General features: G+C 37.2%; 15 protein-coding genes, 3 long non-coding RNA genes and 1 other non-coding gene across 26 annotated transcripts; 11 read left to right on the forward strand and 8 right to left on the reverse strand.

Annotated features, from left to right (window-relative positions):
* Window positions 1-13,091: 13,091 nt before the first annotated feature.
* On the forward strand, window positions 13,092-15,405 carry LOC110788024 (cytochrome P450 76AD1). Its single transcript, XM_021992663.2, has 2 exons — window positions 13,092-14,083; window positions 14,577-15,405. Exons 1-2 carry the CDS (start codon window positions 13,190-13,192, stop codon window positions 15,186-15,188), a joined length of 1,506 nt encoding a protein of 501 aa, XP_021848355.2. The 5' UTR covers window positions 13,092-13,189; the 3' UTR covers window positions 15,189-15,405.
* Window positions 15,406-27,478: 12,073 nt separating this feature from the next.
* On the reverse strand, window positions 27,479-30,285 carry LOC110787994 (uncharacterized). The gene has a single exon (XM_056843107.1). It carries the CDS (start codon window positions 29,954-29,956, stop codon window positions 28,589-28,591), a length of 1,368 nt encoding a protein of 455 aa, XP_056699085.1. The 5' UTR covers window positions 29,957-30,285; the 3' UTR covers window positions 27,479-28,588.
* A 19,525-nt stretch (window positions 30,286-49,810) lies between these two features.
* LOC130472380 (uncharacterized) lies at window positions 49,811-51,907 on the reverse strand. Its single transcript, XR_008932523.1, has 5 exons — window positions 51,752-51,907; window positions 51,602-51,667; window positions 51,402-51,511; window positions 50,814-50,877; window positions 49,811-49,844 (listed from the first exon to the last, which is right to left on the reverse strand). It is a non-coding gene; the product is annotated as an uncharacterized lncRNA (long non-coding RNA).
* Window positions 51,908-60,677: 8,770 nt separating this feature from the next.
* LOC110775863 (NADP-dependent malic enzyme) lies at window positions 60,678-69,548 on the forward strand. Its single transcript, XM_021980457.2, has 20 exons — window positions 60,678-61,044; window positions 61,167-61,441; window positions 62,805-62,925; window positions 63,048-63,122; window positions 63,340-63,491; window positions 63,599-63,704; window positions 63,843-63,908; window positions 64,449-64,544; window positions 64,640-64,711; window positions 64,821-64,904; window positions 64,998-65,096; window positions 65,420-65,467; window positions 65,556-65,609; window positions 65,697-65,795; window positions 65,894-65,983; window positions 66,110-66,187; window positions 66,536-66,610; window positions 66,693-66,783; window positions 68,847-68,975; window positions 69,060-69,548. Exons 1-20 carry the CDS (start codon window positions 61,015-61,017, stop codon window positions 69,146-69,148), a joined length of 1,929 nt encoding a protein of 642 aa, XP_021836149.2. The 5' UTR covers window positions 60,678-61,014; the 3' UTR covers window positions 69,149-69,548.
* A 15,445-nt stretch (window positions 69,549-84,993) lies between these two features.
* Window positions 84,994-86,880, forward strand: LOC130472230 (uncharacterized). Its single transcript, XM_056842741.1, has 2 exons — window positions 84,994-85,526; window positions 85,614-86,880. Exons 1-2 carry the CDS (start codon window positions 84,994-84,996, stop codon window positions 86,878-86,880), a joined length of 1,800 nt encoding a protein of 599 aa, XP_056698719.1.
* Window positions 86,881-91,934: 5,054 nt separating this feature from the next.
* Window positions 91,935-93,449, reverse strand: LOC130472231 (uncharacterized). Its single transcript, XM_056842742.1, has 2 exons — window positions 92,411-93,449; window positions 91,935-92,338 (listed from the first exon to the last, which is right to left on the reverse strand). Exons 1-2 carry the CDS (start codon window positions 92,970-92,972, stop codon window positions 91,935-91,937), a joined length of 966 nt encoding a protein of 321 aa, XP_056698720.1. The 5' UTR covers window positions 92,973-93,449.
* Window positions 93,450-109,452: 16,003 nt separating this feature from the next.
* Window positions 109,453-114,584, forward strand: LOC110775860 (uncharacterized). Of its 3 annotated transcripts, none has more exons than XR_002529892.2 (8): window positions 109,460-109,866; window positions 109,995-110,267; window positions 111,636-111,782; window positions 111,934-112,254; window positions 113,183-113,242; window positions 113,342-113,388; window positions 113,474-113,542; window positions 113,644-114,584. It is a non-coding gene; the product is annotated as an uncharacterized lncRNA (long non-coding RNA). The 3 variants fall into 3 exon arrangements; XR_008932524.1 differs by having other exon boundaries at window positions 111,709-111,782; XR_008932525.1 differs by having other exon boundaries at window positions 109,453-109,866; window positions 109,995-111,782.
* A 3,536-nt stretch (window positions 114,585-118,120) lies between these two features.
* LOC110775857 (transcription factor MYBS3) lies at window positions 118,121-123,377 on the forward strand. The gene is made up of 3 exons (XM_021980451.2): window positions 118,121-118,840; window positions 121,128-121,336; window positions 122,646-123,377. Exons 1-3 carry the CDS (start codon window positions 118,471-118,473, stop codon window positions 123,147-123,149), a joined length of 1,083 nt encoding a protein of 360 aa, XP_021836143.1. The 5' UTR covers window positions 118,121-118,470; the 3' UTR covers window positions 123,150-123,377.
* Window positions 123,378-126,540: 3,163 nt separating this feature from the next.
* Window positions 126,541-140,224, forward strand: LOC110775858 (histidine-containing phosphotransfer protein 4). 2 transcript variants are annotated; one of them, XM_056843108.1, is made up of 10 exons: window positions 126,541-126,782; window positions 126,857-126,945; window positions 131,994-132,062; window positions 135,624-135,666; window positions 137,610-138,764; window positions 138,872-139,002; window positions 139,132-139,200; window positions 139,309-139,380; window positions 139,681-139,753; window positions 139,933-140,224. In XM_056843108.1, the coding sequence occupies exons 5-10, from the start codon at window positions 138,705-138,707 to the stop codon at window positions 139,978-139,980; spliced, it is 453 nt and encodes a 150-aa protein (XP_056699086.1). In that variant the 5' UTR covers window positions 126,541-126,782; window positions 126,857-126,945; window positions 131,994-132,062; window positions 135,624-135,666; window positions 137,610-138,704; the 3' UTR covers window positions 139,981-140,224. The 2 variants fall into 2 exon arrangements, with proteins under 2 accessions (XP_056699086.1, XP_021836144.1); XM_021980452.2 differs by lacking the exons at window positions 126,541-126,782; window positions 126,857-126,945; window positions 131,994-132,062 and having other exon boundaries at window positions 133,466-135,666.
* A 5,574-nt stretch (window positions 140,225-145,798) lies between these two features.
* On the forward strand, window positions 145,799-150,684 carry LOC110775862 (protein PAF1 homolog). The gene is made up of 12 exons (XM_021980456.2): window positions 145,799-147,557; window positions 147,818-147,886; window positions 148,217-148,324; window positions 148,417-148,597; window positions 148,685-148,761; window positions 148,851-148,970; window positions 149,145-149,250; window positions 149,484-149,570; window positions 149,673-149,741; window positions 149,822-149,893; window positions 149,996-150,142; window positions 150,247-150,684. Exons 1-12 carry the CDS (start codon window positions 146,629-146,631, stop codon window positions 150,400-150,402), a joined length of 2,121 nt encoding a protein of 706 aa, XP_021836148.1. The 5' UTR covers window positions 145,799-146,628; the 3' UTR covers window positions 150,403-150,684.
* On the reverse strand, window positions 150,514-178,188 carry LOC110775861 (MMS19 nucleotide excision repair protein homolog). Of its 2 annotated transcripts, XM_021980453.2 has the most exons (22): window positions 177,910-178,188; window positions 177,746-177,808; window positions 177,574-177,628; window positions 168,312-168,409; window positions 167,539-167,697; window positions 167,306-167,365; window positions 166,183-166,371; window positions 165,902-165,949; window positions 163,738-163,824; window positions 162,910-163,633; window positions 161,886-162,265; window positions 161,453-161,520; window positions 160,057-160,162; window positions 159,083-159,933; window positions 158,500-158,575; window positions 158,295-158,406; window positions 155,270-155,346; window positions 153,934-154,014; window positions 153,405-153,484; window positions 153,261-153,313; window positions 152,796-152,891; window positions 150,514-151,263 (listed from the first exon to the last, which is right to left on the reverse strand). In XM_021980453.2, exons 1-20 carry the CDS (start codon window positions 177,979-177,981, stop codon window positions 153,298-153,300), a joined length of 3,402 nt encoding a protein of 1,133 aa, XP_021836145.2. In that variant the 5' UTR covers window positions 177,982-178,188; the 3' UTR covers window positions 150,514-151,263; window positions 152,796-152,891; window positions 153,261-153,297. The 2 variants fall into 2 exon arrangements, with proteins under 2 accessions (XP_021836145.2, XP_021836146.1); XM_021980454.2 differs by lacking the exons at window positions 177,746-177,808; window positions 177,910-178,188 and having other exon boundaries at window positions 167,539-167,693; window positions 177,574-177,602.
* Window positions 178,189-178,805: 617 nt separating this feature from the next.
* LOC110791403 (uncharacterized) lies at window positions 178,806-182,340 on the reverse strand. 3 transcript variants are annotated; one of them, XM_021996144.2, is made up of 4 exons: window positions 181,248-182,338; window positions 180,871-181,093; window positions 179,171-179,375; window positions 178,806-179,073 (listed from the first exon to the last, which is right to left on the reverse strand). In XM_021996144.2, exons 2-4 carry the CDS (start codon window positions 180,969-180,971, stop codon window positions 178,993-178,995), a joined length of 387 nt encoding a protein of 128 aa, XP_021851836.2. In that variant the 5' UTR covers window positions 180,972-181,093; window positions 181,248-182,338; the 3' UTR covers window positions 178,806-178,992. The 3 variants fall into 3 exon arrangements, 2 of the variants coding, with proteins under 2 accessions (XP_021851836.2, XP_056699087.1); XR_008932526.1 differs by having other exon boundaries at window positions 179,171-179,301; window positions 180,871-182,336; XM_056843109.1 differs by having other exon boundaries at window positions 178,806-179,078; window positions 180,871-182,340.
* Window positions 182,341-199,073: 16,733 nt separating this feature from the next.
* Window positions 199,074-200,749, forward strand: LOC130472381 (uncharacterized). Its single transcript, XR_008932527.1, has 3 exons — window positions 199,074-199,518; window positions 200,159-200,230; window positions 200,404-200,749. It is a non-coding gene; the product is annotated as an uncharacterized lncRNA (long non-coding RNA).
* Window positions 200,750-203,267: 2,518 nt separating this feature from the next.
* On the reverse strand, window positions 203,268-206,828 carry LOC110796869 (uncharacterized). Of its 2 annotated transcripts, XM_022001951.2 has the most exons (5): window positions 206,503-206,828; window positions 204,802-204,912; window positions 204,388-204,709; window positions 203,860-204,228; window positions 203,268-203,777 (listed from the first exon to the last, which is right to left on the reverse strand). In XM_022001951.2, the coding sequence occupies exons 1-5, from the start codon at window positions 206,722-206,724 to the stop codon at window positions 203,515-203,517; spliced, it is 1,287 nt and encodes a 428-aa protein (XP_021857643.2). In that variant the 5' UTR covers window positions 206,725-206,828; the 3' UTR covers window positions 203,268-203,514. The 2 variants fall into 2 exon arrangements, with proteins under 2 accessions (XP_021857643.2, XP_021857642.2); XM_022001950.2 differs by having other exon boundaries at window positions 203,860-204,709; window positions 206,503-206,827.
* A 4,216-nt stretch (window positions 206,829-211,044) lies between these two features.
* On the forward strand, window positions 211,045-212,391 carry LOC110796882 (RNA polymerase II C-terminal domain phosphatase-like 5). Its single transcript, XM_022001971.2, has one exon. It carries the CDS (start codon window positions 211,177-211,179, stop codon window positions 212,206-212,208), a length of 1,032 nt encoding a protein of 343 aa, XP_021857663.2. The 5' UTR covers window positions 211,045-211,176; the 3' UTR covers window positions 212,209-212,391.
* A 363-nt stretch (window positions 212,392-212,754) lies between these two features.
* Window positions 212,755-216,060, forward strand: LOC110796870 (clavaminate synthase-like protein At3g21360). The gene is made up of 3 exons (XM_022001952.2): window positions 212,755-213,191; window positions 213,674-213,927; window positions 215,505-216,060. Exons 1-3 carry the CDS (start codon window positions 212,826-212,828, stop codon window positions 215,863-215,865), a joined length of 981 nt encoding a protein of 326 aa, XP_021857644.1. The 5' UTR covers window positions 212,755-212,825; the 3' UTR covers window positions 215,866-216,060.
* A 569-nt stretch (window positions 216,061-216,629) lies between these two features.
* Window positions 216,630-223,290, reverse strand: LOC110796871 (lysM domain receptor-like kinase 3). Its single transcript, XM_022001953.2, has 11 exons — window positions 222,484-223,290; window positions 220,767-220,844; window positions 219,342-219,641; window positions 218,983-219,128; window positions 218,799-218,888; window positions 218,570-218,675; window positions 218,270-218,421; window positions 218,083-218,180; window positions 217,863-218,007; window positions 217,670-217,777; window positions 216,630-217,170 (listed from the first exon to the last, which is right to left on the reverse strand). The coding sequence occupies exons 1-11, from the start codon at window positions 223,280-223,282 to the stop codon at window positions 217,006-217,008; spliced, it is 2,187 nt and encodes a 728-aa protein (XP_021857645.2). The 5' UTR covers window positions 223,283-223,290; the 3' UTR covers window positions 216,630-217,005.
* A 996-nt stretch (window positions 223,291-224,286) lies between these two features.
* On the forward strand, window positions 224,287-224,374 carry LOC130460533 (small nucleolar RNA snoR8a). Its single transcript, XR_008920389.1, has one exon. It is a non-coding gene; the product is annotated as a small nucleolar RNA snoR8a (small nucleolar RNA).
* Window positions 224,375-250,115: 25,741 nt separating this feature from the next.
* LOC130472232 (uncharacterized) lies at window positions 250,116-252,053 on the reverse strand. The gene is made up of 4 exons (XM_056842743.1): window positions 251,901-252,053; window positions 250,767-251,552; window positions 250,288-250,608; window positions 250,116-250,142 (listed from the first exon to the last, which is right to left on the reverse strand). Exons 1-4 carry the CDS (start codon window positions 252,051-252,053, stop codon window positions 250,116-250,118), a joined length of 1,287 nt encoding a protein of 428 aa, XP_056698721.1.
* Window positions 252,054-288,358: the final 36,305 nt, after the last annotated feature.

Consider the following 288,358-nt stretch of genomic DNA (forward strand, 5'->3'; position numbering starts at 1 on the left):
AAACAAATTAGAATATTAAGATTTTCCTACCTTTTTTTGAAACATGTATAATAGGTTATATAAGTTAAATATTTTAGTTTCCAATTTAAATCATGACACATAAGTATGTCATGTCATCATATATTGTGACACGGTTTAAGGGTCGCATGTTGCGACCTTTATCATTTTCGATTGTGAAATATCTCATAAGACTACATTCTCCCTTATATTCACCAATAAAAATTAAATGAAAGTATGTAAATAGTGTAAAAATCAAAATGTTGCAAGTAAAAGTGAATAAATAATGCCAACATAGTCGTGTAATTCATCAAACCATCAAAGTTTTTAGAGATATTGGTTTGTTTGTATTTTACATTTTGGTACAAATGAGTCACAAAGCAATATAAATTACAAATGGGGGAGGAGGGATTAATATAACCGACCTATTGTACAATTACTACAATGTTTCAATCCTAATCGATCTTAAGCTTATCTTGGTCAATAGTCAATAGAGATGCGCAAGTCATTGATCATTGACTTGTTACGAATATCCTTCAATTGTAAGCTAAAATCGGTATTTAATTTATTGTATAGCCTAATAGGTCTACATTCACTTAAGAATCACCGTTTAAGTATGAAAGAGACCAATCAAATTTGTTGATTATCTTTGATGCGTGAGTTTTGAGTTGATTTTGTCAAACGAAATATCAATTTTGAAAGTCTACAAAGATAAATTAACAATGATCTTACTAGTTTTCAGATTTCAGGTTTATGATCCATCCAAGAGTATCTAGAACCGATCTATGAAGCATATCAATTTCATACTTTATACTATGTATTTTTATATATAACGTATACTTTTTGCTTTAAAACGAAGAATAGTAATTGTTGTGAACTTGTGATTGTAACAATTATGTATTTTTTTTAATGTGTTTTTTGTGGTTCTACTACGAGGAGTTTCCCACCGCCTTCGGCGAGTGGACTAATCTCTCGCGAGAGTTTGCATGGGTACTTCGGTGGGCAGCATCACCCGAGACCTGGTTAAGGAGCAAGAGACCCTAAACCACTCATGCCAACCTCCCGCGGAATGCCACTCATATACGATTATTTTATTAATGATATTGTTCCTTCCGTAAAAGGAAAAAAAAAAAACATTTAGTGATCTAGGTTGTACGTGGACAACAAGCTACCCAAATTTTATTCGTCATATTAATTTCAACTCAAAGAATTTGGCACTATTTATGAGTATGATTTGACCCCAGACATAAACCAGCTAGGTATTAACATTTAATTCTAGGTGTTTATAAGGCTTACGGTCTAACGGACTTAAGTTGTACATACTGCTTGAGTGCTTGTATAGTTTCCAAAAATTTTTGTGTGTCCCCGATCTACGATATTTTACTGTACATCCAAATATAAAAGTGAACCAGAACAGAGATATAAGTGACCTTATTCGAGGACTAAACTTACCTTACTCTAAGATAGATGTGACCCTAACCATTGAAAAATGCGACCCTAACAATAAAAAATGAAGTGACCATAATCAAAAGTGATAGGCTTGTTACAAGTTTGTTGATTCCTGATTTTGATGATGACAAGCTTACCTTCTACTAATGGTTCGTTTTGGAGAATGTCAGGAACAGGTTAATATCTAAGAAGAAAAATGCAAAACCGAAACAAGCTAGGGAGCTATGAAGTAATCAAGTTCAAAGTACGTGGCAAGATTAAATCAAGAATCAAAACAAGAAAATTCTATAAGTGTCGAAAGGTATAAGACCAGCGTAATTTAGTACAAGCTCAGTATGGGAACAAAGTATTTTGAAGAGTCCTAGTTATATCGTGAAACGAAATAAATCAGTTTTAATTTTATAAAAAGATAAACGTCAAAGTTTTTAAACTGATTTTACAATTCTGTTTTAAGTTATACTCTTGAATTTGAGTTAACATATAACTCTCAAATACGAAAAGATTGATTTTACCTAAACGCGTTTGAAGTAGTATTTGCGAAAATCTATCTATTAAAAAGAGTCCTAAACTGTGTTGGATTTGAATCTAGGGCAAACACTTAGATTCTTATAAATACAACCTATGTTCTTTGCGAAACTTTTTATCAGACTTATTTACATCAACCGGAAGCTTTCAGGTATCACCCTTAAAGTCTTAATCTTTAAAGAAGGCTGTTCCTGTTCCCATATAGAGCAGTATTTGTTACTTGGTCTTATATCGTCTGTTAGTAGTTAATTAATTCTTATACGTTTGATTAAAGTATTGAGTTATTGTATGATAAGCCTGAGTCAGGCTTACTTGAGCAAGAGAGAAGATCTCACGAGAGATCAGTGAGTAGGAACAGTTGAGGGACTGTTTCCATAAGGGAAGGAACAAAGAGGGTTGTTCCTAGTCATCTGCAATCAGAGGCGATTGGCAGATTGTGGCCCGAGTAGATTAGGTTTGTAAAGAAACTGAGTTGTTTTGCCTAATTAGTGAAAGTGTTTAAGTCCCCAAAGGGGCCGTGGTTTTTTCCTCTCTATTGGGCCTAGAGAGTTTTCCACGCTAAATCTTGCTTGCATATTTTACTATTTCTGTTCCTAGTAGTTTAATTTTTATAAATACGTAAAATATCAATTCACCCCCCCCCTCTTGAGGAACTCTGTAAAACTAACAATTGGTATCAGAGCCAGAACCCTTTAAACTGCAGGTAACGCTGACGGGAAAAACGATTCTGAAGCTATGAACACTACGGAGAAACTAGAAGAGGGATACTCAACACAACGACCTCCAATGTTTAGTGGCAAATACTATTCCTACTGGAGAAACAGGATGGAGATTTTCATTAAGGCTGAAAACTATCAAGTATGGAGAGTGATTGAAGTAGGAGACTTCCAAGTCACTAAGCTGAATGCCTCTGGGGAAACTGTTCCCAAACCTGTTGCTGAATTTGACAAAGCCGACTATGAAAAGCTTGAACTCAATGCCATGGCAGTCAAAATCCTTCATTGTGGACTAGGTCCAAATGAACACAACAGAGTAATGGGCTGCAAGAACGCGAAGCAGATTTGGGATCTGCTTCAGGTTACTCATGAAGGAACAAACGAGTTAAGAGATCGAAGATTGATCTCTTAATGCACCAATACGAGCTGTTCACCATGAAGCCATCTGAAACGATTCAAGACATGATCACTCGCTTCACAAACATTATCAATGAACTAAATTCTCTTGGCAAAATCATAACTCCTGAGGAACAAGTCAGGAAGGTCCTAAGAAGTCTACCACAAGATCCCTGGATGGCTAAAGTCACAGCCCTCCAGGAAACTAAAGACTTCACCAAATTTAACCCTGGAACAACTGGCTGGATCTCTCCTAACTCATGAACTGCAATTGAACGCACGACCTTCAGAGAATACCAAAAATAGGGCTCTTGCTCTAAAAACCGAAAATGATGAAAACTCTGAAGAAGATGAAGAGACAGCTCTGTTTGCTAGGAGGTTCAGAAGAATGTTTAGGAACTACAAAGATGTGGAACACAGAAGTAAACCAAATCGAAAGTTCTCTAAAACCGACACTGGATGCCATAAGTGTGGAAACTTGGAACATCGCATTAGGGAATGTCCTCTATGGGATCAAGAACGAGGAAAAGGAAAGGAAACAGCAAAAGACAGATTCAAAGACAACAGAAACTCCTTTTCCAAAACTGAGGTAAGAAAAGCCATGATTGCTGCATGGGGAGATACTTCTTCTGATGAGGAACAGGAACAGCCCAACGAAGAAATTGCTCACCTGTGTCTTGTAGCTGAACATGAAGAAGACGAATCAGACTCAGAATCTGACAAATTCCAGGCAAGTCTTGTTCATATTAAAAGTAGGCTTGAATCCATGTCTAAAGTAGAATTGTTTGACTTACTTTCTTGTCTCACTAGTGACTATGAGGATCTCCTAAAAGAAAAACTAGACTCAGACAGAAAACACCAAGACAATGTCAATAAACTCACAGAGGAGTTAGAATGGACCAGAAACTCAAACTTAGATATTGACAATCGTTTCTTTAAACTCTTCGATCAGAACCTTCATATAAAAGAAATGTGTGAAGCCTTACGCAATGAAAACTCCTGGCTAAAATAAGATTTGATTGACCAAGAAATAGCCAAAACCAAGAACCTCTATAAAGCAGAACTAGAAAAAGCTCAGTTAGAATAGTAAAAATTCACCAAGAAAAGATCCATCTAGAAAGTGAATTGGCTAAAAAGACCAGACACAGAATAGAGGTAACACCAAAATGGATAGAAGAAGCTAGAACCAAACGCACAGAAGGTTTAGGTTTTAACCACAAAAACCATCATCCTAGAAAAACCAGAGTAGATCTATACAGTGACATAGTATGCACCTTCTGTGGTCAAATCGGTCATTATAGAGTATCCTGCCCTAAAAACCAAAGGTACTTGGAAAAGAACATCGAATTCACCAAAACTAAATGGGTAAAGAAAAGTGATTTGATTCCAAGTAAGGAACCCAAGCTATGCTGGGTTCCTAAAAACTCTAACTAAAAACTTCATGCAGGTCGAAGTGAGGGGGAACAACACATGGTACCTAGACAGTGGTTGTTCCAAGCACATGACGGGAGACAGAAATAGATTTCTCTCACTCACGACCTACGAAGGTGGAACTGTGACTTTTGGAGATAATAAGAAAGGTAACATCATTGGCATTGGTAAGGTCGGTAAGTCAAAGTCTCACTCCATCGATAATGTGTTTTTAGTTGAGGGACTAGGTCACAGTTTATTAAGCATTTCTCAATTCTGTGACAAAGGTAATTATGCAAAATTCTTCTCAAATAAATGTCCAATCATCAATAGTAACACAGAGACAATGATCTTAGAGGGACAGAGGAAAGGGAACACATATGTGGTTAACCTCAACTCGGTTCCCCACTCCAATCTAACATGTCTCAGTGTTATTGAAGATGATCCTTTGTTATGGCACAAAAGATTTGGTCATGCTAGCTTTTCTCTAATGAACAAATTAAAATTGAAAAATTTAGTCACAGGTCTTCCAAATACAAAGTTTGCAAAACAATCAGTCTGTGATGCCTGTATCAAAGGAAAGCAAGTAAGAACGTCCTTTAAATCAAAGGGGGTAATCAGTACAACAAGACCACTGGAGCTGATCCACATGGATCTATGTGGACCAATGAGGACTCAGAGCAGAAGTGGAAAGAAGTACGTACTCGTAATTGTAGACGATTTCTCAAGATACACATGGGTGATCTTCCTATCCAACAAGGAAGAGACGTTTGAAGAATTCTTGGCTTTCGCCACGAAGGTTCAACGACAAAGCAGTCATAAACTGGTCCACATCAGATCAGATCATGGTACAGAATTTCAAAATAAAAGATTTGATGATCTATGTAAAGGTTCAGGAATAGATCACAACTTCTCTGCTCCCAAAACACCTCAACAAAACGGTGTTGTAGAAAGAAAGAACCGAACTCTTGAAGACATGACAAGGACTATGTTGATTGCTAGTGAACTTCCTAAAAGTTTCTGAGCCGAAGCTCTAAATACAGCATGCTATGTGCTCAATCGAGTGCTAATTAGAGCAATCAAAAACAAAACTCCATATGAACTGTACAAAGGAAGAAAACCCTCTATAACTCATCTTAGAATCTTTGGTTGCAAGTGTTTCGTTCACAACAATGGAAAGGATCAACTGGGAAAATTTGATGCACGAAGTGACGAAGCAATATTCCTAGGATATGCCTCAAACAGTAAAGCGTATAGAGTATTCAACAAAAGGACCATGTGCATGGAAGAAAGCATACATATTATATTTGACGAAAATGACTCCCAAAACTATGTTGCAGGTACAACTTCTGATGGAAACTTCGAACTAGGACTCACTAGAGAAACAGAAGACGAAGAGATAAGGAAAAATTCCCAATCAGAAGAACAAACTCAAGTCGAAGAAACATCTGAAGATAGCATAGTTGAAGAGGAACCAGTACAGGCCGAAGATCATGCAGAGACAAATGAGCAAGTTGAACAGTCTGTTGTAGAAACAACTACACCTTTCCAACCCAAACCTTGGAAACATCAAAGCTCACATCCCCTTGACCAAATAATCAGTGATCTTGGACGTGGAACTACAACCAGATCCCAACTCAAAAACTTTTGTGCTTTCTATGCTTATTTATCCATGATTGAACCTAAAAATTACAAAGAAGCACTAACTGATTCTGATTGGATCATTGCCATGCAGGAGGAGCTTAATGAATTCGAAAGAAATAAAGTATGGCATCTTGAGCCTATACCATTGAACAATCGAGTAATAGGTCTCAAGTGGGTATTTCGAAATAAACAAGATGAACATGCTACGATTACCAGGAACAAGGCCATATTAGTTGTCAAGGGATACAACCAACAAGAAGGAATAGACTTTGAAGAAACATTTGCTCCAGTTGCCAGAATGGAAGCAATACGCATACTAATAGCATTTGCATCATATATGGGATTCAAACTCTATCAAATGGATGTAAAATGTGCCTTCCTAAACGGTATTCTCAAGGAAGAAGTCTATGTGGAACAACCTCCAGGCTTTGAGGATCCAGAATATCCCGCACATGTCTACAAACTAGATAAAGCACTGTATGGACTGAAACAAGCACCAAGAGCCTGGTATGAACGTCTCTCACACTTTTTACTAGACAATAAGTTCAATCGAGGTAAGGTTGATAGAACTCTGTTCCTTAAGTCAAGAAATACAGACATATTAATTGTTCAAATCTATGTTGATGATATTATATTTGGAGCAACTAACGAAGATCTTTGCAAGGAATTCTCTGACCTAATGCATCAAGAATTTCAAATGAGCATGATGGGAGAACTCAACTTCTTCCTAGGTCTCCAAATCAAGCAAACGGAACAAGGGATCATGATACATCAACAGAAATACATAAAAGACCTCATCAAGAAATATGGAATGGAGTCTGCTAAGAGCAACCACACTCCAATGGGAACAACCACGAGACTGGATGAGGATCAAGAAGGTAAAAGTGTAGACCAAACAAGGTACAGAGGTATGATAGGCTCCCTACTTTATCTTACAGCAAGCAGACCAGACATCGCATTCAGTGTAGGTGTCTGTGCCCGCTTCCAATCTAATCCAAAAGAATCTCACCTCACAGCTGTCAAAAGAATTCTAAGATATCTAAAAGGAACAGACGATCTGTGCCTATGGTACCCTAACTATGATCACTTTGATCTCAAAGGATATACAGATGCTGACTATGCAGGTGACCTAGTAAACAGAAAGAGCACATCAGGAATGGTTCAATTCCTAGGAGCATGTGCAGTCTCCTGGGCTTCAAAGAAACAAAACACAGTGGCATTATCCACAACAGAAGCTGAATATGTAGCTGCTGCTTCATGCTGTTCCCAAATGCTATGGATCAAACAACAACTTAGAGATTTTGGTATGAAATTAAAGTGTGTTCCTATCCTATGCGACAACACAAGTGCAACCTGCATATCAAAAGACCCAGTGTACCACTCAAGGGTCAAACACATTCACATTCGACATCACTTTTTAAAAGACTATGTGGAAAAGGAACTAGTCAAACTTGAATTCTATCCCACAGAAGATCAAGTAGCTGACATCTTGACCAAACCACTTAACAGGGACAGACACGACAAGCTCAGGTTAGAACTTGGTATGATACGAATACAATGATACCTGTTGTCCTTAACAATTTTCTAACCTCATTGGTAAAAAAAAAAAAAAAAAAAAAAAAAATAAAATAAAATAAAATAAAAAAATTAAAATAAAATTAAAAAAATGTTTTTAATTATCTTTTTCGTTTCTGTTCTGCACCATATTTTCTGAATGGACTAACAATCAGGTTCAGATTGCAAAATCCAGCTGTGCATTACCACGGCCACGACTGCACATTATTAGGGTAATCGCACTTTTTCCCAATACTTGCATTCAATTCGAGGTCTAAGTGGGAATACTAAAAATGAATGGAAAGCATTTAATTTGATTCATCGAATCTTACAAAACTCGGTACATGCATTACTATTCCATTTTCTACACTCAAACACGCTTCCCACACTCTGATTCCCGATACAAAACCCTTCAACTTCCAAATCATTCCGTCTATAAAAACTCACGGAACATCCCTTACTTCTCGTCAAATCCCCAAAATTTAAATTTTGAAATCCCATCTTAACTCTCCTAGTAAATCGCAACACTCACCCCTATAAAATCATGACACTCTACAAACTCCAATTCCCAAACCCTACCGATCCCTCTTCTCCTTCCACACCAATTATCACCGTCATACCACTTCAAACAATGCCTCCCAAACAACCAACTCCCAAACCATCCGCTGTGAAATCCACTGCAAAGGTCACAACCAAAAGGAAGCTGGTAATGAAAAAGGAAGTTGCCGCACTAACTCAGGGGGAATCTCACCTTCCGATGGAGAAGAAGGTCAAGCTTGAACCCACAAAATTCTTCTATTTTCCCCCCGATCGTATGCTCCCTGGTCTCAGTATTGATTTTGTGTGGTGTCGAGAAGTCGGGTTCGTCGAGTAGATGGAGACCATAGAATCTCAGGGATGGACTCATCTTTTTGAGGTCTGTTCAAAAGCTAGTATGTATCCAGAAGCAATGGGGGAATTTTGCTCTAATTTCGTAAATAAAAAGGGGGTTTGTCATTCTGAAGTTAATGGGAAACAATTTAGCTTTGATGCTGAAAAGTTGGGTTCCTGGTTCAAGGTCCCAGTCTTGGGTTAGGAGGTCTATCACAAGGGTAAGGGCCAAATTGAGCTTGGGGGTGCGACTATGAAGGAGGTTTATTCCTATTTTGGGGGACAAGGGAAACACCCAAAAGCTCTCAATCAGTCTGTCCTGACTCCGTTTCAAAAGGTCCTTTTCAATGTTGTTCGACGGGGTCTGGTTCCGCGTCATGACAAGCGCGCTTTGGCTAGCAGGTTAGATCTCATCTACATCTTTCTCCTAGAATCCCAACGCCAAATTAACTTTCCTGTTGTTTTTATCTCCCATCTCTCTCACTCCATCTCCCAAAACAACATGATTGGGTATGGTTCTCTTCTTACTTTCATTATGCGAAAGGTAGGAGTGGACCTTACCCGTTACACTGCTGAGCCACATACACCAGCCCACATTCTTAACAAAGCTTGCCTAAATGGGATCAGTCTAAGTGTGGTGGATGGGGTGGTCTGTGTTGGGAAGTCGAGTGTTGAAGAAGCCACCCCACAGGAAGATGAGGGAGAGGAGGATGTAGATGATGAGGAGGAGTTTTCAGAAGACGTAGGTGAGGCGGCCTTTCCCTGTCAGGAAGAGGAGGGCCAGTCAGAGGAGATGTCACACTCTGCATGCCCAAAGGAGAAATGCTCAATGCCAGCCACTTCACCTATCAACAAGTCACATCTCTCTCCTGTGTCTACTCAGCCCATTCGTCGCAGCAGCCGTCTTGCCAGTTCATCTAAGGAAATGCCTCCAGTATACAGGGTTGAAGACTCTGAATCAGACAAGGATGGAGAAACCCACTCTGATTCTGTCAAGCTCCTGATAGCCAAAGTGGACCAATTGCAGCTGGACAATGCAGTTCTGTTGTCTGCTGTTTCATCTTTGCAGGAGTTGATCAACAAGGTGAGCCAAGATCAGGCTGAGTTCTTCAATGATATGACGGAGCGCCTGAATGACATGATCGTCGAGGAGGTGACACATGCTGAGGATGCTGCTCCTGGATCTCCCCAAACCTGACCCTGCTACACAACATTTGCTTACCCTACCCCATATAATCTGTTGTCCATCAAACATTTTATCTTTTTTTTGCTGGCTCTTTGAACAATTTTATTTTTGTTGTTGGTTTTTTGGATGCGCCAAGTTTATGACTAATGCTCATTAGTGCGCTTTTCCTACGTTCTGATAGTTGCCCCACTCTGACTTGTAGAATTTTTGCTTGTGTTGTGCTATATGCTGCGTTTACCTTGTTCTGCTTGCAGGGGTGCGGTCAAACTCGTTGACCGACTTGAGCTGCATGATGACTATCTGCTTGCTAGGGTAACATTATTCCCATATCCTCCTTCTTCTTCTTCTCTTTTGGTTCGACGTTTTTCCCTGCTCCCTTTTTGATAATTCCAAAGGGGGAAGATATTGAGAGGACAACTTGTGTTCAATTATATTTGTTTTTATACTTGGGTTTATCACCTACGCGACACATCTGTTCCTGGTTAAGTTTTTGACTCTGGATTGTCAGGTTACATATCTCATTCCTTAGTTATTTATTCCTATCAAGTTGTAAGGTTGTCATCATCAAAAAGGGGGAAATTGTTGATTCCTGGTTTTGATGATGACAAGCTTACCTTCTACTAATGGTTCGTTTTGGAGAATGTCAGGAACAGGTTAATATCTAAGAAGAACAAATGCAAAACCGAAACAAGCTAGGGAGCTATGAAGTAATCAAGTTCAAAGTACGTGGCAAGATTAAATCAAGAATCAAAACAAGAAAATTCTATAAGTGTCGAAAGGTATAAGACCAGCGTAATTTAGTACAAGCTCAATATGGGAACATAGTATTTTGAAGAGTCCTAGTTATATCGTGAAACGAAATAAATCAGTTTTAATTTTATAAAAAGATAAACGTCAAAGTTTTTAAACTGATTTTACAATTCTGTTTTAAGTTATACTCTTGAATTTGAGTTAACATATAACTCTCAAATACGAAAAGATTGATTTTACCTAAACGCGTTTGAAGTAGTATTTGCGAAAATCTATCTATTAAAAAGAGTCCTAAACTGTGTTGGATTTGAATCTAGGGTAAACACTTAGATTCTTATAAATACAACCTATGTTATTTGCGAAACTTTTTATCAGACTTATTTACATCAACCGGAAGCTTTCAGGTATCACCCTTAAAGTCTTAATCTTTAAAGAAGTCTGTTCCTGTTCCCATATAGAGCAGTATTTGTTACATGGTCTTATATCGTCTGTTAGTAGTTAATTAATTCTTATACGTTTGATTAAAGTATTGAGTTATTGTATGATAAGCCTGAGTCAGGCTTACTTGAGCAAGAGAGAAGATCTCACGAGAGATCAGTGAGTAGGAACAGTTGAGGGACTGTTTCCATAAGGGAAGGAACAAAGAGGGTTGTTCCTAGTCATCTGCAATCAGAGGCGATTGGCAGATTGTGGCCCGAGTAGATTAGGTTTGTAAAGAAACTGAGTTGTTTTGCCTAATTAGTGAAAGTGTTTAAGTCCCCAAAGGAGCCGTGGTTTTTTCCTCTCTATTGGGCCTAGAGAGTTTTCCACGCTAAATCTTGCTTGCATATTTTACTATTTCTGTTCCTAGTAGTTTAATTTTTATAAATACGTAAAATATCAATTCACCCCCCCTCTTGAGGAACTCTGTAAAACTAACAAAGTTATAACTATGACCAATACAACACCACAAATGAAAATATACATCAATACACAAATGTAATATAGGTAGTAGGCTGCTGGAGCTTGACCCTGCACCATGTACAATATTGTACATTGCTCTACCATTTGAGCTAATAGCATTGAAAATAAGGTAACTTATAACTACAATAAAGAAAACTTATAACATCAATAAAGGTAACTAAAAGAACAGAACAGGTGCGGACAACCTTCCTCTTTTAAGCTGCCACACGATATATTATCGTAGATCGGCCTTTCTGAAAAGTTTGTATATAACTTCATATTCAAGTGTTTTTGGGCATCATATATTTGACCGACAAACATTGACGATTTCTGTGATTGACCGACCATTAATGCATCATTAGAATTGTGACCCCGCCCCCTTTCTTAATTAATTACTAGACTTATAATCTTATATGCACATTGCGTGCGAATATAAGAAACAGATTTGTGTTATTACATTTAAATTTGAAATAACATGTAAAAAATGTAATATAATTGCGATGCATGCGAATATAAGAAACAGATTGATTAACATGGTAAGAATTTATTCAAGGGGCTATATTGATTAAAATGCTTCTTTGTGTTTTTCCTATTGGGTAGTTTGTCATTATATTCTCTATTCTATAAGTGTGAAGGGTATTTTAATAATCCAAGTGGGACACCAAAACTGGATTTACTAAAATAACCTCAACTCTTCACTTATGCACAATTGTTAATCTGGTTTATTCCGATTTTTCTGTTATGCAATATATTTGTACGTTTTATGTCTAGGAATAATACTGACTTACGTTAGTTAAAATGTGAACGACAACTTTTGTGTAAGACTGTCTTATCGAAAAGACCGTTTGATTGCCTAATAATTAGGTCAGTGATTAACTAATTGTTTCAATTGATTAACTAATTGATTTCATTGGTTAACTTATATGACACCAATGCAATCTTTTGTGCAAGATCTCCCTATCTAAAGGTTTGTAAAATGTGAATATATATTAATATCGGCATGTGTACATTAGTTGAAATGTGTAACATGTATTACGTACGAAGTAGTATCTAACTATCTATACCACAAATGTACAATGCGTTGAATCTCTTGCAATGTGAGTTTAATGTTATAAGTTCGTTGACAACATGATAACTAATTCCAGACAAAATGAACACGTACACAACGGTTGGTATTAAGGTTAATACGGAGTACGTATAGTACTGGTATATATGAGAGTGAGGGATAGCTTAGTTGGTTAGGGCTTCAATTCCGATTTCAGGTGATCTTGAGATCCATTTTCATCCCCGCTTTTATGGCTCATTCGCAAAAAAAAAAAGAAAAAAAGTACTGGTATGTATTTTTTTTCTTGGGTTGTTTCCTGGTTTCCACATATGAACTTTACAATCATTTGCCAAAACACCTTAATACGGTTAAACATTATTTAATTAACAACTACTAGTAAATAATCAATTAATTAGTAGTGACCATGATCATAAATTGGTCCATGATCATGTTTAAAGTTATGAACGGAGAAGTTTCTTGCTAGAAGCTTAATTACTTTATTTTTCGGACAAATCATACTTAAATATTATTCTTTTACTAATTAATACCACGTGGGATGCAAACTTTTTCACCATTGAAGAGTATAAATAGTGGGTTTAAGCATAGAACAACAACAACAACAAAAGCTTCTCTCAAACATATTTTCTCTCACCTCAAACAACAACTAATCTTGGCTACTTCATTTCTTTCTTCATTTCATCAACCATGGAAAACACAACACTCGCATTGATACTTTCCATTTCATTTGTTTGCTTACATGTAATTCGATCCTTCCTTGGCAAAGCTAGCTCAAAGTCTAGCAAACTCCCACCGGGGCCGAAAAGAATGCCCATTTTTGGAAATATTTTTGACCTTGGCGAAAAGCCTCACCGGTCATTTGCGAATCTTGCTAAGATTCATGGGCCTTTGGTGAGCCTTAAGTTAGGAAGCATTACAACAATTGTTGTATCTTCCGCTGAAGTGGCCAAAGAAATGTTCCTTAAAAATGATCAAGTACTGGCTAATCGAACCATTCCTGATTCAGTTCGGGCAGGAGACCACGACAAATTGTCCATGTCGTGGTTGCCTGTGTCAGCCAAGTGGAGAAATCTTAGGAAGATCTCCGCCGTGCAATTACTCTCCAATCAACGACTAGACGCTAGTCAAGCTCATAGACAAGCCAAGGTGGAACAACTTCTTACGTACGTGCAAGATTGCTCTAAGAAAGGGTTACCTGTTGACATTGGAAGGGCCGCATTTACCACCTCACTAAATTTGCTATCAAACACATTTTTCTCCGTTGAATTAGCGAGCCATGAGTCAAGTGCTTCCCAAGAGTTTAAGCAACTCATGTGGAATATAATGGAGGAAATTGGCAAACCAAATTACGCCGATTATTTTCCTATTCTTGGCTACGTCGATCCCTTTGGTATAAGGCGTCGTTTGGCTGCTTACTTTGATCAACTCATTGCTGTTTTCCAAAACATTATTCAAGAAAGGCAGAAAATTCGATCAACAAATGGTTCAAATGCGAAACAAACAAATGACATTCTAGACACACTTCTCAACCTCCACGACGAGAATGAATTGAGCATGGGAGAAATTAATCATCTTCTTGTGGTGAGTAATTCTTTTATTTCTTTATTTATTATTATATTTTCACTTTGCACTGCTCATAAATCAAACATTAATAATATCAATTGTCTTTAAATTGGTGTACTTGACCAAATTAAGCATACTTATCCAGTCAAACTCTAATGGAAATTACTTTGGACGTATAAAGGTGGAGCTATATACCTTCAAAAAAAAAAAGAAGGTGGAGCTATATTGCGAGGTCAATCGGTCATCACTCTATATTGTTGCCTTGTTGGTCTGGGTTAAAAAATAAACAAAAAGAAAAAGTTTTGGTATGGAATTTTTTATTATATAAAAAAGATAATACCCCGTATGTAATAATAATATTATTATTATTATTATATTGTTTTTACGAGTAGCTCCTTACAATAACAATTTATTGACTAGTGACTCGTTCTACTCTTCTACTAATCTACTATTGAAGAAAATAGTCAACTGTCTATTATTAAAGCTAACAATTTACTAAATGCTTTTGCAGGACATTTTTGATGCCGGAACTGACACTACTGCTAGCACATTAGAGTGGGCAATGGCTGAACTGATTAAAAATCCAGAGATGATGATTAAAGTTCAAAATGAAATCGAACAAGCCGTTGGCAAAGACTGTTCAGCTATCCAAGAATCTGATATCGCAAAACTACCTTACTTGCAATCCATCATCAAAGAAACTTTACGTTTGCACCCTCCTACCGTATTTCTCTTACCTCGGAAGGCAGATGTTGATGTAGAATTGTATGGTTATGTGGTACCCAAAAATGCACAAGTTCTAGTCAATCTTTGGGCCATTGGTCGTGATCCAAAGGTGTGGAAAAATCCAGAGATATTTTCACCCGAGAGATTTTTAGAGTGTGATATTGATTATAAGGGACGAGATTTTGAGCTCTTACCCTTTGGCGCCGGGAGAAGGATATGTCCTGGATTAACCTTGGCTTATAGAATGTTGAACTTAATGATGGGTAATTTTCTTCACTCCTTTGATTGGAAGCTTGAAGATGGTATGAATCCAAAAGATTTGGACATGGATGAGAAATTTGGTATCACTCTGCAGAAGGTTAAGCCTCTCCAAGTTATTCCCGTCTCTAGAAAATAAAATACTATCGTACCACGTATTTCATAATGTCTTGATTTACTATTTAGCCAATAACTTTTTGTAACGAGTTTGATAATGATGTAAGCAACTATATACGTACTCTTTTATTCTATACATCAATTTTAAACATTTGTTTTGTGGCTATAACGTAGTTGTACCAATTTTATCAATATCTTCCAATTTAAGATAAATGTTGCACTCCACACATTTGTTTCAAACTTCAAGGTAGTCATTTGTGCAATATTATTTGTACTTGGTTTAAAGTGCGTTCTATTCAACTTATCTGATCTCTGAATTTATCTGATCTGAATTTATCTGATCTGAATTTGTTGAAGCTTAATAATAATAATAATAATAATAAATAATAACAAAAATAATAAATATAAAATAATAATAATAATAATATTAAAAATAAATAAATAATATAAGAATAATAATAATAAATATATTATTATTATTATTATTATTATTATATTATTATTATTATTATTTAAAATTTTTGGACTTACCCGAAATTATTGAAACTTATTGAACCTTATCTAAACTTATTGGACCTGTAACTTATTTTTTTAAGGTGAACAAAACTCCCCCTTATTATAATGGATACAAGTATATATATATAATATTACCGAAATAACTACTATACCGTACTACGTAAAAAATGTGATTCTTTTTATGTTGTTCACTAGCTTTGAGCCCGTTCAAGAACGTACATCTATGTAGTGGTTGTTAAGACGTCTTTAAAAGTGCTAATTTTATCGAGGGCTTGTAATTTTAGTGGGAATATATGATTTATATAAAAGTGAAATTTGAAAGTATATGTATGTAAAAATTTTAGGGTCTTGTAATTTCAGGGTTCCTTTCCTTCCTTTCCTTTCCTTTACAAAATTTTCAGCACTCTCTCTCTCTCCTCTTTTTCTCTCTCCTTGTGGCACCCTCCCCTCTCCTCTCGTCCGACCCTTTTGCTTGCAGCCCCAAGGCACGAGTGTGTCGTGTGTGTGTGCCCAGCCTCACGCGTCGCTGCTCTCTCTCTTCCTCGTCTCGTCTCGCCCCGCAGCCCGCAGCGCCCTCGCTGCTGCTGTGCTGTGTTGCGTGCCCCAGCGCCCAGCGCCCCTCCCTCTCGTCGTTGCCTCGTTGCGCGCTGCTCCCACTCAAACCAATATTTTATTTTGGATAATTTAATTTTAAATATTTAACTAAACTCACGGCCCGCCCAAGTTAAATAAAATAATTAAATAATTATCCACCGTTAGCCAATTGATGCAAAATAAAATTTAAAGCCCAAAAGAACAAATTGTCAATTTTGTGCAACACGGGCTAGGCTTGCGCCTAACCCAACATCGCCAAGTGCGTTGTGGCCGTACGAGGCCACGAGGAGCAAAGCCCCTCCCTCGCAAGGCCCATCACACAGTACCGCAGCCCATCGCTGCTGCTGGCTCATCGCTGCTCGCAGGCCAAGGCTTCGATGTTGCCTTGCTTGCTCGCTGCTCGCAAGCCAAGGCATCGACTGCCTTGCTCGCTGTTGTGGCCAGCGCGCGCTGGCACGCCCAGCTCGCTGCTGGCTGCCTCGCATTGTTACGCCAAGCTGCGGGGAGGCAGCGCGCATGTGCTACGCCGAGCCACACGCACCGCACACTCCTCGTTCTGCACCTTTGGCTAGTGCCATACGAGCCAATTAATAATAAAAAAAATCATGAAACCATATTTGCATTAGTTATTTTTCTGGAAATTAACAAAATTAATCGTTTTTATTTTCGAAAAATATCAAAGTGGGTGATTTAATTAATTTTCCAACAATCGAATTTTGCAAAATTTATTAAATCTTGGATAACAATATTCAAATTTAACGAACAAACAATGTCAACAAAAATTTGAACATTTTTGATAATCCAATCCAAAATTTCAAATCATTCTAAACATTTAAATTTCAGATTTTTATCAATTTGGTTTAAGTGACGATTAAAATTAACGAATCTAGTCAATATTTTAATCCAATAATTTTTAAAAACTGCCACTTTATATGAAATTATATCCCTTTTCTCAATTAACCAATTTTCCATATCTAAATTATTTTAAAAATCAATTTGCGATCTAAAAATTACAAATTTGGGGAAAATAAAATTATTGTTTATACTTAACAATTATGGCCGAAAATTTTACCATAATTTTAAAATATACCCCACAACAGTAGGGCAAAATTTTAATCAATTCCGAGTAGTTTAGGTCGTGCAATTAATTGAAATACTTTCCGAAATTATTAATTTTAATTCGTTAATTAACAAAAACGGCCAAAAACTCAAACTTCGAAGCATGTTTTTGCGATTCTGTTCTCGTTAATTGATCTTAGAAAATTGTTTTCAATCATATTAGTGTAACACCCCGACTTCTAAACACCATTAATTAGGTTAATTATCTTTAATTAGCAGCGGAAACCCTAATTTAGTCGGAGCGTCACTTGCCGTATCTCCCTCGTGGGAAATACAAGGCGACATAAACTTTTTACATTTACTGACTACTGTTGAGTAACAGTAATTATGCTTCACTTCGATTAATTCTTTAAAATTTACATTGAAATCCAAGTAAACCCTAATAAATATTTCTAACATGTTTAAACATTAATTTGAAAATCTAACTCAAATCGTGAAATCAAACTTAGAGTTTAATTAATACATCCCTTTATTAATAATGACATAGTTATCTTTATTAAACATCGATCGTGAATTTGATGGTTGCATCCTCACTCTAAGGCATCCCATGATCTTCTTCGTACCTAAAACAAAAGCAACATCGTGAGCCGAGGCCCAGTAACATACTACCCTAACAGCGTAAACTCATTTCAATTCATTTTATTTACTTTGCAATCAGGGAGAATAGAACATAGTAAAACATTTTCATAAATGCAATGAAACATTATTTATAACTTGAAACTTTGATAGTTCCCATTATCTTTCATAAAACCTTCTTTTTACTTGGTAACTGAAAAGTTAGCCTTGCGGGACGTCTCCTACCTTGCGATAGTCCTCAAGGAGCACTCTCCCTTGTTGGACATACGCCCGTACCTAAATAGTTTCTCTTTTAGCTTGCGGTAACCCTCAAGGAGCACTCTCCCTTGTTGGGTGTCCCGCGGTACGGCGGTACGTGCACGACCTAGAAATAGTAACCCCACTAACTGCCAGAGCCGGTTACACTTTTATTTATCATGTTTCGTATCTTATTCGTAACTCATAAACATCATTCTTATAAAATCATTCATAAACATATTTGAACATCGTCATTCATAAAACACACTTATAAACACATTTCATATCCCACAATCCAATAAAAAGCATATCATTATAAATACGTTTCACAATCTCATAAAACACATTTCATAAGGGGATTGTGGGTGTTAGCAATAGATGTTACCTCAACCGTAGTTAATATTCCTTGTTCGATGGACCGTGCTTCCTGAGCTCCGAGTTCGATTTCTTTCACAATATTGAATCATTCAATTAGTTATTAACGATTAATATTAATACTTTATAGTAAGTTTATAAATAATTATAAATAACGAATTGTAATAAAAAAAAAAATTATAATTTCATAGTTTTATCGTTAATATTATTATTAATCAAAATTTCAATTAAAAACTAAATTCTTATTTTATAAATCGATTTTATACGAATATTAATTTAAACCAATATTTTTGTCGAAATATATTATAATATCATCATTAAGAATTTATTTAATTGAAATTATTAAGTAAACGTTTTCAAAATATTTAGATTGGTAAATAATATGGGCAAAACAACAAAACTCACTTAGTAATTTGGGCCAAGGGAAATTTGGGCCTGACTTAAGGGAATAAAAAGCAGCAAACCAATTTGGGATTTTGTTTTCTTGGAGCCCCTTTTCTCTCTTTATTTTTTCTTCTTTTGCACGAGGAACAGAGGGGGCAGGGCACGAAGGAGAAGCACGAAGAGGAAGGAGAGGAGAGATGGTGGGCGGAGGTATAGGCGGCGGTATGGGTGTCGCAACGCGGAACCAAGGCTGAGAGGCGACAGTGGTGGTGGTGGTTTCGCGGCAGCGAGAGAAAGGAAGAGGGAGCACGAGCAGGGCGAGACAGGGGAGAAAAACAGGGAAGGAGAGGGGTGATGGGGACCGGAGGTTTGGGCGGAGGTTCTGGGCGGATTGGGAGGCGACGCTACAGGGAAGCGCCGGAGAGACGGTGGTGGTGTGGTTTCGCGGCGGCGAAACAGCAAGGGAGGGGGAAAAAAATGGTCGCGCGAACAGGGGAAGGCAGGGGAAGAGAGTTGCGAAGCAGGGGAGAAGCAGGGGTGGTTCTGGGTGGTCGACGTGGTGGCTGGTGGTTCGTGGGTTGGTGATTGGTGACGGACGGAGTGGTGGTTGAAGGTGGTGGATAGTGGTTCGAACAGGAAGGGAACAAGGGAACAAAATTTCAGATTTTGTTAATTTGATTTTTGCATTGAAATAATTCTGAAATTGGTTCAATTTGTAATTAGGTGGATTTCTAGAAGAATAAAAGTTCTTGGGCTCCAAGGAAATGAATGTAGACTGAAATAAGGGAAGAGATGAAGGAAAGAATGACTTCCTTCTTCCATGTACGTGGAAAGCAAGGGAGGAAGAAGCTAATTGCAAATTTTGTCCTTTAGGGGCATTTTAGTAATTTCAAGTAGTTAGGCCAAATTTCTGAATTTTAATTGCTATTTTAGGAAATTACTAAAAATAGAAAAGTTTAATTAAAACAAAGTCTCGTAAAATATATCTTTAACGAAAAATATATAAATTTTCGTTTACAAATTTATCGTTTAAAATAAATCGTAAAAACGTTTAAAATAACGAAATTTTTAAATAATTTTCTAATAATTAAAACGAAATTACGTTAATAAAATATTATTAATTTTAATAAATCGAGTTTAAAAGTTTCGGGGTATTACATTCTTACCCCCTTAGAAAAAGTTTCGTCCTCGAAACTTGAATTGATTTGTTGAAAGTCGAAAATAAAAGTACGATATTTTATTTTAAAACCAAGATCTCACAATTTCATTCCAATTCCAACATTATCTAGCTTTCATTCCGCCATCTTCTTTAATGACTCCGCTTCAACTCGAGACCTAGAATCAAAGAGTAAAGAATACAAAAGGGGCAAAATTATATGTTGATCTTAATCGTCATTAAGGTCAATTATATTCCGCCATCGTCTTTTGTATCTCTACTTTTCTTCATAAAACAGGATCGAGGAGCAAAGAACATAAAAAAAAAGGCAAACTTGTTAGCGTAGACTAGGCTCCCATTTTTCTTTGTGATATCCCGTTTGAAAATATTTTCTACCAAAAGTAGTAATGTTTTTAATATAATTTTGAAGATAGATATAATGACAATAAATATTTACCTAACAATTATAATAGTCAAATAATTTGTAAAGGTCATTTGTTATAATAATCTCGTACTCTGAGTTCAGGAGAACTTCCATCGAAGACGACTTTCATACGTAACGATTAGTTATTACCAATACAATCATGTCAGCACAAACATAATCCATAAAGCATTTAATTGAAAATTTCATACATAAGCATAACATTCATATAACTAATGATGGTAATACATCTTAGTTAGATACTCGATTAGCGCATATTACTTTCAAAATTTCCATCATTTATTCTAAAATATTCTAGATGTTCGATCACACGATTTCAAAAGGTCATTATGCTTCATTCTTCATTCCATACTAGCGAAGTCGTCATTGTCATTTGCATCATCGTCTTTTCCCTGCATTAAAAACACTCTTCCATTCGAAGTTGGTCCACGTGGGGGATTACGGTTGAAATTTGTAGTGCCACCATTTCCTTTGTTTTCATCGTTTCTCCTATCACCTTGCTCTCGATGTATTTGAGGACAATCTCTGATTTTGTGATCTTTGCTACCACATTTGAAGCAATCTCGCGTACCAATTCGACATTCTTTCTCAGTATGGTTCCATCTTCCACACTTGGCGCATCCACGATTCTTGTTGAAGTTTTGGTTTCCGTTATTCCCTCCTTGATAGCTGACATTGACATTTTGTTTCTTATTGTTCGTTTGATTTTCTTCGAAGATCCCTTTTCGTTTTCCATATGTTTCTTCTCGAAGCTTGATAATTCTTTCGACGTTAATTGCTCGATCGTACAACTTTTGGAAAGTGGAAATTCTAGAACTCGAAAGACGATCACGGATCTCAATGTTTAATCCTCCTTCAAATCGATTCATCCTTTGCCTATCAGTAGTCACCAGGTCAGGGGCAAATCGAGCAAGCTCATTGAATTTCACTGCATATTCCAGAACATTCTTCTTTCCTTTACTCAGTTTGATAAATTCCGATTCCATTTGCATTTGCAGAGAATAGGGATAAATCCCGCATAGCTTCCGTCAGTTTTTCCCAACCAAAACCAGGCTCATTTTGGATTCCTTTAACACTTTTCCACCACAGATTGGCTTGTCCTTTCAAGTAAAAGACGGCGTAGTTGACCTTCCATTTCTCGGGGCATTGAGTTGCATCAAATAACTTCTCCATATCGCTAATCCATTCCTCAAATTCAGTAGGGTCTGGCTTGCCATCATAACTAGGGGGTTTATGAGAAGCGAATTTCTTGAACATGTTGGAGCATTCTTCTTGCTCTGACCTTGGCTTTTGACGATTTCCTTGCAGAAGTTCCGACATTATCAATCTCATTAAGTCCAATCGATTATCACTCGTTTCTCCTGGGGTGTCACCGAAAATGGGATCCTTGCGCAATTCTTCAATTCTTTCTTGCATTCCTTCCAGCGCTAATGCAGATTTGTGATTACCATTGCCATCGTTAACATCGTTGTCGTTTCTAGTGCCGTCAATAGGAATATTTCTGCTTGAAGTCATCGCCGATCTGATCGCAAGGATACAACGCTTCAGATAATCTTTTCTTCTTGAAATTAGACTAAGAAATTCTGCAAATCATAATAAAGAAAACATTCCCGTTGTGTTCCCCGTTCCTATCACTCACACTCATTTCATTTTAACTTAGCATGATTTTAACGTATTCTTTTTAACTTATTTCTTGAAACTCTTCGCTTAAAACCTATTGAATTTTATTACGTGCAAAACCCGTAAGTTTTAGCACTTATGGTCCAGAACCTTGGCTCTGAATACCAAACTGTAACACCCCGACTTCTAAACACCATTAATTAGGTTAATTATCTTTAATTAGCAGCGGAAACCCTAATTTAGTCGGAGCGTCACTTGCCGTATCTCCCTCGTGGGAAATACAAGGCGATATAAACTTTTTACATTTACTGACTACTGTTGAGTAACAGTAATTATGCTTCACTTCGATTAATTCTTTAAAATTTACATTGAAATCCAAGTAAACCTTAATAAATATTTCTAACATGTTTAAACATTAATTTGAAAATCTAACTCAAATCGTGAAATCAAACTTAGAGTTTAATTAATACATCCCTTTATTAATAATGACATAGTTATCTTTATTAAACATCGATCGTGAATTTGATGGTTGCATCCTCACTCTAAGGCATCCCATGATCTTCTTCGTACCTAAAACAAAAGCAACATCGTGAGCCGAGGCCCAGTAACATACTACCCTAACAGCGTAAACTCATTTCAATTCATTTTATTTACTTTGCAATCAGGGAGAATAGAACATAGTAAAACATTTTCATAAATGCAATGAAACATTATTTATAACTTGAAACTTTGATAGTTCCCATTATCTTTCATAAAACCTTCTTTTTACTTGGTAACTGAAAAGTTAGCCTTGCGGGACGTCTCCTACCTTGCGATAGTCCTCAAGGAGCACTCTCCCTTGTTGGACATACGCCCGTACCTAAATAGTTTCTCTTTTAGCTTGCGGTAACCCTCAAGGAGCACTCTCCCTTGTTGGGTGTCCCGCGGTACGGCGGTACGTGCACGACCTAGAAATAGTAACCCCACTAACTGCCAGAGCCGGTTACACTTTTATTTATCATGTTTCGTATCTTATTCGTAACTCATAAACATCATTCTTATAAAATCATTCATAAACATATTTGAACATCGTCATTCATAAAACACACTTATAAACACATTTCATATCCCACAATCCAATAAAAAGCATATCATTATAAATACGTTTCACAATCTCATAAAACACATTTCATAAGGGGATTGTGGGTGTTAGCAATAGATGTTACCTCAACCGTAGTTAATATTCCTTGTTCGATGGACCGTGCTTCCTGAGCTCCGAGTTCGATTTCTTTCACAATATTGAATCATTCAATTAGTTATTAACGATTAATATTAATACTTTATAGTAAGTTTATAAATAATTATAAATAACGAATTGTAATAAAAAAAAAATTATAATTTCATAGTTTTATCGTTAATATTATTATTAATCAAAATTTCAATTAAAAACTAAATTCTTATTTTATAAATCGATTTTATACGAATATTAATTTAAACCAATATTTTTGTCGAAATATATTATAATATCATCATTAAGAATTTATTTAATTGAAATTATTAAGTAAACGTTTTCAAAATATTTAGATTGGTAAATAATATGGGCAAAACAACAAAACTCACTTAGTAATTTGGGCCAAGGGAAATTTGGGCCTGACTTAAGGGAATAAAAAGCAGCAAACCAATTTGGGATTTTGTTTTCTTGGAGCCCCTTTTCTCTCTTTATTTTTTCTTCTTTTGCACGAGGAACAGAGGGGGCAGGGCACGAAGGAGAAGCACGAAGAGGAAGGAGAGGAGAGATGGTGGGCGGAGGTATAGGCGGCGGTATGGGTGTCGCAACGCGGAACCAAGGCTGAGAGGCGACAGTGGTGGTGGTGGTTTCGCGGCAGCGAGAGAAAGGAAGAGGGAGCACGAGCAGGGCGAGACAGGGGAGAAAAACAGGGAAGGAGAGGGGTGATGGGGACCGGAGGTTTGGGCGGAGGTTCTGGGCGGATTGGGAGGCGACGCTACAGGGAAGCGCCGGAGAGACGGTGGTGGTGTGGTTTCGCGGCGGCGAAACAGCAAGGGAGGGGGAAAAAAATGGTCGCGCGAACAGGGGAAGGCAGGGGAAGAGAGTTGCGAAGCAGGGGAGAAGCAGGGGTGGTTCTGGGTGGTCGACGTGGTGGCTGGTGGTTCGTGGGTTGGTGATTGGTGACGGACGGAGTGGTGGTTGAAGGTGGTGGATAGTGGTTCGAACAGGAAGGGAACAAGGGAACAAAATTTCAGATTTTGTTAATTTGATTTTTGCATTGAAATAATTCTGAAATTGGTTCAATTTGTAATTAGGTGGATTTCTAGAAGAATAAAAGTTCTTGGGCTCCAAGGAAATGAATGTAGACTGAAATAAGGGAAGAGATGAAGGAAAGAATGACTTCCTTCTTCCATGTACGTGGAAAGCAAGGGAGGAAGAAGCTAATTGCAAATTTTGTCCTTTAGGGGCATTTTAGTAATTTCAAGTAGTTAGGCCAAATTTCTGAATTTTAATTGCTATTTTAGGAAATTACTAAAAATAGAAAAGTTTAATTAAAACAAAGTCTCGTAAAATATATCTTTAACGAAAAATATATAAATTTTCGTTTACAAATTTATCGTTTAAAATAAATCGTAAAAACGTTTAAAATAACGAAATTTTTAAATAATTTTCTAATAATTAAAACGAAATTACGTTAATAAAATATTATTAATTTTAATAAATCGAGTTTAAAAGTTTCGGGGTATTACAATTAGGGTCAGAAAAATCGAAATTTCGACACTTTTTGAATTCAGAACATATTATACGATTCATCCAATAATCCAAATATTTCGTAAATTCAATAAAAAAATCAGAAAAATTTCGACAGCATACAAAAACATATTAATCATGCTAAAAAGTTCTTTAATACATAAGGCTCTGATACCAATGTTGGGGAATACAGTTAAGTACATATTAACATGTGCGGAACAATCCCCAAAACCAAGAAGCATTTATAAAGTACAGATTAAGCAAACTTACATTCGAAGCGTGTTTTCCCTGGTTCATTGATTCACGAACACGAACAAAGAACTCCAATTGTCGTTCCTCTATTTGGTTCACCGACACGTTCAGATCCGTCTTGAGATTCGTAGCTTAGACAAGGCTCAAGAGTTTTTAGCTTTTGGGAAGAACAGTATGAGCGGAGGCAAAAACTAAACTTACGTAATTTTTGAATAGTCTAGGGTTGGAAAAACATAAGTGTGTGTTGGTGTGTTATAACCCTAAGGTTATAACATGACCGGCCAAGGCACAAGCCCTCAACCGGCCACACACACGCACCACAAGCCCACGAGCAGCACGCGAGCATCGTAGCTGTGGGCCTTGGGCCGCGCTGCTTAGCCTGCTGCCTTGCTGCTCTCCGCGCGCGCACACGGCCACGCCTTGCGGGGATCCTCGCTGCAGACGAGCTGTTGGCTCGTTAGGCCTTGCGCGCATGCGCGCTTGGCTCGATGGGCCTGCAGCTTCGTCTCGGCTCGTATTCGCGACCAACGCTTTACGGCTATTATTTATCATATCGTACTTGACGAATCACCGTCGTACGATACGATTATTTGTTTCGCCTAGCTTACGAATATTCGCGATACGATATACGATTACGATCCAACGTCATATCGTATATTTATGTTTTTCCGAACTAATTCCCGAAAAGCTATTAAATGAATTTCCAATTTCATTTAATCCGGTGATCTTTTGCATGTCATTGGTGTGACCTTATAGGTTAAGTCAAGAGTAAGCTGTGAGCCTAATATAGATTAGAACTTACTGATCGAAAGCATTGCTCAAGCTAGCTGTTCCGATCACTTGATCTCACTGAATTAATTGTTTGTAATTAATCTGAGCCTTGGTATTAGACTATTGCACCTTGGGTGAAGGACACATTTCCTTCACAGTGGGAGTTGTTAGCAGGTTTATGTCAAATCCAGGAAAGGTTCATTGGGAAGCAGTGAAATGGGTTTTGAGGTATCTACGAGGTACCACAGACAAATGTTTGTACTTTGGTAAAGGTGAATTAAAAGTACAAGGATATGTCGATGCAGACTTTGGAGGTGAAGTCGACCATAGAAAGAGCACCACCGGCTATATATTCACAGTTGGAAATACAACGGTTAGTTGGATGTCGCAGTTACAGAAGATTGTTGCTTTATCCACTACAGTGGTTGAATATGTAGCAGTAACTGAAGCCAATAAAGAGATGATATGGGTTCAAGGTTTATTAACTGAGTTGGGATTCAAGCAAGAGAATAATGTATTGTACAGTGATAGTCAGAGTGCGATACACTTGGCAAAGAATTCAGCATTCCATTCTCGAACAAAGCATATTGGGATTCGATATCATTTTATCCGATCTTTACTAGAAGATAAAGTGTTAACATTGGAAAAAATCCAAGGAACCAAGAATCCGGTGGATATGTTAACAAAAACTGTGACTATCGGCAAACTAAAGTTGTGTTCAACTTTAGTTGGGCTGCATGAATAAAAAAAAAAAGAGAAATGTTTCTCTGCATGGAGTAAGGTGTGAAGACAGATTAAAATCAGTCTTCAAGTGGGAGATCGTTGGAGAAATGATAAATAAAGCATTATTTATTTTTAGCTAAAAATAAATTAAGCAATCAGTATCATCCTTTGCAAGATTATAGGATGCGTAAGAGAAATGACAATTTGAGGTGCTAAGCTATTTACTTTAATTCTCCCACTATTTTAGGAAAACCAAAAGCATATATACACATGCTATTGATTATTGTAATATCATCTCAAAAAAAAAAAAAAAAACATAAGGCATAGAGAGAGAAAAGCTTTACGAGAATTTTTAGAGAAAAATTCTTGAGTGTAATTGGGGTGCGTATAGGTTGTGAGGTAAAATAAGTGTTATGAACACTTGTGTATTATTTATCTTTTCAGTAAAAGTTTTGCAGCATATTTAGAGATAATAACACTTGTCGGATAATTAATTTACGAAAATGATAAAGGTCGCAACATGCGACCTTTAAGCCGTGTCACAATGATGACATAACATGCTTATGTGTCATGATTTAAATTGGAAACTAAAATATTTAACTTATATAATCTATTATACATGTTTCAAAAAAAGTAGAGAAATCTTAATATTCTAATTTGTTTCTTTTTTTTTTATCTCGAATACCTTATTTACATATTTTCATAGTAAAATATTGAATTGATAGTAAAAATAATTTGATGACGCATACCCTACGTGGCGCCTATGTGTACCAATTAAATTCCGACACGTAAGATTGCGACAACTAAATATTATTGTTATTCCTACTAATCTGATTCATAAGGAAAGTTGCATAATTTCCTAACACCAATTTTATTTGAAAGTCATGCACCTTTCTCTAATTGCTTGCTTAGCTTTATTTTCATCGCATTCTTCTCGATTGGTAATGATATTTTTTGATGCCATATGTTTCAATGAATTATTTAAATATACTAGTTAAATTTTCAACGACTTTTCTTAGTTTTCCTTAAATTTTTTTATCTCGTCTAATATTTGTTAAACAACCAATTTGATCTTTTAAGGTCTATTTAATATTTGATTTTGGGAATTACGTAGCATTGTTACACATAAAATTAAGTTTATGTCCAAAAAAAAAAACAATTTGCAGAAAATAGAGAAATGAAAATGTGAAAGAAAAACATATTGTTTTGTTCGTACAAGTTTAATGCCATATAAAATCTTTTAACATTAATACAATAATATTTGTTCGAAAAGAGATCAAATTAAAAGGTCGTCATTTGTGAGATTGACTGAAAATAATGCCATTATTATTTTTCCTTTATTAATTTATTATGAGTTTTTTCCACACATCATCTAACTATTTTAATTCTGAACGTTCAGATACAAGAAGACATGTAATTATAATATACTCCCTAAATGGATTTTTAAAAGTGTATTATTGCATAAAGGTACGCAACCGTACGATTCCAATAGATTTTACGTGTACGTACTAACGTCAAAGACTACACACTACGAACTAATGAAGTCGTACTTCATATACTAGCTGTATTGGATTTCTTAATCAGTTAGGTCAGCATGTTTAATTCATTGTAGCAATAACTTAAGTAGCATGCGGACATTTATCAAAAATAAGGCAAATATGATAAATAGTTTTGTTATTGTAAGAAAGAGTGCGATAAATAAATATAACACGTTAACAGAGAACTCAATCTTCGACACATGAACAAGATTTACAAAATATGAATTTGTAATGTTACTTAATTAGTAATTGTGGTCCAATAAAATTGGTAACCATGTGTAGGAATTAGGATATGAGGATTTGTAAGCAATTGATGGACAGCAGATACTATACTTGTAAGTTAATGATGGAAAGTGCAATATGATGTAGTGGAAGATGGAGATTAGTAAGCTGGGGATGGAGTGTACTCCGGTGACTGATCATACACAGGAGATGGGGTGTATTCCGTAGACTTGTAAACCGGAGATGGGTTGTAAGATGGGGATGGGGTATATTCTGGAGACTTGTATGTCGAAGATTCGGTGTAAGATGGAGATGAGGTGTATTCTGGAGACTTGTAGGATGGGCTGTAGATGGGATTATTGTAAACAGGAGATTGTCCATAAACGGGAGACTTGTATACATATGATGGGGATGGGTTGTACAGAGGAGAGTTATAGGTCGAAGATGGAGTATAAATTGGTGAATAAACATATGCAGGTGGGTTTGGAGGTTCATAAACTGAAGATGGAGAGTAGTCTGGGTTTAAGTTTACGGGACATGGAGTATACTCAGGAGACTTATATGTGGGAGTGTTTACTGATGGATTGTAAATTGGAGTGTCGTAGTTTGGAGATTGACTATAAGACGGGGACTTGTAAGATATAGATGGGGTATATTTAGGGGACTTATACACTGGGGAAGGGTTGTAAGATGGGGATTGTGTGTATTTTGTCGGCTTGTACGTGGGGGAGAGATTGTAAGATGGAGTATATGTAGGAGACTTGTAAACTGGTGATGAACCGTATGATACGTATGGGGTATATTCGGGTGACTTGTACACTGGGGATGAGCTGTAAGATGGGGATGGGGTGTATCCAGGCGACTTGTACATTGGGGAGGGACTGTAAGATGGGGATGGGGGGTATTTTGGAGATTTGTACGATAGAGATGGGTTGTAAGCTTCCGGAGACTTGTATACCGGGGACGAGCTGTAAGATGGAGATGAAGTGTATCCTATTCCTGGTGAATTATAGATTGGAGATGCACTATAAGAGGGAGATGGGGTATATTCTGGCGACTTGTACACCGAAGATGGGGTGTACTCTAGTGACTTGTACTTATACTCTGGGGATGGGGTGTATTCTGGTGACTTGTACTCTTGGGATGATCCGTATTCTGGTGACTTATACTCTGGGGATGGGGCGTATTCCGGTGACGTGTATTCTGATGATGGTGTATGTGTATATTCTGGTGTCTTATACTCTGGGGTTGTTGCATATTCTGGTGACTTGTACTCAGGGGATGAAGCGTATTCCCCCGACTTATAAATCGGTGACGAGCTATAATCCGGAGAGGGTGTATATTCTGTCGATTCATCTATTGGAGATGGGTTGTAAGATGGGGTTGGAGTGTATTCATCTGCGGGGGTATAGCTTGGGGAGGCAGGATATTCCGGTGATGGAGTATAAGCACCAAACTCTCTAGCAGATGCAATAACTAGCAAGGATAACATAATAAGGGACATGAAAGTGGAATGGTGGGTTGCCATTTCGTCCCAAAATGACTACAATCCTATGAGAATGTGTTGTAGAAAGATGGGAGATCGATAATGGTGTCGAGAATGTGTTTATATAAGATTTGATGGTATACATAGTTTTGGATGTGGTGATCACTAATTAACTAGTACTCACGTTGCTTCGTAATTGATTGCACGATATCAAGACGTGGATTGATGTAAATTTTATATTGATGAGATTAATCAACCCTATTTTTTGCACATAAGTGATTAGACAATTAAGGATGTTTTCTTGTAAACCATTTTAATTTATGATGGATTAAGCATAGCTAATTCTCTGGTCTAGTATTCAAACTTTACCACAAAAAGATTCTCAAGCCCAAAAGTTATATTTTGTGTGGATATTATTATTATTATTTGATGAGATTGAATAATGATGAATGTTTTTTATGTTAAATACGGAGTATAACATTTGAACATTATGAAATTAAATTTATGAAATATGTAGATTTAATAATTAACCCGAAAAATATATCTAGTGTTTCAGGTTCTGTGCGGTTTAACTTATTTTGTCTAAAATTATCTTATTTACTTATTTTATCTTATGTTGTATGAAATTGTCTTATTTGAGTGTAAAATTGACTGGAAAAAATTATAATTTTATCTGAATATATCTAAATAACTCAAAATAAACTTAACAAAATGAAGTGTTGTCAATTTTGAAGTTTGAAAAATACCCATCTCTTAAATCTAAATATTTCTACATAAACATGCATGTCCAAAATTATTATCCGTATTTACAAAAATGAATTTAATATAAACAATATTCACTACAAGAATTTGTATCTTTAACGACAACCTAATTACGACGGGTCAAAAATCCCGTCGCAAAAGCCTTTTGCGACGGGGCTAACAACCAAACAATGACGGGAATAACCGTCGCAAAAGTCTTTTACGACGGGTTTACGACGGATTTACGACGGGATTTTCTATTAACGACGACCCCCTTTTATGACGGGTTCGCGACAGGAAATCCCGTCGTTAATAGTACAATTTCTTGTAGTGATTAGAGACTTAGAGTTACTTATATTTGGTTAAATAAAATGACTAAATTTTAATTGATCATCAACACTAATAAGAAATGGTCAATTAATGAACTTGTATTGAGCAATTTGATAAAAAAAAATATTGAGATAAAACACCAGTAGTAGTATATAACCGATTTAGTCAATTTAATTAATGAACTTGTACATGAGCAATTTGACGGTCACTTTCTATTAATTTTTTCATTTGAAAATGTCCATGAGATAAACTTGTACTTGTATTATTGTATACTTTTTCATCCCTTAGAAAAGGGAGGAAGTAAATTCGGCATGTTGTGATGTGTTTCAAAACACATCACAGGGGCATTTCTGTAAATACATTAAATTTCAATGATACTTGTTTTAATCGTAATGGTACATGTTTGTATCGTAATGGTACATGTTTTTATCGTAATTGTACTCCGTTAACGAAATGGTACTTTCTTTTTAATGAATGGTACACAAAATGCCCCTGTGATGTGTTTTGGAATACATCACAGCATGTCCAAACCATAACCGTTCTGTCAAGATCATGTCATGATTAGAACTGATCTGTTCATATCATGTCCTAATCATAATCAAGTTGATCAAATCATGTTCAGATGAGAACCTGTATGTCCAGATGAGAATAGACAAATCAAAAACGATGTATCCAGATCAGAACCGATCTATACATATCATAATTAGATCAAAATTGATTTGTCTAGATCATGTCTAGATTAGAACCGTTATATACAAATCATGTCCAGAACAGAATTGGTATGTTCAGATCTTGTCCAGATCTACACTGATCTTTCCAAACCATGTCCAGATAATATCAAGATCAGAGCCGGTTTGTCCAAATCATGTCCTGATCAGTACCGATATGTCCAGATCATATCCATATCAGAACCGATATGTCTAGATCATATCCAAATCAGATTCGATATGTCCGGGTCATGTAGTGATCATAAATAACATGTCCAGTCCAGAATACATTTGTCCAGATCATGTAGAGATCAGAACCGATTAGCTCAAATCATGTCTATATCATAATATTAATACAATATTAATTTGGTGTTATTATTAATATTATAATATAATATTTTATGTTAATATTAATAAAGCAATTAAGTTAATACAGTTTTTAATTAATATTAATGCAATATTGCATGTTAATACATTTCATTTTTTGAAAACAAAAATATTTAGATAAAGAACTCAAGTCCTTATATAAATAAATTGTAGAAAATTCATCAGCATGGTCAAATCAATAATGTGTAATTTATAATAATAATATTATAAAGGAAAATTTGGTAATATTTATCCAACTTTTGGTCGATTTTCTTTTATTAAGCCTACATATGGGTTTTTTTAAATAATCCCAAATTTATGACCTAACTACTTTTATTAGGCTTAACAGGTCATAAACCTGTTGTAGGCAGTGATATGTCCTACGTGGCACTATACTGTTGTAAAATTATTATTTTTGTTCCTCTTTTTCTTTATATTTCCTCCTCTTTTCTTTTGCAACTTTTGTTCTTCTCCTCTGCTCTCCCACCACTTTTCGTCTACTTCTTCTCCACCATTCTTGCTCTCTCACACCTCTTTATTCGAACTTCCAAAAACATAACCCTGTTACCTTCAGTCGTTCCAAACACCCCAGTTAATTATAATTACTGATTAAAAAAATGTCCCGATAATTTAGTCCTTCCCTGAATTTAATGATCCAAGCCTCTTTCTCTCTCGCATCATCTCTAGACTCACCTTATCGATCCTTCATTTCTCCAGTTTCAGGGATCCAGTAGCTACATTCCATCTCTCTCCTCTACTGATCTTACTCAAATTTCTCTCATCTTCCTTCAATTAATTTATTTGTTGCATTTTTGTTTCCCTACAATTGCTTCTTTTCTCTTCTCATTTTTACAATAATTTGTTTTTGCGATTAATTATCATGTACAAAGAAACCTCTTCACCTTATGCAATTTGGGAAAGTTATAACCTAAGTTGTGATTTCTCAACTAGATCGAGTTATTTTTGCTGATTTTGGGAGAAAACTCCTACTTTTGCGATCCTAGAAAAACCCTGACTGTATAGTTCATTATGGGTTGTGGACTTGTGGTTGTTCTGGAGAATAATTTGGGGTTACTTTAATAAAAAAAAATGGGTCAATGGGTTTTTTCCCAGTGCCTACAACTTGAGTAACCATGAAACAAAAAGATCCACAGCTTTCCAACGTTGATTTTGCTTCCCCACATGAAGGAATGGAGGGAAATTAAGAGAAATGCTCTCACCTTCTTTCTCCCATTTAGTCTGTGAAATTAAGAGAATGCTCCCACCAAGTTGTAGTTGTCAACATTAAAATTGTTGACCTTTTTTTTTCCGGTTAACATTACTTAAGTCTAATAAAAGTAGTGGAGTCATAAATTTGGGGTTATTTAAAAATAATCTCATATGTAGGTTTAATAAAAGAAAATTGGCCAAATATTGAAGTAATATTACCATATTTTCCTATTATAAATTTGAATGAAATTTATTTTCGAGTAACATTGGTTATGACTATAATATTTTAATCTAATAATAATTATAATGTTTTATTTAAATCTTAGTTCTTAAACATTTGATCAGATCATATCAGATCGGATCAAAAAAAAAGTTAAACTCGAATACATCAGAAAAAATAAAATCAGATCAGATTATATTAGAAAAATAAAAAATTAAACAAGCCTAATTTGGTTACGACCAGAACCTGCGCGCCCCCCACCAGCCAAGTTAGGGGGCACAAAGTCACAAAGCACACAGTTATAAATTTAGCATTTAACCAATTGCTTCTTTGTTCAATGGTGATTGGGGCTGAACTTGATAGGGAGAACCCGCGTTCAGTCTCCCGCAATAACAATTAGGAGGGGATTGAAATCTATCCACCCAAAACTCGCCCCAAATTCAGATTAGCGCTAAGGATGAATTGGGTGTTAACACCAAAAAATAAAATCTAACATTTAGATTCAGGAATCTAATACTTCATCCGTTCCACAATAGATGCATCATTTCTCATTGCACGTATGCCAACGCGCTTATTTGAACATTAATATCTCTAAATGCGTATAAGTAAAAATTATAAAAAGTAGATATTTGAAATCTTTGCATTAATACGAATTTAACAAGATCTCACTTGACTATATTTTTTCTTACACAATAATAAATAAATGTTGTCAAAGTTAATTGATGAATAGTGAGCAAATAAGAAATGATGTATTTATTGTGAAACGGATGAAGTACTAAGATGGGGTAGGAAAAATGAAAAAGAGAAAAGCAATCACAGAAATTGCGAAGCGTTATCGTTGGGAGTCCATACACATAAAGTGGTTTTATGTTGACTGGACTTAAAATGCAATGGGTGATTGACATGTCAAATTGTAAATTTTGGGTTTAGGTGGGAAATGGTATATTTTAGGAGGGAAAGGTTTTCATTTTTTCCGCCAGTTTGCTCTTCACAGCGGGTATTCTGGCACCCAAAACTCCTCTGAAAAGTTCCCCGCCTAAATTTCCCCAAAAAAAAAAAAAAAAAAAAGTGAAGGTGAACATTAAGTATCCACAGAAGGTTATCACTTACCAGGCTTGTTGTAAGAGGTGAACATTCATGAACTCCATTTCTACTTCTCATGTAATACAAAGCAATTACTAAGTAATCTTTTAACTTTGTTATCTACAAATTTGTTCTCGTTTTATGTTTTTTCTTAGTAAATTTTTTTCCCGAATATAATCTTTATTAATGTATTGTGATTTTATCATTGTCGTATAATCTATGAACCATTAATTAATCAAGCGGAGTAACCAATGTTGTTGATTGAAGTTGACGGAGAAACCTATGTACCGTGTGTGTATAATCATTTATTTTCGTGGATAACTTATGTATGATAACCATTTTAATTTAATTAATTGTATATGTATAATTAAAAACAAAATGATATTTTATTATATCAATTAATTATTTGTTTATTTGAATTAAATTTGATTTGTATAAAAGCATCCAATGTATCGGAGAATCCCGCCTCAATTAATCTTCCCCTATATGTACAGTATGGAGACTGCATCCATTGATGTGGATATTAAGATTCGGGAAATACAGATGATGGCAAGACATGCGCGTGAGATTGAGAAAGGAGAAAGCTCTCCAAGTGAAGGGAGTGAATTGGATGAACAAATTCCAAACGAGATGCACTTGGTAGAGAGAGATACTGTTGAAGGACTTAAGGACTCGATTTAGAGTGATGTATTGGAGAAACAAGCATCCAATGTACTGCCATTCATAGGGGAAGATGTTTCAGAGGAACATGTTGAAGGTGACATGAATCTCACGAATAACGTTTTAAGTGAAGCATTGTATGAATCTCACGAAGCTATGATATACCTATTTATATGTATAAAAGCATTGTATGATTTATTTAAATTTGTATTAATAATTAACTTGTTTAATTTCATTTGTTATTCCAGAGTACAATGGTTAGTATAGACCTTAATGTTGAACCTATCGTCGGAGAAGGAACTATTGTGAATTCAACTACGCCTACCACCCCTTGTCCAGGAATGTGTTTTGAGTCCGGTCTTGAGTTTAGTGAATTTTACCATCGTTATGCTTACATGACGGGTTTTGAGTTGTTTGTAATTGGTAATAGGATAAAGAAGGAGTACAAGGATAAGGGTGTTAGTAAAATTAACTTTTGATGAAAATAAAAGGAAAATATAAATAACATCCTACTTGTGCACCCTCCTTACAAATTAATAATAATTAAATTGTTATTTATGTTACATTCTTTTCAAATATTTCTATCACTAACGACCAAGCTCGTTATTAATGTATTTATTAATTAGATGGTTATTTCGATCTAATTGTTTTAATTTTTTCGAGTATGTTAGGTGTCTCGTGTGTTTTTATGGACAAATAAAGTACGTGTAAGCTAGTACACTGACACCTAAGTAAACTCGATCGTCTAAGCCAACCCTTTCATGTGTCCAAAACAATTCTCATTCCCGGATAACCTAGTACACTGACACCTAAGTAAACTCGATCGTCTAAGCTAACCCTTTCATGTGTCACGAACAATTCTCATTCCCGGATAACCTACTACCATGATACCTAAGTAAACTAATCCTCTAAGCCAACCCTTTCATGTGCCCCGAACAATTCTCATTCCCGGATAACCTACTATCATGACACCTAAGTAAACTCGATCGTCTAAGCCAACTCTTTCATGTGCCCCGAACAATTCTCATTCCCGGATAACCTACTATAATGACACCTAAGTAATCTCATCCTCTAAGCCAACCCTTTCATGTGACCAAAAACAATTCTCATTCTCGGATAACCTAGTACACTGACACCTAAGTAAACTCGATCGTCTAAGCCAACCCTTTCATGTGTCCCGAACAATTCTTATTCCCGTATAACCTAGTACCATGACACTTAAGTGAACTAGTTACGAGGATTAGCCAACCTTTCGTCCGACATGTAGGTGAGTAGGTGTAAGCTTTTCCAATTTTCAAATTAACTTTTGATGAAAATAAAAGGAAAATATAAATAACATCCTACTTGTGCACCCTCCTTACAAATTAATAATAATTAAATTATTATTTATGTTACATTCTTTTCAAATATTTCTATCACTAATGAACAAGCTCGGTATTAATGTATTTATTAATTACATGGTTATTTCGATGTAATTGTTTTAATTTTTTCGAGTATGTTAGTGTCTCGTGTGTTTTTATGGACAACTAAAGTATGTGTAAGCTCCCTCTATCAAAGCCAACATTTCATATGTCCCGATCGATTCTCATTCCCGGATAACCTAGTACCATGACACCTAAATAAACTCATCGTCTAAGCCAACCCTTTCATGTGTCCCGATCGATTCTCACTCCCGGATAACCTAGTACCATGACACCTAAGTGAACTCGATCGTCTAAGCCAACACTTCATATGACCCGAACAATTCTTATTCCCGTATAACCTAGTACCATGACACTTAAGGAAACTAGTTACGAGGATTAGCCAACCCTTTCATGTGTCCAAAACAATTCTCATATTCCCGGATAACCTAGTACACTGACACCTAAGTAAACTCGATCGTCTAAGCCAACCCTTTCATGTGTCCAAAACAATTCTCATTCCCGGATAACCTAGTACACTGACACCTAAGTAAACTCTATCGTCTAAGCCAACCCTTTCATGTGTCCCGATCGATTCTTATTCCCGGGTAACCTAGTACCATGACACCTAAGTAAACTCATCGTCTAAGCCAACCCTTTTATGTGTCCCGAGCGATTCTCATTCCCGGATAACCTAGTACCATGGCACTTAAGTGAACTAGTTACGAGGATTAGCCAACCTTATTAGCAAGACACTTATGTAAACTATGTATAACAATAATATGGACACATACGTATCCCAAAACCAATAATAAGAAAATCACTTAATTAATATGTATACATGATAAACCAAATAACATCGAGGAAATTAAAAACGCATACACACTTCATTAGCAAATTAATGTTAAATCTATGGTGGACCCGGCTACTAATTGCTCATGCTGGTATTGGTTCGTTAGTTGATTGGCTGCAGCAACAGCCCTTAGTATAGGCGGGAAACAATACAGTAGTGTGTAATTTATAAAAAAAATACATGTTCTAATTTATATTACAACTTAATCTTTACACTAACTATAGTTTCTACACAATACAATTTCAGATTTTTTATTGTATAAAAAATATAAATCAGCGATTTCCTTTTTTACAATATAATTTAGATTGTATTTTACAAATAATGAAACCAAACAAATACAATTTCTACGCAAAACCAACAATGGCTTCGGCCTCACGTCACAATGGTCACAACTAAAACATTAACATAGAGCATTGCTTGCACGCTGGTCACGGGTTCGAGTACTGGCTTGAGCATAATAAAACGCGCATTTAGCTTCTTCCCTACCAACCCCCACCCTTTTTTTTCCCTTTTTTTTTTTTCCAATTCCCTGCAATTTTCCATTTCTATAGATTTGTCAACAACAACCCATGTTTTTTATTTCCAAACTTAAACAAAACATTGATAACATTGGGGGATATGGATATCAAACTAGGATTAATTAACCAACAACAAACCAAATCCAACATTGCAAATATCGAAAAAAAAAATACAAAATCCGTGAAAAGAACTCCATTGACATAGATGCTCCGACGACGAAGAAGGAGATTTCACAACAAAATTCTTTTTCTGGAAAATCAAAACATAAATTTCATAACAGCTCAAATGAGTTCAAGGAGATGATGAAACATTGGTTTCATCGAAATAAATCCTAGAAAAAGAAAAAAAGAATTGTTTTATTATTTGAAATTCAAATTCAAATTGTCCTTGAAATTTTTTCAGATGACTAGGCTGTGACAAGGCAATGAGCTGGCAATGTTACCCAATTGGTGAGCATTTTAAGTCCAGTCATCTTAAAATGATTTTATGTGTGGGTTTGGCGGTTATCGTTTCGCAGCGTCTGCTTTATCTGTCTGGTAGTACTGCTCAATTTACACGCTTCAGATCTTCAGTTACGTGTTTACCATCCTTACGTCATTTTCAGATCTTATTCCTATATTTTTCCTTTTTCTTTATAGAGAGAGGACTTTTCGTCTTTTAATTTCTTGATTTTGTGGACTTTATTTGTGTGCTTCTTCAACACTAAAGGGAAAGGGTCTACCAAATCCAAATTTAGGCACCCGAATCACATCAAAATTAACTTCAGCGGGCATGTGTTAATGTGTTTTATTTAGGCCTCGTTTAGTTCATCGTATTTTCCGGATCTGATCTGATTTGATTTGATTTGATTTGATCTGAATTTTTTGATCTAATTTGAACTTAACTTTTCTGATTTGATTTGAACATATTTTTCTGATATGAACTTATATGATCTGAACTGATTTTTATAATTAAGATTTAAATAACAAAAACCACAATTATTAATATTAAATGATTTACATGTAAAATAAATTTTATTCATTTTACAATTTTTTTTTAATTTTACTTGACTTTAGTCATTATTTAACTATTTCATATATTAGATAGACTTGAATATGGTCTGGATAGATCGGTTCTAATTTTGACAAATCTAGACAGAATCGGTTCTGAGTTGGACATGATCAGGAAATACCGGTTCTGATATGGACATAATGGTTCTGACTTGGACATTATTTGGATACACCAGTTCTGATCTGAATGTATGGGTTCAGATCTTGGCCGACGGTTCAGACCTGGACACGATCTGTACACATCGTTTCTGATCTGGATATGATATGTAAAATAAATTATGATCTAGACATGAGCTTTATAAATCAGTTTTGATCTGGACATGATCTACACATACCGTTTTTTATCCAGACATAATGGTTCTGATCTGGACATAAAGGTTCTGATCTAGACATGATGGTTCTGATCTGGACATGATCTTCACATACCGATTACCCCGGTTCGAATCTAGACATATCAGTTTAGATGTAGACATGATCTTTACCAATCGGTTCTGATTTGGACATGATCTGTACAAATCGGTTATGATTTGGACATGATCTGTACAAATCTGTTCTGATCTAGACATGATATGCACAAATCGGTTCTGATCTGGACATGATATGTATAAATCGGTTTGATCTGGACATGATCTGCATAGATAAGTTCTGATTTTGACATGATTTGTATAGGTCAGTTCTGATCTGGACATGATAAGTACAGATCTGTTATGATCTTAACATATCGGTTTTGATTTGGACATGATTTGTACAAATCGATTATGATCTAACATGATCTGTACATCGGTTATGATGTAGACATGATATATACAGATCATTTACGATTTGGACATGATCTGATCATACCGGTTCAGATATGGACACATCAGTTAAGATCTAGGCAACATCATTTTTATTATTAAAGCAATAATGGTAATAAAACAATAGTAATAATAACAATGGCATAATAATAATAATAATAATAATAATAATAATAATAATAATAATAATAAGGAAAATTTGTAATTATTAATCCAACATTTGCCTGATTTTCTTTAATTAAGCCTACCTATGCGTTATTTCTAAATAATCCAACCTTTATGACCCAACTACTATTATTAAGCCTGGATGACCGGTTACCTACTATAAAGTCAACGTTAAAAACGTTGACAACCTAAAGTTGGTTTCCCTCCTAAAATATTGGACACGTCATCATCACTTGCCACCTAAACAAGGATTTCTTTTTTTTTTTCAAAAAACCCTTAACCTTTCTCTTCTTTGTACCGTGTTTCAATTCCTCTCTCCTCCATTACTGCTACTTTAACCACAATTGTACTGGTTCATGACATCATCATCGATTTTCTTGTGGAAATAGGTGACTTCATCCACGCGCAGTCAAATTTCATCTCCAGAATCGTACAATTGAAGGTGAACTTACGAACCCTAGCGTTTTTGTTCCTTTTTTGGTAAATTTTGAATTTTGGGCTTCCTTGAGGGTCAGTTCGTAAAAACCCTAGATGTTGCAATAATATAGTTTTTTTTTATGTTGTGGGATGTTGGTTATTGTGGTCTTGTTGAAAATTTAGAAAAAAAAAAACCTTGAATTTGAAGAAGATCCAGATCCAACAGGCAATTGCTTTACCCCAGCCATAGCAATTGCTGATTAATTTTGATGAAATTCTAATGGAGAGGTATGAGGGATCAACAATGGTGGAGAAGAGGTAGAAGAGAAATAATGGAGAGGAGTGCAGAAAAAAAAATTATAACTGTTATATACCACGTAAGGGTGAATACCGCCTACAGCAGGTTAGTAACTTGTTAGGCTTAATAATAGTAGTTGGGTCATAAAGGTTGGATTATTTAGAAATATCGCATAGGTAGGCTTAATTAAAGAAAATCGGGCAAAGGTTGGATTAAAAATTACAAATTTTCCTAATAATAATAATAAAAATGATTGGCGATTGGCAGTGGTGTCTTGTCACCTTACCGTTTTCTTTTGGCGGACTTGGTGTTTATTCCGCTGGTGATGTTCGTCATTATGTTTTTCTTGCTTCTCGATTGCAGTCTTTTGGTTTGCAGACAAAGCTTCTACGGCATGCTGGTATCGACAATTTTCACCCTCTTTGATCTTATATGTTGTAGTGGTAGTACATTATCTATAACTTTGTGTACCACAAAAAAAATAATTATTTACGTATAAAACCCCGTGCAGTGCACGAGCCTAAAAACTAGTTTAACTAAACAAGGTTTGATCTAATGCTGTTAGGAGTTATTTGCAAGATGGTTATACGAAGTACGGAGTATTATTTTGTCATCAACCTCCTACCAACATGACATATTATCAGGCAGGGTCTAATGATTAAATAAATGTCATACAATCCAATATAAAACTAGCTTCCAAGTATAATACGAAGTATAAATATATACGGAGTAATTACATAGAATAATTGCATTTTCGCAAAATATGTGTGACGTCTATTTTTTAATATTTAAATTAATCCTAGATTTCGTAGAGTTGACTTGTAGTGTTAAGTTGGCATGAAAAGAATTAAATTGTATCAATAGTTAATTAAGTGAGCATCTAATCTAAGCCTCGACTTTAGTTGACCTACTTCGAGAATAGTACGAGTAATTCTCTGATTGGTCTAAGAAAGTAGTTGTGATTGATGCACCAATAGTAATTGCATGGAGCAACTCATCTTTTTAATCCCTTCCCCAGATGTTGCCTTCTTATTTAGGCCCCGAATTTAGGCACCTACTACCAAAATTATATTTACTAGGGCCCCAAAGTCATAATTGTATTTATTCTTTATAAAAACTTATATGTACAATGGTCTTATGTACAAGCAAATTTCTTATCAAATAGTTGTACTTTCTAATCAAATAGTTACACTTGTAATCAAATAAATATGTTCAGTAACTATAATGATCCAAATAGCTACGATTAGAGGTATATTACAGATGAATTTAGTTCCATTTTTGGCAACACATTTGAGAGCTCCCATTGACCTGTTAGGATATAAGCATTCCAATTTCCAATTCATTATTGATAAGGTTGTTGCCAAGGTTAATTCCCTCTCGATATCTCAATCCCAAAAGCTGATTTTAATTAATACAATCCTCATTGCAATTGCGGCCCGCGTTCTTTCCTGTATGGAAGTTCCAATTTCAATTGCGTCCAGAGTGGATTCGAGTTTAGACAAAATTTTACGGGCTAACAAAAATCACTTTAGGCATGCACCGGGTCAATAAAAAAAACTATTTAACTTCCTAAAGTTTTGGAGGTTTGGGCATTAGAAGAATGACGTATTTGAATAAGGCTCTACTTATGAAACAAGTTTAAGGAGGATGTTCAATAATCCTCAATCGATATTAGCAGGGATTTGTGGTAGACAATTTTCAATACCTCTTCAAACAAGATATCCAACTAAGTTTGTTGCGAAAGGTTTCTCACGGGGATTGAGAGGTCTATGTCGTTCGAGTAACCTTCTCCTAAAAGGTTGTGATTGAAAAATTGGAAACAGACATAGAGTTGTTGAATGTAAGGATAGATGGGCGTTAGGGAAAATATCGGTTTATAATTCTGAGGCTAACCTTCAAAATGCCTGAGATTGGAGGGTTAGATACTTTATTATTCTTTCGGGCACAGGCTGGAATCATGATATAATAAAAGCTAGTTTCGAATTAGAAGATACTCACGGAATTGTGGGAATGGATTTGCCTTCTAAGGACCAAGAGGATTTCCTTACTAGCAACATCATACATCAGGTAAGTTTAATGTTAAATCGGCTTATGCAATACTGGTGTAACACCCTAATAATTCCTTGCTTTTTATAAAACATTGTCCAACTTAAAACAAAGGAATTACCAAGATATTACCGCCACCGTGATAACGGCTAAGGCTATTTACCAGAATTACGCAGCTGAATATAACTAACTTTCAAACATAATAAATAGTTAATGGTCGATTAAAAACTTGGAACCATTAAGGCCCAAAAACCAAAACATTAAATAGTTTAGAAATCCATTAACTAGACTTTAAATAAATACTGTAGTCATGACTAGAAAATAAATGTAAAGTTTATAAATACGGAAGAGGAAATAATCTCTCAAACACAATCCCATGATAACTTCTTTCGCAAGTTATCTTTACAAACCTGTTTATTAAAATCTACTCCCCAACAACGCAAATGCAATGATGGATCATCATACGGTCATTAAGGCAAAGGCCTGACCGAAAGACATGAAGCACGAAGTCAGCGAAAGCTGAGTACGAACAAGCTAGAATGAAATCCTAGTCTAACATGCTTCACTCAACAATATAATAATCCACATACAAAAGGAATTTAATAAACAATCATGGAGACAAGACTCGACACTTGACACGACTCTTGACTCACAGATTAATAAGAATTAGCTTCGAACGGGTAAAAGAAAATATCCATGAAAGGAAAGAAAGGGTGTTGGAAGACAAGAACACACCAAAATAAATAAATTTCGGGCCATACCGACGGAATTCCAGCGCTTAAAAGAAAGAATGAAACAACGTCTTGTATCATTCAAGGAGTACAAGTTTTTCGGCAAGACTCTCCCCATTGTTCATACTCAAGGTATATACGTTCCAAGAGTTTTGAAGCTCATTCGGGTTGCACTTTACGTTAATAAATATTTTATGCACAAGGTGAACTCAAGACACAACAACATGACATAAAATACAAGCAACCAAACAATGACACTTCATTTTAATCCTTTAGGACGTGTGATCAAACATAGGACTCAAGTGATATTACTCCCATTGTTCCTTCTCAATATGCTATTGAGATAACTCGACATTGCCAGTTAACAAGTGGGGTGTGCACAATGCACGAATAGTCCTTAGTTCAATTCACATAGACTTCTCAAACATATTCTACTCGGCGATAGAACTACTACTACACAGCGACACTACTACTTGGCTTAAAGTATGCTAGACATCCCGTACAATAGCATAAACATAATCCTTGCATGTGAAACACTCATACATGCATATAAACTTGAACAACATGCTTGACATAATTCAACGATTAAAAATGGTCACACCATGATTATTCACATAGGCTTCATAATTCAACAATAAACCATAACATGCTTGTTCACAACATCAAACATGAATTAAATAATACTTCAAGTCACATGATTCACAAATAATAATCATCACATACTCCTCATGTAATTGGTGTTCACAAAGATGGCTGTGGGCCGGGCCGGGCCGGGCTTCGTGCCGAGCCCACGGGCCGTGGGCCTAAACGTGTCGGGCCCACGTTGTTTCGTGTCGGACCGAAAAGTTAAAAATAAGGCCCAGGCCCGGCCCAAGCCCACATGCTTTCGTGCCGGGCCGGCCCGCGTGCCTAAGGCTAATTTGACTAAATTTAACGTGCTTTGTCGTGTCGGGTCGAGTCGTGCCGTGCCTTGTCGTGCTTTTTCCAAAAAAGTAAGGCCCAGGCCCGGCCCACGGCTCACGACTTCGTGCCCGTGCCGGGCCGTGCTTTTTGCGTGCTCGTGCCGGGTCGGGTCGGGCTTCGGGCCGGCCCACAGCCATCTTTATGTACGTACCTCGAATATCTAAGTACGGGGACCACTTTGCGAATCACAATCAAGGCTAGAAATCACCTCCTATAATTAAAATAATAAAACTTAGTTATTATCTATGCTTACTAAATTTCCAGCAACTTATATAAATCTTAAAACCTTTGAATTAATTAGGAATTAGTTGCTCATAATGAAAATAATAGTCCATTGGCCGATTAAAGTCCTAGTATAAAAACATTGATGTTCGGCCTTTAAAACCATTAAAATTGACACTTTAAAACCTTGGATTAAATCTGAAAATTTACATTTGATTTCCCTAATTTAAATCACCATTAAATTATGTAAATCAATCACTTATAAAATTAGGATTAAAACCCTAGTATTAAATAATCATAAAAATCACTTTAGGACATCAAAAGTCCACACTTTATTAATTTATTAAATCTAAAAATAATAACTCTTTTAATTAAAATCATCCTCATGAATTAAAACACGTAAAACATCACAATACGGTGTTCATAACCGTTCCCAGCAGTTTAATTAATCAAAATCAATAATAATAATATAATTTTAAAATACGGAATTGAAATAGAATAGGCAAGGAAGAAGAGCATTATACCAAACCGGCCTATAGCACGGTACAATCACGAATTTGATGAGATTGGGCGCAAAAGAATTATTCGGAACAAGAACGATACACACGACACACACGAGTGCGTGCGTGTGCGTATGGTGCGGTATGGGCAGCGTCGAGCAAGCAACTGGGTGAGGGATTGGTTATTTGCAGGAGCACAAGGGAAAGAGAGAGGCGAGGGTGTGTGGGCGAGTGCATGCAACACACCCGACAACAACACACAGCGATAGCACGCGGGTTGTGCTGCTGTGCGACGAGAGGGACGAAGGGAGTGTGCGAAAGGCGAGAGGAAAAGAGAGTGAGGGCGAGTGTGCGGGGCTGTGTGCACGAAGGCACGGGGCAGAGCACGAGGAGAGGGGCAGGGGTGCAGTAAGCAGCACACGAGCAAGGCACGAGTGGTGCTCGTGCTTGCTGGCAAGAGAGAGCCGGACGAAGGAGAGAGCAAAGAGAGGAGAGAGAAATGATGAAATTTTGTGAGGGGATCATTAATGAGAGGGGTCTTATTTATAGGTTCCTAATCCCTAGTGGGCTTAGGTTAGGGTTTTGCATTGGGCTTTGCAATTGGGTTTAAATTGGAATTAAATACTTAAAAGCTTTGTTGGGTTTACCAACTGCATTGGATTGGGCTCGGAATTACATTTAAATAGTTTTGAAATACGACCAATAAATTCCCGACTTAAATAATAAAATAATAAATTCATTTAATTTTATTTCAGAATTAAATAAAAATAATAAATATTTTATTTAATTAAAAACCAAACTTAAATGCATATTAAATTCTAAAATTCGTAAAAATACTATATCAATACATTAAAATATATTTATAAATTCAGAAAAATACGAGGTATTATTGCTAGCTTCGCAGGACTCGACATAATAGAGCGCCTTCAAATCATTACACGAACTTGTGGTCTCTTACAATTCCCCACGTATGGAAGTTATTCCTTTGGAAACTTCTCCATAATGAAACTGCTTTAAAAATTAATCTCAAATTTTGGAGGATTCAAGTGGAGGTTAATTATGATTTATGTGCGAATGAAGAGGAGGATATCTAGCACATTTTTCAATTTTTGTACTATTACGCAACAAGTTTGGAGGGATGGTTTTCTTGCAATCCATTTAATAATCGATGGAACCATTTCCTTTGTGAATTGGTTTATGTTTTTTATCCGGCCTTTTGAACACCATGATGGTAAGAATGGTCCTAAAGGTGTCTATTTCATTAGTATTGTATGGGCGCTTTGGTTTTCGAGGAACAACCGAGTTTTGAAGAATGACATCACCACTATTGTTTCGATTTGCACTGATAAAAGATGGCCTTGATCAGCATGGAATATTCATCGGGAAGCTTTGCAGTTTCTTCATCCTCCATAAATTAAACCAGACATTCCACCCGGGTTCTTTAGAGCCACCATTAGTGATTGGCTTTGAAGGTCTGATTGCGATGATACTTGTGGATGGATCTTGGCACACGAACACAGGCAATGCATGTATGGGGTGGGTTTGGAGAACCAACAAAGGATAACTGGAAGAAGTTTGGGGAGCGTCTTCAGCTACATATAGTGCTCTACAGGCTAAGACGATGGTGTGCCTCTTTGGCATGGGGTGGGCAAGCACTTGAAGCAGGCTTAAGGAAAGTTACTACACTAACATATTCTCAACGACTGGTTCAAATGCCTTTTGGTGTAGCACTTGGTGGAGGTACACATGCTTTGGACATTAGAAGAGATCAAGCGCTTAGGCAAGGAATATTTATGGTGCATTGATCATAAGGTGGAGCGGCAACGAGTCGATCAAGCCTTTGTTCTAGCAAAAGGAGCGGCAAGAGGTTTATTGTCTTTTTCTAATTTTGCATAATTGTTGTTTTAGTTAGATTATGCCAAAAAAAACAAACATTTAATAGTTATAGGCCCGTTCGGTATCGTTATTTGTTTCCAGTTTTCTATTTTTCACAAAATAAAAAACCAAAATATGAAAACCACAAAGAGTAGTTTCAAGTTTTTTGTTGTCATTTTCAAAATCAACATGATATTATTATTATGGGTATATATGACTATTTATTAGTTCACGATTCAATTTAAATATATGACTTTAAAAAAAAATATTCAAAAATTGAAAACTAATATCGATTCCTAATGAGCCCTGTATTTTGTAATTGAATTTTTTTAATGATGACATCAAATTCACCTTTAAAAAACTTTAATGGCTAAGTTAGTCCCTGTTTTTCTGGGCTATTTTTGGTTGAATTGAGCTAAATTAAACTGAACTGAATGGAACTGAAATGAACTGAGCAGAATTGAACTGAACTGAACTGAATTGACCTGAATTGAATGGAGATGAAATGAACTAAACTGAATGGAACTGAACTGAACTGAAGTGAACTGAATTAAATGGAGATGAAATGAACGGAACTGAATGGAACTGAATGAATAGTAAATAATAAATAATGAATAACAATAATGATAATATAAAGTTAATAGTAACAACAACAACAACAACAACAACAACACCAACAATAATAATAATAATAATAATAATAATAATAATAATAATAATAATAATAAATGGTAATGGTAATAGTAATAACAATAACAATAATATAATAATATTATAAATAAAATAAAAATGAACAATACTATATAATTAATTGTTATTTAACATTATAATAATAAATAAAATAATAAAATAAGATCATTAAAGACAAAGATGAACACAATGACGTTCTTTTGAACTGAATTGAATGGAACTAAATGGAGCTGAACTGAACTGAACTGAATGGAACTGAATGGAGCTGAACTGAATTGAACTGAAATGAACTGGATTGAATGGAGATGAACTGAACTGAATGGAACTTAAATGAACTGGCCTGACCTGAATGGAGTTGAAGAGATGAACTGAACTAAATGAAACTAAAATTACGTCTAAAAACAGGGCCTTAATAGGCACCAATATTGAAGAGACACACAAAACATAAAAGTGTTGCAGTCAAATCACTGCAAAATCCAACAATCAAACAACACACACAAAATCATACTACCTCCGTTTCAAAACGATTTTTACGGTTACCATTTGCAAAAATATTAAGACAAAGTTGGAAAAGTGTGTAAAAAGGTAGATGAATATGATAAAATATGGATAAAGTACGGTAGATGGGTAAAAACGTGGGTGGGTGTAACAAAAAAAATGAATAAAGTAAGAGAAAGTGAGTGGAAAGTTGTAAGTGTTGTGGGGTAAAAAGGGTAAGTTAGTAAATATTTATGTCAAAAATAGAATAAAGACAAAGTGTAAATAACATTATGAAACGGTCTAAAGCGGCAAGTGTAAAGATCATTTTGAAATGGAGGTAGTACAAATTATTCGTCGGTGAAATTGAAGAAATAATAATACATATTGAAAGAAAGAGGAAAATAATGGTTGATCATTAGTATGATCTTTTATAACGAAAATGATCAAACAAAAACTAACTGTTACGTAACAAATTAATAAAAATAATTATAAAATAATGTAGCTTCGGCCGTATCTCAGTTTTTCAGTGGAATTTTGGGACTCCGACGTCATTATTGACATGTGATGCACCCATATCTTTAGGTTATGTTGTTGCGTGCACCCAGTGCTATTGAGACCAATTTCTATTTTAGGTTACAATCAACTATGTACACTTTTTTTGAATGACGAGGCGAAAAAGAAAATTGGTCCTGATTATACAAACCCAAATCACAATCAACCATTTTCTGGTGTTATAAGAGCCAAGTATAAAAGGGTAAAATGATATAGCCATATTCGAGTTATGCCTTGCATGATTTTAACCAAATGATTTAGTTGACATTTAACATCTACAAAATCTTGGTCAAGGTCAATTACGAATAATTTATTTATTTTGGTGTTATTACGTACAAATCACGAACGAGGGAAATATGTGACTTTTATGTGTGTGTGGGGTGCAAATGAGCCACTAGGGCAACCCAATTTATAAAATACACAAACGCGGTTAATTGTTAACCACTACTCTACTGGGCCAAGATCTGATCGATAACCCTGATCACTGTGATCGTGAACTTAACTCATTTTTTCTTACCCATTCAACAATCCACGTGTCCTAACTAACCCAAAAAACCTAAAAATATCATTTCAGATCACATACATTGATTGACTCTTCAATGTTGACCAAGAGATAATTTTTATTGGAGAACTATTTGGATAACTCTAAGAGTGCCAATGTATGAAGGCGGAAAGACCAATATCTAATATGTATTTCAAAATACATATCATGTAACACCCCGACAATTCTCTCTTTTATAAAATAACCTTTTAATATAAAACGTAGAGAATTATCAAGGCATTATCGCCCGTGTGAAAACGTAACGGCTTATTCAGAATTTTGCAGCGGAAAACATAAAACTAACTTTAGGTTTATAAATAATCGATTACAGGTTTAGTCCCAAAAATCAACCAACGAAAATAAGGAAATATAACTAGTACCACAAGTTTAAAGTCCAATTAAACAAACCCAAGTCAACTTAGCAAATCAAAACTAAATACAAGCTCTCTATTCCCGATCCCAATGATGCAACATCTTCAAACCTGCAGATGGACAATGCTTATTGATCCTTAGAGACTGCTCACCAAAGATTGGGTCATCACAGGATCAATAAGGCATAGCCATGATCAACATGCACAAGCAAAAGCACGTAATCAGCAAAGCTGAGTACTACATACTAAATCAATAATAATCCTAACATGATTCTATTAAACGAACAACCCTAACATGATACTAATGAAAACAAACAAAGGCAGACAAAACATGATAGTTTGACGACCATACTTGACCAGACTAGACTAGGCTAGACTTTTAGCAATAATATTATTTTAGTTGAAATAGACAATGGACCGAGTTGACCGTCCGACAGCCTTCACTAAGGAAGACGAGGTACGGGCGCGACTCCGTAACCTCAGAGACCTGCGATATCGAGGAACATTTGAATAAAAATAGGACACGGTGATCAATCCGGTCTGAGATAAAGGCCATGGGCTACCACCATGAACCCCAACTCCTGTTTGTCCGTCACTTTAGACGTGCACAGTCTAAAGCTATTGCTACTCAGTTTCACTTTACATGATTTACAAATTGAGACTCTGTTATGACTCAACAATCACATAAGGCATATAATCCACATTCGTTCACAACTGTTTTTATCTTGGAATTAAGTACGTGATCATAAAGGCATCAATCAAGACTCATTCCAATTTACCCAACATTTCCTTTAACCATGATCAACCCTGTATATGGGTATAAAGTTTCAACTTACTAAACAAGGTCCACCGCCCTCATAAAGTAGTGAAAAGCTAGAAAGGGAACAATAATCAATCGATCCAAACCAACATATAGAATAATCTAGTGTTCCCAACCAACATGTTTGTATCAATCATCCATACTAACATGTTACAATTCTCATAATGCAATATAAGTTCAATATGTCAGTCCAACAGTATTAAACATGCAATTTCAACATAACCAAGTTCAACAACAAATTCAACATGGTTTCAACAATTAGCACACATTCCAAGCACACAGGTATGTACGTACCTTGCATAAACAACTAATAGGCCACTTTAACACTTTCAAAAGTCGCCTAAAGAGAATTCTCCACCTAAAACAACCAACAAGGATTCCCAATCAATTTCTAATCATTCACAACTATAATAAAGCATTCTAAATACATCCTAAACATATTTAGAACCTTCCCCAATATCCAAACTTGAATATTTGATTTCCTAACATCATAATTATTAAATTAGTGATTGAAATTCGTTGAAAACTCTTCGCAAACATCATACTTTAAATTTTCAGCAATATGAAATCGTTTAAAGCTTTCCCAAAACATAATTATCATGCTTAGAACATAAAACTAATAATTTTAATAATTCAAACCATTCTATCATGATTTTAAAACTATTAAAACCTTAAAAATTCATGTTTTAATAATTAAAATCCTTATTTTAATTCAATTATATAAATCTGAAAATTAAATTATTAATTATGCAAAGTATATAATCTGAAATTCCTAACTTAATAATAAAACTATAATTTAATTCAAGAAACATGAATAAACTAATAAAACATATTTAATAAAACATAACTAAAACATAATTTAGTTTAGGGTTCAGAATTAACCAAAAACAAGAAGGGAGTGGCTGGCCGGCGGAGCACAGGCGGCGCGGCAGCGACGGTCGGTTGGACTGACGAAGGTGGTGTTGTGCGGGTGGCGAGGAGACTCGCGGAGGCTGGGAGAAACAGAAAACCGAGTGAGGGGAGCAAGCACGACACATAAGAGAAGAAGGGACGAAAGAGAGAAGGGGGAGGAAGAAGCATACCGGCGGCGAAGGCGGTGGCTCAGCGGTCCGGCTAGGTGCAAAGTGTAGGTGGTGTGAGCGGTGGTGCTGTGAAACCAATAGCACCGTTAAGGAGGGGAAAACGACGAGGGAAGAAAAGAAACTAAAGAGAAAGAAGGAGGGAAGAATTACCGGCGGCGACGGAGAGGGGCGACGAGGGAGGAAGCAGCCGATGGTGGTGGCTCGACGGCGGCAGCACAAGCAATCAAGGGGAAGCAATTAAGCAGTTACGTGAAAAGACTTCAAAGAGGGTTTTGGGTTTTTTTTTTTTTTTTTTTTAGTTTTCACGTGAAGTGAGGAGAAGGGAGGAGTAGGTTTGTTTCACGTGAATTGAAACATGTGTAGGAAATTTTGGGCTTTTACAATTTGGGCTAGAACTAGGATTGAACTTTTACGTTTGAATCCAAAATCGATTCGGCTTGTTTTCCAAATTTCAATGTGTTTTGGTAATTCAAATTCTTTTCAACATAAAATTCTAAAATTATTTTTAATTTCATAAATCGTTAAAATATTTAAAATGTAATTAACTAAAATAAATATGCGTTAATTATATATTTATTATTAAAACTCGTAAATTCTATTAAAATATGAATAACTATACGTTAAAATATATTAATAAAATTATAAATTTAAGGGGGATTACAATCTACCCCTCTTAAAAGAAGTTTCGTCCCGAAACTTGACACGGAAATTCACCCATTTCTCAAAAGTTTTCAACTTATTCCTATTGGAGAAGTACTTGTGCCACTCATGTGCACTCTTTTGCCAACTTAAAGTTACTTGTAATATTCACGAACACATTTTCTTATGCGGAGAATCTATGTACTTTGCATCAGCATGAATAAGTTGCTAAAATAAGCATAAAAATGCATAAAAATACCATAAAAATAGGTAAAAAGCGCGAATTTCTATCGCATTCTACCCCTCTTAAAGAAAACGAGTTACGCCCTCGTAACTCATCTTAGGGAATTACTTGGATATTTCTCCTTCAACGAATTATGTCCCTAATACGATATTTTCACGAAAATTATTCCAGCAAATAGACTTTTACACTTTTTCCACACAATGCCTCAACATGTGACATCGTAATGCTCGCATGGTAACTATTGTTGCACGAAAATTCAATCAAATCTAGATGATCTCTCAGCTTTTCTTTAAAGCCAATAGTACATGCTCTCAACATATCTCTCATTGTTTACTTAGTCCTCTCAGGCTGACTATCAGTTGCAGAGTGGAAAGCAGTATCATTTTCAATGTTATCCCCAAGATTCAACTGGACCCTTTTGCTAAAATTTCAAACTTTTATGGTCGATAAGGATCTAACATGTTTTCATATAAAGGTAATGTCTTCAAATCTTCAAAGCGAACATAATACCAGCTAGCTCTATGTCATGGGTAGGGAAATTAGCCTCATAAGGTTTCACTTGACACGGCAACAGGTGCGGAGGTCAAACGCTCCTTTAAAATCTGGAAAGCTTCTTCACATTTCTCACTCCACTTGAATTTTGATTCCTTTTTCAACAAGTTGGTCACTGGTTTTGCTTTCTTCGAAAAGTCTTTCACAACCTTCTATAATGGTCATCTAGGCCTAGAAAACTTTAGATATCAGGCACGTTCTTGGAATAGGTCACTCACTCACAGCTTGAATCTTAGCAGGATCTACAGAGACTCCTTCTGCTCAACTTTTCTTTTTACCGAACCTCATCACGCCTTTCGTGGGTACATAACTTTTGGGCTTAACTCTTAGCTCTTTCACCAATTCCTATAATTCCTCCCATTGTTTCAAGACAGCAAATGATTTCTAACGATCCTGGACCACTCGAATCTTCTCTTAAATTTATTCCTTTACGTAACATAGTTCTCAATCAATTTAGTCATTCACTTTTCCGTCGGTGTCACTTATACACCTATGACTTCAAGATTTGTATACTTTATTCACATAAAATAAATTCTTTCTAAGCGTCTCCAATATAATTCCCAAGTGTTTGTCATGCTCTTTCTCATTCCTTGAATAAATCAGGATATCATCAATAACATAATAAGAACTTAATTCGGAATTCGTGGAAAATCTTATTCATCAAATCCATAATTATGGCAGGTGCATCGGTTAACTCAAGAGACATTACTCTAAACCCATAATGACAATAACGAATCCTAATGAGGTCTTAGGCCCTAATCAGCCATCCTCAATTGGTGATACTTCAAACACAAATCAGTCTTCGAGAACACACTTGCCCAATTCAATTGATCTAATATGTCATCTATCCTAGGCAAAGGATACTTGTTCTTGATGGTGTTTAGTTCCCTAAAATCGATGCATAATTCCATACTCTTATCTTTCTCCTTAACGAACAACACGGGAGCTCCCCACGGTGATGCACTAGGCCTAATATATTCCTTGACCAAAAAACTCTTGCAACTTTGTCTTAATTAGCTCATTTCAGGAGGTGTTATTCTATATGGTGCTCTAGATATATGCGTCATTCTAGGAACTAAGTCTATAGGGGACTCAACGGCTCTTAGCAAGTGGCATACCTGCAATCTCACTAGGAAACACATCCATGAATTCATTCACAATTGGAACATCCTCGATCTTCATTCCGACTTCTTAACTCACATCTAGCTCACACAACCGAAAACTAGTTCACAAGGCAAGTTCTTAAACAATTTGGTACACCTTATGGTTACAACAGTAGGAATACTAACGGGTAAATCAATCACCTGGAATCTTAATAAGAGATGACGAAACAAAAGAATAAGCTTTCCCTGAATCAAATAACTTTCTAACTAGCACAGAGTTAATAGAAAAGTAACAGAAACTAAGTTAACAGGTCGTTCAGCTTCATTTCGACTTATCACATACAGTTTACCCGGGGCCTTGTTATGGTAGTTATTCTAATTAGCAAACTTATGGAGGTTTCCTTGGCTGGCTTGCGACCTTATAGGCTTCGAACTCTAATTTCTTGACTGGTTAAATCCCGACTTCACCTGGTTACCACTCTCATTACCATTTTGTTCCTTTTTCTGCTTAGTAAAGCACTCATACTTCCTATGCCCCTTTTTCTGACAATAGTTACAGTTCATTAATTTTCCCTTACAATTCCTACCAGGATGGTTGTTATTGCACAACTTACAGTGATACACTCTCTCATATTGGTTCCTATTGTTGTGACCCTGTTTGTTCCTTCCTTGAAAGTTTCCATTCCCATTCCCATTTTCATTCATATTTCTCTGAAATTTCCTTGGTTTTCCCCAGCATTAAACTCTTTTCTTTTCTCCCCGACAACAATATTTTTCTTGTCCCTTCTAGGCTGCAAACCATAAATATGAGCAGCTTCCCCATACACAATATCCAGAGATGTAAAGGTTTCCCCACCTAATCCTAAGGTGGCCATGCTATAAATCTTCTATAGTATTCATCGATGGTCATGCTCCCCATACTAAGGTTTATGAATTCCTAAACTTTTTGTTTTCTCATAAAAGGTATGGTAAAACTTCCCCTTAAGGCAGTAACAATTGAATCCTAATTGAATCTTTCAGCAGTGCTAAGCCTAACTCTATTCTCTCTCCACCATAAATCAGCTTCATCTTTCAAATACATGACAACTTGACCCACTCTCATATTCTCAGGACAGTTCACTGCCCCAAACAATTTCTCAAACTCTCTAACCTAGTTCTCTAGAAAGTAAGATCGTTTTGCCCCTTAAAGTATGGTGACTTAACTTTGGCTAGTCTCTCAAACATATCCCTAACAGAATCGGGACGCTCAGTTCTCTCTTGGGCCAGTCTTTTCGTCAAAAGGCGAATAGCAGCAACTAACTCATTATTGCTTGTCATTCTAGTGTGCGACCTAAAATTAATGATTCTACGATACATAACTCATATGTCACCTCTACGAAAGAAATTTCGATTTGATCATAGAGATCGCATCAACAAACACTTATTATATTCAAGAATGTACACCAATATTAGAGCAATCATCGTCACTCATTCATGAAAAATATCCCCATCAAGGACATACAATTTGGAGACCAATGAATGGAAGTTCAATCACAACAAATAAGTAGTAATATTCTCGTTCGCGTGCCCAAAATAAACTCTTGATCATTTGGATTATCAATAATCTAACTTTTATTCCTCGAAAGAAAATGTTGATAACAATTCCTAAATCGTAACATTGTGTTTGTCCTAAAATAAAATAAAGGTTCTATGACATAAATTTAAACTACTGTTGGCGAATTTTGGAATCCCAAATTGGAAAAGAATACTTTAACTTCTATTGCTAACTCTATAAAGGTTTATTATATCCTTGAAAAGAATAAAGAATAACTGAAACTCCCATTGCTTTAACTTTAAATTGTGGTAGCTTTGCTACTTATTCTTTAAAACATAAAAGAGCTAATTAACTATTATGACTTCAAAGTATTTGTGGCCTCTTGCCTATCCATTGCTCCTGAGACTTGCGGAGTGAAATTTAGATCTCAAGATCATCAAACTCTTCCTCAGGGTCTTCATCTTCTTCCATGTCTTCATCTTGATTAGGCTCACTTGCAATCTCCTGTTCACTTTCGAGCTCTGCATCTGAATCACTAGAAATCTCAATGGTTGGCTTATGGGCCGCTGGGTTAGGATTCTCTGCCTCAACACCTACATTCTCATTCTCCACAGCTACATCATTTTCCTTTAATTAGGTCATTATTTACACTTACTCCCATAGGTTCTTCTGTAACTTCATCTCCAACATGACTCCCTACGATTTTACCGTCTCTAAACCCACTTTTTGCCGCCTCAATAATGGTGGTCAGAATTTCTGAATCATATTTCCATCTACCATCCCAAGTCCCATACTTAGCCAAGTTTGGAGTTCCATTATCAGAATGCATGTCTTTAAACTTTTCCTTGAGTTCTAGGTATGGAAATTTGTTAGGTAAGCAATTAATGATAGTGGCTTCTATGGTATCCTTTCTCATTAAGATAGGTTGCCCTTGAACTTTAGCATGATATTCACATCCAAACACAATTTTCTTCACGTAAATGTCAGGGTTTCTATATCAAGTTTCTCGAAGGATCCTATGTTGGTATACTTGGAAAGAAACATTTTATTCCTGAAATAAACAATTCCATGTATCACTAACGATTTTTCAACCAAATCATAAACAAAGTTCAATAATGCAATAAGTTTGGTGGAATCAAACAATTCTTTATGCACATTTAAATGTAACATTAAACAATTAGCACACGCACGTACATAACAATCAATTTCTTATGCTACCATTGACTAGCTACTAATGCACATATAATTCTATCTTATATGCCCTTCTTATACTACCCATCTCTCATAAACGAAAGCATTGAAATAATTTAAATGACAAAGTAAAAGAACGATAATATAAGAAAATTATAACATAAAATAATAACATAAATATAAATATAAAATAAATAGAGTAAAATAAATTAAGGAAATGCGTAGCGAATAAATTCGAAAATAAAGTTATTAATTCGAAAAAGATTTATATTTCCTAAATAACGAATTCTAACTCTTGAAACAACTTAAAAAAAATTGAACTTCTAAAAAAAAATTGTACTCATTTCTTGAATAATAAATAATAAGAAAAAGAATAAAAATTTCGAAAGTGGCCCCCCAAAAAAAAAGTACCAATTTTTGAACACTATAATACGTAGAAGCTCGATTTTTAAGAAATTTATTTTAAATAACTAGATAGTTAGGCGCCTAAAAATTTACTAAAGTAAAACCATAAACTTCTAGATACCACTTTGTAACACCCCGACAATTCTCTCTTTTCTAAAATAACCTTTTAATATAAAACGTAGAGAATTATCAAGGCATTATCGCCCGTGTGAAAACGTAACGGCTTATTCAGAATTTTGCAGCGGAAAACATAAAACTAACTTTAGGTTTATAAATAATCGATTACAGGTTTAGTCCCGAAAATCAACCAACGAAAATAAGGAAATATAACTAGTACGACAAGTTTAAAGTCCAATTAAACAAACCCAAGTCAACTTAGCAAATCAAAACTAAATACAAGCTCTCAATTCCCGATCCCAATGATGCAACATCTTCAAACCTGCAGATGGACAATGCTTATTGATCCTTAGAGACTGCTCACCAAAGATTGGGTCATCACAGGATCAATAAGGCATAACCATGATCAACATGCACAAGCAAAAGCACGTAATCAGCAAAGCTGAGTACTACATACTAAATCAATAATAATCCTAACATGATTCTATTAAACGAACAACCCTAACATGATACTAATGAAAAAGGCAGACAAAACATGATAGTTTGACGACCATACTTGACCAGACTAGACTAGGCTAGACTTTTAGCAATACTATTATTTTAGTTGAAATAGACAATGGACCGAGTTGACCGTCCGACAGCCTTCACTAAGGAAGACGAGGTACGGGCGCGACTCCGTAACCTCAAAGACCTGCGATATCGAGGAACATTTGAATAAAAGTAGGACACGGTGATCAATCGGGTCCGAGATAAAGGCCATGGGCTACCACCATGAACCCCAACTCCTGTTTGTCCGTCACTTTAGACGTGCACAGTCTAAAGCTATTGCTACTCACTTTCACTTTACATGATTTACAAATTGAGACTCTATTATGACTCAACAATCACATAAGGCATATAATCCACATTCGTTCACAACTGTTTTTATCTTGGAATTAAGTACGTGATCATAAAGGCATCAATCAAGACTCATTCCAATTTACCCAACATTTCCTTTAACCATGATCAACCCTGTATATGGGTATAAAGTTTCAACTTACTAAACAAGGTCCACCACCCTCATAAAGTAGTGAAAAGCTAGAAAGGGAACAATAATCAATCGATCCAAACCAACATATAGAATAATCTAGTGTTCCCAACCAACATGTTTGTATCAATCATCCATACTAACATGTTACAATTCTCATAATGCAATATAAGTTCAATATGTCCGTCCAACAGTATTAAACATGCAATTTCAACATAACCAAGTTCAACAACAAATTCAACATGGTTTCAACAATTAGCACACAGGTATGTACGTACCTTGCATAAACAACTAATAGGCCACTTTAACACTTTCAAAAGTCGCCTAAAGAGAATTCTCCGCCTAAAACAACCAACAAGGATTCCCAATCAATTTCTAATCATTCACAACTATAATAAAGCATTCTAAATACATCCTAAACATATTTAGAACCTTCCCCAATATCCAAACTTGAATATTTGATTTCCTAACATCATAATTATTAAATTAGTTATTGAAATTCGTTGAAAACTCTTCGCAAACATCATACTTTAAATTTTCAGCAATATGAAATCGTTTAAAGCTTTCCCAAAACCAAATTATCATGCTTAGAACATAAAACTAATAATTTTAATAATTCAAACCATTCTATCATGATTTTAAAACTATTAAAACCTTAAAAATTCATGTTTTAATAATTAAAATCCTTATTTTAATTCAATTATATAAATCTGAAAATTAAATTATTAATTATGCAAAGTATATAATCTGAAATTCCTAACTTAATAATAAAACTATAATTTAATTCAAGAAACATGAATAAACTAATAAAACATATTTAATAAAACATAACTAAAACATAATTTAGTTTAGGGTTGAGAATTAACCAAAAACAAGAAGGGAGTGGCTGGCCGCGCGGAGCACAGGCGGCGCGGCAGCGACGGTCGGTTGGACTGACGAAGGTGGTGTTGTGCGGGTGGCGAGGAGACTCGCGGAGGCTGGGCGAAACAGAAAACCGAGTGAGGGGATCAAGCACGACACATAAGAGAGGAAGGGACGAAAGAGAGAAGGGGGAGGAAGAAGCATACCGGCGGCGAAGGCGGTGGCTCAGCGGTGCGGCTAGGCGCAAAGTGTAGGTGGTGTGAGCGGTGGTGTTGTGAAACCAATAGCACCGTTAAGGAGGGGAAAACGACGAGGGAAGAAAAGTAACTAAAGAGAAAGAAGGAGGGAAGAATTACCGGCGGCGACGGAGAGGGACGACGAGGGAGGAAGCAGCCGATGGTGGTGGCTCGACGGCGGCAGCACAAGCAATCAAGGGGAAGCAATTAAGCAGTTACGTGAAAAGACTTCAAAGAGGGTTTTGGGTTTTTTTTTTTTGTTTTTTTTTGTTTAGTTTTCACGTGAAGTGAGGAGAAGGGAGGAGTAGGTTTGTTTCACGTGAATTGAAACATGGGTAGGAAATTTTGGGCTTTTACAATTTGGGCTAGAACTAGGATTGGACTTTTACGTTTGAATCCAAAATCGATTAGGCTTGTTTTCCAAATTTTAATGTGTTTTGGTAATTCAAATTCTTTTCAACATAAAATTCTAAAATTATTTTTAATTTCATAAATCGTTAAAATATTTAAAATGTAATTAACTAAAATAAATATGCGTTAATTATATATTTATTATTAAAACTCGTAAATTCTATTAAAATATCAATAACTATACGTTAAAATATATTAATAAAATTCTAAATTTACGGGGGATTACATATCATCCCATTAACGACAAAATAGAAATAAGACAAAAATGAAAGCGGGTGCATTTCAAAGAACAAATGATATTTTGGAAAAATGGATGCCATTTTTCAAAAATCAATGCCATTTAAAAAAAAATGATTTTGTCCTTTAACGTTTGTCTTTTTCCTATTTTATCATTTAATTGGTGATATGCATTTGTGAAATACATATTAGATACTTCCTCCGTCTTTTAATACTTGGAACGTTTGTTAGTTTCACGCATGCCAATGCACAACTTTGATCATTTATATCTTAAATTCTCTTTATGCAAAAATTATAAAAAGTTGATATTTTGAAAATACACATTGAGACGAATTTAACAAGATCCCACATGACTATATTTTATCTTATATAAAAAACACTACGAATAGTCAAAATAGATTATATAAATAGTGGTAAAAGTTCAAACGTTGCGAGTATTAAAAGACAGAGGAAGTATGAATTTATACTTCCGACCGAGATATAGGCTCTAGAGTTGTTCAATCGTTCATCCTCCACGCACATATCAACAAAGCCACAAACTCACTACTTTTTTCTGACAAACTACTAATAAACCCCATTATCTTTGGACCCACTTTATTAAGATCTCTGATATCAAATGGCATTTTTGTAATTCTACACTGCATCAGCTGCATATATTTAGCACCAGGTCGCAACACGCAATTTTTCTCTTTCCTCCTCTCTCGCAAATTCTCTGCATTTTCCGAAGATCTGTGAGCAGAGAAGAAGGAAGGAAGAGGAGAAAAGCAGGAGAAAAAGACCAAGCTCCCTCTCTCTTCTTCTCCACCATTTTTAAACCCCCAAAAAACTTAAATTTACCAAAAAAACGCCATTGAAGATGATCTCTCTTTCCAGAGCCAATTTCTTGGTAATCTAGCACTATCCCATTTCACAAATCTCAATTTGGATGATACCCATTTCTTCAATTTCGGATCCGGGTCTTAAAATTCCCTTTTTTTGCAGTTAATTTGCCTTTTCTTTTGTTGGCAGGGTACCAAACCAGGTGTCTCGGGGATATCAAACGGGTCGACCCGGTTGCAGAGAAGAGGCCCGGAGGTGATTCGGGTAGCGGTGGGTCCATCCAAAGGCCGATCAGCTGAAGGAAATGGCACCATTTTGACGGAGGAAGGTGGAATATCAGCTTCTTCTGTGATTGACTTGAATGATAAATCGACGGTTAGTGGTGGTGGTGTGGAAGATGTGTACGGTGAGGATTCTGCCACGGAGGACCAGCTTGTTACTCCTTGGGCTCTCTCCGTCGCTAGGTGAGATAGTGCCATTTTTTTATATTTTAAATATCGATAATTTCTATGATTGTTTGATATATTTCATTTTCATTTTCATTTTTTTATATTCATAAATACTAAGTCATGCAATTTATTGCTTGTTTATTTTTGGTCAAAAATATTGTTTGATCATTTTGTGACGTTTGATAAATTGTCTATATGCTTTGATATACTAATCATAGTAATATACGAAGTATTATTTTTATAATAGTATAATCGTGTATTGCAAAAATGTTATTATACTCCGTATGATACTATAATTATACAGGTTTTTTTGGTGGTTGTTAAATTTGGTGGATATAATAGTGTCTCCTAAGAGCAAGAACAATGAGATTCTCCACTTGTTAGGGGAGTCATTTCTAAGTTTGAGAAGTTGTGGGTTTGATTCTTATGCGATAGCGCCCATCGTTAATCGTGGTGAATAAAATGTTTCTTTAAGTAACTCTTGTTTATGCTAGCATTGGTAGATAGATAACTGCTATAATCATCATTCATCACAAGGGAGGGAAAGGGGATAATAATTCAGATCAAATTACTTTATAAGGCGTTAGAATCTTGCTGGTGCTTCCCTTGCACTCATAACCCGTTGTCAAGTGATCTTTGATTGGAGTATTGGACAAATAGTGTTTTTGATTCATATAATAAGAATCAGATTCTTTGGGACTTAAATTTTCATCTAGTCCTTGGATTTTTTTTTTTTTTACTTTTTTGGTCTCATGTGAAAGAAGTGGAATCTTCTTCTGGAAAGGCGCCGCCTCAGGCATTCAAGGGGTTATGTGTGATTGAATAGCTTTGAGGTTGGTAGGTTGAGGTGGCTCAACTCACCTACTGTTCTTCCAAGGACTGTGTGCTATACTGCTATTGCACCACCGGGACAACAATGCTGACACTTGAATAAGAAATTTCACCGTGTTTGAGAAGTTCTTTGATGTGGACATTTTGGGATAAGTAAAATTAGAGAAATTTGTCTAAAAAGTAAAATTCAATGGCAATAGCTTCTTCATTAACCTTTGCTGCTCAGATTTGACTAGGAGGATCAGAAAATGATGGTAATCTGAGGGTTGATAATGACTATTATCTGAATAGCAGGGTAGTATAAGGGTTGAAATGGTGATTAATGAGTCCTAAACTAGTTTTTAAAATTTTAAATTTCTGTTCATTTATGTATTTATTTAATGAACCAGTGCGGGTAAAGAAACTTAATTTTCAAGGATCTGCTAGTGATATGACGTTGTATAGTTCACACGTTTGATTACTAACATTTGTACATGCACATTTGTCACGAGGATCTGGCTCTGGAGTGAATATATAATGAATCTTTTCCTTGGTTCTTTGGCTGTAGTGGTTATTCGTTGTTGAGGGATCCTCGCCACAACAAGGGGCTTGCTTTCACAGAGAAGGAAAGAGATGCACACTACTTACAGGGTCTTCTTCCCCCTGCTGTTGTTCCTCAACATCTTCAGGTTAATGTTTTCAATTCCATTCCACTGGATAATTCCTGTAGTTTGAAAAGATAGTTCCATGCTTTTTTATGTTTTTGTTTTTCTATTAATCTTTGTTTAGCTTTTTTGTTTACAATTTACAGGTGAAGAAAATGATTCATAATATCCGTCAATATCAAGTTCCCTTACAGAAGTACATGGCAATGATGGATCTTCAGGTATATCTAATTGACGACTTAAAAAAGCTTTCTATCATCAATCATTTTCTCTCTTTCTCGTTAAATTGTATTACTAGTTACTGTGATATATAGAGTAACATTCAGTTTTGTTATAAAAATAATATTTCATCTAGTGCGGATTGGTAGTCTTCAAATTAGTACAATTATGAAATTGTTGATGTAATTTAATGATGTCTGCATTCTCTGCTTTTTGCAGGAAAGAAACGAAAGGCTTTTCTACAGGCTCCTTATTGACAATGTTGAAGAGTTACTACCTGTGGTCTACACCCCAACTGTTGGTGAGGCCTGCCAGAAGTATGGAAGTATCTTCAAGCAACCTCAGGGTCTCTTTATTAGTTTGAAGGAAAAGTACGTCTTTAGTTTAGTCATGAGTTTGATGGAAAGATTTTGTTCATTCAGTTAAGTTCTATTGTAGTATGTAGTTGACGCTTGACAGTTAAGTGGGCTTTATTCAGGGGAAAAGTCTTAGAAGTGCTGAAGAACTGGCCAGAGAGGCACATCCAAGTGATTGTTGTTACAGATGGTGAGCGGATTTTAGGTCTTGGAGATCTTGGTTGCCAAGTGAGTTAGCTGTTTCTAATATATGTTGTCTCAATTATATGGACTGTTATTAAAGATATTTGTCTGTTCGTTTCACGTTCAATTAGCTTTTCTGTAACTAGTGAAGATGACTGATTATAATGGGTATTATCTTTTCAGGGAATGGGGATACCAGTTGGAAAGCTTGCTCTATATACCGCTCTTGGTGGAATTCGTCCATCAGCAGTATGTGCTTGCATATTGACATGCGTTTTTTTCCCTTCCTTTCTTTCTTTTTATTTCTCAGTAAATTGCAGAAATTTCTCAACTGTACAAATTCCACTCCCTAATTGAAGTCCAACTTTATATTGCTTTCTGCTGTCACCTTAGTGCTGCCAGAAACAGTTGATCAAAATACTAAATTTGTTTAAATTATCAAATGGTATTGAGTGGTTCCATGGAGGTCAATTTACCTTTGTTATTGTTGTAGCTTTGTGCCTTTTTTATTCGATTTACGAGCTAGCTAAACGCTCCAGTCATACACACAACTGCACAAGTTGCTACTGTATCTTGGGGTGCTTTTAATTTTTTTTTTCCTGCTTCATGCTCATCTAAGTTAATGCGCTAGGATTTCTTAGCATATTGCTTTCCTTAAAAATGTGAGTTTAAATGATGCATATCCTCAAAATAGAATTCAATCAGGTTAAACTTTTATGCTATGTCCTTTTCGGGTAAGGTTGAATATGCAAAGAGAACAGAAACTTGATACAAAATTTCATATTTCAGTGTCTGCCTGTCACTATTGACGTGGGAACGAACAACGAGGCATTGTTGAAAGATGAGTTCTACATCGGGCTTCGTCAAAAGAGAGCGACGGGGCAGGTAGTTGTTTGTTAATCTGATATTCTTAATATGTTCATGATGACATTTATTTAGAAGTCCAGAAGATACCCAGTCCTTTTGAAATGTTGATACAGGAATACGCTGAACTCATGCATGAATTCATGACGGCTGTGAAGCAAATATATGGGGAGAAGATTCTCGTTCAGGTGATATTATAAGATCTTAATTTACTACTGGTTAAAAACGGTTCTTCTGTGTTTGTATCCGCACACACACTAGTTCCTCCACTAACCACCTCTGCATAAACTTCCGTAGTTTGAAGACTTTGCCAACCACAATGCATTTGATCTACTTTCAAAATATGGTAGCACCCATCTTGTCTTTAATGATGATATCCAGGTAAGTCTGGGATCAGTTGTTCTGTCCTCACTAGCTTCAGCTTAAGTCGTATACTGATACTCATATCTAACTCCTTTCTCTTATCTGTTATAGGGGACAGCCTCTGTTGTCCTTTCTGGACTTCTTTCAGCACAAAAATTGGTGGGAAAACCATTAGCCGACCAGACTTACTTATTCCTAGGAGCTGGAGAGGTATGTGACCACTGAAAAGTGCACGTTGTTTTAATGGATGGTATATCTAATGAGCTGATAAGTGTGTTTCTGGGGAAGGATGTAAAATGTAAAGAACCATCTAAGATGTTTGCAGCTCAAGAAACTTTCCAAATTTGGTTCTCCCATAATTTTTAATTATCATTTTATGGCCATTGGTATTTTCACTTTTCAGCTCCCTTTACCCAAAAACAACATATATATCAATATAGAATCAAGCATTATGATTTAGAAAAAGTGCTGCTATCTTACTTCCTTCAAACCTTTCTGGTTGCTCATAATGTTTCTTGTTTTTTTAATTCCAGGCTGGCACTGGTATAGCGGAGCTCATAGCTCTTGAAATTTCAAAACAGGTAAGAACACATTTGATGTGTTGATAATTATATTTCTTATGGAGTCCATGTGAATAATATTGGATCACCGCACTTCTTATTATTGCAGACCAATACACCTCTGGAGGAGGCCCGTAAGAAGATATGGCTTGTGGACTCCAAGGTTCAAAGAAATTAGAAGAAACTGTACTCAATCAATCCTGTACATCTATTATCTTGCTCTGTTTTTTAATGCAAAATATATCAACAGGGACTTATAGTCAACAGTCGCAAGGAGTCGCTACAACATTTTAAGAAGCCCTGGGCTCATGAGCATGAACCTGTGACAGGACTCCTCAATGCTGTTAAGGTGAGTTTCTTATATACTTTTCATTTCAGAATGCCTTTGTGGAGGTTCAATAATATTTCTTAACATCATTTTCTTTTCTCCTTCCTTCTGGTATGTAGGCTTTGAAACCCAATGTGTTGATCGGGTCATCAGGAGTTGGAAAGACATTTACCAAGGATGTGGTTGAGGCAATGGCTACATTCAATGAGGTACTGTTTTATGTCATTGCTTTATTCTTCACTCCCCCTCTATTCCTTGTCTAGATCTTTCTCTCGAGTTAGAAAAGTGTTCTCTTAGGAGAAGTCCATTAATTTTGGTGTGAGACTTTCGTGCAGAGACCTATCATTCTTTCATTGTCTAATCCAACTTCACAATCGGAGTGCACAGCTGAGGAGGCTTATACATGGAGTAAGGTATAGTATTAGCAAATGGGATTTTTTTTCCTACTTTTAAAGTTAATTCCCCCTTCAACTCATATCAGGAGTTGCATTTGACTTTGATTAATCTTCTAAATGCACTTTTTCTTTCTGTCAAGTACTTGAGTTTGAATTATCATTTTTTCAATTTTAAAAAAATTGTAAGTTCTACTAGTTTTGAAATCTCAGAATTTGCAATATTTATTTTAGTGATCAAATGTTTGTGAGTTTGAGCAAATTAGTTCAAGTGGTATGGACTGTTAACGTAGGGACCGAGCAAATTCTGTATTGTTTGTGCCTTTGGAAATATGGAAATAACACATACTACTCTTCTGCTATTTGCAGGGCCGTGCAATTTTTGCTAGTGGAAGTCCATTCGATCCAGTCGAATATGAAGGGAGAACTTTTACATCTGGACAGGTCCTTGCCAGTGACTAAATTATGTTATAGACCTTATTTTAAAATATGGAAAATTGTTGATTTGTTTAGCTTCTATCTTCAGGCAAATAATGCATACATCTTCCCTGGCTTCGGTCTTGGCTTGATTATCTCCGGTGCTATCCGCGTTCATGACGACATGCTCCTGGCAGCCTGTAAGTGTATATCATTTTGTTCTGCAATTTCACAGTTATATGAAAAAGTGTTCTCCTCTCTTTGGCTTTGGGAAGAATGCCTATATTAATGTGACAACTAGCGAGGAAGGAAAAAGGATCCGCCTTTTATGTTCTGAGGTGTACTTAACTGGGTCCTGTAATGGGATATGAAAATAAGGCTCTTCTTTCTATTGCTTAAAAGTCGCAAGTATTTCTAACTTCTCCATTGTCAGACTGTCCGTCTCGTGGGGGAAACCAAGCACTGAAATGCTAGGCTCTATAGACTTTCAAATGACAGAAAGGTTAGATAGAGGCAGTTGTACATTAGTATTGATTGTAAGGTAACTTACCAGAGAGAGTGTCGCTACAGAAAATTGAATGTTGGTTCTTGATGTTCCTCTATGTGATGAAAGTAGTTAGTTGTTAGAGAGTGGAAGAAAGGAGTGTTAAATCTTTGGTAGATATTGAGTTTGAAGGGGACACAAATTCGACCTAGTTAAGAATAAGATGTGGCATTTGAAGGGAGGCTAAAGAGGTTGGTTGAATTAAACAACACATAGAGATACAACATGGTGATATATAGACGTAAAGGAGCTTATGAATAAGTAATGAGAATGCAACTTTGCATTTGGCGAAAATGCGTGATTGTGGAGAATATAAGGAGATTTAGATAAAGATGCAAAAGAGAAGGCAAAGAAAGCAGAATTGCAAAATCAAAGGTGTAACTTGACCCAAGTATGGTGAATTGTATTAAGAAAAAAAAATATGTGTCCTTACTGAAAACGTAGGTAGAGTGCAGGCGGAAACAATTCTTTGTCAAGTTGTATATTCAAGATTGGTTTTGATTGGCTTACAATCCTATTTGACAAGGTTTGGAAACTAATAAGAAGTCAAATGAATGGAGGAAAAGCACCTGGGTACAAATTTACAAGAAAGGGGAAATGCTTAACATTGGTCGAACTTTAATTTGATTGAACATTTGGTGAGAGAAGTAGAGAACATGTTCAAATTTAAAAAACCACTATCACTTTCTATTGGGACATTCTATAACAGAGTTTCTTCATCTATTGAGACAACTCATGGAGTATTATTGGGGCTGAGTCCCCGAGGAAAAATTTACGTACAGTATGATTTTCATAAATTTGAAGAAGGCTTGTGATTAGGTACCTTGGTAAGTTACTTTGGTGGGCTATGACATAGAAGAGTATATTGATATTATCAAGAATATATAATTAAAAAAGTGGAAGACAAATGCTAGAACGTCTGAAATCTTGCTTTTGCAATTGCCATAAATGAGTTATTGAAGGCATTTAAGGGTCAACTAGGTGTAGTACAATGTTGTTTGTTGATGAGAGTAAACAAAGGACTGAAAATAGGTGTTATTGATACAAGAGTTAGAATCTCAAATGTTTAAGGCCTAAAGAGCTGGGTATTTAGAGACAGAAATTAAGTAGCAACTTGTTAGGAGGTTGTGGTGAAATTGAGGGAGGGCGTTGACTATCGACTTGCTTCAGTATCTAAGGTGTAGTATGTGAAATAGTAGGGGTATTTGTCCGATATGGTTCATATTATAGTACTGGTTGCTGTCTGCTTGAATGGAGAGGAGCAATATGAGGTTGATGTGATTATTATTTTCATCCAACAGGATTACCTTACACATCAGTATGTTGGTCAGTATCTAGCCATTTGGGATGATTATGTTAAGATAATGGATAAGCGATTATGAAGTTCTATAATGAGATTCATATGAAAGTTAATAGTTGTGGACCTGGTGATTAGGAATTAGATAGATGAGAGAGAATCCAACTACGTTGGGTTTGGGCATGTACATTGTCGAGGAATGGACCCGACCTAGTAGGGAGGAGAGTGGAGAATTTTAGAATATAGGAGATCCAAAATAAACTTGTGGAAGATCAAAAGATCACATGGATTGAGGGCAGATTCCTTAAGGTTCATCTTAAAATAGTTACGTGAGTACTCCGTAGTTATTAATTTTGTAATAGTCAAGTTGACGTTATTGTAAGCAGATGTTGTTGCTTATGACACTTTTGTTTGTGTTGCAGCGGAAGCACTAGCGGCACAGGTAGCTGAGGAGCATTTTGCTAAAGGTCTGTTGTACCCTCCGTTTAGCAATATTAGAAAAATATCAGCTGAAATTGCAGCCAAGGTAGCAGCTAAAGCATATGAATTGGGTGAGTTTCTCTTCCAACTGCTGTTGGGTAATTAATAGTTGAGGGTATAGTGGATTTCTAACACATAACATAACCCTCTTGTAGGTCTCGCAACTCGACTACCACAACCAGAAAATTTGGTAAAGTATGCTGAGAGTTGCATGTATAGCCCAGCTTACAGAAGCTACCGTTAATAACTTTTCCAATACTGTCTCTTTTGGCTTGTGGTCTTTGTTGTTTATCCAAGTTCATTTTATAGTTTCGCTGTATGGTTTCACCAGTCACACATGTAATGCTTGTCATGTTTGTATTAGACACCGGAGTTGCAAAAAAGGTATAAAAGAAAAAGAAAAAGAAAAAGAAAAAGGAAAGGTACGAAGGATCAAGTAGTTTAGAATACTATTATAGTTCAGACAAGTGCTGATGATGACGAAAAGGGCTAAAATTGATGATGTTGAACTCTTTACTAGAGTACAGAGTACTAGTCTGCAAGACAAAACTAGGGAGACAGTAGCAAATTCTTTCATGTAATCAGTAAAACTAGCGTCATTGCGTGAATTCATATGATAAATGTACAACTTTGTTGTAGAACCATTTCTTGTTTCCGATTCATAGGCTCCGTTTGGTAGGGCGTAAAACGTTTTCATGGAAAACGATTTTCCGCTTTTCAATCATTTTACGTTGTTTGGTTGGGTAAGGGATGTAAAACAATTTTACATGACTCCCTCAAATGTGGAAAATCCTTTTCCACTTGAAAGGGAGGGAAACACTTTTCCTTCTTTCCTCCTTATCCCCCCTCTCCTTTCTTCCCCTCAATCTTCACAATTTTCTTTCATTTTCCTTTAAGTTACCAAACAAAGGAAAACTAGTTTGAAATTGTGTTTTTCCTTGAAAATTGATCTTTACATTGAAAACGTTTTACGCCCTACCAAACGGAGCCATAATGTCGCTTCAGAATTGGTAAATTACACAACCAATTAAGGACATATTCCATCTCAATTCCAGTAATTGAAATATACTAACTTGATAAATCACCCTAATAAGTAATTCACACTAATCAATTTCATACATTTACTCCGTATTCTAAACTTCCTTCGTCCCTAAAAGATTGTCCCATGTTCTTTTTTAGGACGTGTGTATTTGTTTGCTTCATACCTTATTTAGAAATGTTTTTCACTTGCTCTCTCTATTCCTCTCCTTATGGGCTATGGCCCACTCCATTAATTCATCGGCACATTTTACACCCAATATTAATAAAATGAATTATGTTCTATAGGGTAAATCTTTTAGCCTTTTAAGCATAGAGGGAGTATATCTCAAAATTACATTGACGTGTTTTTCTAGTTGTATGATAAGTCAAATCAATAAAGAACCATTAATGATATACAAAATCGCTCCAGCCATTAGGTCTTGAATTATAAAATTTTACTTTCAGTTCAAACTGTGTAAAACTTAAAACCCAAATAAAAAAACAGACTACTAAAACTGTGAAGGTAGTACAACTTCTCTAGTCAACCCTTGAATATAGAGATAGCCTTGGATGCGGCTACTGGCAACCATATTTTTAGAGGAGATGGGGTTGAAGCAGCTAGGACAACATACACTTAGAGGCTCCTTCGTTAACCAACGGATCTTGAATAACAAGGAAAGAGGCGGAAGACTAATAATAATAACACGAGCTGGTTGGAAGAAACTTGTGATTTTCTCATAATCCACGTGAGTCATCAAAGATGACTCGATAAGCATGCTATGAACCCCAAAATCAGTACACATTATTTAAGTGAACTAGATAATGCCCTTGATTCAATATTTTATCTTGAGCTTTATATTAGGAATATGTTGCGTTTTCCCTTTATAAAAAAACGGAATACGAAGTATATTTCCTTTAATATCAATAATGTGCTCTTTAGACCATGTGCATCTTTGACCCTTGGTCAAGTGTAAAATAATTTCTCTCTCATCCTTCTCCTTCTTCCACCTCACTTTCCACTAACTTAACCTATGCTTTACTTTAACCCTTCTATTTTCATCCACAATCTTGACTCAAGGTCACCACTTTCTCTCACCTATTTTTTATATATTCCCACCTCAAATTATATTTTCTACTACAAAATTAATATTTTTAACAATTAATTAATTTTTAATTACTCCATATATTACATTTGATAGACTTTAAAAGTACGGAGTATATTATTTTCAATATTAATTGGTTTTTGTTGGTAACTTTAAAAAAAACTGATATTATTTCTATTAATTATAATAAAAAAATATATATTTATTATAAATAATAATTATTAAAGAAAAAATAAAGCAATTTGCAAAAGTTGCAACAAAGTTAATAGGAAAACCCATGAAACCCATCCAAGAAGGTTACCAATTTTTTGCTTGACAAGGGGTCAAGAATCGACCCAAGTCAAAAATTAGAACAACTTGACCTTGCTATTTATCAATATTGTACAAACAAAGAAGGGGCAACAACAACTTGACAGCATGCTCTTGTCAAGGTTGTTGATGCTCTTAGTTGATGTTAAAGGTATGGACGTAAGCAACATGACTTCATCTGATTAACTAGTTTTTGGGCTTGATCGATGTCCCGGGTTACTACATTAATAACATTCATATTTAATTATTATTTTTAATGATAACTTAAAACATGTTACGTAGTATATCTTAGTGGTAAAAGTTTTATTGTACAAACTCAAGGTCGGGGGTTCAAACGTTATACAAACCATGTTTAACATTTTTTTTATGTACATGAAGATAGATGGAATGAAAGACTCGTAAATAGAGCATCACAGGTCACACAAACTTTCTTAGAAATTCTTTTTGATATATACTACGGGGTACTATAGATTGTAAAAATCAATACTCTATGGAACTTAATTGTGTCGCTCTTACCTGTAGACTGTCTTTGGTCTTCATAAATCACAACTAAGATAACTTGATTTTATACATATTGTTCCGGTGTTGAAGTGGATGGAACAATGAGCCTCAAATGAAGGCCCTTTTGTGTGTGTTGAAGGTCTTGCTAGCTTGAATGTATCGTGTCCGAATTCACCTGCACAATAGACAAGTTACTAGCCTCGGGGGTGTTTCCGAGGAAAGCCCCTCCGATGCCTAAGTAAGAACGATGCTCGGATTCTAGAGAGAAGTTCTCTAGAAGAGTAGTCTTAAGGCGATAAATTGGACGTACCCTGGTATGTGAGCCCTGGCGGCTTATTTATAGTGTTTGTACAATAAATGCCCTTAGGTCACTTATTGCAAGTGGGCCTTGGGTGTTGGTTGGCGGCTGACTAGCCTTTTTGGAATGTAGTGGGTTTGATGTTGTTGTTGTGAGCCCTTTGGGCTTTGGACTTAATGGCCCAATTGGTATTCAATTGGGAGCCCAAACAACATGCCCCCCAGACCCAGCCCATTTTGGATTAAATGGGTGGGTTTCCAACTGTTAGAAGTCCAAAGGTTCCTTCTCTTTTTTTCAAAAAGAGGTTATTTTTGCATTGATGACAAGTGTTGGGACTTGTTGTGAGTAGTGGGGATCGTGGGTTTGAGGGAGTTGATGCGCCTTTTCTTTTTCTATAAATACTGGACGCGACTTCCCTTCAAACCTTTACTTTCCCTTTCTTTTCAAAAGCTCTCCTTTTTCTGGTGAATTCCCGCTTTTGAATCTCTTCAGATCTACGGTTTTCGGTTGGCTTTGGTCTTCGGGAACTTGCTTCGTTCACTTTGTCGGCAAATTCCGCTTCGGAGGAAGGTAACTTGCTTGCGAATCTTGCTCTTTTTCTTGCTTTTCTGAATCCCGCTCTTTTTCTTGCTTTTCCTTCTACTCCTCCCTCTAAACCCTGGACTTAGGTTTCTCAGCCATGGCCAAGGACAAGGGTAAGGGTAAGCTTGTTGGGAATTCTTCTGGTGAGAGGGGGGATGTTCCCTCGGAAAAGGTGCGTCTTATTTTGAGGGGTTGGCCCTCAGAAAAGCCGGTGAAGAAAACATCGGCTGGCTGGGATGCTTCCAAAGATGTAGCTGTTGGTGGATCTAGTGGGTCCGAACGCGCTGCTTCTGGTAAGAAAGCTGGTTCTTCGGGTCACCGCCAGTCTTATCCTGAGTTTCCCGTTCATTGGACTGAGGCTGATCCGATGGGCAAGTTTGCTCCGATTTTGCATGAGACCACCAAAATTGATGGTCCGCTGGAGAAATCAGTGAATGGTAGTTGGCTGGTGGAGGCGAAGCTGGGAGCCTATCATCGGAAAGCCGAAGAGCTATATGGAATCCAACACGCTTTGGGGTATTGGTGTGAACTTCCCGAGCAAGAGCGTCCTCGGGTGACTCATCCGCCGAGGGGTTTCATTTCTGTGTACACTCATCAGTTGGAAAATGGTCTCCGTTTTCCTTTGGATCCATTCATTTCCGAGCTCTTGGTGTCGTACAACATCAGTTTGGCTCAACTCACGCCCAAGTCTATGAGGCATATCATCGGATTTCGGTGGGTGTGCGATTTTGTGAATTTTCCCTGCTCCGTGGCCGTCTTCAGAGATCTCCATGATCTGTCCTTCAACCATGCCTCTAAGGGGGATGGGTATGGTTGGTGGACCATTGTTAACAAGAGGTCTCGGAGGAGAGGCGAGCCTAATTACATCACTGCTTATCCGTACCTCAGCTCTGACCACAATTGGAAGGCAGAGTGGTTGCTCGTTCGTGTTCCCACGGATCCGAAGCACCCCAATTTCTATCGTCCCCCGAAGTGGTTTGTAACGCCCGATCCTGACATGTCGGGGGTGGCTGCTCCGGATCGGAGGCACCAGCATTATGAGGACCTCCTTCAGTGGTTTCTGGCTCGGGAGGATAATTATAAACTGCCCGCCAACTGGCTTCCGAACCTTCATTATATTCTTCGGGAGGACATTCTTGCTTGCGCCGGTCTCAGCAGGGTTTTTGACAGGGGTAGGTTTCCTTCGGCTGGGACCGTGTTTTAGTGAGTTCGTCCTCCCTTTCCTTTTTCGGTTTACCTGACTTCTTTTTCAACTTGTTTTGCAGAGTACGGTTTCGAGCGTATCGACCCCAAGGTTTTGGGCATCTCTTTGGACTTGCGCACCATCTACGATTCGGCCCCTGAATACAAGTTCGGGAAAGAGAATCCTCGCAATCCTCGCCTGAAGGATTACGTGTTGTCTCCCTCCGCCCTTGCTCGGATTTCTGAAGTTCGAGCTGATCCGTTTGATTCTGCTTCCTATCCCGAGGCTGTTCCGGTGAAGACCGTGTTGCGTCCTCTCCAGACAACTTCGGATCCGGTATGTATTTCTAACTTTCCGGTTTTTTGTTTGTTTCCATTCGTGCTTTGGTTGGCCGTCGGCTAACGTCCTGGTCCTGACCCGTCTTTTTAGGGTCCTGGAACTGACGCTGCGCCGCGTGTCGTTCCTTCGGTTTTGTCCCCGGCTCGGATAGATAACACTCTTCTGAGGAGCCGGGTACTTCGCTTTCTGCCTTTATTCTTTCTTTCTCGATTTCTTTTGGTCTATTGATGTTTGGTCTCCTTTTTAGGATCAAAAGAAGAGGAAAGGTAGCACTCTTCTGAGGTCTTCGATCTGCGCATCCGAAGAAGGCAAAGGCGTCTCATACTTCGGAGGAGGTGTGACTTTTTCCCTTAGTGCATTTTTCCCATGCTTATGCTTTTTTCCTTTCGAAGCTGACCTTTGGTAGGTTGCTTTTGTAGGGAACGGTTTCGGAAGATATGCCTCCTCCCAAGAACCTTCTTCATTTCATGCCCTTGCCAGGGCAGAAATTGAAGAATGCGGTGGTTTCGGAGCCGCCGCCTGTTGATCAGCCACTAGCTGAGGAGGCTGTTATTCCTTCTCCGTTGAAGCCATCTACTCCTTCGGGGATTGTGGTCCAGGACATCACCAAGGTGGTGGAGGCGCTTGAGACTGACTCCGTTCCTGGCTCGGATGTCCCCCTCACGGCCGAAGCGGAAGAAAAATCCGCTGATGTCCCCCTTGAGGAAGAGAAGGGTCCAGAGAAGGTGATGGTGGATCTCATGGGTCCTAATGTTGAGGTTCCCGTAGCTTTGGATGCCGAGAAAGTTGTCCTTTCTGTGGATTTCGCGAAGGAGCAACTCGAGCAGGGCCGGGGAACGAAGAGATGTCGTGAGACTTTAGGCTCTACCTCTACTTCGGCCCTGGATAGGCTGATCCATGCCGATCCTTGCTCGGACGTTCCGTTGAAGCGAATTCCCGAGGAAGTGAGGGAAACGATGGCTCGGTATGCTCGTCCATCGACTATGGGAGAGGACCCTTCGGTCCATGCTGGCTCCATAGTCAGTCCCGAAGCTGCTAGGGAGAATCTTCTTCGGGCTAATCCCCAGTGGAGAGTTCCTGGGGCCGAGGAGAGGAATCCGACCATGATGGCCCAGTTTTTCCTGGGTGAGGTGAGTAACTGGGCTTATACATTTGCTTGTTGTGTCTTTCCTTCGTTTCTGTTGGGTTTTTGTTTTAACTTGTCCTTTTCTTCAGGCCGTTTATTGGTCCTCGTTTGCTGCGGAGTGCAGCACGGTGGAGGAGAGGAAGCTGAAGAAGTACCAGGAGGCTTATGCTCGCGATATTCCTGTCTTGGATCGGAAGGCTGATCAGATCTTGAAGAAGCTTACCGAAGTTAAGGAATTATACCTTAAGTATAGTCGCGAAGCTTGGGACTTATCCGAGGGCATTGGCAAGGAAGTCGGTAAGCTCGCCTTTCAGGTCGAGGAGGATGCTGAAAAGATTTCCGGCTTTGAGAAGGAGAAGGTAGATATGTCTGACAGGTTCGCTGCCGAACTTGAGGCAAAAGACAAGCTTCTCAAAGATGTGGAGTCCAAGCTTAAGGACAAGGAATTCGAGCTCTCCAAGGAAAAGGTCGAGCGCGAAGAGGCGGTGACCAGGCTCCAAACTTTTGTCAAGAATCGGGAGCTGGTCCAAAATGAGGCCAACAAGGTACCTGTTCTTCAGCAGGCGATCCGGGAGAAGGATGAGTACATTCGGCAGCTGGAGCAGAGCAAGGCTGAACTCTATACTGCTGATCAGTGTAGGGAGCAGTACTGGAATGGCATCTTGGGTGCTCGGCGGATGTTCGCGAAGCACATGCCTCACTTCCCTTGGAATGAGAAGATTCCAACTTGGATGAGGGCCAAAGACCATCTGGAAGAGTGCCAGGCTGACCGTGACGAAGCCGAAGCTGAGCGTCTAAGGGCTCTTTAGGAGGCTCGTATCCGCAAGGCGGACTCCGAAGGCGATACCACTGTTGGGGGCTCCTCCAAAAACGCTCCTCAGGGGGTGGTTCTGAAGTTCCCAAGAGCTAGGGATTCGGGCAGTCATCTTCTTCAGAGTCGGTTGGTTCCAGTTGAGGACCTCCGAATATGTGCTCGCCTTTCCCCCTTTTGCCTCGGTGCTGCGTTGTACTTTTAATAATTTTTGCTTTCTGTGTACTTCGGTAGGCCGATTTTAGTCTGTTGATGGCTGCCGATTTAACTGTTCATTTTTATTTTCAATTTTTGAGGGTCCTCGGGTATGTACCGAGTTGACTGATGTGCTTGTATCTTCCCCCCAAACATTGAATAAAAAATGATTGTTTGTTAATTGGTTACTTCTTCTCTATCTTTTCTGCTACTTCCGAAGTATCTAGTTCTTTGTCCTTGAATCCGTAGATTTGCTAAGGCGTTTCTTTGCTTGTGAGTCTTCCAAATCCATAGATTTGTTAAGGGACTCGGTTTGCTTCTGAATCTACTTCGAGCTCTTTTGTAGCGCTGAAGATGTTTAGAGTCTGCTTTTGAGCTCTTCAGATCCGTGGATCTTTTGAGAGTCTGCTTTTGAGCTCTTTTCCAGTGTTGGACACGTTTGGAGTCTGCTTTTGAGCTCTTCAGATCCGTGGATCTGTTAAGAGTCTGCTTTTGAGCTCTTTTAACGTTTGTAGACATGTCTAGAGTCTTCTTCTTAGCTCTTCAGATCCGTGGATCTGTCGAGTCTGCTTTTGAGCTCTTTTAATGTCTACTTCCGCTCTTCCGACTTTTTGTGGTTCGGAAACCTGGGCAAGAAATCGCAAGTCTGACTCTTAGTTATGAGTTTCGGGGATCAGTGGATTTGAGCCGAACTCTTTATAACTTTGTTCGAGAGACTTTGTTGCGAACGGAATATCCCTGGGTACCGCGAATCCGAGGATTCTAGACGGTACCTTGCGGGTTGTTTTGAGTTAGCTATTTCTTGGGCTTTTTGACCCCAAGAAATGGCTACTTCGGGTTGATTTTAGCTTCGGATTGATCAGATCCGAAGTTGCATGCATGCGTATAAAAACATAGTGATAGAAAATAAAAAAAGACATAGGGATATGTTTAATGAAACACATGGTGCCAGTGGCTTTCCTCTTCTCATTAAACGACTTACTTGGAGTACAAAAGGAGGGGGGGTGAGATCATACAAAATATTTCTTGAGAACATCGGCATTCCAATGGTTCTTCAAGATTGTTCCATCTAACTGTTTAAGCATAAAGGTGCCAGTCCTCTTTTCAGAGTGGATGATGTATGGTCCTTCCCATGTTGCCGAGAGTTTCCCGTGGATCTTTCCCTTCTGAACTGCAGCAGCGTTTCTGAGCACCAGGTCATCGACCTTTAGAGGTCTGGCATTGACTCTTCGGTTGTAGTGCTTGCTGACTCTTTGCTGATAGGCTGCGTTGAGAGTTCTGGCTTCGTCCCGAGCCTCATCTAGTAGATCCAAGGATTCGGACAGAAGTTGATTGTTGCTTTGCCCATGGATTCCATCATACTTGTTGTATGCTTGGACCCTTAGGCTTTCTGTTCCGATTTCTACAGGGATGACAGCTTCGGAACTGTAAACCAAGTGGAAGGGTGTCTGTCCTGTAGCTTCCTTCTCGGTGGTCCGAAGGGACCAGAGTGTCCCAGGGAGCTCCTCTAGCCATTTGCTCTTTTCGTCCTCAACTCTCTTCTTGAGTGCATTGAGGATGAGTTTGTTTGCGGCTTCGGCTTGGCCGTTGCTCTGAGGATGGCACACTGCTGAGTAGGCGAGGCGGATACCGAACTATTTGCACCATCTTTGCAGTGGTGTGTTGTCGAATTACTTCCCATGGTCAAAGACCATTAGCCTCGGTATTCCGAACCTTGTGATGATATTTTTCCAAATGAACTTGCGGACCTGCTGCTCCGTGATGGATGAGACTGCCTCGGCCTCAATCCACTTACTGAAGTAGTCGACCCCTACAATCAGCCACTTTTTCTGATTCATGGCCGAAGGGAATGGACCGATGATATCCAAGCCCCATTGCGCAAATGGTAAGGGGTAGAGTGTTGCTTGCAGGGTTTGGGCTGGCTGGTGGATTGCAGGTGCGAACTTTTGGCATTTTTCACATTTCCTTGTTAGCGCCTTTGCTTCGGAGACCATGGTGGGCCACCAGAATCCGGCCCTTAGTGCCTTGTGTGCTAGTGCCCTGCCTCCGATGTGATTTCCACATATGCCGAGGTGGATTCCCTTAGGATATAATCGGCATCGGTTGGGCCTACACACTTCAGCAGTGGGGCTGAGAATGATTTTCTCATGAGCTCTCCGTTGGCGTCAATGATGAACCTCTGGTTGAACCTTTTCAGCTTCCTTGCTTGCAGCTTGTCTTCGAGAAGTTCTCCCCTCTCCTTGTACGCAATGACTGCGTCCATCCAACTTGGTTCGGGACGCAAATTGCAAACTGTAGGGGGTGGCATGTCAATGCTCCTTTCCGTTCTCCCCTCTCCTTGTACGCAATGACTGCGTCCATCCAACTTGGTTCGGGACGCAAATTGCAAACTGTAGGGGGTGGCATGTCAATGCTCCTTTCCTGTTGTACTTCCACATGGACTGATCTGTTTAGGTCGGTGAGCGTTGAGCTTGCAAGTTTGGACAGTGCATCTGCTTGTGCGTTCTGACCTCGGGGAATGAGTATGACTTCGAAGGATCTTAACTTTGACGTTAAGGATTTGATTTTTGCTAGGTAAGTTGTCATGCTTGGCCATTTGGCCTCATACTCCCCTCGGATCTGGTTGGCTACGAGCTGAGAATCAGTCTTGAGACAAACATGTTCGGCTTCCAGAGATAAGCACAACTCTATTCCTGCGATTGCGGCCTCATATTCGGCCTCATTGTTGGTTGCTTTGAAACCGAACTTTAGGGCGTACTCTATGCTTTTTCCCACTGGGGGTATCAGTACTACTCCGGCTCCCGAGCCGTTCACAGTGGAAGATCCGTCAGTGTAGACCTCCCATGTCCTTTTGGTGTTATCTAGCATTTCCTGATACGAGCATTCGGCCAAGAAGTCTGCGAGCGCTTGCGCTTTGATGGCTGTCCTTGGATGATACTTGATCCTGAACTCAGATAGCTCGAAAGCCCATGCAACCAATCTCCCCGATCTCTCTATTTTGTCTAGCACTTTTTCCAGTGGTTGCTTAGTTAGCACCACTATTTGATGGGAATCGAAATAGGGTCTTAATTTCCGAGCTGCTACCACCACTGCGTATGCTACTTTCTCAATGAGTGGATACCGAGTTTCGGCATCTGTCAGGGTTCGGCTAGTAAAATAGATTGGCTGTTGTCTCTTTTCCTCCTCCTGGAGGAGCACTGCGCTTACGGTTCCGGGGCTGACTGCGACATACAAGTACAGAGTTTCCCCTTCTTTTGGCCTGGCTAGCGTCGGCAGTTGAGCTAGGTGATCCCTGAGCTGCTGGAATGCATCTTTTTTCTCTTGTTCCCATGTCAGCTCGGGGTCCACTTTCCTCGGGACGCCTTTCTTTTTTATGGGTTCTTCTTCTCCTCCTGGGAGGGTCTTAGGTTTGAGAGCTTGGAAGAAGGGTGCCCCTTTGTCCGAAGCTTTCGATATGAATCTCGACAATGCGGCTAACCTGCCTGTTAGCCTTTGCACGTCTCTCTTTGTCTTCGGCTCGGGCAAATCTAGCGCGGCCTGTACCTTGTCCGAGTTTGCGTTCCCCTTTCGCTCACCATGAATCCGAGGAACTTCCCTGACTTTACCCCGAAGACACATTTCTTCGGGTTCAATTTCATGTTGTATTTCCTCAGGTTGGCGAAGGTCTCAGTCAAGTCCTTGATGTGATCTTCTTCTTTCACGCTTTTTACTATGGAATCGTCCACATAAACCTCGACGTTCCTTCCCTTTTGATCGGTGAAGACGTGATCAACTAGTCTTTGGTAGGTGGCTCCGGCATTTTTCAATCCGAAGGGCATCATTCTGTAGTTGAACACTCCCGCGCTCGTGATGAAGGTGGTCTTCGCTCTATCGTCGGGGTGCATGAACACTTGATGGTACCCTGAAAAGACGTCCATGAAACTCAGCAATGCATGGCCACTGGTAGAGTCCACTAGCTGATCTATCCTCGGGAGGGGATAGCAATCTTTTGGGCAGGCTCGGTTCAGATCTGTGAAATCGACGCACATGCGCCATGAGCCATTCGCTTTCTTGACCATGACAACATTGGCCAACCACTTGGGGTACATGCATGGTTCGATGAAGCCTGCCTCTTGCAGTTTCTTCACCTCTTCGGCGATAGCTTTGTTTTTCTCCGAGGAGTAGTTTCTTTTCTTCTGTTTGATTGGCCGAGCCTCGGGACTGACATCCAGCTTGTGACAGATCATCTTCGGATCTATCCCTGGCATGTCAGCTGCCGACCATGCGAAGATGTCTTTATGATCCCTCAGCAACTGGATCAACTCTATTCGAAGTCCCAAGCCTAGGCCTCTGCCTATTCGGACACTTCTGTCCGAATCATCCTCTAGGGGAATGTCTTTCATCTCTTGATCTGGTTCGGGGGAAAGGGTCTCCGGTCGAGCATCAACCTCTGCGGGCTTTACCAGAATGCTCGGCTCTGCCTTTCTCCTCTTAGCCTCTTTTTCTCAACTTGGGGGAGGTCCTTTCTCACCTTCGTCCTCAGGACTGTCTCCTAGCTTCGGCTTTCGGATGGCCGTGTGACAGGTTGATCTTGCCACCTCTTGGTCGCCTTTTATCCGCTCGGCGAAGCCTGCATCCGAGACGTACATCATTATCTGATGGTATGTGGATGGGACTGCCTGTATTTTGTGGATCATGGTTCGTCCCATGATGACGTTATACACTGAGTCGCAGTCCATCACCAGGAATTCTTCTCGGATGTTTCTCGCTGCCAGGCCTTGGCCGATCGTGACGGGTAGGGTGATCTTTCCTCGGGGAATAGCTGCGGATCCGTTGAATCCGATCTGTGGATAGTTGACCTTGGTCAGTGACTCTTCTCCCTCTTCGAGGATGAGTTGTTCAAAACAGTTCCTGAAGATGATATTGACGGCGCTCCCTCCATCGACTAGTACTCTGTGGACGTTGTGGTTGTTGAGATCCATTTCGATCACCAACGGGTCGTCATGTTTGTACTGGGTCCCGAGGCAGTCATCAGCAGTGAAAGTCATGTTCGGGGGGGTAGGCCGGTTTTCCCCAACATTGCTGAAGTTGACTCGGTGGGAGAGAGCTCTTAAGTGTTTCTTGCTGGCGTTGCCGGATCTTTGTCCTCCAAACACCACGAGAATTGGTTTCTTCTTTTGCCCCTCGGTCTCATGGACCCTTCTCTGGGCTTGCTCTTGTAACTTTCCAGGCGTTGCTTTTTCCTTTTCTTCCCTCTCCGCCCTTCGGTCAAGCAAGTAAGTCTTTAGGTATCCTCGGCGAATGAGGTCCTCGATGTTATCCTTCAGCGAGTTGCACTCTTCGGTGGTATGGCCGAAGTCATCGTGGAACTCACACCACTTGTTCTTGTTTCGGCGGAGGGGGTTTGATCTGAGCTTGTCTGGTAGCTTCCACTTTTCATCGTCCTTGTGGAGATTGAAAATTTCTCTTCGGGGTATGGTGAGTGGAGTTTAGTTAGTGTATTTGGGTTGAAATTCACCATTTTTCCCATCTTTCTTTGGGCTCGCTTCTCTCGCACCCACCTTCTCTTTCCCCTTTCTCGAGTTGCCCTCGGGCTTACTCTGATTTGTTTTGTTATCTTTCGGATCCGAGGATCCTCTTAGCCTTGCTGCGGCCTTGTTGAACTCTTCTGTTCTGATGAACGCATCTGCCATTTGGAGCACGTCCGCTATCCTGGAGGGGTTTTTCATTGTCAGTTTGTCTCAGAATTTTCCCTCCCGTAGCGCGTGCTTCAAGGCGAAGATTGCCACGTCTGGCTGCAGGTTCGGAATGTTGGTGGATTCTTTCATGAATCTGGCCATGAAGTCTCGCAGGCTCTCGTCCCTTTCTTGCTGTATAGAAGTTAGCTCGGTAGTAGTTCGTTCTGGGCGATTGTTGCTCACGAACTGCACACAAAACCTCTTTTTCAGCTTCTTCCAACTTTTGATCGATCCCTTCGGCAGCGATCTGAACCATTCTCCTGCAACTCCTGTCAGCGTGGTTGGGAAGTATTTGCACCAACAGGCCTCGGAGTAGGGACTTAGAAACATCTGTTGTTCATAGGAGATGACGTGGTCCCTCGGATCCGTGGTCCCGCTGTATGTCAAGTGTGCTGGCAGCCTTACTTTGGGGATTGTTTCCATGACAATGTCATCTGAGAATGGGGAAGATGCTGGAGTCATGATCCTCTTTCCTAGCCTCGCCCTGATACCTTCGCTCCTCGAGTTTCCTCTAAGGGATTGCTCGGGGGCGTGTAGGGGGGCTAGGATTTCGGTCACTTCTCCTTCTCCTTCTCGACTGGCCACTGCCTTCTGGTTGTCTACTGGACCCACAGGGGCTACCCATCCTATCATGAACCGAAGGTCGCAGTCTTCTATGGACCGAGCTTCGGATCCGAGTGCGATCACTTGCCCCGCTTTGCAGAGCTTGCGGTGTTGGAGACGGTGTTTCAAACCATTCTGGCTGCTGTGCAGCTCTCTGTTGCGTGTCCCACGTGCTCTCTCTCCACCTTGTCATCAGGTGCGTTCCCGACATTGTGGGGAGATCCTGCTCGGGCCTCGCATTGTCTTCGTCAGTCGGGGGCATGTTCACAAGATTTGCCGCCTGGCTCTCCTTGCCTCTCGTCGCGCTGCCGCCTGGGCTTGTTCTTTCTCGTTGAAGAGGAAGTTCTGCATGATGGTCATGGCCGCAGCGAGATCTTCTCGAGAAGGGAGTGGTCTACTAGTTGTGGCGGTGGCCCTTGTTGGTTGCGACCTCGCCCCTGACTCTCTCGGCGCCTCCGCGTCAGATTCTGAATCTGTATGCACAAGGACGTCGTCATGATTGTCGTCGAGATTTTCCATTTTTTGGAATCAAAAAATGGAGAGTTTTTTCAAAGCTTTCAAGTGTTTTTCCCCACAAACGGCGCCAAATTGTTCCGGTGTTGAAGTGGAACAATGGGCCTCAAATGAAGGCCCTTTCGTGTATGTTGAAGGTCTTGCTAGCTTGAATGTATCGTGTCCGAATTCACCTGCACAATAGACAAGTTACTAGCCTCGGGGGTGTTTTCGAGGAAAGCCCCTCCGATGCCTAAGTAAGAACGATGCTCGGATTCTAGAGAGAAGTTTTCTAGAAGAGTAGTCTTAAGGCAGAGCCCTGGCGGCTTATTTATAGTGTTTGTACAATAAATGCCCTTAGGTCACTTATTGCAAGTGGGCCTTGGGGCCTTGGTTGGCGGCTGACTAGCCTTGTTGGAATGTAGTGGGTTTGATGTTGTTGTTGTGAGCCCTTTGGGCTTTGGACTTAATGGCCCAATTGGTATTCAATTGGGAGCCCAAAAACATATAAAAATAAAAATTATTAATTATGCGATTATTAATTTTTAATTTTATGGAAGGGAATAATAATGACTAATGATGAGTAATTGACCAAAATTAGAAACTGAAAATGTAGTGAAAGTAGGACAGGATAGTGCACTTAATTTTCTATGACATTGGTATGCAACTTCCCATGTTATGCAGTGAGTTGCTCAAGTAATGTGGATGGGATTTAACCAACATAAGTTGGTGGAGTTGGTGGGGAACTCACCTTGTGGCTTGAAGGTCACAAGTTCGAGCCCCATCAACTGCGAAATGCTTGGGAGTGGCTCAAGCGATGACCTGCGGAGCTGGGCTGGTTAACCTGTGCTAGGTGCTGGTTCAGTTAGGGTCTCTTCTTCTTATTAAAAAAAATGTGAATGGTGTTATCCCACTTTATTGGACTAACGACATAACTGCTTTGACGTCTGATATTGCCGTGTCATCCAGGTATCATCATGTCGCAGGTGGCGTCGTGTCAAGTGAGCCTGTCAAGTGAGGCGACAGACGACAAAGCCTGGGCGACGTAAGACCAGCGACAGGGCTCTGGCGACAAGAGAAGATAGGTCAAGTTCCAAGCCCAGAAGCCCAACATGGGCCACGCCGTCATAAGATGGGAAAAGGTCCAAGCTTTGACCGAAGACTAGGGAGTTTGTTGAAGACGTGAGCAACGGCCAAGGAGAAATCCCTATCTTCCAGGGATCTTCCCAACCAATAGAACCGTTAGCATTTGGCATATAAAAGCATAAAGAACGGCATGATGAAGGGACACGTGAACTCAAGCACTCAAACTCTTATGCTATCAACTGTTTTAAACATTCATTATTGTACTTTAGATTTTCAATATCAATTCTCAGAAAGAAGAGCATAAACAGTCATATAGAATACTTAGTGGATTGATAGCCTCATAGCTATCCGCGGTTTTTTACCTTATTCCTGGGTTTTCCTCGTCAACACTTCTCTGTGTCGTGTCTTTTTATTTGTGTTATTAATTCTTTGCTTAGTTAGTGTCGATCCTAGCCGAAAGTCGCCTCCATACGAATTTTGGCACAAACAGTTTGGCGCCGTCTGTGGGGACATTAACTAGGTTTTACACAAAAGCACCCCTTCCACCATGACTACTGGAGAGATGACGATCGCAGAGATGAAAGCGGCTTACGAGAAAGCCCAAGCCGAGCTAGCCCAAGAGAGGGCATCCAATGAAACCCTCCAGAAATAGCTCGAATCCGTGAAGAGCAACAAGCACCAGTCCCGCTACAAAGGTGGGAAGCCAAAAAAGCTAACGTTCGAGATGCCCGATGACTTTGAAGATGTGACCGACGATGAGGAGGAAACCCGTGAGGAAGAAGATAAAGAAGCTCCCGATCCGGTGACCCAACGCCTCAACAAGATGGATGCACGCATGACGAAGCACTATTCCCGCCTGATGAAGTTGATGACCAGGTTCCCCGGGGCACCTACACCAGTAGAGACCGAGCCGACCGACGGGTATGCAGCGTCGCCGTTCTGCGAAGCGATCTCTAGAGTGACAGTTCCGCACACACTCCGGCTCCCAACCTGGACCACCATGTACGACGGGACATCCGACCCCTATAGGCACGTCAATTTCTACAAGCAGCGCATGTGGCAGATCGGGATTCCGCACGACCTAGTGGAACCTGTTATGTGCAAATCTTTCGGCGGCACCCTTGATGGAGCAGCTTTGGAATGGCTCACGAACGTCCCTCCCAGATCCATCTCCTGTTTGTCCGATCTCATCAACGCCTTCTACCAACAATTCGCCAGAAGTCGCCAGTTAGAAAAACAAACCAGTGATCTCTATCGGTTGGTTCAAGGGCCAACCGAGTCGGTACGCGATTATTTTAACCGTTTTAATTGTGAAAAAATTGGTATAAAAAATTGTGATGTCAGGACTGCTATTGAGGCGTTCAAGAGAGGCCTCATCCCCAATTCGGAGCTATACCGGGAAATAACCAAATACCCCTGTGCAACTTTCGAAGAGGTGCGATCAAGGGCCACCGCCCAGATGCGAATCGAAGACGACGAGGTTATCCGAACAGCATCTCAACGATCGATAGGGGGCAGCAGCGACAGAAGATCGTACACCCCGAGGAACAACAATTGGCGACACCAACCATATGTTCGGCAAAACCAGGTACAAAGTGTCAATCAGTATTATGATACTAACAATGTTTACAGGAACGAGCGGGTCGAACACCCTAACATCTCCGACTACGGCTTCAACGTCGACATTGGAGGTGTGGTGAACGCCCTTCAAAATGTAGGTGGAACAGTCAGATGGCCCCGGAAGAACGACAGACCGGACTCCATGAAGGACATGAGCAAATGGTGCGACTTCCACCGCGACAACGGACACACAACCGAGGAGTGCATCTCCCTCAAAAAGGAGGTCGCATACCTCCTGAAACGGGGGCATCTAAAAGAACTGTTGAGCGACAAGGGAAAAGAAACATTCTCCAAAGAGCAAACCACCCTGCCCGGCCCAACGACAAGCAGCGAGCGACCAGACCCACCACCATTCAATAAAGTGGTAAATGTTATTTCCGGTGGTTCAGATATTTGTGGACTAACCTCTTCTGCAGCTAAAAAAATTAACAGGGGAGAGTCTGAGACCGTAGAAGAGGGACAAACCGAAGACGAGGTCGCACTACACAGGTCCCTGACCGCAATGGCTATCACTTTCGACGACTCAGATTCTGTAGATACACAGCGGGAACACCACGACGGGTTGGTAATATCGCTCCCAATAGGGAACGCATTGATCAAAAGGATACTGGTCGACAACGGAAGCTCAGCCAACGTACTGTTCTTGGAAGCACTACAAGAAATGGGATTAGAAGAGAAAAATATTGTAAGGAGATCAACAGTTCTGGTAGGGTTCAGTGGAGAAGCACTACGGACGGTAGGAGAGATATTGCTGCCTACATACGCAGAAGGCGTCAACATGATGACCAAGTTCAACGTCGTCGATTGTCCATCAGCATACAACGTCATCCTAGGACGACCATGGATCCACAAAATGAAGGCAGTGCCATCAACATACCACCAATCAATCAAGTTTCCAACCAAGTGGGGGGTCATGGAAATCAAAGGGCAGCAAAGAGATGCGAAGAAATGTTATGAGACAGCACTGAAACCATCCAAGTCACCCATCTAGCAATTACAGCCAGGGTCGACATCGGACGACCCCGACGACCAACAAATCGACGAGATAGTACTAGACCAGACAAAGCCAGACCAAGTCGTAAGGATCGGAGCCTCACTGCCTGACAACATCAAAAGTCAGATAGTGTCGTTTCTAAGAGAAAACTCGGACTGTTTCGCTTGGTCGCAGGAGGACATGACAGGAATCAGCCCAGACGTGATCACCCACAAGCTCAACGTCGACCCCAGCTTCAGACCGGTAAAACAGAAACGACGTAAGTTCGCTCCCGAAAGGAATAAAATCATAGACGAAGAAGTCCAAAACCTGATAGATTCAGGGAAGATCAGAGAGGTCAAATATCCAGACTGGTTAGCAAACGTCGTCGTCGTCAGTAAAAAGAACGGAAAATGGAGAGTCTGCATCGACTTCACAGATATCAACAAAGCTTGCCCCAAGGACCCATTCCCTCTGCCGCACATCGACGCCCTGGTCGACGCCACAGCCGGACACGAGCTACTCACATTCATGGACGCCTACTCAGGATACAACCAAATCCTTATGCACCCAGACGACCATGAAAAAACATCTTTTGTAACGGATAGAGGAACTTATTGTTATAAAGTCATGCCTTTTGGTCTTAAAAATGCAGGTGCGACGTACCAAAGATTAGTCAACAAGATGTTTAAAGACCAACTCGGAGACACAATGGAGGTATACATTGACGACATGCTGGTGAAATCGAGGAAGGCTGACGATCACGTGGAACACTTACGACAATCCTTCGACATACTAAAAAAGTACGGTATGAAACTTAACCCGACTAAATGTTCTTTCGGAGTGTCCGCAGGAAAATTCTTAGGTTACATCGTCACCCAACGAAGAATCGAGGCCAGCCCCGACCAAGTGCGCGCGATCATCAACATTCAATCCCCCAGGAACATAAAAGAGGTACAGCGCTTGACAGGAAGAGTGGCGGCACTAAACCGTTTTATATCGCGGTCGTCGGACAAGTGTCGATTATTTTACGACGTCTTGCGCAAAAACAAGGGGTTTAACTGGTCCGACGACCACGAAGCAGCCCTGCAAAACTTCAAAAAATACATGATGTCGCCACCCCTCCTATCCAAGCCAAAAGAAGGAGAAGTCTTACAACTCTATTTAGCCGTTAGCTCGACGGCAGTCAGCGCGGTCCTAGCTCGAGAAGACGAAGCACAACAACTACCCATTTATTACATCAGTAAGTCACTACTGGAAGCAGAGACCAAGTATTCATCCCTCGAAAAACTCGTTTTAGCACTCGTTACCGCAGCCAAAAAACTAAGGCATTATTTTGAAACTCACCAAATAGTGGTGATGACTAACTATCCAATCAAGTCTGTGATGCGTAGGCCAGAACTGACAGGTCGAATGGAGAAGTGGACAATGGCACTAGGAAGGTTCGACATCAAGTATCAACCAAGAACGGCTGTAAAATCGCAGGCCCTAGCAGATTTTGTGGCAGACTTCAGCCCCGACTTAGAGAGAATAGCAGACGACGAAGTCAAACTCATCAACAACATAGAAGGAATATGGACACTCTTCGTCGACGGCTCATCTAACTTTCGTGGTGCAGGTTTAGGCGTCGTACTGAAGTCACCACAAGGGGACATGATAGCACAGGCAATCTGCTGCGATTTCAAGGCAACTAACAACGAAGCAGAGTACGAGGCGCTAATCGCCGGAATGACATTAGCTATGGAATTAGGGGCAAGCGGACTCAACATCTTCAGCGACTCACAACTAATCGTCAACCAGATTAACGGCGACTACGAAGCTAAAGACCTAAAAATGACCTTGTATCTCGAGAAAGCGAAAGAATTAACTTCCAAATTCAAACCCTTCTCCATCAAACAAGTCCCAAGAGACCTAAACACGCAAGCCGACGCCCTTGCCAACCTAGGATCCGCACTCAGAAAATCACCATTCTCGACCATACCTCTAGTACACCTACTGTCACCCGCCGTCGAAAAAGACATACCACAAGACGCCAGCCTCGTCCTATCAACCGTAAACACAGACAGTTGGACCAAACCCATCTTCGATTACCTAAAGCACGAAACTCTACCCGACGACAAGCTAAAAGCCAGAAAGGTACTTTTCAAAGCTTCACGATATGTTATTTTGCAGGACGTACTATTTAAGCGATCAGCAAACGGAATGTTGATGCGATGTGCCGAAGAAATCGAATGGGAAATACTACTGAAACAATACCACGAAGGAGAATGCGGAGGACACGAAGGAGGACGAAGCTTATCAACCAGAATCAAAAGAAATGGATACTATTGGCCAGCAATGCTTAAGCACGCCATGAGGTACGTATCCAAGTGCGACAAGTGCCAACGACACGCAGGTATGACGCATAAACCATCTGAATTCTTGCATCCAACCCTAACTCCGTGGCCTTTCATGAAATGGGGGATGGACATCGTTGGCAAACTGCCCGTCGCCCCAGGACAAAAGGTCTTCATGTTAGCCCTAATAGATTATTTTTCCAAGTGGATAGAAGCAGGTGCATTCCAACAAGTAAGGGACAAAGAGGTATGCTCGTTCATATGGACTAACATAATATGCAGGTTCGGAATACCGTCAAAAATCATCTGCGACAACGGATCACAATTCATCAGCGACAAGACAAGAGCTTTCTGCAAAACATGGAACATCGAGCTAAAGACGTCGACGCCCAGATATCCCCAAGCAAACGGACAGGCGGAATCCAGCAACAAAACGATCATCGCGTCGCTGAAAAAGCGGTTGGACGACAAGAAGGGGCGATGGGCAGAAGAACTGCCATCCATCCTATGGGCCAACAGGACGACGCCTAGGACGGCGGCGGGACAGACTCCCTTCTCACTCGTTTACGGGTGCGAAGCAGTACTTCCCCCTGAAGTGACGTTGCCCAGTGCACGATATGGACTCATGACGCCGGAGCAAAACGACGTAGAACTCAGCGAAAACCTCGACAACACAGAAGATCTCAGGGAAGCAGCGTTGATAAGAATGGCGTCACAACAACAGATCGTGGCAAAATGCTTCAACAAAAATGTCAAAGTGAAAATGTTCAAAGAAGGAGATTGGGTACTGCGCAAAGTATTTGAAAACACGAAAGAATTAAACGCAGGTAAATTAGCACCAGCTTGGGAAGGACCGTACTTGATCGACAAAATCGTCGGAAAGGGGGCATACAGACTCATTACCAAAGATGGCAAGTCGGTCCCCCGAAGCTGGAACGCAACACATCTTAAACTCTACCATTTTTGAAACCTCGTCGTAACCAATTTTATCAGTTATCGCATCGTCGTCTTTATCTTCCTTTATCGTTTTACTTTCGTTTAAAAACCATTACTGACTTAAGCATCGGAGGGCCGTTGGCATCCCCAACGGCCAATCCTCCTAGCGACCCATGTATTCTTTTGCAGAGTGCAAGACGCACGACGAATGATAGCCAGAAGCAACAACGTACGACGCAGGACGAGATCGCGAGAAACAGCGAACAAACAGCGCAGGTATGATTTTACACATCAGTCGATCCAATACTTATTACTTGACAGTTCCACTTGGTTGCAAAGCATCTACTACACGACGGGGTAACCATAAGGAACAAACGACTAAGGAAAAGAAAAACAAACTTATCATACACAACACACAACGCGCGACCCCAAAGGCCACGACTTTCACATCACCAAGCGAAAGCACAAACACACAAAATATCCAAACACCTCGCCGCCGCCATCGACGACGAGTAAAAACATCCAAAATACAACAACAAAAAATAAAATATCCATACCACTAACTATTACATAAACATCAACCAGCCATTACATATGTTCGTCTGGAAGGGGGGTCGAGGCAACTTGATCCAGTATCGGGGGCATGTCAACGTTGACCGTCGCGTCTGCCAAAGCCACCTCTGGAGGGGCGACGACGGAAACATCTCCCTCGCCTTGCTCCATGGGCACTTCCCCCCTCTCGATCAACGGAAGAAACGTCCTCGACCAGAGGAGCGACGTCGGCATCAGCTCCGTTGGTACCAGCAGTGTCGGCTTCCATCGCCAACTCATCCGCGTCCACCACCGGCACCGACAACTCCTCAAGGGTACCACCATTAGCAAGATAGTCATCCACCTCTTTTTGGCATGGCCAGAGGCTGACCTCCCCCTTCAAACACGAGAACATCATCTGCGCCCTCGTCCTCCACACAGCCAAAGCCTCGCAATCCTTAAACTCCTCCTGCAAAGCGTCGTATAAAATCCTTAACCCTTGCATTTCTTCCACGGTCGACGCCAACTCCCCCTTTACCCTTTCCAACTCCTTCGACGCGTCAGCAATCTGGTCGTCCTTGCCCTTTAATTGTTCATCTTTTGACTTAACCACCGCAGCAAGATCGACCAACTTCTTCTCAGAAGCCACCCACTTACCTTCCCAAGAAGCCGCCGCCTTCTTCGCCATAGCCACTTGGTTCTTCGAGGAAATAAGCTCGTCGCACAACAAGGAGCACTGCCTACGCACGGCCAAAGCAGCCTGTGACGCCTGTAAAGAAAAACATGTCACAAAAGCGACACACGACGCGCTTACAAATACCATGAACTGAATAAAATAACAGAAATACACTCACCCGCAGGCTTAGTTCAGCAGCGTCCGACGCGACAGAAAGAGGCACGACCTCGTGATAACGCTGATACGTCGAAGGCAATATCAATCGGTCTGCATGCGGCTAAACAACGGCATCTTCACCGTCGCCCAAGAAGTTCGGGGGCAGAGTGACGACAGTATCCTCGACGAAACTTTTGTCAGCAGGACGCTTCTTGGCCGACGCAGCAGGGGGCCTAGTCGCAGCAACAGCAGTCGACGACACCTGAAACGGCCTCGGTGGCGACGACGACGATAGAGGATGAAAACCTTCACCCCTATAACAACGGGCGTCTTAGGCGACGCACCTATCTTAGAATAACGAGGCACAAGAGGCATCGCCTGACCACCCTGCCCACCAGCGTTACTGTTCGACCTCAACCGCTTCCTCGCTCGTTCCATCATCTCGCTCTGTGACATCCTCGACACTGGCTTAGACGACAGCGTATTCTCTTCAACAAACAAAGCGAGAAACCATCAAAAACACACCCCGCAGATAAACCAGGCAAATAAGAAACCAAACCAAAAATACCTGATGTGTCAGCCATCTCAAACTCTTCCTCTGATGCAGACGACGAATTCGCAACGACCTCCTCGCGTAAGTCCAACTTCCGTCGATGACGAACTAAGCAAATCGTCTCGTCTTCAGTCTCCTCCTCGTCAACGTCACCAGCTTGACTCCCCTCTTGACTTCCCAAACGACCTCCGTCACGGCTGAACGATCTCTCCACGACAGAACAACCCAGAAACCTCAAACACTTATCGTGAGAGTCAGAGTTCAAACCAGCTAACGACGTATCAACAACTGCAAGACAAAGCCAAGTAAGACAACGTTCAGTAAAACATCATAAATCAAAAGTACAGAAACATAAAGTACCTTCCGTCGTCCACCCTTCCACTAAGAAGTTTCCTACTTCTCCCAGAGACGCCTTATTCACATAAACAAAACGACTTTGCCAACCCCTATCATTTACAGCTAACCCGACACACAAATTCTTCTTCTTTTTCTTCGTCACCAAAGTATACCGACAACACTCCTTCAAGGATAAATCATAAACATGCATCAGATCAGCCAAGTCAAACGGTGTTCGCCAACCCGAAGTAACCCTATGCACTACAGTAAAAATACGCCAGATCTGAGGCATCAATTGGCCAGGGCTTAAATGGAACACCTCGACAAAAGATCTAGCCAAGGGTGTAAAAGGAAACAAAAACCCCAGAATAAAAGGGTACTCATACATAACCACATAACCCTCCGGGCAATCCTTGGCCTCATCCTCTTGACCAGGAATCCTCACTTCAGCCGACGGTGGCAGACCGGCGAGAGTTATAAAAGCCGCTGGATCCTCAACAGTAGAGTAGATCGGGTTGAGTGACTTGGCCCGACTAACCCCAACATCTTCCTTATCCTTAACCACGGTCGGCCTAGTTTTTGCCATCGCTCTACTAAAATCTACAAGAAAATCGAAGGAAATGATCGAAATTTTACATGGGTGTGGCTAAATCGAAGCAACGAAAGCAATTCCTCCCTTCCTTTTCTCTCTCTTGTTTTCAGATCTGGAAACTTTCTTCGAAAAATTCTAAGACGCTTTATTGCATGTCGCAAAAAATTGGCATTTATTACTTCGAGAATCGGAACGGTTCCGTCCCACGAACTGGACGGTTGTAGACGGTTTACTTTTTGAATTTTGAATTGTTTCTTTTGCTTTGTATACACTCCGCAAACTCACAATTGGGGGCAAACTGTTATCCCACTTTATTGGACTAACGACATAACTGCTTTGACGTCTGATATTGCCGTGTCATCCAGGTATCATCATGTCGCAGGTGGCGTCGTGTCAAGTGAGCCTGTCAAGTGAGGCGACAGACGACAAAGCCTGGGCGACGTAAGACCAGCGACAGGGCTCTGGCGACAAGAGAAGATAGGTCAAGTTCCAAGCCCAGAAGCCCAACATGGGCCACGCCGTCATAAGATGGGAAAAGGTCCAAGCTTTGACCGAAGACTAGGGAGTTTGTTGAAGACGTGAGCAACGGCCAAGGAGAAATCCCTATCTTCCAGGGATCTTCCCAACCAATAGAACCGTTAGCATTTGGCATATAAAAGCATAAAGAACGGCATGATGAAGGGACACGTGAACTCAAGCACTCAAACTCTTATGCTATCAACTGTTTTAAACATTCATTATTGTACTTTAGATTTTCAATATCAATTCTCAGAAAGAAGAGCATAAACAGTCATATAGAATACTTAGTGGATTGATAGCCTCATAGCTATCCGCGGTTTTTTACCTTATTCCTGGGTTTTCCGCGTCAACACTTCTCTGTGTCGTGTCTTTTTATTTGTGTTATTAATTCTTTGCTTAGTTAGTGTCGATCCTAGCCGAAAGTCGCCTCCATACGAATTTTGGCACAAACAAATGGGATGCGTAGAGGTAAAGCATGCAGTCTGCTTCAAATGACCAAAATGTAACTCACATTAGCTGACAACAAAATGTTAATGTAACCGCACCGTTTTGCTAATTCTTAAGCACGAAGGTTTTTTTTTTAATGGTCAAAATGAGTTACTGCATTATATTATCTATTAAATTCACCTATTATTTGGCTATATTTGAAAGGGAGAGGAAGTACACATAACACATGTACAATCAAATTGTGCTCATAAATAATTTAAGCTTAAGTGGGACAATCTACTTTTCTATCACACCACGATCTTACCTACAATAGTACAAATGTCACAACCTACGTGTGAGGTGTGACAAATAAAATAAAAGGCGTTACCCCAACAGTCCAACACTGTACTACTGTAGTAAGAATTTGCACAATTCGGAAACTTCATTAACACACTACCAAGAGGCAAGAGCAAACCCCCAATTTTGAAGGTGGCTTTAATAATTAGGCTCAAATCAGTGAAATGCACCAAAATATCTGGTCCCCTTTTCAGCCAAATTGCCAAAAGAAAAGCTAAAAAGCCTCTTAATCACGTCTTATGGATGTGGTCAGCCTTGCCGCAATTAACCACATTGACATACTCCCAAGTGTAGCTTAGTGTAGCTTTACTTTGTCGTATGTAGTTGTGTAATAGCTTTTTATTTTATGCAAAATTCAGCCTATGTCAAAAAAAAAAAAAAAAAAAAAAAAGACATACTCCCAAGTGTACGTATTGAACTCCAAGTGTCCAACCACCTCAAAACAATTTTGGTTTTGCTTCTCGTCAGATTTGGAGTGCTATCAGACCAGCGATTTCCCGATTCTTTAAATTAAATATAAATATACTCCTTCTACATTATACTGTATTGAAAACTAATTTCCATATTACTGTCCATGTAAAATTGATATACGAATTTTTTATTTATTTTTTATTTTTCTAATATAGAACTGCTAATGGTAATAGCGGTTCTACTTTAATTTTTTATTCTTTATTTTAAAAAGAAAGAAACTACCCTCCAAACCCAGATCCCAGTTTTCGAACCACCTCCCCTGATTTCCTCTTTGAACCCAATCCCAGTCGCAACTCCAAAACCCTTAAACCTGCTCTGTTTTTGGCCTACATTCACAACATCAAATTCGCTTGTTTATTTTGTCTGATTTCAAAACAATAAAAAAAAAAATTCTATCTCATTCAATCCCTTCCAATGTTATGCTTCAATAGTCAATGATAAAGAAGAATCTATTTCCCTTCCTCTACATTGTTTGACAAATATTAAAGCCTGCAATTATTTAGAAACGAAAACAATACTCCGTACAAATTTCTTATCAACAAAAATGATTGCTTAGCATTTCTTGTGATGATAGACTGATAGTGCTTATGCCCAGTAAATAGCAATTATAGCTTATTGTCTTTTGCGATTATGGCAATTTAGGCTGTCTTAAGGGATTGTGACCTGAAGGGGGAATATGACATTTTTTTATTTTTTGTGAAATTAGCACCGGTTCTCTCTTAGCACTAATTCGGATTCGATGCGAGTTTTGGTGGTTAGGTTACAGTCTCCTCCCAATTGTTGTTGTTGTTGGGGAATTCGATGCGAGTTTTGGTGATTAGGTTACAGTCTCCTCCCAATTGTTGTTGTTGTTGGGAAATATGACTTTATGACTACATGAGGACCCCTCTTGGCGGAAATTATTAAGTGCACAAGGTACACTCTACATTCAAGGGTGTTATAATGTTTATTGCTCCTTTTATATTTTCTCCTCATATGTCAGGTAAAAAATAATTTAAGGTGTAAAATTTGTTAAATACAATTTAATAAAGTCTTTTTTTTAATTACAAACTCAAATTTTCTAATTTGTAAATTACAACCTTAAACTTACCTCTCCATTTTAAATTACAACCCCTAGTTATTTTTCAGCGAACTCAATCGTAATATGATGTAATTAATCTCATTAAAACACAATTACATAATTTCCTAAAAAATAATAAAAACTAACTAATAATATCTGATTAGTTTGTTTTGGTTTTTTAAGGAATTATTTAATTTCTGTTTGAAAAAAAATTGGAATTTTTTTGGATTACTATATAAATGACATCATATTTCGATGGTTTTTGACGGAGAATGACTCGTGGTTGTAACTTAAAGTGAGGTATAAAGTTTAAGTTTAATTTACAAATCTGAAAATTTGAGGTTGTAATTGGCAAAGAGACAACTTTATTGGGTTGTATTAACAATACAAAGATTGAAGGAAAACTCATGTTTTAAGTAATGAAGTAATACTACGTGAGAATATCTTTGTCCCACATTTGTAGAAAAATGAACTTTTTACTTATTTAAATATGGGCATGTGACAAATGTATTTTGAAGTACTACCCCTAGTAGTTTGGACGCAAGTCGCCGCCGTTCGACCAATAATATTCTTCTGGTTCTTAAACACGTCACAACTTCACATGCATACAAATCAAACGGAGTATCTAGTCCACATTTACTTAACCAATTTTTGGATTTTGCAGTAATATTTCCTACAAGAGGGTGCACTTTGCACCTTATATGTTTTACCCTCTTGCAATAGGTAAACATCAAACTAATAGAAGTATCCAAAATGAGAGAGAGAAAGAAACTTAGAGAGAGAAAGAGAAAAAAGAAAAAAAAGCCATATGAGATTCCAAAGAACAAAACAAACCCTAGCCCCCTACTCCTCGGTTCATCCGCCTCCTTCCCCTCTCTTTCGCATCCATTGTTGAACCTTGATTTTGTTCGATTTGCTCTCCAAATCCAAAACCAGAAAAGCTCCTCTAGTTTACAGGGTAATTATTACCCTACTTCCTACATTAATGCCTTTTTAATTGAGATTAATGAAGAGATTTTTTCAGTCTCTTTTTCTCCACCTTTGGATCTTAATCTGAGGGTTGAGATTTTCTTCTTGGGCGGCGGCCTTGGTTTCTCCGTCTGTAATTATGAGGGAAATCCACTTTTAATGGATTTAATCTTAATTGAGAATCCTTGCTACTCCATCTTGCCCAATCCATTGTTTGGTTTTTCTTGGTTGACGAGTTCGGCGGCCTTTGCTTGCTTGAGTTGCTCTAATCCTTCGAAATTCTCAGGGAAGTACCTATTTTTAGCTAATTATTATCTTGGAAATTGTCATATTCGTTTTATCGTTTCTGATCTGGTGTTTTCTTGCCCTGTTCGTATTCATGATGCCTTTGGTTTTGGTTTTTGGTTTAATGTGTGTTATTTATCTCACCTTGATGCCCACGTTTCTCTTAATCTCCTGTATAATCGCCCCTTAATTGCCTGTTCTACCCTCAGATCTAATATTAATTATGGATTATTGTTAATTGGTATTAATATTATCTACTTTCTCATTAACTATGTGTTTTTTTGCCATGGGATTTTGATTTTTGTGGTTAATAAGATGTCTCTTAATATGTCTTTCTGTATGGTCTCAGTAATTACCTTGGTTGTTTTTCCCCGCCCTTTTTTAAATCACCACCACTATAAATATGAACCTCAATTGCACTGTTGTGATCACACCATCACTCTCTCACATCTCCTTCTCCTACACTCTCACTATAATCACAACTACCTGTTAATTTCATTCATGTCTGATAATCTTTCAACCTCCAACTATGCCTCACTTTTCAAGACAAACAATCCTACAGTTTCCTCTCAACCTCAATCTGCCTGTCTTCTTGGTAGTTCAGTTAACACCATCCCCAACACCTTCTCCCACTCGGACTCAGAGTCTGTGGGAAGTCACAATTATATTGATGCTCCCAATTCCCCACCTTCGCACACTTCACACACTGTCCCTGCAGAGATTCACAGTGAATCTCTCGCTGTAATCTCCCTAATGCTCCTCGTCTTGCTGATGATGAGGTCTCTCTTATGGAAAAGTCTTGTTTATTTGGGAAAGCTTGGGGGGAGTTCATTCCTCAAGCTGCTATTCTAGCTAGACTTAACAAAGACTGGAATAACACTAAGGGTGAGATTAAATTCAGGTATTTGGGCAATGGGTGGTTCTTAATTCAATTTGATAACCCTCTCACTAAACTTGATGTTTGGAATGGGGCGACCTTGGTTTGTCCAAGGTCTGAACTTTGTGTTGATGCCTTGGTATCCAGGGTTTAGAGCTCAGTTTTGTCGCATTACTAGTGTGGATCAATGGATTAAGATTCCATTTTTACCTACTGAATATTGGGCTTGGAGGTATCTTAACCAAATTGTGTCTTGTATTGGTCACCCCATCAGACTTGACCGCTTTACCCAACAAAATGTTGAAAAAGGGCAATTTGCTCGTGTTTGTGTTAATCTCAATATCACCAAACCTGTTCCACGATCAATCACTCTTAACTTTGGCTCTCATTGTCAAGAGTATTTCTTATCTTACGAGGGAGTGTGGGAAGTGTGTCCGCTTTGTGGAGATCCTAAACACACTATGAACTCATGCCCAAACAAGCCCCCTCCTTGCCTTGAATTAGTTGTTGCTAAGCTGGATTCTGCTTCTCTCTCTGCTCCAACCCACACTGATAAGGCAACCTCATCTGATTGGTGTACTGTCCTTCCTAAGAGGAGAGCCAAACCTCGTATTTTTGTTAAGGGAAACCGCTCTAGGTTTCACCCTTATGTCCCCCCAGTTACTGTCAAACCTACTGATACGAATTTGGTTGTTGCTGGTGAGCCCATTCCTGTTGCCAATCCCTTCACAAAGTTGGCTGATTTTCAAGTCTCCACAGGGGAGACTGTGACTCTCAAACCACCTACTATGTCTACTGAATTCTGTGGTGTCATCAATGACATTGATGCTACCAATGTTGCTTCTGCTTCTTTGCCTAATCCGGGCAATGATGACATCCTTCCTGATCTCACCTCTGATGATATTATGCTTGCCCCCGAAAGGCATGATGTTCCTCTTAATATGGTTGATGATGATGAGATGGATAATTGGGAGGATCATGATGATTTTCTCAATCCTGGAACGCCCCCAAGGCTGCCTGATCTTCAAAAGAGGAGAAAGAGAGACTCATCTAGCCTCTCTCCACCCTCTTCTCCTATCAATTAAGTTATGATAGGCCTGCATTGGCTTTTTTGGTCTACTTTTGCTTCCTGGTTCTGCCCAGACTTTTGCAGCTGCTCGTTCCTCAATCCTATTGTTACTATGCAGCCTTTGAATTTCAAATGGTGTAGTTTGTGGGTTACTCCTTTTAATTGGCTATGTATCGTGTTTTCTCTAAATTCTAGACTTCGTTTCCCTTATTGTCTGTATTTTCTAGATTTAGGTTTCTTTATGGCACGTCCCTCAATCATGTACTGGTTCTCTGGGCTCCAATGCAGGCTTCTTAATGGAATTTTAGTTTGGGTTGTTTTTGTTTGAATTGCCCCTCTGTTTCTTCAATCTTCTGCAGTTTTGCTCCTGGTTGATTGTTTTTCTGCTCACTTGACTTGTGTTGCTACCTTTATTCAGGTTGCCACTGGGTTTTTTATGTTTGTGGTTGCCTTTCCCTTCGTCCCCTTGGTTACCTGTATGAGGTGGACTCGTCTTGTAGGTTCAGTTCTCCAGACTTGGCTCCCTTCCATGTTGAGGTACCCATGCTTTGGGATGCTGCTTGGAAGGTTGATGCCTAATTCTGAGAGGCAAACCTCTTTTGAGTCCAAGTTCGATGATGCAACTAAGAATGCTCTTCATTCTTGGCCTGAGAACTATTTTAGTCACCCCCTAACCAGTTTTATTGCAAGCTCTTCCTTGTTATGCCTGGTCATTTGGGTTCTCTATACCTTGTATTACTCTAATTTGTGTAACGGTGTTCTGTTAGCTGCAGAGGGTTCAACTTTTCTCTGGTTCTTGCTGATATTACAGGGTGGTTGCTTCTGGATTGCTCTTTTTCAGGAGCTCTTCCAAGACTGGACCTTTGCGATTTTCTTTTTTTGTTCGCGCTCAAAGTTTGATTATTCATTCCGCTTGTATAAGGACTCTTTTTGCTTTGAACTTTTTTGGGTTTTTATTTTGTCAACTCAGACTTTAAACTCTGCTACGGACTTGCCTAAGGACTTCACTCCTTATCGGAACCGGATTTTAAAATCCGCCTTGTTTTTGTTTAATATTGTGAACCAGAGCCAAAGCTCTGCTATTGAATTGCCTAAGGATTCTACTCCTTATCGGAACCGGATTTCTAAATCCGGCTTGTATCTTTTCTTTCTTTATTCCTTTGTGCTTCAGGAACAACACTTCACACCTATTAGTACACATTATGTCAAAAACTGTATGTCAACGAATAATTTTTTCATTTCCAAATTATTATGAAAATTTGTGCATGGAATATTCGAGGTGGTAAACGTGATCACGCCATAGCAGAACTAATGAACCTAAAATATCAAGAAAAACCGGACTTATGTTTTGTGATTGAAACACTAACAAATAATATCAACAGCCAGACTATAACTAAAGCGACTCGATTCCAGAAACATCTCATTATTGATCCTGTCAATCATTGTGGGGGTATTTGGGCGCTTTGGAATGAAGATAACATCAAGGTTTTGAATACAACTTTAACACACAGATGTGCACACTTAACAATTCTATATAAACCAACTCACACCACTCTCCTTGTATCAGGTATCTATTGCCCAGCAAAAGAGGAGGAAAAATCGCTCTTCTGGGATGATCTTTCCTCCTTCTATGCAAACACCACTCTCCCATGGCTCCTAATTGGGGACTTTAATGAACTCCTCTCCCCAATTGATAAACTGGGAGGGAATCCCATTCACTCACATCAATGTAAACGCCTCCCGGCTTTTCTGTCTAACCACCAAGCTGTCGATGTTCCTTGTGTACAAACGGCGTACTCCTGGAAATCTAATCAAGACTCCTCCCTCCTTGAACGTATTGATCGCGCCATTGTTGATTCACATTTTTACAACCTTTTTCCTAAGAGCATCGTTAAGTATGGTATCTTTTCGGTATCTGATCATGCTCCTGTCATATTTGACTCAAACTCTGAATACATCAATTCTAATCGCCTTTTCCGCTTTAACAACATGTGGACGCTTGATCAAGACTCTCATGACATTGTTAAAAAAGAATGGAGACTCCGACAGGAAGGCTCTCGTTTTTACAGGATCCGATCTAAACTTTATAATATTAAGCTTCGCCTTCGGAAATGGGAAAAAACAAAATATGGGAATCATATTACTAAGTTACAAAAAAATAGCTACAAAATCACGGATTTGCAAACAAAATTAATAATACAACCTTTCAATAATATCCTTCAGGATCACCTCCTTCGAATGATTAAACAACGAGAAAAATTACTTGCTTTCGGTCAATCCACCTGGAAAAGTTTTAGTAAAAAACAATGGCTTACCCAAGGTGATCGAAACACCCGTTTCTTTCACCAAAAAATCAAATCCCAGTCGGCCAGGAACACGATCTATCGTCTACAAAACGATTTAGGACAATGGGAATCCGATCCCACCACGGTCCAAGATTTTCTACTTAAATCTTTCAAACATCGGTTCGTATCCACTTCAGATCCTAATAGACAACTTGATCTCTCCTTTCTACCACATTGGATTTCTCAGGAACAACAAAACGATCTCATCCAACCCTACTCTGATGATGAAATTAAAGAAGCCTTCTTCTCAATGGATCCGCTCAAATCTCCGGGATCGGATGGGTTTGGTCCGCAGTTTTTTAAAGCTTACTGGCCAATAATTGCTCCAGAAGTTACTACTGCAATCAAGGGCTTTTTCTACCATGCCAAACTCCCCAAAGCCCTGAATCACACCATAATTGCTCTTATTCCCAAAAACGATAACCCAGAAAATCCCAATCATTTTCGACCCATCAGCCTATGTAATACCATCTATAAAGCAATATCGAAATTATTAGTCAACCGACTAAGACCTATTCTCCAACATCACATAAGCCCCTATCAGAATGCCTTTACGGCCGAACGTTCTATCCACGATAATTTACTGATAGCACAAGAAATTTTAAATACCTTCCAAAAATCCACTTCAAAGGTTGGATGGTGTGCGCTTAAACTCGATATGGAAAAAGCTTATGATAGAATCGAATGGGACTTCCTTTGGGCCACCCTTTACTCCCTTGGATTCCCGGACAAGTGGATTACCTGGATTAAAGCTTGTGTTACAACAGTCTCTTACTCTCTTAAAATCAACGGCTCTACAACGTATCACTTCTTACCTTCGAGAGGTATCCGCCAAGGAGACCCTCTCTCCCCGTATCTCTTTCTTATCTGTATGGAAGTTTTCATTTTTATGCTTTCCCAAAGTAGCACACTTCCGAACTCAGGAATTGGAATCCGTATTGCCCCTCTCACTCCGAAAATTCCCTGCCTCCTGTTTGCTGACGACAGTCTTCTGTTTGTTAAAGCTACTTCAACAGCTACAAATCAATTAAAATCTGTGATAACTTCCTTCTGCAACTTATCAGGTCAACTAGTCAATTTTCATAAATCGGCGATCATCTTCTCAAAAAAAATAGAACATTCCCGTAGAGATTTACTTGCTGGGAATTTCTCTATGACTAAATCTGCCTCACTCGGAAGATATCTAGGTGCCCACTTCTCTTCATTTAAACCTTCCAAATCAGACTATAATGCGATAATCCAGAAAAATATCTCTCGGATCAACCATTGGCATGCTAATTTCCTTTCTAAAGCAGGTAGGTCTATCCTCATTCAAAGTAATCTCGAAGCACTACCGGCTTACGTCTGCTCCTCCTTCTTATTACCTCAAAAAACATGCTCGAATCTAGACTCTATCCATCGTAACTTCTTCTGGAAACAATCCGCTTCCTCTAACCATACCCCGCTTATCTCATGGAACAAAATTTGTCAACCTAAAAGTCTAGGGGGTCTAGGTCTCAGGAAAACAAGACCTCTTAACCAAGCCTTCCTTGCGAAGCTTGGCTGGAAAATCTTAATGAACGAAGAAAACCTCTGGGTCTCATTAATTAGGAAAAAATATCTCTCCAACTCAACCTTTTTTGAATATATTCCTAAACCAAAAGACTCCTCTATCTGGCGTCATATCCTTTGTCAAAGAGAGATTCTGCGCAAAGGTATTCGTTGGAAACTCGGGAACGGCAAATCTATTAATTTCTGGCTTGACAACTGGGTTATCCAGGATAATCTCCTTAGTCACTTAAAATTGAATATCAATACAGTTAATTCGAATCTACGTGTTGCTGATTTCATCCTCCCTAACCACGAATGGGATAGTGATAAATTAAAATCTATAGTTCCTTCCGCCTTAGCTATGAAAATTAAAGGATTACCTATTCCAACTAGAGACCTTGAGGATTCTCCAATTTGGGGAGCTACTTCGACGGGAGAGTTTTCCGTCAAATCCGCAACTTGGATAGCTCATGGGTTACCTTTTTCTCCCCATACTTGGAACTATAACTGGATCTGGAGCTTAGACATCCCACCTAAAATTGCTATTTTTCTATGGCAAATTTGCCATAATAGCATTCCTGTACGAAGTACACTCCAGAAACGTAATATCCTGCCTTTTGATGTTTGTCCACTTTGTGACACTTATGTTGAAACTATGAATCATCTTTTCATTCAATGCCCTTCCTCTAAACTCTTGTGGGATCTCCAATTAACTAAACACTGGCTGGATTATTTTATCACCTCCCACGACCTTCTTGAAAATCTAACCCTTCTCAGGAAGTACCCCTCTGCTTTATGTAAGTTCACCTTCCTAATTTGGTCCCTTTGGAAGGAAAGAAACGATTGTACCTTCAACAATGCGTCCTTCAACCCATTCCGGGTTTTCTACAAGGCAAACTCTGCTTACCATGAATGGCAATCTCGTCTCCAACTTGACTATTACCAGCTTACGGGCACCCCTATCACTACCCTCAATTCCACCCCTCCACCTCTCCCTTCCCCTCCAATCATGGTTCGCTGGTACCCCCCTCCACTCGGCACCTTCAAACTCAACTTCGACGGCTCCAGTAAATCTTCTTCAGCAGCAGCAGGAATCATCATCCGTAATAATGAAGGAATTTCAATTTCAGCATGTACTTTTAATCTTGGTCAAACTCAAGCTTTCATGGCTGAAGCCATCGCTCTCCACAAAGGTCTACAAGAAGCTAGGCGTCTTCAGATCGATAATCTCCTTATCGAAGGTGATAATCTTCTTATCATTAATGCAGTTAAAGGGGTGTGGTCTACTCCTTGGAAGATCAGTAACATTATTTCTGATATCAAACATCTCCTCACACTCTTTACCACGTGGGATATCAAGCACATTTTCAGAGAAGCAAATTCGGCTGCAGATTGGATAGCGAATGTCGGTCACCTAATTGTTGGAAATATGTATATAGATCCTACTAATAACCAGAGATTAGCTACTATCTTGTGTAATGATTACTCAGGAGTGACTCTCGTGCGGAGAGGCTCCTAAGTATATTCTCCTTACCTTTCAAAAAAAAAAAAAAAAAAAAAGGTAAACATCAAACCCCCATCATAGGGGAAGGAGGTCCTCCAACCACTAGGAAAACCTATAAATATAGTGATGCGGATGATATTATGGCCCTGTTTGGTAGGAGATGTTAGTTGCTAGATGGTTTTACTAACTCTTAATTGTTAGATATTTGTATGAGGAAGTCCAAATACATGCCTGACATGTATTTGCAAAAACATGTCAACCCCAAATAAAAAGATAAATGTAAATGTTAAATATTTTTGGGGGGAAATGTATAACGGAATTGTAAATTTGTAAAACGGGGTGGTGATTTGGCATTGCTGAGTTGGTATTGGTATTACAAAAATGGTATTGGTATTACAAAAATGGTACTAAACTTTTTTTAAATGGTACTCGTTTTGTACTAAAATTTATAAAGTGGTATTAATATCACAAAAATGGTGCTAAATATTTTAAAATGGTATTCATAGGATCCAAGTTGGCAAACGGGGTTGACTATTCAACAATTTCAAAATGGCTGGGAAATTACAAACAAGCCCATGGCATGTATTTCATAATACATGCATGGCTGCGATTTGACGCCCTCCCATTTGAATTGGCTAGTTTGACTATATGGTTGAATTAACTTTTTGAGTAAAAGAAGGGGCGGATTTAGGGGCAGGTCTGGGGGGAATTATACTAAAACAGACTCCAATAAAGACACATGTCACTTTCTGGTGTAAAATTTTCCCGCTAAAAACCCTTTTCCTAAAATAACATATTTATTTTATTTTATTTTCTCTATATTTGTATAAACAATTTATGTATGGACAAAAATTATAGGGTTATAGAATATATCGGTATTAGACGATTTTGGTAATATTGTAGTCAAATATTCATATCAATAATAGACATATATTCAATCAACATTTTGGTCAATTAACATATTAAGCATATCTCCTTCAAAAAAAAACATATTAAGCATATCGAATATATTGGTCAAATTATCATATTAAACATATAAAATACATTGGATGATTAAATGAATATGTTCAAGATTTATTAATTACGCATTAGCTTTAAGGAATAATGTTTTATAAAAAAAGATGGTCAAATAATAATTTTCGAATATCCATGCATGCACAAGTAGACCTGTCAAACGGGTCGGTCGGGTCGGGTTGTAAAAAATTATTTTCAGGTTCGGGTTGAATCGGGTCGGTCACTTTCGGGTTCGGGTTTATAAATGCTTGTTCAAGACTCAGAACTTTCGGGTTCGGGTCGACCCAACGGGTTGAGAGATTTTAAAACGCGCATTATATTTTCATTAATTTAGTTGATAAATATACAAAATATGGGCATAAATTAACAAATTTTCCTACACAAGTTTATATTAATTCAAATTCAACCATAAAATGGCGTATAATTCAAATTAAAATCATATTACCCACAACAATAGTAAAAACAACGTGTTTATATGCTTAAATTTTCTCATAACCTCATTTATTACTATAAATACAATGATTTTCAATCGGTCGGGTCCAAAACGGGTTCGGTGGGTTTTGACCCATTATTTTTCGGGTTGCTAGGGTTCGGATAAAATCGGGTTACGGGTCACAAAATCTTGTTCAGGGCCCATTATTTTCGGGTCGGTTCGGATCGGTTTTCGAGTCGGGTCGATTTTTGACAGGTCTATGCACAAGACTTAATCTACAATTCCACTTGTATGGACCCGGTCCACCATAAAATAGCATGGACCAGGGTATTTTAGTAATTTCAAACTGTTGAATTCACGTGATCCCAGAAAACATAAAACATAAACGCGCGACCCAAATTTCAAAATCCTAAAATATCTCTCCTCCAGCAGCTTCTCTCTCCTCAAGTAGCTCAAGCTTCAACAATGGAGGACGATTTAATCGATTTGAATATCGACTTAAATCGCGCAATAGAAGAAGAACTGTATAACTACAAAGGTAATATTTTAATCCTAGTAACTATGAAGAATCATAGTAAGAATTATATTGATTGCGTAATTTTATTTTTTGGAAAATTTAGAGAATCATCGAAATTTATACGACGTTGAAGATAAAAGTAAATCTCAGCAAGCTATGGTTGCAAATCATTCTATTGAAGAAGGTATGATATAGTATCTCTTACTAAGTATATAGTAACTCTTACGTTGATATAGTTATCCTATTAAGTAACATAGTTACCGTAATAGTGTACAAAAATTTTAATATTATAATTACTAATATATGTGACATAATTACTGTGAAAATCATATAGTAACTCTTTCTTTGATATAGTTATTCTTATATTGCTATTATTACTCTAATAATCGTATTGTAACTTTAAATTTATAATCATGAATATGTGGTTAAGTTTCTGCTTAGATCATATAGTAACTCTATTAAATCATATAGTAACTCTGTTGTTAACATAGTTATTCTTACATGTAATTTAGTTACTATAATAATCATAAGCCACACATTGTCTTACATATGAAATATAGTTAAAAACAGTAACTATATTAACTTAACATATAAACAGTAACTATGCATAACTATTTATATAGTTACTGTAATCCTATATAGTATTCTTAAAATAGTGAAAACATATGTCTCTATACAGGTTCAATAATACATACAATTGATACAAACCACAAAATCTTATAGTAACTCTTTGACTTATATAGTTACTCTATTTACTCATAATAACTCTTTGTATTATAATAGTTATTCTTCTTTACATATAGTATCCCTTTATATTCTATAGTTACTCTTCCTTACATAAAGTAACTCTTTATAATTTATAGTTACTCTTTCTTATATATATAATTACATATAGTAACTATAAGAGTAACTATATAAACAAGAGAGTAACTATATCATATAAACAATAACTATACATAACTATTTATATAGTTATTGTAATCCTTTATAGTATACTTAAAATAGTGAAAACATAGGTCTCTGTACAGGTTCAATAATACAAACAATCGATAGAAACCGCAAAATCTTAGAGAATTCAAATTATGAAGAGCAATAAAAGATTGACAAAGAATTAGCTGGTTGTTTAATTGGAGAAGCAAGGAAAATAACTGATGAAATTTATTATCTATATTGCCAACATGCTGCTATTATCGGGTTTAATGTTCGAAAAGGGAAAAATAAATATAAATCATCCAATCTCAATATTCACTGATCAAGATGCACCTATTGCTGCTGGAATAGAACAGGTAACATATATTAACTCTTCATATCCTCTAGTTACTCTCCTTTATTTATAGTCACTCTTTGTATTCTAATAGTTACCCTTATTTACATATCATAACTCCTTATATTTTATAATACTCTTCTTTACATATAATAACTCTTTATATTCTATAGTTACTCTTTTTATCATATACTTTAATATATCTTGAGAGTAACTATATTGTTGAAAAGGTAATTATATATGTAAGAGAGTAACTTTTTATATCCTACAGTTACTCTTTGAAAATCATATAGTTATGTTATTAGAACGAGTAACTGTATCAAAAACACTCACTATATTCTATGTACAGTAACTATATTTTCAGATTAGTAATTATAGTGGTACTCATGTTTATATAGTGGTCCCAATTAAAAATAGTAACTATAGGTTATATAAAGTAACTATATCTTGGCATGGTTACTATGAACATATCTTGAGAGTAACTATATCTTTACATAAAATAACTCTTTATATTCTAGTTACTCTTATTTACATATAGTAACCATTTATATGCTATAGTTACTATTTGTATCATAAATGTTAATATATCTTAGAGTAACTATATCGTTGATAGGGTAATTTTATCCGTAAGAGAGTAACTATTTGTATTCGTTCTTGTTTTTCAAGCTTTTTCTTCTTCAAGACACAAATTATGCTTGTGGCACTTGAGTAAAAATGCAAATAGTAGATTTGGTTTATTGAATTCTGATAAAAACTTCAAAAACGCATTCTACAAGTGTTTTAGTGGGTGTATAACACCAAATGATTTTGAGCAAACTTCGAAATCTATAATCAACAGTTTTAAGCTAGAATAGGATGACTGTTTCAACAGATTGTATTTACACCAATTAAACTTGGGAATCATTTCCACTACTTCCAAAGTTTTACAAAATCGTAAATCAATGCTCCTATTTGATGTATGAAACAAAAATGTAGAAAAAGCAACAAAAACAAACAACTTTTTGAACAGATCACCATCCTCTCATTTTCTCCTCGAACAACTTCATAGGGATTTGAGCATTTTCATCCTCAAGCCCAAACTCTTTTCGCCACTTGCACTTCAACTCAATGTCAGGATTTTTAGAGTTTGGACATCGCTTGACCCCTACAACCTCCAGCATAGAGAGAGGAAGCATAAACATATCATAAACATCATAATCAACTACTTCAAACTCCTTAGAATCACTGATTGTAAAGAGCGATCAGACTCCGTCAAAACACTTCAAGCACCAATAAATCATCTGCGTGTTTTTTCTCAACAATTGCAGATGTAAAAACCCCCAAAACCAATTTCTTACATAACTGCCTTCTGCAGTGGTGTGAAATCTTTAATTAACTTTCACAATAAACTTCCAGAACATTGTGTATCAAAACTATACCTGAAAATAATCAATATTATATAACCTAAGTTAGAAATTTAACATTTATATATGAAACAATAACATAGTAACTATGTGAAACATATAGTTACTATTAAAGATGATACAGTACATCAAACACATGATATAGTAGCTCTTAATATTTAAAACATATGGTAACAAATCATGATAAAATAAACATAGTATCTATTTCAAACATATAGTAACTATATAAAACATACAGTAACTATTGAAGAGAATAAATATATGGTAACAAATCCTAACACTTTAAAACATACAAACTTCAAGTTACTATTGCAGCAATAATGTGCTGCCAATTTTACCCCCACCTATATCTCTTTACTACTCATTTACCTTTCTTTACAAGTCATGCCACGTACGCCATTCATCCACCGTTTTTTACTGCACCCCTTCTCCCTCTTCAGTCTTCACTGCTTCCCTCAATTTTTTTTAGGGTTTTTCCATTTCCTCCTCACCCTTTCGGTGCCTCCTCTTCTGATATTCCCTTCCCACAATTTCTTTTTCTTCGTTCTTCGTTCTTCGTTTCTTTCGTTGCTTCTCCTTCCTCCTTTGTCTTCCACTTCTGATCTTCACATCCAACTCCATGTTTTGGAGATCTGAACTGAAAGAGAAGCAAAAGGGGGAACAGATGTGGAGTGTTTTTCATGGATATATGATTTTTTTAATTATTCTGATCTGATCTACGAGTACTCTTCACGGGCTAGATGTTGCTACCAGAGTTGACGGCTAGGGTTTTTGATAAATCTGATACTACAGGTTTTTTGATGAATCTTCTACTGCGGGTAGGCTTCTTGATGAAAATCTCAAAGGTGAGTATCTCTGTTTTATTTTCTTTGTGAATTCTTACTCTGTGAATTCTCAAAATGGTAGATCTAATTGGGGAAATAATTTTCTCATTTTGTTGCCTTTTAGTTTAATTGGGTGTTTGAATTTGCAGGGTTTAATTGAGGGTCTGGAATCGAAGGATTTGATTAAGGTTTGTGAAAATTCATGAATCGATGACCGATCTCTGCATTCGCGAATTTCTTCGATTCTTTTTTTATAATTCACAGTGATGTTGGCGAAATAAAAATGGGATCGTTGAAAAGAGAGGAAGAAATTGGAGTGATCGAAACAAAAGAACCAAATGAAGCTATAATTTACATCAATGGTGTTTGGAAAGTAATTCCTGATGGTTTAGCTCACTTGATTCTCCTTGAGTATCTTCAAGGTACTTTGATTATTATTATTACTCCTTAATTTCCATTTTTAATTTGTAATTTTACTTGTTTTTTATTTTACTGGGTTGAAAATATTGTTCATAATTTGTATGGATTTCTGTAGTTTGTGAAATTCGTGATCTTTAAGGAATTATATATTTAGTTGCTATTATCATTATTATTATCCCTAATTTCCATTTTAATTTGTTATTTAAATTGTTATTGAATTCGCTGGGTCGAAAAAGTTATTCGTAATTCGTATTGATTTATGTAGTTTGTGAAGTTCATGATCTTAAGGAACTATGTATTTGTTACTGTGATTCATTAATGAGGATTGATGTTTGGCTTTGCTGGGGAAATCATTGACTTGTATGCTTGTTAGGGTTTGACACTTTAGTTTTAGTGGGGGACTCTTGATCAATTATAGTCCCCGAGTCCATCAAATTCGAAATAACTGTAGGTTTATTGATGGAATTTGCGGAAATAAGTGTTGATTCCTCTTTTAATGGTTTATCTTGAGTTGGAGTAGAGTGGGTATGGGAGGATGATTAATAAAAAATAAATAAATTTCCTTTGTTGTCATTCATGCAAATTTGGACATTTAAGGAAATTATGTACAAGTAGCATTTTTGGCACGGAGGCAACAAGAATTTGTTGCAATTGTCTCGTTTCAATTCTTTTCGATTAGTAACTTGAATTTACTCGGATTCACATTGGGTAGTAGGAATTTCTCCTACATAATCCAACCACTACCTGAATTCATGAATGTTCCAACGCCAAAATCCGAAATACTAATGCCCGGTAAAAGAAGATATTGACATGGCTTAGCACATAACATGCTTTGCAAATCAATGAAGTATTTTGTAGGAATATGACAACATATACATTTACACCGCTGAGTTTGTTTTCCATCCATACATTCTTTTGTTTCACGCTTGTCTCAGTGAAGAAAACACTGCAAAGTATGGGTAATTGCAAGTGTTCCCAATATTTTGTCATGTATAGTTTGATGCATTGGGAAAATGCCTCTAACATCAAGCGATCAAGATAAGACAGAGTGACTGAGCGAGTAACCGGTTTTTCTTATCTCCTATGGAAATGGAAGGGGGAAGACAAGCAGGGAAAGAGGTCGTGGAAGGGGGAGGGGAACTGGAAAAGTAGGGGAAGGGAGGAGAAAAGAGCAGGGAACCTTGGGGAATAGGGAAAAACAAAATAAAGGGGAATTTGGCCGAATGATCCTCTTTATTCTTTTCATACCTTGAAATGCCCTACCAATTTGGTGAATTCAGCATTTATGTTATAACAATTTGGAAATTTGGCTGTCTTTGAATATGGATTTAACAATATTTTATGTTGCTATTTTATTTGTTTCTGTAAAGCCACGTCATGGTCCTTGCTGCTCCTTATTCATGCTTTTGGATGAAGATATTGATCTAACTGTAACAAAATTAGGCTTGTGGTGAAGGAGGTTGTGGTGCTTGCACAATTATGGTCTCCGGCTTTGATCATCAACACAAGAAATGTGTGTGAGTCTCTAATTTTTTGATGGCAGCCAGCAACAAGATATATGTGATTCAAAAGCTGGCTCTAGGCTTCTTGACTTGGTTCTTCTCATATTTCTCCTCGTCTCCATAACTATATTGTTGTCATAAGTATACTTTGTTTGTATTGATGTAGATTCGGAGGTTATATTGTCTGCAATTGAACTTAGAGGTTATATCATGATGGTGTAGAGATCTTGGTGATGTTGTAAGCATGCAGTCAACTGAAAACACTCCTTTACAATGTCTTGAACACTTTCGTCCTGGTTAAGGGAATGGGGATGGGGCTTTCGAGTGGTGAGGCGATGCTGGTGTCGATTAGTGGGAGGTCGAAATCAGTGGTGTTTATGTAGGAGGATGAGCCTAAAAAGTGGGTTGCTTAGGTGGATCCTGGTGTTCTTATTACTTTTGTTTCCATGCCCCAAGGAGGTAATGATCTCAAGCGCATTCGTTTCAGGTATAGTTTATGTTTTTGATGATTTTTGTTTGTGGTGGTTGTTTTATTTTTTTTAATCTGATTTTATTTTTATTTTTAGTGGGTTGATACTGGAAAAGAACTTCATTGATTAATAACCAGGTTTGTTAAAGTAAAGAGAATCAGGTTCAAGTGACCCTTTAACCATAATTTAACAAACATATTTATGAATTTAGGGAAGTATATAATTTAACAAACATATTTAACAAACAAATAATTCAGAGAAATTGGCTTGTGGGTTTTGTTATTTTCTTTGAAAAACTTGGATAACATGATAAATTTTCAATGAAGATGTGGGTGCTCACATATTCTGATATTCTCTTTACCTAGAAGTCAATAAAGGGGAAAGAAATAAAAAGTAGAAGCTTTAGTGTGTGAAATCAAACGAGCTTGCTTTTTTTCTTTAAACAACTAAGTGATTTCCTTTTCCTTATGGATATTTGTTGTGGGGCCTGAGTGGCAAGTTGTTCCCTTCATGAGGTTTTACTATACTACTATAATTTCGAGTTTATGCTGAAAGAAATTGATTTTCTACTGAGCTTGTGATCAAATGTTCATGAGCTGATTCGGAACATGTTGCAATCTCAATCATCTGCTCATATAACAAATCTTATTTGTTAACGATATGTCAACTTTCATATTTCATAGTACTAAGTAGATACTTTAGCTTGCCGCAGCACAATGGTATACACTTTGCTTTTCATGCACATATACACTTTTCTCTCTGGTGATGTTTAGAAATATCCATTTTTCTTGTGCAACCTGTTGATGAAAATGTGAAGGCAAATCTCTCACAATTTTGCCATGTTCTGGTACTTTCAATAGCGAAACTCTTCTATTGTCTTTTTGTTTGTACTCTTATGTCATTTTATATATGAATCAGAACCTTACCAAAATGTTCCTTTTTCAGGATGAGAATATTCTAACTGTTTGATGTTCCCAACATTGGCACATTCTTCTACTTCTTAGAGTAAGTGGTTTTGCTCTGTTGTTGAATTGGGAAATATGGTTTAACCTCTTTCAAATCATTGCGAATGTTAAACTCGTGAATATCCTTTTATTTCCTTAGGATCAAAAGGCTCATGAATCTGTATTAAAAGTTCTCAAACTCTATAGGTTAGTCCTCTACCCCATCTCCTATTTTCTCATTTCATGGTTGATTTTCCCGAATCCCACCTTACTTCTGCTTGGCTGCATGCAGCTTTGCGAAGAAGTCTGTACTAGATGAATGGATCGGAGAGCTCAACTCTGGGGCTTGTTGTACGAGCCTGTAAGTTCAGATTGACAATTGGTTTTTTCTTAGCTATATGTTATTCTTGTATTAGCTAAACCATCATTATCCACTATTTTTTTTTGTTCTCAATCCATTAGGTGAGGAAAGCGATGGTGGAAAGTAGACCAGACATTCAGATTCTTATCTCTATGTGAGGTGCTCAAGGTAACTGAGAAATATATTACTTTATTGCATCTACCTTTTGGGTTGGATTTTGGGTTATATTTACTCTATTTACATGCATGTTGGCGATAAATTTTGAATTAGTGGAAATTCTGCGTACTTTAGAATTATTGTGTTTTGGAGTTGTGATGGAGTGTCCAGAATGTAAGCTACTTTAGATTAGATCTAATTAGAAATTCCTTACTCTAAAGTTTGTCAAAAACCATCCAAGGAAGAACCAGTGGTGAAAACTGAAAAGAAGGGAAGCATGGACTTTGGTTTTGTTTTGAGCTGGTTTAACCCCCCTTAGTAGGTATTGAAACATTGCTCTTTGCAAACAACTTCATTTTATTATGTTAATTTCAGTTCTGCTAATTTTCAAAACAATCATGGTCGTGAAGATATTTCGTACTAAGCATTTCTGGGCAGAGGTAAGACGGAGAACAACCCTCTCCAAAAGCAATGTGCTCTAGTGGTATCTTAAACAAGTGGCATTAGAAGCGGTGGAGTTAGAGGGTAATGTCGAGGAGACTTTGGAGGTTGTGGCCGAAGAGTAAACACTTTCAGAAATGCCTCCCTTTTATATGCGTGCAAGCTCTGTTAAAATCAATATTATGTATTTGTGAAAGCTAAGTAGTACCGAAACCATCTACGCCCTTTACAAGCAACCATTGTTTATGTTGCATGGCTTTAGTATTTAACTACTTTATGTGCTTGGTTTTTCTTAGAAGAACATGGAACACGATTTTATGTTCCTAGGATATAGCGTGCCATTGCACCTTTTGGATCACTTATGATCGACTTGTGTATTAAGGATTTCTATATATGTAATCTATATCAAGTAATAAGCCATGGAGTACTGTATTTATGCTTTCAACTATTTCAATAGAGTAATTAGGATTGTGATTTGCATAACGTTTCTGGAAATAGTTTTTTATATCTTGGGGGAACGTGCGCGCTAGCCCACGTTTCAACAACTAGTCATGATAAAATAAACATAGTACCTATATCAAACATATAGTAACTATATAAATCATATAGTAACTATTGAAGAAAATAAACATATGGTAGCAAATCATGATAAAATAAACATAGTACCTATTTCAAAAATATACGAAGTAGTAATTATATAAATCATATAGTAACTATTGAAGAAACTAAACATATGGTAACCAATCATGATAAAATAAACATAGTACCTATTCAAACATATAGTAACTATTGAAGAAAATAAACATTTACACTAGCGGTAAGCCATCAGCGCCAACCTCATTCATTGCCTGATACTCAGGCTTCTCAACATCAGGCATCTCAGCTTCAACAACAGAAGAATCAACTTGAATAATTTGTTGCTAAGATTTTGGTTGAGGTTTTGGAGGATCCGCTTCCTTTTTCTTCTTGACAATTCTGACAGATTGTTTCGCAACTGGAAAAAAAACAAAATATAAGACAAAGTAACTAATATAATAATATAGTAACTATCGTACACATATAGTAACCATTATAATCACATTATAAATAGCTTAACGTATAGTGACTATTATTATAATATAGTAACTATTTTACACATATAGTAACCATTATAATCATATAGTCACTATCTAAGAAGCGGACAAAAACATACTCTAAATGACATAGTACATAATGTAATCGTATAGTAACTACTCCCTCCGTCCAAGATTAGTTGTTACACTTTTCTTTTTCGTCCGTTTCAGATTAGTTGTTACACTTCTAAATTAGGACAATTATTATATTGTCCACTATTTTTTTTTTGTCATCACACCCTCTCTCATTCAATTAAAAAAATACCCCACTAACTTCTATCACATCCATTTTTTCAATAAAATAACAATTGATAACCAAACAACCATTTATCACCTAAAAAATCTGTGAAAGGTAAGTGTAACGACTAAAGGGAGTATTATTGATAAAAAAAGTCACTATAAGTTGTTCATAACATAGTAAATATTTTAAACACATAGTTACTGTTTTAAACTTATAATAACTTTCTAAAAAATATAGTAACTATTTTAAACACATAGTTACTGTTTTAAACTTATAATAATAACTTTAAAAAAAAATATAGTTACTCTAAAAAGTACTACTAACATAAACACAACGAACAATTCAGTGACTATTAAGAACACTAATTCGCAATATAAATTAAAGGTAAGTATATCATTTATATACTAACTATGTGAAACATTAACCTTAATTCAACAAAACAACAACCATTTCAAATCACTCAACAAATAAACAATAAAATAAGTTTTAAAACATACTAGAAGAAGGCACAACAACTAAATTACGTCGTTAACCTCGAGTTTGCACAACTTCAGTCGCCGGATCTATCGTCGCACCGGCACGTCGCACCGGCAACACTGTCATTTTTAGGACCGATAATTACCATTTTTTCACCATTATAATACAAATTCGAACTACATAGTGAATTTTGAGTAATTTGTTGACTTGATTTCGACACAAAACCTAAAAATTATTGCTGAAACTGAAACGAAGAGTGAAATTGAGAGAGCAGTTGAGAGAGGAGAGAGAAGTTGAGAGAAAAAATGCAGAAGATGAAACGCGCAAAAACTGAAAAATAATAATTTAAAATGGTTTATATATACTTGATTAAAGGCACGTGACACTCCTACCCAGTTATTACTCCACTGCCCTAATCCATGTTAAGTTAACGTAAACCAAGTTTATATTAGTGTAAATCCTTAATCTTTTTTTTTGAAGGTAAAAATTAGTTCATTGATAAAATAGTCATACGACATCTACAATAGAAATCAAAACTAACAAATACAAAACAATTTGGATCAAACAAAATTCTAATCCGGCAAAACCACGATCGTTGTAGATTAGATCTGACAATGATGAATACCCTATTTCACATCGCTGTTTGGTACAACCATCAACGAGGGGGTCTTTCGATCTGTTGTAGCTTTGGTATTGAATTAAATCTGATTCATTTGATTGTAGACTTAAGAACGACATCCGTTGTAACCCCGCACAAATCTTCATCAATAAATCAACTTTTCCTGCAAAATTAAAAACATGGCTCCATACTCTCACAAGGAGAGAGATAAAACCCAATACATGGGTACAGATAACCCAATAAATGGGTAAAAAAGCTCTCCAATAGGGAGAAAATGAAGTTTTTATTCCGAACATGAAATCAAAAGCTATGAAAAACAACAAAAAAGGGGGCTTACCATCAACCTAATGGTTGGTGATAGCCCCTAGAAAATTAGGGTTTTGAAGGAGGAAGAGAGAAAAGGGAAAGAAAAAAAGAGGAGGAGCGGCGTCCACATAAATCAACACTTTAATCCCAACTAAATGGGTTCAAGTTTATGTGTAAATCCTTAATCTAGTGCATTATAAAAGTGACATTATTGGGATCGAGTTAGCGTAGTCGATCATTGACTGTACCCAAAATCTTGCCTTCAATACCTGATTTCTTTCTAACTAATATCCAATTTCCTACCTTATACACAAGATAACAAATTATATGCTGTGTCTGTTTTTCCTATAAATAAATTCAAAATCTTACATTTTATCATTTCCTTTTGAAAAACCATATACTCCGTACAACTCAAGTTGGTTATTTCTAAACTTACATATTCATATGAATATATAATTTTAAGACATTAATAATAATAATAATAATAATAATAATAATAATAATAGTAATAATAATAATAATAATAGTAATAATAATAATTATAATAATATGTTACGGAGTACTACTAATTAGACCGGGCAAACAGGTCGTTTGAATCGATTTCTGATCGGATTGGGTCATTTCGGTTTTTTTTTCCTTTCGGATTGGTTTTGGGTATGGTTTGGGTCCATCCGGGTTTCGGATAACTTCGATTTTTTATAATTGAGTCGGGTCTGGTTCGGGACAGGATTTCAGGTCAATATCGGATCGGGTCATATTACAATTAATAAAAAGAAAATAATAACAATAATAATAATAATACGAAAAGCTAAAAAAACTTGTATTTAAAACTAATTGGTAAATCCGAGTTGCTCTTCGGTTCGGATCGATTCGGGTTGATTTAAATTTTACGGTTATTTTCGGTTCGAGTTAGTTCGATTTCGGGTGAAGATCGGTTCGGGTCGTTCGGGTCGTTCGGTTCGGGTAGTTCGGGTACCGGGTCATTTCAGGTCAAATTACTTCTGGGTCAGTTTTGGTTTCGGGTCAGTTCTATTTGGTTTTCGGGTTAATTTTAACTCGTCGTTTCGGATCAATTTCGGGTTTCAAATCGAATCATTCGGATCCGTTTTTCGAATCTGGGTCAATTCTGCCAGGCCTACTGCTAAGTAACAATAAAATACACAGTGTTGCATACTTGCAGTTTATGTAACGCGCCACGAAAGAAAGAAGCAGGGAGGACGTTGGCTTCACTCCACACAAGACACACCGCGTTCTTTTTGATATCTTCTCCTCTCATTTATAATCCCATAAAAAACTCCTCTTTATCAAACTAAATAATCCCCCCATTTCTTTCTTTCTTTCTTCCTCATCTCCTTCCAAAAACAAAAAATAAACACACTATTTCACATTTTTTATTTTTATAAATAATCCAAAAATTCAGAAATTTTAAACAAAAAATCCCATAAACCCCAAAATCCAAATCCAATCTAATCCAGTTTTGCAATTATTTATTCATAATCCAATCTCATAATTCATCATCCCACCACCACATGCAAATCCACCACCCTCTCTAAAACCTCTCCCTTTTGCAGCCACCATGACACGGCGGTGCTCTCATTGCTCCAACAACGGCCACAACTCTCGCACCTGCCCCACTCGCGGTGGCTCCAACATTAACTCTACAACCGCAACTGGCGGGGGTGGTGGAGGCTCTTCAACTTGCGGTGGTAGTGGTGGTGGTGTGCGGTTGTTTGGAGTGAGATTAACAGATGGGAACTTCATAAAAAAGAGTGCAAGCATGGGAAATCTTTCTCATTATCACTCAAACTCATCAGCCGCCACATCACCAAATAATAATAATAATAACTCACCATCTTCCGACCCTCTTCATCTTGTTGATGGTTATCTATCTGATGATCCTAATCATGCTTCTTGCTCCTCTAATCGCCGCTTAGAAAGGAAAAAAGGTCCGTCATTTGTTTTCAGATGTTTTTGTTACTATGATTATTTGGATCATAATTTTTTTTTCTCGTTTTCTGGAATTTTTTGGTTGTATTTTTTGATTTGTTTGGTTTTAGTAATAACATTTGTGTTTTTTTTTATGGGTTTTGGTAATTTTAATCTATTTGATAATGGTATTGGGAATACAGCCAATTTATGTGATGTGGGTTTTGAGCAAGTGGACATAGTTTGACAAATTATTGATTTTTGTTTTTGTTTCTTGATGAAGTTGGTATGTTAGTGATGATGATGATGATGATGATGATGATGGATGGATATGGTTGTTTTGGTTTTGGTGTTTGTTTTTTTTTTGTAATATGTATATTAATTGTTTGTTCATTAAGTTGACAATTCCAATAATACTAATTTAGCAAACACTTTGAATGGATATTGCTGGAGTGGCAAACAGCCTATTTGGCATTGCATTTGGGTGGGGTGCAAGTTGTGAGGAAAGGGAGCACGTAATTCGGGACCATTGTACGTAGTCCGGGACCATAAGATGGTTTTTCGGGGGACCTGGGGGGATAGTAGTAAGATGTTACACCTGTGTATTGAAATCAAAGTTTGGAGTTGTGGTGTTGGAAAGATATTAAGGAGGTTATATTGCTGGAATGGCTAACAGCTTTGGCATTTTGGGGGGTGCACAGATGTTCCACGTAATGTTCAGTTATTGCCTTATTGGAATTGTTTGATAGGAAGATGGTGGTTGTTGTGCTATTGAACAGCATGCATTCAATCTGAAGGGGATTAGACATACACGTTTTTTTATGATCCAAAACATTTTTGTGGTCCTGGTACCAGAATTTAAGGATACCCTTTTATCCTAATTGAAAGAGATTAGTTTAGTAGCATGTGTGTATGTATAAGGTGAACTGTTGCATATGACGGTGCAAGTTGGGTTCATATTAGTGTTGAAGTCATGTTTCTGTGCGGTCCCACGAATGACTCTGGTTTTGATCCATTGATTACTCAGATTCTTAGGAGGAGTTTTGTAGATTCTTGGACTAATCAGAGCTTTCCATTCATGATTAATTGTGTGAATGACTGAATGTTTCTTTTCAGTAGTTATTGTTAATGGTACAGATGACAAGGACTTGCTAATGTACTGTATAGTAGTAGGAAAATGTGTTTTTTAGTCATTTAAAAGTTTCGAATTAGTTGGATAGAGTTGTTACATGGTGCGTGTATAACATGTGCTGATGACGGGGCTCTGCAGAAATTATCAATGTGATGGTGGCTTTGTTAAATTTATGTTTCTAAAAGATGCTGCTGTTGAGTAGTTGCAAGGGACATGGACAGACATGGCATTACAGACTGAAGTTGTAACTTATGTTTCTTGTTTTGATCCTGCTTGCCTTTTACAACTATTATACCTGAATGGCCTCAGGTGAAGTTTCTGGTGGATTTGAAGGATTGTTGTGACCATTAAACTTAGTGTAATTAGTGAACAGACAAGGAAAACTAACTACGAGCAAGTTTTGGAGAAATTTCTTTTTGTTTTGTTGTGTGTGAGTGTGTATGTGTATGTGTGTGTGTGTGTGTGTGTGTGTGTGTGTGTGGTGTGTGCGTGTGCGTGTGCGTGTGCGTGTGTGTGTGTGGGGGGGGGGGGGGGGGGTTTAGAGTATCTGCTCTTCCTGCACATTCAAGAAGTAAGCTCCTGTCCAATTATTTTCACTGGAGGTGGGGATATGGGGGAAGGGTTTAAGGGAATACTATCTACAACTTTATTCCATTTATTAAGGAAGTCTCTGTACCCTTTCATGAACAAGTTGAGCACTGTGTTCATGTCGGCCCCATATGGAGTCAGTTTAAACTTTAAAGTAAGGAACATGTAAATATGCTCTCTTTTCAGACTGTGGTCATGCAAGTTGGTGGTGCATGTACTTCTATCCTTCTAGGTGAATTCAACTGTCCGTGTTTGTGCAATTGAGCTTGTATACCACACGTTTGATTTTGTTGTTAGCTGATCAAGCTATATCTCTTTATTTTATGTTTTCCTGAGGCTATGTTTTATGTGGAGATTAAGCATTTGGTTCTGTAAGCTTGTATGGAAAATATGATTGTGATCCTGCTTTTGATAATTACAGTGAACCTAATTGTTAAATCTTGTTGTTGTAATGGTTGCTCCCTGCCTCCCTTTTGATTCCCTTTATATAGGATTATAAGCTGGGCCTAACTGGCTAGTTTTTTCTTTCCTTGGCTGGGAATAATTCAGAATGGCTGATGTGAATGAACTTTAATATTTTGTTATAGGTAGACCCTGGACTGAGGAGGAGCATCGACTGTTCTTAGTCGGTCTTCAGAAGCTGGGTAAGGGAGATTGGAGAGGAATTGCACGCAGCTATGTGGTGTCGAGGACTCCTACGCAGGTGGCAAGTCATGCTCAGAAGTACTACATTCGACAAACTAATGCCACTCGTAGAAAGAGGAGATCAAGCCTTTTTGACATGGTTCCGGATATGGTTAGTTTCTTTTAATTTTGACATACAAAAATTAGACACTATCATTCATTGCCTTTTCCCCATGCAGTAAACAGAAATTTGAACTTCATAAATCATAACTTTTTGTCCCTTTACATGGATATACTGTAATGTAAGGACTCTGATAAAAGTTAAGCCCTTTGGACATGAATTTGGGCTGAGCTTCTGAATCGGGCATTCCAAGAGCAAGTAATGGCTTGTTTTGCAGCACCAATGATATAGAATCTTAACAATGTGACGAAAAAGAAGAGAATCTAAAGATGTCACTGATAAATACAAGAAAGTTATAGAGTCTTGGCATTTGCTTGTCTAGTTGTCTTATAAGGTTATCCTAAGACATGAGTTGTGGAGAGATATTGAGAATAGTCAACATTTTCTTTGACTAAAAACTGTCCACAATAGTGTCAAGGCCTAACCTAGGTTTCGAGCCTGCTCACGAGAACTACTAGCCTCTTAAAGGTAGTTGTAGCTGGAATTTTTTGCGTGAAAATGGTCACAAGAAAAGATCATTTTGAGATGTGTCGGTCTATAAGTGTTGTACACTGAACATGCCACCTTCTAGAAGTATCTATGCTACCTAGAATTACTCACATGCAGGTATTGATTTTTCTCTTTGTTCTTGAAACAATAGTGACACATAAATGGAGAGGTTTTGTTTCACTTCTAGCAAGCTGACAAATTGCTTGCTGAGATTCACTGAAGTACGTCCAACTATTAAGGTTGTATTTATGAATTATGGGCGTCTCAAACAATTTGGAGGCCATGTAGAAATTTTAAAGTTGTCCCCTAAGAGATAATGAAAAAAGAAAAAAGAAAAAGAAAAAGAAAACTAAAACATAAACATAAACATCAATTGGAACATTATTTTTTTAACGCAAAGGAGAAGATTATATATTACAAATTATAACAAACTGTTCTTACAAAAGTGGGCGAAACCCAAAAACTTGTAGCCCAACATAGTCCTAGATTATGCAAACCTAATATATTACAAAGCCAAAACGCCAAAAGTGTGCTCCCCCAATGAACTGTTTGCCTGTAGTCTTTCACGCTCATGTTGTCATCCAAACTTTGGGGAATCTGCTCCATTGGGAATTTAGAATAACATTTGATTATACAAATTCCTTTATGGATTATTCAAACAAACTAGTTATTGACAAGTTAGTTTTGGGTGTAGTAATGGCAGTGGCAATGGCAAAGGCATGTCGAGGGATTCTGGCATTTGGGTTCAAAGAATTTGATTTAAGACAAATTTGTTTGGTCTGTCTCATGAATAATTGTTGTTAATTTCCAGGTAACGGAGGAGCCTGAGACAGTGGGTGAAGAACAAATACTCCCTCCTCCCCCAGAATGTAGAGAAACCGAGAACAAAGCTTCACTGCCATCATTAGATCTCTCTCTTAGTACAGAGGCTGAGCCCATGGAAGAAGAAGAAGAAGAAGTAAAAGAAGTAAAAGAAGAAGAAGATCCTCAGAACAAGTTGACACCATCAGTTCCTGGTTTCTTTGTACCCATTCCATATCCACACTTGTGGCCAGAAAATAATAATAATATTAAACAGCAACATCAGGTCTTAAAGCCCACCCCAGTGCTTCGGAAAGAAGCTGTAAATGTCGATCAACTTGTGGGAATGTCTCAACTCAATCTCAGTGAGACTGAAAAAAATACCCATCCTCAACTCTCTCTAAATCTTCTTGGTGCTCCATCGAGACAATCAGCATTTCATGTCAATGTTCCTGTCACCAGCTCTGACTTAAATCAAGGAAAGAATAGCGCCATTCAAGCTATCTCAGGATAATCTTGTATTTCAATTAATCTCTTTGGAAATCTTCTGTTTAATAGGGTGCTGTTAGCTGTCCTTAGGATTTGAAGTTTTTATGTCTTTGGCTTATGAATCTCGTAGATTAAATTTCTATTAGTTGATCCATCCACATTCTTTCTCCCTGTAAGGAAACTGAAATATTTCAATAAATTGAAAAAACAGACAAAGGGAAGCAAAATGCTCATCTTGTACATCATCTTTCAAGTTTGTATAATTTCAAATTTGAGTGTTCTATATTAAGGGTTCCTACGAATTTGAGGATTTTCGTCAATTGGGATATTGATTACAAAAATTAGGGTGTCTTATGAGCAATTAACTTCAAATTGAACGAATTATGTTTAATTGATTCAATTATATTATGAGATATGGTGGTATATCTTATGGATCGGAGTACTACTAGTCTACTACTTACTATCTTGCCAACTTTTATGATGTTGGTTCGAGGTCTAAGAGAGTAATGACTCTATGGAATTGGAAACATTTTGTGAAGATCAAATGTTTGGTGTTAGAAGAGATAATAGTTGCATCGTTTTGACTTTCACGTTTGCCAACGCATAACTTTGACCATCAATACTTATAATTATGTATTATAAAAATTATAAAAAGTTGATTTTTTTAAAATATATATTAAGACGAACCTAATAATACTTTGTATAATAATTTTTAATTTTATTTATTAGTAGAAAATTGAGGTCAAAGCAAGACAAGTGAATAGTGTCAAAACTCAAAATGGTGCAACTATTTAGGAACGGAGGAAGTATAATACTAGTCTTATATGCACACAACATGGAAATATATATAAAAAAAAAAAAATTATGTTATGCAGAATTTTTTTTACGTGAAGTATCTCTACAGAAAAAGTTATACATCAAAATAATTATGGGAATGTATTTTTATTACTAAGTATATTTTTTTTTTTTTGAGGGATATTACTAAGTATATTTGTTTGATTGGATTTTGTTTAATTTTTTTTTTTAATATGATTCTTTGTGATAATATAAAAATGTGGCATAATAAAATACTTGAAAAATTTATAAGAAGAGTATTTGGCTTTCATTAAGGGTTTGATTGTGACTTTTCTGTTGTGATTAAATCAGATTGAGTAACTAATTTTCTTTTCTGCCTTTTATTTATTTAACAATTAATGTTAATGTAATTGGTAAGTAATAAGTAGTATTAAACTTGATTGACTAATTTCCTTTTATTTCTTTTTAGAGATATGATTTAATCCATGATTTTCATTAGACTTTCTTAATTGGTGATTTGCATTAAATATTCAGTTTTTAAACTAATTAAATTCAATGTCATAAAACAATCAACTTTTTTAATTAACACAATTTGATAATAAAGTTTTGGAGGGTATTTTAAACTATTCTAGAGGGACACAAAAATGTTATTTATGAAAATGATATCAGGAGTTCTCCTATAGAATAGAGATTACATGTAAACCAAATGCTTAGATGTTACTAAAAGTGCTCTTAAGGCTTTATTAGGAGAAAATTGAATAAAATACTCCCTCCATATTTTTTTAGGAGTCACACTTGTCATTTCCGGCTGTATTTTTATTAGGAGTCACACTTCCTTTTTTAGTAACTTTTTACCCCACATTCTAATTGTTTAATATATCTAACTTACTAGGAAACACCACTACAATAAACTCCCTCTCTATTTTGATTAAAAATCTTTCTCATCATCTTTTTTCTATTTGTTTATTACTCCATATCCCACTTGCTTTATTATTTTTATTAGATTCAACTATCATTCCTTAATATGTGTGATGGTCAACATGTGACTCCTAATAAATTACGGAGGGAGTAGAAATTAATAACCAAATTAAATTTGTGCACCAATGAAATTACTCCGTCCGTTCTTGAATATTAGTCCCTTTTGGAATCTTGACACTATTCACAATTGGAGAGAATCTTCTAATTTCCTTCCAATACGTATTTCAAAATATATTCATGTGTGATCTTGTTTTGTTCGTCTCGGTGTGTAGTTTAACAATATCAAAATTTTATATTTTTTTAACATACGCATTTGGAGATATTTACGTTTAAATATTGAGTTGAAACAGATGAAAAAGTCAAAAGGGGACTAATATTTAAGAACGGAGGGAGTACTTGATTTTTCAAAGTGAATTTAAAATTCAAATTGAATTTTTAATATTAGTAAAAAGATAGACCTACTCAACCAACCAATAAGATCATGTTCTATGGAGTATGTTGAAAGTTAGAACCATATCCCGAAATCTATATTATTAAAGCGGAGTGGTGGTAGATGTGAGAGCTCCAAAACTTCAGTCCTCAAATCTCATGCACTGTTATTTAGGAGATTAGAAAAAGAAATAAAATCCAAATTGACAACATCTCACGCGCAATTAAATGAGAGACTTATTTGAAAATAAGAATAATCAAGAATATTCAATAGGAAAGAATTAGAAAACATCACATATTTTACACATTGAAATCGAATTACACAAAATTAACACCGTAGTTAAGAGAATTTTTATACTTTGTATAGGTACCTGTACAATAGCATGGGCACATACGAGATAAGGAAATCACTCCAATGAGTATCTGATCCTAGAGGTGGGAAGCGATATCACTGCTCTACCCCCTCAATTTCTACGCATTTTTCATTTATGCGGTAACATAAATGTTTATTATACTAGGTTAGCACCCGTGCAATGCACGGGTTGTTGAAACTTTTTTTTCCGGTTTATGTACTTGTAGTGTACTCTGTTACTTAACAAATAATAGATTAATGCAACAAAAATTATGAATAACAAAGTTACAATATTTAACAGAGAATAGATAAATGCAATTTATACATTTGATAAAAGAGCAAAAAGAATGGAAGGTAGAAGATCAGATAATAATAATGCTAATTCTAATTTTCAATAATAAGGGAGAGAGAGAGATGGAGAGTGGTGGTGCAATATTAAATTTAGAATTTGGAATGCGTGTAAATTAAATTCTAACTCATATAATTAATTAATTTAATGCAAAAACATAGATTAATGACATCATCTTTAGATTTTGGAGGGAAAATTTTTCTTGTGAGGCTGCCATGTGTACAGTAATGACCTCAGCGGGTATTACTTTAGTAATAGTAAAAAAGTAGTTATTATAGAATATAATAGATAGATAGAAGATAGATTGTGTCAAAAATCGTATCAAAATCAAATTCATTAAAACAATAAAATCTCTCACATTTTTTTTGAGTATTAAATATCTCTTACTTTTTCGTTGACCGATTTTGAATAAAAGTGTAAAGATTGAGGGAGTATTTTCTTTCACTCCATTATATTTTGATCATAAATAAAAAAAACCATCTTCACAAGCCATAATTTTCCACTTTTCCTTCACTTTTCTTCACTAAAAAAAAAAAAATGCACTTTTACTCTTATGGAGTTATGGTGTTTGCACTTCAAATAATCAAATGTTGCCGACGTCATAGCCAAGTTTTCGCGCCATTTTCGAAGTGATCGCTTCGTCGAACTCGAACCTCCTGTTCGCTTCCATTCCTTTTGTTGATAGTCTGCAGTTCTTTCCTGGTAATGGTGCCTCGATTTTGCATTACCGATCTCTAAAATCTCCGGCGCAAAAGGTAAGCAATCGATTTGAGTTCTGCCGTTTTTGTTTTCATATTTTCAATCATTTTGTTTGATACTCGACAATTAGGGTTTTGCAATTGGAATGGAATTATGGATTTCCCCGCGCCTTTCAGATGAACGCATTTACATTGCTTAACTCAGGTGTTGAAAAGGATTGTAAGCGAATTCTTCCTTTATCTAGTTGCATTTGCTGTATATTATATTATTGTATGTTATGTGGTGATTAATGGATTATTGCTTATAGTTTCGTTTGAATTTCCGATAGCGTGGGATTATTTGCTAGCCCGATTTAGCATGTTTGTGTGTACTTTTAGCCTCTTAGGCGGTTCTTTTTGGGTGTAGAGAGAGCCTCAAAGGGCAAGCCGACAAATGACATAGACGGAATTTGATACCAGGTCTTGGTACTACGCGTCGAGACTTTACCATCTGAGCTATTTGACATCCGTAGTGTTTTTTATTTATAATTAATTATAAGGGTATGCTTGGATTGAGGGTAATGTATTAAAGGGGTAATAAAAGTCAAACTAAGGTAATTGAAGGTGATGATGAGGGGATGAAGTGGTGGCAAAGGGAACAAGCTAGTGTTGGCAAGAAGAAAATAAAAGGGAAGGGGGAACAAATACCCTCATCATAGGGGGAATAGTTACCCACCATCCCACTAGGGTGATTATTACCCTCATTTGGGGGGTAATTACTTCCACCCTTCCTCCCTTCTCCTCACAACACCACCACTACCACAACTTCTTATCACAATACCACCACACCACCCTCCTTACAACCACCTCAATTCACCTTCATTGTCCTTTTATTATGGTGGTTTGACTTTTATTACCCCCATAATTCATTACACCCAATCCAAGCGTGCCCTAAGTATGGAATAGACTATGATTAGATTTCCGAATATACATCAAATCAAATGGAGTTGTGGAGAGAGATGGATAAGAGCTACTATAAGGGGGTATTTTGATGAAATTTAATTCTGATGGTTTTGTAATGGGCTGGTGGAGAGACCGAGAGAGGATGGAACAAAGAACTATTGTACGGGGTATTTTAGTGAAATTACTGTGAAACTTTAATGATGTAAGGTTTGAATAATGAGACAACTATTTCCGGATGGAAGGAATATATGACATACGGGCAATTCCCTTGTACATCCGGTTAACATATAAACATTTTTGGCTTGTTTTCTCATTTGAGGGGAGCTCCAAATGAGAAAAAAGAAAGAAGAGTGTGGATGTATCGTGAGTGTGGTACATCCGGATGACATGTAGAATGAACATTTTGATGACGTGAGTGCTTGAGGTAAAACAAACAGTTCTTATACAATGGAAAAAATATGTGTGTATCTCTTACGTGAGTGGTAATATCCTTAGTGCCTCTCCATACACACTACATGGTCCATTAAGCCTCACTTGAAGGCACAATAAACTAAGCCAGTTGTTGTCCTGTTTCTCCATTTCGAAGCAAAGAATAGTATAAATTTCTGGTACATTACAATGCATGAGAATCTTATCCCTTTTCAGAAATGTCAATCAAACATGCTGACACCCTGTAGTTGTAGTTATCGGCTTCTGAAGTCTGTTTGCTTTTGCATGATTTATGTGGCTGGTTTGCTCATATAACCAGTTGAAATCAATCAGTGCGATTTAGCTGTTGGATTGGGGATACCACATTACCACACACCCTTCACAGCCTTTACCCATCATAAACTTATGAACTATATTTGTCCAGTGTGAGGACTTATATTTAAAATTGTATATATTCTTCGGTGTTGTCTTGGGGATCATTCAGTCATTCCTGACTGTCATGAAACTGCAGCTTGCCTTATGCTTATAGTTAACCATTAGTTTCCACTCAACAACTCTTCTTTTAATGCCTCTATGGCATGATAATATCTATTATTTAATGAAGTCCATTTTGCCAGTGTTCTCTTTCTTAGGTGGTTGTGTAAGCATATCTGTCACTTCATGTCATGTGTTTGCAGAATATGAAGAGTTTCCTCCATTTAACATGGGTTTCAAATTTTGATACAATCAGGGTTGTACTATTTTCTATACCAATCAACTAATTACTGAATCTCCAAGAGGGCTGTACGGAACCTATATGTTCATAGTTACAGAATAGCGTTTAGCATCTATCTAGTGAAATTCAGCAATGTAGTTTGTTGGCTTTTGGGTATCTAGCACACCCTCCCTAAGTTGGGAAAGACTGGAACATCGTGTTTCATGTAAAAGTTAAGCAGATCCTATTCTGATCTATGAATTTGAAAACAAATAACGTTTTTCCTGTACTCACTTGTGTGGGGTCAGTTTCCTTATATGAATTCTTGCAAAGTAAGTCGCTGATCATCTGATATAAAAAGTTAGCAGTATAGTTCTTATAGAGGTATAGAATAAGCAGGCATATGAATTTCACAGAAAAGCTCATCCTTCCTGAATGTTGGCTATCCTTCTGGATTGCTAAAATCTGGGTTTTCATTTGTTTTTGGAGTGCCTAGTTTTCAAGCAGTTGGACGGGGTTTTTAGTAGGGTTGATTGTTGTAAAAACAAACTAGCCATACTCGTTATTACATCAAAGGAAAAGGCATGGCGTGGTTGTTAGGACATGATATTGAGTTGGGGATTAGGGGATAGAATAATGAGAGAAGAAATTTCTGTATTGTCAGTTACATGTACTACTCTATTCAGAAGAATCTAGAACTTTGAAGCAGAGTCTTATCCCCAGTTCGAATTTGGAACTTATCTCCTACCTTTCTGTCATCATATATCCCGTTGTCTGTTGCTCATCAAATTTCTTTACCGTTTCCTATCTTCCTTTACTTTACTAGTTGCAGGTGTCATCCTTTTGTCCAATTTGCAATGAGGACAACCAAAGACTATTCTTTAGCTTTTGAGTTTTGATTATAATAGATTAATCAAAATAAGTTAATAACTCGTTTAATTGTTCGCACTTCTAATTTGCTGTGAAGTGGCGGAAAGTTATTGCACTTAGGATTTAGGGTCTAGTAGAAAGAGAATCTATGTGACATAGGGGCAAGGCTACATTCCGATCCTCCCTTATCTTGTCCTAGGCAGGAACCTCTTCAGAGGTATCAAGGTATTCTTGATGTTGAGATGTTATGTTATTTCTCAAACAATATCTGAAAATTCTTGAGGTTTTAACTGATCTTTGTTATTGACTTATTACATTAACTGTGTGCTTGGATAGCGTGATTCGGAGGGAAATGGAGGGAAAAGGATGTGACTATGTGAGGTATGTGTAAGAGAACTTTGTCTAAAGAGCATGGTTATTTCTATTTTTCTTTTGTGACTCTCAATTGGAAGTGCTTCAAAATTCAATACGTCTCTCAACTTATCTTTCCTAGGCCCTGCCTCAAAGCAAGTTCGGATTACATTTGTTTCTTCTTCTGTAACTGGAATGTCTAATGTGTAGTATCGCAAATACACCTGAATAGAATTGCTTACAAGTCTATAGCTTTCTAATTTTCTATTGTTGCTGACCTTAGTTTTAAAAATCGCGCCTTGGGTGCGCTTAGGCACGCCTAGGCTCAAGGCACAAGTCTTGGTGCCTAGCCATGACAGGCTCAGGCACCCTCCCATGCTCAAGGAGCAGCGCCTTACGCGCCTTATGGTATAAGGCTCCGATTATTGACAAGTAATAATTTTTTAATAAAATTGGCCAAAACCACGTGATTTTAGTGGTTCCCTAACAGTTAGAATTTACTATATTGAAAAGAGGAGAGAGAAAACTCTAAATTTTTCCATTTTTCCTTGTCTTTCAATGACATGTCATGCAAAATCCTCATTTTTCTATTTTAAACTGTTTATGTAAGGTGTAGCGCACTTCTTTTGAGAATCTGAATGAATAGCGAGTCACTAAAAAGTTACTTGAACCTTCTTTAGTCCCTTTTTGTTTGGTTTTTTATTTCCTAACAAAGGCTTTTGATTTTATTGTAATTACTATCTTACCTCTTGTGACAACAAGTATTACTATTTTGATTTTTTTTTTGAAAATAAATACCACAAAATATTAAAAATTTGTGCGCCTTGAGTACGAAAAGCGCGCGCCTTCGCCTTGCGCCTTGGGTCCAGGGACTTTTGCGCCTTGGTGCACCTCGCGCCTTTTAAAACTAAGTTGCTGACCTCGCTGTCATCTGTAACAGAATGTCTATTTCTGCTTGCGTTTTGGTAGATTCATAATTGTCAAATTTTATGGAATGTGACAGTTTACTGGCTGATTTACCTGTTTGGAACATCTTTTCTTCCTAGAATAGTAAGCCACTATTACAGCCATCCTAAGCACCATCTTTTCCTCAGATACCAATCCTTTATATCTCTTCTGCCACCGCCCCTGCCACTGCCATCACCTTCTCGTCATTCTACTCAGTTTTGTAGGCGAGACCCTTGAGAGTGACCTTATTTTTCCTTAGCTGATCCCTTGATTAGCTTCTTGATCATCTTTATCTCTAACACTACCCTTGCCTTAGTTGTGGACACTTTAGAGTTTAGAAGCATCCAGTACTGTTAATTATAGTACCGTAATTTGTTTTATATCAAGTACTCTTTCCATCAATTGCTAATTGTTATAAAGACACAGTGAAGATTCTTTATAAAGTTTTCCAGTCCCTTTATCTAGAAAGACCAAGAGGTGGGCTGCTATAGCATACCTTTACACTCCACTTCCCCTAAAATCCTTAGTACAAGACTCAACCATTTTTAAATTAACCTCTTTTCTTTCCTAACTACGGAGTACTTTGGAGGTCTTCTTGAAATGGTCTTTCTGAAAAGCTTTTACTTTCTCTAATTATGTTTCTGTTCATTCTTTTGAACATCAAGGCTCAAGTTTTGTTAACATCTTTACAAATACGTATAGAATTTCGATCCTTTAACTGAATAAATATAATGTAGAGCTGTGCATGTAGCCGACTCCATCATTGGGATTTAGGCTTCATATTGATGTTGTTGTAGAGTTGTGCATTTGTTACATACCCCATATCTAAATTGTATTTGAATTTTGTATCTAAATACTTAACATTAGCAAATAATTGCAAAACTATAGAAAACTGTCTTGATTTATTTACTTTAATAATTAGGAAAACTTGATTTTTTAATATTTTTTATACTAATTCTTTTTGCTGTTTTCTCCTAATGTTGAAAATGCATTCTTTTGTGTGATTACTAATAACCTAAACTTGATGTTGTTAGGTTGGTATCGTTATGCTGGAAAATATGATGTTCAAAAGACTCTTGATCAGTTGATAATCTTTGGTCAAGGTGTGTTGATTTCAAAACTTTAACTCTTTCAAGTCTACATTAGTGTATTATTATTGTCTCTCGTCATTGTGATCAATCTTTATACAATCCTCAAAAATATGTAGCGTAGAAGTATGAGAGGTCGACCTACTATCATTCATGTTCATGTGAGAGAATAGGATAATTAGTAGTCCGTATATATATTCATGCATGTTTGCTACTTTGATCAGTTGTCATGTTCATATACACATTTTCATGAAACATGTACTTCTCTTTTACTCGTACTTATGTTAAAGTGAGATGTCTTTATAAACGTTCTGATTAGCTATATTTTGAACTCTGAACATGGATAGTTGTTTCATCCCTTAGATCCGAATAAGTGATATTTAACAAGTTGTTTTTAGATTTTTCATACAGATTCTTATATTCTATACAAATTATTCTGGAAGAACACTTGCTTTGAATTAGAGGGAATAATATGAGAACATTTTAAGAAAACAATGTATGGAGTATAGCATATATATCTTTTGTGGTCTTTTCAAGTTATCTCTCTTCATTTTATCAGTTAATAATATACTACGTATGAGGGTTATGTTTAAGAAGGATATTTTCAACAAAAACTTTCTTTTTTTAGATTTATATTTTCTACACAAGGATACAACATAGTAATAATTTTCATTCATTTTACATGTTGGAATCCATAAGCATGCTGCATGTCAACATATTGATAAGAAGTGTTATTTCTAGAAACAATACACCCTTGTTAATTGTGTTACTCAAATGGAATTGGGAAACTATAATGATAGTGATTCCTGTAAATTTAAAAGTTCGGTTACAATCTGACCGGGGATGATGAGGGGAATGAACTAGTAGATGATTGATTTGAAAAGTTTTAAGTTTGACATGTAAATGAGCAGATTGAGTTTTAAGTTATTCACCTATCTATACATGTTGTTGCCTACTTGGAGGTAACTTGTTACATTACTGTTGAAATTTACAGGCGAAGGAAGCTATGCTGGACTGTTTATTTCACTTAAAGTACCCATGTCGGATCTTTGACATTCTAACATGGTTATGGACTTTTTTTTTCTCTTAATGACATGGGTATGGCTAGGCACTTTGTTTTGGATTAGGAACACAGCAAACTTTCATAATAGTGGATCATGACACTTAGACATGTACCGGTGTCTGACACGAATATCTAAGTCCTCGTATCATACTTCCTCCTTTTCATAATAAATGTATCATTTTGACTTTTTTCACACTATTCATTTACTAACTTTGACCAAATTTATTACTAATACGTAAAGATAATTTTTGTGTTTTTAATTGTTATTAGGTTAATTTCAATATATATTTTCAAAATATCAAATTTTTATATTTTTTTATTAAAATATAATTAAACATATTGATGGTCAAAGTTAGTATATAAATAGTATAGAAAGTCAAAATGATGCATGTATTGTGAAACGGAGGAAGTATGAACTATAAAGGAAGTCACTAATTGGTTGTAAAAGCTTTACGTAGATTGTGCAGACAAATGCTAGTAGGGATAGCAAAAGCTTTTCACGGCAGATGCTATGCTAGCTTAATGATGTCTACTCAACATTAGGATACGTCTGATGATGAGCAGAATTGATGCTGCAAGCAGAATATCTGCAAAAAGTCTGTATGAAAGTTACCATGAAGCTAACATCTATTATATGATTGCTTTCGCTCGCACAAGTTTCTCAGATTATTCTTGCGAGCAAATTCATGATGGTTTAAAGGGGATACTATTCTTAAAGAAACCATGAAAGGCAGCTAATTCCTTGACATGGTAGCTCTTATGTGTCTCAAGAGTCCTTTGTACATGAGGCTTCATGTTCACTTAATAAACCATCCAATCTGTTGAGCATTGTTTTGTGGTAGTAAAATTATTTCTTAGGGTACCAATACCCTTATTATTTCTAGAAGATTCATCTTGCCATGATTGGAACAGTTTTTCTTTTCTAATATATGGTTATCTTCGGTTGATTAAGTTTAAATTATAATACAAATTATATTATAGGAATCCTTCTTCACTTCTCTTCACCTTATAACGCATGAACTTATTTGTACTTATTGGACATGATTTCAAGAGACTAAACTTGAGAGAGTATACTTATCGGACCTAATTAGAACTTATAGGACCTGGTTGCAACTTATCTGAACTTCTTGGACCTGAAACTTTTTTTTTAAAGGTGAAGAGAACGCACCCTAAGTGTATGGTTTTCCATTCACATATTAGTAGATTTTTGTAGTAAATTTGTTTCTTAACATTACACTGCTTGTGATTTAGTAGAACCCTATATGATGACTAATCTCCAAGTTTCTTAACATTATACTGCTTATGAATTTGTGGAACCCTATGTGTTGAGTTATCTCAAAGTTTGATGTAAATTAAAGAACCTCCTTTTGGAAAATGATTTTTTCATTATTTTATAAGTACAAGAATTGAAACCTTCACCTGTTAAGTTGCAATGTTCAAGAACCAAAAGTTATAGACTTATAGCCTAGAAAGGGATATATGCACTACTGAAATGTCTAAACTATTGTAGAAATATTCATAAACTTGTATTCCCCATTACCAATTAGGAAAAGAAAAAAAGGAGTTGTAAACATCATGAAGTCCTTGGCATACTTTAGAGGCAATATGTTGCATAATCCTTTTGTTGAAGGCCAAATTTGATGTAAAATACATATATGTTCAGACTTGTTTAATTCATAATTGCTGGAATTATTCTTCGGCCAAAAGATTAAGGTATTAACTTATATGGATATTCCATCTTTATTCGTAATTAAGTTTTACCGGTACTTTTTCTTCAAAGTTGAGCCCCACACCTACCTAGTCACTTTTTTCAGTTATCACTCTCCTTAACCTCCGCGTAGAAGTCAATGTACACAATTTTTGTATGAGATAGGAGGAGTATTTATATTCGATGCATCGTAATTTACCAGCCAAAACTCCCTTTCTCTCTCCCTTTTGTGTTTTGCCTTAATGCTCATTACTGTTGTTTATGTATGTTTACTTTCCTTTTGTTTTTTTCTCCACTAAGAATGTATGTACAAATTGCTATGTTTTGCTTTTGTGGCTAAGATTAGGGAATTTCTTACTTTGTTCCATCCTTGCGTTGGTATGATGTTTCAAACATGAAGTGATGTATAAAAAACAAATGTTGGCTTCGTGCTCGAATTCCATCCATGTTTCTAACATTAATGTTGTCCAGAGTTGGGATTCTTATCAACATACGGGTAGGAGACAACGATAGGGGCAAAGAGAACCACTACATATGCCTGAAGGAAACATGAGATCATATTCTGATCCCCCTCCACCCACATTCACCTTACTATCTTTTACTCTTAATCCTTTAACAAAGGAGTAGATGTGACCACACTTTTGTATTAAAGGAAACGTTGGAGAGGCTGCATGTGTAGGAAAGAGGACTCTGATTTTCACTTTCTCCAACTCTCATTTCTCTTGGCTGTGGAATCAGAATAAAGGGTGCTAGAATCTCTCTGCACTTTCTTTCCCAATTAACAATTGTGCAAATATTTTTGCAGTAAGCTGAACAAAGAGGACATGACAATGACTAATGATTGAAAGGTAAATATTTTACATCAATCATTATTCAGCGTTTTTTTTCCCGTTTCTCACTACATGATTCTCTTATCGTTGATGTCTGCTGTTTTTGGTAGTCTCGGCCCAAAGAATCCAACTATTTTGTTCTTGAGTATTGTGAAATATCCTGAGATTGGTTATTTTAACCGGAACTTAACTCCATTTCATTTAGCACCACTGCACAAACCATTAGATGAAAATTAAATTGTCGTTTTTGGATCTTCAGAGTTCAGAATTGTTGTTGTCACTTGTCAGCTCTTTTTATCTATGTTGTTTTAAAAAATTCTTGTCTAATTGGGTTTTTTGAACTGTTCTCCTTAGTAATAATGCAAGTACCTTACGGTATCTTATGCAGAAATTAACTTGATTTCTCAATAAAGTGAACATGTTTAAGAGTTTAAAAACTTCAAATTGAGAGGTTTGGCTGCTGGTCAGTGGCTCAGATAGTCAGTCATTTTCTGAAGTATACTACTAGTCTACTACAATGAGCATAAATTTGTTTTTAAAGGTTTAGTCTTTAGACAAGCATCACAACTGTATTGAAGCCAAGTTTACATGACTAAATCTCGTTCACTTGCACCATGTTTGGATAGCTATTATGGAAGTAGGAGGGGGGGGGGGGGGGGGGGGGGGGGGAAATTTGAGAAAGAAGGGAGGTGAGGGGAAAGAAGACTTGAGCTTGCATTTTCCTTCCAAATCCTTCGAACATAGTAAGGATTTGGTTTATTAGAAGGGAAGAAAAATGGATTCCTCCAATTCTCTTCTTTTCCCTTTTCCCAAGTAATACTCCGTGATATCTAAAGTTCTAAACAAGGGAAGATGAATCCCTCACTTTCCTTCTGTATTACTCTATCCAAACACACCATTAATGCAAGAAGAAAACATAGTCAAAATCCTATGATACTGCTGCTTGGATGAATATGGCTGGTAGGTTAAGTGGTACTGGTGCCTATATGTGTCCCAATCTAAGGAGTTAGACCCCCTATTTGTGATCCTTGATCTTCTCAAAGATACTGTTCCCTGTTTGGCATTCATAGCAGTAGGTTTAGCCTTTTAGAAGATATGTTTTGCAAATAAAATAAAATTAATTATTCTAAAGGAGGTTAGCCGCGATAGTGAAGGTTCTCTTTTGAGGATGATCACAGGGTTGGCACCAAGAATTTGAAAATTCAGTTTTCTAAGCCAAAATCGAGCACGATTCGTTGTATGTTAACTAGTTTTTATGAATTGTTTTTGTTGAGTGCCTGTCATTTCTTTCATAAATTTTATTCCTTTTGCGATAGATGCATTTGTAATCTCATAAAATAATGACGGAATCCTCATAACATATTGTTAAAACAATCACCTGTTTCTTCCAAAATAAGGAAAAAGGAAAACAATTGTTAGCTTTGGCTCATTTAGGATAGATTCGTCTGTCTTATGCTACAAATATTATATTAGCAGTACCTAGAATATGATATCTAATCCTAAAAATGATATTTATGGTTAGTAACAACTAAATGTGGTATATGCCAAGCAATTATTTTTTCTTAGTGAATCTTGTGTTTTATGATGGTTTAAAGTGCCTTTTACCATGAACTGCCAACAATTGTAGGCTTGTAGCATAACTCCATACAGTAGAGCTGATCATGGGCCGGGTCATAACCTTAAATGTGTTAGTCTGGCATAATGCTATCGAATTACATGGTGCTGCAAGCTACACACTTGGTTAACCATTTGAATAGTCAGTATTTTATTCAAAAAAAGAACTATGCAAGTTTTAAATTTAAGCCCTTTGATGGAGTATATTATAAACAGGGATGAAGCTCAAGATTTTACGTCTTATACAAGTTTGTTACTTTACTGTCAAATTCTATCACATGAGTAAAATTTCTATTTTGTTCTAACTTGGTTTATCTTATATGTTTTTTTTTAAAACTTTTAAACAGAGAATATTCTCAATCAAGAAATCGTAGCCGTCAGGTATGGTGAAGTTTTCCCATACTTGTTGCCCATCCAAAGCTCCAATTGTTGTGAAAAGAACTGACAGAAAAAGTGCTTTATGATTGCTTGCTGGTCGTTACTATACACAAGGGCAGAGTTTCTGTTTGTAGTTTAGCTACTTTGGCATCTCATACGTACTATTCTCTAACCCCTTGGTTAATTTAGTTTCTATTACAGGGTTACATTTATTGTTTATGCTCCACTCATGAGTGGTAAGCATGCTAGCAAGATTTTAGACTGATAATGCACCGAATGGCCAAATTATGCCATGCACCCAAGTGTACAGAGCTAATTACAACCACCAACTCGAGCACCACACATGTTGGGGCATGAGGTGTGCGTGAATGGCATACACTAAACGCGTACCTCACATACCAGTGCACACCATGGCGCTGATAGGTACACAGATATCCACATCAGGGTGCATCTTATATGCAGTGTTATGAAGATATTTACACACAGTATTATATATGCGGTGTTCTGAAGATATTTACACACAGTATTATATTTATAGATGACAGAAGTTTTATTTAAACCTTGTACTTAACAGAATCAACTAAGAATAGAATGTATTAAGTGTAACTGCAATTCACTAGGGGGTACAGGAAAATTTTTGGAATCTGCAGGAGCTAATTTTCACAGCCAATAAAATGACAAACCGGGTTTGTCAGTCTGGTATGTTCCTTTTTCTAATATTTGTTTAAAACTCCTTCCTGGCATAGTTTAAAGGTAAAATGCTATGCCAACTTCACAGTGCATCCATTATCTGTTGGTTTTATGCTCCATAGTCCATACCATATCGTTCTCAATCATTTAATTGTGGCCCCAAACCATCCCTACTTGAGAACATTCTCACTTCCCTCTTCCCCTCTCTTTTAGTTTTCACTCTTTTATTCCCTTTTTCTCTCTCCTATCCTGGAATCCTACTATATAAACCCCATTTGGTGTGTCCATATGATATGAACTAACACTCAAGCTTCAGTTAACAGAACTTGAAACAAAAACCATCTCGTTACACTTGTACCACTACTACCACAGTAATGGAGCGTAACCAATTGCATCGTCAAGTTGCTCAGATGAGACAATCTTTCTTTGATCAGGTTTCCTTTGTTCCCATTCTATCCTACTTAGTTCTTGGAGTTAGGTCTTATAGATTGTGTCTTCAGCTAGTTACTGTCTTCTAACATAATAATGGGTTATTTTGCAGGGATTTTTGGATGAACAATTTATTCAGCTAGAAGAATTGCAGGATGACACGAACCCGAATTTTGTAGAGGAAGTTGCAACTCTCTTCTATAGAGACTCAGGAAGGTTGCTAGCTAATCTAGAACAAGCAATGTAAGACATTTTTCTGTCTTTCTATTTTAAAAACTTCTGAAGTTATTTTGTAACCAGTGAAAACAAGCCAATGGTTTTTCAGAAGTTTATGATTATGTCAATAGTAACAGAGTTGTCCTCTATTTACAGGGAAAGAAGCTCACTAGATTTTGTAAGGCTGGACAATATCATGCAACAGTTTAAAGGAAGTTGCTCAAGGTACCACATGAAAAAATGGCAAAATATTTGATCTACTTATTAATTTGTTAGTTAGAAGTAACAATCTTTGGCCTCGAAAGCTAAACACATAATTTTCTTTTGGCACAGCATCGGAGCCAAAAGGGTAAGAAATGAATGCAATCAGTTCAAAGAATACTGCAGGGCAGGAAACAGTGATGGGTAATTCTCTTAATTTTATCCAGGAATCTTTGTTTTTATTAGTCTAATTTATATGATCTTATTTAGACACTCTAGTTTCTTTTTTTTGAGATTCTGTAAGGACTGCTTGTTAGTAAACACTTGAGATATCTGTTAAAGATACTGATGGACTCAACAACGTTATCATTACATACCTTAGTAGTCATCTACAGAATCAACTGATAGGCTTGTTAGTTTAGGGAAATTAGGAATCATGTCTGTTGTCTCATTCAATTCGCTTCCTAACTTTTGTTGCCTATTGCTTTTGCATGGTGTGAGCAGCTGCATGAGGACTTTCCAGCAATTGAAGAGAGAATATGCGACTCTGAAAAGGAAACTTGAATCCTATTTTCAGGTTTATATTCACATTCATTATACCGGTTATTAGTATTATTCCTTTTACGAATTACGAGTTGGAAGAAGAAAAATCACAAGTGCTTTTAAATTATATTCCTGTCTCCATTGTTGCTAGCTACTAGGTATTCTTTTCTTTGGTGTTGCTAGCTAACTACTATTTGGGTTTTTGATATTCAGTTAGTTAGACAAGTTGGACCAAGGGAGATGGCTACTCGCCCACGTTAGATGGAAGAAATTACGACTCAGAAATGTGATTGGTGAATTACGTACGTTGTACCAGTTTATGATCTAGAAATCTCAGCTGCAGACCAGATCCCTTAATTAGGCCCTGCTTCTTGATCTTTAACTGATCCATGAAAAAGGGAGAGTTTTGCATGTCTCCCTTTTGCTTCAACTCCCTTATGTAACAGATAAATTTTATGTTGTATGAGTCTTTGGTTGAATGAAAGGTGGGTTAATTTAATGATAATTCCATGGCGCAGTTTAGATTATTTTGCTGTTGATTGGTCTATTGCCTTTTAAAACTCAAGCTTCAAATTTTCATTCATCAAGAATTGATTATATTAAAGTTCAAAAATATAAGTACTTAAATGCAACGTTAACGAATGCAATGTGGTTGGACAATTTTCAGCAAGGTTTTGTTTGGAAATATGAATGATGAATTTGGTATAACTCTTTAACAATTTCAATGTACATGGGTGGACTGGTTGTGAGCCTAGTTGTCTTGATGGCGACGAAGTTGTTAGTCTTAGTGGTGAATGGAGATAATAGTGTGATTGTCTTCAGAGACTGTGATGGTGATCCAAATCTATATAAGAGAGAATTGTCATGGACAAGAAGTATCCAATTCTAAGTATAATGACCATGATAGAATTGATCTTGATAGAAAGTGAGTGTTGGATGCATTGGACCTAATTTCCAATACAACTATTGAGGATATTTGTAGGAACTTGTACGTACAACTATATTACAAAATCCTAATTCAACATCCAACACTAAATTTCCAACATATAAGATACCTACAAGCTATAGGCCTATAGTTATCTAAATTGAATATACCTTAATTTTTTACCCACATCATAAGTACTCAGTTACTCAGACTTCATATAAATTTTATGATAGTGTATTTTTACACAATCCGCGCATCGCACGTGATCTTATATTAGTTATATTTAATAAATTCTCGCACTCTGTGTCTCTTCTTCTAAAACAAAAAGTTTTTACATGAGTGACCCTTTCTTGAATTCTCCTTGATTTGTATTGCTACAGTTAATGAGTAGAACTCCGAAAAACAGTGGTAGTAGAAAAAAAAAACATTGTCTTTTTAAAGCGGTTCAACTTGAGTTACAAATTAATTAGTCCTCCATTTTCTTGCTTTCTCCCTATATGTTAACCAACATAACTCATTAAGGGTTTAAAAAACAATTGTACCTTAATTTTCATGACCTGGCGTGAATTGAACTTTTTTTTTTGGGGCTGGTCTGATCTAACTCAAATTGGCGTGAATTGAACTTTTTTTTTGGTCTGGCCTGATCTAACTCAAATCTTATTTATTGTTTGACTGTAAAGATTTCAAAAAACAAAATTAACATCATTATTAATAACTTAAATGATTAATGTTATAATTATTACTCCCTTCTTCACTTTTTGTTATTTACGTTCGGTATCATATACGCGATTTAACGACTAATTAACGTGGATTGAAATTCCTTCTATTTTTTATTTAAACAACGGTTTTTTCATGAAATGTCTCTGGGGTTTCACGAAATTCACCAAATACCCCCGCGTGTTTCAAAATACATAATATACCCCTATTTAAACTTATTTTGCACCGAATACCCTTGAACTTAACGGCCGTTAGTGTTCCGTTAGTGTTATTTTACCTTTATACCCTTACTCATCCAATATTCTACTGTTCACTTAAAAAAGAAAAAAAAAAAATCTTCTTCTCTCCTCTCCTATTCCTAGACCCATTCATCTTCATCCCAAATTTCCAATTTCCTACTTCATCATCTTCTTCACTCCATTTTCTCACTCCTGCCATTTTTGCTCTGCTTCAAAAACAAAAATATGTCTAGCCCATTGATTACACTAACCCCAACAAGAAATTAAGGTGGATCCGAACGTGTAAACCCCGACCCCAGACGGAGTCGAGTAAATCACCAATGCACATCAAGGGTGAATCAACTGTCCTCAAGAACCAACACAAGTTCTTCCGGCGCATTTTGTCCTCACTCACGCGCACCTTGAGAAAACTTCTCAGGAGGCCACCCATCCTAAGATTTCTCCCAACCAAGCACGCTTAAATGTGGAGTTTCTTAGGAAATGAGATCCTTAAAAGAAAGATGCATCTTGTTGTTATGAGTAGTATATTAAATTCCATTAAGCAATCATTAGGGGTATTATATAACGTGATGTGGACTTTCTACGGAGGGACGACATTATTCGTCATAACTTATTCTTGTTCGGTTCAGGAGCATCTAAGGGAAGGCACGCATCACAGATTGTATGTATTCCTAAATTGTGCTAATTGAATATGTGATTTATATGGATTTTGGCAACTATGGTTTTTCCGCATGTCAATTAGATTGTTCATAACCTAACACCTTTTACATTATACTTCATCCGTTTCAAAAAAATGCAACACTTTGACTAGCACGTTTGCTAATATTCAACTTTGACCATAATTATATCTAATTATCTTTTTCTAAAAAATCTTAAAATATATATTATGAAAATATATAATGAAATCAATCCAATGACATTTTATTTGATAACATTTGCTTTTAATATTTATTAAAAATTATATGGTCAAAGTTGGTGTATGAATAGTGACAAAACTTAAAGTGTTGCAATTTTTTTAAAAATATTTTGGACGGAAATTTTTTTATAGGTCCTTAACGATGGAGAAAAATGGTTCGGGTCGTTAACGGTGAAAAATTGAAAATGTGAGACCCTAAATTAGTTTAACTCCTATTTCTCGCTTTAAAAGAAATTGGTTTAAGGATCTAAAGTAGTTTCTCGCAATTACGGGGTAGGGTGAGGAAAAATATCTCTCGCCTCTTTCTCTCCCTCTTTCATTTTCTAGGGTTTATTTTCTTGGTCATCGTAGGTCGGAAATAGTCTAATTTCTTCAGAAATTAGACTATTTTCGACCCTTTGTCTTCATTTAACTCAGCTATTGTCTTTTAAATTCAATAAATTTTTATCATATGGGTGGCGTTCGTCCTTGTTCTTTAGTCTCCCTATTTTATTTTATTTTTGGTGAAAAGGAGCAAATAAATTAAACTTGGGAGGCAGCAAAGGTACTGTCCTCCCTCAAAACTTCAGTTGTAGCATAGTTTGAGGACATAGCCTCATTAGTTTGGTCAGCACCTGGATGGACGAAGTTAGCGTCAACAAAATAATCGTTAATACAGACCGGGGGAGGGGTTTTAAAATTACATCTCTCATTGATCATATTACAATTTTCCGCGCATTTTTAGCCAAGGAGTCAGCCAATAATTTGTTGGTGGATCTAGCTTCAAATACCAAGATTATGCCTTGATTAGCTTCAACTTTTTCACTGCAGACATCAAATAAGCAGTTTATGTCTCGAATTACATAACCGGGGCCATTGGTCTCATTTACAACAGGTAGGCAATATGAAGAAATAATGCATTGGGAGTTAAAACTCTTTGTAGCCCACGAAAGAGTTTCCTTGATACCCAAGATCTCACCCTCAAAAGCATCATGGGAAAACACAGTCACGAATCTTCCCTCAATCCAGCAAGAAGAACCGTCTCTTGCTACTACCGCAATACCCGAAGGAAGGAGAGGAGAAACAAAAGAGGAGTCTGAGTTGATTTTACTGAACCCCGGTTGGGGGGGGGGGGGGGGGACACCATGGAAGGGGGCTGGGATTTCCTTCTCTAGAGTGATTATTCTTAGTGAACAACCATTCTAAAGCAACCCATGAAGATTGGTTGGTTGAAGAAGCAATTGGGGATATTTGTTTGAGCGAAAACCCACACATTTTTGTGTTTTCATAACCCCTAATTTCTAAAAGCAAAAAGGACAATGTTAGGCACAATGTTAAGCCCAAGATAGGCAGCTTGCAGATTAGATTTGAACCATGTATTGAAAGGTTGAGCAACATCCACAACGAAAACTAACTTGTCCCATAACTCAGTTGCCCTCACAGAACCCCTAAAAAGGTGCACATTATCTTCAATAACCCCTGGGTAGAAAGAACATAAAGGGCTAAAGTGGAGTCTGAAGTTCAGGTTCTTTTTGGTGGCGAGTCTATCCTACCAAAGATGCCAGTAGAAAAACTGCATCTTAGGATTCCCCACGGTTTCCCAAATCCACTACCAATCATCTTCATTACATAAAAGGAAAGCTTTTGATCATTTATGAAATCTCTTGCTAGACTAGAACATAATTTCCCTTTTTTTTTTTGCCAATCAGAAAAAATTCTATCTGATTTTCGGAAAAAAACATTTGAGCCAATTCTGACCCTAAATCATTTGTAGTAGGGAAGGAAAGAAAGGAAGAAATTTGAGAAGAAGTAAAATCCTTGATGTCACTCACAGTTTTGATTCCTCACCCCGCCGAAGCGGACTCACTAGTAACAACCTTAACGACTCCTTGCCAACCCACTTATCAGACCATAGGTTAATGGAAGACCCCTCACCCACTTCCCAAGCAAGGCTATTGTGGTACAAACTCCACCCTTTTCCAATCGCTTTCCAGATGTTAGACCCCATAGAAAAGGAAGTAGGAGCAGATTTTATACAGATTTGTCAAAGATAAGAGTAGAAGAAATAGAGTTTTTATTTTCCGTCTTCCGACACAATTTTGCAAGAGCCACCGAATTGATCTCCGCATTACTGCAAAAACCCAGCCCTTCGTTTACGTTAGACATACCCATATTTTTCCATGACACCCAACGCATTTTTCTCTTGTTCATCCCCCAATCCCCCCCCCTCCCCCTCCCCCTCCCCCTCCCCCTCCCCCCCGGGAATTTTTTGGAACAAATCGAATCAAGTTTGACAGTAGTACCTTTTGGGCAGTCAAGAACTTGGATGTAGTACCTCAGGATAGCTACGAGGGAAGATTTAATGGGGAGAGATCTTCCTGCTTTTGAGAGAGTATTCGATTTCCAAGAATTCAGTTTAGCAGAAAATTTGTCAATGAGAAAAACAAGCTCGACTCTAGTTGGTTTCCTAAATTGGAGGAAATCCAAGGTAGGTTCCTAATCTGGACGAGGTACATTCAGATGAGTCAAGTGGAAATCATACTCGCGGCTACAACAAAATCGTTGGACCTCTATCTTAAAAGGTTGCATGTTCCAGCGTTATATATGAGAGACGTTCAATCGTGCAAGATCTATTCAACAACCGTAATTTTGATGAAGGAAACCTCTATTTGATTCAATTTGTCATGTATTTGTTAGATCTATATTTCTCTTATAAATGTCATATGAACTTTTTACGGAGTATTAATTAATGAATTTATTTTCCTTAAAAATCAAAAATAAAAAAAATGGTTTCTCGCAGATTTTCTAGGAAAATTTGGCAAATACAACCTAATAAAGTTTCATATTTGTCTATTACAACCTCAAACTTCTAATTTTGTCAATTACAACCTTAAACTTATACATCCATTTTAAATTACAACCCAAAGTTATTTTCCGGCAAAAAATACCGAAAAATGACGTCATTATGTTATTAAAAAAAACAATTACATAATCTATAAAGAAAATTAAATCGAAAAATAAGAACTAAAACAAAAAAATCGAAAAATGACATCATCTTCCGGTGATTTTTTTCGGAAAATGACTTCGGGTAGTAATTTAAAATGGATGTATAAGTTTGAGGTTGTAATTAGCAAAATTAAAAATTTGGGGTTGTAATTGGCAAATAGGGAACTTTACTAGGTTGTATTTGCCAAATTTGCCGATTTTCTAATATAAATTTAATCAAAGTTTTGACCGAGTCGAGCTTGAATCTCTCACGAACCGAAAAGTCTCGAGTCGAACCCCTCAGGCTCTCGAGTCGTCGACTGTCAGGCGCTTCATCCTCGAATCTTTCTCTCCCTCTTCTTTCCGTTATTATTCATCACCGTTCACCAGTAGTAACAAAGAGAGGCTGCTCCCAGTTTCCTTTTCTTTTCTGGGCAACCCCGCTTTGGATATCAACTTATATACAACTACACTGTCGATTGGAGTGAATTACATATATTACAAACAAATAAATCCCTCTTTAACAACAATCAAAACCTTCAAATTTTCAACTTACTCAACAATATTAATATTGAAGCTGCAAAATCCGCAATCTATTGGAAAAAACTGTTGATTGCTGAAGAACGAAGAATAGGAACAAAAGGGAAGTAATCAATGGCCTTCTAAATCTCATTGCAATTTCTGGGTATTTTCTTAATCGCAGATTCAGGGTAGAAACTTGAGGAATTAGACGAACCCTGGGAATCAAAAAGCCCGATTTCTCTTAATCCCCTCTGCAAATTTTTGCGCTTTCTTCTGTAAATATAGCTGAAAATTTTCTCGCTTAAGGTTAGTGAATTAGGGCTTTGTTTAAACTTTTATTTGGTTTAATCTTATAGTTGGGCAAATTTTTATTTTCGTCACTTAGGGTTTTCTGGATTTGAATCAAAATTTCCACCCTTTAGTTTTTATTAATTTTTGTTCACTTAACAGTGAAATTATCGGTTACACTGTGATTCTGCCGGATTTTTTGTCCAATTTGGGTTTGATTTAAGGTTCTTGGTTCAAAAATTACAGTGACCCAGTGCAAAATTTGTGGCTGGTTTGTTTTTTGGGGAAGTATTTTGGTTTGTTTTGAGAAATTGTGAATTCAATAGAGAATTTGGGCTATGGCTTCATACCGGCCATACCCTCCTCCGCCACAACAACCATCATTTGCACCTCCACAGCCTGCTCAAAACCCGCTTCCACCACCGCCCCCTCGACCCCAATCTCATGGGAGTCAGTATACACAGAATTGGGGTTCTGCACCTCCTTACCCTCAAAACTATACACAAGTGCCCCCCAATCAGAATTTCCAACAATCAGGATATAATTCAGCTACTCACCAATACCAACCACCCCCACCACCATCCCAACAGCAATCACAACAATACCCTTTTCAGCCACCGCCGCCTCCACCTGATTCATCGTATGCTCCTCCCCCACCGCCGCCTCCTTCCGGTGGTCAAAACTCGGGGAATGTACAACAGTATTACCCTTCTCAATACTCTCAATTCAGTCAACAACAGCCTCCTTTACAGCCATTGCAACCACCCCCTCCTCCCCCACCCCCACCACCCTCTTCCCCGCCTCCCAGTTCATCTGTTCCTCCACCACCACCCCCTTTGTCATCACCCCCTCCACCACCTTCTCAGAATAAAGATAGTGGGGGAGAGAGAGGCAGGCGTGAGAGAGACAGAAGGGTTTCGAAAGAGGGAAATCACCACATATCTTCAAGGCAGCAGAAGCCTCCAGTTCCTCCTGGTCCTTTGAAAAAAGCCAATGGGGCTTCGAGGAGGGTTGAGACGGAAGAAGAAAGGAGGTCAAGGAAAAAGAGGGAAATGGAGAAGCAAAAGCAAGAAGAGAGACATAAACAGCACTTGAAAGAGGCCCAGAATCGGCAGAAGCCGCCTCAGGTTTTGCCTTCTGCAGTGAAAGGCGGTAATGTTTCGATTTCAGGGTCTAGGATTGGTGAGAAAAGGACTGCTCCAGTTTTAGGGGGCGACAGGGATGAAAACCCGATGAAGAGACAAACGGCATTTATGTGCAGGATGAAGTAAGTGTTTATCCCTTCATTTGACATTAATTTTGGCTATTTGATTCATTACTTTGAAAGTTCCCTTTTGATGGACATATATTCTCGGGTGACCCATTCCGCCTGTTTATAACTTTGTTAGTTACTCGTTCTTTTCTGTATGTATACTGTGCCCTTGAATTCAACTGATCATGCTCTCTGCAGCTTTCATGGAGCTGTATGAATATTTCCTTATTGTTCTTTCTGCTGCAATGCATACTCTAACATATTGTCCATGACAGGTTCCGAAATGAATTGCCTGATCCATCTGCCCAGCCAAAGCTTATGTCTTTGAGAAGAGAGAAGGATAGGTATGTAGTCTTACCTGGTATTGTGGTTCTGTTTTGGCTCTGCTAAGTGCTCTATACTCCTTTGGTGGTTGGCTTTATATCTAGCAGTTGTAAATTGGAAGCTTATGATTCCTATTCCCAATATTCACTAATGTTGATGTTTAGCGTCATGGACGAATTCTAGTTTTTTGTACCACTTTTGTTCCGATATTGTTCAAGTGATGGTAGTCATTTTGATTGAAGTTCTCTTCATTTAATGCCCGAGATTTCTCATTTGACTTTGGTTAGAGGTGACAGATGATTCCACCTGCCTTCTTGGAGTGTTTTAACGCTTTTCCTTTGCTTTTGCAGATTTACTCGGTATACTATCACCTCATTGGAGAAAATGCATAAACCAAAGTTATATGTAGAGCCTGATCTTGGCATTCCACTTGACCTCCTTGATCTCAGTGTTTACAAGTATATCATCTTGTGTTGTTCTTTGGACTGTTTCCGTGTATTTGCTTCTCTACAGCAACTTATTTATTTTGTTCTCTTCTTTTCACTCACAGCCCTCCCAAAGAGAGGTATCCTCTTGCTCCAGAAGACGAGGAGTTGCTACGTGATGATGAGCAAGTGACCCCATTGAAGAAAGATGGAATTAAGAGAAAAGAGCGCCCCAGTGATCAAGGTCTATCTTGGCTTGTTAAGACGCAGTATATTTCTCCTCTTAGCAATGATGGGACCAAACAGGTTATTCCATATGATTTATTTGTGATCTTCCATCGCCTCTGCAACAGAATTTTCCATTAACTGACTGAAATATGTGTGTATTTGCAGTCCTTGACTGAAAAACAAGCAAAAGAACAGCGTGAAATGAGAGAAGGGCGTAGCTTTCTGCAAAATGTTAACAATAGGTTTGAGTCATTTAACCTTTGTTTTAAAATTTGTGACACACAATCATCTCTTGTAACTTTTTGCTCAACCCTCTGTTTCCTCTTTTCAGGGAAAGACAAATTCAGGAAATTCAAGCATCATTTGAGGCTTGCAAATTACGCCCTGTACATTCTACCAATAAAAACTTGAAGCCTTTAGAGGTTCTACCATTGCTGCCGTACTTTGATCGGTATGATTATTGCATATGTTTGGTTCACCAGTTTTGTTTTTTTTTCATGGTTTTTTAATGTTAATTAGCTTCGATGACAGACTATTTGTTTCTTTACTACATTGGCTAATGGCTATTTGCCTTTCATACAAATTAGAGGTATCTTGCTGATTCATGCATGAAATGATTCTACAGTTTAGAAGATCAGTTTGTTGTCGCCAGTTTTGATGGAGAACCTACTGCTGACTCGGAGTTGTTCAGCAAAATGCATGAATCTATTCGCAAGGATGTTGAATCAAAGGTAATATTATAGTTTGACTACTTAGCAGCTCAATTGATAACCCTGTATTGACTTCACATATTTAACTTAACTTACACTATAATAGCTTACTTTATTAAATTTTAGTTATTTTCTCAAGCTGATACATTATCATTTTGGGACTAAGGCTTTGTTGTTGTTGTTGTTGTTGTTTTCTCAAGCTGATACATTCTGTGTTGTTATATTAACTAATTTGCTTTTATGCTTTGATGCAGGCTGTAATGAAAAGTTTTACTGCAGCAGGATTTGATCCGGAGAATCCTGAACGATTTTTGGGATACATGGTCCCGTCTACAGATGAGGTAGATAATATTTGATATTATATTTTGAATGACAGTAGTGTTTTACACTTGCACTGGACTACAGTTAGCAACTTTTCTGACCACCTGTGTTGATATTGACAGCTATCAAAAGACATCTATGATGAAGATGAGGATGTCTCATACTCCTGGGTCCGAGAATATAATTGGGATGTATGTATTTATTATTTGTTTGTCTTTCACCATTTTACTTCTATTTGGAATTGATGCTAATTTTTTTTTGGTCAATACAGGTAAAAGGCGAAGACCCAGATGAACTGTCAACATACTTGGTGTCATTTGACGAAGATGCTGCTCGCTACTTGGTATTGTCAACTTCCTTCCCTCTAAAAATAAGAGACATAAGCACATAGCCATGAGCTTTGTGTTTGTTTGGGACATTGACAATAATGTCATTGTGATTGCAGCCTCTTCCAACAAAACTTGTACTAAGAAAAAGGAGAGCGCAAGAAGGAAGGTCGTCCAGGGAAGATGGAGAGCAATTTGTTCAGCCAGGCAAGCTTACTGTCAGAAGAAGGGAAACCACCTCTGTCATCGAGAGGAAAGAAACAGTGGTATGGTATTTAACTCAAATCTTATGGGTACTGATTGATATCAAGGAATTTAAATTACTAACTCATGGTCATGGACTAATTGCATGTGTGATGGATGTATTCAGAATGATTCCTACTATAGATCAGAATCAGGTCCATCGAGATCAAGCAGGCCGGAATCTGATATTGAAGAAGAGGATCAACAACATATGGATGACCAGGATGCTGAGGATGATCAAATAGGTCGTTATAGTGGAGGAGAAGACTATATGTCTGATTGACGAATGACATTAACGTAAATGTTGAACCAAAGTATCCAAGAACAAACTTTTCTAATAGCTAATTTCTAAGATTTTTGGTAGTCCATTTTTTTCTTTGATTTTTGTAGTGCATTCTTTTTTCTTTTCCTTTTTTCTTTTCACTTTCTCGGAAGATTAGATCACAGTAGCTTCAACAATAGTGGGAGTCCAAGGGTTGGAGTACCGCTGAAAGCAGGGTAGATAGTAGAGAACATTTATGTATTTAACATTTCAAAAATATAGTTAATCAGAACGATTCAAATATTTCAGTTTTGTACTGTTAGGATGTGTGTACAATGTGTAAGGATTACAAGATTAATAATATCTCTTGAGGAACACTTTGTATGTTCAGTAAATCAGCAACACTTTAAGAATAAATAAAAGTCCGTTGTTGATATGAAGTAGCTGATGGACCCTGAAGCTAATCCCAGGATTTATGTATGCAGCATGATTCATGATGACTAATTACCAGAATATTTGTTCACTGTAATAATAACATAATAAAATTAAAACTGTTACATGTTACACTTCTACGCCCAACCATATTTCAAATACTCTTGGTATCAAGTAAACATTTACTACACAAGAGACAGAAGCAATGTCAGAAGAAAGTTTCAGTACTAACTCTAAAATTAGTGATAAGTAAAAAATATAATCAATAATGAGATTGATAACATCATATTAATAGTCAGCGCCAAAGCGTAATGGACTTGTTTCACACACATACACTAACTGAGTAAATGGTAATTACAAGACGGTGGAAGAAGCAATGAAACAACTACACAGTTCCAAGTTTACACGGCGAATTGGTTGAAATGAGCAGAGCTGATATTTCCAAAAGACCTGCAAAGATGGTTTTTTCCTCAAAAACAATACTGGAAACAGTAAAAGGAAATCTAAAAGCAGCAACGAAAAACTAGCAAAACCCATCATACTGTGTCAGTGAATTGCGCCTCAAGTGAATAGTACATTAGGGCTCCGTTTGTTATGACGGAAAATACTTTCCGGAAAATGACTTTCCCATCTTTTTTTCTTTGTTTTGTTAAGGGGTAGAAAACAATTTCCTTCTTTTAACCAAAAACTATATATATATATATATATATATATATATATATATATATATATATATATATATATATATATATATATATATATATATATATTTCCTTTTGGAAAGAAGAAATGCCGAATGCCATAATTTCCTCTCTACATTTCTTTTTCTTTCCTCTCATCCATCCTCTCCTTTCCACTTCCATTTTTTCTCCAACTTTTAGGAAACAAACAAAGGAAAACTACTTTATCATTGTGTATTTGAAAAAAAAAATCCGTGGAAACAAACAGAGTCTAATGTGAGTAACTAAGAAACTGCCCATGTTCAAATTTTGATATGAGTCAAATGCCTATGCTATGGTCGATGAGTCATGTCGTATGCGGTTCCAACTTATGCTACTAGGACTTGTTAATCTTTGATTCACCTCAAGTATCCATGTCAACCCCGCACGGGTATGAACACTTGAGATTGCACCAAAAACATAGAAAATTTCAGAGTCTAGCCCTTAGATACATACATATCCCAGTAACACAAACAAAATATAAAACCTACGGCAAGGCACCCTGAGAACTGGATTTTCCAACATTCTATCCAAAATACAAACGTACATTATTCCATTCAGCTTTCTAATATAGAAATTATTTAGCAATATCCTTACATGTCCCAATTCACCTCAAATATTAGGTACTAGATTCCACCTCTGGCTTAGCTTCTCTGAATCTGCACAAAATTAACCACCTGGTACTCTTCACTGTTTTTAGTCTTCCTCCAATCACAAGTACAGGAAACCAAACTCTCATCTTTATTTCCTAGTAGAATTGATAATTCTTATTCACAGCTCGCGTTCAAGGCTAGTTGATCAAATCACTTATCAGTCACAGGTGTCAGCTCACTAAAAATACAAATCCCTCGTCAAGTGGCCGCATCGGACAACAGGGTGAAGCTCTCTCAAATTTCCACAAGGTAGACCATCCAGTCTTAATTTTCCTTTTAACTAACTAGTCCAAGATACAAGGCTCCGGATACTCTGGCCTTATTTTAGTGTTTGCGGTAGGAATGGGGTTGCATAGTTACAAAATTATACCAAGTATTAGTTAAGTTCAGCAAACTACTAATGAAAATTATCATTGTCCTAATTTCTTTTTTTCCCCTAGCCTATTTCAGAGCCACAATAAAGGCAACAAGGACCTAGTACATATGCTGCCATTTCTCGGTATGGGGAGCTCCATAGGGATGGGAACTTATACATAACAAATCAAGACTGTGCCATGGAGAAATAAATAACAGCATGAGAGATAGTATTTGACAATTGAAACAATTATACCTCTAAAAGCCTTCTACATTTTTTTGCTGGTTTCTGATGATACAACCTTCACAATGGTAGATTACCATCCCATACTAAGTGGAAGTAACAAAATACCTACACAAAATAACATAACAATTTAGTATGTATCAGTCATGAGAAAAAAAAAAAAAAAACAAGGTATGAAAAGGAAGAGCTGCTACTTCTTCTCTCCACCCTATCCCTTCGTGTGTTTACTCTAGCCCTTAGTTGTCGACTTTACTGCAGCTTTTACGAGTCATTAATAAGACACCCCTCTTTTCCTTTCATGCTTTTAGAAATTATTGTGTAAGTTTTATTTCTCAACAATTATCCTTTAAGTCCTACTCTCCAAAAATGATTATCTCCAATCTTTCGTGAGAAGTCAGGATAACGCTGCACAACTCCAACCACTCCATCCTTAGTTAGATCTATAAAAAGTTCTGGTAGAAGTATTTATAAGCTCACCATGCAACTCCTTTGGTCTGAATTATAAAAAAATTCTTCATGCAATTGAAGACCTGGGAAAAAAGATCAATAAAGACAAAATAAGCACAAAAGTAGTATCCATGAAGAATTAAATAAAGGAGGAATGAAAAAAGAAATACAAACCACGCTTGCCGGCATCTGACAGCTTCCTGGCGAACGTTCCTCTTTGGATCATCAAGAACCTTGGATAAAGCACTTAGCACCTATTATCAAACATGAAGATCCAACATTAGCCATTTCCATCTCTTTGGAATTACATTGACCCGGGGGGAGGGATATTTGAGAGAGTTATCTATTCACAACTTATTCAGTTCACCAGTCATCATAATTTTCCTTAATTGCTCAGTGATAAAACATGCGGACAGGAACTCAGGGTTATACATAATGGAGCCTGAGGGCATGATGGTTTTTGCTCAGGACCTCCTTTAGCACACATTTTGACACCTCGTATATACCTTTGTTTTGCCAAAAAAAAATGCAGCAATGTGCCGTAAACTACCATAAGAAGGTTCTGCCCCACCAAGAAACTGTGTTGATCCTTAGGGAAGATGGTATAGAAATCAAGAATTCATAGGCACAGATGAAGATTCTGCAAGAAACTGAAAAAGAAGAGCAGCTACATTTTTGTGTGTATATAGGAAGGTGTATTAACCTGTAAGCGCATGGGATAGATTCTTGTATGGGGCAACCCTGACACAGCAACAAGACATTGTATTGCTGTTTCTCGTACAAGCTGCATAAATTCATAAGGAAGAAATCAATCACTTTACTCAATCTAGAAAAATATACTTTTGTGAACACTAGCAACATCAGTCTTCACAACTACAGGTCTAGTAGAGAGAAGCACAAAGCAAGCTGCAGTTAGATCTGTAAATATCTGTAAATAAAAACATATTTCAGTACTTACTGATAAAAAATTATTAAAAAAAAAAACTAGAAAAAGGGCTATATTGCATGCAAAATTAGGCATGCTAAACTACTAAACTAGGGAGCAAAAAACACTGGGTACCGATCCCGGACCTGCAGGTTCCAAGATCATGCAACTAGTCATAACTGGTTTCAGTTCTTGGTTTTTAAGACCTGTTGCTCGGTGGGTACCCGTCGGGACCAGTTCCAGAACTAGGTACCCTTTGGAACTGGTTCGGGAACCGGATACCCGATCACTCGGCCTTTATTTTGGGTTTATTCTGTACAATATATTCCATTAGCTTGTAACTAAAAGGCGTAAACCCAGCAGCCCATTATTAGTCTTTCAAAAAAGTTTTCCACAAAATGCTCAGTTCAAATTATCTCAAACTCTAAACTCTGCCTCCTCTCTTCCTTTCCAAGTTCTCAGATCTGGACTTTCAATCTCTCGTTTTCATTAGTTTTTTTGAGCTTCGTCGTATTCAAATTTCAAAGTCACCAAATTTTAAACATCTTTCATCCTCAAAAAATCCTGAATAACTGATGTCATTGTCTAAGTTTTCTGAATTAGGCTCGCCAAAAACGTGGTCTCCCCTATTGTTTTGAAATGTGGGATTGGATTTGATTATCTTTGGAGCTTGTTGATTTGTATGTACTGACTTATCGGAAGAATGTAATTGTACATAAGTTGTTTGATGAAAGTTCATATCGTGATTTTTTACTTTTAATACACTGTTAGAATTGTATCTCTCTTTCTCATCAACCTTTTTATATTCATTTTTTCGTTTTTTCATCTCTTCATTCATTTTGTGGGCAGTTAAAAGAGGAGGCTTATCCAATTATTGAAAAAAGCAGGAAAAGGTAAGTAAAAAAGTAGGAAAATATAAATCTGAAAATGAGCGGACCGGTTCTAGCAATTTAGAACGCGGTTAGACTGGTTCCAGAAATTTAAGATCCGGTCTGACCGGTTCCAAGAGATTCAACTGGGTACTCGATTATGCTCACCAGTCACCTGTTCCCTCTATGCCAAACTATGTACAAAAGCTAGAGTCGAAAAAAGGCTACTAAGCGAGATACATTACCATTTTATGGGGGTAAGAGACAAGTCCAGTCAAGCAGTTTACTATAATACGGGCATTCTCCACAGCTATGTCTTGTCCTGCATAAGACAGAAAAGTGAAAACTGATATTTATTTGGTATCTAAAGGAAGCAGCAATAATTTTCAGAAATATAATAGACATCCGAAATACATATGACATATCGCAAGCTCAGTATAATGTCTTCCAGTTGTTTGATTATCTTCTAGACAGACAATAAGTGAGTGCTCTCGATGAATGTATTTACGCATTGAGTTTGATGACTACTTCTAACCTCTAAAATGGCATCTAAATCAACGTGCAACTTGAGATGGTTTGATGGTCCAAGCATCACAAAGCTGGGTTCAAGTAAAAATTTAAATCCAAGTGGTGGTGTGCTCACCAATCAACTGCAAAATGGTCCTCTATCTACAGTTCTACATTCTACAAATGGTGAGACTAAATGCATCCAAGTACACTCAAATACTCAATGTACGATTGTCTCTTCCAGGGAATTTTTTTTCTTCAAGTCTTCTCTATGTTGCTCAAATTGATCCTGTAACAGCTTTTCTTACTACAAGCTTCATCTGGAAGACAAAGGTTCCTCTAAAGGTAATAAACCTTTATGTGAATGCTGGCATTGGGGAAGAACCGGAGAATTAGTACTAACGATAGGCTCCAAGCCCGATTAGGCAATTTTGCCTGATATTTTATATGGTATCCTGAGATAACAGTAAATCTTGTTGCCATATTTTTCACTGTTAAATGGCTTGTTAAGTTTGCAGGAGTCTTGGGTTTGTCAACAACAACAACAACAACAACAACAACAACAACAACAAAGCCTTAGTCCCAAAATGATTTGGGGTCGGCTAACATGAACCGTCGTAGGAGATTGTCATTGTCACCAATCAAACCAGAAAGGAGCAGGAAGTAAAAAGAAAAAAGCAAGGAAGAGAAGGTGGAATTAATGAAAGTAAGATAAGAGAAAAATAAATATTATATATATATATATATATATATATATATATATATATATATATATATATATATATATATATATATATATATATATATATATTATAGAAGAAATATTGTAAGAGATAATAAAAATAAGTAAAGTTTAAAATAAATGAATAAGTAAAATAAGTACATTTCAAAATAGCATGTAAAAATAAAAAATTCAAAAGAATTTTAAAAATAAAATAAAAAATAATAATACGAATAAAAAATAAATTAAAAAAATAGAAAGAAACAGAAACATGAAAGTTGTATAAGTCAAATGAAGTCATCAATATATATTCTCTCCCTCCATGTTGTCCTATCCAACGCCATATTTTCCTCAATCCCAATAAAGCTCATATCGTGCTCAATCACCTTCCTCCAAGTTTTCTTAGGTCTTCCCCTACCCCTTGCAATTCTATCATTTTGCCACCCTTCTATCCTCCTAACCGGGGCATCACTTGATCTTCTGCTTACATGGCCAAACCATCTTAAACGATTTTCCATCATCTTAAACCCAATCGGTGCAACCGTGCAACCCCTACTTTCTTCCTAATAATCTCATTCCTCAAACGATCCTTTCTTATATGCCCACACATCCAACGTAACATGCGCATCTCCGCCACATTCATCTTGTGCACGTGACAATCTTTCACTGCCCAACATTCCGTGCCGTATAACAAAGCCGGTCGAATTGCCGTGCGGTAAAATTTTCCCTTCAATCTTTGGGGCATGCCTGAATCACATAGGAACCCTGTGGCACCTTTCCACTTCAACCAACCTGCTTTGATTCTATGGGCCACATCGACATCCAATTCTCCATCCTTTTGGATAATAGATTCTAAATAACGGAACATTTCAGAGCCTTGGACAATTTTCCCATCTAAGGTAATCCCCCTGTCTCTCTATCTTGGACTCCACTAAACTTACACTCCATATATTCCGTTTTGTTTCTACTCAGCCTAAAACCCCGAGATTCCAAAGTTTGTCTCCATAACTCCAACTTACTTTCCACTCCTTTTGTTTCATCAATCAACACAATATCATCTGCAAACATCATGCACCAGGGTATACCATCTTGGATTGACCTCGTCAATTCGTCCATGACTATAGCAAAAAGAAACGGGCTAAGTGCGGAACCTTGATGCACTCCAATCATAATGGGGAATTCTTCGGTCTTACCAACACTAGTTCTCACACTCGTGCTAACTCCCTCATACATGTCCTTGATGATATCAATATACTTCCTTGGAATTCCCTTCCTACTTAATGCCCACCAAATAATTTCCCTTGGTACCTTATCATACGCCTTCTCCAAATCAATGAAAACCATATGTAAATCCTTCTTCTTATCCCGATAATTCTCCATTAGTTGCCTTATAAGATGAATGGCCTCCATAGTCGATCTCCCAGACATAAATCCAAACTGGTTCTCCGAAATTTTCACAGTTCTCCTCAGTCTTTGCTCAATAATCCGCTCCAAAAGTTTCATAGTATGAGTCTTGGGTTTGTCCTTTCAATATTTTTGATTGGTTACAGATTTTCTTTGTGGGGTATGGATGGGCGAAAGAGAAAAAAGTTGATGCGGTGAAAAGAAGTTATGATGATTATGTGGTGTATGGTTGGAGCGGAACTCCCAAAGTACCAATACTTTTCAGGAGTCTCAGATTCATGTCATCTGCTGTATGATAAAGTAAAATTTCCAGCGATGTCATGGCCTAACTGCTAAAGCAGCTAAGCCTTTCAAGAGTTATATGATCAAAGAGATTCAAAGGAATTGGGTGAATTTGTAATATTGTTTCCTACTTGAGGAGAGGATGTCCTCATTTCTTGGACTCTTCTTCTGGGAGTTAACATACACAAAGGACAAACTCTTTTATCAAAATAATATTAACATTATACATAGAGTAATCTTTTAATATTTTTGGTCATCAATTCATCATCCAAACTCTGTCAAGGCTACAAACAGTGTCTACTTATTTACACAGAAAAGCATGATAATGTCATCTTCTGTGAAGCAGAATAACGTACCGCCTTTATACATGAGAAGGCCAGAAAGGACCAGCAAGAGATTGTAGATCATGTCTTTACTGAGAATATCCTCACTAAGTACAGAGATAACATCTAAAAGTACAGGAAGCAGCTGCAAAAAATGAAAAAAAAAAAGCTCAATTACAGCTTGAGTATCCAGTAGTACGGAAAAGAAAACTCAGCTTGTGAAATTAGAGACCAAGACCTTCTTTATTTCTGACAAGACAGCTGCAAGAGGTGTATTACAGATAACATGTCCAATTGCCCTGTAAAGCATGGATCTGAAATTGCAAAGATAACACATTTACGTCAAACTCAACACTAGAAAAGCATTTAAATCGTGCAATAATAAGAATTAGTCGTAGCTACAACGACAACATCACAGGTTTCTGCAAGATTTCTGCTAGCCTAAAATAGTGGCTGACAGATCCACTATAGGATTAAGAAACACAATCAGTAGTTTTCTAAATCGCAGTTATGAAATAGAATCTAATGAAAATAAGATGGCTGTTCTGGGAACCACAAAACTTGAATTTGCATGTAAAACACAATGAATTTTCATGCTCGTTTTGAAGTGATAGAGAGGCGTTATTTAATCAGAGGTTAGAAATACATATTGAGCCACAATTGAGGGATGAACTCATAGGTAATGTTATCCTAAAAGCAGAATCAGAAGCACTTATGAGAGCCAAGACTCCACACTCTGTGGCGACTTAAATAACCTAATTAACAGTAACAAGGAGGGGAGAAAAAAAAATTAAGAGGTCAAGATGCTTCAATCTGGATACCTTACTGTAGGGGAATGGGTCTTTTTCACATCAGACAGCAAAATTGGCATTACGGTAGAGAAAAACCGCTGCTTGTAAAGTGGCCTTGCAGTTGCATGAAATGTTTTATTCAAACAATCCTCAGAATCACCCATAAGAACATGAAATGCATCTGCTGCAGACTTTGCCAAAGATGGGCACATCTCCTCTCTGTCTGACCAACCTCTATTTTCAGCTAAGGCTTCTATTTCAACTAAACATCTCAAGAAAACCATAGTTATATCTTTTAACTTTTCGTGCCCCCTCATTAGGAGCCCTTTCCCAATCCATGCAAGCCCAGAGATACAATGGACTTGAGGCGGCGCACAAACAGCTACACTTGGACAAAGCTCATCAGATCCATACATCTCAGAACTACTTGAAAGAAAATGGTCACTGCAACTTCCCAAGCTCCTTTCTAAAACCAATGTCAGAGCATCATCCAAGTAAAAGTAGCTAGAGTCATGCATGTTCTCGTTTTTCAGAGGCATTTTATTGAAGATTGAACCCAATGCTTGAGCCGATGTCATATGACCCTTTAAGAAAGCCATCAGCAATGACTCAAAAACAGCTTTGATGTTATAAATCTGTGTCTTAGGGCGAAGGGCAATAATTACAGATGCAAACAGTGATATAAGCCACTCATCTTTACTTGTGAAACCATCTGTATCTTCTGATGTTTGCAACTTTTCTAACTTGGAAGGCACAAAATTGGGTGAGAAAGATAAATTGGATGAGATCACTTCAAAAGCTTTCGCAACGATTCGCAACTGATTTTCCTCAGACAACACTGCAACAGCTAGCTTTAGGGCCATCTTTGTTGCATCGAGAAGCTGCTAAGCCATTGGAAAACTTTAGTTTTCATATCATAGAGAAAGTATTGTTTACTGTAACTGGAACTAATCTGCACGGTAAAGAACATAATACAAGGCATGAAAATGAACTTATGTACTCACCTCTCCTTCAACACAAAAGTTGCTTCCCATGGCCGCTTCACTTTGATCCCAAATATCAATGGCTAGGCGCAATGGCACACTTTCAGTGCCCTGAAGCAAGTCGGACCTAAACCCACAAGGAAAGACACTCAGGTCAACAATTTCTGCTCATTCAGCCATTGCTGATTGCCTTCAGCGATAAGAACCAATGGGGGTTGAGTAAAAGAGTGGAAAGAAAAAAACAGCAGTGTCTAGAAGGCCGTACAGATGGAGATAGGAACTTTTGTTAACCAGATAACATTTACAATGAACCCACAACACTGAACATACCTGGTGTTGGAAAAGGTTTTTAAAAAGTTTGATCATCCGAAGATATCTTAATTTTCTTTGAATGTATTAAATAAATGCAGGTGGTTTTGTCTTGAATTCAATACTATTCTTGGTTTTATACTCTAGTGGGGTTATGCAGTGGAGAAGATACAACGATAAACTGAAGGCACAGAACAAAAGACCCTATACAAAAAAAGGAACGTAGACAAAGGATTATTTGATTGTGTAGGGTTAACTAGAAAGGTTAGAGCAAGGGTTTTGATCACTTGGTCTATAAGGACATACAAAATGAGTAAATGGTAAAGGCGGCTCCTTTAGAAGCCAATGGTAAATGGTTTTTAACCAAACAACAAGCCAAATAGAGCTTTTACAAGGAAACAAGTCACACAAAATAGACCAGTTTCCCTAGGGGTGTTCTATGTACATATTGCTCATCTCCTGTTTCTATTCCCAAGTTTGCATAGGAAAATGGAAATTCAGTTACATACTTGCATCACATTGGAGAATTAGATTATGATTTCTGCATGATCAAACATTTATATGTAAGGCAAGAAAATGGTAATAGGGAGGGAATAGGCCATTTCAATATGCACATTAGACCATAAAAACATCAAACATGGACAAATTTACAAAACTTCATGAGATCAGTTTCCTTAAGAGGGTAGTAGACTCATGATTTAGCAAAACTAAGCTCTAGTTATAGGGAAGATAAAAGCTGGATCAAAGAAGTTCAAGAGATGGAACAAGGGAACCTTTAATTATCTGATAGTAAAAATTACAAGAAGTTTATACTTTGAAAATATATATATATTAATATAAACCCAACAAAATTTTACATACACTCATTGGTTTTCACATATATTAGCAAAAAACAGACAGTGAAAGTGGTATGGTGTGTGAATAGTGAAAAAGTCAAATAGATCAAATAAATAGGGACGGAGTCACGGAGGGAGTACTGTGTTACCAAAGTGGATACAATAAGGGTGATTTAATGAGAATGCATTATATTAAAGAAAGAGGGATAAACTAATAAATACTACGACCCCTTCGTTGGGTTGGATGGAGTATTTTTCTAGTTGGTAAATACCATAGGTTCTTAGAGTAGCAATCCAAAAGCTGCACCAGTTCCTCTCTTATTTTCACATCTCCGTCAACCTATTCCATAAAAAGCCAAAGTAATATTATCAGCTTCTGTAAATTCATGATAGGGAGTTAGGGACACAAAGACTTGTGAAAAAAACAGAATGCATGGACAAGATACAGATGTATTCCCTCCAACCCAATTCAGTTGCCACAAATGCTATTTAGGTGTAGTTATAACATAAGTTACTTTTTAGTAAGTCCTTAATCTCTCTACTTTTTTCTCCAAAGGTGGGTCCCACACCTACCAACTCACTTTTTTTACCTCCATTAAAATTTGCGCCAAGAAGTGCTTGTAGCAATTAGATTGGGACGGAGGGAATAAGTCCATTAATATCATATGATGCAACAGGTCAAACAGTTAAGGTATAACAGCATACATAAAGTTTAGTGAACTTGGCAGACATGACTTCTTGCAACTCTTGAGCAATTCTTGATAAATACGTATACCCGCTAGCACTAATTTTAGACAGTGCTTCTAGAAGTAGAGAATAAGGCATTGTGGAATCATCCAGCGAGATCAACACAATCATCCTCTCAACAGCGGTAGACATGTAGCTCAGCGACTTCTCAGAATAAGAGGAATCATTCAGAAACGTACCAATTTCTGCTAGTGCATTTACTGATGCTTTCCATAATGCAGTCACATTAAAATTATTAGTGACAATTGATATCAACGTAGTAACAATGTTCTCAAATAATGATTTTGACACTGGAGCAGTATCACCAGGGAATGTAGCCAGAATCTGAAGACCCTTTACTGCAACACATAGTAACAAAAAGATAGATAAGAATAAATTGGTCACAAATTTCCACTTCCATACATCTGATTATCAATTTTAGCCTTTTTTAGGACACAATTTGAAACAAAAAACAAGATATATTTATATATTTTATGATGTAATCTCAATAGGTGGTGCACAGAATTCCAGATAGCGTTTGGCATAGTTCAAGCAATCATCAAATTTTCTGCCTACAGAGAAAAGACCCTGTAGGTAGAAAGATTAGAGATGATTCAATACCGGAATTTTGAATGGAGATTTCAATTTATATCATTCACATGAAGAATCTCTTTTACAAAGGATATACAAGTAATCAAACAAAATTTTAAATTAGTGGAACCTAAATCCAAAACTTTCCACATTATCCTGCACACAATTCTTTTCAAATATTTCTTCTTTTTAAGTCCCTTTATCACAATATTGATCCCTCCTGACGAGGGGAAAGGAAAAAGATATCTGAAAAAGGGGCAGCAGGGAAGTTATAGTGTCCACAGTTGAGTAAATAGGTACAGACAATGTCGCATTGAACATACAGTCATTTTTATGTTGTATATGTACCCTCAAAAACTCAATTAGTCAAATCCATGCTACCAAAGAAATATTGCAGATCTAAAGCATTTACCTTTTAAAGAGGAAATATCTATTTCACGATACATTTCATTCGAAATTGGTACCAGATCAGAAATCAATGCCTTCATCAATGAACTAGAACATCCAACAAGAGTCTGGCACCACGCATCATCGATAAAATTAAAACTTGAAGGAAGTTCAGTTGAAGCAACAGCTAACTCTCTGCATGCACCAAGGATTTCAATGCAAAGATAAAGAACACCAGAATTCAATTTCTGGCAAGGGGAATTAGATTCTATAACTAGAACATCTTTCGAAGAAGTACTTGCTGCAACCCCAAGATTTTCCAACAAACGGAGGAAGAGGGAATCAAACACCATATTGCACGAAGAAGTAGATGCTTTTGCCAAAACAGAGAAAAGACGACCAACAAAACAAAGTTCCTGCTTGCTCTTTGGCGAAACAGAAACGGAACTTCCAGCAGCAGTAAACGACTTGACAAGGCTGATTATATCCTTATCTTCAAGAACTAAGTTCAGGAAGCTTGTGTTCTGTTGTGAGGCAACCTTTTGGAGAAGACCTAGAGCTTCTTCTGTAATTTCGTTCTCTTCAAAGTCCATACCATTTGATAAATCTGAAGCAGAGGAAGAAATATCATCTCTAGGAAAATTACAAAGAGTAGCTTTTAGAGAACTCCATATAGCTTCAGCATGTTTTGCTGTTCTTTCAGGCCCGTACTTCACAGTGCAACAGCTTAGATATTTAAGTGAATCTATCTGCCAACATAAAACCAAGTTCAGACAGAGAAATAAGGGTATTAAACCCTAATATTAGCTGCACTGAGGCACATATGAAACTGCATGTTGCATCCATAACTAACCTTTGCTAGAGGCAGATTTGAGGAAAGTTTCTCCAGAAGCAAGGGAATAGCAAATGGCTCAAAAAAGGGTGAAGCAGAAAACGCCATCTGTACATGAAGAGAACTATGAAAAAAGATAAAAGGACGACAATTTGCATACAAAATTTATACAAATCACAAGATTCAAAAGCAACAGAAGATTTTTTTGTAGTATTTCAGATTCCGAAGCCCATAGAGTTTGTGTTGTTTCCTAAATACATAACTGAAGTATAGTCAATACCCTAAATCGCCAAAGCCCTGGTGACCTAGTCAGTTGGACCCTTAATTATAAGGAGGTTCAATTAGGTTAGCAAAAATGGTACCTTAGCTCAATAACAAATCATTTTCCGCACAAGAAATAGCCTTTCGCTTATTACTGCCTTTGTGAATGAATGTTCTCTGGAATATACTTAACAATAAGATTCATAAACAGCAACTGTTCTGTAGTTCATAAAGATCCTAAGTTACTCCTAACATACATAATCATGCTATAAAGGAAAATGCAATGAATCAATGTTAGTGATAGCAACTATCCACATCTACTTGTCAAGCTCGGATTCGATGGAGCTCCATATAATTGGAATTTTCGACGATCCTGGACATAGAGGAACACAAAATGTCTCGTTAACTATCCATGAATCCTTGGCAACAATATTACAAGCATCAATCACACCCTTGCAGAACACCATGCCTTAAATTCTTTGAGAAAAGTTATACTGCAGTGTAAAGCTTAGGCTCTGTTTGGTTTGGTGTAAAACGTTTTCAGTGCAAAATGATTTTCATTGAAAACATTTTTCAAGGGAAAACACAATTTATAAACTAGTTTTCCTTTGTTTGGTTCTTTAAAAGAAAATGGGAGAAGATGATGAAGATTGAAGGGAAGAAGGGAGAGGGAGATGGAGAGGGAGGTAAGGAGGAAAGGTGGAAAAGTGGTTTCCCTCCCTTTCAAATGGAAAATATCTTTCCACCTTTGAGAGAGTTATGGAAAATTGTTTTGCATCCCTTACCAAACAAACAACGTAAAATGGTTGAAAAGGGGAAAATCATTTTCCATGAAAACGTTTTACACCCTACCAATTAATACACAAAACTCTCTTGTTGCATACTCCTTTTAATTGTGAATCCAACTAAATATTACAGCAAATTAAGTAACAAATACACACATAATCAGGTTGCACCAGGGAAGAAATCAAGAAAAATCCTGGAGAGAAGGTGTTTCCGGGCACCATTAGTAATCAGAACATACAGAACAAAGAGTACATGCTAATTAAACCAGGTCCCTTCCCAAGTTAGGGAAGACAAGACATCTGGTTCAGCAGTGGTAACTACCATGTTGGAGATTGGAACTTCTTTGTAATTTAGATCTGCTCTGGTTATTGGCTACAACTTCCACAGCAGGATGTTCAAGGATCTGAATATGCAAGAATTTTTAAAAAGTAGATTCCGAGATACAAAGGCATAAAACAAATTCCGAATCAAGAGAGGACAACTTAGGTTGGAAATATATGCTGGAAAATTGGAAATCAGTAACACAAGACATTCTTTTTTTACATATTGTTGTACTCGTAATAGTTGTATCTCCATCTTTTTCACATTAATGTAAGAAACAATCCAACCTCCCAAGATACAAAATTGCAAACTAATAATGCTTCAGCCAGCAATAAGTGACAAATTATGGGCCTTTAAAAGTACTCCCTCCGTATTTTAAATAGGAGATACACTTACCATTTCCGGCCGTATTTAAATAGGAGATACACTTGCCATTTTTAGTAGTTTTTCAACCCCACCATCTAATTAAATAATACTCCCCACCCACTACCACATTAAACAATTAATTTCATAAACCCCCACCCCATTCCCCTCCAAAATTTAATGGTCCCCACTTATTTTACTTGATTAAAATATTTACCCCAACCCCACTTGCTTTATTATTTTATTTCATTCAACTATTCTTCCTTAATACCGTGCCCGGCCAAGTGTATCTCCTATTTAAATACGGAGGGAGTAATACAACAGTCCAAGTCCATGACTCCAAGCATTCATAAAATTTAATTGCAACCAAAAATCAATAAATAACTGTGGTTGGTAAAGATAATAATGCTCATAAAAAAAATTGGACAAAGAAAGCACGCAATAAACTGCATACCATCAAAGCCCTTGAGAGGTCATCTCTGCTGATATCAACATCTTCACTCTTTGGCCGGATGAGGATGTACCCAAAACAATATAAAATAGAAAAATCAATCTGAGAACTTTAAAGAATAAACAGGATATAAAATATTTCTGTCTCAGACAAAATGATAGACAAGTGTATTAGCCTCACAACAGTGCCGGAAAAGTCAATAAAAAAGAGGCTGATCTAGAGGGAGACATTGATAAGCAGAATATTCAAGAACAATGGAAGGTTCATCAAGCTGTCAAACTTACATGCGTGTAGTGGATAGGAAAATAACGGCCTATAATATCAAAAAAGTCCTCAGCAAAATTTGCCACAGGTCCAGAAGGATCCGGAAAAATTTGTGCCAGACCCTCCACAACATGGAAAACATGCATCAAACACTGAGGATCTTTTTCTCCTTCGATGGCTTCACAAACACCATAAACAACGTGATCACCCTAAAGCATAAGTGAAGCTCCTTTAGGAATAGGTTCAAGAGAATGAAAAATATTGCAGAAAAAATCAGCGTGTGTATTTTAATTTGAAGAACTTCGATATATACATCAATGAGAGCCATAAGTATAAGTTCAAAGATACTAATGGAAACTCTAAAATATCAGTGTACAATATTAAATCCACGAAAATGAGTCAGCTTGTAGACAATAGAACTGCATGAAGGGAGGAAAAAAAGTATAGTAGAAAAAGAATGGAGGATTCCATCAACACAGTGTGCATTTCAGCCACATTGCACATTTGCACATACAAATTTTCCAATAAGCGAAAAATGTGCCACTTATCAACATATCCACAGTTTTGATTTTTGAATATTGAGACATCAGAGCAAGGCATGAGTACACATTTTAGGGAGTTTCCAGTCCAATAAGCAAAAATGTGCCCATTTATCAGCATATCCACAGTTTTTTTTTTTTTTTAAACTTCCTGCTCCTTTCTGGTTTGATTGGTAACAATGACGATCTCCTACGACGATTCATGTTAGCCGACCCCAAAACATTTTGGGACTAAGGCTTTGTTGTTGTTGTTGTTGTATCTGAGTTGAGATGATCTCAGAGGAACGACTAGAAAACAAACCACGGGCAACAGATCCTAAGAACTTGCAAAAACTGCAGAGCAAAAATATCCTTTAAGTCATCAATCAAGCAAGATATATTGTTTTAGACAAATTACCACACAAAGTTTCCGAAGAAGGATACTCCATAAGACAGATCACAACTTTTAACCAGGAAGCTCTTTACATCAGATGGACATAACTTAAGCTATAGGTATAAGCACCAAGATAATTAGAGACAAATTGCCGGTTAATCAACAATCACAGATATAATGTACTTGAGCAAGACGTGAGATAGGATCTGTACAGGGGTTTAAACAACATACCAGTGCGGAAATCGTTTCTGGGTAACGGTCTAGAAGGCCATCTAGAAGTTCAAAGCTCAGCTGCAGCAATTACATCAAAGGTAAGCTAGAGCACATATACAATGTTAGACAAGGACAGATAAATTGAATGTGAGTCACTGCCACAAGCAAGAAAAAACTTATCCAACATTGTTAATGAGTACTCCGTACTTACAAATACCAATATTCAAATAAGGTAACCAGTCACTTCATACCTTCCTGTCATGTAGTCCCAGAGATTGCACCTGTAAGTTCTCCAAAAAAGACTGGGCTAACATCTTAGCATCACTTCTAATGATCACTCCTGCATTGATTTTTCTTCTTACAAGGGCCAAACAGCCAACAAGTGCACCGCGTAATGCTCTCCAGTCTGCCTAATGAAATTTTAGTGTCATACATCTCATCACAGAAACAAAATAAATAAACTTAATCCCAAAACTATAGAACATCTTTAATATTGACGGTTAAACTCATTAACCTAGACCATAAATGTACCAAAAAAGTATGTTCAGTTATGATGCAAAATTTATTTTTTCGTATGACAACATCTTCAGATGATTATCGCTTCATACTTATTACTTTAGCAAGGTTTGACCACAAAAATCAGGAGTAGCTATTCAATTAAGAACTCAGGGAGTATTCTGATTTACAAGCATTAACAAACCACTGTTTATCATATACCGAGCAATAGTACAAAGCAACAAAACTACGGAAACCATTTTAAAAGTGATAATGTCAAAAGAATTGGTGTACGGAATTCAAAAAGCCAAGCTTTAATCTAAAGCATTTAAAAGAACTTAATAGCAAAAAGAAAATTTTAAAGTCCTGAAACTAAAAAGAAAGAGCTAGCTAGCAAGTTTAAGATAACAAAATAATAAAAAAATTACTTTGTTCTCAAAATGTACAGATGTACTAAAAAAAAAAGGAATGTATAGAATCTTTATCACTAAAAGACAAGAGCAAACAAAATAAAGAGTTGCAGCCTCACCAGTCTCTCACTGAAGAATCCTACTAAGGTGTGAATAGTAGCTCTATCTAACGGCTTCTGTTGAAGATGCCCAAGCACTTCTGCAAGGAGAAGTATACCTACAAAGAAACAAGTAACCTTGAAACATATAGTATGGAATAGAAGCAGACACGAATCAAACAGCTCAATGGGTTGTAGTTTGTAGCAGAAACGAAACATATAAAGAATAATTGCCTTTGGATAACCATCTACTACTCAGGTGATTAATTTACCATGCGACATAATTACATAAACCACTTAACCCCCACCACAGAAAAACAAAAAGGCTTTGTTGTAATATTTGGTGGCGTCAGCTGGAATACGCATATTTCAAAGAACTAAATACAGCTGTAAGCCTGTAGTATTTGGTGGCTTCAGCTACAAGAGCATTGAATGCTAGATGTAGTATGAGAATGTCACATGCTGCTTCTTCAACTTCACCAAGAGGCATTTTTTATTCTTTGGTACGTTGCTCGGATTGTATAGTAAAAATACCAAACGATACACTTACTATAAGAGTTGCACATTGTATACACTATAAAGCCATTTTGTATGGTAGATCACGAATTAACATAAATTGGCTTTCTCAAAGCTCATTTAAGTTCAACAACATTACGGGCAAAGAGAATAGTGTAAGCTCGTGCACAACATGAATTAATTCCAATAAATTTGGCTAAACAGCTTTCTTATACTTGTGATTTTCTTGCTAAATACAAGTCAAGCTAATCTCTACTTTTTATTAACTACCTAACATTACTTTTTCAGTTTTTCCTTTCTGTGAACCTTCAGTCTTGACAGCTTCTGGCTACCTCTTATCACAAACACAATTCAGCATATCAGACAAATTGTAATTATACACTGTATTATTTTGGGCATTAGTAGCACAGGTACCCCTTAAAATCTGGAACTCGTCAACCAACCTCCCCTAAACCAAACATGATTAATAAATACTCAAGAAAATTTACAAAAGCCTAACCCCCTAATTACACACATACCCCCAACTAATAAAACCTTCTGTCATTCTTTAGTATCTCCCCCCCCCCCCCCCAAAAAAAAAAAACAACTCATTTGTATTTCTATTATCTATATGTTTCTCTTCAACTACCTCGTTTACATGGTTTCCCTAGACATTTATGGTACCAAGAATCACTATCATTCACGGACGGAAATATCAACTGAATGACTTTTGAATTTGATAAGAAAATTGGATAGCGTTGGCAAAAGGCCATTCTCCTTTTCTCCCTAACAATGAAGCAACTTAAAGCTTGCTATAAGGTGGGAAAAATCGTAAACTAATTGCTTCTTTAAGATGCATGTATAGCGGATTACGAGAATTACTAAAATTTGTATTCTTTGGGGTATTTGAGATGGGCCAATCTGACAAAATGCAATGCATAATTAAATTGAGCATACTTTTCTCACGTTATTCATAAAATAACTTAGCTAATTTTGAAAGATACAATGAACCAACTGCAACACCCTCAGATAGCCTCACAACAAACAGCACAACACAAATGCAGAAGAAGGATGTGTTTGATAGATTAAAGCTTAAAGCTTGTTTAATACAATAGAGACGTCCGAGAGGTCTCCTGCTCTCCCAACTTTCTACTCAATAATTCTCAAGATGTTCTACAATTCCCTTCCATTCTCCTTTTAATTACAACTGCTGATAATAAGACAAAAAGCAATTAATAAGAGTAAGCCAACAAAAAACAGCTCCAGGTGAGACAACTGTTTAGTCTGCTGCAAGGTTGCTCCCACAAGGTGGAGTGGTTCCTCCCTCTGAGTTGGTGGCTGCTTCTGTGTGTCCCTTTTGTCCTGTACTGCCGTCTTCCCTTTCTTCCTTCTTGTATAGGTTTGAAGCAGTTGTGGGTGATGTTGGGGTATTGCAATACTCCCTCTCAAAAAACTCACCTTGTCCTCGAGGTGGAAATCTGGAAAACAGAGTGTGATCATGCTTGCTTCTTCCCATGTTAACCTCAAACTCAGATAACCCTTTCCACTTCAAGAGTACTTGTGTCACTGCCTCACCATTCTTGTGCACTGTGCGCACCTTCCTTAACTCCTCCGGCTCCACACTTAACTCCGGATCAGAGTTTAATTGGGTTGGTATGGGCACGGGTGTAAGGGCGGAGCCATATGCCTGCTTTAGGTGTGAAACATGAAACACCGGGTGTAGTCTACAATCGAGGGGCAGTTGTAGCTTGTAGGCTACCTTACCCACTCTTTGGATCACCGGAAAGGGACCATAAAACCTTGCTGCTAATTTCTCGAATGGCCTTCTCGCCAAGGACTTCTACCTACGGCTGCAATTTCAAGTACACCAGCTCTCCTACTTCAAACTCCACATCCCTGCGTTTACGATTTTCTACCTCCTTCATATGAAGTTGAGATTTGACCAGATTGTACCGTAGCTCATCCAACATCAAATCCCTTTCCCTTAAGGGTTCCTCAGACTTGTTGGCCTTGATCAATGGGACCGGGTCTCTCCCGTACACCACTTTGAATGGGCTTACCTTAGTCGAGCTGTGGGGAGTTGAGTTGTAGGAAAACTAGGCCCAAGCCAGCCACTTAGCCCAAGCCTTGGGTTGCTCGGATGTGAAACACCGTAGGTAGGACTCTAATCTTTTGTTTACAACTTCGGTTTGGCCGTCGGTTTGTGGGTGGTACGCGGTACTCCGTTTAAGTGATGTGCCTTGCAAGCGGAACAATTCTCTCCAGAAAATGCTGAGAAAAACTCGATCACGATCCGAGATAATGGATGAGGGAAAACCGTGAAGCCTCACAATTTCCTTGATGAAAGCTTCGACCACTGTCACAGCCGTAAAAGGATGACGCAGCCCTATAAAATGTGCATATTTAGATAGTCTGTCCACAACAACCAATATCGAGTCCACACCTTTGGGCAGTGGTAGCCCTTCTATGAAGTCCATAGATATGTCATCCCAAACTCGAGAAGGAATTGGTAATGGTTGAATTAACCTTGCTGGCTGCTGCTGGGAGCTCTTGTTTCGCTGACACACCTCGCACCTCTTTACATGTTCTGACACAATTTTTCGCATTCCGGGTCAGTCGTAGATAGGTTTTGGTGTCTCCACCGTGACCACTGGTGGTGACTGTGTTGTGGTATTCGTGTAGCATAATGGGAATATAAGTCGATGACTTGGGAATCACCATACGTCCCTTGTAAAGAACCCTTCCTTCAACCACTTCAAACCCAACCCACCGTGTTTATCCCCTACCAGCAGACCCTTCTTAATTCCTTGAATCACCGTATCCTCTTCTACCTCCTTATCCAATTTATCCCAGTTAATTCCTCTTAATGAGATCAACATACCCAATTCCACCTCACCGTAGGTCTTTCTTGAGAGAGCATCAGCTACCCTATTCGAAGTACCCGGTTTGTACTGAATTTCAAAATCGAACCCCATTAGTTTACTCACCCACTTTTGGTAGTCAGCTCCCACCACTGCTTGTTGAGTTATAAAACGTAGGCTCCATTGATCTGACCTTATCACGAAGTGTCTTCCCAAGAGGTAATGCTTCCATTTGAGGACGGATAAACAAACAGCCATAAGCTCCTTCTCGTATACTGATTTGGCTCGAGCCCTAGGGCCCAATATCCTGCTGAAAAACGCAATGGGCCTTCCTTCCTGCATTAGGATTTAGGACAACCCCTAACCCGAAGCGTCTATCTCCACGACAAACAGCTTACCAAAATGTGTCATTGCAAGTATAGGCGCCGCACACATTGCGTGTTTGAGCCTTTCGAATGCTTACGTAGCCTTATCAGACCACCTGAAGGAGTCCTTTAATTGCTCGGTCAAGGGGTGTTCTATTTGGGCATATTGGCGCACAAATTTCCGGTAGTATCCGGTCAAGCCCAAAAATCCCCGAAGCTCCCTTATATTTTTCGGTGTGGCCCCATCAAGCATTGCTTAGACCTTGTCCATATCAACCGAAACACCCTCCCCGAAGACCACATGGCCAAGGTAGGCCACACTCTTCTAGCCAAATTCGCACTTTTTAAAGTTGGCGTACAACTCATTCTCTGCCAACTTGCTAAGGACCAGCTTCAAATGATCCAGGTGCTCTTCTTCACTGGCACTATACACCAAAATATCGTCAAAAAACACTTAAAAAAAATTACGAAGATATGGTTGGAATACCTCATTCATCAATGCTTGAAAAGTGGCTCGAGCATTCGTCAACCCGAAGGACATGACCAGAAATTCATAATGGCCCTCGTGTGTGCGGAACGCTGTTTTTGGTGTGTCTTCCTCATGGTGTAAAAATGCGGTCTCGGTTGCGGTGCGGTGCGGTAAGGTCGCGGTGATGCGGAAACGGAACGATCGCGGTTATCACGTATCGGGTCGCGAACGTATTTGATATTTAAATGTGGGACTAGTGTGGTTTAAATTGAAGTTTGAAAAGTCAAAAAAAAAAAATCAAAATGAGTACTAAGTATTTCCCACGTGAGAGGAAAAAGAAAAGGAAGTGGGATTGTGTACGACAACTGTCTCATTAAATATTATCTATAAAAAGCTTATCAGATGGCCACATTTCTCTCTCATTAAATAAAATATTTCTCTCTCATTAAATAAAATCTCTACCATGTGGCCCACAAGTAAACTCATACTGTACTACTTTAGTGAAGGAAAAAACAAAAAGTACCGTTTCTCTCTCCAAGACTCAATTTGCAGAGAGTTTTCCCCATCCTAACAATGGCGATTCTAAAAAAACAAGGGTTTTTTTTCTGCATTTTCCCCTTCAGTTCAGCCTGGCATCAATTCTTCTTCTTCTTCTTCATTTTATTTTCCTTTTTTTCAACCCAGCTTTTAAAAATGCGGTCAATTCGCGAGTATCTCGCTTTGTCTCGGGCAATTTTAGACCGTATAGGTCGGATCGGGCGAAATATCGCCGTTTTAGAATAGGGCGTGACAAACCGGCTAATATCGGTGCGCCAACTTCAAAATCCGAGTTAACTCGGGCGAACCGAGTTAACTCGGCCGAGTTTTTGTTCCATGGTCTTCCTTCCCCGAATTTGGTGGTAACCCGACTTCAAGTCGAGTTTCGGAAAGATCACCGCCCCGTGGAGCTCTCGTCCGGCAGCACATCGATGATAGGAATCAGGTATTTATCGGGTAAAGTCTCCCGATTTAATGCCCGGTAGTCCACACAAAACCGCCACGACCCATCTTTCTTTTTAACAAGTAAAACACGCTGGAAAAAGGACTCGTGGAAGGCTTAATTATACCTGCCATCAACATTTCCTTGATCAGCTTCTCGGTCTCATCCTTTTGAAATTGCGGGTAGCGGTAGGGTCTGACCCCGACCAGATTACTCCCCTCCTTGAGAACTATAGTATGCTCCCTGTTTCTGATAGGTGGTAATCCCGGAGGCATGTTAAATACTGAGTCGAACTCCGTGAGTATGAGACTTATGTTGGCCGGTGTATGTCCCTTCTCCCCTTTTGCCCCACCCCTTGCCTCCATCTCATTCAATTCTAACAACACTCCTCCACCCTCTTTGCGGATAGTTTTCATCATAGCTTTCAAGGGAATTCGGGTTCGCGCCAAAGTTGGGTCTCCACACAGTTGGACCTTGCGTCCATCCACCTTGTAGCTCATTGTCATTTCCAATTACTTTCTACAGTACCTAGTTTCTCCAACCACTCAACCCCCAATATGATGTCAGAATTTCCCAATTCAATGGGAAGGAAATTCTCCTTCACCACCGCCTCACCCAGCAAAATCACCACATTCTCGCAAAGCCCTGTTCCCCTTATGGAATCGCCATTACCCAACGATACTCCAAACCCACCCCCATCCGGTTACCGCAATCTTCAATTCCTCTATTGTCCTCAAGGATATGAAATTATGGGTCGCCCCGGGATCTATCATCACCACCACTTCCCGACCCTCAATTACCCCCAATAGTTTCATAGTTTTCGGGCTAGAAAAACCTACCACCGAATTCAGGGCAACCTCCGTGGCGAAACCCGTCTCCGTCGTGTCGGGACTTTCTTCCTCCTAAAATTCCACTCGACCGCTTCATCTTCATCCATTAGTATTACACTTAATTCCTTACGACGACATACATGGCCTAGCTCCCATTTCCCATCGCACTTGAAACACAATCCCTTTGATTTCTTGTCTTAGAGCTCTCCTCCGTCAACCTTCTAAATCCCCCACTTAGTTTCGGGTAGGTAGAGATGGAACGATTGTTGTTTACATAAAGTTGAGAGCCCATAGAAGTAGTTGGGCCAAACTTGTTCTGGCCATGGTATTGGGTTGGTTGGTATCTACAGATGGACCCCCTCCTCCTCCTAACCTTTGTGAAGTGGGGTCCGTACCCGACCCGCTACTGTAGGATCCGGTTGTTGTCGACCCGCACCGGTATATCGAGAAAGATCCGGGTCGAATCTGACCGCGGCCACTACTCCTCCCCTTTTTATGCCATTCACCCTATTCCTTTCTTTAACTCTAGCTGCGACCTCCATTGTTTGGTCCATGGTCAAGGGATTCAACACTCGTACCTCCGCCTTGATCTCCTCCTTGAGTCACTTAATGAACTGGGCCATCAACAAACTATCCAGGATTCCTTCAACGGTGCCGCTATCTCAATGAACTTCCTCCGGTACTCAAGGATCGTGGTGATTTGAGTGGTGGACAACCACTGTTCGTGGGGGATCCCACGTTCATGGGTCGGAATTGTTGTAGGATCCTTGCTTTCAGATCTACCCACGAGTTTACCGGCGTTCTCCTATTCTCCCACTGGTACCACTTCAGGCATCACCTTCCATCGCCACCACCGCCGCGTCGACCTTCTCCTCCTCCGTGAGTCGGCAAACCATGAAATATTTCTCACTTCTGAGTATCCAGCAATCTGGGTCGTTCCCTTCGAACAGCGGCATCTCCATCTTTTTGTACTTCCAGTTTCCATCGCCGCCGCCTCCACCTTTGCCCTTCTCGAAAACGCGGCCACTCTCAACCTCTTGTTCCCCTTTCTTCGACCCTGTCTCTTCTTCTTCATCAACACACACGAAGTCTTGTTGGAAGTTGGGTGTTTTCTTGAAACCAGTCATCATCTCCTTCAATTCTCTTTGGAACTTTTCTTGGTCCGTTTTCATCATGGCTCCTCTCGTAATCGATCAATCCTTCCTTCCGGTCGAACCGTTGCTGCATCCACCGCCTCCTGGTTCCTCCTGGTATCCTCTCCAATTTTCTCCACAAACTTCTCAACCAAGGTCTGCTGGACGGCTGCCATACCCTCAGCTAGGACTTGTTGGATTGTCCCTTCAAGTCTATCCATTCTTCCCTCCAACCCTTTAATCCTCTGTGTATGCGAAGACACCATACTGATTTCCCTTTCTTTCCCTGGTTCGTATCTGCTCTAATACCAAGTGCAACACCCTCAAATAGCCTCGCACCTGCAGACAACACACAGCACAACACAAAATGCAGAAGAAGGATGTGTTTGGTAGATTAAAGCTTAAAGCTTGTTTAATACAATAGAGACGTTCGAGAGGTCTCCTGCTCTCCCAACTTTCTACTCAATAATTCTCAAGATGTCCTACAATTCCCTTCCATTCTCCTTTTAATTACAACTGCTGAAAATAAGACAAAAAGCAATTAATAAAAGTAAGTCAACAAAATAACAGCTCCAGGTGAGAAAACTGTTTAGTCTGCTGCAAGGTTGCTCCCACAAGGTGGAGTAGTTTCTCCCTCTGAGTTGGTGGTAGCTTCTGTGTCCCTTTTGTCCTGTATTGCAGAATTCCCTTTCTTCCTTCTTGTATACGTCTAAAGCAGTTGTGGGTGGTGTTGGGATATTGCACCAACTTAAACTTCGTTTGACTCATGGCAGGGCTAAGAGTACACCCTCACCAGTGTTAGATGAAAGTAAAAGAACTTTTGGGTACTTTAAGCTTATACTTCCTCCGGGTTATTTTTATAGTGCACCATTTGAAACTTTACACTATTCTTTGACCATCTTTCGTGATATATAAGCAACGAAAAATATATTCATGTGGGATCTAGTTAGATTCATCTCGATACATACTTCTAAAAAAAATACTTTCTTATAATTGTTATTAATATATAATTGAAGATATTATTAGTTAAATTTGTGCATTGGCAACTTGGGGGATCTAGTTAGATTCATCTAGATTCATACTTCTAAAAAAAATACTTTCTTATAATTGTTATTAATATATAATTGAATATATTATTAGTTAAATTTGTGCATTGGCAAACGTGAAACTCCAAATGATGCAATTACTAAAAAAACGAAGGAAGTATTTGATGGCCTTTTCACAATCTACAGGCCAAATTTAGGGCCTCTTTTACTAATTTGTGCAAACAGTGATGTGACTACATTGTAATAAAAATTCAAGGATGGAAATTGAAAAATATGTTGAATACTTGAGTGTTCATTTTTACCACAAAATTTCAGACATATAGCTCGACAACTATAAAATTGCATTTCCCGCACGATCCCCCTCTTCTTTTGACCACCACCACCCACACCGCCGGTGATCACACGTAGGGTGTCGACAAATTATGATTATCAAACAAGTTCATTTTTTCCATCTATTTGAAATCACCACCACCAAAGTCTAGTTTGCAAATGAACCACAAGTCCTCATAATCTAGATTACAGCACCTAGACAAAGGATTCAAAATTCAATAAGCCATTGCTACAACTAAGTGTCAAAAGTAGCAACTGCATGGCACTTCCCATAACAGTTGCCAGTCACAGGTCAAAAAAAAAGGGTATTCTGCTGCACTTATGTTGCAGAATTGTAATTTAGGCATCTAGCCCTTTCTTAGTGATATAATATTTTCTCACAAGACTCCTTGCTAATGGTTTTTCCTGTATACTAGATCAATGGCCACGCAAATGCTTAGCGACTTTTTCTACTCAGAAAATGATTCACGACAAAGATTACCCTGATATTAGCATCATTGCAAAATTTGTAAGTTTTCCCTTTAGCCCTTCTAATGCATCAATCTATATTGTGGTCGAATCACTCAATGGACCATGCATACAGAACATCTATTTAAGATCCCTTCAAAAGGAAGAAAATTGTTTTCTTGGGATTTCAAGCTAGACCTTCACTCCAACAATCCTTATTCATCAACTATCTTTGTGAAATACATTGACCAAAAAATGAAAGAACTATTTCAAACTAAATGGGTCTAAAAACAAACCACACAAACAAATTCTAAAAGAAAATTAGTACCTCTTGCACGAAGAATAGGGTCAGTGGTGGTCAAATACAGCTCCATTTCCTTTACCTAATGTTACCCAAGTTAGAAATACTGGTAATTCCATGAATTTAACAGAAAACCCAGAATTGTTTTTGAAGAATCATGAAAAAAATTATGTAACTGCAACTGAACAATGATTTTTACCAAAAATTCCATTGTAATTGAGTCATTCTTCAAGAGAGAAGCAATTGAATTAACACTAGCAATCTGTGAAGAAATTACAAGGGTATCATAAATTTGAGCAATTTTGGTTCAAATTACGATTAACTTGTAAATGAAATTGAAAGGTAAATTTGAAGAAATTGAACCTGTTGAGCAGGAGTGGTTGATGAATCAACAAAGGATTCGATTTGCTGCACCAATGATTTATTTGGCTCCATATATTTCTTGGGAATTATACAGAGAACAAAAAAGGGTGGTAATTGACAAGTGGGGGAGAAGAGATGAAGCTTGAAAATGAGAAGACACCACTTTCGATTTTCTGGGTTTAACTCCTTCCAGGGTTTAAGGTTTTGCTGTCAAATACTCCGTAAAGGGCCAAGGACTTGGGGCATTTAGTTCAGTTCTCACTTCTCACTTCTCACTTCTCACTTCTCACTTCTTCACATTTTCCCCCAAGATATTGAAATTAATTGGTAAAATTAAATTAGCAAATAATCAAAATGATTAGGGAAAAATAACCAAGGAAGGAACTTAGCCAAAAAACTATACTAATTAAACAAGAATTACATGATTCATCAATAACTACGGGAAATGTTTATGGTTGAATCCATCTACATAAATAACTATTTAAGCGCAACATTAAACCATCTTTTTTGTTGCATCCGTAACACCCTCATATAACCATTTACAATCAGCTGCTATCTCATGAGCTGACTACAATGTAACAATCCTATTACTTTGGGGGACCATATCCTTGGAGCTCTTATCCTACATCATGACAACTCCTGTCATAGTGCTATAAGTAGTGTACTATTTCAAGTTGTTCCTCAAATGCGACGGTCTACAGTTGATTCCTGTGGTTCGCGGGTGGTCTGAGTCCATTTCCAAATTGAACTTCATAAGTTATAACATTCAAATGCAGATAAAATAAGGCTCTTTCGGATTTCATAGCGTACCTTCTGAAGCCACACTTTGCGCCCAAGTGATAACAACCTTAGTAGATGTTGCCAAGAGTTCCTCAAACAAAATATACCAACAACAAATTAGAATATCCTCAGAATTAGACAGATTTTTAAAGCACAGGATACAAAGGAAGCATATTTGCAAAGAAGTAAACATTTCTGTAAGTGAATATAAGTCACAAGTTTATTACGTAGTTATCCTAGATGATAGAATATCATAAATATACGTTATTAACTTATAACGGTGTTCAAAAGTCAAAACTAACGCTAAACAGGGGTAAAAAGAACACTCTCTACTTCCTGCTGCTCAGAATTCCGTTGTGCCACTACCTTCGATATTGAAAACATCTGCCCTTCACACAAGAGTTTTGAGCATTAATTAAGTACAAAATATTTAAAACATCATATCACTAAATGCGGTTAATAGAAATAAAAAAAAACATACCTTTTGAATGGTTTTTGTGAAGCATAACTTATGTTCATCCATGGAAGCATCGATAAACTCATCAATATGGCCCTTTAAATCCTCTAGGAAAGTCGCATCATCTTTCTTCTTCCTCCGACATGAAGCAATTGCTGGAGTTGGTGCAGTAGCAGATGATTTAGTTTCAGCTGGATTCTTCTGGGAATCCATGTTAGATGTTACCAACCTGCTACTAAAAAAATTGTGCTCAAAGTGCAACATAATAAACACATTTTATTCTAGATCAAGGGAACCAGATAATTCATTCAGTCAAAATAAAAAAATGAGTGTTCTCTCTAAACATGTTCAATAACCGCGAATAGATCTTAAAGCATCCAACTCACTATATCTGATAACCGAGAATAGAAGTATGGAATCCTGTAAATGAATGATTGAATGACCCAGAATTCAACAGCAACATCGTCACTATTTTAGCATCCAGTTTACAAAGAACTTCATGGCATGGGCACCCAGGCACAACCCGACACATTTAGTAAAAGAGGATTCAGAGATCACCCGTAGAGCTACCAGATTAGATGACATAACAAACAAATCAATGATATGAACCATTGAAGCAGGGAATTCCCAGATCAACATGGACAGCATATAAATCTTCAAGTAACTTGAAACAACCACGGTGAGCAACACATCTTTGAACCCAGAAAAACCCTCTATAAAAGTATAAAATCTCCTTGAAAACACAAAAAAGAACACCAAATTCCCTATAAGGGAACATCCCAAAGATTTCAATCCCAATGTCAAAACCGACAACACTTTTGAGGTCTCATTCAAAATCCATAACTTGTAAGCATCAACAAAGAGGAAAAAGAAGGATGCTTTGAATTGCCAAAAAAAAATAAGGATGCTTTGAACAATTAGGTGTCAAAATCTGAATTATTGCGGTGGAGCACGTTGAAGAGCAAGTGCCTGTAAGCTTGAGGCTTGTGAAGGACCAAATCAATGACGAGAATCAAGAGCTCGCATTCTATGTACTCATCAGCAAATATCACATCTTAATTACATATGCAAGCTTCTCTTATATATAGTCTAGTCATTTACGTTCCAAACTAAAGACGAGCTTATTTAGATATCTAGATCTAGGGAAGCTTCAAGTTTAGATCATTGTAAAGTCAATAGACAACTAAACACACATAACTTTCAGAAAAATACATCACTGAAATCATAACTCGGCAGGAAAAGGAAGCCTGGAGTGTACTGCTCTTTCGTGAGACTGTGAAAGAAGATTTCCGGGACACCAGAAACATTCTCTATGAAGTGACATGATCTAAAATGTTCTTTAATACTTTAACCTAGGTAGGAAAACAAAAAAACTGTCTGAACAAGGATTGATAAGCCACAAAGAGAACCATGAAATTTGAAAATGTTAGTTTCCTTCTTGAATTTTTTTAACCCCTAGTTCATCAGCATAAAAAGAGACAAAAAGCTTGTATAATAGCTCCTATCATGATTATATATGTCTCATTCCGATATGATGGACTAATTCTTCAAGTCCTTCAAACATTAAGGGAATAAAAAATATCAATTAAAAGCATACAATCATGTATGCATACTACACCAAGTTCCCCAAATCAATACTCGATCCACAACATATTCAATTATGATATCGAAAAATTAATCAATAATAGCCGAATATTCATCCACAGGCAAGTGAGAAAATTGACCTTGCTCTTAAAGTGACCCAGGTGTGTTCATCGCCAGAAACATTTGATTTCCATTGGGCAGATAAGGCCACATTAGCACTCATTCTTAATTGTAGCAGCATTCTCCTTCAATCTTCCTAAACTCAATCATAGCATTCTCCGTACAATGATTTCTAATTGTTTAAATTTCATAAAATCCAAAACAAAATCAAACACAGTAGACTTCAAGAATCGAGAATTGGATCTGAAAATTGACGGGAAAAAGAACGAATTCAAAAATAAAATTATCATCCATGTAAACCAAAAAAACCTAAACTTCATAAATCTTTATAACCCTAGTAGTTAAAAAAATGAGAACCGATATAATAGGAGATCGAGAAAAGTAGGTAAGCCCTTACCTTGGAGATCTGGTTCTAGGCGAGATGTGTCTGTAAAACATCCTTGTCTTCCGTCTCTTCCATTTTTTATCAGATTAAGCAGGAAGGGGAGAAAAGAGAGGTTAAAATGGGGAGCAAGCATGAAGGGGCAAGAACATAAACCAGGTCAATATGAGAGAACAGAAATTGAAAACGGGGAGATAAAGAAGAAGAGAAGCAACCAGGTCAATATGAGGAATAAATCGACGGAAGAAAGAGAAAAGGAGACAAAAAGAGAGAAAGTGAAAAAAAATGTTGCCAGTACAAGGCATCAGATCAAAGTTGCCTCGTCGAGTAACAAGGCATCAGATCAAAGTTGCCTGCTTGCACCTAACCACAGTCTGTATGCATCAGTGCAAAACATTACAGCAATAAGGCCCTTTTTTTTGTTGCAGTTTAGTAACATTCAGTCCAGGGAAAACAAAACAGGGCCTAAGAGTCTACACAGTACCCTTGAGGGGTGAGGCACCTAGCACAGTGTTTTGACGAACCAATCACGCACTGAGGGACATGTATCAACTTAGATTGTCACATGTGTGCACGAAATTACCAATCCACAAACCAAGTGTTCGGCTTATCCTCCCTCCCCACGACCATCAGCGGTTTTGAAACAAAGGTACACCAATAATTAGTACCGAGTCGACTTATCCATACTCGTGCCATAACAAGAAAAAGGTGTCATTTTTGGAATCACAAAAACCACACAAAAAAAACAAGGCCACCAGAAACAAGGTAATTGAATTCCTGAACCTGGCAGCTAATATATTGACTGAATCAACAAACACAATATCAAGTTGAAACTACAGCAACCAAGCATTCCTTATCAACAATTTATCATCACTCTCACCTTACAGGAAATTGTAATATCCTACCAACACCTCTGTCTTCTCCATCAATATAGAATCTGTCTATATAAAAACCCACAATGACAGTTCTAAAGTAAAGTACCACACCAAAATAACCCACAACTTTCTTTCAACCCTTTTACCAGAACAAGTGAAACAGAGTTACAGAGTTTACCTCAAACTTTGTACCAAACTAACCACCATTATCTTTACACCTTATAACAGACTAAGTTTGGTAGTCAAGACAAAGGCACAGGTCGAAAGCGAACATCCCCACGATCAGTTCAGCATAACTCAAAGCATGCACGTCTTTCACACTGGAAAAAAAAATAAGGATAAGCAAACAAGTTACAGTATACAAACATTACATAATTTTTCTACAGAAGCTAATTTGATTGTTCAGATCACAAAGAAATGAAATCAAATTCCATAACAAGATTATACGGAGTAACAGATTATAAGTTCAGTAGCCGAGAATCATGGGCGAGATAGTGCAAGCAATAGATATAGATCGAAATAGAACTCCAATGGACTCATAGCATCAGTCCACCATAACTCAAAGAATGCACAACGCCTGATATTGACAACTTTTCCTGCACAGCTTGATGACAAATTTTAATTTAAAGGGAGCGTAGGCTTCAGTAACTCATAAACTCTAGCAACACAGAGACATTAAAACCTACCATATCCAGCTGAAAATTCACCACCAGATTCATGAGAATCCCTCGCATGAGTTGCATAAATGTTCAGAATGAGAGGGATAACACTATATATCCTTCTAAGGATCAATAATTTTACATTCCTACTTCCTAGTACAAGTATTCATCATGCAATAACTAAGTAATGATCAAACAGTAAAGCCCATAGTTTGTCCCCTTTGAATGATGCGACTTAGGTAGAGAGAGAGAGAGAGAAAATGAAAAAATAGAATAATCAACAAGCCATTCTCTTACAAGATATAACTGCCTCCCTAATTTATAATTCCTAAGTCCAACCAACTTGCTCTCATATTCAATGGATTTCACCAACTTCTTGCCCAAGGCAGTCTCTAACTGATATTCTGCCCACACATGTAGGATGCATTTCCCAAATTTTCTTAATTTCCTTGCACGTATGACAAACTTTATCCTAACATGGGGATAGGTGGGGAAGCTAAGCACTATAATCACCCCAACTATGTTAAGCACATACTCCCCCCTCAAATGAACAAAATGCATATATTTTCAGTCGCAAACGATACAAACTAAAATTCTGAAAAGTTAGTTACGTGATCAATTAATCTGAAATGGAGGTAGTACCATACCCTCAGGATTCATCTTAGGCATAGACTTAAGCGCAGGTGGAATTCTAAGGAAACTCTCCTTGGCAGCATCTAATTCACGCCGAATTTTCTTGACCTCATCCTCGATCACCTCGTCCTCGATCTTCAGCACTTTCTGGTCACTGAAATGCCGCAAACTCCCTCCAATTCCTGAAAATTGAACTCATTTCATCAAAAAATCAAAATACTCACATCATAACCAAATTCGATACAAGAAAAGTTGAATTTCAGGAGAAACTGAAAAAAAAAACCTTCAAAGGTAAAAGTACTGTAAGTCCGAGAGAAAACACGGAGGCGGAAGGGAATGAGCCTGCATAAGGCAGCCATGGCAGAGGAGGAGAGAGAATTTGCTGAAAATTCAGGATCGCATTGATGTTGATGGAGATGAACTCGGAGGAATTAGGGTTTTTTGATGAACAAGTCTTGCTGTGTGTGAAGGAGTTGGAGAGAGAAGGAAGAGTTGCGTCCTGGTGTTCCGACCGGAAAAAAAATCCGCTGTCGAAGAAAAGATTCAGCTCGAACACAGCACCGCCACCACCTGGTTGAGTCTGTAACGAACGGCACATGAATGGTGGTGGGAAGATCGGAATTTGGTGGCTCGTTGTGGAGTTTGATTTGAGGAGAGGGGGCGGAGGTGAGAGGAGAGTGGAGCTTAGGTTAGAAATTGAAAATGATCCAGGAGGTGGATCAGAAGAAAGAAAGGAAAGGAGAAAAGGGATAGCAAAAAAATTTGGAAATATGCAAGAACCAAGAATCGAACCTTGGTTGATTGAGCAAGGCTAATAGAGCCTTCAAAGGGAAGGAAAATAAAAACTTTCCTTATGAATAGTGAATTTCACCCAAATGTGACTCAATACACTATTGTTAAGCATAGTGTTTTGAGTTCATGCATTTTAAAGGTTTGGGAATCTTGTGTGTGGCCCGGGCAATGCCCCGGTCGCTACCTTGAATAGTTTAAATTTTAGATTTTTTTGAGATCAATATTTGACGAAATGCATGTATACCATAAAGTTAAAAACATCAATTAAGTTTGTAATTTTTCAATTAGATAATTTTACTATTTGTATGATTTGTTTTCTAGTGGAACTAAGTGCTTCAAATTAATAACACCAAATTAGATATAATCAGCCATACAAGGTATTTCTGTAGTTGATGCTTATAAGATTCATGACATCATGTTTCTTCATAGTTGTCATAATTCTTTATTATTTTTTTCAAAATATTCCATAGAAAATAAAAAATCAAATAAAAATTTAGTTGGTTTAGACTTCATGTTAACATTTATTTATAAATTAATGTGAAGAAATAAACCACATTTGGTGGTTGGTTAAGATGGTAATGAGAAATATCATTCAAACATGAGGTCTAGAGTTCGAACCTCATTGTATTGATTTTTGGTTATCCATACATGACATACCACTTGGTGAGTGAATGATGTGGCGCAAAGGGAAGAGTACTAGGTGGCATGCATAGACATTTTCCACAACGCCTTTTAATATATTAGTATAGATAGATGAAACTTAAAAAAGAAAAAGATAAGGTGAATCAAATGACGGTTACAGAGTATGGAGTATTGATTTAATTAGAATTATCGTCAACTTAATTTTGGGAGAAATATCTCGATTAAAGAAAATAACTTAGGTGAATCGAACTTGAACACGATCTTTTAATCGGTCGTTAAGCATATATTGGGTTTGCAAACAGATAGTGAACGACTCGTTTATTAATCGAGTTGAATTAATAAAAGAGTTTTATATATATATATATATACAAATGAGGTTGTTCTTAAACGAACTATTCATATAAACAAGTTTTGCGCTTTTAACATTTGAAAACTTTAAAAGTTGTATATTTGATTTTTTTTTTTTTCTACACTAGGTTTTTTGGGAGGTTAAAAGTCAAATACGTGAGTTCGTTAGTTTTTTCAAAATGTAATTTCTTTGTCTTAAACAAAAACAAACAAGTTGGTTCATGAACATAATTAACCGAGTTGTTTACGAACATAGATATATGAGTTAATCATGAACTTAATTGAAAAGTATATATATGTTGGTGACCTTGGTGTTCAAGCACATTTATTAAACGAACTTCAAAATATGTACAAGCTTGGCTCACTTATTAAATACTATTTTTATATGTACAAGCTTGGCTCACTTATTCTCATTCTCATTTATATGCGTGCGAAACAAAATTATGTTATGTAGAAAAAATTAGGAAATCTATACCTAGTCTATACCTAGTATTTAAAAAGAATACCACATTTTATTATATGACATGTGTCAACACATTTGATTAGATGACACGTGTCATCCATTCTTTCTTCCATCAATTTGGCTTTTATTTTATTTTTTCTTTGTTGTTTGATATATTATACAACTCCAATCGCCTCTTTCACTCCATCTTCCTCATACAACATCAATTCACTAAGCTATTCATTCAACATTTTTCACTCCATATTCCCGATTAACACTCAATAGTAATACACTATTTAATTTATGTATTATTTCAACTTTTAAAATTTACCTTTATTTAAATCATATATTCTCTCTAAAATCACAAGCTCAATAAAATTTGAACTTAAAAAGATAAACTAAATACATAATAACCACTACACAACCGCCCGTTCTTGAACGGGCTCAAAAGCTAGTTTTGTTAAAAGTAATCCACCCTGTGAGCGTTCTTCGAAAAATAATCCCAGTTTTGAGTATTTTATAAATAACCCAACGTTTAGGGGGTTTCTTCCCAAAACAGTTCATTTTACCTACAACCCTGGTAGCGCGCAGGTCAATTTTTTTTAAAAAAGATTAAGAATGTCACATGTTGTTTTCTTATTGGTTTGGATATTTATTTTCATATTAAAAAAAATCTCCTTCCCTTCTTCGGTTCTTCCTTCTCCTTCTCAATCTTTCTATTTCCTCACTAGAATCCACCATAGCAGGCCCACCACTGCACCGCCACCTGCAACCATCAACAATCGCCCCAACAATCGCTCCACTGCCACAAACGCCGAACACCAAACCCATCGCAAGCAACCACCCAGCCACTCCCCCCTTCTTGCTAATTCTCATTCTCTCTCCTTCCATATTGAACCAACCGCAACCACCTCCCCTGCCATGCACAACCTTAAACCACCCTACAGACAATTCCCTCTTCGATATGTCGCCCCACCTAGACCCAAATTTCTCACTCCCGCTGCATCGCCACCTGCAACCACCAAAAATCAACTAATTTTCCCCTAAATCCCCTGCTTCTCATTCTCTTTTCTGACACATTGAACCCACCGCGCACAACCACCTCCTCTACAACAACCTAAAACCACCCTCCAACCAACTCCCTCCCTGATTTGTCGCCCCACCTAGCCCAAATTTCACTCCCATTGTGTCGTGACCTGCAACCACCACAAATCAACCAAATTTCTCACAAATCCCCATTCCCTCCAATTTTCAACAGAAATTACAATTTTTTGAGATTATTAGAGGCGGCCCATATTTTGGAGATTTGAATGTGAGAGAGGGAGGGAGGAGAAGAGAAAATTGAGGCAGTTCTAGGGAATGGGTGAGTTGAAGATGGTGGCGATGGAAGGAGGAGAGAGAAGGTTAGTGGTGGTTTTTAAACCCACCATGTCGCATAGAAGATATACCGAGATGAGGAAGGGGTTGTCATGTGGGAGAGGAGATGAAGGAGGAGATGTAGGACTATCGAGAGGAGGGTGAAGAAGGAGGAGAGAGAAAGAAGTCACAAAGGAGAGGGGAAGAGAGGATGATGTTTTTTAAATTTAAAATCTTAAAAATTAAAAATTAAAAGAATATAGACCAATTAGATAAAGACACGTGTCATTGTGACTTGTTAATCCGATTACCAACAGGTCATGGAATATTTTGGGAAGAAACCCCATAAACGTTGGATTATTTATAAAATACTCAAAACTGGGATTGTTTTTGGAAGAAGGCCAAAAGGTTGGCTTATTTTTTACAAATTTTCCAAAAAATTATTCGCCCTCTATTTCAATTATAACAAGAATTATGAGTATATGTAAACCCCAGAACCAGAATAAAAATTGTTGATCAGTTTCTTAATTACCAGACCTCATTGGACCATTACAAGGTAGCCTTGAGGTTCCCTTGAAATGAGACATAAAAGGGAGCCACTAGCTACGAAGAAGTTTCGGGAGTTAAGAAGGAAGGTTCGAGCTCATATTGGGGAGTATCCTAAAAAAAGGAACATTTTCTCTCCCTATCCATTTCGGTTTATGAAGATGTGAAAGCGCATTTCTCTCTATAAGAATAAGAACGGTAGACGAATTCCTTGCTTCATCCAAATATGTAAAAGATTCTAGCCGCACAGTTTCTCTAAAAAAGAAATTAGACATCAAAATAATTGGGGGATATATTTTTATTATGAAATTATTTGTTTTATTGAATTTTGTTTAAACAATCTATACTAATATATTAAAAGACGTTTTTAAGAACGTGTACGTGTCACGTAGACCTCTCCTTATTACGCCACTTCACCATTAATTAGCATCATGACATGTCATTATAACCAAAAAATATGTAATAAGGATCGAACACTGGACCTCTTTATTAAAAGTTACACTTCCTACCATCTTAACCAACAACAACTTATGTAATATCTCTCCATATAAGTATATATACCATCTTTACAATAAAAAAATACATTTGAATAAAAATGAATGAAAAAAAAGGAAACGATTACTTGATTTATAAATGTACATTTATTACTTTGAAGAAAAGGATCCGCCTTTATTTTGATTTCCGAATGTTGGGTTTCAGATTTGGGAGGTTTTTGATATCGTCCACTAATCTTATGTCACCACCGTAATTATATGACGACACCATCTATAGGTGCACGTATTTTTAAAAAATAAAGCCGAATAAAAGCCAAAACTCGGGGCAACGCCCGGGCTACACACTAGTTTAAATTAAAACATGATTTATTTGTGACAATATAAAGACGTGGCATAATAAAATACTTGAAGGGAAAAAATAAATTATGTGATTAGTAATATATGATTATACTTGGCGTGGCTGTGATTAAGTGTTTGATTGTGACTTTCTTTTTTATTTTTGACTTTTTGTCTGTTGTGATTAAATCTGATTTATTAACTAATTTTCTTTTACTCCCTTCGTTCTTAAATATTAGTCCTGTTTAATTTGACTTTTCAACTCGTTTCAACTCAATATTTAAACGTAAATATCTCCAAATATGTATGTTAGAAAAATATAAAAATTTGATATTGTTAAACTATACATTAAGACGAACAAAATAAGATCTCACAAGAATATGTTTTAAAGTACGTATTGGAAAGAAATTAGAAGATTCTCTTCAATTGTGAATAGTGTCAAGATTCCAAAAGGGACTATATTCGAGAACATAGGGAGTATGGTTTTTTATTTTATTTTATGATTAATGTTAATATAATTGGTAACTAGTACTTCATTAAATTCGATTTCCTTATATATTTTCTTTAGAAATTGCATGAATCAATCTATGATTTGCATTATGATTTCTTAATAGGTGATATGTATTAAATAATCAGTTTCTAAATTAATTAAATTCAATGTCATTGAACAATCAGCTTTTTAAGTAATTCATTTGATCATGAAGTTATGGAGTTCCTGGCGAACCTGCAACGAGTGTTCATCCTAATTCACTGACCAAGTCTTCCATCCTAATGGTATTTTTTTTCTTTTGTTGCGTTTATAACCTACGTAGTACAATTTTCTCATACCTTGTGTTATGGGTCGTTTTGTATGACGTGAGATCGACGCATGAACGGGTCAACGTGAATCAGATCGTACCAGTTAGCTCCTACTTTTAGGGAGTCGTTGTGGCTGAGTCAAGGTCAAATCAGTTAGAGAAGGTCAAGGAAGCGGTTTAGAAGATCGTGGAATCAGTTGAGCAATTCAAGGAGCATTACTAGCACAACTATCTCAACAATACTAGACTTGGAGTTCTGTATAAATACCACCATCATCCAAGACCTAAAGGCATCGGATCCTCTCCGATCCCAAGATATTACTTCCCATTATCTACCCTCCTGTGAGAAACCGTTCGAAAACCACCCAAACCACCTACGGTTAACTAATCATCTCCTACTTCTATTATCTTCCCCGTATCCAAGTGATCAGAAGAGAATAGCAAGCTTTCCTTCCCCTAACAACAAACGTACTGCCGTAATACGAAGCTCATCCACAACAAGCCCTCCCCAAGCATATCATCCACTCATGTATTCCCTTCGTACACCCTGTTATCTTTTACCTATGTTTTACTATTAGCATCGTTTACATACCCGCGAATAAACAATGTACTTGTATTCAACGAGGCTTTTTATGCCAGTAACATAGTGGATTGGTGGACTCATTGCCACCCGCGGTTTTTATCCCTTTCGGGTTTTCCGCGTCACCATCTCTTGTCTCGTCTCTCTTTATTTTCCGTCATTTATTTCCTGTCATTTGCATAATTATTTTATCTAGTCGTCTATGTCCCAACCAAAGGTCGTCCATACGAAATTTGGCATAAACAGTTTGGCGCCGTCTGTGGGGAGATGGCTAGATTTATCTTCAAACACATATCCACAAATATTCTCTCAAACACAATATCCGACCCACTTGGGTTCACCAATAAATTTGTCGTCAGGCTATGGGTTGTTGTCATACTTTGTCGCCACCATGAGATGGAGCTACGTCAGGGCACATGTCATCAACATGACAGGTGTCGTCGACGGGTCAGGCGTCGTCGACGGTCAGGTGTCGTCGACTGTCAGGTGTCGTCGACGGATCAGGTGTTGTCGACCGGTCAGGAGTCACCGACGGGTCAGGTGTCGTCGAAGGTCAGGTGTCGTCGACGGTCAGGTCTCGTCGACGGGTCAGGTGTCGTCGAAGGTCAGGCGTCGTCGACGGGTCAGGTGTCGTCGACGGGTCAGGTGTCGTCGCCAGGCTCGTTAGTCGATGGAATATGGAATGACATCAGGGTACATGTCGTCGCCAGATCAGGTGTCGACATCAGCAGGTGTCATCGCTAGAAGCGACGCGTTTGAGTGGTCGAATTCAACCTAGATGATGCATATCGTGACAACAACGACACCAACGCTTGATGACATCGAAAATAGGTACTAATATTTATAATATTCAACTCTAATCGTTTGGCCTCGTTTTCGAATATGTGACAGGTTTCGGTCTAGACGTCACGGACCATCATGCAGATGTCATCACAAACAAGATACAATATGAGTTGTCTCGTACCTTGATAAGATCTCGAAGACGATTTGATCACTTGACGTCGCGAGAAGTATGGTATAAAACTCAACCCCAGTGATTTTAATTTAAACTAATATTGTTTCTAGTCCTTGTTGTCACTAAAACAGATGCGAACACGTGACGTCATCCACCAATGACATGACGTCAACATAGTTTCGTCCGACGTCACCTCCACATCAGTCGACGACGTCTCCAAAAACGAAGGCGACAAATGGAGATTCAGCAACAAATTGTCGGCAATACTAGATTTTGTGGCTAACTTCAGTCCAAGTATCAAATAGGAGAATTTGTAGTTGTCCTGAAGTCGCCACAGGGGAGCATATAGTATACTCTATCTCATTTAATTTTCATATAGTATACTTGATTTTCTTTTTATATAGTATACTTTGCTCGTTTTAATTTCCAAAAGCACTTTGAAATATATGTTATACGTTGTTATCCTACTTTTTGTACTAACATCGTCACCACTTGTCGTTTGATCATGTCGTGTCGCCAAGTATTGTCTTGTCTACAGGTACTGACGTGTCGCTTGGCAAGGTCGTGAGTAAAGCAGGCGACCAACGCTAGAAGTGTTACACGAGGTCACGACACAACATGAGGTCACGACGATACAACATGACGCCACGACAGCAAGTCACGACAGCAGGACGCGACCATTCTGGTTACCCCTATGACGACAAGAAGTTTCTTGGCGTTAAACATGGTACGTAGAAGTAATTATCGAACATCTTTATTTTAACAATATATTTCTTCGTAAGTTCGCCAACAGATCGTTGATTGATACATGAATATCAATGGGGGATAAAGGTACGAACATACTTTCGAAGTGAGTTACCTTTTATTTATAATATACACGTATTGTCGCTGCCACGTACATCGCAGATCGTGAGGGTCATCAACACAATCGAATGGTATGAGTGACTCAATTCATTTATTAGTGACGTCAAAATTTTATAAACTAACACCTCATATCCTATTGAAATTTTCTCATATATCATCCGTGATAACTATTTTTCATTTACTAACGACATGCCGCGACTATACGCGTTAGTATGTATATTAATGACAACAGCTTACCTTGATCATGACGGTATGCCCCGACGCCACGAGATGGCAATGACCGATGACACGACGCCACCAGACTACCGAGAAAGCTAAGGAAATCGGAATGTCGAATAATCATCATCAATGACCATGATGACACATGAGTAACTTCTAAACTATTTTTCACACACTTTCTCATTTCAATTCATTCATTGTTGTTCTCTTGTATTAATATGTCTCGTATTCAACGTTCATCAAGTTAACTAATAAATTTTTGCATCGCACCATGAATGTCTCAATTTCTCTAATGACTAAACCATTTTATCAAATCGTTTTGAGGTAATTTGACTTGACAGGACGTTTAGAGGTTGCATCATGCTGGCACGCATGTACGACGTCAAATATAAATGAACGTCATCATATCTGTGGCCGACTTCAGTCATGATATCTTCCTAAAGCCGCCACAGGGGGGCAAGATAGTACATACTCCCGTTCAGTTTAATATACTTGTTACAACTTTGAAATTTAACTGACGATGTGATACAATTTATTTTCATGATGATCTTGTCGTAAGATTTTGGTAACAGGTACGACGCTAAGACAAATGTACAAACATTGGGGGCTCAACTACTATCACATGTCGAAATAGGCGGATAAAGAAAAGTCATTGGGTTTCCCAAAGACGACAAGTGATAGGACGTCAATCGATTAACAAGAAAGGTAATTTATAAAGAGTTCACATGTATTTTAATTTACGACATATTGTAATGTAAGTTTGTCAAATGGTTTTACCAAAGACGTTAAGAAAAAGTCCACTTCTTAAGACAGTATAAGGAATTCACATTAACCATATGTTCTTTCTGGTGCCACATTGCGAGGATCAACCAATAATCCGACCAACATTGGAATGGACAGTGTCAAGACCAGCGATGCGTCATCATTCAACGTGACGGGACGTCGCCAAATGTGATGACGGTGGTACAAGCGATGACAATGATCTCAGGAACGAAAACAAGATCGGCGACGAGAGGTGTCACAACATCAGGACAATGCTGTTGATTGTAGAATCGTCATCAAGGGACAGTCAGCGACACGACGTAATTTCGTTACACGAGCCCATATTAAGTAATATCTAACACTTACTTCGTGCGTTGATTAATTTATTACATTTTTCACTACACTGCGATTAAAGTTCAATTTCAGTTTTTTTTATCTGTCGCATTGAATATATCCTTCCAAACGCAATTATATTATATTTATGTTTCATCTTATTTATTTGAAAATCAACGCTAACATCGCATCAAGCGAACGTCCACCTCTACCTTTTCTATTCTACAGATCACTTGTTGACGATATCACCAACGACAACAACAACGTACGACATCATCAGAAGACGACATCAACGAACGACGCTATCAACTACAAGCGACAACGTCTCCATGGTCATGACCCTTAAACTTATTGGATCCCAACGACGACATGTCGCTTCTAAGTGCGACCACTACAGACGACGCAGGTACTATTTATGTGCACATAACTTCGCTCTTTGAGTACCTCACAGGTGCCATCTATTCCACAACGAACAACAGAGACAGCGTAAACAACATTTTAAGCTAACGACGTGTATGCACCCTTGACGCTTGTCCAAACGCCTAACCAATCGCCAAATACAAAATAGAAAAACACACGTCTTTCCCCTTCAACACCGACGACAAACGAAGCCAGCCCAGAATACTCAAAACCTACTTAGACTACTGTTCCGAAAATCCCATAGGCTAAACTCTCCTTCCATAGACTGCACCATCGAAGCCTCTTATCCCTCGTCCTCATGTTATAGGAAACCTCACAACTCTTCGACTCTTCTTGACATTCGTCATAAGTTTGCTTCGAACAATCCACTTCATTTACCTGTAAATTCAACTTAGTCGCCTGCTACCTACCCTCACATGGCATTACATCTGATTAAAATGATTCGGCCTTGTGCCCACTCGACGCAACTTCCATCTCTAAATTCTTCGCATGACTACGAACAAACGAAGAGGCTTATATCGCCTGCATACGATGAATGTCACACAACGGCGACAATAGAGGAACGCTTGTAAACATCAAACGACCGAATAAGATACAAAAATTGGCCATGACGCCTGTAAACGTCAAACGACGTACTAAGTTACGACAGTTGGCCATGACATTTGTAAACATCAGACGACAGACTAAGATACAACAGTTGGTCATGACGCCTGTAAACATCAGACGACAGACTAAGATACAACAGTTAGTCATGACGCCTGTAAACATCAGACGACAGACTGAGATACAACAGTTGGCCATGACGCAGTAAACATCAAACGACAGACTAAGGTACAACAGTCGGCCGCGACGCCCGCAAATATCAAAAGACAGACGAAGATACAAAAGTTGGCCATGACGCCGGATACCTAACTAAATGCTATGTCTTAACATGTTTTCGCAAAGTTTTGTAAGAATTACACTATGTCGTCTTACGCTTGTTGAGAGAAACGATTCTTTCACAAGATGTCAGGTTTACATCTCATTAAGTTGAGGACACCAACATCGACATAAAGACACCAATATACGCGTGATGACATCGAGTGCTATCAGAAATCGTGGATGACACCAGGTGGTGACGTCATTGAACAAGGTTAAGTACGAAAGACGACGGACAAGCCGAAGACAGTGACAGATTAGCGTCGATAACAAACGAACATGGTGACAAGCTTTGAAGATTATTTTCCTAACTTCCGGCTTGCTACAATTAGGAAAATGGGGGCTATTGTTATGGGTCGTTTTGTATGACGTGAGATCGACGCATGAACGGGTCAACGTGAATCAGATCGTACCAGTTAGCTCCTACTTTTAGGGAGTCGTTGTGGCTGAGTCAAGGTCAAATCAGTTAGAGAAGGTCAAGGAAGCGGTTTAGAAGATCGTGGAATCAGTTGAGCAATTCAAGGAGCATTACTAGCACAACTATCTCAACAATACTAGACTTGGAGTTCTGTATAAATACCACCATCATCCAAGACCTAAAGGCATCGGATCCTCTCCGATCCCAAGATATTACTTCCCATTATCTACCCTCCTGTGAGAAACCGTTCGAAAACCACCCAAACCACCTACGGTTAACTAATCATCTCCTACTTCTATTATCTTCCCCGTATCCAAGTGATCAGAAGAGAATAGCAAGCTTTCCTTCCCCTAACAACAAACGTACTGCCGTAATACGAAGCTCATCCACAACAAGCCCTCCCCAAGCATATCATCCACTCATGTATTCCCTTCGTACACCCTGTTATCTTTTACCTATGTTTTACTATTAGCATCGTTTACATACCCGCGAATAAACAATGTACTTGTATTCAACGAGGCTTTTTATGCCAGTAACATAGTGGATTGGTGGACTCATTGCCACCCGCGGTTTTTATCCCTTTCGGGTTTTCCGCGTCACCATCTCTTGTCTCGTCTCTCTTTATTTTCCGTCATTTATTTCCTGTCATTTGCATAATTATTTTATCTAGTCGTCTATGTCCCAACCAAAGGTCGTCCATACGAAATTTGGCATAAACACCTTGACAACTATACAAATACTTAAAACTTGAAAGATACGTAGTACTTAACAATTTGGTGATTCAGATGGGGTGGTTGTCAATGCATGAATTTGGTGATTCATGTGGGGTGGTCGTCAATGCATGATCCAATTGTGCCGTTCTTCAAGATAATCCAATAAAGAACATGGGAGACTACGTTACGTTGGTGCTCAAACACATCAAGCATGAAGCTAAGGCCTCCGTTCTTCGTTTATTAAGTTTTCCGTTTTCTTTTGCTCTCTTTTGGTGTAATTGGGGATTTGGGGTACTATTATTCTTGTATAGTTGTATGTATGCAATACATCTTTGTAATATATTCCCGAACTACTTAAAATATACTACAAATAAAGTATGAACTTATATATATATATATATATATATATATATATATATAACTTCCACACTCATCAACATACGTCGTCCAATTGTACGAAACCCGCGGATGCCTCTGCTGTGAGAGTCGGGGATTTGGGCAATGCTAATAAGGTCGACGATATTTGTTCAATTTGCCGTGTGATCAACATGGTTTCCATGATGATTGTTAAGTGGCTCATCAATATATGTCAACCATTGATGTCCACTCTATCGTTTCGAGTTGCAGCCTACTCAAAACTCATGTATCTATCTAAGGCCAAACTAGTAGATTTTCTTGATGATATCATCTTATTCCTTGTAACAACTCTAGTTTATTTCTTGTTATTGTTTCCGATATATTCATTAATTAAGTGTTCCCTTCGTGAAAACTCATAAGATATTCTAAGAAGATCCTGATAATTTTTCAATCATCACTGTTGACTTCACTTGTCAGTTAAAAGTTCTTACTAGAAGAACAATGTGGAATCACCGTGTCTCAATTATAATCGTTTGTTCGAGTTTTAGAAAAATGACACTACTAATTATATATTTTGTCTATTCAATTGATACTTGTATGATTCCTTGAAAAAACTAATTGAAGAACGAAATTAGGGTTAGAATATAATAAAATCTGAGAACAAGTTGCACAATCTTAAAAATTATCATGAAAGCAGTTGAATCGCAAAAATCAAAGTACGTATTCATTGAAGATCATTAGATCAAATACAATAATCAACACCAAGTAAATCGAAACCCTAAATTGGAAGTAAATCGATGAAATTAATTAAGTAGAAGTGGAATGAAGCAAAGGGGAGCGACAAAGAGGACATGAAGTAGCAGCTCCAGTTGTTTTACAATTGAGAATCCATTCAACAAGGCAATCTAGATGGTACACATGAGGGCACTTCAATATCGCCACCGCCTTAACCTTATTATCACCACCGTCGTCATCAACAATCGGCAGCGCCGGCGCCACCTCATCTAGACATACAACGCATTTACATGGTAAGAACGCCGTCGCATCAGCAATCTTACTCATGTCCTTTATGATGACACCACTCTCAACTAACAAGCCCTTAATAACATCCCGGTTTTGTTTTTCAAGACACAAAACAATACGAATACGAGGAGGATAACTAAACATATCCTGACACTTAATGTACACCGAAGCAAGTTTGTCGATAATTTCGATTCGGAAAGACATATTGTCGACATCAAGTTCGTCAAGCTCTTCCATCACGGAATCCCACAACATTTCATAGAAGGTGTCGTCGTCGTCAACCAGGATTGTAAAAAAGGCGGTTTGGTTGTTGTTTATTTTGATCACAATCTCCAATGATTCAACATCATTAACTTTGCTTTCAACCGCGCAAGATTTTATCGTATAATTCGTTGACGTTGACGCCATTACAAATTAATGAAAAGGAGGGAGTTTGAACTTTGAAGACCGCAAGTCTGTGATTACGTACGTGATTTTGGGTAGGTTTTGTTTTGGCTTTAATGGTTATGTTTATTTAAGGTGGACCGACTACACCTACCTAAAATAGGTTTGTGATCTTGCGTTTACATATAAAGGAAATCTAGGGTTTTGTGTTTTTTTTAATCATAAACGCACCATATCTAGTGAGTTATCAGTTTTTAATAAGGAACTAGCTTTTGGGCCCGGGCGATGCCCCGGGTTCTTACATTAATAACATTTACATTTATTTATTTTTACTTTCGCAATGATAACATGAAACATATTATGACTTTGTGGTAAAGACTTTATCCTTTAAACTCAAGGTTATAGATTTTTTTATTTATATATATATATATAGTAAAAAGACAATTTTACTTTTTTAATTTTTTGAGGGGAAAAAAGGAAATACTCCGTATATTTTACTTCAGTTCATGTTATAGATCAAGCATAAACCACCAACCACTATTTCATTCGGTCGTGACTTAGTAAATTACTAAGTTACTACTGTAACTACTCCCTCCGTGACTCCGTCCCTTAATATTCGTCTCAATTTGATTGGCACATAATTTTGAGCATTTTAGTTGACTTATTAATTTATTAGGTGATAGTTGATAATGAGATTTTTTTTTAATATAATTAGTGGGAAAAGTGTCAAAATAAAGGGGTTGGGATGGGTTTGTTTTTTCGCATATCTAATATGTGTGGAAACACACATATCAACTAAAAGACAAATAGCTAAAAGACAAAAAAGGAAGTACCATTCATTTAAAAAAAGTACCATTCTGTAAAAAAAAATACCATTCTGTAAAAAAAAGTACCATTTGTGTTTAGAAAAGTACCATTTAATTATTTTTTTGTCTTTTTTCTTATTTTGTCTTTTGTTCTGATATGTATTTCCCCATACATATCTGATATGTATTCGTACTTCCTCGGTTGGGATAGGGTAGGGTGGAAATGAAGTATTTTTGGATATTTGATATGTGTTTGCAAATGCATATCAGATTAAAAGACAAAATAGGAAAAAAGACAAAAAAGAAATTGAATGGTACTTTTTAAAACAAAAATAGTACTTTTTTTTACAGAATGGTACTTTTTTAACAGGAATGGTACTTCCTTTTTTGTCTTTTAGCTGATATGTGTGTTTCCACACATATTTGATATCCGAAAAAACGACCCCGTAGGATGTGTGGGGATTGAATTTTTTAATATTTTTTTAGGGAGTAATGAATATATGTGGGTCCATGGTCAAGTGAAAAAATGATATAATATTAGTAAAAGTATGTCATTTGTAAAAATGGAGCGAGTATTAAGGGACGACTTTATAAAGAAAGCGGGACGAGTATTAAGGGACGGAGGGAGTAACTCCTAGAAAAACTCTAACAAACACACAATATTTATCTAATTAATTATTAATCACACATTCTCCCTTGATTCAGAATCACTTCTGTTTCTGCGAAGAAATTGCTAAGTGTGAAAATAAGGGAAGTCTCGTCAACCAGGGCTGTTGTTTACCTCCAATCGGCTGCCGTTTTTCTTACAAAAGGGCAAACGTAAACTGGCTCGGGGGGTTCCCGAGAAAATCCTCTCCGACGCTCAAGTCAGGTCTAGTTAGAGAGAGAAAGTAGTGAGAGAGTCAGTGTGGAAATAATTGCATACCTCAATAACGATTAGATGAGTTGTATTTATAGTAATACCGAAGGGAATTATTAGTAAATATGAGCAATTGTAGGGTATGAAATCATGGGCCTGTAGAATGCTAGATATGGGTACATGCAGGCAGGCCCGGCCATTGGGCGGTCCGGTCGGATACACAGCACCGGGCCCAAAATTAAGGGGGGGCCCAAAAAAAATTTGACAGTTGCATTAAAATTTAAAAAAAGAAAGAAAAAAATTTAAAGCATCTTCTTCCTTTCCCTTCCCCGTGAATTCAGTCAAACCTGCAAACCCCAACTTCCCAAAACAACTCTTCAAATTCTTATTCTCTCTCCTTCTCATGATTTGATTTCCAAAAATCAGTCATTAATTCTCTTTAATAATTTCCTTAATTATCTCTCTTAAAAAATACTCTAATTGACTGAATTCTTCTCCTACACTTCTCTGCAATTATGAAAAAGTATTGTTCATCCTTGTTTTCCTCTCTATCAATTCATTTTCTGAAAATATCCACCTAAATTCATGGTGTTCAACGGATAAATTTCATATATTTATATATGTATCAAGATTTAAGATATCTTAAATATCAATATCTACTTCGAATTATTTTCAATTCAAAGAGCCCTTAATTCCTTCAATAACGTTAACGATGCAGTTGGAACTGAGGCTCTGAATTATAAGTCTATAATCAGGTATATTTTCTCTCGCTTTCATGGATTTTGTGTTTATTTCATCAGTTTTTAATTTTTTTTCCGGCCGGTTTGATTTTGTTTCTTAACATCAGTTTTTCCAGATTTTATTTGTTCATCTTATTTGGGGTAAAATTGTTAGATATTTTTGTCTCCGAAATTTTATTTTTCACATTTTTGTTCACCGTTTGAAAGAGATTTGTTTGATTTGAACTTAGATTAATGCGAGATTTTATCTGTTTCATGTCACTTTATATTAAAGAGGGGAAATCGGGAGTTGCAGTTGTTGCATTGTATCTATGTTGTTGCTATGTTGTTGCAGTGTGCATTTGTTGATGGTGTGTTGTTGTTGTGCTCTACTACTGCAGTGCTGCTTGCTCTGTTGCGTGCTTGTGCTTTTATCTTAGTTAATTTGTTGATGGTGTAGTGGTGTACATGTTGCCTGACTGCAATGATTTTTTTTTTTGACATTGGAACTGACTGCAGTGATTGTTGCAGTGACTGCATTGTATCTTATGTGTTAATTTGAATGTTGTTTAAATGTTGTTTAATTTCAACTTTTGGTAAAAAATTTATCTTATTTACCAAATAAATAAATAAATAATATGTTTATAGTTAATAATTGGGCTCAAAATTTGTTTAGGGGCCTCATATGAGCTTCATTGATAAGCTTAGCACAGGGCCACCAAATTCTCAAAGCCGGCCCTGCATGCAGGTAGTGTAGTTCAAATTTATTATTGCTTTCTTATATTGGTATTTACATAATTTTATCTTATTATTGTACAAAGAATTAACATTTAACTCATATATAACTATAAACTTTACAATTTTAATTTGAAATGTTATTTTTTTTCTTATTCTTTATATGAACTATATTTTTTCTCACAGAAATTGCAATCGCAAGGAAATTATTTGATGAATGGTCGATGAATTAATGCATGTCTAATGGAAGCTACCGATCTCTCAACCGTTGATGATATTTTCGACTCTCGACGACAGATTCGACATTGTGCTTGCAGTTTTTGGCATCATATTTTGTAATGTTGTAATTTGGTTTGATAGTTTGTGAGGGTTTGTGATGTGACTGTGAAGTATGATTGTATTAGGTGATTTGAATATATTTAATTTCTCACTCTTAGTCCAATATAAGTCAGTAATGAACTGAGACCTTCCAATGTTCATATATTGTCGCACGCATCGCGTGTATATAGTAATACATAAAATACCCCTAAAACAAATTATACCCCAAATACCTTACTTTTAACGTGATGTTAGTGCTCCGTTAGCCTAAATTTCACATTTTGATCGTTAATATCTTAAATTCCCTTCAAGCAAAATTATAAAAAGTTGATATTTTAAAAATACACGTTGAGACAATCTAATAAGATCTCACGTGACTATGTTTTATGTGACATATAAATCACTAACAATAGTCAAAGTAGAATAGGTGAATAGTGTTAAAAAAATTCAAACGTTGCGAGTATTTCCAAAGGGAGGAAGTATGTTATTCCAGCAATATGTGGAAGAGATATTTAACATTACAAAATCTACTCAACGGTCTTTAGTTTTGATGAGGAAAACATTCATTTAATTAATTTGTGTTGATACGTATTTGTTAGATTCAAATTCTTTTAAAGATTCGTATTAGGGAATTCATTTGACTAGATAAAAAAGGGGAAAAAATGGTTTGATTTTTTTCCTAAAAATACAAAGCTTGGTGGACACGTTACTAGTAATTCAAGAGTATTGTGGTGACTGGGCTGATAATTGATTAATTGCACGTTACTCGTTGGGCCTATTGGGCTGCACGCCCAAGGTCGCGTCAGACAGCATAGAGTCAATTAGGAAAAGGAAGGTATATTTGATTTACCTTATTGTTTCTCCGATCCTAATCACAAAAGATAGAATATTTAGTTAAAAATTGACTCTATATATATAAATCATAACAGACTTTGTACATTCAGTTACCCCTACGTTTAGTTCAAAACTTTGCGTCTTCAACCCTTTGATTGGTAAAAACACAAAGCAAGAGATGCCATTACCGCAACCAAATCATGGCATTAAGACTCAAATAAAGAAGAAAGAAGGTAATGAGATTGGGAAGGTACGAAAGCAAGCAACACAGAAGATAAATGGCAATATTGTGAATAATTGTGCTACACCATGCTCCTCCAATTCTGCCAAGCCTTCTTCTGATCTGCCAATATCTTCAGGTAACAAGAGGATCAAGACTGAGTTTTCGCAGCGAATTAAAAAAGAAGAGACAAAATATGTGAGACCATCCTCTTCTGCAGGCTTACTGATTAATGATGTACACGAATATGATCCCAGATTTTCTCCAAAAGTCGAAGATTTCTTGATCTTAGAGGACTTCTACCCTTCTGTAGAAAAAGTTTCGTCAATGCAAGATTACTTTTGCCAACTGATGGACGACTTTTCTTCAGATTGATGGACAAGTTCGTTTGCTTACTACAGATTACTGCAACCATTGATGCAACATGCTGGTTTATTTTACAACACAAGATTTTTAATTAAAACGCTAATTTTTATTAGGGTTGTTAATTATTTAGCAGGTCATATCATGAGTTAATAATCACGGAGAAACAGGCCAAGTGCATTGGAGTTTCAATATTATTATTATTATTATTATTATTATTATTATTATTTTACAAACTTTTGTATAAGGCGGTCTTACACAAAAGACCACCTTGGTGTCATACTTCTATAAGCTAAGCAATGATATTAATTAGTTAAGCACTGAAACCAATTACTTAAACAATGAAACTAATTAGTAAAACACTAGAACTAATTAGTTAAACAATATAACCATTTAGTTAAGCAATCAAAGTGGTCTTTTGGTTAAGGTGGTTTTACACAAAAGTTACCGTTATTTTTTTATTTTTTTTTTAAGTTTTACTTTCTGAATATTATTTTTAAAGTTGTTTACAGTAGCTACTTCAGTAGTAGTGGGAAATCTGGTCGTCTTCAGTTTACTTAGGATCGTTCTCTTTAGACTCTGTTTCATCAATATATAACAAATCTTGTTAGAGTATAAAATTAATCTAGCTTGGACTTAATTCAACCACCAGCTTAAGCTTTTGGTTGAGTTGGTCATTTGACATGGGTGTTAGAGTCAGGTCACGGGTTCAAATCTAATAACACCCCTCATTTCAAAGCGGAATATTTAGGGCTGGATACGAGGAGGCTTATGATACATCCACACTTTAAATTCTTTAGGATTTTCATGTGAGAGGGCTTCAATTTGACGAGAAATTCACCACCACCAAGCTCTGTGACGTTCCTAACGTGAAGAGAAAATAAAAATGTAAGATGTAGAGAAGAATGTAGCATTTTCTATTCAAAATGAAAATATGTTCCACCTCATGGAAGTTGCTTTTCACCCATTAATAAAACATGCAAACCAAGGAAAATCATTTACATACACAGAGTTTTACGTCAAAACAAAAGGATTCATACTATGTTTTCTTCACCTTGTCTGGTCTGATCTAAATTATTATGATCTGAATGTTTTCTATGATTGCGTTTAGCTTTTACTAATATGATCCGGTCTAGTCTAATTTTGAAAAGAGTAAATAATAAGCAATAAGAATAATGTAAAAGGAACATAAATTTCATCTCATTATTATCGTTCATCAAAAAGGATGATTCCCGCTTTGTTTTCTTTCCTTATTTGTTATTTCCCGAGTAGTTGGCACTTGGCAGTAGGCTTGTTTATTCCAGAAGATGTACAGTTCAGTGCAACTATGCTGAGTAACTTCTTTGATAGACAAAGTGAAAAGTGACTTCCAGTGTTCCATGAAAATCTATTGATCTAGACCTCAATAAACTTAGAAACAGAAGAAATAGTTAAAGAGATAAGAATAAGATATGAAAAATAGAGTTTAGGTGGCTTAAGAACTTGGATTACAATAGCAAAAACCACCATTTACAAATCCAAAAGTCCTTTGATTTAGTCGATATGCTTATTTGTTGGTGCACCTAATGGATGAGCAATTCAGCATCCTCATTAGACTCGTCACAGGATGCCTCCTCCAACCTCTCCAGAAATCTCTTATTAGAAATATCATTAGATACTGGGAAATTTCGATGACACTCATTTATTGATGCAGCTTCAAACTTGGTCCACAACTCCCTCTTCAAAGTGTTTTCACCTGGCCTCTTTCCTCTATGAATTGTGCTTGCTGACCCTCCCTTCCACAAAGGAGTGCTTTCTACCTTTACAAACATGTTCTTTTCGTTCCCTACAGGAAATTCTTATTAATTAATTTTCGGATGGACATAAAAAAGACAAGTAAAACAATCAAAGCATATAAAGTAATTTACCTTGCATACAAAATATCTTGTTTTCTTCATCTAGGTTATAATTATCAGTCCTGCTTCCCTTTGGAGCAAGGAACAGTTTCTGATCCAAGGAACTAGCATAATCTTTTGGGTGCTTTTCATCAAGTGGTTCCAGCAATGTACAACATTTAGGTGGTGACGTTTTCCATGCTGGTGAAGCTTCTACTGCTCTGCTCACATAATTTGACATGCACGAGGGTTTTATTCCAATCAGTTCAGAAAACTTCAAGTTCAACTTCTCTTCAACGTCACCACTAGAGCTCTCAGAATCTGCTGAATCACACAAATTTGTGTTTCCAGTTGGATATGGTGTCCATTTATGCGATTTACCAATCCTTCTGTAGGAAAGCTCTGTCACAGGCTCATGAAAAACATATGGGGTACTCAAATTTGAGGAAATATCACCAACCACAGACACAAATTGCATATCTGAAATGCTCTCTATATTTTCAGAAACATAGACCTTGTCATCATTAATTTTTTCATTATTACAAGGTGAGGAAAACAAACCATTTCTGCTCGAGGGGACCTCTTCTTCACAAACGGTTAGCTTGGTTGAAGCATGAGCTTTGGAAGTTGTTGTTTTGTGCCTCGGCAGAGGAGTAAGATAAAACAGTTGTTTACCTCTTTCTTCCACACAGCCAGCAGCACGCCAAGATACTAGTGGAGAAGGAGAGACCAGTGACTCATACTTAGAGGCCTCGGGAGTATCAATTGTGTGTATATCACGTTGAGCAGGAACAACAGGATCTCCAACACAAGTGTCACTGAATTGAATCTCTGAGTCACAACGAGAGCCATCAATTGCCTTTTGAAGCCTGGGAACCCATGGCTAAACATTGCCAACAGGAATATACTAATCAATCGCATATGATTGGCGAATCAAGCAACCAAGCTAACTTAAAAGAGAATTTCAGAGCTGACCTTCAGAGAGGAATGAATTTCAGACAACACCGCGGTGAAGGATTTGATTTCTGTAATCCTCTCTTTGTCAGTTGTATCCACTTTCACTGCTTGGAAAACAAGTTCATCAATCTGCATTTTATAATAAAATATAAGCTCAAAACTTGAAACTGCAAAACATCACAAAGGTCCAGATATCCCAGCTACTTATACAAGAAAGGATAGATGGTTATGATCAATATATGACACGGCATCAGTGTAACCACCCATAAAACACCCATAATAAAATGTCATCAGTTGCAAACTTGCAGAGTTGCAGATGGATGGTGTGATGTGCATCAGACAAAAAAATTGATACACTAAAATCTAAAACTGTAGCAAGCAAACGTTGGAAGCCGATCAAAGAGCACAGACATAGCTCGGTTGTGCAGTATTTATTCCATCTAACACCTTGCACGATGACTACTCTTCATGTCATCTACTTCTTTAATATCTCAATAATTTTGACCAGCATAAGGTCATCTGTTTTATATGATGAAGCCAACAGAGCTGCAGAATCGATGCTTTCCCTCTCAAAGCTGCAGTCTAAGTGGTGAATGTTGATTAGTAATTGGCTTCCTAACATATAAATTTCAGCGCAGGCTACAAGTATTCAGTAAAATATAGTAATTCCCTGTTACAGAAAAACACTTCAACAATAACCGGGTGTAAGCTCAACTGAAAACTCACCAACTGAGCTGCAAAGCTTACAGTACTCAATACGAGTACTATAATTCTGTTGGGAGTGACAGCCCAGATTGACTCCAAAGCTCATCACTTGTAACCCCATTAGGAAAAGAAACAAATCTAAAAAACATAAACTTTAATGTGTATCAGAAACTTGAGGAAAGTTCCAATCAGCACTAAGATACTCCTCAATTGCATGCACTGAAGTTGATGAAAAAAATACTAAAACATGTCTCAACTGTTGGAGTAGATCTTTCATCCAGGCACCACAAGAGCAGGAAAAGTTTACATGCCTACATCTATTTCTCCAATATTTCCAATTGAACAAAATGAGGAGTGCCTACAGAACTATGGAAACTTTAAATTCCCCTCAGCTGCACCGAAGGTGATCGATAAACACCAAAACATATCTCAATTCTACCCTTCTGAAGTATATCTTTGGTCCAAGTCCCACAAGAACAGGGTAACTTAACATCCCACCATCTATTTCTCGACTATGCCGAGTAGAACAGCGTGACAAGTGCCTAAAGAACTGCAGAAATGCTCAGCATCTCATCGTAAGCTAATGATTGTACAATCCTCAACAACACAAGTGCAAAAATGCTCTAAATTGCAGTTAATGCTTCATTCAATGTTAACTTTAGGTGTTTCTCAACAATTTGCTTTCTGAAATTAGTGAAAAATGTTAATCAACTCCCAGGTGTAAGCTCCAATTCAAACCCTAAAAAAGAAAAGCAAGATCTTTTACAATTTCCAGCGTTTGATTGTTTTTACAATAGAAAATCAGTACACTGGACAAAAAATAGACACGGAAAAGCAAAATTTCGAATAAAACCTAACATTATCATCATCCATACAGACAATTAAGGATTAGGATACAATAATCCAAAGTTCAAAGAATAAACAAGAAAACTATTTTGTTCAATTAAACATTCTAGGGTTTTCAATACCAATTTAAAATCGAACAATCTGGGAAAATTGAAACAATTAGATTACCTGACGAAGGAGAGAAGATATATCAGAATGAACTAAAAGCAACCGATCAAGTGGGTCAGCATTGTTTGTTTGTTGAATTTGCGGATGAGAAAGTTCCTCCGACATCTTCAACCTCGTCTTTTTCTTAGACGATTTTAATGATTTGACCCCGCCGTTTGAAACATCTCGTAATGGTTTTCTCCTTGCCGACTTGAATTTGTTGTCGCTGTCGTTTTTCGCCATGGTAGTCTCTCCCCGGTGTGGAATGTTCGAGAACTTCCAACGGTGCTAAAGTATTTGTCTGAGTTTTTCAATGCTAGTGGCAGAAAGGCGGGATTGTTCTGTTTTTTTGAAATCGGCAACTTTTGTGTAAGACCGCCTTACCGGAAAGACCACTTTGGTTGCTTAACTAATTGGTTCAATTTCTTAACTAATTGGTTACATTACTTAATTAATTGATTCAATTGCTTAACTAATTAATTCTTTTGTTTAACTAATTAATTCCTTTGCTTAACTAATTGATTTCGGTGCTTAACTAATTAGTTCAAGTGCTTAACTAATTGGTTCCATTACTTAACTTATATGATATCAAGGTGGTCTTTTGTGAGAGACCGCCTTATAGAAAAGTTTGTATTTTGAAATTGTTTTGACTTACTATTTTTTTTTTCTTTCTTTTGGGCAAGAGAGGGGTTAGAAAAAAGATTCAAGATTTCAAGGTGTGACATTCGTCGTTTTCTCATTTTATTTTATATCTCATTATCTACAATACTTTGAGGTGTCAATTGGGATAAACGGGTCGGGTTCGGGTCTGGTTTATCGGTTCGGATTGAAATGCGTTTATTTGGTTATCGGGTCAGATCGGTTCGGGTTGAAAAATTAACGGTTCGGTTCGGATTGGCTGACACAGGTTCATATCGATTCGGGTTAATATCGGGTCGGGTTCATGTAGGTTCAGGTTAATATCGGGTCAGGTTCTAAACGGGTTTAGTCGAGTTGTATCGGGTCGGATAATAGTTGGGTGGGGACAGGTCGGTTCGGGTTGAAACACGTCGGGTTGTAAACGGGTTTAGCCAGGTTGTAACAGGTTAATATCATATCGGGTCGGATTCATGTCGGGTCAGGTCGATTCGGATACAAGTTATAAACAATATTGAGTTATTAGTAAAATCACAAATTTCAATACATTTATATTATAAATTTGTAATATGGATGTCTTAATTAGGAGACAAGGGCGATAACTACATTTTAAAAGTGTTAAAAATTTAAGACCAGTAGAATTAGTGAATGTATAGTACGTAGTACTCCCTCCGTCCCGGAATACTCGACCCGGTTTGACCGGCACAGAGTTTAAGGGACTTGAATTGACTTATTTAATTTAATAGGTAGTAGTTGATAGTGGGGTATTATTTTAATGTAGTTAGTGGGAGGTGGGTTAAGAGTAGACCTGGCAAAATTGACCCGATCCGAATGATCCGATCCGAATGACCCGATCCATTACCCGATTTTGACCCGAAATGACGACCCAAAATCAACCCGAAACCCAAATTTATCCGAACCGAAACTGAAACCGATCCGAAATTGATTTTAACCCGAAATGATCTGATAACTGAATCGGCCCGAACCGAATTAACCCGACCGAGTTTCATCCGAAACCGAAGTAACCCGAACCGAAAATAACTGGAAATTTTGAATCAAACCGAAACCGATCCGACCCGAAGATCCGAAACCGATCCGAACCGAAGAAAAACTCAAATTTATCAATAGTTCAAACTAAATAACACAAGTTTTCTAACTTTTATTATTATTATTATTATTATTATTAGTATTATTATTGTTATTATTATTTTTATTGTTATTGTTGTTATTATTATTATTATTATTATTATTATTAACCACATATTATCTATGAAATAATTCGAGAGTTTGGTCTCAAATACTAGTTACTTTACTAAATCATGATAATGTTTTTTTAATTACCAATATATATTGTTATATTCGTCAATATTTCATGTTTCGTCGTCTAGACCATACATTAGTAGAAGTAAGACTAGAGTCGCCTAAATTATCACTTGTAACAATGTGAAAAGGTAAATGTAACCCTTACTGTTTACTAAAATTCCCATACAGTAAACCAGTAATCTCGAACTGTATACGCTTATCCCTTAATTACTTCGTAAGAGATATTGTTATAAATAATATTAAAAATAATTGAATATTTATGAATAATGACCAAATCTAAAGCGAAATTGCCAAACTTGAAATTAAACAAGAAAAGTCCGATCTAACCCGAAAATATCCGAACTAAACCGGAAAAAAACCGATCTGATATGATCCGATCTGAAATGAATCGAACCGATAATGACCCGATCCGATATTGACCCGAAATTTTGACCCAAATCCGAACCGATCCGACCATCAAAAAACCGAATTAAACCCGAAACCCGAATGGACCCGAACCATACCCGAACCCGATCCGAAGTCAAAGTGACCCAAATTACCCGATCCGAACAAACCCGATCCGAACCCGATCCAGACGACCCATTTGCCAGGTCTAGTTAAGAGGTGGGGTTGTTTGAGAGTAGGGGTTGAATTTTTAATTATTTTTTGTATGGAGTAGGGGGTAGGTGGGTTAATAGAGGTGGAGTGAGAAATAATATAATATTGTTAGAATATTTCCATTTTCAGAAACAGGTCAAGTATTAAGGGACGGCCCGATAAGGAAAACAGGTCAAGTATTCCGGGACGGAGGGAGTATATGACTTGGCTTTTATGTCTTAATATCCATTTTTATAATGCCTAGGCATATTGTTTTTTTTATGTAAACTATTAGCCTAATTATTATCTTTCTTATCTCAGTGTTAATTTATAAAAACGTTCTGGTACATTGTACGACGACTTTTAATTTGGATCAAATAAAACGTGCTACGCTTGTAAATAGTTCGGGGTAGACGGGTTATAAACGTTTTGGATTAAACGGGTTGTCAACGGATTACGGGCTGTAAGCGGTTCGAGTTGAAATAGTTCGGATTGTAAACGGTCCGGGTTGTAAACGGTCCGGATTAAACGGGTTTTCCCCGGGTTGAAACAATTTGGATTGTAAGCGGTCCGGGTCATTAGCCTTTTTCGAATCCATTCGGTTTGGGTAGAAACGGTTCGTGTTGCTGCATGACGGTTTGCTATCGGGTTTCAAGTCTTAATCGGGTTAATATTCTCGAATCGGTTAGGGGTTAAATAAAATCGGATCGAACCGGGTTTTGGCTTCCAGCTAATGGGTTATTAACGGTTCGATCGGGTTCTTAACGATCAGATTAACCCAACGGATACAATGGTTTGGTTTGAGAATTGACAACTCTAACAATAGTGTTACCTAGTTAACGTGTCTAGATCGGTCGTACGTGTCTAGATCGATCGTACGTACACCAAAAGATAAAGGTTTAGATCGATACTCTATAACACGAAAATTCGAATATGAGACCTATTATATACACAATACAAATCCTTAGTTTTAACCACTAGGTTAAGACATCATTGACTGTTAATAGTGTGGTTAATTTGCTTATATATGTATTGATCTTTTAATGATGAAGTCCTTATGGTCCAAATGAGCTAGCCACAAAGAAAATTATGTCTTCAAGCTCTGTAAGAATGTCTTATTACCTAATAGAAAAAACTATTTTAGTAAAATTGGTTTGATGAAAAGTTAAGGGTGAGATCATATCGTTACATTCCTAATACTTATTATATTTCGTTTGACGAGAAATCTATACCTAGTATTTAAAAAGGAAAATCATATATTATTAGAAGTCATGTGGCATCCCTCCTTTCATCCATCATTTTGAATTTGTTTTTTTTTTTTTTTTTTTTTTTAATTTTCTTATTGTTTCTATGTTTTACAACTTTTATTGTTTCTTCCACTCCATTTTCCTTATTCAACATCAAATTATTAATAGTGTATTATACTCATTAGTCTCTTCCACTCCCCCTTTTAACATCCAATATTATATTTATTCAACATTATAGTTTTTATATTTTTCCAACCTTCAAATGACACCTCTATTTAATTCATCCGTTACCAAAAATCACAAGTACTCACTAATTAAAACTTCAAAAGACATCTGAACAACCACTATAAAACCGTCCGTTCTTTAAACGGGCTCAAAAGCTAGTTTCTTCTATAACCCGTCAAATAGAGTATAGTATTAGTATCTAGAGGAAAATATTCACGCATTATCAATTGATTGATAAAAATAATAAAGAATATAATTTTGAAATTAAAAGATTTTAAAAAACAGATTAATGTTCTTTTTCTTTTTTGAGTGAGTTGATTAAAGGAAAGTTTATACTCCGTAGTCCGTACTCCGTAGGAGGTATTGTAGTTTTATAAATATAATCTTAATATTTGCACAGAAAAAAGGAAAGTTTTGGAGGAGATCCAACAAGGCAACAACTGTACAATAACTAGAATTACTACCCGTTGCAATCACTCGTCTTCCTAAACCTGTCCAAATTAATTAATTACTTGAGCAGCAAGTTCACAAGTCCTACTAGAAATAGGCAATTAGGGCAACAAATAAAACCCTTTTGTCCACAATAAAATCACAATTTGTTGGAAGAAATCAAATCCCAAACCATCTTAATTAGGGCAAGAGATCGAATTTACAGAGCGAGCAAGAAAAAAATAAAAGAGGAAACTTGATGATGATGGAAGACGGATTAGAGGTGTACGATTACAGAAGGCAGCAATGCGTTCATCCATCATTCATGAATGACAATTGCACATGTTGCGGCCAACACATCGTCGACTGCGGTGTTCCGGCCACTACACCGTTTGGTTACATCCACCACGACTTAACCCTTACTCCCGACGAGATCAAACGCATTCGAGATGATAATTTACAGTACTTGCTAGACAACAAGAAGCTCCACTTGGTTCTTGACTTGGATCATACATTAATCCACGCAAAAAGGATCGAGAATCTGACGTCTGAGGAGAAGGAAAGTATCGAAAGAGTCGACGATATTTACACGATATTCGGCGGTACGAATTATAGCATTGCGGTGAAGTTAAGGCCTGGTGTTAAAGAGTTTATTGAGAAAGTTAGTTGTATATTTGATTTATCGATTTACACTATGGGTAGTCGTGATTACGCACGAGAGGTGCATAAGTTGCTTGTGTCTAAGGCAGGGTTTCCAGTTTGTCCGTGGGTTATTGCAAGGGAAGATTGTGTCAAGGAGAAGAAAAAGGGTTTGGGTGTTGTGTTGTCACATGAGAAGGTTGTTGTAATAGTTGACGACACTCGAGATGTTTGGGGGTCTTGTAAGGAAAACCTTGTAAGAATTGGTCGATACGAGTATTTTCCGGTAAAGGATGCGGATGTGGATGCGGATGCGGATGCGGATGATGACGCGGAACTTGCTAGGGTTTACGATACTTTACAGAAGGTACATAGTGAATTTTATTTTGATGATAATATTCAACTTTTGGAAGGTGAAGAGTGTAGTCCGAAAGATGTGAGGGATGTGATCAAAGCGGTTAAATACGATGAGCTTGAATTTGCGTCAAGGCAATTACAGACATCGTCTTTGATGTTTGGTGTAGAAGATGAAGAAAGTATTGCATTATGCGGTAGAAAGAGGCCAAGAGATGACACTAGTATTATCAGTAGTGCCTTCCCCTTGCAAAAAGAAGCAATGTCATTCATTCTCAATCTCTCCATGTTTAATTAGTGTCAACATCAGATGTACGTGTTGGATTGTAAATGCTTCTATTTGTTTTCGTATTTCAATTGTGATGGAGTACGTATACAATCAAGCCGTACGTACTAGGGTAACTTGAGAGAATTGAAGTAAATGTAAAACTTTGTTACAAATTGTTTTTCTTAGCTATACTATCATCTTTAATTTTTTCTACTTTTCACTCATACAATTTCTTTATGTGTTCGCGAACATGGCAATTTGTTCTACCACATGCAAATCGTGTTGTTTTTAATGTCATATATACTCCAAATATATCTATTTACAACCAACTTTTTCACAACCTTACTCGTTATGATTTTCGGAAACAAAATAAGTCATTATTGCAATCTAGCTATTTGAATTGTTGGTCAAGATGATAGATTCGAATATGCTTAAGAACATGCTCTATTGATTATTGTTCTTATACTCCATACTCAATTTAGTCACATAACACCAAATAGTGAAATAGTCAAATAGGACATCACTCCAAAAATGTCAAACTTTTACCAATTGAACAAAGACGCAAAAGTAGCCCAAGTTAACAACCTCTACCCTCCTTTTAAACCCCCCAAAAAAACCGAACCGAACCTAACCGAACCGAACCAACAATGGCGGAATCATTCACAGGAATCCAAACCCCTGAACAAAAACACTACAACAGCAACAATTCATTCCCTTTCCCTTTAATTCTAACTCCAAATTCCAGTCCCTTATCCAATTACAACTTTATTGAATCAATTAAAACCCACAAAAATTGGCTTAATTCCCGCCTTCACTCCGCCGGCGCAATCCTATTCCGTGAGTTCCCGGTATCAACCGCCGCCGAGTTCAACGATGTTGTTGAGGCTTTTGGCTATGAGGAATTCCCTTATATCGGCGGCGCCGCACCCCGGAGTAACGTCGTTGGCCGTGTTTTTACCGCCAATGAATCTCCCCCTGATCAGAAAATCCCTTTTCATCACGAAATGGCTCAGGTAATTAATTTTATAAAAAAATTACTGCAAGTATCAAGTTAATTGCTGCTGCATATTGTAATTTTCCTTTTGGTAAGCGGTGGTCGATTTCCATTGTACATGCGGGTGTATAATGATTAGTGAACATTGTTGTACTATTTTGATTATGTACTTAGCAGCTATTTTTCTTTCTTTTTATAGATGTACAAGTACATTTTGTGAATGTTTTTTATTCATTTTGTTGATGTTTATGATAATTGCTACACTGTCAATGTTACTACTGTAAATTTCTCTAATGCATTGACTTTGCACGTCAAATTTAGTCAAACTAATTTGCTTATTTCTAATTTTGTATTTGCAACATGGAATATGTATAATAATCAGTAATTTGATATAACTGAAATGCTCTACAATTGATTTTACATGTATTTGAATGGTTAATTTGTTGTTAAATTAGAGTGGCTTGCAAAGTTGCAGTATGTAATGGTGGGATATGTTGACAGGTTCCCGAGTTCCCTTCAAAATTGTTTTTCTATTGTGAAGTAGAGCCAAAGAATGGAGGAGAAACTCCAATTGTTCTTAGCCATATCATTTATGAGAGGATGAAAGAAAAACACCCAGAATTTGTTCGAGAACTCGAAAAGCATGGATTGATGTATACTCGGGTATTGGGAGAAGGGGATAATCCCGAATCCCCTATTGGTCGTGGATGGAAATCAACTTTCTTGACAGATGATAAGAGCATTGCTGAGCTAAGGTTTGTGGGTTATTTGATCTTTTCAGTGATAATTTTTCGGTCATTTAACAAAACATTCAACAGTATGTGCATTTTTCGGTCATTTAACAAAAATGTATCATGTCTATCTGTTGGGACTTGGGAGTGAGTTACAGTGTTAATTTATTGCAGTAACTATGTAGCTTGGACTTGTCTTTTCACCGCAAGTTCCTGTGTGGAACCTTGTGCTCCAATCTCTTGACCCTTAATTTTGGGCCAGTATCATATCTGATACTTGAACCAATTTTCCTAGTCTGATACTTGAACTCGAAGTGTCTGACTCAAGTACTACTCAAGTAATGCAGGAACAGCTTAGCATTGATATGAAGAAGTTTTCAGAAAAATTTGGTGTAGTCTATACAACATTACAACCCATGGGTATATGGTATGATGGGACTATGATAGTCCCTCCATTTGAATGCAAAATTGCAAATATCATTTTGTCTGAGACTCTAAGGTCACCTCAGGAAAAAGTTGTCAGCATCTTGATCCAGTAACCACTTGTTCTTAAGTAACATGTTCTGTCAGGCATAACTACAGCACAGTATTTTCTGTAATAAAGTTTTGATAATGCTTCGGAAACATTGAAGAATGTAGTGTCCAAAATGATACGAGTATCGAATGCAGATTGTAGACTAAATTTCTCATTGTTTACCAGAATGTTTTTGTTTGTGAAACTAATCTTTTTGGCAGTAGTATTAGCAGTTTCTTCCTTTCGAATAAACAAAGAGAAGAGAGACAATAGGCTTTATGGACTGTATTAGTGTATGCCTTCCAACAAGCACAAACAAAAATCTAAGGAGGTAGCTAATTAGCTGAGGATCTAATATCCCTAATAAGATGAAAAATATCAATGCTTGCTATTATTGGGTTATGGATGACTTGAATTGCTTCCAAGCAATCAGGTTTTATGGTCACGCTAGATTCATGTCTTTTACCAAATTTGATGCTCTGCAAGATAGCCTTACACTCTGCCTGCTGTGGAGAAGAAGTGGAGATGCATTCAGCTCCCTGAATGTGATTCCATTGATTACCTTTCCCTGCCCAGGCAATTTCTGCTGACCATTTACTACCATTGTTCACAGCAGCCTTTTTTCCAAGCTGCATTCACGCATATACCAATGTTTTGTGGGGAGGAAATACTCCCAATAGTAGTTTCTTCTTTTATCCAGCCTTTTGGCAAAGATATTGAATTACAATTCTGTTAACCTGATGCCACAATATTAACTGCTTTTGAGTGTTGCTGCATGTAACAGAGTACATAGCACTTGTATTCAATCGTGTGCTTGTATGCCAAAGTTGCATGCCACAACGTATATAACCTCTTTGTAAAATTAGTGTTTAATTGCCACACGCAAATGAGGGTTTAATGGTTCTTGTACATGATCGAAGGGATGATGGAGGTTGTCCTGATTTATAAAGCTTTGCAGTGTTTAAATTTGGCAACCTTAAGTAGTCTAGGACAACTGGATACCTGATAGATGGTTCTTATATTGCTGAATCAGCTGATTATGAAAACCAGTTCTGTTTGAAACTAACATATTAAAGTTGTTCCTCAGGGCCGCTAAGTTAGGTATGAAGCTGGAATGGTTAGAGGTGGGAGTAAAGACAGTAATGGGTCCAATCCCAGCTATCAAATTTGATGAAAGTAGGCAACACAACGTCTGGTTCAACAGCATGGTAGCTGCTTACACAGGTTGGGAAGATGATCTGAATGATCCCGTCAAGGCAGTTACCTTTGGTGATGGAAAACCGTTGCCAGCAGATATTGTATACGACTGCCTGAAAATACTTGAAGAAGAATGTGTTGCAATTCCATGGAAGAAGGGAGATGTCCTTTTAATTGATAATTGGGCTGTACTTCATTCTCGTAGATCTTTTGATCCACCACGCCGTGTGTTAGCTTCACTTTGCAAGTAGCCAATTTGTTCATTATTCCTGGGCTGTGCATCTGAAGAACATAGACTAGACTTGGAGGTACAATATTCTTTCTCCAATTTCAGCTATTATGCTGTATGCCAAATAGTGTATGTATAAACTGCTTTTAGTTGGATGGAAGAACAAAAACAAGATAATGTATATATTTGACGATAATAATACTGCAGAGTTTCATTAGTTTGTAGCACTGAAGTACTTGGTATTTCTTTTTTTAACGCAAGCAGAAAACTACCATCTGATTCTATTTCAGAAGCTTCTTATTTTAGATCCTAGATAATTGATAAGTAGAGTTTGCAGAACCTGAGATTATTACCAGGAACGTCTTGAAGAATGTTGCCTAATTTAGTTCAACCAATCTCATACCAAGTACTCCTTATATGATTGAAATACCAAATGATTAATACTGTCGTTCAATTCAGACTCAGATTTTTATAAAAGGTTCAAATAATTTATGTTTAGTTCTTCTAGTAGAAAGAACAAACTTAGAGCATCAATTGTAGCTTACTCTTAGCCCCCTCTTAAGGAGAGAGAATGTCTAAGAGCTAGCTCTTAAAAAAATTAAGGTAACTCTTAGCTACCTCTTATTTAGAGGTTGATTGAGACATCCTATGATCATGGAAACTGGTATATATGTCAGACTATATTTTTTTTTATCTTATTTTGCACGCCGTTGTACTTAAAAACACACAAATACATTTATATATGTTGGCGAAAAGGGAAAAGAAAACATCAAGAAACAAATCAAATAGCAAGATAGTGCACCATAATCTTATTACTGTTTTCTGTAGTATACTGTACAACATAAATCTCTTGATCTATAAAACACAGGCCTAACTGGTAGTTGCCTCTGAACTCGGTCTATGGCTGAACCAAACAATTGTGAAGCTCCGCCTATGAAATTTCTATTACAGCTATCGATGTTGAATGAATTGAAGACATCTTACAGATCTCTCTGTGACTCTGAGAGCACGCAAAAAATGAAGCGAAAAAAGAGATTAGGATAAAGGGAATAACCACCATAATCCTCTGCCACTGTACAAATAGATACAAGCCAAAAATGAGAAGAAAGTAGTTTGAACATTTAAGAGGTGAGATTTCAAAACATAATATTTGAATATGTTTTCATCGTCCTTGAACAAGGCCACTGAATACTTGGCTGTTCCCAGCAAGTGTGGCTTCCCATTCCACAGAAGATAAAAGGATTTGTGAAAGAGATATCACAATTTGCTTCATATCTGGTCGCAAGATGGGATCTTCATCTACACATTGCTTCGCCAACATGGCCACCTGACCAGATACGACAGATGAAACAAAAATGAATATGCAACTTGATACAAGTTATGTGTTTGAAATTCTATCTGCCATATAAACATCAGTTACGTAACAGCTTTTCCATCGATTTTAAAGATCTTAATCATGTACTATGTTGTACTCCTTCCATCTCAGTTTAAAAGTTAACACAACAAATCCGACAACTCTTGTTGGTGAAATATTTAACTTCGAGCTGGGACAATCATTGGGAGTATCAGTGTATCACTGAATCATTATTTCAGGACAATCCAATTCAAGGCTGGCCTAAACATAGAAAATTATTGGGTTTCTACGATTCAGGTTGTGAAATTTCTGTTTGGTACGGTTTTGTTGGGCTGGGATAATTTTTTTAACAGTTTTTGTAAGACATCATGAAATTGGAGGGTCCGTCAAAGTCAAAATGGGGGTCCATTCTTTACTAGTCTTGCTATGTACTTGCAGTTAAAAATCATGAGCATGAGCACGAGCATCTCACCTTATGTACGCAGTCATGTGGATACAAATCCATCAGATTAGCATCTATATAGTCCCTCAAGTTTGACATACTCATTGAATCAGGCATGTGCCTCAGCACTGCCAACATCTGCATTTTGGACCAGTTACCGATAATCAATTCACATTCTCCTCTTTAATTTCCTGATGTATAGAAGAAATTAGAGACTACTTACAATGGAAACAAGTGATCGCCTTTCTGGACCTTTTTGCGTGCTTTCAGTTCTTATTACAGCTTCCTTCCCAGATATCAACTCAAAGAGAACCACACCAAAAGCAAAAACATCACTTTTGGTTGTGGCGAGGCCATTGCTTAAATACCTACACAGAATAGAGATCAATAAATAAGCAAACAAACAACCATTTGACCTGTTAGAGACTGATAGCTGTACTCACTCAGGAGCTAAGTAACCATAAGTTCCAACTACTCTTGTTGCCGAAGCTTCTAAATCACCTGCTGTACCAACAAGTTTTGACAGCCCAAAGTCTGATATCTGAATTAAAAGAAACCAAGTCAATAAGATATTCCAGCTTGAAGCAAGTCATTACTTAGAAGAGAAGTAAGAAGAAGAGATACAAGCACCTTTGCCCTAAAGGCTCCATCAAGTAAGATATTGCTTGATTTAATATCTCGATGAACGTAATGAGTTTTCGTGTGTTCGTGAATGTATTCCAAACCTCTAGCAGCATCAAGAGCTATCTGGACCCTCATGATCCATGAAAGAGACGTATGTCCTGCACAGCCAACCATTACAAGATGCTTTAGCCAGTCCTAGACTCATGATTATCCAGGTAGATCAGACAGTAAAGCCCTCTATGAATCTAATAATGCTCAACTTTTGAAAATGTTTGTGGAAAGAATCTTTGAAGAAGGTAAAGGCACCTTTATTATGAGAATCGTGTAAATGATTCTTCAGAGAACCTTTTTGTGCATATTCGTAAACAACAAAGAGCTCGTCATCAGTGGCTGCGTAACCAAGCAACTCAACCTGATACAGGGGAGGGGGAGGGAAATCAGTGGGTCATCCAAAGAATCTCAAACCGACCCTAAATACGATTTTCTTTTGTGACAAAAAGGAGCTATTCAGCATTTAATCACTTACAAAACTTACCAAATTTGAATGATGAACCTTACATAAGACTTTCATCTCTGCCATGAATTCTTTTGTTTTTGTCGCAGTCATTCTTTTGATTGCTACCTCCTATAAGAATCATCCAAAATGTGTCGTCAAAGCTCATCATGGGAAACAATAGCTCATTACATTACATTACTTGGAGTTGATCTCAGCTTTTTACCTGGTCATGGAGCAGAGCGTAATACACTGAACCATAAGCTCCGTGCCCAAGAAGATTTGCTTCTGAGAATCCCTCTGTTGACGCAAGGATATCTTCGTAGGTGAATGTAACAGGCTTTTCCACTTCAAAAGCATCGTTTCCTATGGCTGGACAAATTGGAGGATACTTGAATGAGAAATACAAGTAATATCTACTGATAAGCCTAATTTTCACAGAAAAAACGGATAGAGGTGGGTCTAGCGTATTAATAACATTAATTAGTTCAAGAATTTCACTGAAGCTCAGATACAAAGCAATACAAATGTCTAATAACAATTGACAAGCTAGTTTACTTTTATGCATATATTCGATATTGATACCTTTAGGAATGTTTAGCTGATGATGGCTATTCGTTTCAGCAACACTTTGCTTCCATTCATCTGAGTTACTCCAAAACCTTCCTGAAGCACAACAGAAACTAGTATTCCGTAGAATCTGAAATTTATGCGCACTCCTCCTGTTAGGATCTTTTGAGTCACCTTCTTCCTCACTCTGGGAACAGATTGACGATCTGAACACAATGAATAAGAGTACAAGTATGACAATCACAGCTAAACCAACCCCCAGGCCTCCTACTATCCATCCAAAAGGCACATGCTCCTTGTGATTTGTTCTGTTTTCTGCCAAAGGAGTTGAGTTTCTATCATAAGACATAAAGCAGATACAAGACCTACTGTCATACTGGTATCAGAAAGAAAAACTGTCTTAAAAAACTCTAACTCAGGACTCACAAGTGATAAGAAGAAACACTGGAAAATCTTAAACAAAGAGCACATAAGATTATTTACAGGGGACTGTTTATTCAAAACTAACTTTGCAGGGGACTGTTTATTTACATTATTAGTTAATACGTAACACGGAGAAATAAACAAAACAATATAAGATTTCTGAGCAGAATTATCGATCTTTTTTTTATTTAAGATTTTGCATATCCACATTTCCTAGTTGTAAGAAAATTGCACTATTACACTCCCAACATTTCTTTGCATCATATCTCTGAATAGCATTTTCATTTCCCTCATAGTGAAAGCTCAAATATATTGTCTCATACTCTCATTCTACTTCCTTGAACAACAATTTACATTTTACAGATGGGATGGCCAAATATATACCCAACAATAAAAAAAAGTAGATAAGAAATATGTGGTATATCCATGTATCACGCTAGCTAAGAGTAGAGCTGAGATAAGGGTTGAAAAACACTTTTCTCTCGAATATTGAGAAGAACTCTAGCAACCTTCATATACAAAAAAAAAAAAAAAAAAATTGGTATTTGCATATTTTATTTTATTTTATTTTATTTTCTGCAAAACCAAAAAACATGAAGTCGTGGTCAGAATTTTCCAACTTATTGTAAAAAAAGAACAAGGAAATCAATTAAAACCTTGACTTCAGTAAAGACTGATCATGGATGTTACCAATTTGAGTTTATAACCTCAGTTACCTAGACTCTTCATTTTACCTCAAATACCTCCTCGACTCTCGGACATGGGTGTGGACACTCGGACACTTCATTTTGGACCAAAATGATGCAATTTTTGACAAAATAGCCATGTCGGACACTTGGACACATACCCGTATCCGATATGGGTATCCGAGTCCCGGGAACATAGTTTATAACCATGTATCAACAGTCAGGAAGAAGTACGGGTTTTGATTTTCATTAGTCTCACAGTGACTAATTTGTTACCACTGCCAATTAAATCATTACTATGCTTCTCCCATTGTCAAGATTTGATTCATACCTGTCGCATTGCTAATTGATGACGCAGGCTCTGCAGCTGGAGGCATACTTGTCTCTATCGGATATGGGTCGCCAGGAACTGGAAGAAAATACGAGATGATATATTAAATCAGGGCAAGAAGTGATGCATATAAAGTTCACTGCAGAATTAATATACAATGGCGACCAGTGCATGGAATGCAACAAAGTAAATTCACTCACTCGGCAGCATTCTTCACAAAAATTCAGATTTTCGAGAGTTATAGTCTATATATACGGTTTACAGTTCAGTATTTACAAAAACAAACTTCTTTTTATTTACCACAAATTGTCCATGTGGTTACATCTTGTTCTGTACAACAGCAGATTGCTGCATCTCTTCTTTGTTTTCAAACTACAACTGCTACAGTCTTAATTCTCATCTTGCTGTTCTATCAACTAAAGAGCAGTAGGTATCACTATAATTAATGGAGAAGTCACTACAGAAAACCCATTACGGAGAATTGCTAAAGCTTTTCAGATCCACTAACTAACTGTTATAGATTGTTGAAAAATTCTAGTCCAAAATTCATGACCTAACCAAAGTCGCGCCTTTTATTACTTAGAACAGGATGCTTCCACATCACAACCAAGAACTAAAAGGCCAAATGATACCCACTGCTTTTTTATCACCACAGTTCACACATCCAGCTGCTCATCGGCTACTAAAAAAGACTTGGTGCATTGAAGAAGTCAAATGTTATGTGTTCGATCAACCATTTACATTATCTCGATCTCATAACGAACAAAAACTCAAATCAAACCATCAATAAACCTTCTTGCAGATAGGAATAACAAACTTCTAATGGGTTATATCTCTGATACACACAAGGCCACGATATTAGTGTGAGTGACCTATTATCTTCATAATTATGATTACTTTATCAAATGTTGAAGATACCAAAACTATAAGGAGAGCTACCTGCTCTGCCAAGTACCAAATCTGATCTTAATTTTTCAGCAAAACCCCAAATTTGGCTTTTCTTTCCAGCAATTCCCCGCAATTAGATAAAGGGTGACACAAAAGAATCTTAAAGATAGCAAATTTCCTTCCCAACTTCTGTTCGACAAAAGTTAGCAGTCTCACTATACTTTCTCTTTAGCATCCGAAGGAATTTATTTACATTCAGAGATAAACAATGGCTTTTACTTGGGTGATGCCAGCTACTTCTACATTCTAAATCTTTCTTTCTTTTATCAAAATCATTCATAATCTCCTTTTATACCCAACTCATACTTTCACTTTTTTGGGTGTTGAGGGCACTGATGTAGATTGAACTTATTATTTCACGGTGATAAGCTCAAAACATAAACTAACCAATCTATGAACATATTTCACTTTCATTTGGGTGTATGGAGAGACACGAAAAACAGTGATATGGACTGGATTAGATCGAACTCATGATTTCACAATGATGAACTCAAAACTTAAAAAAAATTTAAAAAAAGAAAAATCTATGAACATGTTACCACTTTTTTGGGGTGCGTAAGGATACGCAAAGGGCAATGATGTAGACAAGTTTCGATCGAACTCATCAGTATGTTAAACTCTACTTACAATAACTAAACCCATGAACACCCCCCCCCCCCCCAACAACAACCACAATTTGCAATAATCAACAACAATCATAACTATTTGCAATAATCAAATCAAATTAATTCACCGAAAAAATGACAAAATATACAAGAAATGGACAAACCTGAATTCAAAGGAATATAATAAAGTGCTCCAACAGTAATATTATCAGGATTATCAATCCCATTAACTTGCTCAATACTATCCATACTAACCCCAAATCGACTAGCCAAAGAAGAAAGAGTATCCCCATCTCTCATTACATAACTCATCAAATAATTCCACAAACCACTTGAACACCCACATAACAATCTCACTGAAACCACTTCCCCAACCCTTGAAATCCTACTATTACTCTTATTATTCTGCAAAAAAGCTAATCCCTGATATGAATTTATCACCAAATCATTCACTAACCCACTCCCATTTCTCACTGTAAATGTTGTTGTTGTCAAGTAATCTCTCAATCTGGGGTCACAAGAACAGTTCTTTCTAACAAAGATGAAATCTTTATTGCTGTTTTCAACTGTTACATCTTTTGGCAACACATCAAACATGCTTTGGATTAAGGGGAGTGTCAGATTTGGGGTGGGTTTTAGAGCTAAGAAAGAAGCGCACACACGGCCCGAGTCAGAGCAGTTCATGGGTTGTGTTGATGGTGTTACTGTGGGGAAGGAGGAGAGAGAAAGTAGTGATAAAATGAGGGTGAAGATTGAATTGAAGTGTAAAGATTTCATCTTTTTGGGTGAATTTGAGCTTTGGAGATGATGATTTGAGATGGGTTGATTGAAATTGAGATATTTTGAGGGATTTTTAGGGGGGTTTGAAGAGGAGCATACTAGGACTACTGGTATTGTTGTTGGTTGTGTGTGTAAGGTGGTTTTCGTGTAAGAATGAGCTGTTTTTCTGAAGACAGGGGTCATTGGAAAAGGGGGTTTGTTTATTTTTGTGGTCAAACATTAAAAACAAAACTAAATTACACCATCAGTGAACTCTAGAGTTCTGCACAGTTAATCTACCTTGTCGGCGAACAAAGCATATCAATGGGTATTTTCGTTAATAAATAGTCAAATATGCAATTTAAATATCAAATATACGATCTCTTTTATATTAAAAAAAATTCTTTTATTTTTATTTTTTTCTAAAGTATCAAATAGACTGTACATTGCATATTTAGATTGTATATTTGTTCATTATAATTACGAGAATGCCACTTGATATGCCAATCAAATGGATTATTTTAAAATTTCTCGTCTAAGATAGCTGAAAAAACTGTAAAATGTTTTAACAGTTTAAAAAATGTCATATAGAGTTTTGAAATGAAAAAATTGTGTATCTCTTATTGGAATGCATTTTCTTTACCGGGAATGCATCTCTTATCAGGATTACATTAAATAATCTAATTATTTGACGGTTTTCCGCTAATAATCCAACTTTTAGATTATTATCTAACAATCCAAAGTTGGCTTATTATTTAATAATCTTAAACTAATCTTTGCACCCCATTAATTTTTATTCACCGTATCTGTCACTAACATGATACAACATTTAATCTATACGTGTGGCATGCAATCATTCGTTATTTTTTTTTAAATATTAATTTAATTATTTTCTTCTTCTTTACCTTTTTCTTTTTTTACTCCCCTCTTCCTCTTTTTTTTTTTTTTTTTACTTCCCCTTCCTCTTTCTTCTTGACTCCAGTGGCGACAGAACCCCAAACACCCTCCACATTCTCCCTTTTCCGATCAGCTTCTCTATATTAATCCACTCGTCGCTTCATCTGCATCACAACCTGGATCACCATCACCTCTCCGTCAATCTTTATATCCGTAATTCTCCTTTCTCCCCTCACTCCCAAATCTCTATTTCCTTCTACTTGATCATGCTGTTTATTTTTTGGAATTTATTATTATAGATTTTGGGGTAAAATAGCAATGATTCTAAAATTCCTCGTTCCAAATTGCTATAGCCATGACATGATAGACTCATCTATACACCCATGGAATATGGGTGTATTCCCCAATTTCTTTCTCATTGTAATAATTTGCAAGTTTGGATATGCTTTAGCATGTGAGCTAATTATGTGTTAATTAAAGCATTTTGATTGATGAAAATGGGTTTGATTGCAATGACTAGATAACATAACTACGTTTCTTTTTTGCTTCCTCCTCCTTTTGTCTTTCCTCCTTCCTCCTTCCTCCTTCCTCCTCCTGATGTGGGTATTTGTTGGATTTTGAGTATTTGAATGCGATCATGTTCAATTTTTGGAGATTCTCCCTATATAATTATAACAACGACGTCGTCACATAAGCAAGGGTCGATGTCATTCTTGATTTTGATGAGTATGTTATGTCTATGTTAAATTCGTCGACCCTCTTTGTTGATAATTTTAATGGTGAAGGAGAGACATTAAAGGGGAATGGTGTTGGTGGTGGTGATTAATATCGATAGGTGAGGGAGAGGGGTGAAGGGGGGAGAGAGAGAGAGAGAGAGAGAGAGAGAGAGAGAGAGAGAGATGGTTAATTACTGGTGGGAAGTGGTGGTGGTGGTGGTGGTGAGGTGAGTGGTAGAAAGACAATACATGGGAGAAGAGTAGTAATGAAAAGAAAAATAGTTCCATCAACAACTAGTAAATACGGAGTAATTGGAAGCATAAAAAAGTAGGAAGGAGTGTGGTTTGGGAAGAAAGGAGGAGGAAGAATGTTGAAAAAATTGACGCTATCGGTCCAAATACGACCAATTATCTTTAAAAGGTCTAAGCTATTCATTAATATTGAACGGTCCTAACTACAGGGGGTCTCAACTTTAAACGAACCTTAATCTAGATTAACTTGTTAATCCGGTCATAGTGCTACGTGGCACACTTGTATTGGTTTTTAATTTTAATTTTTTTTTAAAAAAACAACGTTTCAAATTTCTGTCTCTCTCCGCCAACCCCCCTTTACCTCTGTCTCCAGCCACCATCCAAGAGGGCTTCCCTCTCTTCTCTTCGGATTCTCCTTTCATTGTCGTACTCCGGCTGTCCCCCTTTCTCTTCCACCCATCTGCGATGTCGACTCCTCCCTCCTCTATTATCACCGTCATCGTCTTCTTTCTTCTCTCCTTCCATCGCTATCGCCATCTCTCCCTCCTCACTTCGTCTCCCACCTTATCTCTTCGTTGTCGACGCTTAAGAAGATGTTGTAGAATAGCGATTAGGGTTTAGTGGAGAAGAAGTTGAACAAGGACTCGAGGAGTTTGGGATTGACCCATTGAGATTCAAGTTGTGGGTCGGAAATTAGGTTAGTTTTATATTAGGCAAGCTTCTTTGGCACGAGTCACGGCAGAGAGAGGAAGAGTTGCAGTGGTGTAGTGGAAGTTTAGGGTTGGTGGCTTCGTGGAGAGGGGGACGAGGTGCAACAGACTAGGAGTGGGGAAGGGTTGGTTGGGATATTATGGAGGGGAGGTGGGTAGTGGCAGCGACTGGGTGGAAGCGGTTGTTGCAGATGGTGAGGGGAGGAGGGAGGAGTTGCAGGGGGAGGAAGGCTAGTGGTGGTGGCCGACAATTGATGGGTAATGAGGGGCAATTGGGAGGAGAGAGGAAGAAGTTATTTTTATCATTTTCATTTAATTTTAAAAGTGTGGAAACCAATGAAATTGTGCCACGTGGAGAGAAAGAAAAACAAAAAGGAAAAAAAAAACTTGTTTGCCAGGTTATGAGCAAAATACCCAATTAAAGTTGAGCCCCCCTAAAATTGTGACCGAACTAGTATTAATCAAAGGTTGAGATCTTTTAAAGATGGTCGGCCATACTTAGGACTGATAACTTGAATTTTTTCATTCACTTGTTGTGCGTGTTGTAGGTTACTTGGGTGCAATAAAAGTTAATGGGGTGTAAAGGTTGGATTATTAAACAATAATCCAAAGATTGGGTTATTAACGAAAATGGCCCAAATGTTGGGTTTCATATTATTTCCAAAAGAACACAATAAATTGATAAATCAATCTTTCTAATGATTTGCGCATCGCCCGAGCTACATATTAGTATAACTTTATAACCTGAAAAATGATTTCATCTAAACTCGGACAACCCAATAAAATGATACGTCAATATCGATTTCAACTAGGCAAACCGAAAAAGCATTGTAATTATAATGATAAAACGAATTTAAGAGGCTCATTTAGGCCTCAATATTCCAAGCCACCTTATTGTGTGTTCACCCTAGAAAGTTTTTCAAACAAGGCGTTGAAGTAGATGAAGTGGTTAAATTTTGCGGTGCGGGAGTGGTTGGGGGACTCACTAAATGAATAAATAATCGCAAAGGAGCTTTGAGGACTTCTCTACCAATAATTTTTGTATTTTTACTATTGATTTTAGTTGGACTTACACACAATTTGAAGGTTATGAGAATAAATAACCTTGTTATGGCAATTTAGTATAAGTAACCTTGTGACGAGAATTTGTTATTTTGTACGCGTATTTTGCACAATTCATTGTAATATAATTATATATATCACACCGCTTATTGGAAAATTAATACTCCGACGTTTGAAAATTATTTAAGCATTGCATCAATTCGAAATCGGAGTAATTGAATCAACAACAAGCATTCTCCGGCCCAGCCTGATAATGTATTTTAAAAAGTGATATATTTTATGAATTGTGATCCAACACAAGTGCACACCAACCAATCAATGAACAATAATCCAATAAAAACCTTGAAAACTAAAAATAAAGTCTCTCACAAAGTGAATAGAATATATAAGTCATTTAATAGAACAAAGTTTGTACTCGTGAAAAAAAAAAATTATTACAAAGATACTCAAACAAAAACGAACAACTAAAAAGGAAAAAGTAAAAATAAACTAAAATGTATCAATGGTAGATTATATTTGTTTTAATGTTAGATCGATGTATGGTAAATATACAATACAAAAATAATTAATAAGGTATTACCAGGGGCGGATCTTTGTTATGGCTGGGGTGGGCCTGGCCCCCCGGCCGAAAACTTTTGTAGTGTATTTTTAGTTACGGCCCCCCCTAAACTTTGTGTATAATTGTATAATTACATAGTATATTGCTTAACTTTTTCTACCGGCCCCCCTCACAAAACCGTTCAAGATCCGCCACTGAGTATTACCCTTATGGTAAATAGAGGGTTTGATGTATAATAAATTTCGAATATCTCCCATCCCAATTTATAATTTATAACTCGGTTCATTTAGTGACCAAAAAGAATAACCATTGAGTCCAAGATATTTCCTCAAATACTCCATAAAATTCCTTGACTTGAGACTTGAGACTTGAGACTTGAGACTTGAGAAGTAGGAAAGAATGGAAGGTGTGGCGCCAAAAAACACCGAGCACATGAAGTTGCGAATTATGGGTCCACCTCACATGTCTTTACTTCCTTTACCATCTCTTGGGCCGTTGACCAACTCTTGTCAAATGTCGCTTAATTCACCTATTCTGCTATTCATTACTCCGTACTATCATTTAATACTTGATTTTTTATTTTTATTTTTTTAAATTTTTTTGAGGGAATATTACTTTTTATATACTCCATCTTAATTTGATTTTCTCATTTTGACACAATATGGACTATACAAACAGTTCTTTTATAAAAGCTTTTGAATTCTGGTTTGTAAGACAATCGTATACGGTCAACACTGTTATCTAAGTTCACGATGTTCCAATATCAACAAAAAAAAAATACAATTTATATGGTATGGTAACAGTTGTTATGAATAAAATTATACGCAATAGGACTTAAAATGCTTACTTTTCACTGAATGAGATCTAAATTTATTTGAACTAAACTTTAATCGTCGAATGAGACGTTCAAAATCATAAATTTTACAAGACGGCACGTGATTTAATATTTTAATTCCAAGTGTAGCCTTATCACTTATGGAGTTATGGATGTCTCCTCTTTGATGAATTATGCTTGTTCAGCCCTATGTCAATGAGTTTATGAAATTGCTCTGATTTGTTATCAATTTATTTTTGTTTCATTCATATCTTAATTGTATTTAATTTGGTATGGAATGAAATCTAATTATCACTCGTTTGTTAATTACTTCGCAACAAGCTAGGTCTTCATCATAAAAAATCGGTCACCTTGCTCTATCACTACAACATATAAGATCAAAGAGGGCGAAAAATATCGCCCTATTTGATGTAATTCTCGCCCTTTTAGGCTACCAGGGCGACTTTTAAATCGCCCTCCCATCGCCCTGTTAGGCTCGTTGTATTAGCTTAGCAGGGCAAGCAATAATTGTCGCCCTCTTTGATTGCAATCAAAAAGGGCAATATTTTTCGCCCTCCTTGATTGAAATCAGATAGGGCGACTTCTTTCGCCCTCTTTGATTATTTCAGAGAAGGCACTTTCTTTTCCCGCCCTTCTTGATTGGAATCAAGAAAGGCAGCCTATTTCGCCCTCTTTGATTAAATCAAGGAAGACTATATTTTTTTGGTGCCCCAGTTGATAAATCGCCCACCATTTTCTATTTTGCTATTTTATTTTTATTTTGTTAAAAAATATTAGCCAATTTACATCAAATAAATTAACCTACATGGGATTCGAACCCACATCTTTGCGCATTTGCACAATGCTCTCCCATTTGAGCTAATAGGTTAGTGCTACTTATCCCATTGAAGCAATGTTTATAGTACACAAAACTAGGATTAATAATTAGTCAACAACAACCAGATGGAGTTCTCTTACTCGTGTGCAGCTACTCGTTCTCCATGGAAATGTTTCATAGAGTTTGGACAATTTTTCAAAACGGCCTCCACTAAAGCAGGGTGATAGTAAGTAAAGCAAGCATTATTCTTCATTGTAAGAAGTAATTTTGAGTCTTAATTTCATCACACACATACAACACTTAGAAATTTAAGAGCATTCTTAACATTAAACTTGTGATTTGTGACAATCTATGTACCTTAGGGCGCTTAACATCATGGACTCTTCAAACTGCTTCAGAAGCTCAGGTGGAGATACTTGATCGAACTCAGCCTCGAGAACAGCAATTGAACCCTCAAAGCCACTACTAATCATTTGTCTGTCAAGTGTCAATGATACCACTAAGATAAATCAAAACTATCATTGAAATATTTACAATGTTAAGATTTTAAGGATAACGACTTACAGCTTTTGGAGTTTTGAATAATTCTCAAAATGATCAGGCAAGCTCCCATTGAAGTTGTTGCTACTTAATCGACTAACAAGTACACAAAAAAACAAATGATTGAGAGAGAAAGAGATGAACAAAAAGCTCTATACTTAAATCTCAATTCTTCAATCAAATAAACTACTTACAGTACCCTTAGATTGGCCAGATTTTTCAACTCCAAAGGCACCTTTCATGTAAGTTTGTTGTCATTTAAAGTTCTTGATCAAGTGCAAGGAAAGACACAAACAAGGTTTAACATTAATGTTTATGTAACAAAAAAAATGATAGGATAAATATATATTGAGCCTATTACAAGAAAGGGGGGAAAAGGGTGTACCGTTCGCTTAAGTTGACCAAGTTCCCAAGCTCAGGAGAAATAGTTCCATTGAACTGATTGCTCTCAAAGCTTCTGATGTTCCATAAATAATTTGAGTATAGAGTAAGAAATATATGCTATATGCTTGTGCATTTATCTTATAGAAATTGTGAAAAAGGAGAGAAAGGAAGATACAGGTTTATGAGAGTGGTGATATTCCCCAAATATTTTGGAATTGGTCATGACAGTCGATTGGCAAACAGAGACCTGTAAAAAATATACCTTGCTAGGATAAGAAATTAAGCTCAAAGAAACACATTGACAAAGAAAGAACGGAGTATATGTTTTCTTACGAACTCCAATTTCGCATCAGCCCATCCCCGTGGTATTGTCCCAGTAAGGACATTCCTTGAGAGATCACTGATAAAATGGTACATGTTAAATGTTGTCCTTAACTATATGCACAACAGAGATAATTGATTCTATTTGAAGAAAATTGCAAGTTTGTAAGAGGTATTTACATTGAGTGACATCAATTGAATGATTCCTACATACAACAACACATTTAAATCCAATAATTTTTTAAAAATAACCTAAACACGTATGAGTACTGAAATTACTGAAATGGATTCATTTAATACAAAATGAATGCCAAAACCAAAAGTGCTCAACGGAGCTATGCATTTAAGCTCTTGCCTGACCTGAAAATCTAGCCAGATAGCCCAGTACAAAAAAAATGGAAAAGTAAAGTTTACCTTCTTAAAGTCTGGTTGCACTCAACAAAAAGGGCCTAAACATCAGAAAAACAACTCATATATGAACTTTCTAGACACCATACTAACAAACAAATAAGAATTAGAGGATGGCATAATATGTTTCTCTACAATGGGATCTATGCAGCTATGCTTATACGCAACAAAATTTCCTAGTTCAGATCAACCACTGGGAAATCCTGCTAAATCATGATCAATCATCACAACCTAATCATATATTTCCATTTCTAGCTTCAAAAGTTTTTCACCAGAAACATTTCTAACTTTAATTAATGGAGGAATAACTATACTTCACAGAAAAGCAACCAAATACAAGAAAACTACTCAAACATGAAACTCAAAAATGATTTACAAAAACTTCAATCGAATTGATTCAAACACAAGCATAATTGCAAAATTGGGAGTAGAGAGAGGGAAAAAATACCGATTCTAACAAACTGGAGGCCAAGATGAAGAGCTCGTCCAATCGTATTCAATCCTATTGCCGAAATTTTGAAAAATTCGATCAAATCTCCAACCAATTTAAACTAATCGTCAAGCAATACTATCAAATCTGCAAGAAATTTGAACTAATTTTCAAGCGATTCGATCAAATATGCAAGCAATTCAAACTAAATCGAATTTCGAGAATAATTAACCTAATACCACAAATTGATTCATATATTTGTACATATTTCTGAATATACAAAATTAAGGCCAAATTAAGCAACAAAACGACGACAAAATTAAGATTCAGAGTAAAATACATGAAATTTTAGCGAGAAAATCGCTAAACACAACCGATTGATAATACTTGCTTCATAATTAATTTTTAGGGCGAAAGAAAGAGATTCGTACCGTCGGAGAGGAATTTAAAACACATTGATTTCGGGTTCCAAGAAATTTACAGAGAAAAAATGAAATCGATTGAATCTGATCGATGTTCTTTCTTGGCAATTAATCGGAGAACTCAAATAAATTTGGATAAAAATCAGGAGAAGAATAAGGAGAAGTGAGAAATACCTGCTGATTTCTTTCTTATTTTCTTCTCTGCAAATGCGACTGGCTCATTTTCTTCTCTATAAATGTGAGGACGATTAAAAGGCGCCCTCTTTGTTATACTCAAATAAGGCAGTTTCCAAATGTCGCCCTGGTTGTTATTCCGTACTTTGAATAAGAGGGCGTTTTCAATTTTTTCGCCCTCGTTGTTACTGTCAAAGAAGGCGCCCTATATTGTCGCCCTCGTTGTCAATACTAAGGAAGGCGATTCATTGTTGTTGTGTTTGATCTGTTCTATTAGGGCAAATTTATTGTCGCCTTCCTTTTTTAGGACCAATCGCCCTATTTACTTCTATTTCTTGTAGTGTATGTCACCATTTTAACTGTACCTCTAAGATAATATTTTTACGTACCCAACAAAATAAAGTGGCATTTCTTATTTGCATTTCACGTCAATGTCACAAATCTACATTGTAAAAAATATCACCAGTAAATTTGTAAAAAATAATCTATGTAAAATTATTTGTTAATATAAATCTATACCTAGTATTTCAAAAAGAAAATCATAGACCATTAGATAACACGTGTCACCCATCTTTCATAGATCATTAGATGACACGCGTCATCCCATCTTTCGTCCCTAGTTTTCTTTTTAAAAAATTTTATCTTGTTATACGAATTATTTTACAGCTTCAACACCTTATCCCCTTCATCTTTCTCATTTAATATCAATTCACAATTTAGTTCATATATTCATTCAACCTCTTCCACACCATCTCCTTCTAACACTCAATATTAATTCACCATCTAACTTATATATTTTTCAATTTAAATTTAACTCTTATATAAATCATATATTCCTACTAATCAAAATCACAAACCCTCAATAAAATTAACACTTTAAAATACGCTTAATAACGACTAATATAGTTATATTTAAACAACATAAGAATAACTTGTCCTAAGCACGAGAAGCTCATAACAAGCCTACAATCAATCCGTGGACTATGGACCGTGGTGCACATAGAGCATGGTGCACCAAAAGAACATATGTGCATAAGCAAAGGAACATGATATTACGGCAAAAGAACATGCGATATAATATTTCACTTTTTTGTTATAAAAATAATATATTATTTTACTATTTATTAAAAACCTAAATAAAAAAAATACTCATGTTCTTTTCTCGTAACCAGATGTTCTTTCAATTATATACTAGTGTTCTTAAGGTGCACCATGCTCTATGTGCACAATGGTCCACCTTCTAAATTGCGGCCTACAATGGGTCGACATACGCAGTAATTAAGTAGACAAGTGGTGGAGTCTTAGAGCAGAAAGTGTCTAGACTTTACTAATCAGATATTATTACACTAATTAATCAAGGTTTAAGGACGCACGTGCACATGCAGGGTAAAGTAATTACGGAGTATGGTCCTAATTAAAGCTAAAACCTAGATAGTAGAGAGAATAGGTCAAAAGCTTCATTTTTTGGATTTTTTAAGTTTTTACCAAAATCCAAAATTCCAAATTAAAACTATTTTACTTACTTTTTTTGTCACTTGTTGTTGTTGAGTTGTTATTCCGTATTCTTTATATTCATGTTTTGTTTTTGACGTGTTTCTGCTGAATTTATTTGTCACTTTATCCCAATTTCTGGATATTGCTTTACATTTCCAGCTGTCATTGTCCTTACTTAATTTACTTCGATCTGTAAAATACTCCGTATGGGACTTGTATGATTATGGTTTACAATACTAATGCTATTGGAGTAATACTCTTTTGTTTTACTTTTTTTTCCCCCCTTCTAATCTTTTGTTTACTTCCTTTTTTTTTAATATTTTGTTTTACTTTGTCACGGGTAGGAGGTAGAGCTGTCAAAAACTGACCCGACCCGAAAACCCGACCTGAACCGATCGAACCCGTGACCGATCATGACCCGAATTATACTAAAACAGGTAACCCGAAATCCGACCTGTACCCGATCTAAAAAAACCGATAACCGATTTTAACCTGATGTTGTAACACCTGAACCCGAACCCGACACCCGACCCGAAGATGACCGATAACCGAACTGACCCGACCGAACAATGACCTGAACCCGATTCGATACCCGACCCGATGTCAACCCGAAACCGATTGTAACTCGATGAAACCTGCTATTGACCCGACCTGTGACAACCCGCTACCCGATTTACCCTACTTGTCAGTTACACGGCCAAATATTAACTTCAACGATAAAATCTATTTTAATTATTTATTACTAGATACTGAAAAATTAAAACGTGAAAAAATTAAAACGTGTTGAACAGCTTAACGTTTTTATATAAATAAACAAAAGTAAAGTAAAATTTGTTTTATTTTTACAATAATTTGGAGTTACTTTTTGCAATTTGGATGAGATGAAAGGTAAAAATTGAATCTAACATCCTAACTGACAGTCTTTCTCTTTGTCTGCGCGACCAATGTTAATGTGCTCAACAACGAGAAAAACAGTTACACTATCACACAGGAGACTCGCATTGGCTCGAGACCCACTCACTTACCCCTCATTCCATAAATGAAATTCGAGTTGCGGGAGTGAATGCTTTTCACTTTCACATTTTGAGATGACCAAATCGATCATTGGTCCGTAATCCATATTCACTTTATATATGTATTGACTTGACAAAAACACGCGATTATTTGGTCTATATAAAATTTAACTCTAACGTAACATAAGTTAAAAAATATTTTTTTACAATATAAAATAATTAAAATGTATAGGTTATCAACCCGAGTTTGACCCGTCCCAGAGAATGACCCGACTTGAATTCTATTTGATCTGATTATTATCCGATCCAAATCAAGACCTGAACCCGAAAATAACTGTGTTGCAAACCGATTTCAACCCGACTCGGTATGACCTGAACCCGAAATTTCCTGTTACAAACCGACTTAAACCCGACTCGATAAGACCCGAACCCGAAATCAAACCTGACCGAAATGTAACCCGACCCGAACCCGACCTGAACCTGGGATAGGAAAAAACCAGACATGACCCGACCTCAAATTGACCCGACCGAACCCGAACTCAACCCGAGTGGAATATTGACCCAACACAACCTGACCTGATCATGACCCAAGACCCAAAATGACCCGATCCAAACCCGATCCGATGACCTGTTTTAACAACTCTAGTAGGAAATATGTAATGTGTTATGTATGTGAGGCCGGCCGCGGTATAACCGGGGATTATGCTATCCATTTTGTTTAATTAAGCTCCTTAAGGTCTCTTGACATCCCCTTTGATGTTAAATGTTTTTTTTACACCTTGTAACAACTCTTTTACTAGTTAATGGTTATAACTTATAACTCATGATCAATATTATAAGGCACGACATCCGCATAACCGGCCACTGTAGTGCCTTTAAGGCTGAAATAATGGCCCTATCGTGGACTCGAGTTGGCAAAGAATCTGGAAATTACAAAGCTATTAGTCCAATTGGACAACAAAGCATGTGTGTAGGCTATCAATGGGTCAGAAACAACACAAGGTGAATGCATACACCTTATTGAGCGTTGCAAGAAGCTAGTAATGGAGCAACATTGGGAAGTTAAGGTCATTCATGTGTACAGAGAAGGAAACCGTGCGGCGGATTGGTTAGCCAATGAAGGCGCCGCTCATTCGAGTCATTTAACGGTGCTAGGCACTGCACCAAGGGAACTGGCAAAAATATTAGAGGAAGATATGGTGGGAGTGGCATGGCCACGACTTGTTCCTCCATAGTGTTGCGCTGTGTGTAGTACCTTAGTTTAGTTAGTTGTTTCTTTCTGTTTTCCTTTCGTTCTGTACTTTTCTTATTTTTATTTGGAATTTTTCCTCAATAGAATCAAAAAAAAAAAAAAAAAATTGATTCTCTTTTTGTTACAACCTATTTATAATCACCCACCGTGATTTTTTTGTTGTATCCGGGTACAACCAAGCTGGGCGTAGTACAACTTTACTAGTACATCTTTACTAGTCCCTTGACTCCTTGAGTACGTAATGGCTAAAGTGTATTTTTAGTGTCCATATTTTTATCTCTTGCGTCTGCAGTACACATTAACTATAGGCCCATTAAGAGCATTTCTGGTATTTCTATTTCCCTTGGGCTAACTATTAGAACAAAATGAAGTTTTCTTGGGCTAACAATTTGAAAATGACTTTTTTTTTTTGAGGGAAATTTGACCATGACTTAATTGGGGAAAAACTCGCATCTAGAGGGCCCAACCCACCCAAACACAACTAGAGCCACCTAACCCGACCATTATTTCATAACCCTAACAACGTCAACTTATCTTAATCTATTTTAGAACCAAGTCACCAACCCACTCCGACATGGGCAGAATTAGGGAGGTTGCCGAGGGCCATGGCTAGGGATGGCAATGGGTTCAAGATCCGACCCAGATCTGGTTGGACCCGATCCATTTTTAAGGGTTTGAGTCCAAAAAAATAAAATCCTGTGGATTTGGGACGGATCTGGGTCTTTGTTCAATGGGGAGGGTCTGGGTCCGGGTCTAAGAATTAAATATCCAGACCCGGTCCAGATCCGACCCACAGACCCATATATATAATTTTAAAAAAAAATATTAAAATTTAAATATAATTCAATCTTTACGTGCTAAACTTTATTCAGTTTTTATGATACCAAACTATTTAAAAATTATTTGACGTGACATACTCTATCTGTCCCTTAATACTCGCACCGGTTTGACCAGGACGGAGTTTAAGACACTTGAATTGACTTTTAATGGGTGGTAGTTAATAGTCGGGTATTGTTTAATATAGTTAGTGGAAAATGTGTAAGGGGTACTGTGGTGTGAATTTTTAAATGATTCTTTTGTAGGGAGTGGGTTAATAGGAAGTGTGAGAAATAATATAATATTGGTAAAAAAATTCCATTTATAGAAGCAGTGCAAGTATTAAGGGACGGCCCGAAATGAAAAGCGGTGCGAGTATTTAGGGACAGAGGGAGTATAAATAATAATATTAGAAACTTTAAATACTTATTATATTACAAAGCTAATATTTTTTTTTTTCCCAAACAAAATTAACGAATATTACATATTCAGTGGTTTTATTAAAGCAACATTACGTTTACATACAAAAATGGGTAAAAAATTACGTAATATAAGAAAAATGAGGGACAATGTTTTTTGGAAAACAAATACGCTTAGACCCATTTAGCACCCAGATCCGACCCTAGACCCATTAGACCTAGTGGATCTGGGTCTGGATCTGGTTGTTTTGGATCCAACAGATCTGGATCCACCTCTTAAAAAGAGGGTCTGGGTCTGGATCCTGTCAAACCCGGTCCAGATCCGACCCATTGCCATCCCTAGCCATGGCCCCAATGATATGTTAAAAATTAAATCACAAGGTTCGAATCATAGCTCCCTCACTTTTATATTTCTTTTTTTATATTTTATTTTGTTTTCCATTGTTATAAAAATTCTAAGTTAAGTTATGGCCCTCCCTATACATGATTTCTAGTATCGCCCCTGCACCTCGAACCTTACTAGTGTCGATCCTAGGTCACCTAACCCCAACTCGCAACCCAACTAAAGTAGCACAGAAACATCCGACTTGCCACAATGGCCATTTCTCGCTGAAGGAGGAAAAGTTATTAGAGATAAATATGACTATCTTCTTTTCCCTTCTCTAGACCTGATCAAAAGGTGGGCCATGTCGGGTTCGGGCCGGGCCGAGGCACTAAAAATATGTCCATATTTCGGGTCGGGCAAAGATTACCGCGATTTTGTATGCCAAAAACTCGCTCTTTCGGATAAAAATGGCGGGCTTTTCTGGCTATTTCGGCCTAGTCAAATTTATAACTAAAAGTGTAATTTTATGTTGCCTAAAGCCCGTCAAATTTTTTAAAAAATCTGGTTGGGCCGGGACCGGAAAGCGAGCCTAAATATTATGCCCAAACCCCGCTAATTCTCGGATTGGGTCCATGTTGACCAGCTCTACCCTCCTCTCTCTCAAACCTTGTCATTCTTTGGTGAATATTGTATGGATTTTCATCTGGGTCTTTTCGTGGTTGAGTTCTTTAATTTTTTGTTTTTAGTGAAAGACATAGGCGAATCTTCTACAGGGGCCATTATATGCCCTTGGTAGAAGCCCACGAAATTTCTGGTATTATATGCACAGACGCAGAAAATATATGTGGAGAAAAGGTTGTCACTTTACCCCACATGTACATGTTAAAGTAAGGGTACTCAACTTCTCTCACATTAAACACTCAAGAGCCTCAATATTGGTTAAGAGATAACTCTTATTGGAGAGTTTTACTTGAAGAGCTACTCCAAATATTTCAATATAGATATTCTAATGAGAACATGTGCTGACAATAATATATGTAAGTTTTTCAAATACACTCAGATGAACCGAATGAAGATCATTCTGACGGCTATAAATATTTTCGGCGAACCTACGTTCATCCGTGACTAGCTGGTTTCAATGAATATTAACAAATGACCTATCATTATGTTGGCTAACTTTTTAGAAAAATCGTGTTGGGGACGTGTTAAATGGGCAACTAACGTTAAAGATGAAGAGATGAATACAAATCGATTCTATGTCGACTCTTTGAAAAGTTCCTCTAGGAGTAAATGGAGTAATATTATTCTTGATGGATATTGATAAGATTTTTTACCCTAACAAGCATATGAGTGAAGATGATAAGAATCATGTACAATGAAACCCTCTTTAAAAGACCCTTTTTAGGCGTAGTGGAGGGACCCTTCATTTGCAAGTAATCATTACAACTATTCCCACCAATATTTGCTATGTCTATTTGTGGCAATTCCATTAGCTATTTATATCTTACTATTCCTCCGTCCCATAATAATAATCTTGTTTATTTAATCGGGTGTACCAAACTTAGCCTTATTTTTATTTTTGGGCATGTTTGGTTGACATGGGAGTTTTAATTCCCATGGAAATTATTTCTCTTATTAAATTTGCGGGAATTTCTTAAAGTTCTTTGGTTGACAACATGAGAAGTAGGAATTTCCATGAACTTTGATTGACCAAGGGAGACTAGGTAATCTTTTTCCATGTTTTATATAAACTCAAACTTTCCATGAATTTCAACTTCCTCCATTTTTACTTTTTATGTCAACCAAACAACTAGGCAATTTATAATTCACATGAATTTCTACTTCCCTCAATTTTAGATGTCAACCAAACAATCCCTTAGTTATTAAATTCTTTACTTTCCTATGTACTATATTAATTAAAAATGCATTGAACGAAACAAAAATATATACTAAGTACTCCCCCCGTCTCTTTTTGTTTTTTACGTATTCCATTTTGGGTGTTTCATTTTGTTCTTTACATTTCCTTTTATATTGTCACATAATGCATTAATATTCTATCAAAATTTGTGCCCAAATATTATTTTAACCAATTAAATCCATTGGACATTAAATATTTCTCATTTTTCCAATGTCAGATTTTTGATAAAGGTGAAAAACATTATAAATAAGCGTAATTTTTCTTGTTTAAATAAAAAGTAGAGGAATCTCAATGCACATTAAATAGTCGTTAAATCGCGTGAAAAATATCAAACGTAAAAAACAAAAAGAGACGGAGGGAGTACTATATTACACTTTTCCATGTACTATATTTCACTTTTCAACGCAAATCATTTACCAATGTACTCTATTTTACTTTCAAATGTACCATATTTCATTTTTCTCACAACCCTTGTTTTTAGTCAAATGAGATTGTAAATATGGGACGAGGGAGTATATTTTCCCCATAATGCGATTTTGTTTGGGTGGTATAACCATGGTATATACTGTCGTCAACAATGATTAACCTTCTCACTCAGCTTGTTGTAAGGGTAAAGGGATGATCATGGAACTTTATGTATTTCAAAAGTTGGGATTCAAACCCTTTACCAATTGGTTAAAAGACAAAGTGAACAACTATTATGCAAATACATATTTGGTCAATAATTTGAGATATTGCTAGTTGGTGGTGTCAATAATAAAAATATATAGTAAAATATTGTATTTATAATGTTTTAAAAGTTCTTATAATTGTTTCCCAATTTTTTTTTTTGTTATAATTGTTATCTACTTAGACGTCTAGATGAATTGAATTCACGTTTTTGCACCCAAAAAGGAAAGAACGCATGCACTTGTATGAGCTTATTTGTTAATGATCAAATCATCAACTTCATGACTACACAGAATAACAAGTTATGGAAAAGCCGCTCCCCCCTCTCTCCTTTTTCTCTCTACTCTCTCGTCTTTTAGGGTTTCAGTTTTCTTTATCGTTTAGATCGAAAATAGTCTAATTTTTTCAGAAATAAGACTATATTCGACCCTTCTTGTTTTTTCATTGTTTTCTCTTTATATTTTGTCTTGTTTTGGTTTATTTTCGTTGATTTGTTCCCACTTTATTTGGGTTTTTCCTAGAATTTTCTAGGTTCTTGATTCTCATCCATGGATGAGAATTTTTTTAGGGTTTCAATAATTGGGAAGAAAAAATGGATTCATACAGGTTTAGGGTTTATCATCAACTCGTCGATCGGAACAATTCGTGCGTAGATTGCGAAGGGCTCTACTTGGAAAGATGCGAAAACATCGAAAATCACTACTCGCGTTAAGCTAGAAGTGGTGGAATATGAAATGTGATTTAGGATGCAGAATAGTAATTGTTTTTTATTGTAACAGTTATGTATTTTCTTTGAATGTGTGATATGCAGATCTATTTTATCATTCTAGATGTCGTATGGATGATTATTAACGAAATTGTTCTTCTCCGTCAAAAATAAAATAAAATTCATGACTACATAATTGAACAACTAGCCTCCATTTCTAGAGCTGTCAATTCTCAACCCGAACCGTTGAACCCGTTGAGTTAATTCATTCGTTAAGAACCCAAACTGTTAATAACCCGTAAGCGGGAACCCAAAACCCGATCCGATCCGGTAATATTCAACTCGAACCCAAACCGGCTGGATAAGACCAGAAATCCGATAGCAAAACTTCATTTTACAACACAGACCGTTTCTACCCGAACCGAATGAATCTGAAACCCGTTAATGACCTAGACTGTTTACAATCCGGACCGTTTCAAACCCGAAAAAAACCTATTTAATCCGGACCGTTTACAATCCGAACCGTTTGCAACCCGAACTTTTTCAACCCCGACCGTTTACAACCGTACCGTTTCAACCCAGACCCTTTACAACTCGAAATGTTTCAACCCGACCCGTTTACAACCCGTTTAATCCAAACCATTTATAACCCGTGTACCCCGAACTATTTACAACCGTAACACGTTTAATTTGATCTAAATTAAAAGTCATACTATGTACTAGAACGTTTTTATAAATTAAAGCGAGATACGAAAGATCATAATTAGGCTAACAGTAAAAAAATGGATATTACGACATAAAAAGCTAAGTCACATGAAGCACTATATAGTCACTATCTCTACTACTCTTACCTTTTAACACTTTTAAAATTTAGTTACCGCCCTTGTCTCTTAATTAAGATATCCTTATTATAACAAAAACGTATTGAAAATTGCGATTTTAATTAGTAATAACCCGATATTGTTTATAATTTGTATCTGAATTAACCTGACCCGACATGAACCCGACCCAATATGATATGAACTTCTTACAGCCCGACAAAACCCGTTTACAACCTGAACAAACCTGACCCGACCCGACTATAATCCGACCAAACCCGACCCGATTATAATCCGACCAAATCTGACCCGACATATTTAAACCCGACCCGATATGAATCCAACCCGACATGAATCTAATCCAATACAACCCGACTAAACCCGTTTACAACCCGAACCAATCTGGCATGACCCGATTATACCCCGACCCGATATGAATCTGTGTCAGCCAACTCAAACCAAACCGAACCGTTCATTTTTTAACCCGACTCGACCCGACCCGATATCCAAAGGAACTCGTTTTAACCCGAGTTGATGAACTTGACCCGAACCTAATCTATGTGTCCGAATTGACACCTCTATCCATTTCCCATCTGATTTTTCACCAGCAATTTACAACATGTCCGTTCTCGACTATTGTTGGTCACCTTATCATTGTATCAGAAAAATAACAACGATAAGATTAATCTGAGGACCGGATACATTCTTTTCTAGAAGATAAGATTAAAGGTCATATTGAATTGATATCTTTCACATGTATTTCTGATTTTCTGGTCAACTTTAAAGTTATGACTTATGAAGCCAAAGTTTTAACACTAGGCTAAGTCTTGCCTTGTAGGATTTGATACATGGTCGTAGTGCTCCTTTCACATAAGGATCGGGAGTGCGTCTATAAATCAATTATTTATGGATCATCCAAATATATGCAGTGTCTTCTACCTATATTGTAAGTAGTCATTTAAATGAACATATAAGAAGTAATACCTACTACGTACTTTTCATGGGAAAAAAAATGTATTTCTAACGATGATGCATATTCCTATATTTTTGTCGATAAAAAACTGTACTTTACCATCTCTTGAAAGTAGAACTATATAAAGTCTCTGTTATAGCAAAAACGACCACTAATTAGACTAGATGGATTTATAATTGAGTTTACAATAATCATATCTTAACCATATGTGTATGGTGTACTACAGGATTGGTTCCATGTGGAGCATATTGTTTCCCAAATAGGAGTGCATAGAAGATATGATATAACTTGACTAAACCAAGAAAATAATGACCTATCGAATAATGTACCTTTCTAGGAGAAGTCACAGTCACATCAAAAGGTAATTAAGACTTGTAATCAAAGTTAGATCATAATCATAAAGACAAAAACTACAATTAACAACAACAATTAACAACAATTAATTAAGTACGGAGTATTTATGTATGATGATACCTTTCTACTCCCTCTGTTTCTTTTTTTTTTTGTTACGTTTGAACTTTTGCACGTTATTAACGTATAGTAAAGATTCTTTTTATTTTTTATTAAAAAAATAAACCCAAGTAAAACCTCAATCCACTAATCATTACAACAACCAATAAGATTGTTTTATTTATCAAAATGAACCAATAATGGAAAAGCACAAAGATGGCTAACTTAACATACTTGGAAAATTGTAAAGAAATTTAATGAGTTGAAAAAATTGGACCAATTAAAATTAAAAGATCACACAAAAAATGATAGTATAATAGTTTATAAAAGGAAAGATTCTCCCACGTAACAAACATTAATTGTGAAACACCATAAAAGGAATACGTAACAAACAAAAAGAAACGGAGGGAGTAGTTTCTAGGAGTAGTATTGTGCAGATGACAGATGGTACTACATGTACGCTTAGTGTACAAGGGATCTTGTACACCAAGTCCCCTATTGGTTGAACTTGTATATTTAAAGATATCATTTTTCAAATTTTTCCCAAAATTTTCAGATTTGTCTTTTAAATTTCAAATTTGAATTTCAAAATTATTGCAACTTCCAACAACATAATTAATGACTAATTTTTTGCTGAATTTTTCCCCATAGGAGAGAGAATTTTTTTCTTCCCTTATTTTTTACAGGAGGGAGAAGATGTTTTTGTTCTTCCTCTTCCAAAAACATTACAAGACATTGTTGTTCATGACAAAAAAAATTAGCGGGTTTACTCGAGTTTACAGTCGTGATGTCCGACGACATTGTTTTTAATGACGAAGTTTTCAATAGGTTTAATCGAACTTTTCAATGGTGATTTTCGGGGACATTGTTATTGATGAAAAATATTCAATACTTTACCGAATGATAAAATACAAACAATTAAGAAATCGCAAATTAAATTTAGATTTAATAAATTTGCAAGTGAAAAATAACAAATTAAGTTGGATTTAATAAACTAGCTTTTTTTAATCCCAATAGAAATTCAGATTTAATCATTAGCAATCTTTTACCCTAATTGAAATTCATATTTGATAAACTTGGAAACAATGTTGTTATTCATCCTTCGATGAAATATTGAATCGTTTTTTTTAACTTTGGCTATGATTTTAATGGATAAACTAAAATTTTAAGGGATCATTTCAGTTTTAAGAAAATAAAAAAATTTAGTAAAATCATACTCAATCTAAATAGATTAAAACAATTTCAGTTGCAAATGTTGATGTACTGATACCCCTTTGCCATAATGGTCACTACTTCATTGCTTGAGCTTCTAATAATTTGAGTGCACATGTGTTCGAATCCTAACAAGAGAAAAAAAATATTTTTTTTTATACTTTGACTATGAAATTATGGGATAATTTCAGTTTTAAGGGAATAAAAAAATGAGCTAAAATCATACTCAGTCTACCTGGAATAGATTAAACAAATATATATGTTGCAATTACGGATATGTTGATACTTGATACCCCCTTGGCATAATAATCACTACAACGTTGCTTGAGCTTCTAATCTAATTGTTCACGCCCATGTTCTAATCCTAACAAGAGAATTTTTATATTTTTTATAACTTTGACTAGTAATTTATACGTACGTCAAGAAAATTTACCTTCAAGATCGATAATCAATTTTCTGTTATCGTTATATTTTATTATTAGTCGTTGTGTAATCATAAATTATAAATATTATAATATACAACCAATTTTATTATTCTAAAATATCCCTTTGATAACAAGGACAACAAATATTCTAATAGCCCCCATAAAAGTAATGAGTTCCGTAAAATCATAGTTAAATTTGAAAAAATACACCCAATGTTTTTATTTCTTTATAACGGAAACGATTCCATAAAATAATTGTTAATAGTTTTTTAAAAAAATTGGCTCTTGTCGGATTCGAACACAGGTGTGCGCAAATAGGATAGAAGTTCAAGCATATCATAGTGACCATTGTGTCAAGGGGTTATCAACACATCATCCTTTGCAACAAAAAATTATTTGAATCTATTTTAATTTAGTTTTATTTTATTTACGTATGCACTTCTCTAAAGGTGAAATGATCCTATATGATCATATATTGTTAATAAAAAAAATCGTGAATAGATTTGAAACCCAGGCATCGTATTTTTCTATCTTTGTGGTGGAACATCATTTTGTGCTAAATAAGATGTAAACAACTTAGATTATTAACATCCCTTAAAACAGTGTACTTAGCTTGATGGTGGGTCGTAATTTTATGCTTTAACGTGAAATAAACAACTTTTATATTTGTGAAAATGATAGGAGTTAACTGTTAAGCATCAATTTTACACGAGTTTGGTTTTATTTAAATTTAATTATTTTAAAAAGTCAAATGATCCCGTGCAATCCTATCCACTCTTAGTAATTAAAAGCTAACTCTTGGAAGTTGTGTTCTAAATAGTTTATTTACAACGTACAAAGTTATTTATAATTTCACAGGTTTATAAGTACAGTAATAAAAAAAAATGATTTGGAGATCCATAAACATTCTGGTATCGTCAAGTTCTACTCTAAACCCTCGTGTAATCATAAAAATCCATAGTACATGATAAAAAAAATTAAAAATCAAATCAATTTTATGTTTCCAACAACCAACACATGTTTTTATAATGAGGCCGGACAATTACCTAATAGTACGTCCCCATAAGGGCAACGAGTTACCAAAAATATCATATTTTAAAGGTTAAAAAAAACATCCAATATTTTGATCTTTGCATTACTAAAATGATCCTCTAAAATCGTTTTTTCAATCTTCAAAATTTATCCCGCCCAAGTAGCGCATTAGGCGCAATTAGGTAAAAAAAACTCCCGCCCATTTCTATGTTTTCATTCCCCATTTTCTCTCTAATTTCAGAGTGGAATTAATGATGTGTCAAAACACTATTAGTGGTGTATAATATGCTTTGTACACTAAGTGTACATGTAGCCTTTTTCCTGCAGATGACGGTCTATTTGTGTAGGAAAATGGAAATTTGTCCCCGTGGCCGTGTATTTAGTTGAATAATTGCTATGAGTAATGTGAAATTAATTAGTACTAGTCAATAGCATGTGCTATACAAGTGTTGGATTGATATACAATTATAAATTTATAATCTTGATTACTCATACTATCTCCGTTTCAAAAATATCTTTATATTTATATCCAATTTTGTACGGCACAAAATTATAAAAATTTGATATTTATAAAATACATTGTGAGACGAATCTAACAAGATATCTCATTAATTTTTTATAGATATTGTTGTGGGATCTTTTACGGTGATGACGTGTCACGCGTTCCTCGGAGGTATCAAGTATGACCTGACACGAACTTCTGGCAACCTGCAAAACAAGAATATTCCCGTAGGAATATTCCCTCCGATGCTTAAGTAAGTATATGCTAGAGAGAGAGAGAATTTGTAGAGAGAGGGCAGAGCAAAGTTAATGCTAAGTTGGTGGGAATGAATTGATCGTTCTCTTTCCTTGGGATCTGAGCCCTATTTATAGTGCTAGGGTTTTTTGGGGAGATGTTCCCTTGCCCCATCTATGGGAGGCGTGCTCCATTGGATGAGGGCCAAGTGTCCTTTTCTCAAAGAGGCCTTTTACCAAAATGGGCCGGAGCTGGTGGGCTGTTTTTAACTAAAGGTTGTTCCTTGGGTTTCCCTGAATACCCAGGTCCAGGCCTGCTTCTTGGGCTTGGGCCATGGATTCGTTTGCCTAGTTATCTTGACTTCCTTGGGCTTTAAGGTGCAACTATTAAGCCCACATCATTTTCCCCTCAAGAGGGGTGAAAACGGACGTTAGTTTTCACTGCACTTAGATTTTTCAATGAGGTGACGACGCGTGGCAGGGGTAATCATTTCTTACCCCTCTATAAATAAGTGGCCATTTTGAGTGATTTCCCCCCTCATTTCTAGTGATAATTTGAGAGCCATAGGAGAAGGCGATTTCCGGCGTCTAACATCCACCGAAATCCACTGTAGCGCCGCCACAATCTTCAAAGCCCTGTTCTTGCAGTACTTAATCAAGTTTCTTCAAAAATTCTCTTCGATCTATCAGGTAATGATTTCTTTGGAAAAAATTGTTTGTTGATTTTGATCTTTCCCAATTCTCTTTTCTTAATGATACGAGGGCTTCGTCAAACTGAGGGCGTCAACCTGCCCTTTTGACGTCTTCTCTTTTCAAGTAATGCCCCTCGTCTTGAGCCAAGTCTTCAGCCTGTGCAGGGAATCATGGCGCGAATAGAAGATGATCCGGAATTCGAAGGGGAATCTTCTTCTCCCATGGAGGAGGACGTCCCCTCAAACGAGCGCGCCGATGTCGCGCCGGCGGGCACGTCAGGTGGAAAGGAAGGTCACCTTCACCCCAGCGAGATTTTTCCACTTCAGCCGTGGCTGACTTTCCTCACCGTGCAGGGTAGGGATTATGGGAAATCTCTGAATCTAGGTTCTGAGTATAAGTTTCGCATGCCGGCTGGTATGGACTGCACCAGCTTTGGACTAGTGGAAGGGGAATTCGCCGTGTACAGCTCCTTCCTGAAGCTCGGCATGAGATTCCCTCCTCACCCCTTTGTGGTGGAATTGTTGGACGGCTTCAACATTGGTCTGAACCAAATGTCTCCCAATTCTTGGGTTGGTGTGTTCGGTTATATCGCCCGTTGTGAGCTCGAAGGTATTACTCCCTCTTTCCCATCGTTCCTAAGGATCGCCTCCATGTCCCAAGTTTCCAAAGCTGTCGCGGGTTGGCTGACTCTGACGTACAAGGGAACTTATCGGACGGTGATGGGCAAGGCGTCCAAGTGGCATCACTGGAGAAAGAAGTGGGTGGTTATCAAAACCACCAATTTGGAGATGTGCGAGCGGATGAGACGTTGGACTCTTAAGCCCAACTTTGTTGGAGAGGGCGGCTCTTTCCCTCCGGTCTCCGCCGCTCTCTGGAAACGGGTCTCGTTTTTGTTCAAGGCTAAGCCGCTCATAGTTAAGGACAAGACGGCCTACATACCCGAGGGGTGGTTGCCTCATTTGGATCAACTGGCCGATCCAGTTTTCCTCTCGGTTTTGGGCTTGTGTCCGTATATGCCGAGAGGTAATGTATCTATACTTCAAATCTTCCACTGTTTTATCAAAACTTAACTCTACTAATGTCTTTATTTGATTTTCAGACGAGGCCATGGATAAGATGGATGATGCCTCCAAAGGCCGAGTGGATATGTCGTCCTGGCTGGCAAAGGTACTTGACGCCAGCACCTTTGAGGCTTGGCAGCGTTAGAGGGAGGCCGAGCAAGCCGTCCCAGAGCAGATGGTTCCCCCTCCTGCTGCTAAGGAGAAGGTATTTGTTCAAGCCTTCCTATGTAATTTCCATTGATGTTTGCAACTTATATGTTTCTGTTTCTTCAGAGTTCGAGGAAGGCGGTCACGGACGCGACACCTTCTTCCAAGCGCAGGGCTGGTGGCACAGGGAAATCCGTCTTCAAGTCAACGGCTTCAAAGGCACCTAAGGTGTTTGCTGTCCCTAAGACTGCATCCGCTTCTCCTAGCTCTCGGAAAGATGGAGCGACGGTTGATCCTCTTGCGGGAATTGCTGAAGCCGTCCGCCGGAATATTCCTCTGAAGGCGGCGGAAAGAGCTAGAAATTCTAGGGGTAAGTTTTACTCCAACATCGTAACCACCTTCCGTTCCTCGTCTAGCAGTTCTATAGTCTCTCCCAGGGATTCTAAGGCCGTTGTTTTTCCCATAGAAATACCCGACCCTCAGAAAGACATTGATGCTGAATTGGATCAGATCCCTTCTTCAGGCGGGTTCAGCTCTCATGACCGAAGGAGGATAATGACTTTGATGCGCAATGCCATTCCTCCCAAGTATGCTGAGACCCTTCCTGAGGCGGCCGAGAATCAGCTTGCCGCCATGCAGTCCTCGGCACTGGATGTGAGTTTCATTATGCCTTCATTATTTACATATTCTCGTTTCTCTTATTTTTTACTCTTGTTGTTTTGTGCAGATGTTTATTCTGCTGGACTCGCTAAAGAAGTGGCGCACTGCTTTGGTGCATGAAGAGGCTCGACACCGTCTTTTGGCCAGTCAGTGCGGTGATCAGCATTTTGCTGAGCTGGAGAAACTTCGTTTTGACAGGCGGGAGGAGATTGACGCTGTGACCAATTCCCTAACCTCTCAACGTGCTGAGAACGCGGGCCGTCTTCTACAAATTGATCAGAACTTTTCTCAAATGGAGAACCTTTCTGAGAAGATTAAGAAGAAGGAAGCTGAGTTTTCTCGTCTTGAGACTCATTTTGAGGAGTTGGAGGCCCAACTGGAGGCGGCTCGCAAGGAGGTTGCCTCGTCAAAGAGTGTTCTCAACCAGTCGGCCATGCTAGGTGAGAAATCAACTCGAAGGGGCATGGAGCTTGCATGGAATGCCCAATTTGGCAGTGAACGTCCCTTCAGCTGGTTCGAGAAGTTCCTCACCTATCAAATTGAGGTGGAGAAGGCTCAGAAGGAAGGACGCACTCCTCCTGAGTTTGTTCCCAGCGATGACGATGAATGAGGGCTTCTGGGCGCCTTGTATTTATTTTGGGATTGTTTTAGTGACGCCTTGCTTAGTGGCACCATGTGCATAATTTTGTAATTATGACTAATTTTTTGGAATGACTAGGCGTCTTTTGAACGTTTTTATTGCTCTTTAGCTTTTGTCATCTGTTTATTTGTGATTGATTCTATGATTATAGCTGACGCCCCTAAGTTGAGACGTCAAATGCTTGCCTTGGTCTTTTTGCCGAGGTCTTTAGCTACTTTATATAGCTATTTTAGAAATGTGTGACCCCTGTGTTCTAGGTGATCAGCCTAGTGAGGGTGCTAATCTGGGCCACTTCTTAGGCCTTTAGACGACTAGTCTTTATTTCTTGAGAGAACGTTAGTTTGCATTTCTCCAAGAGATTTGGTAGCATATTTGTCATAAAGATTTTCCAGCAAGGCCGGCTTGCAGGGAATTTTTCATTTAATGTTTAAAGCATGCTACATGGTGCGTCTAAGTTTTGGACGTCTTTACAAAACATATAATCAAGATAACATAAGTGTTAATCTAGAAAAAGTACTTTTTGAGGTTATCCGCATTCCATGTACGCAAAATTGGACGCCCCTGCATGTCTTGGATCCGGTATGTTCCGTCTCGAACCTCCTCGTAAATCTCATATGGACCTTCCCAAGTAGGAGTGAGTTTCCCTTGTTCATTGGCGCGTCCGACGGCTTCCATCTTTCTAAGCACAAAATCTCCAACTTTTAATATTCTTCTAGAAACCCTTTTGTTGTACTCCCTCGTCATTCGAAGTTTGTACAGCTGCTGTCGTAGAGCCGCGTTTCCTCTTGTTTCTGGTAAGAAATCCAAGGCCGCCTTCATCATTTCCCAATTGGCGTCTTCATTAAATAACATGACGCGCAGAGTTGGCTCACACATTTCAATGGGTAGGACGGCTACAGCTCCATAAGCTAACAAGAATGGTGTTTCTCTTGTGAAGTTTTTTGCCGTGGTCCGTATAGACCATAAAACATTGGGTAACTCGTCGGCCCATAAGCCCTTCGCCTCATCAAGCTTATTTTTCGTCCCTTCAGAGATGATTTTGTTGAATGCTTCTACTTGTCCGTTAGCTTGAGGGCGTCCTATTGATGCAAAACATGCTGTGATACCATGGTCGGCCAACCAATCTTCCAATTTGGGCGTCTTGAATTGTGGCCCGTTGTCAAAGACAATAGACTGAGGCACGCCAAATCTTGTGATGATGTTTTTCCAGATGAATGCTCTCACATCTTGAGCCTTAGTGTTTTTCAAAGCTTCAGCTTCTACCCATTTGGTGAAATAGTCGACGGCAACTATTACGTAACGAAATCCACCTGGTGCCATCGTATAGGGACCTAACAAGTCCATCCCCCATTTGGCAAATGGTATATGGCTGGTGATTGGTGTCAGTCTCTGTGATGGCCGTCGAATTAGATGAGCAAATCGTTGACATTTATCACACCGCTTAACCAAGTTAAGAGCGTCTTCTTTGAGAGTGGGCCAATAGTACCCGGTTCTTAGGGCTTTTTCTGCCAGAGCCCTCCCTCCTATGTGAGAGCTGCATAATCCCTGATGGAGATCTTCCAGTACTTCATGCCCCTTCTCGGGGGTTACGCAGCGAAGAAGAGGTCGTGAGAAAGCTTTTTTGTATAAAGTCCCATTCCATATCTCGAACCAGGTACTTTTCCTTTGTAATCTTTCTGCCTGCTTGGATCATCAGGGAGTACTCCATTCATTTTGAAATTAACAATATCATCAATCCAGGTGGCTATTCGGTCTAGGATATCTGTCCTCGAGGCGTCAATGCTTTTGAGCTGTTTTACTTCCCAAAACACATGACGTGGCGTATCACAAGACGCTGAGCTTGCTAGTTTGGACAGAGCGTCGGCTTTGTTATTTTCAGACAGGGGTATATGTTGTATTTCAAAGTTAGACAGCTGCTGAACTTCCTGACGGACCTTTTCCAGATATTTTATCATGGCGTCATCCTTGGCCTCATATTCTCCTTTTACTTGACTGGCGATTAACTGTGAGTCTGATAAAACCAGGACGTCTGCCGCCCCCGCTGCTTTGCTCATCTGAATTCCGTATCCAGCTTCGTTGTTTGACGCCTGAAAGTTAAAACGCATTGCATATTCATAGATATCCCCTTCTGGTGATTCGCAGATAATGCCGGCTCCCGACCCATTTTGGGTGGCAGAGCTGTCCACATGAACTATCCACTGGGTTTTCTCATTCTTCAAATAGGGTGGCTTGGTCAGTTCCACAATGAAGTCAACAAATTCCTGTCCCTTTATTTCCTTCCGCGGCTCATACGAAATATCAAATGCATTAAGCTCAATTGCCCAGTTGAGCATTCTTCCGGACGCTTCCAGATTGGTAAACGGCCGCTTTAGCGGTTGATTTGTGTACACTATCAGCCGATGAGCCAGGAAATATGGACGAAGCTTCTTACTAGCCAAGAACAGAGCGAAGCCAAATTTTTCAACAATTGGATATTTGAGTTCGGCATTCTGCAACATGTGGCTGAAAAAGTAGACAAGTAGTTGCGTCACATCCCTTTCTGTAAGCAAGACGACACTTAGTGCGTACTCTGAGATGGCAAGGTACAGATACAGGACTTCTCCTGAGAGAGGGCTGACCAGTCGCGGCAGAGTGTGCAGGTGTTCTTTTAAACGAAGGAAGGCGGCCTCTGCCTGCAGCGTCCACTCAAACTGGGTGCCCTTTTTGATGGTACTGAAAAAGTAATGACACTTATCTCCGGCTCTAGATAAAAATCATTCCAAGGCGGCAAGACATCCAGTTAGGCGTTGCACATCTTTGACCGTCCTAGGCGACGTCATATTGATGACGGCCTGCACCTTGTCCGGATTTGCTTCAATGCCCCTTTCATCAATCAGAAAGCCAAGAAACTTGCCAGAGGATACCCCGAATATGCACTTCTTTGGATTGAGTCTCATTTGGTATGTCCTGAGGGTCTCAAAGGTTTCTCGCAAATCGTCGAGATGATCCATCTTTTGCTTGCTTTTTACAATCATATCATCGATATAAGCTTCTATATTCCTCCCCAGTTTCTTCGCGAAAACCGTGTTCACCAACCGTTGGAAGGTGGCTGGGGCATTTTTTAAACCAAACGGCATTACCTTGTAGCAGTATAATCCTTGTTCCGTGACAAATTACGTCTTCTCTTGATCTTCGGGCCACAATGGGATCTGGTGAAATCTGTAGTAGGCGTCCATGAAGCTCATCATGGCATGCCCGGCCGTTGAGTCGACGAGTCAATCTATCCTCGGCAGTGGGAAACTGTCCTTGGAACAGGCTCTGTTGAGATCGGTGTAATCATCACACATCCTCCATGTCCCATTGGGCTTGGGTACCAGTACTACATTAGCTACCCAGTCTGGGTACTGACATGGACGTATGAAGCCTGCGTCCATTAGCTTTTTAACCTCAGCAGCGGCGGGCAAATTTCTTGCTTCTCCATGATTCCTTTTCTTCTGGCGTACTGGCTTTATAGCGCTATCCATATTTAGCTTGTGCACGGCTACCGCCGGATCAATGCCTGGCATCTCCTCTACCGTGAAGGCAAATATTTCTTTGTATTCTCGGAGCAGTTGCACTAATGCTGTTGACATGGGGTCGTCAGGGGGAATCCCAATGGGGACCGTTCGAGACGGGTCTGCTAAGTCCAGAATTATAGCATAGTGTGCTCCCACTGGCTCAGGTCGTCTTTCTGCATTATGCTCTGTTGGTGTCTCTCGGGTTTTACGACGGCTTGCCAGAGGTTTAGCTTGCTCGTTTCCCCTAGGAGAGGCTCCCCAGGCCGGTGGCTCTAATGTCGATAAGTAACAATCCCTGGCCAATTTTTGATTTCCATAGAGGGACCCAACGCGTCCGTTACTTCCTACAAATTTGACCAGTAGTAAATGAGGAACGATCATAGCTCTTAGGTCGTTGAGTGTTGGACGGCCGAGTATGATGTTGAATGCGGTGAGGTTGGCTACAATTATAAACCAGATGACGCCTTCTTTGGTCACTGGGGAAACTCCAATAGAGGCCGGGAGTAAGATGGAGCCAATTGGACGAACGATGCTCCCTCCGAATCCTACCAAGGGCCCGAATAACTTTTCTATGGCTTCAGGATCGTGCTTCAATTTCTGTAGACATTGCAGACTGATTATGTCGGACGAGCTCCCCGTGTCCACCAGTACTCTCTTCACTTTGAGATTAGCCACCTTAATCTCTATAACCAGAGGATCATCGTCATATGGTGCTGCCGCCCTTCTGTAATCGTCTTTGGAAATTTCTACAGAGGGTAGATTCATCTGTGCGGGGCGAAGATAAGATGGGCCTACTTGCCGTCCTTCCTTACATGGTTCTCCTGCAGCTATTCCCCCTGATATTACCATAACTCTTTCGTCTGAATACTTCTTGAAGGGGAGGCTTGTTTCTTTGTCTGCGTCCTTTAAATGGATGTACTGGCGGAGGCGTCCTTCATCCGCATGATCACTTAATATCTTCCTTAACATCCGACAGTTTTGGGTGTCATGTCCTTCATCTTTGTGAAAAGCACAGAAAGGGGCCTGTTGGCTGGAGGTGGTCAGTCGTCGGGGGGCCGGTTCTATTCCCAGACTCGGTCACTCAGCCAGGAGGATGTTTTCAAGAGCCGTGTTGAACATAAAGGAGCCCCTAGATGACGACCTCCTTCGCCTTCTTTTCTCCTCAGTGCCGCGGCCATTCTTTCTCAAGGTGGCACTCTCATGCTGTCTTCTAGGAGTCTTGAGAGAGTGATGACCCTGAGCCTTGTCATTCTTCTGTGAAGTTCGTCTCGTCCGTCTTCCTGGACGTTCCTCTTTTACATGCCGACTCTCCTTCTCCAGGGTGCGTCCTTTCGTGGGTGAGTCGAGATCTTCTGATAAAGGTTCCATCATCCTGCCATTATCATGCTCAGGGTTGGCTTCGTGGAGGTGCCTAGTGATTTCTTTTTGGAGAACGTGCTGAAACCCTTCTTGCCATTCATCTGCGATATCTTGATGGGGATCATTCAACAAGTGCTGCACAGACCTCGCGGCAGCAGGCCGGCTAGCTGCCGCGTCACAATGATAGTTGGACTTATCTTTAGATGCCCCTCCCCTAACTGGGAGTCCCATTTCGTCCTGGGGTTTTCCGCGCTCAGATTGAAGTTCACCCATGACACTGTACCTCCCCACAGACGACGCCAAATGTTGTGGGATCTTTTACGGTGATGACGTGTCATGCGTTCCTCGAAGGTATTAAGTATGACCTGGCACGAACTTTTGGCAACCTGCAAAACAAGAATATTCCCGTAGTAATATTCCCTCAGATGCTTAAGTAAGTATATGCTAGAGAGAGAGAGAGAATTTGTAGAGAGAGGGCAGAGCAAAGTTAATGTTAAGTTGGTGGGAATGAATTGATCGTTCTCTTTCCTTGGGATCTGAGCCCTATTTATAGTGCTAGGGTTTTTGGGGAGATGTTCCCTTGCCCCATCTATGGGAGGCGTGCTCCATTGGATGAGGGCCAAGTGTCCTTTTCTCAAAGAGGCCTTTTACCAAAATGGGCCGGAGCTGGTGGGCTGTTTTTAACTAAAGGTTGTTCCTTGGGTTTCCCTGAATACCCAGGTCCAGGCCTGCTTCTTGGGCTTGGGCCATGGATTCGTTTGCCTAGTTATCTTGACTTCCTTGGGCTTTAAGGTGCAACTATTAAGCCCACATCAGATATAATATTGAGAATTTATTGTCAATTTTTTTATTCTTATGCACATTTTTCAAAGTGTTTATGAAACAGAGGTAGTATTAATTAACCATGGTCTTTTTACAACATAAAATACACAATTTCTTAATTGTTTACATCAAAAGTAGTTTGTTATTCTTATTTGCAAGTTAAGAAGTGTATATCCCTATCTCTGTTAAAAGCAACATGAAGATATTTACATTTACAAAAATAATTATTATATTCACCCGTCCCGAAAATATCGCACCATTTGTTTTTTACACTATTCACACCAGTCGCGTACCTAGGATTTTAAAGTAGGATATGCAATTATAGGAAAATTTATTTTTCATCACCTTTAAAAGACATAATTTGTTATTTATCACCTTACCTAATTTTATTGTATTTTACCAGCTTAAAGAAAAAAAATGTCATTAAGTGAGGTTCTCCGACACTCTAACGCTAAATAAATCGACACATTGTTTGGACACATTTTTTTGATGGAAAATGTTAATTGGTGGTAAAAAAATAATAATCAAAGGTGTTAAAATACAATAAAAATTAAGTAATGTAGTGAAAAATAATGTTTTTTTCATTAAAGATGGTAAAAAAATTATTCAAGATTATAAGAATGATAATATTATACGGAGTATCATTCTAGCATTAACCGATCAATTTTATACATTATAGGAGTAGCAAATTAGCAAATAGCAACCGCAATATATCCTTGAAAATATAAGTAATATTTAATTTTTTTATTTAATGTAAAGTTTCTAGAAATTAGGAACACTTAATGTAAAACTTCTTTTATCCCTGCACGTGGAGTATTTTTGTTCTTAAATGATTTCCTTAGTCTTTCTTTAAAGGGAATTTTTTTTCACATGAGGGGTATGCAAGTGCACACCCTGATTGAGAACTAGTTCCGGCTCTGATTTACACTACGATTTTGGCCATTTTTTATAAATCGTACAAAATGAAATTTTAGTCATGTGGATCATGTTAGATTCGTATCGATATATATTTTCTAAATATTAATTTTTTATAATACTTGCACACGATTTGATATATTAAGAGTCAGAGTAATTGTTAAAAGAGTAAAAGCCAACCATGGTGCGATATTTCCGGAACGGGGAAGTATATCTATTATCTCCGTTTCTTTTTAAATGTATCACTATAACAATCACAGTATTTATGTACTAACTTTGACTTGGATATTTTACTATGTTTGATTAGTCACAATGCATATGCTCATCATAACATTTTTTATAATTTTTAGAAATAGGTTAAAGATGATTAATGGTTATAATGATGCAATGGCAAGTGTGATGGTCCAAGTGATACATTTAAAAAGAAAGAGATGGAGTAGTATTTATAGTAGGACATTAAAATCTACAGTTACATAGTTGTAGCTTATAACAAGCTAATTTATGAGTGCACGCTTCAATGACATGTGTGGGTATTATCATTATTTGAATTTTATTTTGAGAAAATGTACATACCCTGTATGAAGTTTAGGGATTTGTCACTCCATGCATAGTCAGATATTTCTAAATAATCAAGATTGTAAGTTCATTTAATTTCGCTAGTTAGACAACATGCTAGAAATAATACCTCAAAACTATCATAAGAACTTCCTACATTACATTGATACTTAATTAATTACAACATCACGAGCTTTCCTAGATGAACTCTTATCTAAAACGAAATAAACTACTACCAATCTAACATACTTCCTCCTTTTCCTAAATATAGCACAGTTTGAATTTTTACACTATTCACAATAGACCTTTGATCATCTTTTGTGATTAATACGTATGAATAATTGTAGCCATGTGCGGTCTTATTAGAAAAATATCAATATATATTTTCTAAATATTCACTTTTAAAATTTTCCATACAATTCGAGATATTAAGAGTCAAAGTCATGTGTGTGAAAAGCGTAAAGTCAACAATGACACAATATTTAAGGAATTGATGAGGAAAATACTTAACCTGATTCATGATCAACACTTGTGCAAATAAAAATAAACATAAATTGAATTAGCTAAAAGAGTGAGTAATAAACAAAGGGATGAAGGGGTAAAATTAGAACATTAATGTAAAGAACATTAATTTCGCTACCATTCGGCTTTTTAATATAGAATAGAATAGATTATACGAATTAATTAAGATGCTTTAAAGGTCATAGTTACCAACATCTTTACTCCACTTTGTCTAAGCCTCATGCTTCTAATTATCGCCCTCATGCACCTTCCTTGACCCATTTCTAACTTTGGAATTAAGATATTTTCATGATTATTACAATATCTAATTAATTAAATGCTCATCTACTTAGATGGGCACCAGATTTTCTTTGGTACCCCTTTAGGGGTACTCTTTCGTATCTTATACAATATCTAATTAATACTACTTTTGTCTCGGTGTATTTGATACGGTGAACACAAATTCTTATTTACATGAGGTGTACGATAAATATTGTACATCGAAGTTAAAGTTAATGTAAAATGCTTAAAAGTTATCCTTATATACGTAAAAGTTATATATTTTTAAATTTATTTTAATAAAAAATGTTTCTTCAAAATCGCTAATAATGTATAAATTTAATTATTGAACCCTTTAAAATGTTTATCTATCAAAAAAAAATTCATAAAATAAAAGTTAGATAAAACATGGTAAAAGTTAGAAAAAATTGGGTAAAAGTTATATGGACGATGATAAAGGTCGCAAGTTGCGACAACATTTAGTTGTCGCAATCTTACGTGTCGCAGTTTAATTGGTACATATAGGCGCCACGTAGGATACACGTCAATATAATATTTTTGCTATCAATGCAATATTTCTACTATGAAATATGTAAATAAGGTAGTCGATACGAATAAGGAAACAAATTAGAATATTAAGATTTTCCTACCCTTTTTTTATAACATGTATAATAGATAATATAAGTTAAATATTTTAATTTCTAATTTAAATCATGACACATAAGCATGCCATGTCATCATTGTGACACGGCTTAAAGGTCGCATGTTGCGACCTTTATCATTTTCGAAGTTATATTGGTGTACAACAAATTTATTTGTACACCTCGTTCATGCAAGACCTTTTGTACTATGAAATAGGGAGTAATTCGTAGGTGTTTAAATTAGAATACATTGACCAAGAATTCTCACAATTATATTTCAAAACATTAATGTGGAATCTTCGGTTCTGATTATGTATAACTCAAATGTAAGAGAGATTATTGAAATCCCATTAAAAGTCCACAAGAGTTGTTAGAGAATGGGAGAGAGATAAACCAATGTATAAGCTTAAGGATCGGAGCTGAGGTACTCCTATAACCAACTATAGTTAAGTACGATGTTCAAAAAATAATTAACATAATGAAGTGAATTATTTATCAAATAAACTACTAATATATGTTATTGTTATGTGATTTGCATAAAATTAAGAAAACATACTCCGTAGTAAAGATAGACCGAGCAATTATATTAATTTTGTTTTATTATTACTTTTTATAAAATTTAAATATTAATTGATAAGGGGCAAAATAGACAATGTAGTGGGCACTAAGTTTCACAAGAGTTTACTTATAAGTACAAAGTAGAGTCACTACAAGAATTCGCGTTTTTACCTACCGCGTAAAACGGTGTGTAAACATAAAAAACCGTCGGTAATTTAATTACGTACTACTAAAGGTCAGTAATTTATAGTTTAACTACCAACTTCAGAGCGGTTGGTAATTTGCGGTACGTAGTTAAAGACGTTTATTCTTGTACTAGTACTAGTGTTTGTGCACACGATATGTGGGTGATATTTTATATGAATATTATAACTACATAAAACAAAGGTTACACGGAGTATGTAGTTTAATATTTTTGGTTACGCAATTTGATATTTAGAACATCTTATGGAACAAAGGGAATATGACAGAGCCAATACTCCCTCAGTCTGGGAATACTCAAAACGCTTTCCTTATAAAGCTGTCCCGGATTACTTGTAACGTTTCTAAAAATAGAAATTTTTATTAATATTATTATCAATTTCTCACTTACCCAAGGACCCACCTACATCCCTAGTTCCCTACATCCTTATTTCTCACGCTTCTCACGTAACTTAATATAGGGATGTAGGTGGGTATTGCCACACAATAAACATCAATACCTAGTAGTTAAAAAAGAAAACCAACTCTTTAAGGACATGTAAGCAACACTATTTAGAAGACACGTGGCAGACACATAAGCATCACCACGTAGAAGACACGTGGCCAAGCATATATTCTTTCTTTAAAAATAAAATTTTAAAAAAAAATCCAAATCCAGTCCAACTTGGGATCATTAATCGTTTTACAACATTCATAGTCAATGACCTATTAAATTAAATTAAATTAATTCTCCTAGCTAATTCAATTCCTCTGCCAATTTGAATGAATTTGTTTCAATTTCAATCAACTCCTTAATCCTCTCTTTTCCCCTCTTCATTTTTGAACGGTTCTCAACTAAATCATTTAATTGAGTCACTAATGAATCAATAAGGGGATGAATTTGGAAAGGTAGAAGTTTATGGGATATTTAAATTCATATTCAATTATCTATCATGAGAATATTCATTATTCGGCAGGTACGTTCTTTATTTTTTGGAAATTACTGAAATTAAGCATACTTTTTATATTTAAGCATATATTCCTTCTTTTAAAAAAAAAAAAATTAAAACCAAACCCAGTCCAACTTGGGATCATTAATCGTCTTACAACATTCATAGTCAATGATCTCTATTAAATTAAATTAAATTAATTCTCCTAGCTAATTCAATTCCTCTGCCAATTTGAATGAATTTGTTTCAATTTCAATCAACTCCTTAATCCTCTCTTCTCCCCTCTTCATTTTTGAACGGTTCTCAACTAAATTATTTAATTGAGTCATTAATGATTCAATAAGAGGATGAATTTGGAAAGGTAGAAGTTTATGGGATATTTAAATTCGGATTCAATTATCTATCATGAGAATATTCATTCTTCGGCAGGTAAGTTCTTTATTTTTTGTAAATTACTGAAATTAGGCATACTTTATATTTAATCATTGAAATTAAATTTATATTCTAGAATTTTCACTTAACTTTTAGATTTGCGGATGATAAAGAGAGGAGATGCCAAATGTCACAATGTCATGAGTGGTTTGGGTTTTTAAATACTAGGTATTCATGTGCATCATATTCCAACCATATAAACTGTGCATATTTTTATACCCAAATGTTATGCGCACATTTTTTGACCAGAATGTGCATTTCTTTTTCTTTTTTAGAAAATCGAACATTTTAGTCTAACTTTTTAAAAAAATTTAGTTCACATTTAGTTGAAAAAATATTCCATGTAGTTCAAATGATATGCATATACCGTTCAAAAAATATGCATAATACTTGAATTTACTATTCACGTAATAGGATAATTAAGATTCAGCCCCCATTTTCATGCCCATTTTTTTGTCCTCTAGCTTACAGACAGTGAAATGTCTGTCTTAGTCTCCATCTTTTTCCCATCTTTCCCTTTTTCTCTGCCTCCTGCCATCACTTTGATGAGCTCTTCCTACTGCCCGGCTTCTCAGCTCATTTCTCTCTCCTCGTTTCTCTACCCACTCTCAACCATGGCAAATAGAATCAGAAAACAAGGGTGATGAAGAAGCCACGAGCATCAACGAACCCTCACCTCAATTTCTAGGATTTAGGTATTAGAAATCACCTCGCGCCCTCACGAAGTAGCCATTTTGTGGTTGGAAAACTTCTTCAACAAGACCTAACTCTCATCTCTCCAATCTCGTCATCCCCTTCACCATTTTCTCTCCTTCCATCATCCTAGATTTTTAAATCTTCAATTTTCATCGATGTCCGTTTATCTTCAAGATTTCATCGGTTTAAGGCGATCGAAGGACCACATTTGAAGACTTTGAGAAGGATCCGATTGTGAAAATATGAATACGTTCGAAAGTCAATAATGGTGATTTCTGTTAACTCTTCTCATCTCGATCATTTCTTTCTTCAGGTTAGGTTTAAGGATTGGATTTTGGATTTATGCAGAGTTTTTTTTATTTAATGGATTAATTTATTGAATGGAACTTTGATGTGGCCAAGTTTTGAAAAACGATTTACTTATTTACCATGATTTTATGGGTTCTAATTTGAATTCATGGATTTATCATTTTTTCTTGTTTGTTTGAATTTGGGAAATGGGGCTTAATTCGGGGTGATATTATGCTGGTAAGATTGTTTGTGTACAACTTTATTATATGGTTATTGAGATTTTGTTAGGACTGTTTGTGATTTTGGTTGCTGGGACTTGGAGAAATTTTTCCATTACTGAAGGTCTTTGAGGAATTTTACTGAAAACGTCATTTGTTTAACATTTCAATTAATGAGAAGGACACAATTGTTTTGGGTTTCCTATGGCTTGAGCTAAGGTACCATTTTGGCTAACCTAGTTGAACTTCCTTATAATTAAGGGTCCAACTGACTAGGTCTCCAGGGTTTTAGATTTAGGATATTGATTATACTGAAGTTGTGTATTTAGGAAACAATACAAACTATAATGGACTTCGAAATCTGAAATATTACAAAAAAATCTTCTGTTGCTTTTGAATCTTGTGATTTGTTTAAATTTTGTATGCAAATTTTCGTCCTTTTATCTTTTTATAGTTCTCTTCATATAAAGATGGAGATTCTACTTCACCCTTTTTTGAGCCATTTGCTATTTCCTTTCTTGTGGAGAAACTTTCCTCAAATCTGTAAAGGTTAGTTATGGATGCAACATGCAGCTTTATATGTGCCTCGGTGCAGCTAATATTAGGGTTTAGTACCCTTATTTATCTGTCTGAGCTTGGTCTTATGTTGGTATTGATTCACTTAAATATCTAAGCTACTGCACTGTGAAGTACGGGCCTGAAAGAACACCAAAACCTGCCGAAACTATATGGAGTACTCTAAATGTTTAATACATGTGTGTTTCTATTGTCCATGACTAATTCTTTTCTTTCACATTACTAAGTTATTAAGTTTTTTCTGGTGTAAAATACAATTAATTGATTATACTGTGGATTATTCTCAATGGAAAGGCACCTTAGATATTGCAGGAAAAAACTGGTGGTGTTGGCGATGAGATGGATGATGTTGATGAGGATGAGAACAAACGGAAGGTGTGGCCTAGTAAATAGAGTCTCCATGGAGATGATGAGGTAGCACAAATATTCTCTTAAATCATTCCAGATAGAAGTTGGGGAATGTGTTGTAATATTAGAACAAAACTTAATGATGATAATTGAAAAACAAGTTTCCGGTGTTTAAAAAGAAGATAATCCCGTGAAAAGGTTAATGATATATGTTAATCATGGATTTGTTCGTATCTAACAGTTTCATTCAAGTGGAGATGATACTGCTGGAGAGGGGGAGGAAGAGGATGAGGAAGAAGTAATAAAAATGCAGAAAGAATAGGCTGAGTCTTTGAGGGCTGAGGATATTGGCCTCAAGAGTGATGATCAAGATGACAGTGATCAAGAGCCAACTCTAGAGGTAAGTTTATCTTCTGCAAGCCTATGTAATTTAGAATATTGTCATCTTATGATCACCAATCCACTCCTTCCCTACTCTCTGATTGATTGCTTGTTTGTCATCTCGACCAAAGCTCTAAAGCTGTCAGCCCTATCAAACGTTCAATGTTAGGGATCCTAAAATTGTAGATTTAGATGTTATAATTTGTTTGGACCCTGCCATCACTAAGACTCAAATTGGGTTTCTATTGTCAAAATAACTCAGACCAATGTGGTGTAACCTCAAAGCAAGCAAGTTTGTCATATGTGGAAAAGTAAGTCAGAAAGTTGACCATTAGTAGAGGATTAGGAATTAGCTATACAAAATCTCGCTCTCCAATTTTTGTTCTTTATGACCTCTTGAGAATTGGACTAAATGTTGTTGAAAATTTATCCCTTGAGAACTGGACTAATGTTATTGAAAAATTATCCGTTAATACATATGCTGAGATTTTTCCAACCACCAAGTATTTGGGTAATATAATGCATGTGTAACCTGAAGAATATACTAAACAAGTTTGGACTGGATATAATATGTATAGAAAAATTGTCTTGAAGAGTTGAAGGTCTACCCATGATAGCTTACCTTGTGAACGTATCCTAACAGTGTAGATTCTATGAGAATTTTTTCAAAGTAATTCCGTTGTTTCTTTTACCATTAAAAACATTGTTTTGCAGGCAGCTTTAGGAGGTTGCAATCTGTATCTCTCGCCAGAGTTCCTATTCTGAAACTCAAAGGGTAGTGAGTCCGGTGATACTCGATCATCTTGGGCAATTTCTCGGCGACAGTGAAGGGAATGAAAATGACGTTTCTAATTTCTGCGTCCTCCTAGGTTATTGCTTAGGATCATCGAATTTGGAAGTCCTCTCAGTTCAGTATCCTAATTGGAAATTTAGGTATTTCACTAATCTACTCAATTTAATTACATCAATTTTTACATTTTTCTTTTTCAATTTGTTCTTTGAAGATTACATGTTTGCGCCTGTTTAAGTACATTTCGACTCCTGAATTTGGCAAATTAGGGGCTAGTTTAATTTCTAATCTAAGTCCCCTCCATAATTTAATCTTTATTTATACTTCAAATTCAATTGATGGTTAATTGAATGTTGTGCCACTAATCTAACCTTAAGACCGAGGCACCGAAGAATTAGATTTTTAATGTTAAGGGTGTGATCTCTTCACCTGAATTCGAACGGGATAGGGTTTATTCGAGCTCTAATTTTTTAAAATGTTGGTTGTGTTTGCTCTTTTACTTATTTTGTGCAATATTTGTAATTGTTACATAAATAGTCATGCAGATTTCATGCAATGTGTTGGTTCCTCGTAAAATCTCTCTTGCATTGTTTCTTTACTTGCTTTAAGTTCCATTATAAGTCCTCAAAATTGGCTAGAAAGTTCTATATTACAATTCACCCCCTCTCTTGTAGTGTTCCATCCGAATAACAATGTAACCAGACACCATTTCAAAGGTTGACACCATTTCATGCAATCTTTGTAGTTTTTGACACCATTTCAAGGAAAACTGATTTTGGCACATTATCTTGTGAGTATAGCACGGAAAATTGTATCTCACTGTGGTGTGCCAAAATCATTTTTCCATTTCAAGTTTTAATTTTAGATTTTCAACCAGTTGAACAAGAGAAGAAGCCTATATTCAATGTGTAAATGATTGTTATCCAAGAGGAAAACCGGTGAACATTACATATTTTCTGCTTTTATAATGAGCGCCTTTTGCTCATACGCAGACTTGGTTCCCTTTCATCCACTGTTATTATCTTTTGGCTTTGCTTGCATGATGGATGTAGCACTGATTGTCTCTCTTGATAACTTTTCGTGCCTCTCAATAAGTTTTGAAATTTTGTTGAGGTGAATTCACAGTTTTTCTCCCTGAATTCTCCCATTTCTTGATAACCATTCTCATCACAACCACTTTGTATAAGATGAATATAACTTGTTTTGTACCGTAATATGTTTTAGGTTGATGGTTTTAAATTTCTAATGAGCAAAAGGATCGGGTTTAGTGCCTCTGAATTATTTATCAGTTTGTTTCAGAAATCAGTGAGATAGGGATTTACTAATATTATTAGTTAGGAATCGTCACCTAGAACTAACGAAAAGAAAAGCAGACAATGATGTTGAAGTTCATCAGTCAATCAAGACTTGAAAATGCAGTGATAGAATTATCAATACTTTAGAATACTTAATAGAGCAATTTAGTGATATCTTGGCCTGATTACAATAGAGAAAAAGACTTGTCATTATGCAACCTAAAAATGAAATCTCCCTTACCTGATACTTCAAAAAAAATAGATGTATTATGATATTTCCCACCCAACCCTTCAATAGTCATAGTTGAAAAATAAGAAAACCCCTCGGAAAAGGAAGTTTTAATCCCGGAAGTTCTTCTTATCAATTCCACTGAAGGCTACGCCTTTCTCTTGATCTTTTGATGCCATTAGGACTCTGGAACTCCGAATCAAGGACATCCATCTCCTGTTCCTTGCCAATGAAATTCAGACATCAAATTCTTAAGAGTCTAGCTTCCCTCCTTCTTAGCTCTATAGACCAACTTCTCAGCTCTTCGTCCCCCCTAACCCTTGTCAAATAAATTGCATAAATCTATGCAAGTTTCGAACAAAATTTATCTTTGGAGCGTTTATTAAAAATTTAGACACTTCTTTTCGTGTCCGTTGTCTTTATTGTAATATATTTGCATGATTGACACATAAATTTACACTCGAATCCGACATATGTAACTCTGAGCATCATATAATTGGAATAATTCCCTGATTCGTGGTTCATATTTGGCAAATGTTAGGACTATAGGTATCTCAGTAATTGAGGTTCTCCATTTTTCAAAGAAAATGGTCGATCTTTTCAAGGCTTTGGAGTATCTTACCCCATAGACGATGCCAAATTATTTCGAGTATGAAACAATGGACTTCAATTGAAGTCCCTTTCGTAGCGGAAGAAGATCTAGCTTGGTCTTGAGTGTTGTAGTCCAAGAATACTTGCACACAAGTGAGTTAACTGGCCTCAGGGGTGTTCCGATGAAAACTTCTCCGATGCCTAAGTAAGTATTAGGTTCGGGAGTAGAAAAAAATTTCTTGGTTAAAGCGTGTGTGTGAAAACAATAAATAAATGTACCTTGACATGTGCATTAGGGCGACATAATTATAGTGCTTGTGTAATAAATGTTGCTGGCTTTATTACAAATGGGTTGTAGGTCGCTTGAGAGTTGTAGAACCTTGGTAGAAAGAGCTTGATTATGTTGTTATTAAATCAAGTGGGCTTTTAGGCTGCAGAACCATTAAAAGCCATAAAGCACCCAAGTACTTAATGACACCGCATTTAAATAAAAATAAAAGAAGTTATCCTTTTGATTTAGGTAGTGTTATCTTCACCTGAATTTCACTTATCTTATCTTATCTTATCTTATTGGCCCTGAACTTATCTTATTTTATTTTATCTTATCTTATCTTATTGACCCTTATCTTATCTTATCTTATCTGAACTTATTGACCCTTATCTTATCTTATATTATCTTATTGACCCTTATCTTATCTTATCTTATTGACCCTTATCTTATCTTATATTATTGAAACTTATAGTATTACCTTATGTAATATTTACCTCACATTATCTTATCTTATCTTATCTTATCTTATCTTATTGACCCTGAACTTATCTTATTTTATCTTATCTTATCTTATTGTCCTGAAATTATCTTATCTTATATTATCTTATCTTATCTTATTGCCCTGAAATTATCTTATCTTATATTATCTTATTAGCCTTTATTTTATCTTATTTTATCTTATATTATCTTATCACTTGAAATAAGTGAAAATAAAGTGAAGAGAATAGAACCTTACGGAGTATACAGGAATGTAAGAATGTTGAGACGAAATGATCACAAGTACTCAAGGGTGGGTCCAGGGAAATAATGCGCCGACTTACATCAAACTATCAAAGTGGCGTAAAACATGTTTGGTGGAAGGAGAGCATACTTAAAGGGACAAGAGCCTCTCACGTGCCTAAACGCAAGTTAGAGAACGGCCCAAAGGCCCTCCCAGCCGCCCACCACAACAACCACACGGGTGAAAATGGGTAATTGAGTGGGAAGGGTTATACACTTATACACCAATTATTACCATCCACCTAATGATTTTGGAATAGTTTATAAAAGATGGTTTGAAAGTTTAATTTGTCGATAAAATATAAGGAGTAAGTTAAACAAAGAAACACAATCCTAAGAAATTACTAGGGTTGAAATTCGGTCAGACTATATCCGTTATAAATAGACCTGTTAAACGGATCGGTCGGGTTGTAAAAAAATATTTTGTTTCCGGTTAAATTGTATCGATCATTTTCGAGTTCGGGTTTACAAATATTTGTTCAAGACCCAGAACTTTCGGGTTTGGGTCGATCCAACTGGTTGAAAGATTTTAAAACACGTATTATATTTTCATTAACTTTGATAGTCATACCTACTTAATCATTTTATATTTATATCATTATCCGAGCACTTAACAGCTACTCCACTATTTACTTTATTTAGTTAGTCATGACTTTTAGGCTGGTTGGGGTCTCCACACTCGCACTCGTCTAAAATTCTTATCCCTATCCCCGTCACCCACGATGGGAAAAGTACTCACCCCTCCCAATCTCCTTCTAACGGGTTAAAATTAAAACTCATACCCAGTTTATCACCCATTCGTGTATCCACACTCGCCTTAAACCCAACCCAACATTTTTTTTTTGGTAAGAGAGTTTTGAATTTTAAAATTCTACTCTAAAGTCTTCTACAATTCTGAATTCTAGTGTCTTATTAGAATAACTGAGTAAATAAACAAACCATTATAATATGTATACTCACTCAGTCTGAATTTAATCGTTGCAATAGTCTGTTCACGGAGTTTTATGCGATAAGTTATTGTAAGTTTATATTATATAATCTAATAGAAAAATAGGTATGATGAGAGATAGTGGTAATTTTCAATGTAGAATCAAGTATAAGAGAGCGACATTGCTCCACATCGATTTTCGTTATCCGTACGCGCAAAGATTTTTCATTAGAGTACAACGTAAAATAAAGGCAAACTAGTGTGTGGCCCGGGCGATCCCTCGGTTGCTACATTGAATAACTAAAGTTTTAGATTTTTCTTGAGCTCAATATTTGACCAAAATACTTGTATTCTCTAGAATGAAAAATATTCGTTAAGTTCGTCAACTACACAGGCACGCTAAGTCATTTATCATGGCAAGTAAGTTTTCAATCATATCATCTTACAATTTGTATAATTGTTTTCTCGTGGAACTAAGTGTGTCAAATTAGTAAACACCAAATTAGATATATATGCAGCTATGTAAGACAATCCTATAGTTGATTCTTATGAGACTTATGACATCAGGTTTCTTCACGGTTGTCATAATGCTTTAATTTTTTTCTCTTTTCAAAATAGTCCATAGAAATTCATAAGTCACATAAATATTTATTTGTTTTAGATTTCATGTGAACATTTATTTATAAATTAATGTGAAGAGATAAACCACAATTGGTGGTTGGTTAAGATGGTAATGAGAATTATCATCCAAACTGGAGGTCTGGTGTTCGAACCTCATTGTATTGATTTTTGGTTGTCCATTACATAATACATGGTGACACATATACATTTTCCACAACGCCTTTTAATATATTAGTATAGAAGATATATTACCCATCAAATGATCAAAGACAAAAAAAAAACTAATAATATAAAATTAAACTAAAAAACTCTTAAAAATTATTAAATTTAGTTGTTAAAATATTATACAATGTTATAGTAACTTTTTTTTAACTCTTATTTATACTTGGTGTTGATTTTTTAAATTTATTTGTATTCTAATTATGTAAGTAAAAATCGGTTGATTGAACTAATTATTTTTTATAAATATCCTACTACGTACTCCGTATAATGGATTAATTTTTTAATAAAAATATAATCATATATTGTTATATTTGTTACCAAAATATAGAAAAGGTTTTATAAATTATTCCTCATGTATAAAATAACATCTTTTTTTTAGGAAAATAGAATCAAATACTCTATTGGGTAAAAGTTAACAAAATAAATTTACAATCAAATATTTAATTTTTTAATTTTTTATATTTAAAAGAGAGGCCAATCAATGAGTGACATTTGTCATCATCACATTGATTTTCTCTCTTTTAGTATAATACTAGTGTAGTAACCGTGCGATGCACGGTTTATAATCTAAATATAAATTTATATGAAAATTTGATAGACAACGATCATTAAAATAGAGCTTATACATATTCTCTTAATTAAAAAAATGACGAATAAATTGTTATTTCCCCTTTCAGTGTCTTATTTATTTTAAAAAATTTAAACCAAATAATGGTACACGGACTAAATTATTTTCATCTCCAATCATCACCCCCTGTCAAACATAAAGTTATCTCATTCACCCTTCCTTTCGGTAGTCATACTCACTTAATACTCGCTTTATTTACCTCATTATTTTCCTCCTACCCACCCCTCCCATTCCCCATCTCGAGAGGCTGAGTACAAAATAAAATTCACCCACGCTCCATCACCCACTGTGTAAACCCACCCCTAGATTCAACTTTCTTTTTTAGGTAAAAAAGTTTTGAATTGTAAAACTACGTTTTGGCGTCTTCGATAATTCAGTTGCCTGATTCGATTAAATTAGTAAATAAAAAAAACATTATAATATGTACGTTAATAGTAAAAATAATGTAGATATGTTCATAATCAATTAGATGAAAGATAAGCGATGCGCGCGATCCTATCTAAAATCCATTCTCGCCCCGTTACCTGTGGCAAATACATTTTTAACCCCATCACCTACCAAATTAATTTTTTCTTCATTCCCGCCACATGGAGAGGATGTGCGGGGATCTCCCAAAAGATTGACCCCCACTAACAACCTAACATCCCTTAATTCGATAAATAAGTCACTTTGCCTTTACCTAACTTTTGAATATATTGACATACTTTATTATTAAAATTAATTGTATTAGGTATACTAATATTGATAAAATATTTAAAAGTGACAATTCATAATTAAGATTGGGTGAGTGTTTTAAGTGTAAATTTAAACTCACCCTATAAGGTGGGTACATGTTATCCTTATATCCGCTCACCAGCATCGAATCTATATTAAAATTGGGTGAGTGTTCTAGGTGTAGGGAAAAAATTATTTTTGAATTTAAAAGTAAAGTATAGGCTAGCCATTCATAAAAAAGTATAGGGCCAGTGGCCTCATTTTGCTAGTAACATGAAGCCTAAAATATGGTTGAGATAACCTTGTTAAATATGTTAAATCAAGAGTTACAATTTTTATACATATCCGTATTTGTTATATATATGACACAAATTTTAAACAGTGACAATATAATAATAATTGAATTTATAGTACACGTTCAACTATTCAGTGGATTATAATGTAAAAATACATTACCCAATTTGATCAAATAAAGGCAAAGAAAAAATAATATAAAAATTAAACGAAAAATTATTGAAATTGTTTCCCATTTAAAAGATTCAGGAATTACAAAACGAAATGATAAAAGATGTTAAAATACTTTCATTCATGTTTTAAACAAATCATTGTCATATGGTTGTCAATATTGTGATATTGAAGTATATTCGGTATAATTGTTTTAGTCAATTATCTTGATGTATTGAGTATATTCAAAGCATGTTAATTTAGTACTTAGTAGTATGTTTAAATTAAGAAATTTACCGTCATCAATATAAATATATATATATATATATATATATATATATATATATATATATATATATATATATATATATATATATATATATATATATATATATATATATATATTACCTTATACTAAAACAGACACCATGAATGACACATGTCACTTCCTAGTATATATATAATTTGATCTTGATTTTATAGCAAGTTTGCTTAAGGGGATCAAATTTGCTTTTTTATATTCGCACGCATCGCGTGCATATAAAACTAGTATATATATAACCAATGATGTCTTGGTCTAGTGGTTAAGATTGAGGACCTGTGTACGATAGGTCTCAGGTTCGATTCCCCCACGCCTAGTGGCGGAACCAGAAATTGAAGTTTGGGGGGGCCAATGATTCACATACGATCGAATTTATTATCTTTGTCTCAAAAAAATACGAATGATAAATTTTATTGCACATAATATTTCAAAGGTTGAAGTAACATTCCTTCGATTTTCTTAAGTTTTACTCAAAGCAGTATAATATAAATTAAGGATATTTACTGATAAGAGAATAGAGATAGAAATTAACAGATTTATAAAATATCATAGAGTTTCACAATGTAGAGAAACACAAAAATTGTTGTAAATACTCATATTGTACATTTAAGTACTCCGTATAACATATTTGTGAATTTTAGATAAGAGGTATTGAATTTATGAACTTTTACCCAATAAATTGAACTAAGATGTACGTTTATTTTTGAAAAAGTTGCAATACGGTTGTATAAATAAGGTAGTAACACTATTGTAACCCCTCAAAAATAAAAAGTACAAGTGAAAGAGAAAAAGAAAAAGGATAAAAAAAAGAAAAAAGAAAAGAGTGTGATGTAGGCTTCGAACCTGGGAGGGTCATAGTGTCAACACACATTCAAACCAATTGAGCTACTCATAATATGTAGTCTTTAAATACATATTTAATATTTATCCTGATCATAGGGGGGGCTATGGCCCCCGCCAGCCCCACTTGGTTCCGCCCCTGCCCACACCCCCTTTTGTAATTTATATTGCCCTTGTGACTCATTCGCACCAAAAAAAATATAGATATATAAATATATAAATAGATAGATTAGATTTGTGGGTTTGTTTATAATTATTCGCAACACGCGTTTGGTTATAATAGATTGTAAACAAAAACAACGGAGCTATGGTACTCCGTAATCACGGTACTCCGTAACTTTTTGTGGATGGACAGTGTCCACAAGTATTGCGACAACAAAAAGTTTGGCAAAATTCACTACACGGTCCAAACACGCCACTACGCCCTCCTTCGCCTCCCACACGCCCACACCCACACTCAAACTCACACTCAGGTTGTTGAGCGTTGACCATGGTTTACTTTTGTGATTAATTTGTGGTTAACGCCACTTAAAATGTTTTTATTCCTTTCACAAACAGTAACTTCCATCCCAAAACTCACAAGTATTCCGTATATTCCGTAACAAAATTAGTATTGACAACATTTATTGAATACAAAAATCATTTTATTGGAGACGTTTGTATGACAACATCTGAGTGCACCGTGTATCTAATGTTATTTTTATGTCGAATGTCGCTCCTTTATTTTCTCTCTCACATGTGAGGAGAAAACGTGAGAGGGTGTACGGTGTACACGAGTGCATCTAATATACTCCCTCCGTTCCTTAATACTCGACATGTTTTGACTTTTTGCACTATTCACATAATTCATTTTGACCCTAGTTTTTCTAGTATATGAAAACAAATGTTAGTATATAATATATAGTTGGATTCATCTTAATATATATTTTCAAAATATTAATATTTTATAAGTTTTTATAATATGTAATTAAAGAAATTGGTGATAAAAGTTGTGCATTGGCAAGCGTGTCCGGTCAAAACAGGTCGAGTATTAAAGGACAGAGGGAGTATTCTAAGATGATTAACATCAAAGTCTAATAAAGCCTTTTGGAGTTTTGGGGATGGAATATTGGTTTTATCCTCCCTACTTAAAAGTGGTAGATAATACGTACTCCCTCCGTATTTAAGTAAATGACATTTCTTCCATCCCGGAATATTTGAACCGATTTGACTGGCACAGAGTTTAATGCAATTTAATTGACTTATTATTTAATAGTGGGGTATTTTTTTAAGTAACCCTATTGTAACACCCCGACCTCTAATTCAATTATTAAAGCATAATTAGCAGCGGAATTAACCTAATTGGTCGGGACATTACCTGCCGTAACTTCCTTTTTGGAAATTACAAGGCAAACATCCATCATATGCTAATAAATACTCCAAAATATATATATAATCCTTTATAATACCAAAATGAAAGTACATAACTTACTAAAAGTCTTTAATTAAAACTATTAAACTATTAGAACTGTAAGCATAAACTAGGTGGATAATATTAACGTGAAATTCCTCGCCACTACTCGTGTCCATCGTCCCCATCAGTACCTAAAACAGAAAACAAAACGGTGAGCCGAAGACTCAGTAACAAACTATTCTAGCAGCGTAAATGTAACACCCCGACCTCTAATTCACTTATTAAGGAATAATTAGCAGCGGAATTAACCTAATTCGGTCGGGACATTACTGCCGTAACTCCCTCTTGGGAATTACAAGGCAACCATCAATCATAAGCTATTAAACTCCAAAATTAACATAATAATCCTTTATAATTCCTTAATAAAAGTGCGTAACTTAATCAAGAATCTTTACTTAAACTTGTAACAACTTAACATTAACTTAGGTGAACTTTGCTATAGTGAAATCCTCGCCACTACTCGTTTCCGTGGTCCCCAGCAGTACCTAAAACAGAAAACAAAACGGTGAGCCGAAAACTCAGTAACGAGTTACCCTAGCATCGTAACATTATTTCAATTCGTTTTTTTTAATAACACATGGAGAATAGAATATAGTAAAACATTTAATAAATCATCATTTCAGAATCATCATTTCGAAACATCATTTCAGTAAAATCATTTCAGGGACATCATTTTAAGAATATCATTTCAGGAACATCATTCTTTAACCTTTTTCCTTTTTAATAGTATTATTCTGGTCGTCAGGACTTTACAGGAAAACATGGTAGGACGTCTCCTACGAACAGGGGAAGCCAGTGCTTCATAACAGGGGGAGTCAATGCTCCATAACAGGGGAAGCCAGTGCTTCATTTCAGGGGGAACCTTGGTTCCATATCAGGGGAAGCCAGTGCTTCTTATCAGGGGGACCCTTGGTTCCATATCAGGGGAAGCCAGTGCTTCTTATCAGGGGGAGCCTGGGCTCCATATCAGGGGAACTTGACCAGTTCTTACACTTTCATTTATCATGTTTACATTTCTTTTAATAGATCATTAATCAGGAAAATCTCATTCATTCAAGGTGGTTCAATAAAACCATTAAATCACGTTATTTCATAAAATCATTCTTTCAGGAATAATAATTCGTTAAATCAATACTTTGCATAAAGCTGCATTATCATAAAATAATTCAATCAAATCATGCTTGTAATCCCGCAAACCATAAAACATCATTATAAAACATCAATCATTCATAACATCAAGCATAAATACATTTCGAAGGGATTGCGGGTACTAGCAATAACCGTTACCTCAACCGTAGTTTTTATACTCCCTATCTGATGGATCGTCCTTCCTGAGCTCCAAGTCCGATTTCTTTCAGAATATTAAATTATTGAATTAGTACTATGACGGTAAATAATCTAAATCAATATTTTATAAATAATAAATTTTATAAGTAATGAATTTATAGTTAACGAATTTTAATAAAAATTAAAATTCCAAAATTTAATGAAAATATTATTATTAAACGAAATTTTAATCGAAATATATATATTTATATTTCTTAAAACCGGTTTTCATGAAAATATTATCTAAACTCCATTTTATAAATAAAACCAGTAACTTATTTTAGGAAAATCAATAATTAAACCTGAAAATAATAAACAATTTATTAGTAAATAATAATAATTATATCATAAAAAAAATTTATTAAAACATGGAGATTAATAAGTTATAAAATCTGAAATAGCAAACTAGTTTCTTACCAAAAGCCCAAATTAGAGTGGCCCAATTAAAACATGGGTTTGGTTAAAGCAATAAAACAAAGTCTGTATTTGGTTTTTGGTTTGTGGAGGTCGACCAAAAGAGAGAGAGGAGGGTGAGAAAAAGGGGAAGCACGAAACAGGGGAAAGCAGGCCACGAGGGAGGAGGAAAGAACGGCGGCGACTGGGTGGTCCGCGATCGGCGGCGTGATGGACGGAAGGGGACAGAAAGGGGGCGACGCTGATGGTGGTGTATGCAGCGGCAGGAAGGAAGGAGGGGGGGCGTGTCTGGGTGGCGCGGCGCCAGGAAGGAGGAAAGGGGTGGAGCGTCGCCAGCGCAGCAGCACCACCGTGCTGGCTGGGCGCGAAGGCAGGGGGTCGAGTGAGGAGGGAGGCAGGGAGTTGGGCGCAAGGAGTTGGGAGCAAGGGCGAGGGAGAAAGGGGAGGTGCGTGGTGGTGGTGGGTTGTTTGCGACGGCCGGGAAATAAGGAGGTGGTGGTGCGGTGGTTACAGCGTCAAAAGGGGTGGTTTGCAGGCGGCATTATGCCGGAAAAAGGGGCGAAGAGGGTGGCTCCAATGGCTGAGATTTGCAGTTTATTCAAAGAGAAAATTAAATGGTAATAAACTCTACTGTTTTGATCTTGAAATTCAATGGTGAATAAGATGTTGGTGGCTGATTGCTTGAATCAGAGAAGAGAGAAAAGGGAAGTGAAATTGGTCTCTTGTGTTGAAATTGTTTTCTGAAATTGTTGAATTTGTAAAGGATAAAGTGGAAGAAACAAACTTGGTTTTTGCTTTGAATGGAGACTGAAATGAGGGAAGAAGGAAGGAAGGAAATTTCCTCCTTCTTACTTTGTACGCGGGGAGCAAGGAAGAGAAGAAAATTGGATATTTGCTCTTTAGGGCATTCTAGTAATTTCACTTAATTAGGAAAAATTCTGAAATTTCTTTGCTATATTTAGGAATTGATATAAATAGGAATGTTTAATTAAAATCAAATTTTCAAATAATTTTTTTTATAAAATATCGATATAAAATAAATTTAATTTTCGAATAAAATAAGAACGTTCCGAAATTATTAAAAATTCGAAATAAACAAGATTTAAAAAGGTGGTTTAAGCTCGTAAAAAAATTAAATTATAAACTCTGGAAAATAAATAAATCGTGTAACGATATTAAAACTTAATCGCAATAAAACTTCGTTAATTAAAATAAAGTTTGAAATTAGGATTTAAAACGGTTTTAAGCTAAATAAAAATAATTTAGCATAATTAATCAGGTTTTAAAAATTCGGGGTATTACATTCTTACCCCCTTAGAAAAAGTTTCGTCCTCGAAACTTGAAAATTAGACGCATAAAATGATTGTTGAAAATTGAAAACGCTCGAATAAAAGTATAATATTTTATTTAAAACCAAGATCTCACAATTTCAACTCTCACAATGTCTAGCCTTTATTCCGCCATCATCTTTTAGAACTCCGCTTCAACTCGAGACCTAGAATCGAAGAGTAAAGAATACAAAAGGGGCAAAATTATATTGATCCTTAATCGTCATTAAGGTCAATTACATTCCGCCATCGTCCTTCGTATTTTCACTTTACTTCATAAAATAGGATCGAGGAGCAAAGAACATAAAAGGGGCAAATTGTTAGCTTAGACTAGGCTCCCATTTTTACTTTGTGATATCTTGTTTGAAAATAAATTCTACCGAAAATAGTAACTTTTAGTGCAAAATTATAATTCCGAAAATATATGTATATGTAATGAAAATGAATGTTTATCTACCAATTTCAATACTCAAATAATATGTAAAAGTTATTTATTATATCGATCTCGTACTCTGAGCTCAGGAGAACTTCCATCGGAGGCGGCTTCCATGTAAAACAATTAGATTTCCAGTACAATCATGTCGGCATAAACATAATCATATCATAAAGACATAATTCATAAATTGAAAGTTTTCATATTCAACATGAGCATAACATTCATAATCATTTGATCTAACACACTAGCATGGTTGACCATAACATAATCATTCATAGAAAACATAGTCATTCATACATCATATCGTTCATGGGCAAATAATAAGAGACATTTCACTTTCATTTGCCATTGGGCTTCTTTGCTGCAAGAATCTTGTCGTTGACTTTACTTATTCGATTCGTTTCGATTTCGATCTTCGATCTTTTCTTATGCGTCAAACAACTTCGTTGACTACGTTCGTTGCGGGGTTCGAGTCCAATCACGTGACAGGAACTACATCATTAGACGTACGACTTTGTTACTTATCCTTAGTATTTTAAGTCGACAACCCTTGGGTTTTGGCGGATAATTCTAAGCCATCACACGTGCCTTTATCAGAAACAATCTAGGTTCCAGAAACTTAGTTCAAACTACCTGGATTTACAGACATGTCGTTTCGTCAATTTCTTTTCTTAACTTCATTGCATTCCTCAATCATTCATAATTCTTTTCGAAATTCATAACATTCATTGATATCATCAACCTTATAGACAGACTAATTCTCGATAACTTATTTTGGTAAGTTCCTCAAAGCTTTATATGCAAACTCAATTCCATATTTTCACCATAAATCATGTTTTCCACATAACATTTTGCAGAACCTTAAATTCTTTCGCTTAGCTTTCTTTATGGGGATAATCACGCATCTTTTCAAATAAATACACAAAAATAAACCTTACAAATGATGCAGAAAAGTAAACTAAAAATTGATTTCAATCATAACTTCAATGCTTTAAACCTTGATTTAATTTTTGATTCGCCACTTAAGAAGTTCAAACTCATGCTCTTTCGATACTCTACCATTCAACCTTTTTGATAACTAATTCTTGATAACTCATTTTGATAACATCCTCAAGATCTTATTCACGTGTCAACTCAAGCGAGTCTTTTGTCATAACTCATGTTGGGTTCATAACATTTATGTATAACCTCTTAACTTCCTTAATAAAGGCATATCAATCATCTTTTAGGTGCTAGACTTTTGTACTTATAAACACCAATATATTCACCATGAATAACATGGGAAGATAACCCTAGAATCAATTTCATTCACAATTTGCACACTTTAAACTTCGAATAATCTCAACTTAATTAGTGTCAACCACAACCTTATGCTCGTTTGGTACTCCTAATGTTTATATTATCCTTAAAGATTTCACAACCATCAAAATTCCTCAAAACCATTCATATCCACAAAATCTTTGAGTTCGCACCGTGCTTAACTTAACTTCTTCTAAAATATAATGCTTAAACTTTGCCTAGTCTATCTAGGGTAGAAAACTCATAACATGACATGTGACGATAAACATAAATCAAGGGAAGTTCGATTCTAAAGCAAATCAAAATAATATCAGCGTTGGCGTCATCTTTATCCTTTATCATGTAATCTCTTACGTATTTTGACGGGCGTGATCGATTTAGCATTGTTGTTGTTTCGTTCATGATTGGTCGAGGTTGATGTTCCGGTATTCGTTGGAGGTGGTTTAGGACAATCTTTAACAAAATGATCTTTTCCTCGACATCGGTAACAAGTATTCGTTTTAGCACGATATTCAATTCCATTCGTTAGATAATTTTGAGAGTCTCGAGTAATTTATCCATACGATTGATCTAGTTTTCAAATTCCATCGAATTGGCTTACGATCATAGATTGGTGGATTTGATAGTGACGCAATTTCGTTTGTATTAGTGACTTTCGTTTTTCGAGAAACTTTGACTAATTCAGTTGACATCGTACCTTCCGTTCCTAATCGTTCCATCATCTCCTTGTGGTTTTGTATAGATTGGTCGTCATAGGAATCATCATGGAAAACATCATTGTGGATGACGTCGTCGTGAATATTGCGCTTGTTGTGAGCTTTGTTCGTGGCATCATTAGTAACCTCGATAATCGATATTTCGCATAACATATTCAATCAGGAAAACATAAATAACATGAGAATAAATCCCTTTAATCCCGTTCCTACACTCACACTCATTCCATTTTAACTTGACTTGATTTTAACATATTCTTTTTAACTCATTCCTTAAAAAAAATTCTTTTCTTAAAGCCTAATGAATTCTATAACGTGCAAAATCCGTAAGGTTTAGCACTTATGGTCCAGAACCTTGGCTCTGAATACCAAACTGTAACACCCCGACCTCTAATTCACTTATTAAGGAATAATTAGCAGCGGAATTAACCTAATTCGGTCGGGACATTACTGCCGTAACTCCTTCTTGGGAATTACAAGGCAACCATCAACCATAAGCTATTAAACTCCAAAATTAACATAATAATCCTTTATAATTCCTTAATAAAAGTGTGTAACTTAATCAAGAATCTTTACTTAAACTTATAACAACTTAAAATTAACTTAGGTGAACTTTTCTATAGTGAAATCCTCGCCACTACTCGTTTCCGTGGTCCCCAGCAGTACCTAAACCAGAAAACAAAACGGTGAGCCGAAGACTCAGTAACGAGTTTGTTAGGTTATGATACATATGACATTACATAAATCATGCGGAAACAACCATTAAGCCAGGAATACATATTATTTACACATAATCATATAGCATAATTTAGATGCATACTCTTTGTTGCGTGCCTTCCCTAGCTGCGCCCGAACCGAACAAGAACAAGTCTTTAGGACTCCAAGTGTCGTCCCTCCGTAGATAATCCACAGCACGTCCGGGTCCGCCTTAAGATTGACCAACTAGAATCGCCCTTAAGGTACTAGAACTTTCGGCACTTTTGAGCAAGATGTGTGACTGAATTTTTCTCTCAAAAACTCACTTTGAATACTTGAAAACTCGTTATAAATTGTGAACCCAGGCCACATATTTATAGGGGTATGGAAAGAGAATTGGAATCCTATTAGGATACGAATTAATTAAATTAGAATTATAATAAAACTCTTATTTAATTAATTTATCAAATAGAATTAGGAATTTAATCATTAACCGAACTCTGCACGTTTTAGGTTTCGTATGCGAACACAAACAATTACGCGAGCATGACCCGCAAGCGTGCAGGCCATGCCCGCACACAGCCCACGCGGCCGCACGGCCCACGCGAGCTACAAGCCCACGCGAGCTGCAGCAATGCTCGCAGCCCACTGCTTGTAGCTGCGCGCGCTGCACGCGCTGTGCGCGCTGCCACGGCCTGCTGGGCCTGGCCTTGCGCTGGGCCTGGCGTGGCCTTGGCTGTTCGTGTGGCGCGCTTGGCTTGCTGGGCGATGGCCCGGCTTCGTGCTGGGCCCTCGTCCGGTAGGCCTCGTCCGATGTTTATTCGTACGATACGCTTCCGATTAAATTCCCGATTCCGGAATATATTTCCGATACGAATAATATTTAATATTTTCGATTCCGGAATTAATTTCCGTTCCGAACAAATATTTAATATTTCCGTTTCCGGAATTATTTTCCGATACCGATAATATTTCCGATTCTGACAATATTTCCGTTTCCGGCAATATTTCCGATTCTGGCAATATTTCCATTTCCGATAATATTTTCCGATACGTACCATGTTTCCGTTTCCGGCAACATCTACGACTTGGATAATATTTATATTTCCGATACGATCCATATTTCCGTTTCCGGCAATATCATCGTTTCCGGAGTATTCATTTCTTGCCTGTGACGATCTCAGCTCCCACTGAAACCAAGATCCGTCGATTCCGAATATCCATAGATGGAGTATCTAATGCCATTAAATACTTGATCCGTTTACGTACTATTTGTGTGACCCTACGGGTTCAGTCAAGAGTAAGCTGTGGATTAATATCATTAATTCCACTTGAACTGAAGCGGCCTCTAGCTAGGCATTCAGCTCACTTGATCTCACTGAATTATTAACTTGTTAATTAATACTGAACCGCATTTATTAGACTTAACATAGAATGCATACTTGGACCAAGGGAATTATTTCCTTCAGTCTCCCACTTGTCCTTAGGGACAAGTGTGCATTTCCTAATTCCTTTGTCGCTTGATGCTTGCTCTTGAACATAAGGTAAGAGTTGTCATCCTTATTATGTCCAGAGGTGTTCCTCGGTTTCAGAGTTCAACTGATCAAATAAACAGATAATCATAGCCTATGATTCATCCGAGCACGGCCATGCATTTCACAGTTTCTAGCTCTCCGAGTGGCCTTGTACAACTTTTAAGCATCTCATCCCGATTTATGGGAGGACAATCCCAATCTTGCGATCTTGAGATTAGACTTCGTTTGATAGGTGATTACCTGAGCGTTGCCTTTATAGCCTCCTTTTACGGTGCGACTGTTGGTCAACGTCAAAGCAACCAGTTCTCAAACAAGTAATCTCAAATCACTCAGGTATTGAGGATTTAGTGTCTAATAATTTAATGAAATTTACTTATGACAGATTTTCATCTCTTACAGTAAAGTTTCATAGGTCTTGTCCGATACTAGTCTTCCCAAAGTAAGTATCTATGCAAATGATTATGACATTGCCATGTCCACATAGTTCAAGAAACAGAACTACTAGTCATCTTGCATTCTAATCGTCTAACGTTTTCTATGCGTCCAATTTTATAGAAAACTCCGACTAGGGACCATTTTCAACCTTTGACATTCAAGTTCACTTGATAGACATTTCTTAGTCACAGGACTGGTCCTGACAGTCTATCTTGAATATATCGTCAAATTGAAGGGACTCATCATTTAATAAACCACAAATTAAATGGAAAAATGAATTCTTTTCATTTATTGTGAATGATTAACCAATAATGTTTTACAAAGATTTAAACTCTAAAACTTTAAAACATTAAACAGAGACATCAAAGCCATTCTCCAATATGCTTGATTCCCATAGCTGCAGTGTGCGAGTTGTGCTTCGCCTGCGGGAGAGGTTTAGTTAATGGATCTGATATGTTGTCATCAGTTCCAATTTTGCTTATCTCGACTTCTTTTCTTTCAACGAACTCTCGTAGAAGGTGAAATCTACGAAGTACATGCTTGACTCTCTGGTGGTGTCTAGGCTCTTTTGCCTGTGCAATAGCTCCGTTATTGTCACAATACAGGGCTATTGGTCCTTTAATGGAGGGGACTACACCAAGTTCACCTATGAACTTCCTTAGCCATATAGCTTCCTTTGCTGCTTCATGTGCAGCAATGTACTCCGCTTCAGTTGTAGAATCCGCAATGGTGCTTTGCTTAGCACTTTTCCAGCTTACTGCTCCTCCGTTGAGGCAGAAGACAAACCCAGACTGTGATCTGAAATCATCTTTGTCGGTTTGGAAACTTGCGTCCGTATAGCCTTTAACAATTAATTCATCATCTCTACCATAGACCAGGAAGTCATCTTTGTGCCTTTTCAGGTACTTCAGAATGTTCTTGGCAGCAGTCCAATGCGCCTCTCCTGGGTCTGACTGGTATCTGCTCGTAGCACTGAGTGCGTACGCAACATCCGGGCGTGTACATATCATAGCATACATTATTGAACCAATCAATGATGCATATGGAATCCCATTCATTCGTCTACGCTCATCAAGTGTTTTTGGGCACTGAGTCTTGCTTAGAGTCATTCCATGAGACATGGGTAGGTAGCCTCGCTTGGAGTCCGCCATCTTGAACCTATCAAGCACCTTATTGATATAAGTGCTTTGACTAAGTCCAATCATCCTTTTTAGATCTATCTCTGTAAATCATGATGCCCAATATGTACTGTGCTTCTCCTAGATCCTTCATCGAAAAACATTTCCCAAGCCAAATCTTGACAGAATTCAACATAGGAATGTCATTTCCGATAAGTAATATGTCGTCGACATATAATACTAGGAAAGCAATTTTGCTCCCACTGACCTTCTTGTATACACAAGATTCGTCTGCGTTCTTGATGAAACCAAAGTCACTGACTGCTTCATCAAAACGTATATTCCAGCTCCTGGATGCCTGCTTCAATCCGTAGATTGACTTCTTTAGCTTGCATACCCTTTTAGCATTCTTTGGATCCTCAAAACCTTCAGGTGAAGGAAATAATTCCCTTGGTCCAAGTATGCATTCTATGATAAGTCTAATAAATGCGGTTCAGTATTAATTAACAAGTTAATAATTCAGTGAGATCAAGTGAGCTGAATGCCTAGCTAGAGGCCGCTTCAGTTCAAGTGGAATTAATGATATTAATCCACAGCTTACTCTTGACTGAACCCGTAGGGTCACACAAATAGTACGTAAACGGATCAAGTATTTATTGGCATTAAATACTCCATCTATGGATATTCGGAATCGACGGATCTTGTTTTCAGTGGGAGCTGAGATCGTCACAAGCAAGAAATGAATACTCCGGAAACGATGATATTGCCGGAAACGGAAATATGGATCGTATCGGAAATATAAATATTATCCAAGTCGTAGATGATTGCCGGAAACGGAAACATGGTACGTATCGGAAAATATTATCGGAAATGGAAATATTGCCAGAATCGGAAATATTGCCGGAAACGGAAATATTGTCAGAATCGGAAATATTATCGGAATCGGAAAATAATTCCGGAAACGGAAATATTAAATATTTGTTCGAAACGGAAATTAATTCCGGAATCGGAAATGTTAAATATTGTTCGTATCGGAAATGAATTCCGGAATCGGAAATTTAATCGGAAGCGTATCGTACGAATAAGCATCGGACGAGGCCTGCCGGACGAGGGCCCAGCACGAAGCCAGGCCATCGCCCAGCAAGCCAAGCGCGCCACACGAACAGCCAAGGCCACGCCAGGCCCAGCGCAAGGCCAGGCCCAGCAGGCCGTGGCAGCGCGCGCAGGTGCTTGCGTGGGATTGTAGCTCGCGTAGGCCTCGCTGCGTGGGCTGCTGCTCGCACGCACGCGCATGGGCGGCCCATCGTGGCTGCCGTGTGTGTGTGCGTAAGTGTTTGTGTTCATGCACGATTCCTAAAACGTGCAGAGTTCGGTTAATGATTAAATTCCTTATTCTATTTGATAAATTAATTAATTAGAGTTCTTGTAGGATTCTAAGTTTAATTAATTCGTATCCTAATAGGATTCCAATTCTCTTTCCATACCCCTATAAATATGTGGCCTGGGTTCACAATTTATAACGAGTTTCAAGTATTCAAAGTGAGTTTTTGAGAGAAAAATTCAGTCACACATCTTGCTCAAAAGTGCCGAAAATTCTAGTACCTTAAGGGCGATTCTAGTTGGCCAATCTTAAGGCGGATCCGGACGTGCTGTGGACTATCTACGGAGGGACGACACTTGGAGTCCTAAAGACTTGTTCTTGTTCGGTTCGGGCGCAGCTAGGGAGGGCACGCAACAAAGAGTATGCATCTAAACTATGCTATATGATTATGTGTAAATAATATGTATTCCTGGCTTAATGGTTGTTTCCGCATGATTTATGTAATATCATATGTATCATAACCTAACAGTGGTATCACGAGCCCCTTATTATTTTCATAATCTAATTTGCATAAACATGGTTAAATATTACAAATTTGCAAGAATTAAAAGGGGTGATTAATTTTCGTAATTGTTAATTAATTGCAAATTGCGTTTATTTAATTATACGTACGCAGTTTTTCGGCAGTTTCTTCGTTACTCATCCAAATCGAGTGATTTTTGTGTCAATTCCGCATGTAAAAGGCATTCTAAAATTTTGACAAAAACAGTATGACTTTTCGAAGCCTAACTATGACTTTTCGAAGCCGAACCCAGAATTCTCAAATTCGAAGCCTAACTATGACTTTTCGAAGGTTTTAGTTTTTCGAATGCAAAATTTCGTAAATTTAAGATGTTAAATTAAATATTTGCGATTCTTGTTGATAAATCTTGAATTTTTGATTGACCTACTGTATATGTTTAACAAGTTTGAATGCCTAGCCTTGTTAATTATGCAATCTAATTTGTAATTATGATTAATTTGTTGAAAATTAGAATAATTTAGAATTAATTTGATTTTCATAATTATTTATAATTTAATTAGAAACCTATGATTAAAAACCACCATAAAAATTGTAAATTTATGATAAATTTTAAATTTTTATGACCTAGACTTGAATCCATGTAAATAGGAAATCAATTGAATAATAAATTTTCGATTTTTCGCCCTAAAATTATGAAATTAATATTATTTATTAATTTGTCATTAATTTTAAATATAAATTTTAAATTTTTATGCGATTCGTTCATATAACTTGCACGCACAAAGCAATGGACGCTTCGTGTTACCCTTAAGGGGTGTTGTATAGTGCGGGCATGCGACGACGAGCAAGGGAGCTCGTCGCCCGTGCGGCACCAATGCAATAAGCAAGGCATGGTGCACGAGCACAAGGCAGCAGCCCTGCCTTGTGTCGTGGGCCACGAGCTATGAACAAATGGGCATGGGCGAAAGGCAAGCCAAGGCAGTCGCGTGTGGGCAGCAAGCGAGCTGCGCCACAACGCGCACTGCTTCGCGCAAGAGCGCGCAGCCTCGCGCGCAGCGAGCGCAAGCTCGCGTGCCACGAGCGCTGCGCCCAGCGTTGCTCGTGCGCACAGCGAGCGATGTCGCGCGCACAGCGAGCGATGGCTCGCGCGCACAGCGAGCAATGGATCGCGCGCACAGCGAGCGCTGGCGAGCGCGCACTGCGAGCGATGGCTCGCGTGCGACGAGCGCTGGCGCGCGCGCAGCGAGCACCACAGCGTGCGATGGCTTGCGATGGGAGATGCAGCAGCTATGCGACGAGCGCATGGGCTGCGCGCACATGGCCAGCAATGGCTGTGTGCGTGCGGCCCATGGGCGTGCAATGCGTAGGGTGTTTGCGTTACGATTAGATCGTTTTGAATGTTTAATTTGAAAATTTCAGTTCACGTAATTTTAATTAATTTTAAAATTAATAATTTAAATTATTTTCTTGGATTTTAATTTTGAATATTGTAATTATAATAAATTTTATTTATTCTAATTATTTTACTAAAATTAAAATCATGAATTAATTTAAATAACGACTGAAATTAAATTAAACTTTTTGGATTCTATTATAAATTTGTATGAGCTTTAAATTTTAATTAAATTTGTATGTTTCCGGTTAGACTAGAAATACATTTTTATGTTTAAAATTAGTAAAGCATATGAATTTATTGGTTTAAGTGGGAGCGCTTTTTAGTCATAAACTCTTGATTAGGTCTACAAATCCTTAAGGTTAAAACAACTTGATTAGAATTAATAAGGACTGAATAATTGGTAGATTATTGGTGCCCTTGATTAATTGCTGCAAATGTTTACGTGATGCATAATGTGTTTTACTAACCAGCTATGTGGGCCATTCATGATAATGAATGGGTGAATGGTATATATATTGTATATGTACTGTTTTGCAGGTTATGAAGTGACTAGTATGGCCCAAATAGGATAGAAAATATGGTCTGCGTACCATTAATTTGAATGTAATTGGTCAAAAGTACCAAAGTTATTTTTCAATTCAAATATGGTCTGCGAACCATCAAATAGTTGTAATTAGTTATAGCTTATCCTATTTGAAGAAAATGGTGCCTCCCACGGAGATTTTCAAGACGGACTTTGAAGTCAAAGCTTCAAGATGAAGTCGGGCCATACTAGATCACATTTATCTTATGCATGTTTTAAGTTATTTATTGCTTTTAAATATGTCTTAAAATGCATGAGATCAAAAGCTTGATTATGTTGCATGATTAAGGATTTTAGTTCACTTAAAATCTAACCAACATAGTAAGAGCCTTAAGTTCCAAACTTAAAAATTGAGTTAAAAGGTGCCATGCCAAAAATATACACTTGCTTGGATATCCTTTACATCAATCTAGTAATAGTTTTCGCTCAGCGAGGTGTTACTTATTGGTCCTAAAGGGGCAAGGTACACAAACAATTGTGAGTACATGTTAGTTTTGATGAAACTCAACGATATAAGTAAGGAGTCCTTTTATGTCGTGGCAAAATCGATAGGTTTACCTAATAAGTTCTTAGACGTACCTATCAACCAAGAATAGTTTCTAGACTATTAGCAAAAGGCTTTTGCTTACCTAAGATGTTCTAGGATTAAGTCGACAAACTGTGCTTAGTTCTTCAATGATTTTAGGATCTTGGAATCATTTTATTCACACCTGCCGGAACACATAACTTGAATAAAATGCTTAATAAACATTGAATTATGCATGTATGCTAGAATTTAAGTTTATTAAGAGAAACTGTGAATGGTTATTTATTTGTTTATTCTTTTCAATTGTAGTTTTTAATATGGCAAACAACAATTCATTCAACATTCGATCAATTCTCGAAAAGGAGAAGTTGAACGGGAAAAACTTCCTTGACTGGCAAAGGAACTTGCAAATAGTTCTTATGCAGGAAGAAAAGGAGTATGTCCTAGATGAGGCGATGCCCGAAGCTGCAGGCGACGGGGTCACTCAGGCAGCCCTCAATCGTTGGATTGATGCCAACAAGGATGTGAAATTTCTAATGCTCGCCATCATGAGTACGGATCTGCAGAAAACGTTCATCAACTCAGATGCTTTCACAATCATCAGTGAGTTGAAGAACATGTTCCAAGATCTGGCTCGAGTCGAAAGATTCGAGACTCATAGGCAAATTCTTGAGACCAAGCTTAAGAAAGGCGAGCCCGTAAGTCCACATGTTCTCAAAATGATTGGACTCATTGAGAATATGAGTCGGCTGGATCAGCAATTTTCTCAGAAAATGGCTATAGACACCATCCTCCATTCTCTTCATAGCGGGTATGATCAGTTCAAACTGAACTACAGTATGAATAGTCTGGACAAAACGCTCACTGAGCTTCACGGTATGCTGAAGACCGCTGAAAAGACGCTCAAAAGTGATAAGCAGGATGTGCTTATGGTGCGTGGGGGCAAGTTCAAGAAATCTGGAAAGAAGAGGAATGCTAAGAAAGGTGGCAACAAGGCCAGCCCAACTAAGCAAACTGGCGCCAAATCTGTAAAGAGGAAGGTCAGTCAACCCACTTCTGAATCCGAATGCTTCTACTGCAAGAAGAAGGGGCATTGGAAGAGAGATTGCTTGAAGCTAAAGGAAGATCAGAAGAACGGAACAGTCGTTCCATCTTCAGGTATTTTTGTTATAGACTGTATACTTGCTAATTCAACTTCTTGGGTATTAGATACAGGTTGTGGCTCACACTTATGTTCCAATCCACAGGGACTAAGAAGAAGTAGAAAGTTAAGCAAGGGTGAAGTCGACCTACGAGTGGGAAATGGAGCACGGATTGCTGCATTAGCTGTAGGAACTTACTATTTGTCGTTGCCCTCCGGGCTAGTTTTGGAACTGGAAGAATGTTTCCATGTTCCAAGTCTTACTAACATCATTTCAGTTTCTTGCTTAGATGCTAAGGGATTTTCCTTTTTAATAAAAGACAATAGTTGTTCGTTTTATTTTAAAGAGATGTTTTATGGATCTGTTAGATTAGTCAATGGACTTTATTTATTAGATCACGACAAACAAGTATATAACATAAATACCAAAAAGGCCAAAAAGGATGATTCAGATCTCACCTATCTGTGGCATTGTCGATTAGGCCATATAAACTTGAAACGCTTAGAAAGACTTCAAAAGGAAGGAATTCTAGAACCATTTGACTTAGAGGATTATGGTAAATGCGAATCATGTTTACTTGGCAAAATGACAAAGCAACCTTTCTCTAAAGTTGGAGAAAGAGCAAATGAACTATTGGGTTTAATCCATTCAGATGTATGTGGACCAATGAGTACAAATGCTAGAGGTGGTTTCAGCTACTTTATCACTTTCACTGATGACTTCAGTAGGTATGGTTATGTCTACCTAATGAAGCATAAGTCTGAATCCTTTGACAAATTCAAGGAATTTCAGAGTGAAGTAGAGAATCAATTAGGCAAGAAGATTAAGGCACTGCGGTCTGATAGAGGCGGTGAATATCTGAGCTATGAATTTGATGACCATCTGAAAGAATGTGGAATTCTATCAGAATTGACTCCTCCTGGAACACCACAATGGAACGGTGTGTCGGAACGGAGGAACAGAACCTTGCTAGACATGGTCAGGTCAATGATGGGTCAGGCCGAACTTCCATTAGAATTTTGGGGACATGCACTAAATACAGCTGCACTCACTATAAATAGAGCTCCGTCTAAAGCTGTCGAAAAGACTCCATACGAATTATGGTTTGGAAAGCCTCCAAATGTGTCTTTTCTTAAGA

Source organism: Spinacia oleracea, chromosome 4, assembly GCF_020520425.1.
Source record: "Spinacia oleracea cultivar Varoflay chromosome 4, BTI_SOV_V1, whole genome shotgun sequence".
NCBI lineage: Eukaryota > Viridiplantae > Streptophyta > Magnoliopsida > Caryophyllales > Amaranthaceae > Spinacia > Spinacia oleracea.

What these genes read in the sequence shown, in the direction of transcription:
- LOC110775858 (XM_056843108.1), top strand. Translation starts at nt 138,705, where the DNA reads ATGGAGCGTAACCAATTGCATCGTCAAGTTGCTCAGATGAGACAATCT. An exon ending in TTTAAAGGAAGTTGCTCAAG is followed by an intron (nt 139,201 to 139,308) that starts GTACCACATGAA and finishes CTTTTGGCACAG; the next exon opens with CATCGGAGCCAAAAGGGTAA. An exon ending in AGGGCAGGAAACAGTGATGG is followed by an intron (nt 139,381 to 139,680) that starts GTAATTCTCTTA and finishes TGGTGTGAGCAG; the next exon opens with CTGCATGAGGACTTTCCAGC.
- LOC110775862 (XM_021980456.2), top strand. Translation starts at nt 146,629, where the DNA reads ATGGCTTCATACCGGCCATACCCTCCTCCGCCACAACAACCATCATTT. An exon ending in TTGAGAAGAGAGAAGGATAG is followed by an intron (nt 147,887 to 148,216) that starts GTATGTAGTCTT and finishes TTGCTTTTGCAG; the next exon opens with ATTTACTCGGTATACTATCA. An exon ending in AAGATGCTGCTCGCTACTTG is followed by an intron (nt 149,894 to 149,995) that starts GTATTGTCAACT and finishes TTGTGATTGCAG; the next exon opens with CCTCTTCCAACAAAACTTGT.
- LOC110775863 (XM_021980457.2), top strand. Translation starts at nt 61,015, where the DNA reads ATGATCTCTCTTTCCAGAGCCAATTTCTTG. An exon ending in TGGCAATGATGGATCTTCAG is followed by an intron (nt 63,123 to 63,339) that starts GTATATCTAATT and finishes TGCTTTTTGCAG; the next exon opens with GAAAGAAACGAAAGGCTTTT. An exon ending in CGACATGCTCCTGGCAGCCT is followed by an intron (nt 66,784 to 68,846) that starts GTAAGTGTATAT and finishes TTTGTGTTGCAG; the next exon opens with CGGAAGCACTAGCGGCACAG.
- LOC110791403 (XM_021996144.2), bottom strand. Translation starts at nt 180,971, where the DNA reads ATGCTGCTACAATTAAGAATGAGTGCTAATGTGGCCTTATCTGCCCAA. An exon ending in TGGGTCACTTTAAGAGCAAG is followed by an intron (nt 179,376 to 180,870) that starts GTCAATTTTCTC and finishes TTTTAGTAGCAG; the next exon opens with GTTGGTAACATCTAACATGG. An exon ending in TCACAAAAACCATTCAAAAG is followed by an intron (nt 179,074 to 179,170) that starts GTATGTTTTTTT and finishes TGTGAAGGGCAG; the next exon opens with ATGTTTTCAATATCGAAGGT.
- LOC130472231 (XM_056842742.1), bottom strand. Translation starts at nt 92,972, where the DNA reads ATGGCAAAAACTAGGCCGACCGTGGTTAAGGATAAGGAAGATGTTGGG. An exon ending in GGAAGGGTGGACGACGGAAG is followed by an intron (nt 92,339 to 92,410) that starts GTACTTTATGTT and finishes TTTGTCTTGCAG; the next exon opens with TTGTTGATACGTCGTTAGCT.
- LOC110796882 (XM_022001971.2), top strand. Translation starts at nt 211,177, where the DNA reads ATGATGATGGAAGACGGATTAGAGGTGTACGATTACAGAAGGCAGCAA.
- LOC110796871 (XM_022001953.2), bottom strand. Translation starts at nt 223,282, where the DNA reads ATGACCCCTGTCTTCAGAAAAACAGCTCATTCTTACACGAAAACCACC. An exon ending in ACGCTCTGCTCCATGACCAG is followed by an intron (nt 218,889 to 218,982) that starts GTAAAAAGCTGA and finishes TGATTCTTATAG; the next exon opens with GAGGTAGCAATCAAAAGAAT. An exon ending in ACACGATTCTCATAATAAAG is followed by an intron (nt 218,422 to 218,569) that starts GTGCCTTTACCT and finishes TTGGCTGTGCAG; the next exon opens with GACATACGTCTCTTTCATGG.
- LOC130472230 (XM_056842741.1), top strand. Translation starts at nt 84,994, where the DNA reads ATGCCCGATGACTTTGAAGATGTGACCGACGATGAGGAGGAAACCCGT. An exon ending in CAAACCAGTGATCTCTATCG is followed by an intron (nt 85,527 to 85,613) that starts GTTGGTTCAAGG and finishes TTGTGATGTCAG; the next exon opens with GACTGCTATTGAGGCGTTCA.
- LOC110775857 (XM_021980451.2), top strand. Translation starts at nt 118,471, where the DNA reads ATGACACGGCGGTGCTCTCATTGCTCCAACAACGGCCACAACTCTCGC. An exon ending in CCGCTTAGAAAGGAAAAAAG is followed by an intron (nt 118,841 to 121,127) that starts GTCCGTCATTTG and finishes ATTTTGTTATAG; the next exon opens with GTAGACCCTGGACTGAGGAG. An exon ending in TTGACATGGTTCCGGATATG is followed by an intron (nt 121,337 to 122,645) that starts GTTAGTTTCTTT and finishes GTTAATTTCCAG; the next exon opens with GTAACGGAGGAGCCTGAGAC.
- LOC130472232 (XM_056842743.1), bottom strand. Translation starts at nt 252,053, where the DNA reads ATGGATCATCTCGACGATTTGCGAGAAACCTTTGAGACCCTCAGGACA. An exon ending in TTGAAGCAAATCCGGACAAG is followed by an intron (nt 251,553 to 251,900) that starts GTGCAGGCCGTC and finishes CACATGTTGCAG; the next exon opens with AATGCCGAACTCAAATATCC. An exon ending in AAAACACTAAGGCTCAAGAT is followed by an intron (nt 250,143 to 250,287) that starts GTGAGAGCATTC and finishes TTGCATCAATAG; the next exon opens with GACGCCCTCAAGCTAACGGA.
- LOC110775861 (XM_021980453.2), bottom strand. Translation starts at nt 177,981, where the DNA reads ATGGAGCCAAATAAATCATTGGTGCAGCAAATCGAATCCTTTGTTGAT. An exon ending in ACCTCTCAAGGGCTTTGATG is followed by an intron (nt 163,825 to 165,901) that starts GTATGCAGTTTA and finishes CTTCATGTACAG; the next exon opens with ATGGCGTTTTCTGCTTCACC. An exon ending in ACTTTTGTGTTGAAGGAGAG is followed by an intron (nt 159,934 to 160,056) that starts GTGAGTACATAA and finishes ATGGCTTAGCAG; the next exon opens with CTTCTCGATGCAACAAAGAT.
- LOC110787994 (XM_056843107.1), bottom strand. Translation starts at nt 29,956, where the DNA reads ATGGCAACCCACCATTCCACTTTCATGTCCCTTATTATGTTATCCTTG.
- LOC110796869 (XM_022001950.2), bottom strand. Translation starts at nt 206,724, where the DNA reads ATGGCGAAAAACGACAGCGACAACAAATTCAAGTCGGCAAGGAGAAAA. An exon ending in TATCTTCTCTCCTTCGTCAG is followed by an intron (nt 204,913 to 206,502) that starts GTAATCTAATTG and finishes TATAAAATGCAG; the next exon opens with ATTGATGAACTTGTTTTCCA. An exon ending in CAAGATATTTTGTATGCAAG is followed by an intron (nt 203,778 to 203,859) that starts GTAAATTACTTT and finishes AATTTCCTGTAG; the next exon opens with GGAACGAAAAGAACATGTTT.
- LOC110788024 (XM_021992663.2), top strand. Translation starts at nt 13,190, where the DNA reads ATGGAAAACACAACACTCGCATTGATACTTTCCATTTCATTTGTTTGC. An exon ending in AAATTAATCATCTTCTTGTG is followed by an intron (nt 14,084 to 14,576) that starts GTGAGTAATTCT and finishes ATGCTTTTGCAG; the next exon opens with GACATTTTTGATGCCGGAAC.
- LOC110796870 (XM_022001952.2), top strand. Translation starts at nt 212,826, where the DNA reads ATGGCGGAATCATTCACAGGAATCCAAACCCCTGAACAAAAACACTAC. An exon ending in TTCATCACGAAATGGCTCAG is followed by an intron (nt 213,192 to 213,673) that starts GTAATTAATTTT and finishes ATATGTTGACAG; the next exon opens with GTTCCCGAGTTCCCTTCAAA. An exon ending in AAGAGCATTGCTGAGCTAAG is followed by an intron (nt 213,928 to 215,504) that starts GTTTGTGGGTTA and finishes GTTGTTCCTCAG; the next exon opens with GGCCGCTAAGTTAGGTATGA.